Source organism: Manis pentadactyla, chromosome 3, assembly GCF_030020395.1.
Source record: "Manis pentadactyla isolate mManPen7 chromosome 3, mManPen7.hap1, whole genome shotgun sequence".
Classification (NCBI taxonomy): Eukaryota; Metazoa; Chordata; class Mammalia; order Pholidota; family Manidae; genus Manis; species Manis pentadactyla.
The window spans coordinates 220,994,683-221,252,626 of NC_080021.1; the positions used below are offsets into that span (position 1 = coordinate 220,994,683).

Genomic DNA, 257,944 nt, shown 5'->3' on the forward strand with positions numbered 1-257,944 from the left:
GGGACCCAGCAAGTGAGGGACAGCTTGTATTTATTTATTGAAGCAAGAACCTGAAATGAGGGTAGAGGGCTGCGACCAGGACCTACCTGCAACCCACTCCACCCCCAGACCAGGGCCACCTCCGCCCTCCACTCCAGCACGGATCCCCAGTGTGCCCCTGCACTGCCTGCCCTTTTCATGTGCATAAACACACACACACTCTGACATGCATGTGCGCAAACTACATACAGACATGCAGTGCTCACACACGTGCATGTACCCACTTACCCACGCACGCACACGTGTGCACAGGGAGAGATGCACCCGGTGCACACATGCTGTGCACACTGCTTACAAGCACGTGCACATTTGCACCCACCTGCGCGCCCACTTGCATGGTCACTGTGACTGGTCACAGGGTCTGCAGTGAGTCAGGTGCCCATGGAGGGTTCCTAACAAAGGGGGCTGGTGTCAGGACAGCACCCAGGGGGCATGTCCTTCAGCATCTGCACCCCCTGAGCCAGCCTGGGGACAGGGCAGGCACCTGGGGGCAGGGGCCACGCAAACACTCCCTCTGGGCCCTGCCCTTGCTGAGCAGTGCTGTCCTCACAGAGGAGTGTGTCCTGAGAGCTGAGGGGGCTATGGAGGACTACTGGAGGCACTGGGGGCCTTTCGGGGCACCGTGCTGAGGTCTGCTGAGGTAGGGAGGGGACACCCCGAAGCCCGGCCCCTCATCCCCGTCCCCGCTGTCTTTCACTCTCCCCCTTCCTGGGGGTTCTGTCTCCCCCAGGCTTGTCTGTCTCCTGGTTTCTGCTTCGGCCTCCCCCCACACTCAGATGGCACAGGTCAGCCTCCCCCCGTGAAGGCGGACATCCCTGCGGAGCCCAGCCTGGCCTTGGGCTAGTCCCATCTTCACTGCTTGTCAATATGCCCGTCACCCAAGGCCACATCTATCCTCACACCCTTCCCCACCAGAAATAAACACTTGGTGCCAGGAGGAGCCACATGGCCACCAGAGGCCCTGTGGGGCAGTCAGGGGCTGCAGGCCAGGCCATGGGCGGCTCCCCAGGGGCCCCAGTTCCAGACCCAGGCCGAGCTGGGATTCACTCTCCACCATCTCCTTAACTCTCACCCCAAGGGCTGGGCACTCTCTTGGCCTGGCCTGGCCTCTCAGGACCAGCAGAGCTGGACCCATCTTCACACATGGGCCGCCTTCAACGGTACCCAGCAGAGGCAGCCACGGGCCTGCAGAGCAGGGGCATGGGGTGACCCCAGAGGGCCCCTGAGTGTGGCACAATGGCCTTTTACCAGGTGGCCCCTGGCTAGCACCCATGGGGCACAGCACCCACCTATCCCTGCTAGGCACCCACCCTGCTCTACCTGGGGTCACCTCAGGCCAGAGTGAAAGCTTTGCTTCCCCCGCTTGAGTCCAGCAGATCCCGAAGACCCCTGGGCCAGTCTCCAAGACACGGCTGGGTCATAAAGACAAGAAATTTCCAGAATCAGGAGCCCCCACTGGGGCCCTGGATGAGTAAGCCACCCCAGAAGAGCCTCCCATCCAGCCCTTAAGCAGGTGCAGGACATGCTTTGGCCCCAGCCACCTCCTGCTGGGTGGGGCTCCATCTGCCCAGGCCGCCCCCAGGCTGAATGTCACGGCTGTGAGAGGTTGGGGGGGAGGCTGCTCCCCCAGGCCAAAGCCCCGCCTGACCCTCCCCCAGGCGAACATGCCCCTCCAGAGGCAGCCAGCTGGCCCTGGGCTCCTGCTGGCCGGGAGGGGCCTCAGGTTGGCCATGAACATCCCTGGGCCCCCTTCCCAGCTCCTGGGCCAGCCCAACACCCAGAGCCACGCTGGGAAAGAAGGCATCCAGGTGTCGACAGGCCATCCGGAAGCAGAGAGGCCGGAGACACAGCCAGCCCAGGGAGAAAGTGGGTCCTGAGTGGTCTGGACAGAGACCCAGAGAGGGCTTCGTGCGGGGACCCCTGAGTCCAGGGTGCCTCTTTCCATCGTGCAGCAGCTGGCTTGTGGGGACCCAGGGCGAGGCTGCAGAGAATTCTTTGCAGCCGGAGGAGCCCTGAGCCGCTGCACCCAGCCCAGTGTTCCCACCCAGACCCAGCACCCCCACCCAGGACCAAGGCCACCTGCCTCCTTGACCCTCTGCTTTGGGTTTTGCCTCTGCTGATACCTGGCAATGGCCACCTGCCCACCTGGTGTCCCAGGCTTTCTTGCCCAGCAGGGCCCTGGAGCCAGGAGAGGGGTGGAGGAGGGAACGAGGGCTTCGGGCATTTTCCGGCGCATTCTAACACTGCCCTTCCCGACCCAAAGTCCTCCGCGGACCCACCGGTCAGTCTCCTCAGCGCCCACCATGACAGGAGCATCTCAGGTGGGGCAAGCTTGGTGGGGCTGTGAGGCACCTCCAGAGGGCTGGGCACAGGGCCTGTGCCCGTGCGATGGGGTCCACTGTGGCCACCCCTGGTCAGCCTTCCTGCCAGCTGAGGGGAGCTGATCACCGAGCAACAAGAGGGTGGGACAGCCGCAGCCCTGATGGACCAGCCCTCTCTAGGGGACACTGCCTGGGGGACCGGCACTGTCTCCCAGTCCTGAGGATGAGATCGAGCCTAGGTCTGGGCCCTAGGCTTGTCTCCAACCCACCAGGTGGAAGCAGGGAAATGGTCTCGATGACCTCTCAAGGACAAAGCCGTTCCTTGTCTCCCTGAGGCCCAGAGCACCTGCCCAGCCCAGCCTCGGCACCCACATCTGAGCTCAGTGCACAAGGCCTGGGTCTCTCCCCACCGGGCCCACAGAAGCCCCGGGCCCAGCTGTGTCCAGTGCTGCCCAGCCGCTGCAGTGGGCCCGGAGAAGCAGGGGGCAGAGGACTAGAAGGCAGTCCTGGGGCCTCTCCCTGCCCCAAGGCCTGGTGTAGGGCTCCTGAGGGGCCAGCACGTGGCTCGGGGGGTCAGAACAGGCGACTGCCCTGCCAGGCAGGACCTCCAGCTCTGGGCCACCCCCCCACCCTCCCAGGGGTCCTCCTGAAAACCCCCCAGGAGGGAGGGGTCCAAGGCCCAGCTCCACACTTGGCATAGTTTACGGAAGCCCACCAGTCTCCCTCATGGGAAGGCCACTACCTCTGGGCCACAGCGAGACCAAGGAGCTCATTCCTGACCCCACGAAGTGGTTCTTCTCCAGGCCTCTGGGCCTCACCGATGACCACATCACCTTCCCACCCCAGCCGGTCACAGCCAGTCGGGGGAGAAGGGGACATGGGGACTATCAGGCCCTCTGCTGCCTGCCAGGGAATGGGGGAGGGGGTACTGGCTGGCAGTTCTGTGCTCCCAGCCCTGGACCAAGACTGGGCCCCCCAGGGAAACACTCAGCCACCTTCAGTGGCCCCACAGCAGGGGTCCAGCCAGAGCCAGGAAACCATGGGGGCTGAGCAGCAGGTGCCCAACCTCTCCAGGACCTCTGTGGGCCTGGTTGCCCACCCTCCTGCTCCCACTGGGGGGGGCTGGCAGTGCCCATGATGGTCCCATTCAGGGAGCTGACCTGACCCCATGCCTCTCCCTTGAAGATTTCCAGACAGCCTTGGGGTCATTCCAAAGCCAAAGGCCAGGGCTGCCAAGAATCCAGCTTCCGGTCAGAAGGCACCAGGCCCTGGACAGATGGCCGCGGGGGAGGCTGTGCCCAGCACCCCTGCCCTCGGACTCTACTTTGGAGCAAATCTGGTTTCTTTACCTCTGCCTAAGTTCCCTATCACGTTCCCCACCCCCACCCCAGGCCCACTGGGCTTTTCAGAACCAAACTCATACAGTCCAAAGAAGTCTGGTGTCCCCCCCAACCCAGGGTCACTGGGCTTGGAGGGGGGATGGTGGTAGGGCTTGTGAGGCATCCCAGCCACAGGTGGGAAGTGACCAGAGGCCCCAGAGGCAGCCCATCGCCAAGGCACATGCCCCTGCCCCCATCCAGGCTGGCAGGGTGGGTCTCTGGGACCTGAGAGGGGGCTGGCCGTGCAGGTGTCTCTGCCTGCCCCCTACCCTCTCCAAACCCCGGGGGGGCAGGGCCAGGCCTGTGCTGGTCGGAGCCTCTTGCACAAGCAGCCCTGCGGGGGGCGAGGCTGCAGCTGGACCCAGCATCACGAGCTCCCGTGGGCTGTCCCTGGGCCCTGGGCAGAGGCCAAGCCAGGCCCATAAATAGGGGTCTCCCCAACGGCCCCTGCTCCTCCTGCCTGCCTGCCTCCCACTGCCTGCCCTGCTTGCACAGAGTCCGGACTCCTGTCGGCACGGGGAGGATGGCTGCTCCACAAACACTGTGGGTGGGGCTGGCCCTGCTGGGAGTCCTGGGGGGCCTGCGGACCCGGGCCCGGGCCCACGTCTCCCTGCAGCCCAACTTCCAACAGGACAAGGTGAGGAGCTCCCCCGCCCGGCCCCCAAAGCCAGACAGAGCCCCGCCAGGGGAGGGGGAGATCTCCGGGCCAGGTGTCCCCTGGGAAGAGTCGCTGAGCCCAGGACGGCAGGAGGCTGTGGGGGAAGGGCGGAGGCGGAGGCGGAGGCCCCACCGCCTCCGCCCGGGACCCGGCGACTCTGCAGCCCAGGGCGCAGGGCGGCACGTCCCGGGCACAGCGGCCCCGGGGCCCCCTGCGCGCCCCCGCCACCCGAGCACGGTCGCCTCTCGGAGCGCGCGGCGGAGGGACCGGGGGGCCTGCCCGGGAGGGGGCGGCCAGCCCGCTGCCCGGGAGGGTCCGACTGGGGCGGGGGCCGTTCGTCGCAGTTCCTGGGGCGCTGGTTCACCGCCGGCCTCGCCTCCAACTCCAACTGGTTCCGGGAGAAGAAGGACGCGCTGTCCACGTGCTCATCCGTGGTGGCCCCGCGCGAGGGCGGTGGCCTCAACCTCACCTCCACCTTCCTCAGGTGGGCAGGCGGGGCGGCTCCTGGGGTCCGGGGGCTCACCGCCCAAGGCCGAGGGCCAGGGCAGCCCCGGGCCTGACCCTTGACCCCAGTGGTGACCTGCCCGCAGGAAGGACCACTGTGAGACCAGGACCCTGCTGCTGCTGCCTGCAGGCCCCCCAGGCTGCTACAGCTACACCAGCCCCCGTGAGCGGGCCCCCCTCCCGGGAGCCCTGGGCCCAGCCCTGGGTGGACACCGGGTCACAGCGGTCCGCGGGGCGGGGGGGGGCGTGATGGCCGCCCCACCTCCGTCAGCAAGCCCGGGGCCTGGTCTGCATCTGCCCCAGGCTCACGTGCAGGGCCCAGGAACCCTCTTCGGGCCCCGCCTGCCAGCCCCCCATCACTGGATGGCATTTCCTGCCTCATCGCCACTGGCCGGGGGGCGCAGCTCGCTGTCCCCGCCCCAGCCCCAGGCCTCCTCGCTGTCCCGCACGGCTTCCCCGCGGGGAAACCTTCTCTCTTCCCGATTCCAGCTGAGGGCTTGTGCTTACCGGCCCCCGGGGCTTCTGGTCTGGGGGACACTGGGCCCCTCAGGGTCCAAGGGCTGTGTGGGCAGGAAGCAGGAGGCCGGCCGCTTTCCCCAGAGAGGGGGGGGCGCAGAAGACAGCCAAACAGACGGGGAACTCAGAGGCACCCTTCCCGAGTGGAGGTGGGCTGGAGCTTTGGGGGCAGGTCCCTGACTGGGGTCACCTTGTGGCTTGCCAGACTGGGGCGGCACCCAGAACGTGTCTGTGGTGGGGACGGACTACGTGGAGTACGCGCTGCTCTACACGGAGGGCACCAAGGGCCACGGCCAGGACTTCCGCATGGCCACGCTCTACAGTACGCACCCCACCCTGCCAGCGGCCTCTCGAGGGGCTCACCAGGCCTCAGGTGGGGGCAGAGCAGAGCCCTCCTACACTGAGGCCAGGCTTCTCTTTCCTGCCCAGGCCGTACCCAGACCCCTAGGGCTGAGGTAAAGGAGAAATTCGCCAACTTCACCAAGGCCCAGGGCTTCACAGAGGACACCATTGTCTTCCTCCCCAAAACCGGTGAGGGCGGCCACTAATCTGATGGGTGGGGATTACAGTCAGATTAGAGGCAGACAGCTTCCCGATTCAGGGGAGCCTGAGAGGCGGGGTTCATCCGGCCAGACCGCCCACTGACTGGCATGCACCCCAGAGTGGGGCTGTCAGTCCTCACCCTGTGGCTTTGGCCTTCAGCCCCTGGGTGGGCAGGGGTGGATACTCCTCCAGAAAACCCCCACCCTGGGTCTCCCAAGCACCCACCGTGTGCCAGGCCCTGGGTCAGCTGCCGGGACACAGGAGCCCCGGCATGATGGGGCAGGCACTAGAAACGAGCCTGTGGGGTGTGCGTGCCCATGGGGTGCACGGGCTTGTGGGAACGCGATGCCATGGCCTATGGGCAGGCAGCCTGCTGGGGGCCCAGGTGAGGGCAGGACGCCTCTGTGTTGGGAGGAGCAGGGCTTGGGGGACGGGGAGTGATGGAGTGTGGTGGAGTCGGCAGCTTTGGGGGTCAACCCCAATCAGCTCTCCAGAGCTGCAGGGAGAGGGCAGGCAGCCCAGGGGGCAGGTGGCCCCAGCCTGGGGCACTGACCACCCCTGGGCCTCTCTCTCGGCAGATAAGTGCTTGGAGGAGCACAAATAGGTGAGTGGGGGTTTCCCCCAGCAGCCCCCCTCATTCATTTGTTCACTCAGTTATTCACTCAACACCCACCCACCAGACAAGGATGGTCCCAGGGGGAGGGGCTCCACTGGGGTCCAGCAAGGTGGGGACAGTAGAAGGAGCCGGAGGCTGGGACAGGGCCAAGGTGGGAGGTGAGGGGGAGGAACAGGGGGTTCTGTTCCCTTTCGAGGGACATCAGGGAATGAGAGATGCGGCTGGAGCTGGAATGAGTCTGGGGGCCCCACCTACAGGTCCTGCTCTCTCAGCCAGGTGACCCCAGCCCTCAGGACCTGGCCACCTGCCCTGCTCGGCTCTCTCCTCCAAGACCCCTGGGACCCCAGTCCTGGCTCCCCCTGCCCCCCTCTGCCCCTCTATCCTGCCTCTGGCAATAAACACAAGCAAGTCAGCAGCCTGCCTCCTGCCTCTCGATCCTGGGCCCTGGGCCTGGCTCCAGCCAGCTCCCTGGGGACCTGACCGCCTCCCACCCACTTTGAGCCTCAGTCTCCCCTCCCGACTAAAATCTGGGAGGCTGGCTCTGCAAGATGTCTCCAAGGGGTGGGCAAAGCCGGCTAGTGCTTGCTCCTGGTGGGGTGGGGCAGGTGGGCATGGTCAGTGCCATCACTGGCCCCCACCTGCCCACCTCACTGGAGCACCTCCACCCACACCCTCTCAGGCTGCAGCTGTGGCCAAAGATCTGGGCTGCAGCCCGATTAGATCCTAATCCCTAGGCAGGTGCCCATGGCCCCTCCTCTACCCCCAGCCAGGAGAGGCCCGAGGCCAGGGCAGCCTTGCATGTGATGGGGTATTGAAGGTGCGGGTTTAGTGCACAGAGCCTGGGCAGACGTGGGGGCTTCAGGGGATAAAGAGGGAAATAGCTGGTGAGTCCACGCCCCACAGACCAGGACAGACGGCCACTCTCACACCCTCTCTCTGGCTACCTGAGCACCCCCAGTCCCCAGGCTTCTGGCCTGCGCCTCAAGAGCACACAGCCCTGCCCGTTTGCCAGGCTCCTGGCTCCAAAGCGCACCCAGAGCCCTGGAGAACTCTCCCTGTGCAGCCCTGCCCCTTGCCTCCTGCTGTCCCCCAGATTCCCTGCTGGGGTGGCCATTTTAGGCCCCTGCCCTGGGCCCCCCACTCAGAATGCACAGCACCTCTTCAGCCTGCCTGCCAGGCCGCTACCCAGGCAGACCTCAGCCATATCCTGCAGAGGCACCAAGATTGTGAGGCTCAGAGGTGAGTGTGAGCCTCTGGGAGGGCTTCCCGGCAGAAGGCGCCTGGGGACCCACACCCCTGAGGGCCTGCCAGACGACTCCTCCCCCCGCTGTGAGGCATCCGGCCCCCTCCACCCAAGGAGGAAGCAGCAGAGGGTGGCGAGGTGGAGGCCGCCAGGCCAGGGAGCTGGAGGGTGCAATACGATCATCGGAGCTGCTCAATCCCAGGCTGGCAGGCCGGCCGCCCCAGGGCATCTCAGGGGCATAAAGGCAGAGCAGCAGAGGCCACCCCAGCTCTTCAGCCAAGAGCCACTGTCCACGATGCTGCGGACTCTGCTGGTCGGCTCAGTCCTTGCCCTGCTCGCGGTGTCTCCAGGCCAGGCCGAAGTCCCCATCCAGGCCAACTTCGATGCCGGCCAGGTGTGCCCACGCGGCCCGAGCCGGACCCATCCCTTCCTCCCTGTGACAGCCTCTCCGGGCCTTGCCCCTAGCAGGGTCCATGGGGCCAGGAAGCCCAGCCCTGCCCACACCCTGTGTGGTCCAAGCTTCGCTCCCACGTTGGGGATGAGGGGAGAGCCCCATCCACCTGCCCGATCCGACTGGGGCTGGGGTGCGCTGCAGACAGCAGACCCTTCCGCCCAATCTCTGGGCTGTGCCCACCACCACTCCCCTGGGCCTCAAATTGGGACAGACTGCAGCTGCTCTCACCCCCATACTGGGTCAGGACCAGCTTTCTCTGCCCCTTCCCTATAGTTCCAGGGCACCTGGTATGTGGTTGGGATGGTGTCAGACGACCAAGGCTTCCTGGACTCCAGGGACAACATGAAGACGCCCGTGGTCTTGGTGACCCCCTTGGCCAATGGCGACCTGGCCCTCAAGTTTGGGTATTCCACGTAAGTGACCCCACAAGCCCCACCTCAGACTGGGCCATGAGCCTGGCTAGTGTGAGGCCAGATGTGAGCCATAGGGAACCAGAGGTGTCCCTGAGTTTGGGAAGGCAGACCCCGGCCCCGTGGTGCCGGGCTGCAGGGGTCCCTAAAACAGCAGCAGCTCCCCTGCTCCCCAGAGGGGCCCAGTCTGCAGAGATGCCTCGTCCTGCAGCCTGGGCATAAGGAGCAGCGTCCTGTGTCTGTGAGTCCGAAGGGGAGACCCCACATCCCCTGGCTGTGTGCCCCTGACCAGGTACTTAAAACCCCAGTCCCCACCCCACCCCACGCGTTTCCTCACCTGTAAGGTAATCATGATGCCCCTGTGTCCTCAGAGGAGATAAGGGGATGTGGGCGGCTGGGGTGGGGGAAGGCCACAGCTCAGGGTGCTGTGGCCCCTCCTGCCCAGGCCCGATGGTGGGTGCCAGAAGATGGACATGACCTTCACCAAGGGCGCAGTAGACGGGCAGTTCAGCAACACGGGTGAGGCGACCGCGGTGGGAAGGACGGAGGGCAGCATCGTGCAGTGAGCTGGGAGGCCCCGGGGCTGTCCAGGCTGCCAGCCTGGTGTCTGGGGGCATCCGGGGCTGAGCCGGCTCTGCCCCACAGCCATGGCCCAGACTGACATCCGGGTGGTGTCCACCGACTACAAGCACTTCGCTGTGTTGTACTTCGAGACGCAGAAGGGGGACGACAGGAATGTCTGGCTTCATCTCTACGGTGGGGAGCGCTCCTGGTCCCAGGCGCGGGCCTGTCCTCTGAGTGCCTGGGGTGCAGCCTGTGCGCACATTCCAGCAAGTTTGGACCCCAGGGCCGGTGGGACCACCGGATCCAGTGTCTCCTTGGGACCCCTGGGTCTGGCGGAAGGTGTCCAGGGCCTCCCTGCCCCTCCCTCCCCGGAAGCCCCCGCCACTCACTGACCCCCTGCCCTCAGCCCGGGCCCCAGAGCTGTTTCCCGAAGGCGCCCAGAAGATGCAGCAGCTGGCACCTCAAGTTGGCCTGAACCCCAGCCAGGGCGCCCTGCTGCCCAAGTCGGGTGAGCGCTGCCCCCACCCCAGCTCAGGGCTGCAGGAACAGGGAGACCACACACGCAGGAGGGGAGGACCCGGCCCCAGGGCTCAGTCCACTGACCGCAGACTCAGCGGCAACCCCGGTCCCTCAGGGGGGACACGAAGGCAGGGCAGGGCCAAGGGTCCATGTTGGGGGGGGGTGCACCACGTCGTTCCTCAGGCTCCACTCTCTCCCACAGACCAGTGCGCCGGCGCCTTCTCCTAGGTGAGCACCGGGGGCTGGCCTGGACCCCCTCCGGGCATGCGGTGCGGTGCCCGGCACCCTGCCCGCCCGTGGAGACCCCTTCTGGCCAGAAGTCTTCACTGTGGGGTCCTCTGCCTGGGGAAGGAGGGGGTCAGGCGGGGGGTGGGGGGAGGGGCTGGGCTCAGGGAGGGTGGGGGGTGCTGCCCGCCTCCTATGCCTGCCCCTTGTTTGCAGAGAGGCATCCAGCCCAGGAGTGCAGCAGGGGGCCGTGTGGCTTGCTGCTGCAGCACCCAGCCCTCCCCAAAGAACACCCTGTTCTCCCCACCCCGCCGCATCCCCAGCACAATAAACAAGCTCCCAAAGCCAAGGGCTGTGCTCTTCTTGTCCAGAGAGAGCGAGCAGGGGGCACACGTGGGGGTGGAGGGGAAGGGGCAGAGGGGCCAGGCTCCTGGGGAGAGGGCCCCCCCATCCCCTAAAGCCCGGGACTCAGAGGGGGACAGTGCAGGTGGGGTCCGAGGCATGCGAGGTGGGCCCTGCTCCCTGCCTGGGCAGGCATGTGCCAGGAGAGGCTGAGGTTGTGCCTGGAGGGAGGCAGGCCCGGCCAGATGGAGGAAGGTGTCGCAGGGGCTGCCCTGGGCCCCCTGGGCCCCTGGCCAGGGACTGGGGGTGTCGCCCTCCCTCTGCAGCCTGGACCCCCAGAGCTCGCCCAGCTGCATGGGCTGGTGGGCCTTTGAGGTCTGTCCGAGCTGCAGCCTGGAGGGTATCGCCGGCTCCGCCCCGGGTGCCCCTCCGTCCCCCAGTCTCCGCCAAGCCCTGCCCCCAGAGTGCCCAGGGACACACTAAGCCAGGCACCCCCCCACCCAGCGGAGGGAGAGGAGGGAATGGGGGTCCCCGCCGCGTCCTGCCATTGTGTTCCCAAAGGATGATGTCGCTGCTCTCTAAAAAAACGTCCTGAAGAATTTGAAAGTAAAATAACACAAATCTGTCATGTAAATAGTTCAGAAAAAAAGTAACACCAGATGTAAATGTGTCAGAATGTTGATGACTGCTCCACTGGGAGACAGCTCGTCACACTATTTTTTCTGCTCTCGGGTGGTTGGACATCTTCTGTCACAAGCACAGCCCGGGCCCACTAGACTTGCTTCCTTCAGTTGGGGCCCTTCTGAGCTGGGCAGTCACAGGGATAAAAGCCCCCACCCCCCAGGGGCTCCAGACAGCCCCTCCACACCCACACCCACCACCCGAGCACCCACCCGCTGCCTCTGCAGCCCCAGCCTCCGTGCCAGCCTCTGGCCCAGCTGTGGGCCCCACAGGCAAGGACCTGCCCCATCCGTGGTCCCCACCCTGGGTGTAGCGGGGAGCAGCATGTGGGAAGGCCCAGAGGGCAGCCCCCCGACACCTGGGAGCCCACCCTCACACCCTTTCTCCCCACGCTTGAGCAAGGTGCCGTCGGCTCACCTCAGAGAGGCATCTGCTGAGACACTGTTTGAGCTCCAGGATACATCAATTGTCAGTCAATCGATTGACCTATTGGTTGTCACTTCGCTTCCAAGAGAAGAAGGGGCAGAAGGTGCCAGTGTGGAGACTTACGGTGGAAAAGTGGGGAGGTTCGTCTCATGGACACACAGTGGAAGCCTCACCACCAGCTCTTGGCCCCCACTGGGCTCTGGCCCCCCGTCTTGCTGCACTGTCACCTCTCAGGTCCCCTGGGAAAGATCTGGAGTGAGGAGAAGAGGCAGGTCGCCTTCCTTGGTCTCATGGAAACGGACGAGCCACACAGCAGCCCAGGGCCCATCTTATCCTGAACCACCTAGCTCGGGCCACATGGGGGCAGCCTCAGCCGGTTCTCCACGGACCCCCCACCCCTCCTGTGCCAAGTCGACCTGCTCAGACCGTCCTCTGTTCACTGAGGGTGAAGGCCCAAGTCCTTAGGTGGCCACAAGGACTCCCTGACCTGACCTGCTCTGGCCCCACCACTGAATGCCCCTTTCCTCCAGCCTTGCTAACCTCCTCGTGTCCCTTGAACACGCCAACCCCATGCCTGCCTCAAGGCCCTTGCACACGTTGGCACTGCCTAGACAATCTCTGCCCAGCTTGGCTCACTTGCCCACTCCTCTGAAATCTTTTGCTCAGATGCCACCCTGAGTGGTCCTTCCATAGACCCTGGGACACCAAGCCCTGGCTCCCTTCAGCCTCTCAGGATCCCCTTCTCTGTGCCCTCTGCTTCTCCATACCAGTCGGCATGCTGTGCTCCATGCCCTGGGGCCAGAGTTGGCCCTTTGCCCACTCCACCCCACCCCACCCCACACACACCTAGGTGGTGCCCAGGCAGCCTGGCAACCTTCTCAGGCCCTTCCCTTCCCTGCGTTTGAGGTCCCACATCCCTCCTTGCACCCAGATATCAACATGTACCCACATCCCACATTCAATAAGATTGCTCCATACAGAGAGCATAGGTGAGCTGAAGACTGGTGGACAGGTTACATTTTCTAGGTATTTGTGTACTTCAAAGAAAATTAGATATACAGTTTTTTTGTTTTGGAACATATTTTCGGTTTGGGGTCTTGTATTAGTTTCCTATGACTACTGTGACAAATTCATAAACTGGGTGGTTTGAAACCTACATTAATTTTCTTACAATTCTGGAGGCCAGAAGTTCAAAACCAGTTTCCCTGGACTGAAATCACGATGTGGGCAGGGCCACGCTCCCTCCAGAAGCTCTCGGAGAGAATCCTTCCTGCCGTTTCCGTCTTCCGGGGGCTGCCGGCAATCCTGGGCTTGGCGCCCCTTGCTCCAGTCTCTGCCCCACAGCCACACTGCTCTCTCCGCCGTTTGTGGAATCTCCTCCACCTCTCTCTTGTAAGGACACTGTGAAGGCATTCAGGGCCCACTCGAATGATACAGGAAAATCTCCCCATCTCAAGATCTTTATTGAAGAGCATCTGCAAACACCCCTTTTCTGGGCAAGACGACATTTACAGGTCCAGGGTTAGGGCCTGATGTCTTCAGGGTTTGCCATGCAGCCTACCACATTCTACCCAGAAACACCGCCCTGAGTGCCATGCCAGGGGACTAATGTTTAAGGCAGTCCTAGGCGCTGGTGGCTCCACATGCTCATCTCCAGACCTCACCCTCCTCTAGATGAGTCTTGTGTACACCACAGCCTCCACACATCTCCATCAGACACCCAGCCACATAGCAGAGTTCACATGGCAAAGGAGCAAGGCCATCCAGCCCACAGCCCGGGAGGGATACACCACAGTGCAAACACAGGAGATGGGCACCGCCGGCAGCCACCTTAGAGGCTGCCGCCGCAGCAAGTAAGCAAGAATGGATCTTATATAGTGACAAGGCTGGAAAACAAGCAGATAAAACAGGAGAGACTACATGAAATGTTGGGTAGGGGGTTTTATATGAAGATGTTGGAATTTTATATGAAGTGGCTGGGGAAGGCCTCACTGGGAAGCTGACTTCTGAGTAGACCTGAAAGAAGTGTGTGAGTCTGCAGGAAGCATATGCCAGGCAAAACTGCGGCACATGCAAAGGCCCTGAGGCCTCCTTGGGGAGACTGTGGGTGTGAACCAGGAGAAAGTGGGGGACGAGGCAATCTTGGCTGCAGGCATACTTGGATAGTAGGATATGTTCACATAGCCTACAAACCCACTGACCCCCACCCCGGTGGTCACCACGTGGTCACTCTGGCTTCAAAACCTTGAGAGAACTGTCTGTGCCCACCGTGGGGCTCTGCAGTGGCTGCCCCTTCCCTGCCCCACCCCCCATCCTGGTGCGCTCCATCTTCCCCTTCTGCCAGGTCACAGCTTAAATGTTCCTGGGCTTTACCTGAGTGTTGCATGTTTTGTTTGTTCTTTGTCCATTTGTCCATCCCATTAGATCTCACAAGCCCCAGAAGGGCAGAGGCCTGTCTATTGGTCAAGGTGTGCTCAAGGCCTAGGGAAATAGGTGGCACCCGAGAGGTAATGGCTGTGGGGTGAAGGGTGAGTGAGAAGCCTTTTGCACCGGTTACCACACTTTATTCACTTTTATACTTTGATTTGCTGCAGATCAGCGTTAGGAAGCTTTGCGTTTATATCTAAGGAGGAGGTGACATCTCTGGGAGGGTATGAGACGGTGTGGAGGCCAGGGGACCTGGGAGCGGGGCCGGGTCGCGGTCAGGGCTGGCGCGCGCAGGGGCTTGAGGCCCTGCAGGATGCACGCGGGCGCGCCGGCCAGGCCTGAGACCCACACCGGCTGAGACCTTGCTTTGGGTCCGCGGCCGGGAGCACGCCCCGCAGTAAAGTCCCGCCCCAGAGACCCAGACCCCGCCCATAACTAAGCCCCGCCCTCCACCCACGCCCAGGAACCAACCCCCACCCCCCGCGGTTAAGCCCCGCCCCCAGCGGCGCAGACCCTGCCCCGTAGCTGAGCCCCGCCCGCCTGGCTCCGCCAGCCCCGCACAGGCCCAACCCCATCCAGGTCAGGCCAGGGACCTAAGCCTCGCCCCGCACAGACCCCGTTGGCACCGCTCGGCTCCGCCCTGACCCCCGATCCCCGCCCCCTGGCGCTAGCCCTGCCCCCACCCCGGAAGCCGCCCGCCCGCGCAGGCGCTCTAGTACCGCGGCCGCGCCCACCGGTCCTGGCCTTCCGCTTCCCTAGGTGCCATGGTGCCGCCGCTGTGCACGCTGCCGCCGGGCCCCGGGCCCCCGAACTTCGTGTGCTACTGCGAGGGGGAGGAAAGTGGGGACGGAGGCCGCGGCGGCTTCAACCTCTAGTGAGTGGCGGGGCCCACGGGGCGGCAGGGGCGCGGGCAGCTCCGCGGGCGGCCCCTCCTGACAGGCCCTCCCCCGCAGTGTGACTGACGCCGCGGAGCTTTGGAGCACCTGCTTCACGCCGAACAGCCTGGCCACCCTCGTGGGTACCGGGGCTCCTGGGCAGGCCTGGCAGCCCTCAGCACCCCACACCCAGCACCAACCACCAACGGGTCGGGAGGGGGCGGTTTGGGATTCCCCGAAGGGTGTGGGCACCTTCTCCTGGCTTTGTAGCCGGAGTCTAAAGATTGGCCTGAGGCCCCTGGTGGCTCTGGGTGGGGCAGGCTTGGGGCGTCCCGAGTGGTTCTTGGGTCTCGGGCAGTCGGTGACCAGTCCTGTGCTCTGTAGAAAGCCCGTTTTGGCCTGAGTGCAGCTGAGGACATCACCCTTCGGTTCAGGTGAGCCCCCGAGCAGGAACGCGGGGAGGGTGGAGAGTGCGTGGGTCAGGCCCCAGCACTCAGCTCTCCTCCTTTCCCAGGGCAGCCTGCAAGCAGCAAGCTGTGACTCTCACCCTGCAGGAGGACAGAGCTTCCCTGACCCTTTCAGGGGGGCCTAAGGTGCTGGACTTTGACCTCTCCAAGGTACCAGGCCCCGAGGCAGCCTCCAGGTTGCAAGCCCTGACCCTGGGCCTCGCAGAGCGTGTGTGCAGCTTGGAGCAGCGTCTGGCAGGTAGAGTGGGGGTGCCACGTGAACCCCCACCAGGTCCTCCTGCCATACTTGTACTCATGCTTCTCCTTTCTTCCCCAGCTGTGGAGGATACAGCTGCCAGCCCCAGGAAGAGTCCCTGGCCAGGGGGGCCTCAGCTCTTTTTACCAGGTAAGGCCTGTCATTTATAACTTGAGTTGGGACTGTGCTTCTTCCTCTGTGACTCAGTTTCCCCAGAACAAGCCTCAAGCTCCAGAGAGAGGATCTAGCTATGTAGAGAGGGCTGTGGCTCTGGGACCCTGGTGGATTTAGGAGTGCCCCTTGCCTCCTGTTTCCCCCAGACCCAGATCCTCAGAGAGGTGGCCCTGGACCTGGGGTCAGGAGACGATGTCCCGGAGAGTCCCTCATCAACCCCGGCTTCAAGAGGTAGCCACACCCCCACTCCTCTATCCTGTACCCGGGTTCTGGCCCTAGACCGCTGCCCCACCCTCCACACTGCACAGGTCACACTCTTTTCTCTCCTAGCAAGAAACCAGCTGCTGGTGTTGACTTTGATGACCCCTGAAGGTGCAAAAAGTATGACCCTGCCAAGAGTCTCTGAGGGGAGGGACAGCCCCCGGGATCCCACAACCTCCACCTGCCCATCCTCCCTCTGGGGGGAAGCAAACCCGCTCCTCGGGCCCCTTTCCCATAAAATAAATGGTTTTCTTAGCAGAGGTCATAGCTAGGCTCTGGCTCCTGGGAGCTGGTTGGGAGAAAGGGATCAGGGATCTCCCGGAGTCTGTAATGGGGCCCGCCATCTGGGCATGCGTGCCCGTAAACAGGTGCGCCAGTCTCCACCCCTTGTGGTGGAGGAGCCCCCTCCACCCATGCATGGTTCTCCGGATCTGCTCAACTGTCCCTGCCTGGCCAGCCCAGGAGCTGACAGCGCCGCGCATAGCAGAGCCAGCGGCTCCCCGAGGCTAGAACTCTGTTCCCACCCCTACCAGGGCACACCTCACTCTCCCAGACCCCACCGGGCATGGCGAGGCCGGGCATACCCTACAAGATGCGAGTAAATATTGAGGGAGAGGGCGGGGCCCCGCCGAGGAACGTGGGCCGGCCCCGCCCACTGGCCCGGAGCGAGTTGCCCAGGCTGGCCTGGGCTCCCCACCCTCCTTGGCCATCTTGTCGCCCCGCCCCGGCCTGACTGGTTTGGGAGCCCAATCCTGTCCTAGCCATCGCTGACGAGGCCTGAGACCGACCGCGCCCGGCCCACCGGGCTCTCTGCCCCATCATTCTGGGCCATCATCTGGGGCTGAGAGCCCCACGGTGGGGGGTTAGGGGTAGCAGAAATCGCGGACCTTCTGGTCCCTCGGATGCCAGGACACGATCACAGGGGCAGAGATGCCTTTATGGGGCTGCGTCGAGTGGTCGGGGGTGATGGCAGAGGCGAGCTCGCTAGCGGGGGTGCACGGCGGGCCGGTAGGCCGCCAGGATCTCAGCGCTGTGCGGACAAGTGTATTTGAACTCCTTCTCCTGCAGCGCGTTGTCCAGGTAGCAGCGGACGCCGCGCAGCTCCGCGGGGATGGGCGCCTGGCGGAAGTGCGCACACACCATCTGCCGGCGAGGGGCGCGGGCGCGATCAGGGCCTTCTCTAGGGTGCGCTGCGCCCCTCCCCACCCCGCGCCCCACGTCCCGCGCTCACGTCTACGATGTGCAGCTTGGGCAGCAGGCCGCAGTCGGCCAGCGTAAGCTGGTCGCCGTCCAGAAAGCGGCGGCGCGACTCACGCAACTGCGGCTCCCGCGCCAGCTCGTGCTCCAGGGGCGCGCGCAGGTAGCTGTCCAGCCTGGCGAGGGCGCGCAGCAGCAGCTGGTACAGGGCTGGAGGCGGGGGATGCAGTGAGGGCCCGTCCTGGGGCGCAACTGGCCCCACCCTGGCCCCCGTCCCGACGCTGCTCACCACCGTCCTGCGCAGGCACTGGGTTCTTGATGAATGCAGAGAACTTGTGGAAAACGTCATTGCCTGCCATGGCGGACTCCCTGTAGCGGGGTGTCAGGCTGGGGAATCTGCGGGGGACCGGCGACTCGGGTTAAGCCCTTGCGCTGTCGCCGGGCCCCCCAGCGCCCTTCCCGGTCTGTGTCCTGAGGGTGCCCTCCTTGGGGGCCCCATCTTCGCCCCTCCCGCCGCACCCCTGGCACCCACTCGGGGGGCCCCAGCGTCTCCTCAAGAAACTCCTCGATGTGTAGGGTGTCCGTTTTGGCATCTCCATCGTAGAGCAGGATGGGCAGCTGGGAGCCAGGAGCAAAGTCCTTCAGCACATCCGGGGACCTGTGGGCATGAGACAGGGCATATTGGCGGGCCTGAGGGGGCAACGGCCAGGCCGGGGTTCCCTGGGGCAAGGGGCTCACCTGCGGATGTCCACCGTGGTCAGCGTGAAGGGCACACCCTTGAGGAGCAGGATCATGAAGAGCCGCTGACAGGAAGGACAGTGCCCCACGCTCTCGCCATCCTCGCTGGCCTAGGGTGGGTAGAGTAGAGGGGTGTCAGTGGGGGGCAGACCCAAGAATCCTGCCACCAGGCTGGCTGGGACCCACCTCCCACTGCCAAGAGGCTGGAGTGACGCCAGGACCCTGGGTTTGTTGGCATAGCCTGGACAAGTGGCCGGTGAGGGCCCTTGACTGGGTCTCTGGGAGGTGGGGAGAGGCGCTGAGCTGCTGGGAGCCTAGACGCTGAGTGAGGGCACAGAAGCATGGGGGTGGGGCCCCGGCTCTGGGACCTGGCCCCTCAACCCTTATCTTCAGAGCCTGGGCAGAGGCGAGGCCCTCGGGCTCCCAGCCCCACAGGCTGGTCACAAGGGTGGGGTGGGCAGAGTGAGCTGTTTTCTGAGTGATTCACCCCGCCGAACTGGGTGCCCCACGCCCCAAATGGTGGGCAGGGGGCCAGGGCTGGCAACCCCCACCCAGCGATCCGCAGTTAATGAGCCCCGACTGATGGGGAGGCCTCCCCAGCCCTCTCCTGCAGTGTTGAGCCCGCGCTCCTCTTGGCCCTCGGCTGCCGGCTACATGGCTGGCACCTGCCCACTGAGGGGTTTTTCTCCAGGAGGGCTAAGCTGGGTCCAGGAGCCAAGTCTGGCGTCAGCGCCCCACCCCTTTGGAGACAGCCCACTGGACCCCTACCCACCGGCCGCCTTGTCCTCCTCCACCTGCGTGGAACTCCCTGAGCCCGCCGCGGGGCGGGTGGCGCAGACACCGCTGTGGAGCCCCACTCCGCACCCTACCCAGGAAAGCAGAGCCTTGCAGAGCACCCCTTCTGAAGCCCACCCCAGCCCGTCCTGCCCGGCACCTTAACAAACAGCTGGAGCTTCGCGGTCTCGGCCATGGTGGGGAGCCGCGGCGGCAGGGCACGGGGCGGACCCGGGGAGCTCTTTAAGGCTCTGGGCGGCCCCGCCCTCCCTGGCCCAGAGCCCGCCCCCCGGAGGCACCTAGGCTGGCTGACAGGCTGCTGTCCGAGCGGGAGGGCGTGACGCGGGGGAACCGGCCGTGGGTGTGCGAAGCCGGCCCGCCGCAGACCAAGCGCCAGGTGCAAGCTGAGCCCCGTGGAGGGGCCTGTGGCGGAGGCCAGGAGAGGGGGGCAGGGCGCCAGCCTGCGGAGGGGCAGCTCTGGATCGGGACCACCCCCACCTTCACCCCAGCCCTCCCTGCAGTGGACACCCTGTTGTCTGTCAAGGCCCCCTGCCCAGAACGCTGAGGAGTGGGTCCCAGCCTCAGATTCCCCATCTGCCTACAAGGGCATTTCAGCAGTGTTGAACCCACTTGGGAGAGACGCCCCCTCCTGGCAGGCAGAGCCCCCAGGGCGGGGCCCACATGCCAGACATGCCTGGGTCCTGGCTCAGGGGTTCGCGCAGTCGACCCCCACCCCTGCTCCTCCCGCCCTGGGAGGGTCTCTTCCTCTGTGAACCTTTAAAAGGAAGCACCAGGAGGGGGTTTAGAAGCCACAACTTCCTGACGTCGGGGTCCGCCTGCTCTGCTCTCAGCTAGAAGAACATCAGGGACGTCCGGAAGCTGGAGGCCCCACAGGTGTGCAACAACCACCTTGCCCTGCCCACAGCTGGATTGGAGCCCACACCCTGCTCCGCCCCTGTGGGGTTCTCCCACAGAGCCTCTGCGACTCCTCCCCAGCCAGGGGGACCGCCCCACGGAGGGGCCCCCGGAAGCTCTGCGCCACCCAGTGGCTGAGCGCGGGATCCGCTGGTGCCTTCCCTGCCCGACACGGACCAGGGCTCCTGGCACAGGCCACCCCCAAGCCCTGACCTCCACATACTGTGGAGTTCAGCACGGGCTCCCTTCTGGGGCCTGGGCTTCCCCTCCACCTGCGTCCTCTCCACACGCCTGCAGCTCAGCTGCTCCTTGGCGGCATGGTGGGGATTGGCCTGGCACTCACAGGCCACCACCCTGGAGGTCTAGGCCCCGCCACCCCTCCTGCATTCACCAGATGTCCTGTGTGCTTCTGTGTGTATGAAAATACCCGTCTGCGTCCAGAAGAAGAGTGGTGCAATGGACAGATGGCAGGTGGCCCACGGAAAAGGAAATCCAAGACACCGCAGGATAGGGAGTTTGTTTCGCTTCACACTTGTTTCAAGAAACAAACCAGGACAAGACACGGCTCGTGGTTGCGACGGACAGAATTGTGTAACCCTGTCCTCAAGAAAGCTGTGGGCAAGCATGGTGTGCACTGGTAAGACAGCGGCAGCCCCAGACGGTCACCCACCTGGGCATTGGCCTAGAGGCACCCTTGTAAACACACAGGAACACAGAAACGGTGTCCCAGGGCAGCAAGCCCCCACGTGTGGGGGTCCTGGGTTGAATGCAGGGAGTCCTGGGGAGGGGTCTGACTAGTCTGATAGTTGTGTCCCCTGCTGGGCTGAGTTGTGTCCCCCAAATGCATTTGTGGAGTCTTAGCTCCCGGCACCTCAAAGTGTGACCCTCCTTGGAGATGGAGTCTTTACGGAGATAATCAGGTTGGAATGAGGTTATCAGGATGGGCTACCCTGATATGACTGGTCCTCTTGAAGTGGGGAGGTTGGGACACACATGAATGCAGAGAAGGAGCACCACAAGACAACGGACGCAGAGACCTGGTGGCACTGCTGCCAGCCTAGGAACACCAAGGACGGCCAGCAGCCTCCGAAGGAGCAGCCTTGCCCACACCCTGACCCTGGACTTCCAGCCCTTGCGACAGCATTTCTGTTGTTCTGCGCCCCAGTTTGTGGTCAATTGTTATGGCCACCTGCTGCCCCAGCAAAGCAACCAAGTGGGAGGGAAGCCCCAGCAAGCTGAGAAAAACTATGTATCAGCACACATCAGTCTGCGTCTCTGCTTGTGTGTATCTGAAAAAGAGGAAAGGGACCATCTCTGCCATGTGGGAACACACTCAGCTTCTGCTTTCTGCCCGTCTGAAGCCTGAATTTCCTACCATACTTTCACAACAAACATTTAAAGAAGTGAGACCAGAAACTCACGGTCACCAACCTTAACCTAGCCTGTGACCTCCCTGGGCCAAGGGGTGTCTCCAAGCCTCCGCCAACTGCAGAGCAGCTCCTGGAGGCCCTTCCCAGGGACACATCAGTGGCTCAGCTCTGGGGGCGCACAGTCGGGCCAGAAGGTGAAGGGCGCAGGGTGGCACTGGCGTCTCCACAGGAGCCCGTACAGGTACTTCCCAGCTCTGCCGCGAGGGGGCCGGGGAGCAGCGAGCACCCAGAGCCCGGACGGGAGTCCGAGCGCCTTGGGGAGGCGGCTGGGTCTAGGTGGGGGCAGGGAGGCACACGGCAGGCCTGCAGACTGCCACGCAAAGTCAGGGGTGCTCGGAACTCAGGCCTGGCAAGTCAAAAGGACCCAGAAGTCGCTGTGGAGGGGCTCCTGCAGGCAGGATCTGGGGAAGTCTGAGCTCCAGGAAGATGACAATAGACTGTGCACTTACAAGCAGCTAAATGATAAGTATATTTTATCACAATAAAAAATTTAAGATGATAGTAATGTATGATCACGTGTTGATTTTTTAAAAACTTGCAAGCTCATAGTGATATATTTCTAAAAGTGGAGAAAAACTTTGTGTGAGAAAAATGCTAGCTAATGGATACAGAAAGAATGAAATCATTAGAAAGTTGCCATTTTGCTGCCACCACCTAGGGTAAAAGACTTTTGGGGAGCAAGCTGTTCACATGGCCTTTGAGGAGTGGTCTTCTATGTCCCTTCCAGTCCCCTCAGAGCTAAGGAGGGAGGCTGACAATGGCCCAGCTCGAGGCCCCATTGCCACTGAACCCCTAGTTCCTGGGAACCTCCATACTGCTTCCACCCTTTGCATGCCTCCTACCTGGATTTGGTTCTCAGGGTAGAGGCCACCTCCTCCTGGAAGCCCTCTCACAGCCTGGATAAAATGGACACACCAGCACACACCACCCACCAGCCCTGAGTGGCAGAGACCCAGGAGCCTGGGAGAGGGTGGCAGAGATCTCAGGCTGTGTGGGTGGAGGAGGGGTGACAAGTGATGGGCAGCCCCTGCCTTAGTCTCCCCACCTGGAGCATCGGGCTGTTCGAAGAGTAAGGAAACACCGACCACCACCACCACCTCCAGGCTGATCCAGCTGCTGCCCCCACCCCCACCCCAGGCCCCACACTCAGGGTCCTGCCAATGTCCCATGGGGCAGGGTGTGAGCCTTGCTATCAAGCAGGCCCACCCCAACACCCCACCTCCGACACACAGGCTTGCATGGGCTTTTCTGTTTATTTATTTAAACAAACATCTGTGCGCTATATACAGGTCTGGCTCCTGGGTGGGTGGTTGGGTGGACAGGGGCCAAGCTGTGTGGGAGAACAACAGCAGCTGGAGGGGTTAGGGAGGGGATCTGGCCTGGCTACCCAGCCCACCACCCATCCTAATGGCTTTCCTTGGGTAGCACCCTCCCTGCCGGAAAGCTGGGGGAGGGAGCCTCTTTCAAAAGCAAAATAAATAGGTGCCTGGGGGTGGGACCTAAACCAACCCCCAACCTCGGCCCCATGCCTGCAGCCACGCCCCTCTGAGTGGGTGTAAGAAAAATGTGGGCTCAGGAGGCCAAGCCTGGCCAGGGGGGGCCAGATAGTATGTGGCAGGCCATGTCACCCCAGTGGCCCTGGGGGCGATGGGTAGAGCTGGGCAGGGGCAGAGGTGAGGGGCTGGCCAGACCCCAAGGCTTTAAGGCAGAGCAGGGTGAGGGTTTGCACAGCCCAGGACTGGGCCAGCCTTTGGCACAACTGGGGAGGGTGGCACCGTGGCCAAGGGCAGGGTTGAGGACAGGCGGGGGCAGGAGTTGCTGGAGGGGGCATTAAGCCCTTGGTCCTGGACCTCCCACTCCAGGGCCTTGTGGCTGGTCACTGGGGGTATGGGGTGGGGCTCGGCCACCGCCTGACTTCTGTTTCCATCCTGTGTCCTTGAGCCGGATCCCGGAGGTCAGCAGAGTGTGTCTGTGTTGAAGGAGAGCTGGGCCTGGTGGACAGCAGGGAAGTGTCCTAGGGCAGCCACTACCCCTCTACCCCAGGACCAGACCTGGACACTGGCTTGCTCCCCACCTGTCCCCACTAGGTCATCCTCAGTGCTGAGCACCCCCTGTGGCCTCCCTCTGCCCAGTGGAGGCCGCTGTGTTCATCGCTCTCCCATCCAAGTCTCTGTCCCCTACTCGCCTCTGCCTGGCTTGAAATCCCTACGAAGTTCTCAGCATGTTGTGGTGTCTGCCACAGGTCTATCTCTGCCTGTGCCCTGACCCCCACGCCCACTCCATCCTGAGCACCAGGTTCCCTTGACCTCAGAACAGCAGGGGTCCCCAGGGCCCCCACCTGCACCCCTGACCCCAGCCCCATCCAGAGGCTGAGCCCTCTGGCCAGCCCGGGTGCCCTGGACCCTACAGACGCTGCTCACCCGCTCCTCCTCAAAGCTGATGAGGCCCTCGTCCTCCGTGTCCAGGTCCTGAGGCTCGTCAGCCACCAGTGCCCGCAGCTCGGTGGGGACAGGCCGCGGCCGGAACAGGCTCAGCAGGCGGCCCAGGGGGGACTGCAGGGCTGAGGGGGGCTCTGTCTCCTGCTGCTCCAGGTTGTCGCTCTGCTTCTTGGCGAAGTTCACGAACACCTGATGGGCAGGCCCAGGTGGGTGGGTGGGCGGCCCAGCCCAGCCCAGCCCAGCCCAGCCCAGCCCAGCCCAGCCCAGGTGGGCCTGGCGTCCCTGGCCCAGGGCGCTCACGTTGTCCAGGGTGGTTTGGCTGACCGAGTAGTCCTCAATGCCCAGCACGCCCACCACCTGCTCCATCTTGCTGAACACCTGTGCCAGCGAGATGTCCTCCGACTGCAGCTGATACTGCACCTTGGTGTGGTGACGCTCCTGCGGGGGCACGGGGGTCAGAGGCTGCTGGGCAGGGACCCAGCTCCCGTCCCAGGCCCCACCCACCTTGAGCACAGCCTCTGGGAAGTTCCGGTTGAAGAACCGCACCACGTCCTTCACATTCTGGCTGCTCCTGGTCCTCACCGTGATCATGTAGCCGTCTCCAAACCTGCAGGACAGGCCTGTGGCCCAGAGCCCCAGCTGCCAGGCAGCCCACCCCCCACGTCCATGCCTGTACCCAGCTCACCGGTTCTTCAGGTGCTGGATGCTGCCCAGACAGCGCAAGCGCCCGTTCACCATGATGGCCAGCCGCGTGCACAGCGCCTCGCACTCCTCCATGCTGCGGGCAGAGACACAGGCTGGCCGGGGTGGGAAGGGGGACGGGGCACGTGCTGGGGATGGGGGCAGGGCAGGAGGCAGCACACCTGTGGGAGGTCAGCACCACTGAGCGCCCTGTCTTGATGAGGTCGAGAATGAGGTTCCAGAGGAAGCGCCTGGCCTTGGGATCCATGCCTGTGGTGGGCTCGTCCTGAGGGTGGTACCAGCTCAGTGCCGCACTTTCTGGCCCTCCCTGGGGCCCAGCAGGAAGGTGGGCCTGACCCCCACGCCACCCCTTCCAGCTCACCAGGAAGACGAAGGCAGGGTACCCGATGAGGGCAATGGCTGTGGACAGCTTGCGCTTGTTGCCCCCACTGTAGGTGCCAGCCGGCTTGTCCGCGTACTTGATCAGCTCCAGCTTCTCCAGGGCCCATCTTACCACCTGCGGTGAGGGCATTCGTCAGGGCCCACGCTCCACGCCGGCCCCCCCCCCTGCCAGGCGACCCTCACCCGGGCCTCGTCCTTCCAGGGGATGCCCCGCAGCCGGGTGTACAGCTGCAGGTGCTCCCGGGCGGTGAGCTCGTCGAACAGGGCGTCAAACTGCGGGCAGTAGCCCAGACTCTGCTGTACTTGGAGCAGCTCCTTGAGGATGCTGGGGACACAGAGCCGTCAGCGCCGGGCTGCCGCAGCCACTCCGCCACCCCACCGCCCAGGGGCCGGCCCCCCGCACCTGTGCCCATTGATGAAAGCCTCGCCCCCCGTGGTGCTCTCGTCTCCCGTTAACATCTTGAAAGTGCTAGTCTTGCCCGCGCCATTGACGCCCAGGAGGCCGAAGCACTCGCCAGGGCGCACACCCAGGCACAGGCGGTCCACAGCCAGGATGCGGCCGATCTTCCGCGACTTGTACACCTGGTGGAGGAGAGGGAGCAGCCCCCTCGGCAGACCTGAGCCACGCCCCTTCAGGCCATCCCACCCCCTGAGCCACGCCCCTTCAGGCCATTCCCCACCCGAGCCACGCCCTTCAGGCGATCCCACCCTCTGAGCCACGCCCTTCAGGCGATCCCACCCCCTGAGCCACGCCCCTTCAGGCTATCCCACCCCGAGCCACGCCCCTTCAGGCCATCCCCACCCCTGAGCCACGCCCCTTCAGGCCATCCCCCACCCCGGAGCCACGCCCACGCTGAGCCACACCCCCTCCAGGCCTGCGCCCCCTCCACGCCTCTCCCTCGGCTCCCAGCCCTGCCCACACGGGAGCCCTGCCCCACCTGGGTCCCCTCCCACATGCCCATAGCCCACCTTAGTCAGGTTCTCAATTTTGACCATGTCATTGTCAGCATCTCCCCGCAGAACTCGCTGCCGCTCGCTGGCCACATCCACGTCATCCTCTACGGGCTTGGTAGACACTGGCATGCGTCTGCGGAGATGGGGGCGGTACCCAGCTGGGATACCCACCGTCACCCTGCATCTCCAGTTTGCTGCGGCCACAGCAGGAAGATGGGCAGCACCCAGCCCGACCCCCGCCCCACTGCCCGGGCCCCCACTCACTGCGGCTGCCGCAGGAAGTTGTACTGGCACATGATGGTGAGGAAGAAGCCCACGAAGCCCTCCACCGTCATGGCCACCAGCCCCCTGGTGACAATGTCCCACTCGAATGGGGACTTCATCTTGTCAAACTGGCCTGTGGGAGAGCCGGCTCAGGACCTGCCTGGGGCCCTGGGCGCCTCTGCCCGCCCGCAAGCCTAGAGCCCCGTGCCGGCTCCGCCCCGTGGCCTCACCGATCTTGGCATAGTACTCATTGATGTACTCATTGTAGGCCATCTCCATGAGCCCGTGGCCCAGGTTATAGTTGGGGAAGATAAGGAAGCAGCTCTTCAGGTAACTGTTGACAACCTTCAGGTCCTGGAGGGCCAAAGGGCGTCGTCACAGGCACAGCCTCAGACCCACTGCCCTCTGCGCCCCACTGCCCCACCGTCCCACCTTGTCATGCTCGAAGAGCTGCAGCAGGAAGGTGGCCACGGTGGCCGTGATGCCGATGAAGAGGTTGATGACGATGAGGAACACGTAGGCCGAACTGGGGACCTCGAACCAGAAGGAGGCCGGGTACATGATGGGGGTGATGGACCACCTGCAGGAAGGGGGCAGAGGGCGGTCACCGGGAGCCAAGCCCACCCTGTGCCTACCCCCAGCGTGTCCCCTTACCCATAGAGCAGGAAGAGCGAGAGCACGGCAGGAAAGTTGGTGGGGGATGTGTAGGCCGGCAAGTCAAACACAAACAGGATGATGACGCAGCAAGTGGCCGGGACCAGGTAGTTGAGCTGGCAGAGCAGGGGCGGAGGTGAGGGGCCCAAGGACAGGGCGAGAGGCCTAGGCACAGGGGTGTAGGGTCCGGGGGCAGGACTGGGGGGCTGGGGCCTGGCAGGGGACAGAGGGATGGGGTGGCCGGGGCCTGGGGGTGGAAGGAACCCCCCACAGCCATATGGGAGGGGCACACCATATCCCACACGTAGTTGGCCAGCCAATAGATGACTGGGTTGCAGCCGCTGACAAACTGCAGGTGTTTGGCCTTGGTAGACCTCTCAGCCACCAGGAAGACCACGAAGCTGGCTGGCACGAAGGACATGGCCACGATGATGAAGATGGCGATGACCACATCCGTGCCCTGCAGCCTGGGGAACGAGGCGGCCCTCAGCCCTGCCCTGTGCCCCCCCCAGATGCCCCACACCCCCCATGTACACACATACAGGTAATCCAGGGAGAGGCTGGCGCTTGTCTTGTTCATGGGGTGGTTGGTGACAGTGATGCCTGCGGCACAGGGAAGGGCAGCCTCAGGGCCTGCCATGCCAGTCCCGCCCCACCCCATCCTGCACTCCCCCACCCCACCCAGGCTCACCGTAGGCTGCCGGGTTGCCCTTGCTCTTGGGCAGATTGGCACGCAGGATGGCATTGTTGAGGCTGTTGAGGTATGTGGGCATGCTGTGGTAGCCTTTGTTGTTGTAAAAAACCTGGCAGGGGCACAGAGAGACCCCATGAGCCCTGTGGGTCCCTGTAGACTGCAGACCAGGGCCAGATACCATGGGGCCCAGGCCTGCCCTCACCTGGGCTGCCCTTCGTACTGCGATCTTCCGCACCATGGCCGGGGCCTGGGCACCAAATGAGACCGGGATGGACTTCTGGATGTTGCCAAAGGTGATGGCCCCATACCTGGGCAGGTAGGTGGAAGGGCAGTGAGGCCAGATAGGCGGCTGGTTGGCTGCCCCAACCCACAGCCACTGCGTGCCTCCTGCCCAGCTCACCGGTGCAGCCGGAAGCGGTCAGAGGTAAAGAGCAGGTACTCAGAAACATTGTGGCCGGTGATGTCAGTCAGGATGTCACCTGTAACCACCCGCATCTGGGGCGGGTGCCCACTCACGCCTCCTGGGCAGGAGAAACCGGTGCCCTGCACAGAGCAGGTGCAACGGATGGGCTCCCGCACCAGGTGTGGCAGGGAGGGCGCTGATGTCCAGTTCTCTGTGGGCACATGGGCACAGTCAGCTGGGCCCATGCTGTCCCACACCCCCAGGCAGCCTGGGAGCCAGTACCTGGCCCCAAGGTGGGTAGCAGGGAGGCATTCCAGGCCTGCAGCAGATCCTCATCCAGGGACAGAGGGGAGTCGGACGGAGCAGGCGAGGGTGGGGGCGGCACGAAGTTGGACAGCGGCAGCCCCTGCGTGAAGGACTCCAGGCACATGCTGTCAAAGAACCGTGCTGCCAGCAGGCGCGACTCTCCACTGCTCAGGTTCAGCGTGGGCCCCAGTGAGCCATTGGCAGGAGACTTGAGCACACAGGTGGCACCCACACCTGAGGGCAGCCGGAAGGTGCTTACAAGCTGCTGGGGGCTGGCATCGGGTGACAGCCGCAACCTGAGGGAACCCGCAGTGTGAGGGAGTGAGGGGTGGTGCCCACCCAGCTCAGCTCCTGCACCTGGTCCCCACCCACCCTTGCTGCCAGGCGGGTGGCCTCACCGGTACTCCTGGCGCTCCTCGTTGGCGTAGGGGATGAAGTTGCCGCGAGGCTGGGTGTAGTTGTGGTACTGGGAAGGCGACAGGACCAGTGGGGGCAGGTCACCTGGGGGGGTGCATAGGGAGGAGGAGCAAGTTCAACCCGCCTGCCAGTGGCCCCCCTGGTCATGGGCCCCTCTTCCCAATACCATAGCGTCCAGGCTTGGGGTCTGAGCCTCCAGGAGGGGCGAGTTCCTGGGCCCCAGAGTGTGCCCACCAGTCTCAGACTTGAGGCCCAGGCCCGGAGTGGGTGAGGGTCACCGAGTGTGGTGGGGGAGCGCTGCGCCTGGTGCCCCTCTGCCTAGCCAGGCAGCCCTACCGATCTCAGGGACAGAGAGGGCCACAGTCATGGCCACACAGACGAAGAAGGCAGGCAGCAGGATCTGGGAGGACAACGCCTTGGAGTTGCGGCGGGCACAGTGGAAACGCTTCACCAGCAGCCCATGGAATTGGCGCACCTTCAGCCACCAGCCCTCCAGTTTGCGGCTGCCCTGGCCAACCCTCGTGAGGGCCTCCGTCTCAGCCTCTGCACAGGAAGGCGGGCACTGAGCACAAGGGCCAGGCCACGCTCCAGGGACCCTCCCCAGCTCCATCTGGCCATCCCCCACCTTGCAAGCTGACGTTGTCAGGGTCCTGCAGATTGTCCAAGAGGGGGCGGTAGTCGCCACAGATGTCAGCATAGCCAGCTCCCTCGTCACCACGGGCAGAGCCCACCGAAGACACGGACTGCAGGGATGCCTGCGACCGGGCCAGCTCCGCACAGCGGGCCAGGTTGCCAGTGTGAGCTTCCCCGGACGATGCCAGGCCCTCTGCGCTGGGCTGCACATCTTTCCTGGACTCCTTCACGTCTGGAGGACAGAGGGTGGAGGGGGCTCGGGGCCACCTGCCATCTCCAGGCCCTCCCGTGCACGCCCACCGACCCAAGACGCCCATCCCCAGCAGACCCTGGGAAGTCCTGGACCCTGTTCCCACCCAGAACCTCTAGCCTCCAGACACGGGAAGAGTGAGCAGCAGCTCAGGCCCAAGTTCAAGGGGAGGAGGTGGGGCAGGGCGGGGCCAGGCAGCGGGCGGGGCCTCTCACCTGCCTCGCTGCTCTCCAGGGACTGGTCCTCCTCCGACACCTTCAGGAACACCTCCTCCAGGGTCGTGTCCATCAGCCCGAAGCTGCTCAGGTGCAGGGCGTCCAAGCTGCGCTCCAGGTGCTGTGGGAGGGCTGGTGAGACTCGCACGCCCTGGGCCACGGGGCAGGGACACCACCCTTCCGCTGGGCCCGCCTCCCCGTACCTGGAAGAGGCGCTCGAAGGCCCCCTTTCTGGCGGCCTCACTGGGCAGGATGTAGGAGAGCTCGGTGCTCGTGTCTGAGACCAGGAGGCAGGAGGCCACATGCTTGCGGATGAACTGGGACACCTGGGGCTCAGAGCAGCTGCCCGGCTGGGTCCGGGCTGGGGGGCTGGCCGTTAGCCCTGGCTCTAGGAGAGAGGGGGAAGGAGGGGCCTCACTCAGGGAGAGGGGCCCTCCACGGGAGCCCGGCCAGGTGGACATGGGGGCCTGCACAGGGTAAGCCACCTGCCCGGACATCTTTGAGGGCCCAGGCCCTCAACCTAACTGGCCTTGGGAAGGGGGTCCTGGAGTCGGGGTGCCCTAGGCTGGCTCAGGGAGCCTCAGCACAGACCTTGGGGGCCCCCAGGCTCAGCAGGCCGCTTGACCAGCGTGAGACGGTAGCCGTCCCCGTAGGCCCCCTTGAGGAACAGCGGGGAGCCGCAGCACTGGAGTTTCCCGTGGGAGATGATGGCGATGCGGTCCCCAAGAAGGTCGGCCTCATCCATGTGGTGGGTGGACAGCAGGATGGTACGGCCTGGGGGGAGCCAGGATCAGGGCCAGGGGGCCAGGCTGCATGGGACCAGGTGGGGGCTGCCCACACCCACCCCGCGGCCTGCTCACCCGGCTTGTACTTCAGGATGAGGTCCCAGATGGCACGGCGCGCATAGGGGTCCACGCCGGCTGTGGGCTCATCGAGGATGATGGCGCGGGAGCCACCCACAAAGGCGATGGCCACGGAGAGCTTGCGTTTCATGCCGCCCGACAGCGTCTGCACCAGTGAGTGCCGCTTGTTGGAGAGCTCCAGGTCTTCGATCATCCTGGGGGTCACACAGGGGCGTAGGCCAGGACTCTGGGGTGCTGGGCCTCAGAGCTTCGCCCAAGGCGCCCCGTCCCGCCGGAGCCCTGCCCCGCCTCCGGGCCCCGCCCACTGCTCGGGCCCCGCCCCCAGGGCCCCACCCACTTGTCCATCTCCTTGCGGATCTCCTCCTGGGCCATGCTCTTCAGCCGCGAGTAGAACCAGAGATGCTCCTCCACCGTGAGCCGATCAAAGAGCACATTGTGCTGCGGACACATGCCCAGGTTCTTGCGGATTTCATCCATCTCTGTGCGGATGTCATGCCCGTAGATGGTGGCCGAACCAGAGGTCGGTGGGAACAGTCCGGTGAGGATCGACCTGGGCAGGAGGGCAAGTCACCACCCTACCTCCTGCAAGCCGCCCATCCTGCCACCCATTGGGTTCTTCTGGCCCATTTCCTGGCCGCCGAACAGGTTCTGCTCCGACACTCACATGGTGGTGGTCTTGCCGGCTCCGTTGTGGCCCAGGAAGGACACCACCTGGTTCTCGTAGAGGTTCAGGCTCAGCCGGTTCAAAGCCAGCTTCTTGTCGTTCTTGTAGACCTTGGTGAGCTTGTCCACACAGACCACCAGCGGCAGGTGGGTGGGCTCCTCCTCCATGCCCCGTGTCTCCTCTGCACCAGGGCTGTGGGTCAGCACTAAAGCTGCCCTAGGCCCCCCAACCCCGGCACCTGCCCCAGCTGCCACCCTGGTGCCCACCTCACCCAAGCGCCTGCTCTCCATGGCACAGGCCTGGTCTTCCTCCATGACGCTGAGCCGGGGGGCGCGAGCCCATGGCCAGCTCCACTCCCATGCCTCTGTCCGCCCACTGCCCAGCCAGTAGGACTTCTGCAGTGGGAAGTACCAGGGCCGGGGAAGCCCATACATTCCTGGGGGTTGGGGAGGGGAGGGGTGGCTGAACCCAGGGCCTGGGGTGACTGTCCATCCCAGGCCATGTGTCCTCCCACAGGCTGTCACTGGCCCCAACCCCTCCCAAGGTCTGGCCAGCACCTGGGTGCACTGCCTCGATGTACCACGTGAGAACACCATAGACGGCTGCGTCCACCATCAGCATGGTGACAGCCAGGAGCAGGTTGAAGTCATCCCCTTCCACGGGCGACTGGCTGAATGTGTGCCACTGGATGCCCACACCGGCCACCTCGTACAGAGCAAAGTACTTGGATCCCAGGCCAAAGGCCGTTGTGGACATCAGACTCTGTGGGGGCAGCGGTGTCAGTCGGAGGGAGGCTGGACGCCGCCCCCACCGGCTGCCCACCCGTGACCTCACCGCAATGCACTTCTCGAAGGCGGTGATCTTATCGTGGGCCACCTCCTCACGGATTGCCACATACATATAGGGCACGTAGCTCAGGAAATAGATGATGCCACCACAGGCTGAGGCCAGCTTGGCCTTGGAGTACAGCACGGACACCAGGAAGCTGGGGCAGGTGGAGCCATGGGCCATCAGCCACAGCTCACCCTCAGCCCTGAGCCCCCAGACCTCCTCGGAACAGGGGGGCACAGAAGGGCTCTGAGCCAGGTGTTCTGTGCTTCTGGGTGAATGTTATGAACGCTCTGTCAGTGCTCAAATGAGGCACCCTCCCAGCCCACCCCAGCCACACAGCACGCACCAGAACATGATGGTGGCCACGGCGTAGACAGCCAGGAAGAGCCAGATGATGAGCACGTGGCTGTGCATGAGCACCTGGCCATACTTGAGGATGGCGGTGAGCGCCGTCACAGAGATGGACAGCTGCACAAAGCCGGTGATGAACCAGGCCACCCAGTGCACAGCATTGTTCAGGCCCATGGTCTTCATCACCTGTGGGCAGGTGGCCTTGGGGCAGGGACACCAGGAAGGGACGCCCTGCCCCTGCTCTGGCAGCCCCGCCCAGGGAGCGAGGGTGCCCACAGCTGGCCCCCACTGCCAGGCCTCCCTCACCCAGTGCCCCCACCTCCTTCAGCCGGTGCTCCTTCTCTGCCACGATGTGCTGGATGGTCATGGCCACCGAGTAGACCCACGAGATCACCATGCAGAGCGGCATCATGTGCTCAATGACAAACAGGAAGCTGGGATGGGGGCAGGCGTGTGAGGGGCAGGGCCCAGCGCGGCCCGGGCCCCCACGTGCCCCGCACTCACTCGTCACGTGTGTAGCAGGGGTATGGAAACATCTGCACGTAGTTGCCCGGCTCCACCACGTCGTGGCCCACGAAGGTGTTGATGATGGCGCGCTCCATCATGTCTGTGGGCGGGCAGCTGTCAGCAGAGCCCCCCCCAACCCCCAGCAGGCCCCACGGTGGCCCTCACCTTGGATCCACACAAAGCCGTACAGGAAGTAGAAGCGGCCGCCAGTGTTGGGCCCCGGCCGCCAGTAGGCCCTGCGGATCTCATTGGTTTTCTCGGTGAAGCTGGAGTTCTGGCGGATCTTGTAGTGCACGTGGGGCGGCAGGGAGCCGTCCTTGTGCGTCTGGAAGATCACGCCTGGGGACAGGACGAGGGGCAGGGTGGGGGCCAGAGGTGGGGTGGGGGAATGGAGGGCAGGCAGGGTGGAAGGGGTGCAGAGTTGGAGAGGCACAGGCAGGGGGCACGGGGCAGGTCCTGGCTGGGGCCAGGAGTGAGGAATGGGTCCAAGAAAAGGTAGGGGCAGTTGCAGGGCAGGTGAGATCAAAGTGGGGTGGAGCTGAGGGTGGGTGGGGTGGGCAATAAAGGGGCTGGGCGAGGTGGGAAGGGACAGAAGAAGGGGCAGGACGGGGTGGGCCCAGGGGGCTGCTCACTGGCAAACACGGTGACATTATCCTGGTAGGCCTGGTTGAGGGTGTAGTTGACGATGCTCTCCTCATCAGGAAAGCCCTTGAAGATGTCCACGCTCACCTGGGGCAGGGACATCGTTGGAGCAGGCCCTGGGCACCGGCGAAGCCCACAGGGCCAGCACCCACCTTGGACATGAACTGGATCCAGCCACAAGCGGCGTTGTCAATGGTGTCCAGCTGCTGCAGGAGGGCCGAGCCACTGGGCAGGGAGAAGCTGTCCTGGCGCAGGGCAGGCGGCAGGTCTCCGAGAGTCAGGTTCAATGCTTCGGGGCGCAGCCGCAGCTCGGCTGTGTACTGGGGGGGAAGGCAGCTCAGAGGGTGACCTGCGTGGCTCCCCCAGAGCGCTGGGGCGCCCCCACTCCCTACCTGCTGCAGCCAGCGCAGGTGCTGCTGAAGCCTGCCCTGCTCCAGGAAGTGGCGGATCTCAGCAGAGATGTTGAGCCACACCTGGGCGTAGTGAGTCACATTGCCTACAAAGGCAAAGGTCTCGTTGGCCTGCAGAGGGTGAGAGCACGGGGCTCACAGAAGGACCCCAGACAGCGAGGGTTTCCCCTCCACCTCGCTCCACAAAAGGGCGCCGTCCTGGCTGGTCCCCACCAACAACCAGCCTTGCTCTGGCCAAGCTCCCACCGGGGAGCTTGAAGCCCTCCCCGTCCCTGCCTTTCTACGGTGACCCTCTGTAACTCACTCTGTCCCAGCTCCCAGGGCGGCGCGGCCTCCCAGTCCCCTCGGTCCCCTTATCGTACCTGCTGTGCCCTCCCAGCTCCTTTCTCAGACCCCTTCTCCGAGCATCCCCTGGGCAACCCTGACCCTTTGCTCTCATTTCCCCCCATTCTTCCTCAGGACCCCCGCCATGGGCTCTCCCTTCCCTGGGCCATTTCCAGCTCTGGTTTCTCCTTGCCCCAGGCAGGACCTCTCCCCTGGAATGGCCACAGACATCCTGCCCCCGGCACACCCCAAATCACCAAGCTGCCCTGGCACAAACCCCCCAACCCAGTCCCCCACTCTGCTCAGGAGGGTTCTGCATGCAGGGACCTCCTCCCCCTCGGGGCTGCGGGTCCGGGACACGCGCAGCCAGTCCAGGACCCTGCACCCTACCACCCCTCCAGTGTGCCCCCACGGCAGGCCCCAAGGGCTCCTGCACCTTGAGCCCATCCTCCAGTCCTCCGACCCGCAGGGCCAAGTCGGAGCTCAAGGGTCAGGGCTGCACCCCTCCCATGCCAAGTCCACAGACCCCCCTCTGCTCAGGGGTTCCGGGCCTGCAGAACCCTCTGCCCAGCTCCGGCAGCTCCTGCCCCAGACGTATCTTCAAGCACCTTGAGGATGACACGGTCCGCCTCGGAGCCGGCGGGCGCGTACAGGATCTTGGGGTTGCTGGTCATGAGGTGCACGAGGAGGCCCAGGTTCCTCTGCTCCTTGCTCGTGAAGCCCAGGGAGCTCATGTTGCCGCGCCGCAGCGCCTCGGGCTCGATGGTGCTGGGCGGGGGGCGGGGCCTTAGGGGCGGGGCCTGGGGGACCGCGCGGGGCGGGGCGGGACCGCAGTTGGGGGCGGGCCTCGGGGGGGGGTGCGGACGGCCGGGGGAAACTGGGAGCGGGCTGTGCACCTGGGCCGAGGCGCGCAGCCAGGGCCAGGCCCCGCCCCACCCGTCGGCCCGGCCGCCCTTCCTACCGGTTGTTGCCGCACAGGATGGGCTGCAGCCCTGCCCAGAGCTGCACGAAGGCCGAGCACTGGCCCTGCGTTGCGTCGGAGGAGCCCGGGGCTGCCGCGGACGGGGCACCCTCCTCCGCCGTGGAGTTGGCACCTGCGCCGGCCCAGGTTCCGTTGGCCGTCCCACCAGGGCCGCTGGCGGGGGGCCCTGGAGCCCGCCCCGCACAGGCGCCCTGGGGCAGCAGCAGGGCCAAGGCCGAGAGGACGTCCACGTCCCGCAGAGCCTCCTGAGCCTCCAGCAGGTCCTCCAGCAGCGCCCGCAGCTGCCTTGGTGGGGGGCGCTGCTGCCGGGGTGCCGAGCCCCTCGGGGCGTCCAAGCCCAGCTGAGGGGAAATGAGGCGGGTGGGGAAGGCAGGCCCCTGGGCGGGGAGCCGGGGCTGAGGCTGCTGTGCAGGTGGGGGGCTGAGCAAGGGGCGGAAGGGGGTGGAGGGGCACCAGCAGGGGGGCAAAGGCTGGGAGGAGGGGGCGGAGGGCGTCTGCGGGCTGAGGGCCCCACCGGCAGGGGCTGGGAGACGCAGACGGGTGCGGACACAGGCCGCGGCGGGGGGCAGGGGCGCGGCCCTGCTGGGGATGTGGAAAACCCACCCAAAGGCCCACCTCCTGCACAACGGCAGGCCTGGGAGTCCCCTAGGACACCAAAGAGCCCAGCATCTCCTCAGCCCAGAGAGCAGAGCTGTGGGCCGGCCGGCAGGCGGGCCTCACCTGCTGGGCGATCTTGGCCACGTCCAGCTGGTTCCGGAGCTCCGCAGCCAGCCCAGAAAAGCGCCGGGCCCGTGCTGCAGCCTGCCCACTACACACAGCGTCCTGGTAGCCCTGAAGCGCGGTCTGCTGACCCTGGGGCACAGTGAGGATCCGGCCCAGCTCCCTGGAGCCTGGCGTGCATGTCAGCTGCTCCAGGAGGGCGGGAGCCAAGAGCAGCTCCTGGGGGTGGAGTGCAGGGGACACCAAGGCCCTGGCTCCAGGCTGCTCAGGCCTCCCCCTGCCTTGCCCCTGTGCCAGAAGTCAGACTGCCCAGGTCCGCAGTGGGGGTGGCAGAGCAGATGCCTATCACCATCCAGCCTACTCCCTCCCCCTGCCAGCTACAAACTCCCAGGGACCCTCCTGTGCCCCCAGGAGGAGCTCAGAATCATCCAGCAGATGCTTTCTTCACCCGCCTGGGCAGAAACAGTGCCTAGAGGCAGGTGGCACACTCCCCATCCCACTAACGGGCCCCCTCACCTCCATCTGGAGTAGGTGATTGCTACCCAGGCGGCTCCACGGCTCATGAGCCCTAGGAATGCCTGACTCAGCACCCAGAGCAGGTGAAGGGCCAGGAAGCAGGCGATAGACCTGGGGTGCGAGGGGCTTGGCTCAGGCTGGGGGTCCTAGCCCCTCGCCCCCCTCCCAACAGGGGTGGCAGAGAAATGGCCAAGGCTGGGGGCTGCCCTGAGAACAGAGATGCTGACGCTTGCTCCACCTCACCTCGGGCAGGCCCACCTGGGCAGCCAGGAGGGCCTGGGCCGTGCTGTTAGGCAGCGACAGGTTCTGTGTCAGGAAACGCCAGAGCTCCCTCGGGTCCCTGGCCACCGAGTCCAGAGAGAATGACCCTGGACAGGCAGAAGGATGGGGCTGAGGGCCAGCTCTGCCCAGGGGGGGCATCCCCAGCAGGCTCAGAGCTGAGCCTCTTGCATCACAGCCCAGCCACTGGGGATGCCCGGCAACTGGAGCAATGGTGTAGAAACAAGGCCCTGAGGCAGGAAGTGACTGAGCTGGGGTTCGAGCCCAGCAGACACCAGAGCTCGAGCCTCCGCCCCCTAGCCCAGGGCACACCTGTAGGTCTGTCCGGACGGCTCTCCCAGGAGTCTGGGCCGGAGCTGAGGACCTCCAGGTGCTGGCGCAGGGCCTCCAGCTCGGAGCCCAGGCTGGGCCGCGTGGGGTCGAACAGGTTGCCCTCCTCCACCACACGGCTGAGGCGCTCCAGCAGCTGCGTGACCCTGCACCACCACAGGACGTCACCCACCAGCCACCAGGCCCCGGGTGGGGGTGCTGGGCTACCGAGGAGGGGCACTCACGTGGAGTTGGCATACTGCAGGAAGCCAAACTCATCCCGCTGGCCGTCCGGGCACAGCGACTGCATGACGGGCAGGATGCCAGCAGAGGTGAGGGGTGCTGCCGTGTAGAAGGCTGGTGGGGGCAGGCCGGTGAGGGCCCGAGGGGGAGCAGGAGGGCAGGAGTCAGTGAGGAGTCAGGAAGGGGGAGGGACACGGAGGCCAAGAAGAGAAGGTTAGAGAAAGTCATGGAGGAGCAGCAGCCTTAGGCAGCAGACAGGGGACAGAGGGCCAAGAGACCTGGTGCAAATGACCCAGCAGGTCAGAGGTCAAAGGACATCTTTTCATCCTTTCCCCACCACTCCCAAAGCACCCCTGTTCCCCAGCCAGCCAAGGCCTGAATGCCCTGGCACATCCCCAAGAGCGTTGGTGTGGCACTGCCCAGAGCCCAGGGGAGCATGTGAAGCCCTCACTGGGCAGTGACCTCTGACCTCTCTGGCAGGCTGGTTAGTGGAGCAAATGCAGGAGCCCACAAGTGTCTGAAGGGAGAGCAGCCAGGTGCCCCAGCCCCAGGCCAACAGGCCCCCCACCAGAGAGGGGGAGCTGCCCTGGGAGGCAGCCATGTGAGCCAGCCCTTCGCCACCCACCACCCACCATCCCATGAGCCTGCCGTTCTGACAGTGGGCAGGGGGCTCTGCAGGGCCCTGCCAAGCTGGGCAGGCTGTTAATGCAAGCAGGGTTGGGGTGGCATCCTCAAGCCACAGCGGGAGGCCCTGCGGGGTCAGCAGGCAGGAGGCAGCCGCTCACTTACAGACTGCATGCGGGCGAGGACAAGAGACCGTGCAGGGCGGGGGGTGGGGGCAAAACAGAACAGAACAGTGAGGACTCTGCACCACATCCTCCAGCCAGGCCAGGAGGTACGGCCAGGGACCACGCAGGGGGCAGGCACGTGGACTGTGCCCAGAGCCACGGGAGCTGGGATGTACGTGTGTGGTCACAGGCACACAGGACACACGTGCATGAAGCGTTGAGGGCTGCCTGCCCCCTCGCGCCCCATCTGTGCCCTGGGCCCTCCCCCAGGAGCCTCACCTTCCTTCACAGAGATGGTTGGTTTCTTCTGCCGAAGCCCCAGCAGAATGAAGAAGAGGACCAGAGGTATGAAGATCTCAAAGGCCAGAACCCACTGGAAAAGGGGTGCTGAGTGAGGCCGCCTGTACGGTCAGCCTGGCCTCCCAAACCATCTGCCCAGGGCTGAACAGGACAGACCTGAGACCTGCTCTCCCTGCCAGATAGACAGATGCCCTCCCTGCACGGCCTGCTCAGCCCAGCCTGGACCTGGGGTCACAGGTTCCCCCAGGGACCATAGAAGGTCAACCTAGGCCCTTCAGGGTCAACAGAGGTCACAGCCCAGTCCTTCAAGGGCCTTTTCAAAGGGTGAAAGGGTGAGTATTGTCTGGCCCAAGCAAATCAGGTCTCCTACCCCCTAGCCCAGGCTGTTTGCCAAACTGACAGCCAGGCAGGAACACATCGGCCAGCTTGCGACCCACTCTGACCCATGCATCTAGCCAGTTCATCTCCTTCCCCGCCTGCAGGGCTGCCTGGGCAAGATCTCAAGGTAGTTTCTGACCCCACATGCAGCTCCCACACTCCCCCAAGGTCAGCCCTCCTCACCTCTGCTGCAATGCCATTAAGCCCCCATGAAAGGGCCTTGGAAGATGAGCCCAGGCTGGGGGAAGCCCTGAATCTAGCCCAGGGCCCTCAGGCTTCAGGAAAACCTGGTCAGGGGTCTGACAGCCCGTCCCCAAGGCACAGGCACCTTGTTCTGCCCTGGCCCCACTCCCCAACCCCAGGAGGCTTGGTTGGGCAGGGCAGCCCGCCCACCACAGGCCTCTGCTCAGTATTCCCTGCCACACCAGTCTGGGCACCAAGGTGAGCCCCGCCGGGACCTGTTCTGAGTGGGAGAGAAACGCTGGGGCCCCAGCTTCTCCGTTTCACCTGGGAAGTGGAAGGGCTTCTCCATGCTCTCCCCGCACTCCTAGCTGGGGTGGGAGGAGTGGAAGGAGCAGGACCTCTGGCCAGCTGCTCTTTAGGGAACCCTTGCCCAGCCTAAGGGTGCATTCTGACCCCGTACCCCTTCCCAGTGGCCCCAGGTTCCCTGACCCTTGCCCCCCAACTGCAAAACAGACTCCAGAGCCCCTACCCCGGTGCCACTCTGTCCAGCCCAGGGCTGGAGCCCCCAGGCCCGGGGGTGGAGCAGCTCTGCTGTGTGTACTGTGCTTGACAATAGTGCTCTGTGGTCTGGAACACCCCACTGGGTGTCTGTGCCCCACGCCTGCCCCAGCCCGTGCCAGCCTCCGCCCCCTCCCTGAACCGGGATCCAGCCCAGGGCTAGCCAGGAGGCATCGCGGGCACCCACATCGCAGGCTGGAGACATGCACAGAGTGGGGGTGGCTCTGTGCAACAGTGAGTTGGGAGGCAGGGGTCACAGCCACAGTGTCAACGCCACCCACACCCCCCCTGTCACTGGGCACCTCCACCCGTAACTGCAGCAACAGGCCATGGCTGCCTCCTCATTGCCATAGCAACGGCTGCGCACGAGCTGCTGGGAGGAGGAAAGGCCTGCTTGGCGGGCGGGCATGCGGGCGGGCGGGCAGCCAGAGGGGCATCTGGTTACAGGCAGGCAGGCGCAGGTTCAGTCCCACCTGGGTGCCCCACCAAGGGCCCTGAAACGTGGTCAAACTCTGGTCCCTTGAGAGCAGCCCAATGCCCTGATGTTGTCCCTGAGGCCCGGGTGCCCCCTCCTGGCCTGCCCCCTCCTGCTGTGTCAAGGGGAGAACAGGTGAGGCCTGAGAGTTGCTGCCCCACTTGGTGCCGTGGTGACAGTGATCTGGTTCCTCCACCAAGAGCAGCTGGTGGCCCCAGGGTAGACCAGTGTCCAGCCACACTCACAGATGGAGAAACTGAGACACAGAGCTTGGGAAGAGTAAGCAGGCAGGGCCCAGAGTTCCCTGGCTCCTACCCTACAGACCAAGCTTTCCACAGGATGCACCTGCCCCTCCCCAGCAAGGGGCACGCTGCACAAGGCCAAGCCCAGGGAGGCAGCCCTGAAGCCCAAGACCCTCCTGGGAAAGTGGGGGTGCAGAAGAAGCAGGCCTGCAGCCACCAGCTCCAACCCCATGGCACACGCCTGGCAAGGCCTCAGCCACCCTGCAGAAAAAGTTTGGTTCTCACTGAACCAAAACATTGGCCAAGAACCTCCGTGTGGCCCAACAGCTCTGGAGTGGCCCCAGGTAGGGGCACAGAAAGGTTCCAGGGGAGGTGGAACCTGGTGGACCGGGGCCACTCCTGGGTGTGGGGAAGTAGGCACCTCCCACTAGCTGGCCAGGTACCATGCAAGCCACTGCTCCCTTCCTGAGCCTTGGGGTCCCCAGTGGTCACAAGACCATCATCCCAGCCTCTGCTCCCCACGAGTGCGAGGGCTTCCTGCCAAGAACCCCAGGACTGCTACTGATACATGCCCACACCCCAATCCCCCTTCCTCCCGAGCCCCGCCCAGCTGTCCCCAGTGAACCCAAAACCTGATGCGGGGGAGGCTGCACCAGAGGCTACCTGGGGCTGCAGGCTGATCCAGGGGACCCAGCCCCAGGTGCCCTGGGCAGGGAGAGTACCCGACCTTGGCTCCCCACCAGGGCCAGGTGCCCAGGGAATCCTGCCAGGTCATGGTAATGATGGCCACCCTGCCATCCCACACCCAGGATTCCCCATTGTACATTCCAAAGCCCTTCTCAAGGAGGAAGCCAGGCAGGAGATAGTCGGACCCAGGGGTCCCAGGGCAAGGTGGGACCGAGCCTCCAGAGCCCCAGGTGGGCAAGAGGGTACCTTCTCCTCTCTGGCCTGCTCTGGGACCCATTCTGGAAAATCCCCAGGGTGCATTCAGAAGCCAGAGCCACCCACTGCTCTCTGGTGCTTGGGTTGCTGCCAGCTGGGCAGGTGAGCAGGAGATGCCCCTGCCCTCCTCGGGCTGGAGTGGTGAGGGCCAGCATGGCATCTATACCACCCCAACCCGTTTCCTCACCAGGGCTTCTTTCCCTGACAACTGCTGTGCTCTGTGCCCTCGGGACCCTGGCTGCCCCAGGGACAGGGCAGAGAGCTGCAGAGCCTGGTGGTCACAGCAAACAGTAGGACCCAGCCCCCAGGGGAGGCTGGAGGGGTCTCAGAGTGGGTGAGTGTCAGGGAGGACTGCCCCACAGGACAAAAGGCTGCGGGACTCAGGTTGGCCGAGCTGCAAGGACGCTCCCTGTGGTAAGAAAGCACGAGCAAGGGCTAGTGGACTGCGGAGGACGAGAAGTGCCTGCCCAAGGGCAGAGGGGTGGTGCAGGCAGGGAAGGGGCAGGGTCCCTGCAGGGGCTGCAGAGGGGCTGGGCCCGGGGACCACGCAGTCTCTGCGCCGGATGGACCCCTCAGGCTAGCCCTCTGTCCAGGGAACCAGGGCCTCCCGCGACCCCAGAGTCTGGGGCCGCCGGTCTCCCCCAACCCGCCGAGAGCGCGCCTCGGAGGGCGCCCGTCCCGTGACTCAGCCTAGCACCACCAATGTCAGCGGGCGACGGTCTGGGCACGGCCGAGACCTCTCCCCGGACGCCAGAGTGCGGGCAGGGGCGGGCGCGGCGCGGCGGGGAAGGGGCTCTGGCCCGAGTCCGGCCCGCGCCGCCCCCCGCCTCCCCGGTCTGCGCGCGCCCGCCTGGGCCGCACGTGCGCGCGGAGAGCGCGCCGCTGGCCCCGGGCGCGCGGCCCCCGCTCCGGACAGGCCGGGTGGCGCGCGGGGTCGCTCACCGGGCTCCGGCGCTTCAGCGTCGCGTTCTTCCAGAGCAGCAGCTGCAGCTGGTGCAGGAAGCCCATGGCGGGGCCGCGCTCCGGCCGCCTCCGCGCCGCGGCCGCTCCTCTGCGCGCCCCGCGGGCCCCGCCGCCCGCCGCGCCAGTCGGCATCGCCCGCGCGGGGCGGGGTTTCGGGCGTCCGGGACCGGCTCCGCGCTGGCCCCGCCCCGGTGGCCGCGGCGACAGCCACTCGCGCCGCCCGCGCTTAAAGGCACCGCGCCGCGGCCGCCGCCCCCTCCCGGGCCGTCCCCGCAGCTCTGCCCCGCCACCCGAGGCTTCCTGGTCGCCCCCATCTCGCCAGGCGTTGAAGTGGCGCGCCCAAGAGCCAGCATCTAAACCGAGACCCCTGCCTCTCCCCCTCCGGGGCGCTCTTCTTCCAGGGACCCCAGGTCTGCGCACAGCACCCCTTGGGGTCCTCCCACAGGAGCGCTCCCAGGTGGCCCCTGGCCCCGAGGGCGCGCTGAGCGGATACTGGGGAGGCTCGGCCCCCGCAGGTCACCACCTCTGTCCTCCCCTCCTCGCAGAGGTGCTGCCGGCAGGACTTCCCTCTGCATGTAGGAGCCAGGTCCCAGTCCCCAGGGACACTGCCAGGCTGCAGGGGGTCAGCCGCCCACACTTGGGGAGGGACGAGCTCAGCCTTGGCTGGAGAGACCACCCGCGCAGAGTGGGCACTGCCCTCAAGGCTTCAAGAGTCAAAGTTCCTGCGCAACTGGGCCCTTCTTGACTGCACCTCTCAGTGGGTGCGGAGGTGAGAGGGGTTGCAGGCGGGCTATCCCACCCCCATAGGAGTTTTCCTGCGTCTCCTGTGGATCACACACTCGGTGACCAAGCGTCAGGATGGGCCCGGATGGGCGAGTCAGGGCTGCAGCTCTCTGGCCAAAACTGCTCCCTGCAGGTGCTGTAGGCAGGGTTCTTGGGGAGCCTGAGGCTGTTCCCCGTGAGTTCGTGATTTTTCTCCCCATATCTGAGAGCGAGTCTGGCTTCTGCACAGGGAGTTTGGCATCGAACGGATTCTGCAGAGGCGGCCTGGGGCCTGCTGGAGCCAAGCGGCTGCTGGACAGGCGGGCGCCGCCTGAACCCGGCGGAGTGGATTCAGGGCCCATACCCAGGAAGGCCAGCGGAGGGCAGGGAGGGCAGACCATGCCCTGGGTGGAGGCTCAGCTCAGGCGTGGCTCTCGTGGCTCCGCCCAGCCCCATCTGCGGCTAGTGGGTGGGAAGGGCAGGCCGGCCATGTCCAGTGTCAGGGTGTACTCTAAACTGAATGGCAGACTTCGGGGGTCGCAGCTCCCCACCTCTCTCACCTCCTTCCTTGGAGGGGGGAGAGGAGCTGCCCGGACAGGTGGGTGAGGACATTTCTCAGTCAGCATGTGAGGGGCAGGGCACAGGTCAGGACAGGAAGTCACTGGCAGGCCTTTCCCACAAGCCACTGTCAAGGGGGCGGTTGGCTTCCTGCCTCCACCTGCTGCTCACCCCAACCTGGGGCAGTGACGAGTTTTGTGCCCCTGCCACAGGGGTTGGGCCTGTTGGAGGCCCTGTCAGCCCCCAGAGGTCTACCATCAGCCTCTTCTCCTTCCCCCCACGCAACTGGTCCCAAGGGGCTCCTCCCCTGGCTCTACCAGCCGCCAGTCAGAGGGAGCCCCGCATCACACCCTGGATTGCCCTGCAGCCTGCGAATGAAATCCCAAGGCCTGGGAGATGGGGCACCTTTGCCACCCACCCCACCCCCACCCCGGTTTCCTACCTCGGTGCCTCCTGCCCTCCAGAGGCGAGGCTCTCTGCCATGGTGCCATTGAGGAGGGGCTGAAGGAAGCAGGGAGGGGGAAGCAGAGCTGCAGGGCAGAGGGTGTCTCAGAGGAGCAAGTGGGGTCCCGTCGGGAAAGTGAGGCCTATGTGGCCCACATGATGGGCGGAAGGCAGGTATGTGGGCCCTGCTCCTTGCAGACTGGACACACGCCATTCTTGTTCTTCCTTTATTGGTTGATGCCCCTCCCCAAGTGGACTGCAGGATGCAAAAAGCTGACCAACCTGGTGTGCTTGGCACGGTATCCCTGCCCAGCACGGGTCTGCACAAGGGGCTCTGGCACTGTGGAAGGGGCAGGCCAACGAGCCGCGTGCTCCCCGCCAGGGCCCTCCGTTACAGAGGGGCACGTCTGCAGCCCCAAGAGCCCCGCCTCTAGTCTTAGCCCCACATCTGAGGACAGCCTTGACCCCCCCAACAGGATCCGATCAGGGTGGACAGGGAGGTCCTCAGCAGCTCGTCTTCTGACCAGCTGCAACTTACACCACACTAGCCTCCTCCTGCTGTCATCTCCACCCCCAAACGCCTGCTGCAGTACCGGCCAGCCTCCTCCAGGAAGCGTGCTCAGACCCGCTGCTTCTCCCTCACCCGTGCTTCCTGGTGTCCCACCCCAGCCTCAGGGTTAATCTGACAGCTGCCCATGGGGGCCGGATGCCCCATGGTTTGATTTCAACATCCAGCCTCCCACTACACCACCAGCACCCGGTTGCCCTCCCCTGCCTCCTCCAGCAGCCCAGGCTCAGGCCTGGAACCAGCCCTCCAGGTCATGGTAGACCTGGTCGCGGGGCAGGTGGGGGTAATGGGTGCAGATGGCGCAGAAGCGCTCCCGCCAGTCGCTGAACAGCCTCACACGGAACCGCTCTCGCCAGGCGAAGTAGCCCCGATAGCAGCTCTCATTCATGCCAGCCAGGAAGGCGGCCAGCTCACGGGCCGAGCCGAAGTCATCCACATGCACAAAGGCGTCAGGTGGCACAAGAGCCTCATAGTCGGCCCTCGGGGGCCCCAGCACCACAGGCACAGCACCGGCCCACAGCGCATTGCGCCAGAATTTCTCGGTGATGTAGTCTCGGTGCTGTGAATTCTCAAAAGACAGGTAGAAGAGGTACTGGGCCACGGTGGGCAGTAGGCAGTGGGCACAAAGTGGCCGCCTGTGGGCGCGGCCAAACACATCCACCCGCAGGTGAGGCGCCAGCTGCCGGTACAACCGCACCCGTGGCTGTCGCTCCTGGAAGTTGCTGACCACCCAGGCAGCCACCCTGGTCTTGGCGGGCAGCGGTGGGGCTGGCCCGTCACGGGGCTCCAGGCAGCCGTAGGGTACAAAGATGTCTGAGTCGCGCCGGTAGCTCAGCACCCAGTTGAAGATGCCTCGGAGGAGGCTGAGGCCGTGGGTATGGCTGGGTGACTCCATCGAGGCCCACACCCAGGGCTGCCCACGTGGCCGCTCAGCCAGGGGCAGGCGGGCCTGCCGCGTCTGCAGCTCGCGATGGTGGAAGACCACGACATCGGCACTGGCCAGAAGGCTGCGGTTGGTGCTCAGGTGGCAGTGGGCCACACCGTAGCTGGCACAGGTGTTGCTGGGCAGCTCTGGGGGCCGGTCGGCAAAGGGCCAGTGCCAGACGAGGACAAGCGTGGGCCGGGGCACCGGGGCTCCCCCAGGGGCCCGCCGGAGTAGCTGCAGGAGCCAGAGGGCTGAGAGCGAGGCTGCCCCAGTCAGGCCCCCCAAGGCCCAAAGCCTCCAGGCAGAGCCACACCCTACACAGGACACAGGAAGAGAGGCTGTCTCCTTGGGCTCCCCACCGGCCGCATCCTCCTGCCCCGGGCTTCCCTGACGCCCACTCACCGGCATTCTTCATCCGCAGCTCCCAGAATCAGTCACCCAGGAACCCAAGGATATGAAATCACAGTAGCTGCCAGGCAGAGGTGCCCTGAAATCACAGCTGGGCCCGGTGCCCAGCTGCACCTGGAAGCGCTGTGCTTAGATCTGCCCAAGATGAGAGAAACCAGGTACCTTCCCGCGCCTGCCCCACCCTGCCCCGCCCTGTTGGTGGCTTTATGGCATTACCCACCATCCTCCCCCTCTGCCCAGACAGTCAACCAATGCCATGCTTCACCGCCCCCCATGAGGGCCTTCGGAGAGGCCTGCTTAGCCTCTGGAGAGGCCATCCTGGATGGAGGCGGTCCTCTCCCCAGAAGGGCACCAGGGACCTTGAGGACCCATCACTGCCCACCACCCAGGCCCAAGGCACCCCGGATGGCCAGCAGGCCGCAGTGGGCCCAGGACAGTGCCACCCCCCCTCTATGGCATTGCCACTTCCCCTGCTCACCAACAGACCAGCTCTGCCCGGGGCTCCCAGACCCTCGCTTAGGGCTGTAGACGTGCTGCGCTCAGCTCTTCGCTGCAGACTGCGGCTTCTCCCGTGGCTTCTGGCTGTGCCACCCCACCCCACGCCTGCAGCCCCTAGGACCCCTTGTCCCAGAACTCAGGTTCCCAGACAGGGGGTCCGTCCCAGGGTCCCACAAGGCCCTAGCACACGCCGCAGCGGGCGGGCACAGGGCTGGGCCTGGTCCCGGGTGGCCTGCAGGCCCGCTGTGCCTTCCTTCTCTGCCCAAGGATTGAAGTGTGCAGGAGCCCCAGGCTGTGGGGAGGCCCAGGGTTCTGGCGGGGCTGGGAAGAGCCACCAACACTGAGCAACAGGAACCTGGGGGCAGGGCCGCTCCTGGGGGCTCCAGGTCTCTCCCTGCGGGCCCCACAGCCCAGGGCAGGGTGGGGGCAGGGAGGGGGCTTTCCAGGCTGGAAAGGGAAGGAGTCGGTGTGTCCCTGACGCAGGTGGGCAGGGGGCTGGCTCCTGTGCCAGGAAATGGAGGGCTGAAGTCCAGAGCCCCTCCCCTCCTGCCTTCTCCAGCCGGCCTGGAGCCCTGAGGCCCTGAGGCCCGGCTCCTTCCCCTTTTGACTGGGTCCTCTGAGTGGGAGACCAGCAGGCCGGTGCCTTGGGACTTGCCTGAGCTCTGGCCGCTCCCCACCCCGGCCCAGGCCTTGTCCCGTCAGCCCCCCTCACCCCGGCCAGACCCCAGCTTGGTCCTGGACTGGGCCCAGCCTCCATGCTTAGCACTCAGGAGGCCTCAGGCTGGTGCCATGGAAGGAACAGCGACCAGGAACGGCCGGCAGGGTCTGCTGCCCTGTCGTCCCAGGGGCCTCCCACTGCCCTGCCTGCCCTGGCTCCTGCCCCTCAGTGGGGACCAAGTGCTATCAGGGCAGAACTGGGCAGCTTGCTGAGCAGAGGCAAGGCCAGGAGGGGGCTGCTGGCCACACAACCTCCTGTGCACACAACATCCAGGTGGGGGGGAGCTGTGGCGTGTGGCAGAAACCATCTGGGGGGCCCAAGGTGTGGACGCAGCATCCAAACCTGGTTCCACACCGGCTGAAGAAGAGTGGGTGGCTGTGCCAGCCCCCCCCCCCGCCACCAGCCACCCAATGTTTAGGGAGATGATGTGGTGGCTCTGGGCCTTGGGCCCCACCCTGGCATCTCTTCCCTAGTGGGGGGCCCATAGGAGCCACGCCCTGGCTTCAGGCCTCACTCAGCACCCTCCTGCGGTGGGCACCCTGCGCGGAGTGGAGGCCTGCAGGAAGGAGCTGATCCTCCCGCAGCCTGACAGCAACCTGGCTTCTTGCTGGCAGTGCCCCTGCCCTTCCTGTTGCACAGCCGGGTTGGCCAGGGCCCTTGCCACAGGCCCATCTGTACCCACAGCCTGCTCCCTTCCTGGGTGGATGCAAGGGAGCCCCCCCTTCCCCGGGTCGGCTGCTCCCCCATCCCACATCTACCACTTGCGCTGGCAGCCACAGGGCCCCAGTTGTGGGGACCTGCCGGCTGGGAAATGGGGCCCCAAGCTTTGGCCCAGAAACAGGTCAGAATGAGAGGCTCTCAGAGGGAAGAGAAGGTGAGAGCGTGAGTCAAAGGGAAAGCAGGGCCTCATCCTGCACACCCCAGCCTCACGATACCCCGGGGCACGGGCTGGCAGCTCTGCCTGCTAACCAGCTGGCAAGCACCTTGGAATGAGGGGCATGCTCTCGCCCAGGGCTGCACCAAGGCTGCTGTAGGGACAACCTCCCAGGGGGCACCAACGGAAGCTGTAACCCAGAGGGACGGAGGGCAGGCCCTGGCCACAGACCACAACCCCTCGCCCCACCCCAGCAGACAGCACCCAGGGCGGTGGTAAGGGGCCATCCAGCCCTGGCCCGAGGGGAGCCTCAGGGAAAGAGGGCGGTGCCTGGCTGCCCATCCGCCCACCCACAGTGCGGCCTGAGTACCGGGAGTCCAGGCGTGCCCAGAAGGCCCCCTGGTGGCCGTGCTCCCAGGCAAATGGCTCCTGAGGGGCCGGAGCTAAGGCAGCAGAGGGAGCCAGACGCACATCGCTCTCGCCCAGCGGGTGTGGCGGGGGCTTCATGAACCCCTTTAGGAAGGTGGGCGCACAGAGGCGGGCAGGTGGCTGAGGGGGCCCTCGGCTGGGGAGAGTGGCCAAGGGTGGTGCTGGAAGCAGCAGGGGGCGGCCCTTCCGCCTGGAGACCATGCAGAGCTCCAGCCGGTGGCGGGTCCCCTCTCCCATGCCTTCCTTTCCTCCCAGGCTGGGGAGCACCTCCACATCCCTGTCCGGGAGGGGCTCCAGGACCTGCTGGAGCTCCTCCAGGGGCCCAGACTCTGCACCTGCGCTGCCCCTCCCTTCCGGTTCTGCACCGGGACCCACTCCTGAGTAGGGCTGTGCAGCAGGGGACTCAGAATCCCAGACCAATTCAGCCAGCCACCCAGACTGGCAGGAGGGTGGGTCTAAACTGCAGTGGGAGGGCCCGCCTCCTGCTGTCTGGGCTAGGGGCACCACCCTGCCCCAATTCTGTGCCAAGAGCGGCCTTAGCCCCAGGGTCTTGCTGGGGTGGGAGGCATCTCCAAACAGATGGATGTTACCTCAGGGTCTGTGTTGGGGTCTGAGGGTCCCCTTCTGTCAACTATGCCCAGAGGTGACACACAAGTGGGCTTGGGCAGGGGCAGGGCAGAGGCAAGATTAGCCTTTTACACCAGGAAAGGTGCTCACGGGCAGGGCCCTGCGGCCGAGGCTACAGGGGTGTGCAGGGTGGTGGGCTCGCCTGGGACCAGGGTCTCCAGAGTCCCTGCTCACCCAGCTCCCCATTGCCCGCCCAATTGTGTAGCCACAGTCCTTCAGGTCCCTCTGCCTTGGCACGCCTGCCAGCTGCAGGAGCCCAGGGACCGTGTGGACCCTGTAACACACTCACACTTCAGGCCTGTATCCTGTTCCCCCACCTCCCCACCCAGGCGGAGAACGGCAGGGATGGAAGGGTTGGGGGCCCACCAACCGCCTTCTGTATCATACGCAGGAGGGGGTCTTTCAGGGAACGGCACTGGCTGCACACTGGGGCCCTGTATGGCACCCCGCCCCACCCCCGGCAGGGACATCAGGGGCAGTGCGCATGAGGGCCACAGGGCAGCGGGTCCTGGGTGTCTGTGGAGAAATGAAGCCTCTGTTCCTCCGCAGGAGATGGGAGGGTCTTGCCAAGCAGGAGCAGATGCCCCCTCTCTCTGGGGGTGTGGAAGCAAGCCCCAGGCCCCCTCCAGGGGCTGTGTACCAGGCCCCACACGGGGGACAGTCTCCAGCACGGCAGGGCCTTGGATCTGAAACGTACTTTAATCGGCTCTGTCTCCACGCTCCCCTCCCATGCCTGGTGGCTGGGGCTCCCCCTGCCGCCTTGATTGGGGCCTAGACTGGAGAGGACAGGCAGGAGCGGGGACAGTCCCTGCTACCAGGCGGGCCCTCCCAGCCAGGGGCTCCCAGGCGGAGCGCAGCCGACTGTCAGAACGTGGCCTCTAACGGGAAGCAGTGGCCCTGCAGTCCGCAGCGGGCAGGCGGGGGCCTCGGTCACTGCAGTGGGGGCGCGGGCAGCGAGGCGTGGTCAAACAGTGGGTTCCGCACCTCCATCTCTCCTGTCTGTGGGGTGGGCACCAGGCTGGTCCAGGGGAGGGGCGAGCAGCGTGGGGGGGACCCCCCAGCAGCTGGTAAGCCCCCCGCCCTGCCACGGCACTCACCGGGGCCAGGCCCGGGCACTCGTACACTGTGAAGTCACCGTCTTCGTTCTCCTCGTCCGAGGAGGCTGAGTTGAGGCCCTTGGGTGCCTCTTTATGCCTGGGTGAGGGGGTGGCATGGCTGGGTCCTCCTAGACACTCCAGGCACCAGTGGCCCAGACTGGCAGTGGGTACTCAGGGCACATGGACCCCAAGCAGGGGGTGGGAGTGGGGGGCCCTGAGGTGGGTGGACCAGCCCAGGGCAGGGGCGGTGGGCCCAGGGTGGGGACTGCGGGCTCGGGGGTGGGGCAGGGGCCTCTCACCGCTCCAGACACCGCATCTGCTGCCTGTGGTGCTGGTAGTGATAGACCTCGGCGCTGTGTGCTAGCTTCTGGTCCCCGGGCTGCTGCGGGTTGGGGAGGAGGGTCAAGCTGCAGTCCAGAGGGGCAGGGGCAGCGGGGCAGGGGTGGGGACACGCACCGAGATCCTGGGTGTGGCGGGGCAGCTGGGTACCCGCGGGGCTGCGTAGTCAGCCTTCTGGGTCAGGCGGATGTCTCGCTGCAGCCTGTGGGAGTGGAGCCTGAGACCCGTGGGGCGGCGACCCACCCACCCCCACCCTGCCCGCGATCCCCACACTCGCCTGCACCAGCAGAGAGCGGCCACAGCCAGGGCGGCCGCGCCGGCCACGGAGCACGCCACCGCGAGCACTGCGGGAACAGGAACAGTGAGGGCGGCCCTGGGGGTGGGGTGGCACCACCTCCCTGCCCACCAAGACCTACCGAGGGCGAGGCCATCGCCATGCCCACCCTGAGGCTCCAGGGGAGCCATGTGCACGGGTCCAGATGACACAGGGGCACCCAAGGAGGTGCGGGGCGTGGGTGCCGGGGCTCCCCGAGTGGAGGGTAGGCCCAGGTGGGAGCCTTGGTGGCGCTCTGCGAGCCCCAGGGTGGCTGCTGCAGAGAGAAGGCAGGTCAGGACACAGCACCAGGTGGGGCCAGAGGTGACAGGGAGAGGCAGGGGAAGGGGCTGGGGTCTCACCAGGCTCCAGGGGCCGCACAGTGAGCCTCCAGTGCCGTGCCTCCTGCCGGGCTAGCTCCTGGGCCAGGAAGTCAATCTCATCTTCCAGTCTGGGCTGGGCTGGGCTATCCCCTGGGGACGGCGAGGGGCCATCAGGCAGGGAGGTCCCCAGCCCCTCCTAGCAGCACCAGCTGCTGGTGGCCTCCCAAGAGGGAGAGGCCCATCAGGGAACCAGTCCCCAGACCTGGGCCGCCTCCTCCCTCCGAGCTCTGCCCAGGCACTAGGCGAGGGCCAGACCCCAACCTTTGGCCCCTGGCCATCTGGTGTTGCCATGGTGACAACTGAGGGCTCTCCCTGTGAGCAGTGGTGTTCCCAGGAAAAGTTTGGGTTGGGGGATAAAGGGCAGAGGTGCTAGGAGAATGTGCAAAGGCCAGGGTGCCCCCACCCCGTTACCCATGAAAGGGTGGGCTGAGTGTTGGGACCACCCCGTCCCAATACTTTCTCGGCTGAGGGGGGCAGTGACTCCCCATGTAAGGGGGACCCATTCTGTTCCCCTGCATCTAACCTCCACCAGGTTATCAGGAAGAAGAGAGGGCCGCTGCTGGGTGGGGCTGGTGGCTGGGTCCCCCTTGCCCCTGCTGTGGGCTCCAGTCCAGAGGTTCCAGGTACACCCCCACCCAGCCCCGAGAGGGTGCCACCTGCTAGAGCTGTCCTGTACCCCTCAGGCCCCCACCCCACACCCTGCTGGGACTGCTCCTCCGGGAAGCCCTCCTGCCCCCCGGGCTCCAGCATGCCCAGCACCCCTCTGTGATGCCCCATCACACCTGAAGTCACTCAGCATCTGACTGGCCATCCTGACAGGCTCTGGGCTTGGGGTGTGATGAGGCACCCCAGCACACACCAAGTGGACAGGACGAGAGGGCAGTAGAGGAAGAGTGTGCTGGCAGAGAGCCCAGTGGCCCACGGGGTGGGGAGGTGGTGCCTGCGGAGTTTGGGGAGATCCTGTGGAGACCCAGGCCCGGGATCTCTGACCCTGCCTCCCGCAGGAGCACCCCAGCACTTCCCCTGGATACCCTTGCCTGGGGAGGGGCTACCTGCTCCAGGCCTCAGCCCACAGCCAGACTCTGGGCCTGTGCTGGAAAGGACCTCCAGGCCACTCCAAAGCTCCGAGGACCAGGGAGCTGAGATGGGGTGGATCTGTCAGGGTGGGGGAAGGAGAAAGGCCACCTTGCTCACCTGCACCAGGAGGCTGGCGTGTCCTGGGCACACAGAGCCCTTGATGGTCCTCCCGGAAAGGCAGAAGACAGGGCCCACAGACACGCGCGCCCGGGGAACACCGTGCCCGCCTCTTCAGGGCACAGTCCAGGCTCCCAGGACAGGCGGCCACATCTAGGAAGGAAGCAGAAGGCAGAGCTGTGTCACAGCCCAGGGGGCCTGCTCGGCCTCTCCCTCCCCCGCGGAGCTGACCAGGCCGGGTTTGGCCATTGTTTTGGACAGGCCCTTCCTCCCGACTGCCAGCCATCAGAACCAGGAAGACAAACAGCCCCAGGACTTATCAGAGCTCCCCTGCCCCACCCACTCCCTAGAGTCCACTTTCCGGGCCTGAGGCCGCCCAGCACTCGCTCTCCCCAGCAGGGCTGTGGGGCCTCCAAACCCTGCCTCCAATCTCAGCATGCCCCAAACCAGCCCTGGATTCTCTGTCCAGGCTGGGGTCCCCGGGGGGGGGCAGGTCTCCCTCTCCGACTCAAGGGCAGCACGAGATGCTGGCCACCCACCTCCCCCACCACGTCGGAGCTGCCCCCCGAGCCCCATCATGCCATCCCGCAGCCTGAGAGAGCAGAGCCCAGGACAAGGGCCCGGCCTGGAGGACAGTCACACTGCACCATGTCTAGCCTCTAGCTAGTCCCTGGCACGGAGCAGCCGCTGTGTTGCGGAGACCATAGATGAAGCCAGCAAGTCTCACTTGCTCTGGTTATAGAACCCAGGCTGAGGTCACTCCCACAGCCACACTGCCAGGGACTGGGGAGTGCCTGGGACTTTGGGCCAGAACCAGTTCCTGATTTGGGGCCCAGCACACACTGTTCTGTATACACAGCCAGTGGATCCCATCCTGATGCTGGGGAATGCGGGCAGTGTCCCTCTCTGCCTCAGTTTCCCCTCTGTGCCATCTGCAAGCTAGGGAATGTCTGGAGGCCTGAGATGCTAGCCCCAGTCGTGCAGCACCAGAGCCAGTAGAGCCAGGGGAGAGCCAGCGGGACGGTCAGTCCTGCATGGGGAAGAGGAGGCCCTTTCTCCAAGCCCAGCTCCTGCCCCACGCTGCAGAAGGGCCACTGGGACTCAGGGCCATGACATACGGGATCGGGGGTGACCAGCTCTGTCCTCCAGATCTTAGTTGGCTCGACTTGGTCTCCTTGGTAACTTGACAGTCACACCTGCCGGCTGTAGGCATCCGTGCTGGAAGTTCCAGCACACCTGCTGCAGGTAGGCAGAAGCTCTCATCCCAGGGACCGCTGTCCTGCAGAGACTGGGTCAGCAGGCACCAGTGTTGGTGAGCTGGGCCCAGGCCTCGGGTGAGTTAAACATTAAGCCTGTGCCAGCAGGTCTGACTGGACCCCACCCAACAGCTGGGGATGTGAGGAGCCAGGCAATTCCTGCCCCTGGTGCTGAGAACCCAGAGTGCACCAGGCCAAGGCAGGGGCCTGAGGGGCAAAGCTGGCTCCGGTGTCTAGGTTCCAGGGGCCTCTCTACACCCCCAGGCCCCTGGGCCCAGGAGGACATGGCTGCTACCTGTAAAGTCCTGGGAAAGTCCACTCCAGCCTTGGGTGCAGAAAGATGTCTGGAAAGAGGGCAGCTGGACAGTGGGTGGCCCCACACCCCACACCCAGGCCAGCATAAAGCCTATGAGCAGCTGGGATGGCGCCAACCCACCTCAGGGGCACAACAGCAGCTACAGCCCATTTCCTCAGGAGGCCCCACCCTGTACGCCCTGAGCTGGGCCCTCAGCAGGCAGCCTCCACCATCCCTGGCCAGCCACGCTCCGGCCCTCAGGCCTCTTTGGGAGCCTCCCCTGATCATGCCAACATCCTGTCCAGAGGATGGACTGCTGCCCTGCCCTGCTCTGGCCTCTAGAGGCCACACACACAGAACCACATTGCCCAGGGTAGTCTCCCAGCTGTATCCGGTACCAGTCACTGAACTTGTCCATGCCTCAGTTTCCCCATCTGTAAACGGGTTAAGAATAGTACCTCTCCTATGGGGCTGCCAGGAGAACTGGGTGACTACAAGGGCACGAAGTCTGCCAGTGCAAACCCCTAGGAGTGGGTGCATTGGATCCTGGGCTCCTGTAGATTTTCCCTGCCTTTACCCCAGTGCCCATCTGGGAAGCAGGGAGGTTTCCTGGGATCCTGGACTCATGGCTCTCTAGGGGGTGCCCCTCAACCCCTAGCACAGAAGACAGAAAGGCGCGGTCCTGCAGGACACAGGTGGGAGAGGGGGTTCTGAATCTGGAAGCCTGTTGCCCCCACTTAAGCCAGAACAAGACCCTAAGCCTGGGACAAGCTGCCAAATACCCCAGGAAACTTCAGACATCGCCATGGCAGCAAAGCGAGGTGCCGGCCAAAACCACCGAGACGTGGGGACAGGCCGACCAGCGCCGCGACCCTGACCCCGGGAGGCACCGGCAACAAGGCCAGCAGGCACCCGGGGCCAGGCCCGCACCCGCGGCGCCCGAGACGCAGACACCCAGAAGCGCGCACAACACAGGCTGCCGGCAGCAGGCCCACCGGGAGAGCGCTCTCCTGCGACAGACACAGACCGGCGCTCGGACCCAGAGACAAAGACTTCAGGTTCGCCGCCAGGAACCGGGGCAGCCCCGGCCGGCCAGGCCTGTTTACCCCGTCCCGGCCGAGGTGGGGCCGGGCCCGCGGGGCCTACGGCGAGGGCGGCGGTGGGGAGGGAGACGGCGCCTCCGCCCGAACCGACGCCCAGCCCGGCGACACAGGCCCCGGGGCGCCCCGCGGCCTGCGCCGAGAGCGCTGGCTCACCCTGACGGCCGCCGGCGGCACCGCGCAGGGCCGCGCCGAGGACGAGGCCGGAGAGCAGCAGCCGCAGCAGCCGCAGGTGCCGCGGGGAGGGCGGAGGGACCGGCGTCGCCATCCTTCAGCGCCACCGCCGGGGCAGCATGGCACCGCGCGGCCCGGGGCTCGGCGCGGGCTCCGGACTCCGCGTCGGGAGCAGGGCGGCGGCGGAGCAGGACGGAAGGAGGCGGCGGCGGCGCTGACGCTGCGGCAAAGGATCCGGGATGCAGGCGCGGCGGCCAGAGGCGCGCGCGGAGAGTGCGCCTGCGCGCTCCACCTGCGGGGGCGGGACGGCGCCTCCAGGCCGCCCCCGCCCCTCTCCCTCCAGGTCTGAGCCCCCAACCCTCCCTAGGCGTCAGGGTGCTTCATCCTCTGCGGCCGGGACAGCCGGGACCTCCTCTGTTCTCCACAGATCGGCCTGGGAACTGGCCGAGGGCGGGCTTCCACGGGATGCGCTTGCCCCGAGCCCTCTCCCAGGCTGAATTCCAACTCCCACCCCACCCTCCACCCTGCCCTAGCCGAGGAACTGCCTGGGTCTGGAGGCGCAAGCACCCAGGAACACGGGGACGCCAGGAGCACACACATGTACAGGTGCACAGGGATGCCCAAGATGCACCAGCTCTAAGAGACGCACAGGTGAAAGCAAACATGCAGAGAACTAGGCTGGAATGGGGTGGCCGCTCTCAGCAAGGCCGCCAGGGGGCAAGAGTGACCGGGAGGTGCTGATGAGAACCAGCTGGGAGCTGTCCACGGTCCCCAGGTGACAGGTGACTGCTCAGCTCCCTGGGGCCCCACCAGCTCCTATGATGCACCTCCTCATACTCCACCTGTGGCCCCCTGAGAGTACGCCCACTCCAGCCCAACTGGAAGCCTCCCTCTGGCTGACGTCACTGAGAGGACAAAGACGAGCCCACCCCCAGCGCCCGTGCTCTTCAGCCCTTTGAGTCTCAGAACTGCGAGCCCTGGGTTTTGTGAAATGGCCCAAACCAGGGCAGAAGTCGTGGTGGGGAGGGGGTTAGCAGAACAATGACAGCCATCCTCCCCCAACAGGGCCTTGGGCGGACAGAAATAGTGCCTGAGCTCACTTCCCAGAAAAGGCTGGGCGCGGGGCTGGGGGGTCGGTGAAGCAAGACCACGCTTCCCCACGCTCAAGGAAACTGTGCTTCGCCCGCCGAAGCCGCAGGAACGGGACGCTCGATGCCTCTTGCGGACGTACCGGGGCAGGAGGGGAGTGGTGTCCCCGTGGGACTGCTCGCCTCCAGAGCTAGTCTCTTTGCAAGGCTCATTCCTCGGGCAACGCGGCCCTGCGGCCCTCCTGGCCCTGATCTCAACACCCTTCCACACCACCTCCTGTTGAGGCTTTGCTCCTCCACCAGCGTCTTGGAGGACGGGTTGCACCCTAGGCAGCCCCCTTGCCCCCCACCCCTGAAACTCCAGAGCCAGGGCCCAGATTTCAGTCTGGCCTAGGTCACTGATGCAGACCTGGGGGTGCGGCAGGGGCTCTGCCAGCCAGGGGGAACCGGGGACTCTCTCTTAGGCTAGCCACTGGCGGCTGCTCAGGGCACAATGGCGCAGCAGGGGATCCGGGTGGACACCTCTGGCCAGGAGAGGAAGGGGGTAGGAAGAGCAAACCCAACCCCAGGACCAGGAGCAACGGCAGCAAAGAGGCCCCACCCCGCAAACATGCTCTCCGCTGCTCTAGGAAGAACTTTTTATTACAAAATTATTACAAGTAGGCACTGGTCTGGCTCCCAGCTGTGGGCTCTGGCACCCCCCTAATAACGACCCTGACTCCGGAGGGAGAGGGTGGCGGGCTCTGAGGGCTCCTCGCTCTGGAAACCTAGCCCTGCAGTCACAGGCTCAGGGGTGCAAGTTGTCTGCACCCCAACTCCAGGGAGCAGGAGGCCTTGAGACAAGCCAAGGGCAGGAGGGGGCAGGAGGGGATGGCTTCGGCTCCCTCCGTACACCCCCGGGCCCTGGGGGCGTGGGCGCCAGAGTCCCGGTCTGGGTCCGGGGCTGCATTAGGGACCGAGATGCTGAGGGTGAGGTGCGCGGGGAATAGGGGACGCGGGGATGGGGGTGTGTGGCCTGGGCACTGGCACCGGCGCGCCTCTAGATGGCGCTCGGCGACGACTTGGCAGAGCGCGCCTGGAGCAGCAGCAGGACGAGCGCGGCCAGGAGCATGGCGGCGAAGAGCAGGAGGAGCGCGACCCAGGAACTGAAGTCCGTGCCCTTACGCAGCCCCGGCGGGTCGGCGGGGATCAGGTTGGTCAGGTTCAGCATGTAGCCGAGCGCCCAGCCGACAGCTGTGTCCCCCGCCTGCATGCGAAGGTCGCGGCCTCAGCCTCCACGCCGCCCGGAGGCCCCGCCCCGTCTCCGCTCAGGCCCCGCCCCTCGCACCGCCCGGGAGGCTCCGCCCCGCCGCCTGGGCTGCCTTCCCCCACCTTCTTCTGGAAGGTCACCCCGCGGAAAGCGCGCTCGTCAAAGCCGTATCCGAGGCTCAGCAGCTGCTGCACGAACATGGCCCCGGCGCAGTAGTCGGGCAGGCGGGCCCCCTCCTTCGGCGCCCGAGCCTGCAGCTGGGACGCAGGTGGGGGACTGTCGGGTCAGCGACCACCTAAGGTCTCGGCCAGATGGGGCAGGGTGGCCGGCGGCGTGCGGCACCCCTACCACCCACACACACAGGCAGTGCAGGGCTAGAGACCACGTCAGAGGGCCCAGAAAGACGGAGGGGGCCACCCCCAGGCAGCGCTGTTCCCCTGGAGAACAGGGTGACTGCTGGACGGCGGCCAGCTCCTGTGCCTGGGATGTGCACCTCCAGCAGGCAGTACGGATGACCTCCCAAGGGGTAGAGTGCGGCGGCAGCCTTGGCACAAGGTCAGGGGGACAGAAGCTCCGAGCTGGAGCCCAGGTCCCTGCGCCTGCCCCCTGCCCTGGCACTTTGCCCACTCCCTACTAGACAGGGAGGATAGGAGGAGGCCTGTGTCACCACAGTGCCCTTAGACGTGCCTCACTCTCCGTATGCCCAAACCCCTCCATCCTCCTTTACCTAGCAAAGCCCAGATACCTGGAACTGTCTTTACCTGCTCCCTGTGCCCCCACCCACCCCCCAAGCCCTGCTCTGAGTCCTGCTTCTACCCTGATCAGCCACTCTCACCTACACTCCCCAGCCACAGGCCTCTCTGCCCCTGTCTGCTCCATGCTCCCAGCTGCCACAGGCCCTTTGCACTGGCCGTCCCCTCTGCCCTCCAGACCTTGGTCCTAGGGTCAGGCCTAGGGAGGCTCTGCAACCCCATCTCACATGGCTCCCAGCTTGCCATAACTTTTCGAGTCTGAATAGCAATCTCTCCCCCACCATAGTGGGTGCTCAGAGAGGCCTGGGTCTCCCTCTACTTGTAGAGCAAACGAATGACTGGGACACACGACACAGCTGGCTGAGCACCCACCCCCACCCACCATGCAGGCCTGGAGGAGGGGCGGCAGGCTCACCTCATCCCATGTCTGGTTGCAGACGGTGGCCACGGCTGCCTCCAGCTGCTGTAGGGTTGCCACAGGGAGCCCCATCACCGTCCTCAGGAAGTCCACAGTGTAGAAGAAAGCAGAGAAAGCCTGTGGGAGCGGGGCAGTCAGACCCACCGCTCTGCAGCCACTGCCATGAGCTTGGCTGCTGGGCAGTCGGGAGGCCTCCACCCCGGCGCCTGGACTCACAATGAAGTTCCCGGCCACAGGGGGCTGGAAGACGCCGTTGAAGGAGCACCGGGAGAAGCGGCAGGAGGAGAAGCCGAAGAGCCCCGAGACAAGGTCCCGGCAGAGGGCCAGGCTGCTGCTCCCGGACAGGCCAACCGTGGCACTGCTGTTGTAGGAGTGGGGCCGCAGGGCCGAGGTGCATGGTGACTCATACACGTCTCCCAGCAGAACTCGGGTGGAATAGCCCTTGGGCCAGCACGGGTGGGAGCTGTGGTTCTGGCAAAATGAGGAGGGTGCAGGTGGTGCCACCCCCACTCCAAGCACTGCCCCCCCCACCCTGGACACTTGGACAGCCTCCCCAGAGGAGCATCCTGATGAATCTCCCACAAGTGCCACTTGGGTGACACTGCTTCTGTGCTTAGGAGCAACCCATGGCTCCCCATTGCCCCTGGACAAAAACCAAACTCGTTGGCCAGGCACCCCAGGCCCTCTGAGATCTGGCCCTGGCCCTCCCTTCTCCCCAGCCAGGCACTTGCCAGGTCCACCCACAGCCACTGGGCCTTTGCTCATGCTGGACCCCTCCCCACCTGTCCGTCTACCTGATTGAAGCCTGATTTTGGTTCTGGCTACCTGGAGAAGCCTTCCTCAGTACGGCCGCTGCCCAGGCTCTGTTCTGGGCCCTCGGCCCCCATCCCTCCTCTCACCCTCCGAGAGAACACAGTGGGCGGGGGGGCACCTGGAGTGCACTGGCCAGCAGCCTCCGGAGGACTTGGTCACGGCCGTAGCAGAGGAAGCTGTGGGTGTAGACGCGGTAGTGCTGGCCGTATAGCCGCAGCTGGACCTCGTTGGCCGGATCCTCAGCTGGGCTGGCCGTCTCAAAGGTGATCTGTGTGGAGGCGCCCCCCAGGTCCATGGCCCCCAGTGTCCCCTTCCTTGGCCGGAACCACCGGCCCACCCAGCCGTACTGTAGGGGGTGGAAACTAGGGTTAGTGAGTTGGGGGTGCCCATGCCCACTGGTTCACTGGGCTGGCTGCCAGGCCTACCTTGATGAAGTTCTCCAGCAGGTAGTTGGCAGTCACCCAGCCAAACACCCCCTCATCCTGGCCCGAGAGGATGCGGGCACCACGGAAGTCAAATGGGTACTGGGTCAGTGTCCGCGTCACAGCTGTAAGCACGTTGGCTGAGGCCTCGGGGCTGGTCAGGCTGTGGCACAGGAAGGACTCTGTAGAGCACCCTTCCCAGGGGCTGTGATCCTGTTGCTGGGGAGCACCGACCCAGCTCTGACACAGAAGGCACGTGGGGTCCACCCTGTGCTGAGGCACTGTGGGGCCCTGGAGCCAGGAAGGCCAGGTCTCAAGGCAGGTGGCATACTCACTTGAGCAGGCGCATGCCCGCAGTGGCCCCCAGGTAGAGGGGTGTGCCCTGGTGCCTCTCCTTGGGCACATCCTGAAGTGCCTGGTCCAGGCATTCTGCAAGACTCTGGCCAGCCCTGGAGGGATTGTCTGCGTAGCTAGAGATGCCCCCACCTAAAGAGAGGACGCAAGATGGGCCCACACCTGGCGGGCAGTACCCCTGGGGGCCATCCGCCAGCAGGGCTTGGGGGCTTGAGCTCCTACACCAGGTGGCAGCTTAGACACACCTTCCCACTTCCTCAGAGACACCCAGTCCAAGACAAAGGGGACTACCAGCATGCCACCCACAGTCTCAGGCTGCCACAGAGCCAGTGGGTGTGTGTTCAGGTGCCAGGACAAAGTAGTGGGCATTGTCAACCCGGCCTAGCCTCCCAGGGGGCCTGCCTGGGCGTTCCAACAGCTCTGGACTCCTCCTGCTCTGTCTGGGATGTAGCCAAGGCCCAAACCTTTCAGCCGCTACCTGGGGCTTGCTTTCTGGAGTGGAGCTCCTCCCAGGCCCAGGGGCCCAGCCTGTGTGTTTTGTCTCCTGCAGCTCCTACAGGGGTGGCCCTACCCAGCCTCAAGTAGAGAGGTCTGACTGCTCAGGGTGCAGAGGCCACAGGGGACACCTGAGGCACACAGTGAGTGGGTAACCCAGGCCAGGGAAGTCTAGGGCTCAGGGGACCCTCACCGCGCACATCACAGGAGCTGTGCTGGCCCACAATGCCCGTGTCATTCTCCTTGTCCGCAGGCCACTTGTAGACAAACATAGACGTGTGGGAAGAACCAGCATCCAGGACAATACCATACTGGGGGGTGGAAGGGGGGCAGTCTCAGGGGTGGGGGTGGGAGGCCTGAAGGCCACCTCTAGCTCCTCCAGCGCTCCACCACACCCCACCCACCCTGGGCAAGGTCCTGAGGCTTCCAGAAGACCAGGGGCAACTGTGGAGACACAGCTTGGCTGGGGGGAGTGTGGCAGGCAGGGAGAGGTGGCCAGGAGCCTCTGTGCCTTTCCCTGCAGGACCTTCCCGCAGGGGCACCCTGAGGGGCTGCGTCAGGGTCAGAGGGTCCTGGGGTCACCCTTGGAGGTTCCCAGGCTTGAGGAGAAGAGCCCAACTGCAGGCGTAACCCTGCCACTCTTCCTTCCTCCTCTGTCCCCACCTCTGACCTCAGCTCAACCTGACCATGCGGAAGGAAGGGCTTCAGGAAGAAGGCTGGCCAAGGCCAAGCGGGGAGCCAGGAGCCTTGCTGACCCTGCCTGAAGATGCCCCCTCCCAGGGCCTTGAGCCCAGCCATAGGGAGAGCTGCATGGGCCTCCCATGCAGGTTGGACGAGGTCAGCACCCAGCCTGCAAGAGCCACTTGCCAGCATTTGCCCCCAAGGGCTTAGATTCCAAGGGTGGGAGTGGGGCTCTGGAGAAGAGGCCCTCCTGAGCAGAGAAAGGGGCCGTTCCAGACTCCCCACCTCCCAGCAGGGCGCTCCAGCTTCCCCATCAGCACTAGCAGGCCAGCCCTCCATTCTACCCCACCCCCACTCGTGGTGGGTGGTCCCCCTTGACTACAGAGCGCACACCCCTGCCACCTCCCATCCTGGGCCCCACTCCCAAGGGCTGGCTCACAGGTCCAGCAAAGGGTCCCCATGAGCCTGCGGGACTCCTGGAGCCCAGTCTGGCAGGAAGACCACCCCAGTCCCTTTAGGGCCAGCGGAGTCAAAGGTGGACTCCACACCGTCAGGGCCACCAGGGGAGGGGTCCCTGGGTCCCAGAGCCTGCGTCACCTGATCTGGGCCCAACCCGGAACTGATGCGTCCCTGGGGACTGCACTGGGCGCGGTGGGTGGGGCGCGCCCCGAGGCTGCATCACGGAGCAGAGACACAGCCTCTCGGCCGCGCAGGTCGTAGGCTCCGCGGCGGCGCGGCGAGCGCGGAGTTCCCAGGACTCCGGCCTCCAGCCCTGCGTCGCGGCGAGAGCGCCGCCGCCGCCCTCTGGACCTGGCCAGGACCGGCGCCGGGACTCCACCCGCCAAGCCGGAGGGCAGCGCGGGTGTGGGTCCCAGGCCGCCACGCGGGCCCAGCCTGGCCCTGCCCGGGTCCGAGCCTCTCCCGCCCGGCGCCCGGGCCTGGGCCCGCTGCTCCGCGGACCGCGGCGGCGCCCGGTGTCCGAGCATGCACCTTGAGGGCGGGCGGCTCCCGGACGTCGCGGGTGGGGATGCACAGCAGCAGGAGGCCGGCGAGGCCCGCCGCGGCCAGCAGCAACGGCGACAGCAGCGACAGCATCTTCCCGGCCATGGGCGGTCGCGCGGGCGGCGAGGCGCTGACGGAGGGGCGGCGGGGAGCCGGGAGGCCGCGGTCCCGGGGCCGCGCCGTAGGCGCCCGGGGCGGGGCGCGGACTGGCTCGGTCCACGGCCGGCCACGCCCCCTGGCGGACTGACGAGCCGCCCCGCCCGCCGCGGGTCCCTCCGCGAGCGCAGGTGAGGGAGGCAGCGGCTGACTCACCGCGCCGCCCCAGCCGGAGCACCTGCGGCGGTCGCCCACCCTCCCCCTTCCTGCCTGCGCAGTCCCGGAGACTCACCTCCGACCGGTGCCCCAGCCCCTGGTACTTACGGGGCAGGGTCTGCCTGTGGGAAGTCGGGGTTCCAACCTGGCAGGACCTGGAGAACCCCCAGCCGTCTCTCTGGGAGTAACCGGCGTGCCCCGGGGTGTGGAGCAGGGGGCCTGGCATGGGGTGAGGGCGCTGGGCTGGGCCAGGAACCGGAGGCCCAGACCTGAGAGGCCGCGCAGCATGGAGACACACTTAGGTCATGGCCCCAGCACCAAGGTGACAAGTGAGGGCACAGGGAGAGAGCGTCAGGATAGCCACAGTCCCCCAGTCCCACGGGAGAACCCGAGCCCAGGTGGGCTCGGGGCCGGGGGTGCAGGAGCCTGGGATGGGGAGGCCAGGGGCCTTCCAAGGACGGCAGAAGAAGGCATAGAGGGTCCTCAGGCCCCAGGATGCTGGCTGGGCTGGGTAAGTGCCCAGCAGGCCCCAGAGCCCCAGCCCTGCCCCCTCTGCCATACCATACAAAACGTCTGTCCTCTATGGTTTGACTCCCCACGAACCCCGTGTGCCAGCATGGCCAGGAGCCACCCCCACTTTGTGCCCTGAGCAAAATGAGAATGCCAGTAAGAACCCCAGCCGTAGTGTCGGGGAGGGCGTTGTGTACTTCCCTGGGTCCTCGTCCCCGCCGCAACAAAGAATTGAAGGGCAGAGACACAGTAGTGAAAAGCAGAGGAAAAGTATTATTTAAAGTTATTTAAAGAGAAAAAGTGCAGCCAGCAAGCTCAGCTAGGAGAGGCGCCCTGAAGGGTAGGAGAGAGATTAAAAGGTTACGCACTTAGAAAGTGCAGGCAACCTCAGAGAGAGGAGTACCCCGAAAGGTTGGGGGTTCCCCCTTTTAAGGATTCTTCAGGAATGTGACCATGGGCTGGGGGTGCAGACTTGTTAAGTGTAGGGCAGCAGGGAGCCCTGTGGCAAGACCACCCTGGAATGCCAGGCCTGGGGGCAGGGAGGGGATGGAAGGGCAGCCTCCCCTGGGAGCAGGGGCTGGGCAGCACCCTGGCGGGCGGAACCAGCAGGGACAACTGGGCTGGGACTGCTGCCTAGTCTGAGGGTCTGATGTCACGGGCCAGCAAAGGCGCCTTTCTTCCAGCTCGAGGCCCCGGCAGGAAGGGTAGGGGTGCTGGAAAGGCCCTCGGCCTCCTCAAAGCGCCATCTGGCTGGGCCCCAGAAGAGTCTCTGGATGCAGCCAGCCCGGCCCTCTCCCGCCCCCCTTCCTTCCACCGGGGAGAGCCCAGAGGAGGGAGAGGCCTCAGACCCGGCTGAAAGCAAGAAACAAAGGCCGCCTGGAGGGGCCCCTCGCTGGAAAGGGCAGGAGACAAGGGGGGCTGCAGCCCATCCCCTGCGATGTCCCCCCCCTCCAGACCCAGCCTCACCCTGCTAGATCCAAGTGGGGCTCTGTGATGTTCTGGACTGGCCTTGGACGGAACCCTAGGAGGTCAGAGAGGGTGGGGCAGGGGAGCACAGACTTGGACCTTGCCCTTCGGGGAGACAGGTTCCTGGCAGGGGCCCCGGATCAGCCTGGGAATTAGAAGGGAGGACGGCTGGGAGTGAGTTCTCTCTTAGACTGCCCTAGATGGTAACGCCTGCTCCTGCCGGGAGACAGTGGGGAGTGCGGGTCCTGCAGGGCAGCTTTGGGGCCCCTGAGGCGGAGGCTCTGGGAGCTTCGGTGGGAGGCTTGGCCCTGGCTGCAGGCAGAGGCGTTCAGCTGCAGGAGTGCCGGAGAGGCCACCTGGAGAGAATCTAGCCCTCCCAGGGAGGGGACGTTCACCGAGGCCTGCAGAAATCTTGGCTGCCTCTGCCTCCGTGTGCTTGTCAGAAGCCACAGTGTTTTGTGGCTGAAATACCTTGACAGGTGAAGGCCCTCCCCTCGCCGCTCCCATTCTTCAGATGCTCATTCAGCCATTCAACAACGCTTGCTGAGTACCTCCTGTGGGCCAGAGGCACACCAGACTCTAGTGCTTGCACACTGTCCCTGAATTCCACAGGGTGGACATGGGGGAGGCCCACCCACCACCTGTCCTGGGGAGGGCAGGCCTGTCAGAGGCTCCCGGGGAGGCAGGGAGAGAGTGCTGCCTTGAGACCCAAAGACGCAGCAGAGCAGGTGGGGCGCGCCCACGGGAACAGGCTCCTGCCTTAGCACATCAGAGACCCCTTGGCAGCCCTGACCAGAGAGCTCCACGTGTGGATTTTGTGTTTGTTACTTTTCTTTATAGTTTTACACCTTGAAGCATCTCTACATAATATATGTATTGTTGTTTCTCCTGGTTTTCAGACCATGTTTTAAATACCAGCCATACTGTTGTGGAGTTTGTGCCTCTCACTTACGTTGTATTTTTGAAACCCGTCCAGGTTGACATTTGAAGTTGTCACTTCCTCGTTCTGGGAGCTGTGTTGCTTTCTGGATTGAGTTCTGTACACCAAAGCTCACACACCCCCGTGAGCACAGAGGGGCTTCTGGCTTCAGGCAGCTGTTGCTAAGGCTGCTTGCTCTATGGGCGCTTGCAAGCAGTTCTCCAGGGAATATCCTAGCAGCCAGCTGGTGGTTGTACTGTATGTGTGTGTTCAGCTTCCCCAGCACACAGCATATTGTTTCCAAAATGATGTGTCACCTGGCACTGTTGAGAGCATGCGTGACCATTCTGCATCCTCACCAACATTTGGTATTGTGCAACACGCAGGTCTGGGAGAAGCTGTGAAGATGGAACCTCTAAAAGTGTATTGGTTCTTTCTGTGTCACTCAGAGGGGCTTTCATACCTTCCATGGGGCACCTGATCTTTAGTCCATCTTCTAGGGACTGTTTATTTTATTGCCTCGCAGGCATTCTTTAGGTATATTCCTGACTTTGGTCCTCTGGCAGTGAAACCTTGGAAGTTCTGAATGAGTCCAATGCACCCGCTTTCAGCTCTGTCATTCCCGTCTGGGGTCTTCTTTGAGTAACGGACTGTGAGGCCATGAGGTCTCCTGTGTCACTTTCTAAAGGTTTTACTCTTGCCGGTTGCAAGCCTTTGACCCACCGGCGAGAGGTTTTCACGTTGGACGTGAGGAAAGGGTTCCAGTTCCCATCTCCCCACACGGAGAACCGGCTGTGTCAGCGCCTGACCGCACAGGCCGGCCTTTCTGCCCCGATGTGGGCCGCAGGGTTCTCCCCAGGCTGCGCTCACCCCCTCTGGGCGTGTTTGCGCAGCAGCCTGATCTCTGGGAAGAAAGTCCCCTCCTCCTTTACCTGGTGCCCTTATCTCTTCCGCGGAAATTTGAGAACAAACTTACCAAGGTCCTTGAAAAACAAACCCTGATGGCATTACAGTTGCAATTATGTATATTGAACCTGTACACCAATTGGGTTGTGAAAATTTATAAAAGGAAACTCACTAAAATGGGGCCTGGAGGCCAGAACATAGTCCTTGAGGTCAATTACAGGCAGAGGCTGTGTCTCAGGCTCCCGCAGGGGAACCTCGGCACTGCAGCGCCTTCCGGAACCCCGGCCTGCGCTTCCCCGGCGGACTCCCCTTCTAAACCCCCCTCTGCTTCCTCCTCCAAGAAGAATGGCTCTCTCCTCACTCAGTGGGACGAACCTGTGTGGTTTTTGTCAGTTCTCGCTTGTCCCAAGTTGCAGTTCTTTGCTATTCCCAAATAAACTCATTTTTGCTAGTAAAATCACTGATTGTTTTATTTTTAATGACCATCTCTAAAATACCGAGTTTTTTAACCCAAAAACCTGGTTTATTTATCCATTTACTTTGGCTTCTTGTAGGCCTTTCAAGAAACATTTAAAATAATATTCTCCTTAAAGGTCTTGCACATTTTTCTTGGATTTAGTACTTGGTACTTAATCTGTTACTGTTTTAAATTGAACTTTGTCAGGACTTTTTGCTTGTTAATACAAATTCAATTAATATTCATTTGTTATCACCACACAGAGTGGGAACTCGTGTTCTTGGCCCGGAGATGTCAGTGGGACCAATTCTAATTATTTAAGAGTAAAATTTTGAATAAAATTGACCCTAACAGGCATTACAATTTTACTTCTGATCATAAAAGAGATTGCTTTTAACATTTCACCATTAAGTGTAATGTTTGCTGAAGGCTTTTTTGCAGATTATTAGTTTACAAAAATTCTAAAAAAAAACAAATGTAAATTGACACCAAGTCTTACTGAATGCTTTTTCTGCATCTCTTGAGGCAATCATATGATTTTTCTGATTAATCTGTGAATGTCATGAGTTACAAGAAATTTTAAAATCTTAAACTAGTTTTGTGTTCCTTGGGATTAACCCAAATTGGACAAACTGTATTGTTAAAAACAAAAGTAAACAAATGAGGCAACATCAGACTAAAAAGTTCCCGCACAGCAAAGGACGCCATCAACAAAATGAAAAGGCAGCCCACTGCATGGAGAAGATATTTGTAAGTGATAGATCTGATAAAAGGCTAATATCCAAACTCTGTGCAGAACTCATATCAACACCAAAACCAACAAATAATCTTATTAGAAAATGAACAGACAACCTGAATAGGCATTTTTCAAAAGAAGACATCCAGATGCCAACAGGCACATGAAAAGATGGCCCACATGGTTAATCATCAGGGAAACACAAATCAAACTGCCATGGGCTCTCGCCTCACGCCAGTCGGGAACAGTTATTGTCAACAGCACAAGAAGCAGGTGCTGGCGAGGATGTGGGGGGAAGAGAACCTCCCTGCACTGCTGGTGGGAATGTGAGCTGGTGCTTTCACCATGGAAAGCAGTATGTAGGGTCCTCAAAAAAACAGGAACTAGAAATAGCATATGACCCAGCAATTTCACTTCTGGGAATTTACCCAAAGAAAACAAAATCACTAATCCAAAAAGATACATGCATCCCTATGTTCTTTGCAGCATCATTTACAGTAGCCAAGATATGGAAGCAGCCGAGGGCCCATCAGTAGATGAATGGATAAGGAGAGGTGGTACATATACACAATGGAATATTACTCAGCCACAAGAAAGAACGAAATCCTGCCATTTGTGATGACACAGATGGACCATAGGGTATCATGCCAAGTGAGATAAGCCAGGCAGAGGAAGACAAGACCATCTGATTTCACTTATATGTGGAATCTAAAAAACAAAACAAAACAAACAAACAAAACAAATTCATAGACACTGGGAACAGACTGATGGTTGCCACAGGGAGGCGGGTGAGGACATTAGGTGAGGGGGGAAATCAGTGTTTGCTGTCCTGACGTGGGTGATGGCTGTACAAGCGTGCACACGGTCAGGATCAAGCTGCACACTATGACTTGTGTATTTTGCTGTATGCACCTCAATAAAAAAAAGTCAATACAAAATAAAAAATATCCTGTTCATATCTGCTTAACTTCTGCAGCATATCATTATTTCCTTCTTTTTGATTCCTGACACCATTTATTTCTGCCTTACTTTTTATTCTCCACTAATAAGTCAGATGTTTGTGTACTTCATTTTCTCAACCAAGTTTTTGCCTTTATTGATGTTTTCTTCACTGCATATTTGTTTTCTATTTCACTGGTTTCTTCAATTTTTATTCTCTCTTGCACATGATTTTATGGGAGCAGGAATTGTGGGGTTTATCCTGTTGGCTGCTCTGCAGCATGAAGAAAAGTGTCGGGTGTGTAGTACATACTCAATAAAACATTTATAATACAACTTAATGATTTCTTCCCTCCATATTCTTTGTATGTATTCTGTCTTTTTCCTCCTTCTGAAATTCAATGCTTAATACGTTCTCTATGAGTCATCTTCCCTAATGTGTTTAAGAGCCTGTATAAAGTTCCCTTTTGTCTCTGCTTTTGATGCACACTCATTGTTTTCATTTAGTTTTTTTTCCACTGCTATTGTGATTTCTTATTTGACACGTGAGTTGTTCAGACATGTTTGTTTTAATATCTAAAATCTGGGCTTTTCCTAGTTCTCTTTTTAGTGTTCATCTCTAACTTAGCTGCCGCACGGTCAGATCATGTACCCCGAATGAGACCAATCTCCAGCAATATTCTGACACTTTTTGGCCTCCCATGTAAGTCATAAATAGCTGGAAATGTTCCGTATGTGCTTGAAGAGAATGCGTACTCTCCAATTAGTGAGTGCATCGGTCTATATCTGTCCATCAGATCCACATCATCAATAAATGTTTATATCTATTATAGCCTATCCATTAAGAGATTTATGTTAAAATTTCCCACTGTGATGGTGAGTTTGCCCATTTCTCTTTATTGTTCTGAGAAGTCTTTATATATATATTATACAAAATTTGTATTTTAAAATATTTGTATTTTACCTCACCTTTCTACTTGGAAATAACTACAGGTTCATACAAGGTGGCAAAGAAATGTGCACACATGCCTTTTGTGCCCTCCCCTCGGTGTCCCAGTGTTAACATCTTATGACAGCACAATAGCAAAACTGAGAAGTGGGCCCGGGTGCCATCTCAAGAGCTTAATCATGTGTTTGTGTGGCTCTCTGCAGCTTTCCCACACATGGAACCTTGTGTAACCATCACCACCACCAAGCTCAACTGAACCTTCACTGTAGGATTGCTTCCCCCCTCCCTTTTCTAGCCACATCCCCAAACATTCTTTCTTCATAACTGTTATTTCACAATTGCTGCATAAACAGATTGTGCATAATGTATCCTTCAGGTTAGCTTTTAAGACTCAGAGTAATTTCCTGGAAGTTCATCCACATGGTTGTGTGTTTGGATAGTTCACTCCTTGTGCCACTGAGTTACGTCCTGCGGTGTGGATGGATCATAGTCTGCTCAGCAATCAGCCCTAGAAGGACATTCAGTGAGTTGGTAGTTTCGGGCTATCACCAATAAGGCTGCTATAAACATTCATGTACATGCTCCTGCACGAAAACGAAAAAGTCTTAATTTCTCTGGGACAAATGCCCAAGAATGCAGTTGCTGACTTGCGTGGCGCACTAAGGCCCCAGAGACCCAGTGGGTGCACAGTCACCGCACCGGCGCTCCAGACACCTGAGCTCCCACAGCTCCTCCCGCCTCACGTCAGAGGGACATTAGTTCCATTCTACCCATCCCCCCATGCTCAGATTAGCATTATTACTATTACGTTATTGTCCTTATATACAGTCAGTGTTTGCTTAGATTCCCCTACATATTTGATGGTACATTTTGGTTGGTTTTAATATATGGCCACATATTTGACTCTGCTCTTTGGGAAAGCAGAGCCTGACTCCGCCGCGGCCTTGAGAAAGGACAGGCTTCAGACCAGCTTCTAGTGAACAGAAGACCACAGAGTGAGGGTATGACCCAGGGCCTGAAGGACGCATGGCCACCCCACGGCCGTTTCTCTCGGGTCGCCCACTCTAGGGAGGCGGCCTCAGTGTCAGGAGGACACCCGAGCAGTCCACTGGAGAGGACACCCAGGTGCTCTGCCAGTACCCCGCGAGGCGCCGCCCCAGGCACAGGCAGGGCCTGCACACGTCTCGTAAGGAAAAATTCTGAGCCATCCTAAATTAAGTGATGTAAGGGCTAGACAAGACAGACAAGGGAAGGCCCTCAGTCAATAGCCATGGGCCATAGCTAACCGGAAGCTCCACGTTCCTGGATGACACCATCTCAACGATCATCTAGAAGGTCCCCAGAACCACCGCATCCGTCATGAGTGTGACCTGCATCCCCAGTCTTTCCCTGATTGGCATCAGCCTGCCTTCCCAATCTACAGCCAACATGACCTGAAAGAATTGTCCTTCCCAGAAACCCCTCCTAAATGAACCCCATTTCTTCAGGTTGGTGAACAAATTGTCTGTTAACTGGCCTCGTGAAGGAGAAACTTCTGTCCCAGGACTCAATTATTTTCCAAAGGCTCAAAAACCCTTTTATTTCAGAGATCTCTTGGTCTCTAGTTTTGACTTGTCAAATATGTGCAGCTGCCCTGAAGTCTTAACTCACAGAAACATTAAGAAAACTGTTAAAGGCACTTGAGAGCAGCCTCTCCACCCCTTGAGGTATCTGTGAATGGGCAACGGCCAGGTGGCGGATTCTGGAAACTTGGCAATTTTACCCCCCCACCACCACATTAAGTTCATTTGTTCAGTAGCAGTAGATAAAACTCTTTATCCATGATTTCTTCTTGGATTCTGCCTTCTTCCTGAAGCCCTTCCCCTGGATTTCTTTTAGTGGCACCCTGTTGGTGGCAAACACTCAATTCTGTGTGTTCAAGCATGTTCTTATTCAACTCCTCTTAAAAGACCATTTCCCTGGGTGCACCCTCCTAGGTCAGCATCTATATTAACTCAGCCACTCAGATGTCATTTCACTGTCACTGGCCTGCCCTCTGTGGGTGATTGCCATTGTTTCTGGCTTTTTCTGCAGTCTCCCAAAGACAAAAGGTGTGTTGCATTTTACTCATCCTGGCTGGGATTTGTTAGGATTCTGGGATCAGGTGACGTTCTGGACAGTTCTGGGGAAATTTAAGCCAGTTTGTCTTTAATATATTTGCTCTCCTGCCCTATCCTCCCCTTTCAGGGAACTCAGCCAGATGGTGGGCCACACTCCCTGTCCTCCGAGATCCCCCCCACCTCTCACAGTCCCCTCTCCAGGTACCATTCCAGATAAAGGCCTGAGCAGTCTTTCAATTCACTAAATCTCTTTTCAGCTGTGCTTAAATATGTTTGCCTCAAGTTTAGTCCATTTGAGTTAATTTCAATTACTGTTTTTTTTTAATTTCTGGAAGTTCTATTTTTTCATGTTTTTATCTTTATAGAATAAAAGATAGTATTTTTATGGAATAAAAAGCTATAAAGACTATTCCTTGTTCAAATTTTCAAGACTCACTTCTTCAGACACATAAAACCATCATCATTTTTTATCCTCTGATGACTCCAGTTATCTGGAATGTCTACAAAATCTGTTGTTTCTCGAGAAAGGAAACATCATGACGGACCCCACAGAAATACAAAGAATTATTAGAGACTACTATGAAAACCTATATGCTAAGAAGCTGGAAAACCTAGAAGAAATGGACAACTTCCTAGAAAAATACAACCTTCCAAGACTGACCATGGAAGAAACACAAAATCTAAACAAACCAATTACCAGCAAAGAAATTGAAGCGGTAATCAAAAAACTACCCAAGAACTAAACCCCCGGGCCAGATGGATTTGCCTCGGAATTTTATCAGACATACAGAGAAGACAAAATACCCATTCTCCTTAAAGTTTTCCAAAAAATAGAAGAGGAGGGGATACTCCCAAACTCATACTATGAAGCCAACATCATCCTAATACCAAAACCAGGCAACGACCCCACCAAAAAAGAAAATTACAGACCAATATCCCTGATGAACGTAGATGCAAAATACTCAACAAAATATTAGCAAACCAAAATAAAAAATACATCAAGAGGATCATACACCACGACCAAGTGGGATTCATCCCAGGGATGCAAGGATGGTACAACATTCGAAAATCCATCAACATCATCCACCACATCAACAAAAAGAAAGACAAAAACCACATGATCATCTCCATAGATGCTGAAAAAGCACTTGACAAAATTCAACATCCATTCATGATAAAAACTCTCAACAAAATGGGAATAGAGGGCAAGTACCTCAACATAATAAAGGCCATATATGACAAACCCACAGCCAGCATCATACTTAACAGTGAGAAGCTGAAAGCTTTTCCTCTGAGATCGGGAACTAGACAGGGATGCCCACTCTCCCCACTGTTATTCAACATAGTACTGGAGGTCCTAGCCACGGCAATCAGACAAAACAAAGAAATACAAGGCATCCAGATTGGTAAAGAAGAAGTCAAACTGTCACTATTTGCAGATGACATGATATTGTACATAAAAAACCCTAAAGACTCCACCCCAAAACTACTAGAACTGATATCGGAATACAGCAAAGTTGCAGGATACAAAATCAACACACAGAAATCTGTGGCTTTCCTATATACTAACAATGAACTAATAGAAAGAGAAATCGGAAAGACAATTCCATTCACTATTGCATCAAAAATAAAATACTTAGGAATAAACCTAACCAAGGAAGTGAAAGACCTATACCCTGAAAATTACAAGACACTCTTAAGAGAAATTAAAGGGGACACTAACAGATGGAAACTCATCCCATGCTCCTGGCTAGGAAGAATTAATATCGCCAAAATGGCCATCCTGCCCAAAGCAATATACAGATTTGATGCAATCCCTATCAAATTACCAACAGCATTCTTCAACGAACTAGAACAAACAGTTCAAAAATTCATATGGAAACACCAAAGACCCCGAATAGCCAAAGCAATCCTGAGAAAGAAGAATAAAGTAGGGGGGATCTCGCTCCCCAACTTCAAGCTCTACTACAAAGCCACAGTAATCAAGACAATTTGGTACTGGCACAAGAACAGAGCCACAGACCAGTGGAACAGAACAGAGACTCCAGACATTAACCCAAACATATATGGCCAATTAATATATAATAAAGGAGCCATGGACATACAATGGGGAAATGACAGTCTCTTCAACAGATGGTGCTGGCAAAACTGGACAGCTACATGTAGGAAAATGAAACTGGATCACTGTCTAACCCCATACACAAAAGTAAATTCAAAATGGATCAAAGACCTGAATGTAAGTCATGAAACCATAAAACTCTTAGAAAAAAACATAGGCAAAAATCTCTTGGACATAAACATGAGCGACTTCTTCATGAACATATCTCCCCGGGCAAGGGAAACAAAAGCAAAGATGAACAAGTGAGACAATATCAAGCTGAAAAGCTTCATTACAGCAAAGGACACCATCAATAGAACAAAAAGACATCCTACAGTATGGGAGAATATATTCATAAATGACAGATCCGATAAAGGGTTGACATCCAAATTATATAAAGAGCTCACGCACCTCAACAAACAAAAAGCAAATAATCCAATTAAAAAATGGGCAGAGGAGCTGAACAGAAAGTTCTCCAAAGAAGAAACTCAGATGGCTAACAGACACATGAAAAGATGCTCCACATCACTAGTCATCAGAGAAATGCAAATTAAAACCACAATGAGATATCACCTCACACCAGTAAGAATGGCCACCATTCAAAAGACAAACAACAAATGTTGGCGAGGTTGTGGAGAAAGGGGACCCTCCTACACTGCTGGTGGGAATGTAAATTAGTTCAACCATTGTGGAAAGCAGTATGGAGGTTCCTCAAAAAGCTCAAAATAGAAATACCATTTGACCCAGGAATTTTACTTCCAGGAATTTACCCTAAGAATGCAGCAGCCCAGTTTGAAAAAGACAGATACACCCCTATGTTTATCGCAGCACTATTTACAATAGCCAAGATATGGACACAACCTAAGTGTCCATCAGCAGGTGAATGGATAAAGAAGATGTGGTACATATACACAATGGAATATTACTCAGCCATAAGAAAAAAACAGATCCTACCATTCGCAACAACGTGGATGGAGCTGGAGGGTACTATGCTCAGTGAAATAAGCCAGGTGGAGAAAGACAAGTACCAAATGGTTTCACTCATCTGTGGAGTATAAGAACAAAGCAAAATCTGAAGGAACAAAACAGCAGCACTCACAGAACCCAAGAATGGACTAACAGTTACCAAAGGGAAAGGGACTGGGGAGGATGGGAGGGAAGGGAGGGATAAGGGTGAGGAAAAAGGGGGCCTTAAGATTAGCATGTATAATGTAGGGGGGGCATAGGGAGGGCTGTGCAACAGAGAAGACAAGTAGGGATTCTGCAGCATCTTACTACGCTGATGGACAGTGACTGTAATGAGGTTTGTGGGGGGGACTTGGTGAAGGGGAGTCCAGTAACCATAATGTTCATGTAATTGTAGATTAATAATAAAATGAATTTTTAAAAAATATGTTGTTTCTGCTGGCTCTCACAGCAGATTCTTTCATTAGGGTGTCTGTGAATTTTTTTTAGCCTAGGTTTGCATTTGCCTTGGAAGTTTACCTACTCGACTCCCTGAGGCCGGGGAAAGGTGCATCCCTCTAGAGCAATGGTTCTCAATCAGAGCCGGGTTTCCTCCACCACGGCTCCCTTGGGATATTCAGCAACGTCGATACATTAGGTTGTCACAAGTGTGCGTGCGCGCGTGCACTTGCACATGCCGTGGGCATCTAGTGGACAGAAGCCAAGGATGCTCCCCAACAGTGCACGGCAGCCCCAGGAGACTTACTTGGCCCCAGGCCTCAGTGGAGAGGCTGAGGAGCTGTGCTCGGGGACCACTTCCAGTTCCCCGCCTTGAGACCTCTGTGGCCACTCAGGTAGTGATTGTCTAGTTTCCAGGTTGTAAATGAAGGGGATGTGTATTTTTGCTCCGTGTGGAGCACCAAGGCCAAGAGAGGCCTCCCTCAGGCCCCTTCTGTGGCCAGCTGAGTGCACACCTACCCAGCAGCTTTAAGGTCAGCTTTATGTGGGGGTGGGGGCTGTCCTGATGGAGGACACCCCGGGGGGCAGACACTGTTGTCTCGCACCTCCCCAGTTCTGTGAGGTCAGAGGAAATGCACAACCTCCAGGCATGGTGTTCACCCTTGGGGGAGCCCGGGCCTCCACGCTTGCTTGACTGGAGGCTGTCTGGCCTCTGCAGAGCTCATCACCCCATTGGTAGTGGAGGGCTGGGTAGGAGCTAGCAAGGTCCAGTGGGAAGGGGGCTTCCCAGAAGATGGGATGGCACCTGCAAAGCCCAGAGGAGGCTGGGCTCCGGGCATGGAGGGCAGTTTTCAGTTCTGGAATGTTACAGGGAACGCCTGGAGAACCTGCAAGCAGAGGCCTCCCAGTGAGGGAAGGGACAGGACCCGGGCTGGTGATGGGACGGAAGGGGGTCAGCCTAAAAACCAGAAGGCAGGCCTTGGGGAGGTCCTGGTGGGCAGGCCCCAACCTGTTGCCTAGGGGTTTTTCTCCTTGGCCAGCGCCAGTCTGACCACTGCATCACCAGTCTGCCTGGGTGCTGGAGGCCATATTCTGCCCTTCAGTACCTGCTCCCTTTCCTTCCTGGCACTTGGGGCCCCAGAAACACCCACCTTCAGCCTCCATGGTCAGCTTGCATACTGGGCTGATTTCCTGAGCTGGGAGCACCCCAACTCCCTGGAGGCTTTGAAGGCAGTGGGGAGAGTACCTTGGTGGGGAGGGGTCTGCTCTACCCAGGATCCCTCTGCTGCCAGGGCACCCTTCAGGGCTGCAGGAAGCTGCACACCCCCAACTCTGGGTGTTCAGGGTCCCTATACTCCATACATGCCCACACCCCACATCCTTGGTCCTTGCTTATGTAACGTGCCTGACCTCAGCATGTCCTCGGCTTCGGGAAGTCCCCTTGGGAACGGTGGCACGGAGCACGGGCCCCTGCTGGGGCAGAGGCATCATTAGCAGACCAGCCAAGCAGGGGCTTCCCCTCAAGAGCAGGCCTGGTACGGGGTGAAGTGACCCATGATGGGGACCCTGCTCCTGGCCTCTTGCTGAATCCTGTGATTCCCCGTTCTAGTGGCCGAGCAGAAATGGTCTCTACTGGCTCAGACCTGGGGCCAGCCGGGGATGGGGGATAGAGGGTGTGACAAGTTCTCAAAACTGGGGAACCCTGAGTTCTGTGGAGTGGGTCCTGGTGGGGGTGCCTGGCCCTTGGAGCAAGTCTGGGAGACCCATATCGCCAATCGGGGGCACAGGGGCCTCCACTAGGAGGGGCACCCACAGCCATCCTGGTAACCACAGCCTGCCCCAGCCATTGCCTGGCAGACCCTGAGCCTGGGTCACAAGCTGCTCTGTGGGGCTCCATCGGGCAGACAGCCAATTCAAGTTGGTTTAGGGCCTGGGGTCTGTTGGGGAGGGTCAAGCAGGCCAGCCTTGGCCCAGGCACTCTGACCACTGTTCCCCAAGTTCCCCTCTTAGGGAATACCCTCTAACCCTTCCATCTGCTCCTCCTGGCTGAGGAAGAACCCAATCACCTGCTGGGCCTCCCAGCCCCCCCAGGGACCCCTACTCCAGGGCCCCAGTGACTGGCATGCAGCTCCCTCTTCTGGTCACAGTCAGAAGCGCAGCCTAGAATGACCAGTACCCTTTTTACTGGAGACCCCGGGTCAGAGGGGAGCCAGGCCAGTGGAAAACATGGGGGCGGAGCTGCCTGACAGCAGGTAAACAGAAGAGGGGCCTCACTGCCCACTGACAGTAGCCCCTTCAGGCTGAGCCAGCATATCCAGTCCTGCCTCCGTCAGCACCCCTGGCCAGGACCAAGTCTGCCTGGGGCCACAGGGCATCCTGGGGCACTGCCCATCAGCTGGATCCACCAGGGGAGCCCACACTGGGCGAGAGGAGGGAGGGCTCTGTCCAGGCCGGGCCCTGAGATCCCCGTGTCCGTGCAGTGGCCGGCTAGATGAACGTGGAGTCCAGCGGCCCTGCGTCCTGCTGGCTGAGGGCACGCGCCTCAAACAGCTGCTTGATGAGGGCGGATTTCTCCTGCTCCAGCTGTGCGATTCGCTCGCTCTTGGCGGTCACCTCCTGGGCGGGGGTGGCGGGGGGCGGTCAGGGTCTGCCGGGCCCCTGGCCCCGGCCCCGCGCATCCCTGGGCCTCACCTGGGTGAGCAGCCTGTTCTGCTCTTTCAGCTTGAGGATGGATTGCTGCTGCCAGTCTGGGGCTGGGGGTGAGGCGGGGGCCAGGGTGGGGCATGGGGGCCCCAAGGAAAGCGAGGGCAGAGCCTATGGGAGGGCATGGTCAGGCAGGCCTCCAGGACCAGGGTGAGGGGTGGCACCGAGCTGGGTCGGGGTCCCACGTGGGTGACAGGGGTCTGGGGGGGATTCTCACCCTGCCAGCACAGGCCGCCGCCAGCAGCTCCCCCAGGCACCGGGCCACCTCCTGTACCTTGGGCAGCAGCCGCCCCAGAGGGCGGGAGCTCCCCTCAGCCCCAAAGTCCTGGTAGGAAAGCAGGGGAGGAGATAGAGAGCAGGGCCAGCCCTTACCTTGAGAGCGGTCCCCAAAGGTGGCCCTCCTGCCCCCTAAAGTTACTGCTCAGAGCTGAGAAAACCCAGGGGTGCTGCTTGCTGGAATGTGTGCTCCAGAGCAGCATGGGTCTCAGGGGACATCCCAGTAGGGGTGTCCAGCCTCCTGCAGGGAGGGACAGCTGCAGTGCCTTGGAGCTGGGAGCCCTACGTCCAGGGTCAGGTGGGGGGCCTCTGTGCAGGGCAGGGCACGCTGCCTGGGGAGGGGGCGGCACTCACAGCACTGGCCCTGCTCTGGCCCAGGCGGCGCTGGCGCTCCTGCACCCGCTGCAGCTGCTGCTCGTACCAGTCCCGGCCCCGCGCCATCATGTCCAGGCCCTGCTGCAGCACTGCCTGCTCCTGCTCCAGCTCCTTCACCTGCTTCACCTGCCACACCGGATGCACACCCAGTAAGCGCGCAGTGCATGTGTGCACACGGCGCGAGGAGCCACGGCCACGCAACTCAGCACACACAATCTGCGTGCGTGAGCCCTCGCGTGTCCCTGTGCCATAAGCACAGCCGTGCTTCCTCCCGGGGGTCCTGGCCTCCTGCAGAACTCAGGAGACTTCCCCGAGTTAGCACCCCTCTCTTCAGGGTGGGCCTCACGCAGCAGGCTGGGGCAGGGGTGGTGCTGCGGAGGGGGTCCAGCCGGCTGCACAGCCCGTCCAGGCAGCCTTCTCCCTAAAGGACTTCTTGACCTGACCCCGGCCATCTTTAAGAGGACTCAAGCCCAGAAGCAGGGAGATGTTTAGAACTGGCCAGTGTTTCTGCCACAGATGCCCAAGCCCAGCTGCCCCCTCCCAGGCAGAGAGGTGGTCCAGGAGACCGAGCGTGGGGGCCAAGTCCGATCCCTGGCAAGCTGGAAAGAGCTCCCAAGCCCCACTCACAAGGTCACAGTCCACACCATTGGTGATGGTGTGTCTCCGACGCTCCCCTCGGGCACGGGGGGCCCGCTGGGCATCCCCCACACCCAGCTCCCAGGCTCTGCAGGCCACTGCACCTGTAGGAGGAGGCAAGGGCGTGGTTCACTACCAGGGATGCCTAGTCAAGCTCAACCCACACCTGGCTCTGTGCCCAGTTGGGGCCTATTCCCCACTTGACCCCCACCAGCTCCCTTCATACCTGCCTTGGGGAAGGCCACTAACACTGCATGTCTGTGCACACACCACACATGTGTGCATGGACACACATGCACCCTTGGTGTGAGCTCCCTGAGGCCCAGGGTCTTGGCACCTCCAGTGCTGAGAATACTTCAGGCACCCCTTGGGGGCTCACAGGCTGCCAGACACAGAGCAGAGCAAGCAGGCCAGGCTTCTGGTCTTCGCTCCTTTCTCCGATCTGCCTGGGACCTTTAAGGGTGCCAGGAGTCCGTACAGGCAGAATGCTGGAGACCTAACTTTCATCCTCTGCATCTCTGCGTATGCAGCACACTGAGCCCGCAACTAGGCACTGCACAGCTTACATGTCCACCTGGTGGGGGCCAGTGAGCCAGGCGCTGCCCTGTGAGGACATCCTGAAGGCCAGCGGTCTCCCTGGGGGATGGGGCAGTGTGTGTAGGGCCACCCAGAGGGGAGTGGAGGACACCTGCCTGGCTCCCCAGTCCTGTGTCCACACCATGGCTTTGCAGGCCATGCCCCCAGCACCAGGCAGCGGGAACAGGCAGGTGATGTGAGATGAGGGTGCAGGCGTGCCTGGGAGGGACATGTCCAGAGTGTTGGCACCAGGTGGCTGTGGGCTACCAGCCAGCTCTGGCAGGCAGGCTCCAAGCAGGCCCAGAATTCATGCTCCAACCTGCCATGCCACATGGCTGGCAGAGGAGGTACAGGCAGAGGGAGGTTAGGGGGACAACCCTGGGGCCTCTGGGCCTGGTCTGCACTATCAAGTCTAAAGGGAGCTCCCAGGTCTCTGGACAAGCGCACACTGGACGTCCAGTTGGATCAGCAGGCAGAGACAGCCCTCCCCTGCCCAGGCCTGCACCAGCGGCCTGTTTCTGAGGCCTGGGCAGTCCTGGTGCATGCTGAGCCCCAACAGAGGACAAGAAAGAAGGGCCTGCCTCTCAGGGCTGTGTGTGTTTGGCTTTCTCTTCCCACGGAGGATGCCGGGCCCCTCGCCTGGGCCTCTGCCTGCAAAGGCAACAGTGAGCGCTCTGGCCTGAAGCTAATGCTGCCCCATGGTGGGCAGTGGCCACGTGGCTGCCCCTGTCTGGTCTTCAGAGGGGTGTAGTAATAGGCCTGGTGCCACACGGGGCAGAGTAGTGCTGGACCATAGACCTGATGCCCCCCAGCCCCAATCCCACAGCTGATTACCAAACATGTGGAGCCACATGGATGGCACTGGCCCTGGACTTCTGGGCCAGCCACTCCTGGAGGAGCCCCAACCATGGGGAAAGGGAAGTTGAGTAATGGGGAGCAGGGGGAGCTGGGATGGGGAGGCCCACTTGGGGTGGGCTGCTGGATCAGTCCACTAGGCCAGGGTCTGCTGTGGCTTCAAACAGGAGTGGTGGGGCTTGGGAACACGGCCAAGGCCGGAACAGGCGTCCAAGGAGTCTGGCAGACCAGTGGACAGGAAAAAAGGTCTGGCAACTGCCAGGGGTCTAGAGGGCATGTGCACAGGCTGAACAGGTTGAGGGGCCTGTCCCCTAACCATGAAGCAGGTGCTGTTCTCAAGGCAGGTACGGGGGTGAGGTGGGGGCAGCTACAGGGGGCTATTCAGCCATCTCCTCTCCCTGCCAACTGGACTGGAAGCCAGGTAAGAAGCTTGCCGGCTGTCCCCAGGGGCTGTGGGTCAAGTCTCCCCCGGGGTCAGCGGTAGCACAGCCCACAGGCCTCCAAGACCAGGCTACAGGCATACCGACCAGTCTGCCGTTCCTGGCGAGGGCGCCAGGTCCTCCTGACACCCCCACCCCGCCCCAGCAGCTCGCACCTGCCCTGCCCTGGTCCGGGGCAGTGGGCAGGCTTTCTTGGTGGAGCTGCCCGGCTGCCACAGGACCCCAAGGCCAGGGGGGCCCCACCCAGCCTGGCGGGCCACCTTTCATCCTCACCAGAGGGATAGCCTCTGCTTAAGCAAAGAGACCCAGGGCCCCAGGTGCGGGACAAGGATTCCCCGGGTCCAGTTCGGGTCTGGCTCAGAATGGGTTCTCAGTGGTCTTTTCCGAGGCAACCACCAGCCCCTTGGCCTCTGGGCACACGGGGGCAGGCCCTAGGCCTCTCTCTCCCTCCAGGTCGCAGCCAGGTTTCCCCGGTTCAGGAGCCCACCAAGAGCTGTCGGCCCCCGTACGCCCAGTGGGAGACGCAGGGGCAGCACCTCCGGACCTCCGGCCTTAGGCGCAGGCCGCGGGGAGTACGAGGCGGGGCTGAGGGCCGACCAGCACTTACCAGCGTCTGCACTCAGGCTGCGCTCCAGCGCCGCGCCCTGGGGCTGCTCGGGCTCCACCGGGCCGGTTGCCGCCCCGGCCAGGACACACAGCTTCTCCAGACCCCGGGCCGCGCCGCCGGGGCCGGACGCTGGGGGGCGCGCTCCCAGGGGCAGGGGCTTCCTCTCCAGGACCGTCCGCGGCTCGTCCGCCGGAGCGAACACCAGGCGCTGCGGCGGCGGCGGGAGCGGCTGGGCCCCTGGCCGCGCTGGGCAGCCTCCCCGGGCAGAGGCACGCGCCGGGCCCCGCGGGCTGCAGTCGGCGCTCAGCAGCGAGGTGCGCAAGCCGGCCACGAAGCGCTCGAAAGTCAGGTAGCCGCTGGCCGGGGCCACCTGGCGCAGGCCCTCGAGCACGCCGCGAGGCAGCTCGCGGGTGTCGGCGCCCCGCCAGCGGGACTCGATCTCGCGCAGGTGCACGCAGCCGCGACGCCGGTCGTCCAGGATGTCGAAGAGCGTGCGTAGGCTCTGCAGGAAGGCGCGCGGCAGCCCCTCCGTGCCCGGCACGGGCGCGGCGGGCGCGGACGGCCCACGGCAAGGCTCGGCCATCGCGGATCCGGCCATGGGCACTCGCCCGGGCTGGGTCCCCACCGCGCCCCACCGATGCGTCTGGGTCTTCTCCCCGCACGGCCCGATGGCAGGTCCCGGCCGGCGCGCGCCACCCGCCGCGACAATAGCGGGGACTTTTTGAATGGGCCCTCCTCGTGGCGTCAGAGATCATTAGCATTCGCGGCGGCCATTGGCCGCGGACGGCCCGTCTCCTCCGGGATTGGCTGAGAGGCCACCAGCCCGGTTTGATTTTCCGGCAAAGGAGCCCTTCTCGCGCGCTCCCGCCGCCGCGCTGGCAGGGGCCGGGCTCGCGCACGGAGGCGCGGGAGTGTCGGGGGTGGGGTGCGCCGCCACTTGGCCTCCATACCCGCCTCGCCGGGTCGGGTAGCGAGCCCCAACGGACCCCCTTCTGCCCCCCCAGTCCCACACCAGCTCTTCGCCGGGCTCACCCTTGGGGTTGGTCGCCCAGCCACCTCTCCGAGGGGCAGGGCCTGGTGCCCTATACACAGTCTGTCCCCAGGTGGCCTGGTGGGATAATGATGGAAAGCACCCCCCCCGCAGGGACCACCTTCCCCCTCTCGCTCCCCTGGGCTTTCTTCACTGAGGGCCCCCTGGCCCAGCCTCTGACTCGGGGGTCCCTTTCTCTTGCACCAGGTCGGTCCCAAGAGGATTGCAGGCTCCAGCCAGCTGGGCGCTAAGCCTCACAGAGGCCCCTCTGTCTGCACTGCTGCTAGCTCCACCCCTGGCCCCTGGGGATAGCCTGGCCTTTCCTGCCTGCTGCAAGACAAAGCCACTTTTTCCTGTGTCCCCAGATCCCCATCTGGTGACCAGCTCACCTCCACTCCAGCCTCCTCCTCTGACTGGACCCCTCCTCTAGCGGCTTTCCTGGTTCTCATAGCTGCTCAGGCTGGCCAGGCGGCCGTGTGTCCCGGAGGCCCTTGCTTTGTTTCCAGCCAGGATTCGGTGTCATTTCTGTCTGTTCCCTCTGGGACGTGGCCAGGGCTCAGCCTGTGGTCCGTGTCAGGACTGACTGGTAGGATCCTCCTGAAGCCAAGGAAGAACCCCAAATGCAATCTGCCTGGGCTCCTCTGCCTTCACCCTTGCCTGCTTCCTTAGGCCCTGCCCTGTTCCCATCCATCCCTCCAGTTTTCCCAGATGTCCCCATACATGGGCACTTTGCTACTGAGCATTGCTGTAAGTCTGCGGAAAGGAAATTCCGGGGCCAACTACCTCTAAAAACCGAAATCAGTCAAAGGGGGAAATAAAGTTTAAAATCCATTTATTGCTCACAAGCTGCAGTCTGGGGCCGTTTCTCTCCTTCCTGCTCCAGCAGAAGCCAAAAACCGGCCCTCCCCTCCCCTCTCAGGTACAGATAAGCCCTCCCAGCCCAGGTAATTACGCACTGATACGGAGATGAACTTCTCTCCACCGCTGAGGAATGGTGCAAATGCACTAAAGCCATAGTTCTTTCCACCACTGAATGCCTGTTGATATGCAGATGTACTAAAGCCAGGCGAGATATTCTGGAAATACTACAATTTTACCCACAATTTCTCATGTATTACCTGCTGCTTTCTGTGCAGACCATCCATCTTTAGGGTTAAATCAGCGGAGTCGCCAAACACTCCCTCCAGACAAGCCCCCTGCACAGGCTTGCTTTGGCCCTCTGGCTGGCCTCTCTGGAGCGCCTTCTGGGTGGCTTTCCTACCTGGGCCTCTGGGTCATCGGGCCCCAAGGCACTGGTGCCTCTGTCTCAGGTTGTAAGGGCAGCTACCCTGGCCAGGGAATGTCCTGTGTCCATGTCTCCCCTGGGGCTACCCCTGTTGACCTTAAAAAATAAAACAGCCAGTTATTTTACCAACAAAATGAGTTTATTCAGGAATAGTAGAGAAATTACAATGGACATGAACACCATGCAAACCATAGGCAGGTGAACAAAGGAGAGAAACATCACTTCAGAGAAAATGCAAGGTGGGCGGCGCTGCTTTGAAGGAAAGTCAGTTGCAGGAAAGCCAGGGTGTGGGCTGTTGCTAGGGGGAAGGAACCCCCCTTCCCTGGGGAGGACGGGGAAGCGCTCCTGAGAGTGAGACCTCCCCCTGCTGAACTCTCCCTCAGAACTGCACTCTAAATGAGGTTTCCGTTTATTAATTTTCATACCCCTCAAAGGCAGGACTCCTTGGTGGTGATGAATTTGGTGAGAAAGTGCTAGGAACCTAGAAAGAGTGAACCTGGAGTCACCCCTGGAGTCACTGCTGCCCGGCCTTCTCCATCAGTGGCCGGACAGGCCACCGTCCCAGGACAGCACCCGCAGTTTGTCCTACAGTTTATCCCCCTCCCCCTCTCCTTCCAGCACCTCCCTGGTCCCCCAGCCTTAGGGTACCTGGCATTCCCTCACCTCTGGACCCTTGCACATGGGGGCACATGGAGGGTAAAATTGTAGTATTTCCAGAATATCTCGCTTAGCTTTAGTACATCTGCACATCAATAGGTGTTCAGAGGTGGAAAGAAGTATGGCTTTAGTGCATTTGCATCATTCCTCAGGGGTGGAGAGAAGCTCATCTCCATATCAGTGGGTAATTACCTGGGCAGGGAGGGCTTATCTGTACCCGAGAGGTGAGGGGGGACGGCCGGTTTTGCTTCTGCTGGAGCAGGAAAGAGAGAAGGGCCAGGACTGCAGTTTGTTAAGCAAGAAAAGGATTTTAAACTTTATTTCTCCCTTTGACTGATTTGTTTTTAGAGGTATTTTGCCCCAGGATTTCCTCTCCCCGGACTTACATTCTCCTACCAGAAACACCCTCCCTTGCCTGCTCCTGACTGATTGCTGTGCTTCCTTCAAAACTGTTTAGGTACTGGATTGGTGCGTAGAAGTCAGGTTGGGCGCCCTGACCTTGAAAGCACGGGGATGCTTTCTCCTAGCCATGGTGGTTCTCTCCCTGGGAGTCTCTGTACTCTTTGGGAGCAGTGTAGGGCCTCCCCAAGGCCTGGCATTGGCCTAGCCCACAGTGGGTGCTCAGTGGGTGGCTGGCACACAGGAAACCTCATCGTGGGGGACTCAGAAGAAACACTGTCCTTGTATGGTGTAAGTCCGGGGAAAGGAAATCCCGGGCAAAATACCCCTAAAAACCAAAATCAGTCAAAGGGAGAAATAAAGTTTAAAACCGTTTATTTCTCACAAACTGCAGTCCCAGGCCGTCTTTCTTCTCCGCTCAAGCAGCCACAACACCGGCCCTCCCCCTCACCTCTCAGGTACAGATAAGCCCTCGGTTGCCCAGGTAATTACCCGTTGATACGGAGATGAGCTTCTCCACTGCTGGGAAAGATGCAAATGAACTAAAGCCAGACTTCTACCACTGAACGCCTATTGATATGCAGATGTACTAGAGCCAGGCAAGAAATCTGGAAATGTTTCAATTTTACCCACGTATGGGATGCTACACCAGGGAGAGACTGTGGGGTGGCGAAGCCTGGGGACAGCTGTTGGGGATCGTGTGGGTGTGGAGGCTAGTGGTCAGCAGCAAGGGACACTGTTGCAGCTCAGGAGAGCATGGCCAGTGGTGTTCAGGCCAAGCCAGGGCACTGTGAACCCGAGCCCCCCGTGCAAAGGGAACAGGGCTCTGCCTGCGAGCATGGGGAGCTGTGGGGCAGGCAGCCCCTCAGCCCTCGGACTTCCTGGTGGCCTCTGGATCGGCACTGGAGGAAGGTACAGAAGAGACTAGAGTGGAGCCGCCTCTGGGTGCGGGGCTAAGGCGCGGCCCCAGAGTCTTTCCTGCCCTGAACTTTGACCACTTCCCCCTTCCACCCTGCATTCCAGCCTGGCCTGACACCTTCCTACCTGTAGCTTCCAGCCTTGCTGTCACCCCGGGGGGCTTCCCAGAGCCCCAGACCCGCTGGGTTCACTGTGACCCCTATACTCTCTGAGGCACCTGTCCCACTGTTGCGATCACATTCTCACTGTATCAGCTTGGAGTTCCTAGGAGATGGGCAGGGGAGCCCAGCCCCTCTGCCCCTGCCCAGCACTGGGCGTGGAGGACAGGGTGGCAGTTGCCCAGTCCCTGAGCCTGCCCCAGGGCTCTCCGGTCTCCACTCCTGCAGTGACAACCAGGGACCTGTGCTAACCCTGCTGCTCCCCTGAACCTTTTGGACAAACTCGAGGACAAAGGTGTTAGGCAGGAAAAAAAGATATGAGCAGGGTGGAGAGAGGATAAGGCCAGCAAAGCCCACTAAAAAGGGACTCAGAGAGTTGACCAGTTAAAACTAGAGAGCCAGAAAAGACAGAGTTAATGAGTTAATTAGTTGAAGCTCCAAAGGCCAGGAGTAACTTGAAATGTCCAAATATTCCCCAGATAAAGAAAAGTATCTGAGTGCAGCCCATGTCTTCACTGTGTCAATTAGATCATGCCATTGTAAGATTTACTTTAGCCGCTACAAGGGCCAGCTTATTCTTTAACCTATATGCTGTTTTTCCCTCCTCTAGCCTCCAATCAAGTAATCTGCAACCTGGGCAGGAGGCAAGCATCACGATTAATTTAGCAAACAAGTCCAGTTATAAACAGTGAAGCAAAAACAGGAAAGATTCCATTTTAAAGCTAAGATTGCATTTTAAAATCCTGAAAGTTAAGATCCTTAACATATCCTTTGGCAAAGAGACAATAACTCAGCCCGCCTGCAGGGCAGGTGGTCTTGATTGATATTTTCCCAGAGGGAAGCTGCTACCCTGGGCAGGAGCCAGATCAGTAAATTTCTTGTGTTAAGTTTTTTGCAGAATTACCTGGAGGACTGATAAGAGACTTAACTGTCTCTCATCAAAGATAAACATCTTGGGATAGCTTGACAAGCCCACACCTCGAGCCCTTTGTCACATTCCTGAAAAATCCTTAAAAGGGGAACCCCCAGTCTTTCAAGGCACCTCTTCCCTGAGGTAGCCCACATTCCCCTTTCTCCAAGTGTGCACATTTTTGCCTTAAATAAAACTTTTTCTCAACCTTTCAGGGCACGCCTCTGCCTGAGGCCGTCCGCACATTCTCTCTTTTTAAATAAAACTTAAACCTTTCAGGGCACTTTTGCTCCCTGAAGTTGCCTGCTGTGGGTAAAATTGTAATATTTCCAGAATATCCTGCCTGGCTTTAGTCCTCAGGGGTGGAGAGAAGTATGGCTTTGGTGCATTTGCATATCAATAGGCATTCCTCAGAGGTGGGGAGGACTTCATCTCCATATTAATGAATAATTACCTGGGCTACCGAGGGCTTCTCTGTACCTGAGAGGTGAGGGGAGGTGCTGGTTTTACTTCTGCCGGAGCAGGAAAGAGAAATGGTCCGGACCATACTTTGTAAGCAATAAGCAGATTTTAAGCTTTATTTCTCCCTTTGGCTGATTTCAGCTTTAGAGGTATTTTGCACCAGGATTTTCTCTCCCCTGCACTTTCTCTTTAAGTGCATAACTTTAAATAAAACTTTTACTCTGCTTCACAACTGTGTCTCTGCCCTTCAATTCTTTGTTGTCAGCGAGGAGAAGAACTGAGGAAAATAAACAATGCCCCCCCTAACAAAGGGAAGGCAACCCCTGTGGTGGTTGGTCCCCGAGGTGGTAGCTCACTTCTCCCTCACTGGCATGCCTGCCTGTCTGCACCCGTCTGTCCGCCTGGGTGGGTCAGCTCCCCTTCTCCTGGCCCTGCAGGGGCCCACGTTTCACTGTCCAAACCCTTGTGATATCACCCCCAGCCACACCTTGAGGGGTTGTCCTGAGATGAGCCCTGAGTTAAAGTTCTGACACCTGCCTTCCAGCACCCGTGTGCAGGGGTGCTAAGAGCTCCCATAGACTCTGGCCTGGGGGAGGGTGCTCTGTTCCCTGACTCCCTACGTCCTCCACACACCTTCCACCTCCAACATCTCCAAACTGCCCTTCAGCTGTGGTAAACGATTGGAGCGGACCATTCATTCATTCATTAAGCAAACTGGGTAAAATTGCAGTATCTCCAGAATCTCTTGCCTGGCTTTAGTGTATCTCCATACCAACAGGTATTTCCAAGGGGTGAAGAGAATTAGTCCATCTCCATATCAGTAGGTAATTACGTGGGTGAGCGAGGGCTTATCTGGACTGAAGAGGTTGGGGGGAGTTTTTCCGCTTGCATCTGCTGCAGTCGGAGGGAGAGATGCAGGATGACTTGTTGTAAGCAATACATGGATTTTAAACCTTATTTCTTCCTCCGACTGATTTTGGTTTCAGCTCGGTATTTTGCCCTGGGATTTCCCCTCCCCGGCTTTACACTGTCCCTGGACACTTGCTGTGACCCAGTCACCGAGCTAGGTTTGGGATCCTACACTCATTCTTTCAGTCAACCAACATTTCCCGAGAGCCTGCTGCCGGCTGGGTATTAGTCTAAAGTGATGGGGTGGAGCAGTGGACCAAACTACATCCAGCTCTGGTGCAGTTTACTTCCCGTCGGGGAGCCAGGCAGCAGAGAATGCAGAAAGGCAGCAGGCGCATAGGAGGGGGGAAGGCCTGGGAGGGTCTCCCCAGGGTGCTGACTCCTGAGCAAAGACCTATTGAAGAGGGGCAGGAAGTCATGACTTTCTGGAAAACGATGGTCCAGTCAGGAGGGAGACAAATGCAAAGGCCCCGAGGCAAACCTAAGACCATCCTTGGAGCACTTTTGGGTCCGTAAGATGTCATAGTCCCCTCACCCCAAAGCTCCTCCTTCAAACCAGGGAGGGCTGGGGGTGCCTAAGAGCAGAACCTGCCTTGCCTGGAGACACAAATATTTTTAACAGGGATTAGCTGTGTCAGGCCGGGGGGGGATATTACTTTTCATTTGGGGTCCCAAAGTGCCATTAGAATTTATCTTAACCCTGTATTTGTATTACTTTTACGCTTTAATAAGACTAGTTTCTAAAAGAAAGTTTTGTCCCCATATGGCAGAAACTACTTCATATTCTTCACAAGGGAGTTTATAAACAGCAAGACATTTCAAAATCTGGTAAATAGAATGAGGGAGGGCAAGGGGCCTCTCCTGGGGTTCTGGTTACGGAAACGAAGGAGAATGGGGGACAGAGGGAGGGGGCGGGGCCTGCTGATGGTCGGGCTCCTCCCCCGCGCGGCCCAGCCCAGCCTCCAGGTGGCCGGGCAAATGCGCACGGGGTCCTGTGCAGGGACAGGTCCAGCCTCTCCGCAGGTGTCCCTGCCCCGGGGCTGTGGACAGAGAACGGGGTACATCACAACTGAAGTCAGCCCTCACGCGTCCGGGCCAGGGGTGTCGCAGAACCTGCTGAGGCTCCCGGACTCGGGGCGCCGGGGCCCCTATGCCGCAGGGGTCCCCGGCGGCCGGCCCGGCTCCTCCGACCACCGCGGCAAACGCCACCCCGAAGTTCGCGGGCGGCCCCTGAGAGGGCAGGGGCGGGGCGCCCGGGGCGCGCTCGGAGTGGCCTCGGCGCGGAGGAGGGGCGGGCCGGGGCGGTGCTGCCCGCCGGGTCGCGTGACGCCGGTCGGAGCGCGCGGGTCACGAGGGCCGACGCGGCGGCCGACCGCGGCGACATGGCTTCGGAGCCGGACGTGCGCGCCCGGCTGCAGCGCGCCGGCCAGGAGCACCTCCTGCGCTTCTGCGCCGAGCTGGCGCCGGGGCCGCGCGCCGCGCTGCTGGCGGAGCTGGCGCCCCTGGAGCCCGAGGCGCTGCGCGAGCACTGCCGGCGCGCGGCCGCGGCCTGCGCGCGCCCCCCGGGCCCGGCGCCCGACTTGGCCGCGCGCCTGCGGCCCCTGCCTCCCGAGCGCGTGGGCAGCGCGTACCGGGGCGACGCCGGGATGCGGCGGCTCTGGGAGGCGGAAGGTAGGCGGGCGGGGCGTTGCCCAGAGTGGCCACGGAGGTCGTGCGTGGAGTTTGTGTGCCGCGTGCCTTTGTGAAGCCTCCTCCCCTCTCCCACGGACCCCTCGAGATTGGGGTGACGAGACCCCAAATACAGCCAGGCTGGCGGGTGCCCCCTCGGGAGATTTGTGCATGTGCAAACCTGGACGGCCAACTGCCAGGCCCGCTGGCCTCATTGACCCCTTGCACAACTGCGTACGCTTCTTGTCACACCCTTGCCAGCATAGGGGCACCCTTGGCCTGGAGGTGGGGCAGGTGCATCAAGGTGCACCCCACTCCCCAACTGTACATCTGTGATCCGATGTTTCTCTGAAGAACCCAAGAAGCAAGGATAGGTTTGGGTGGGGTCCTGGCTTAGATGAGATCAGTTATCTGGAAGTTTCTGTCCTGTGGCTGTCAGAACTATGAGTCTCAGGAGTAAGTTTAGCTTGCTCTGAAGTGAAGGGGCGGTTGTGTGGCAGGCCTTTGGGGTGGGGGGCATTACATGACACTGACACTGCATGCCCCCAGGTTTCCACCAGATCTCCCAGAACAAAGTGGCTGTGCTGCTGCTTGCTGGTGGGCAGGGCACTCGCCTGGGTGTGACCTACCCCAAGGGCATGTATCAGGTGGGGCTGCCCAGCCAGAAGACGCTGTATCAACTGCAGGCAGAACGGATCCGGCGGGTAGAGCAGTTGGCTGGCGAGCGCCACGGAACCCGCTGTGTTGTACCCTGGTGGGCCCTCTTTGCTTTACCTTAGCCCCTGCGTCCTCTCTCCCCACCACGGTCCCCATGCAGCACTAGCCCTGCCCCACACTGAGACTTGACCCCCAGCACTCACCCTGACTGAGGCCTGACCCTGGCCCCAGACTGGGCCCCAGTGCCAGCCCCCATTCGAGCCCCATCTGTCAGAGGGTCCAGGCCCTCTGAAAGGCCTGCCCAGCCTTGCCTCCCCTTGCAGGTACATCATGACGAGTGAGTTCACGCTGGGGCCCACCGCCAAGTTCTTCAAGGAGCAGGACTTCTTCTGTCTGGACCCCAACAATGTGGTCATGTTTGAGCAGCGTATGCTACCTGCAGTGACTTTTGATGGCAAGGCCATCCTGGAGCGAAAAGACAAGGTTGCTCTGGCCCCAGGTATGGCCTCCCAAGATGGGACTGCCTGGCCTAGGACGTAGACCCCTAGCTAGGGGCTGGAGGTCTGGGACAGAGGCCAGAATGTGAGGCCAGAGGTTGTGTGGTTCTGGGCAAATAGCCTCCCCTTTCTGAGCCTCGATTCCCGTCTGTCCCGTGAACACTCGCAGCACTACTTGGGTAGAGACAGCTGCCTCTGGTACATGCCCTGGACTGGCCGGCTGGGACCTGGCTGAAGCCCTCACAGGGGCCGTCCTTCTTCCCTGTGCAGATGGCAACGGGGGCCTGTACTGCGCGCTGGCAGACCACCAGGTCCTAGAGGACATGGAGCGCCGAGGGGTGGAGTTTGTGCACGTGTATTGTGTAGATAACATCTTGGTGCGGTTGGCCGACCCTGTCTTCATTGGCTTCTGCGTGCTGCAGGGTGCAGACTGTGGGGCCAAGGTGAGCCCACCCTGCCCACCCTGCTCTGCCTCTGCCTGCCCCTCTCACGGCCCCGCCTGCCCAGCCCTTCTGCTCTGGCTGCAGGTGGTGGAAAAGGCATACCCTGAGGAGCCGGTGGGCGTGGTGTGCCAGGTGGACGGTGTCCCACAGGTGGTGGAGTACAGTGAGATCAGCCCTGAGACCGTGCAGCTTCGTAGGCCTGATGGCAGCCTGCTCTACAGCGCAGGCAACATCTGCAACCATTTCTTCACTCGGGGCTTCCTCCAGACGGTCACCAGGTGTGCGCCGGTGGCAGTGAGATCTGGCTAGAGCAGCCTGTGGCCTGTGCTGACCAGGGCTGGCCTGGCTAGTGACTGAAGACTGACTGGGGCCCTGTGGGGCCATGTGTGGCCGTGTGTGACAGCCCGCCCATGGATTGGGGTAGAGAAAAGTTCTTGCTTTTGAACAAGCGGGAGGGCCCCAGAGCCCTGGCAGCTGGCATAAGGCTCCGTGGCCAAAGTGGTGTCCTCTTCTGCATTGTGGCCCTCTCGCCTGCCAGTTGCCATTCCACCTGGGCACCCACGTGGCCGATGGTTCCTGGCACTTGGGCACGAGTGCTCAGTGTCTACTGCTCCTGTGCCCCGTGGGTCCATCTGCCAGCCTGTCCTTGTGGTTGGGTGCTAAGAGGCGAGCATGGGTCACCCAGGCTGTCCTGTCTGAATTGTGTCTTTCCTTTCCTTGTCCCGCTGTCTCCTCAGGGAGTTCGAGCCCTTGCTGACGCCACACGTGGCCGTGAAGAAGGTCCCGTACGTGGATGAGGAGGGAAATCCGGTAAAGCCGATAAAACCAAACGGGATAAAGATGGAGAAGTTTGTGTTTGATGTGTTCCAGTTTGCTAAGTTAGTGGCAGCAGTCATTAATTTTTTTCCTTCTTTCCTCCTCCTGACTCGGTGGTGGGTTCTGAAGCCCAGTCGGGCAGGGAAGTGGAGGCCGGGGGTGCTGGGGGTGGCACTGAGGGGATGCCCCTTTGCAGTGGGGAGCTGGGGGCCGCATACAGGTCTTGGGGAGGCCAAGGAAGCAGCCCCTGGGGTGGGAGCATGGGGGGTTGGGATCCTTGGAGCTGTGGGCCTGGGGGTTCCTGAGCCCCCTCCTGAGCCCTCCATCTTCTCACCTGGAGTTAGAAGCCTGTTTCCAGGCCAGGTTGCTGGGGGTCTCCCAGGGTGTCTGGCCCTCACTCTGGGGTCCCAGGGTCGGAATTTGGCTGGTGGGAATGGAAGGGAGGGTTAAGGCAAGCCCCAGACAAGTGAGCAGCTCTAGTGGGGCCCCCCTAGGCCTCGCTGTGCCAGGAACAACAGACCAACCCAGTTGGTGGTTGGAACCCTGGCCCGGCCTTCGCCTGCTTGGACCAGGGCTTCTGGGTCAGGACACTGGGTTACCAGCTGTTTTCCCCGCTAGGAACTTTGTGGCCTTTGAAGTGCTGCGGGAGGAGGAGTTTTCTCCTCTGAAGAATGCTGACTCGGCCGACAGGGACACCCCGTCCATGGCCCGGCGGGCCCTGCTAGCTCAGCACTATCGGTGGGCCCTGCAGGCAGGCGCCCACTTCCTGGATGCACACGGGGCTCAGCTCCCAGAGCTGCCCAGGTGAGTGTGGGCGCCCAGGTGCTGCCCCAAGGACAAGGGTGTCAAGTCATCAGGGCCCGAGCCCCAGGGCCTGGCTGTTCTGCTGATGTCTGACTGGTGGGGGCTTCTGCTCTGGCCCTTCACTGAATGCAGGTGGCTGTGTGCCCAGACCAGTCATAAAGTGACTGCCATGCAGCCTTCGGCCAGTCCCTCATCCATGTGGGCTCCGGGGGAGGGGGCTGCAGTGCTCATTGCTCATTCCTAAGCTCTGAGTGAGGCCAAGAACCAGGCACAACGTTCAGAATGTAGCCAAGCCGGTGACTTCAGGGCTGGGAAGGAAGGGCATTAGGTGTCCATCTCCGCAGTTGTGCACAGTACCACCTCCATCTGCCTGCCTGGGCTCTGTGAGGGATGCCTGTACGGGTGGATTTCCAGCCCCAGTCAGGGCCTCTGCCTTGGGCAAGGGAAGTGTGCTCAGGGCCCCAGGAGTTCAGAGGGAGGGAGACTGTCGAGGAGAGAGCTGCAGGGAGCTGGGTGTGTGGTCAGCCTGCTGGGCCAGCTTCCAGGATGGGTTGTGCTGGGGGCAGGGCTCAGGTTCTGCACCCCTGAGCAGGTGCTGATCCGTGTCCTCCCCACCCGCAGCCTGCCCAGCAGTGCAGAGCCCCCGGCTGTCTGTGAGATCTCACCTCTGGTATCCTACTCTGGAGAGGTGAGCGCTGCCTGCCGTTCTGGGGTTAGGCTCTGTGGCTGGGGAAGATCAGGAGAGGTGGGTGCCGGGGTAGAGAGGCACAGCACTGCCTCAGTTTGCCAATAGGGCAAAGAGTGCTTTAGGTGGTGGAGGACCTTCTGGGACATGGGAGGGGGGTAGTGTCAAGAGACCCTTGCAGGGCTTGGGAAGGGTGGGGAGGCTATGTCGGGTCAGGTCAGAGTCTGGGGTAAGTCAAGCTTTTGTGGGCATCTCACTGAGGGAGGAGTGCTTGCTCTTCTCCATCTCTGGAATGTTCTAGCCTCAGCTTTCCGGAAGGCTCGAGCTGGCCTGGGTCTGCAGGTGGCATTTCACCCTGTTCCTGGGAGCCTCACTAGCTGCAGGCTCAAGTGGGGCTCTTCCTGGGAGCTGAGCAGTAGATATTTTCCCATTGTAATTTGCTTGTTTCCAGGGTCTGGAGGTGTACCTTCGAGGCCAGGGGTTCCGGTCCCCACTCATCCTGGATGAGAACCGAGCCAGGGTGCTGCAGCCCTGACTCATTCCACGTCTGCCACCCCAGGTCCACAGGGGCGGGGACGCAGACAGGACCCAGGACTCAGGCAGGAGAACAGGCTGCAGCATGTGTGGAACACAGAAGGAACACAGGGTGGGCCTTTCCCCGGGGCGGCTTCCCCAGGACACCAGCGGCCCTGGGCCTGCCAAGGGCCCATGGGCTCTTTGGCTTCCTTCCTGGCTGCGGGGACTTGGCAGGAGGCAGAGGGACTCGGGGCCCTGTGCGATGGGGCTGTGGGGAGACTGCCAGGTGGGCCCTGGGTGAGAGCAGGGGCCCCTCCCATCTGCCCTGAGGCCCACGGGGCCCCCACGCACAGTGGGTGGTGAACCCCAGGCTTCGAGCTCTTCTGCAGAGCACAGATGAGGAAGCCAGGGGAGGGCACAGTGCGCCTGCCTCTCTCCCACCTGGTGACATGTAAAGGGGCTGCCTCCCCTCCGTGGCAGCTGAGCCAGTAGCTGGGATGGGGCTGGGAGTCACTGCCCAGCTGAGGGGGACAGTGGAAGAGGCCCGACTCACCACCACAGGGGCTGGCTGTGCCAGGGAGAGCTGGCTCTCCGGGAAGTTCGCTTGTATCCCTGAGTTTTCTGCCCTGAAGCCTTCGCCCCTGTTGTCTGCAGCTGGTCTGGGCTGAATTTGATGTGCCTCTCTCAGGAGCCAGTGGCACCAATCCAGGGCCTCCTGGGGTGGCTGGGAATTGGGACCCTCTCCTCCATCCCGTGCCCAGCATGCCAGCACTTGTGGAGGATCCTGGAGCTCACGCTCCTGTGCTCTCCGGCAGGGTACGGAGCCTCCCTGTTGGGACCACGGCTCCACACTGCGGCCCTGCAGCCTGGCTGAGGCTGCGGACACCGGCCGGCCTTGGTCCCTTTTCCCTGGCTTTGCTGCTCTGGCCCCAGCACATGCACCCCCAGCTGAGGTGACAGGCTGCAGAAAATACAGCCTGCTGCTGAGACGCGTCACACCTGCCCCCTCCCTTCCCCACGGAAGCCCACAGCCCCTTAGGAAGCACTGGTGTCCCATGGGAAGAATGTGCTCTGGGTGGTGAGCTCATGTAGCTGACTCCCCCGGTGGCTGCAAGTGCTCTGGCCGCACCCAGCTGTCCTGACGCGGGTGTGACGGCAGAGGTGGACCCACGCCCAAAGCCCAGACGAGGGCTCTGCTTCCGCTCTGCCCGTCTTGCCAACCTCAGGGTCAACCTCGTGCCTTACTCTCCCGCCTCTGCTCCACAGGCAAGAGGAGGGCCTGGGGCACGGGGTGGGGGTCGGCCCACAGCTGCGCAGACTCTTTTCTGCATAAGCAGTTAGCTGGGTAAACTACTGACAAGGCCCGCTTTGTAAAACGCTTTATTTTCAAATGATTGTACCTTCACATCAAATGGGTGCCAGCACCGTCCACGACTTGCCTGCAGTCTGCAGCCCGGTGCTCCTGGAAGCCCACCCGACCGGGGCGCGCTGGGAGTGCTCTGGGCCCTTTCCCACGGGCGCTGCGCCCAGGAGTCGGGAGGGTCGGCCACCGGCCCCACCACCTGAAACCCGACAAGCACCTAGGACGCTCTGAACTTGAGCAGACCCACAACTCCCGACCTTCCGCGGACGGGAATTTACACTAAATGCCAAGTGCTGGCGACTGACCCAGCCAGGCGCTGCGGTTTTTGACCGGCACCTGTGGTGGGAGCAGCAAGCAGGTGTCCACAGCTTCCCTGTGTCCAAGGGCTGGAGCCCCCAGGGCCCGCTGGCTCTACCGCGGCCTCAGGGGCCTGTCCCTGGACCAGCTCTCCAGGGCAGACCTGCTCAGAGCAACGAAATGGGTACAACGCCACGCGGGGGGGGCAGGTGGTGGGGCAGGTGGATACCGGGCTGGTGGCAACCCTGGCTGCCTGTGCGCAGGAGAGGTTTGCACATGCTGAGGCTGTGCGTCCATGGCACGGGCGCCCGCGAATCCTGATAATTAAGGGGTCCTGGAGCCCGGCAGATCCTGCGTCTGCTACTGACGCCGCATTGGGAGCTCTTGCCTGAATGCCAGGTTCCAACGGCAGTGGCAGCCATCGGCATGCCTGGAGCTGGAGGGTGAAGTGCCCGGGCACCCTGGGTCAAGACTCATGAATGGGTCTGCAGAGCAGCCTGGTGCTGCCCCCCACCCAGGACCCGCAGCCCCAAGATAGGATGACCCAACAGAAGGCCAGTACCAACATACAGAGTGCAGATCAACTAGGAGCGCTGCCCTCTCGGGGGGCCGCCCCCAGAGACCCCCAAGCAGGGACCTGCTCCCCTTGGGGAAGGGCATAGCAGAATTGGAGGTGCACTCCCTTGGACTGGGGCCCTTGACTCCCGAGTGTGCTTGGCCTGAGGTCACTGCAGTCTAGCTGAAGGCCCCAGAAGCCAAGAGTGTAGGGGGGCTGCTTCCGTGGTCATTTGCCCACTTTGGTTTTGTAGCCGTGTTCTGCAGGGAAACAGACATGAGCGGAGTGGAAAGAGAATGAGTCCCCCCACTAGAAGGGATGCAAAGAGTAAACCAGTTAAAAATAGAGATGTCGGAAGGCCAGGAGCCGCTTGGCCTAGATACTGAATACTCCCCAGATAAAAGTATCTCAGCACAGTCACGCTTCTGTTGTGCCAATGAGAACGTACCTTTTAGGATTTTCTCTAGCTCCTGCTAAAAGGCCCAGCTTATTCAGGAAGAATTCTATCTTGAAGCTACGGTTGTATTTTAATCGAACAGACAGTGGCTCAGCCCACCTTGGAGGCCGGGCAGGCAGGCTTGATTGACATTCTTCCAGACAGAAACTGATACCCTGTAAAGGAATCAGAGCAGAAAATGTGTGTGAAGTTAAAAAGAAGAAATTGAATGTCTTATCAAAGATGAACATGGTGGGGCCATTTGGCCGGTCTGCACCTGGCCCTTAGTCGCTTTCCTAGAAATCCGCGCCCCCCTATAAAACTCTTCCACAACCTTTCGGGGTGCGCTTCTCTCTGAGGTCGCCTGCACTTTCTAAGTAACTAATGAAACTTTGCCAATCTTTCAGCGTCTCTTCTATGAGGTAGCTCACGCTCCCCTTTCTCCGAGTGTGCGCTTTCCCTCTTTAAATAAAATTTTCAGGGTGCCTCTCCTCCCTGAGGTTGCCCACGCTTCTCTTTTTAAGTACGTAATTTTAAATAAAACTTACTATGCTTCACTACCATGTCTCTGCCCTTCAATTCTTTGTTGCCGCGGGGCAAGGACCGAGGAAAACACACAATGCTGCCCAACAGGAAGAGCTGAAACCCACCTCAGGAATTTGTACACATGGAGCAGCACAAAACTGAGTCTGCCCGTAGGAATAATGATACTTCATTCACAATGTAACTTAAGTTCCACTGGATACTGTAAGTTCCGCTGGGATACTTCTTACATGGGTAGGGGTGTACTTGTATAATTGGTAGAGATTTTCATGTATTTAAAATTCTCATCCATCCAAGAAATCACATTTCCTTAAAAAGCATACTAGGAAGTCAAAATGACACAAGCATAATGTCGGTAAGAAAACCTGCCCTGGGGGAGACCAATCCCTCTCTGTCGGGACTACATCGCCACAGCAGGAACGACACAGAGAAAATGTGGTCGAGGACTTGGCGCGGAGCCCAGCAGAAACCACCAGTCTCCCTCCGCGGCGTAAAGAGCCCGACAGGCGCGTGTGAATCCAGTGACAGGGGCTGTCACGGAAAATCCCACCGTCCTTGGGTTCTTCTTTGCGAGCCAGGGGGAAATGTTTGCTCTACTAAATGCATCTTCTTAAGCCCACGAAAACAGTGCAGAGGAAATAACACATGAATATGATTAAGAAGGCGGAGTGGAGAGCAGAGGAAGCACCTAATTCTCCTAACAGACCCAACCAGGTTCTGAGATGTGTTTTCAGCCTGGCCACGAATCTACTTCCTGGCATCAAGGCGCATTACAAGAAATGACCATCATTTCATGACTGAGGATGCCTGTGGCTCGATTAACTGAAAGTCCCTCCCAATCTTAATGCTACTGGGCACCCATCATCCCATTCCCGTCAACCGGTTCAGCCTTTTAGGAAGAACACAGCTGCCTCGCGCACACACACCTTCAGGGCACAGCCTACTAAATTTAATCACAAATCCTTGAAGGGGGGAAAATCTTCTGTCATGAGTTAACTTCCTGAGACTGACCGTCTGTCATTCGGCCTAAGGAAGGGGGGATTGAGTAGACCAGTCCTGGTGCTACCTAGGCCCTTTCGCTGACACCCCCAAGGTTCCCTGAGCACACTGACCTTCTCTGTCGGGGCAGCTGGTCAGGTGCCCAGCCTGCTTGACCCCTGGCGGGCTCCTGCTGGTCTTGGCTGTGCAGGTGCCAGGCCGGCTGGGTGCCTGAGCAGGACACGCGAGGGGCGGGCGTCCCTCCACTGCCCGCGCAGTAGAGCGGTCTCTCCTCGGCTTTTGTCTCGCCTTATGTCCCGATGCGCTGGGCCCTCTGGAGTGTCCCCACCCTGCTGGCACAGAACAGCCCCCGGTTCTGAAGCAGAACTCAGCACGGACCTGGCGATCAGTCGCTGTCCTGGCCCAGCACGGAGCAGTCCAAGAGATTTCCACCGCCACTTGCAGGGCAGTGCGATACGTCATCTCTGTCTCTCCCTTAGAAGTGGAAGCAACTGTCGAGATTGCAGCAGAACGTGATTCTCCTTGTCGTGGCGTTTCTGATGCTCTGCGGACTCCTGTCCTACATCAGCGTGGCTGACCCGTGGAAAGGTACCTGCTGCACGTGTGTGACCGCCTCGCCGGGGCATGGGTGGGTCGTGAAGGCGGGACTGGGCAGGAGCAGCCTGGCCTTGGCCTGCAGCAGACCCTGGATGCATAAACGCCCACGCGCTGGTAGGAAATGGAGGTTCAAGGGAACAGAGAGCGTCTTGGACCACCTGGCTGGACTTGGGTGGGCATGTGATGCTGTCGGGCTGCTTCTTAAGTGTCCTGTGTATCTGCAGAGACAGAGGAGCTCTGCGGGGTGGGAGGCCCCCGGTCTCTCCGACGTTGCCTCTCTGAGGAGGAGAGCTACGAGCGCTTGGTCCTGGCAGTTGTCCATCTGCCACCACTTGTACTTCCCAGAATGGGAATCGTTCAGGCTGGGTGTTTGGGGGAAACTGCCAAGGGCTTGGAAAAGGTTTGATCCCCTTTGGGCCTATCGAATTCACCTAGATGACTTTTCTGAGGTCTCAGGGTGTCCTTTTGTAATGAACGCTGCCTGTCTGGGTGTTTTGGTGGCACCCTTGGGACGTCCTCTGGGCCTCGTGGCACATCGGAGGTGACACAGATCCTCTTGCTTAGCCGTGCGTGGCCGGTCACCGGGAGAGCAGCAGTGCCCCTTCTGGGCATATACACTAAATAGTTGAAAGCAGGGCCTCAAAGGGGTAACTGTACACATGTTCGCAGCTGCACTATTCAGTAGCCAGAAGGTGGGAGCAGCCCCAGTGGCTGCTGATGGATGGGCAGATAAACAAAATGAGGTCTGTACCCAGTGGAATATTATCAACCTTTAAAAGGGAGGGGATCCTGACACTGGCTACAGCATGGATAGACGTGGAGATTATGCCAAGTGAAATAAACCAGACATGAGGAGACAAATTCTGTAGGATTCCGCTTAGATTCTGCTTACATGGAGAATAGGCAAACTCAGGAACAGAAAGTGGACTTGGGTGACCAGGGGCTCTGGGAGGGGCAGGGGGAGCTGTGGTTTAGTGGCGGAAGCGTTTGTTTGGGACGATGAACTAGTTTGGAAATAGACAATGACATGGTTGCACGACATTGTGAATGTATTTAAAGCCAGTGAATTTTAAAATGGTTAAAAGGGTGTGATTTCACACACACACACACACACACATGCGCGCGCGCGCGCGCAGCCTTAACTGCAGGTGCAGCCCGGGTCAGAGCTGGGAGCACTGAGGCCTACTTGGAGGCCCCTCCCCCGTAATCCCCCCTGTGGCTGGCAGCTTTGAGGTCTGTATCAGGCAGAGTAGGAGGTGGGGGACCAGGCCTAGCTCACCGAGGCAGGGTCCCAGGCAGTTGTGGGGTGGGGGAGCTTCTGGGCCCCCAGACCTACCCGCAGGTCAGGGCCACCAGGTGTGGTAGAACAGCCTCAGAGGGAGTGAGAATGCACCTCTCTGGGCCTTCCGGGTGGCCCCCTGGGCGTGGAGGTGTGCCTGGGGGGTGTGGGGGGGACAGGCTGGATCTGTGGTAGGGGGTTCGGGGTCAGGCGCTGACACTGGGAGAGGAGGGGCTGCCATTGTGGGGTGAGCACTGCAAGTCCTTTGCCCTGTCCTGGCCACCAGGGCAGCGCTCTGCTCAACACAGGACAGGCAGCCCTGGATGTGGGTGCAGGGACACAGGGACCTGAAGATGGGGACATGGGGGCGGGGACATGGGCAGGGGTGGGCGTGGGCAGGGATACACGGGGATATAGGGGTGGGGACACAGGCACAGGGAGAACACAAGGACATGGGGGTGGGGACATGGATGGGGATGCAGGGACCTGAAGATGGGGACATGGGGATGGGGGCATGGGCAGGGGTACATGGTGACACAGGGACATGGGGATATAGGGACACTGGGATGGGGACATGGGACACAGGCACAGGGAGAACAGAAGGATGTGGGAGTGGGGACACAGATGGGGACGAGGGACACAGGGACAGGGACTGGGGGTGACCGTGGTGTGGCACTCAGTGACACAACCACACACCACGGGGTAATATGATGCAACGAACAGTCATCGTCCCCATGCTGGTTACCAGTGACAGTCCCAGGACAGGATGAGAGGCGGCCAAAGGGCCGACCCAAGTGGGCAGTCAGCCCACCCAGCCCCACTGGCCTGGAGAGTGAGGTGCACACCGGTTGGGGAGCCTCCGGGGTTGGGACAGGTGGCCCTGTTCCCTCCAGCCTGGGCTGGGGCTGGCTCAGTGCCCAGGTGCCCAGCAAGACGTGGTGGACGTGGCCCCACCCATGGCTGAACGGGCTGCCCTGCCCTGCTGGTGAGGCCCATGCCCAGCCCAGCAATGTCCTCTGGGCACCGGCTCCCCGGCGCCCTGCCTTGTGGAGGAGCCCGTGAAGGGACTGGACTGGCGGGACAGGGAGAGCCCCGGCTCCCGGCAGAGGCCCAGCGCCCCCTCCCTCCCCGGCTCCCAAACCCCCCGGGCTGAGGCCCCCCCACCGCCTGCTGCCCCAGACACAAGGCCCGTGCTGTCCTTGGACAGCCGGAGCTCCCTCCCCAGGGCCACTGTCTCTCTGCGTGGGACCCTCACCTCCGCGTCCCGCATCTTCCAAAGCCCCCTTCCTCCCCTGACGGCTCAGCAGGCTGCCTCCCCACACCTACCCTCGAGGGCTGCCCTGCCCCCACGCTCCAGCCCTCGCGACGCGCGCGTGTGCGTGTGCAGATGGAGCCCCTCCGGCAGCGGCCCCCCGGGCCGGGGGCGGGGCGGGGGGCTCGCTGTGGGCTGGGCTCCCGGGCCCTCGGCGGACAGATGGCTGGACTCACGCCCGCCGCCCCAGCGCCAGCCCCGCCTGCTGCAGGTGTGCCCACGGCGACCGTCTCCGCGGTGGCACAGTCGGTACCCGGGACCCTGAGGACCGGGAAGGGACGAAGGGCCGCCCGGCTCACAGCCGCGCCCAGGCGGTCACGTGAGCGAGCCGGGCCGTCATGTGACCCGTGCCAGCCGGCCGAGCAGACATGATCCCTCTGCCGCCCGCGCTGCCCTGGGCGCTGGGCCTGCTGCTGGTGCTGGGGCCGCGCGGCCTGGAGGCCGGGGGTGAGTGGGGACCCACGGCCCTGCCCCGGCCCCCGCGTGCCCCCAGGCACTGGGCAGCGCCCCCTCCAGCCCACAGGGTCGTGGAGCCCGACTTCCGGGAGGGCTTCTTTGAGCAGCCCCTGGACCATTTCAACTTCGAGCGGTTCGGCAACAAGACCTTCCGCCAGCGGTTCCTGGTGTCAGGTGAGGTCGCCCTGGGGACCCCGGGGCCTGGGGAGGCGCGCCCACGCCTCACCCACGCCTCCTGCCTCCACCCGACAGAGAAGTTCTGGAAAAGGGGCGAGGGGCCCATATTCTTCTACACGGGCAACGAGGGGGACGTGTGGGTCTTCGCCAACAACTCGGGCTTCATCCCGGAGCTGGCGGCGCAGCAGGCGGCCCTGGTCATCTTTGCGGAGCACGTGGGTACCGGGCGGGGGCGGCCGGGGGCGGCCGGGGCGTGGGTTCAGTGTGTGCCTTTCCTGCCCGCAGCGCTACTACGGAAGGTCGCTCCCGTTCGGCGCGTGGTCCACGCGGCGCGGGTACACGGAGCTGCTGACCGTGGAGCAGGCCCTGGCGGACTTCGCCAGGCTGCTCCAGGCGCTGCGGCGGGATCTGGGGGCCCAGGATGCCCCCGCCATCGCCTTTGGTGGGAGGTGAGTCCCTGCCTTCCTGTCCCAGAAGCAAGTGCACCTAGTCCCAGGCCCAGCGTTTCTCTGGGTCTTACGCATTTCAAGTCCTCCCTGGGACACCCAGGTCTCTGAGGAGGAGAAGAGGAAGTGGGGCCCAGGGATGGCTGGAGGGAGGCTGCAGGGGAGACGGGGGGGTGGGGTGCTGGAGGGAGGCTTTGGGGGATGCTGTGGGGGGAGCTGGGTGGGGAGCTGCAGGGAGGCTGCTGCCCTGTTGCCCTGGGGCAGGCAGGCCACAGCCCTAACCCTGTGTCCCCACCCAGCTATGGGGGGATGCTCAGCGCCTACATGAGGATGAAGTACCCCCACCTCGTGGCAGGGGCTCTGGCAGCCAGTGCGCCCGTTGTAGCTGTGGCAGGCCTTGGCGACTCCCACCAGTTCTTCCGGGATGTGTCAGCGGTGAGTGGGACTGGGCAGGCTGGCCGGGTGGGCAGTGTGGCCACAGCAGCCATAGCTGCCCCTTTTTCCAGGACTTTGAGGGCCAAAGCCCCAAGTGTGCCCAGGCCGCGCGGGATGCGTTCCGGCAGATCAAGGACTTGTTCCTACAGGGAGGTGAGGAGGCCTCATCCCCCCACCTGCCGACTGGTCAAGTCTCCACCCCCCACATACCAGCAGCCTCCAAAGGCCCTATCCTGTGCCCTCCCGGCAGCCTATGACACAGTCAGCCAGGAGTTTGGCACCTGCCAGCTACTCTCTGGCCAGAAGGACCTGAGGCAGCTCTTTGGGTTTGCCCGGAACGCCTTCACCATGCTGGCCATGATGGACTACCCGTACCCCACCGACTTCTTAGGGCGCCTTCCTGCCAACCCCGTCAAGGCAAGGCACCTGCTCCAAACTCCTGCCGTTCAGAGGCCTGGGACGAGGGAAGGGTGAGTGGGGTGGGGCTACGGGCGAGAGCAGGGGTCTTTTGCTGAGGCGCCCTGCCTGCACCCCCAGGTTGGCTGCGACCGACTGCTGAGCAATGACCAGAGGATCAAGGGGCTCCGAGCACTCGTGGGTATGTCTGCCCCCCAGTCCTAGGCCAGGCACCTAGCAGGGGCCCGTGTTGGCAAGGGGCAGGTAGCACAGAGGCTTCCACACGGTTCCTGGGGACAAAGGGGTCATCTCCATCCCTGCCCAGCCTAGGGGGTCCAGGCCGGCTGTCCAGTGCTGGGAGGTGGGACATAGGGCAGGAGACAGGCCAGGAGATGAAGGCACAGACCCCAAGGATCCACTGCTCCTTGAGCCCTTTTAATGCCTGCTCGACCCCTGTAAGGGGACAGGGTGGGCACCACGGCCCCTGACCCAAGCACCCCTCTCTCCCAGGGCTGGTGTACAACTCCTCAGGCACAGAGCCCTGCTATGACATCTACCTGCAGTACCAGGCCTGTGCGGACCCCACGGGCTGTGGCTCAGGCCCTGATGCCAAGGCCTGGGACTACCAGGTATGAAGACTGGGGGTTCTGGGGCTGCCAGGAATGGGGTGGAGGTGGGGGACCCCTGACTGCCAGGGATGGGTTGGAGGGGGCTGGACTGTCAGATGTGTGGGTTGTGGGGCCAAGACTGCCAGGCATGGAGGTCGGGGTGCCTGGGGCTGCCAGAGATAGGGTCGGGGTGAGACGCCCCCTACGCTTTCCTGACCATGGTGTGGGACGTCCCACAGGCTTGCACTGAGATCAACCTGACCTTTTCCAGCAACAATGTGACAGACATCTTTCCCCACCTGCCCTTCACTGAGGCCCTCCGCCAGCAGTACTGCCTGGACACTTGGGGAGTGTGGCCCCGGAGGGACTGGCTGCAGACCACCTTTGGGGGAGGCGGTGAGGCTGGAGATGAGAGGGCCCCATTCCTGTGCACTGAGCACAGCCCGGAGCAGAGCTGGGATCCGGCCCACACCCTCATGTGGCGTGGGCCGTCCCACCACTGCTCGCTGTGTGCCTTTCAGACCTCAGAGCTGTGAGCAACATCATCTTCTCCAACGGCGTCCTGGACCCCTGGGCCGGGGGCGGGGTGAGTACCGGTCTGGGCGACTGGCCTCTGTGCTTTGGCTCTGACGTCAGCTGGGGCCAGCCTAGGTTTCAGCAGCAGTCCCGGGCAGGGCTCTCCTTGGGGTCAGCTAGACTTTACAGCAGAAGCCTTGCCCTGCTGCTCCCCACCCCTTGGTTCTGTCCCCCTTCACTTTTGCTCCCTTCTTCGTTATTTCCCCCTCCCTTTTTGGTTCTTTTCCTGACTTGTAACTGTGAACTCACATCAGGCTCATGAATCTTCGCCTTCCCATCTAATGGGACTGTTCGAGGCTATGCAGCCACCTCAAGTTGCTACTTTAGCTGCATCAGGCTGGGAGGACGGGGGCCGAGGTGGCCCGGGGCACACCGCACACCTGACGGTGTGTCCCTGACTGACACAGATCCGGAGTGACGTGAGCGCATCTGTCCTCGCCATCACCATCCAGGGTGGAGCCCACCACTTGGACCTCAGGTGCTGCCCTGCCTGGTGGGAGGTGTTGGGGGACAGGGGGCACTGCATCTGGCCTGAGCTAGCAGCTGGACCTGGGCTGGGAAAGTGTGAGGCTCAGGTCTGCCCAGCTGAATGCCCCCATCTGATGCCCCCTCAGAGCTTCCCACCCACAAGACCCTGTGTCTGTACTGGAGGCACGCAAGCTCGAGGCCACCCTCATCCGCGAGTGGGTCAAGGCAGCCAGACACTAGCAGTGGCTCGGAGGCTGAGAGGTGCTCCCCAGCCAGGACCAGAAGACCCGCAGGGGCGTGTCTCGTGGATCCCAGGCAGGGGTGAGGAGCCGCGGCTGGTCCTCTGCAACTGGAGCTCAGCTGGGTAGCAGGACTGCGGCCTTGCCTGAGGGAGAGGCTGACCAAGCCTGTGGCGGCCCGAGCATCTGGTGTCTGCCCCGGAGGAGGGAGCAGGCGGAGTGAACACCCTGCACACAACCTCTCAAAGCAGGCACGTGTTTAATAAAACCACCCGCAACTCCACTGTGTGCTGTTTCCGGGCACAGGGTGGTGAGTGCCTTTCCTTTGGCCTGCTGACCCACCTCCCTTCCATGCCCCGCTCACCAGCACCACCACCCCTGCCCTGGGTCTCTCTTAGAGCCCCGTCTACGGGGGGTGGAGAGCCTTTTTTCTACTGCCTTGGGCCTGCCCAGCAGCGGGTCTCTGAGGTGGACACCTTTGCTATTCTGGTTGCACAGCAGCCGAAGAGGCTTCGGGTGGGGGCGGGGGGTGCAGCCTCCAGGGCTGGGATGAGAGGCCTCTTTGGAGACGTGCCCTGCATACCTTTCCAGGCACAGGACATGCAGGGAAGGGAGCAAGCCTGCGGGCAAGCTGAGGAAGGCATGCCCAGAGGTGGCTATGGGAGAGCAAGGGCTGCCCCGGGACCCTAAGGTGCCAGCACCAGCAGGAGGCTGACCAAGAACTGGGGCACCCCAACACTGGAGGCTAGCCCTCTGCAGAGGCATGTCCAGTGGCCAGAGGCCCTGGCTTCTGAGGATGGCAGGACCTTATGGAGATGAGAAGAGCAATGGGTTCATGCTCAACACACACGCCAGAGCTGGGTCCATCCTGCTAGGGGCATCTGTCCTGGGGTGCAGGGGACTCCACTTGAAGGAGAGCTGCCCTGGGTCGTTGTCAGGAGTGGATGCTTCAGTTCACTGCAGAGGAGGCAGGACACGCTGCACCCCCACTGGAAGGCGGCCCAAGGTGTGCTGAATCCAAGGTGGGAAAGTGTGCAGGGCGTGGCCACATGCAGGGCCCCTGGCACTCCCGCCTGCATCCCACCCGTCCTCCCAGCCACTCCAGGCACCGACTGCCTACCGCCCACCCCCGGGGCTAGGTGATGCTCCCAAAGCCTCTAGCCAACAGCTCATGGCAGAGACACCTGAACTCCCCACACATCCACCCAGAGGTTTCAGGAAACCGACCTCACAGACCTGAGAAGCACCAAAGACAGAGCAAATGCACTTTATCCGACTGCAAAGTCCACTCCATGGGGGGCGGGCAGGGGGCAAGATAAATGTGCCTGCCTGGCCCCTCCCAGCCCAGGCTGGGCAGGGGAATCCCTGAGTCCAACATGTAAACACCATAGCCGGTCAAAAGCCCAGATCCCCAAGAGGTCACAGGTGCCCCCCAAGAACCCTGGGTCAGGGCACGTTCACAGGCTGAGACCCAGCTGGCTGGCCCTGGGCTGAGCTGCTCTTGTCTGTGAGCACATGGGATCCGGGGGACCTGGGGCAACCCTGGAGGAAGCAGAGGCCTGGGGCTACATGAAGCCACGTCAGCTGACAGGTTGGTCAGGTTTCAGGAATGTGAGGCATGATGGGGTTTTCATGGGAAGAAGGAAGAGGCGCCCCTGTGGATGGGGCAGCCCTGAATCACAGCGCTGAGTTCTTGTTTCTAATGGTGTCTGATGAGAACCCCAGACAAGGAGCCCAGAGCCAGGGCAGAGCACCTGATGCCCAGAAGCCACCAGACCACACGAGGCCCACACATCCTGGCCCAGCTGACTGCTGGCCGGGCATCAACCATCAGCGAGACACTGCATAGCAGGGGTCAAAGGAGGGCAGACCTAACCACGGCCAGGGTCCTGCTGACAGGTGTCCTCGAGCACAGGATGCGTCAGACCCCTGGGCAGTACCCACAGGGAGTCACTGCACCCTAGGCGGGGGCCCAGATGGGCAGGGGGTGAGCCTCAGTGTTGAACACATAGGTGTCCAGGCTGAGCAGGTCCGGGTCGTCCGAGAAGAGCAGATACAGGTACTTGAGGGTCTCACCCAGGAAGAAACTCTCCATCTTGTCCCTGGGCTGTGGGTTGTGGGGGTCCCGGACGTTGCTGATGGAGGAGTAGCCGCCCGAGGGGACCTGCCCAAGAGCCGAGGCGGTGGCATCATGATGGCAGGCCCAGCCCCAGGCCCAGCCCGGGGGAGGGTCCCCAGAGGTGCCTCACGGCACACATGGACCCAGGGCAGGGTCTTGGGTGGGGGACACTGAGTCCACAAGGGGATCGTCCTCCCCATAGGTCACATGGTCTCCCAAAGTCGCCAGAGAGATGCCAACCACACTTACTGACCGCAAGCAGTGCCGCCCCCAGAACCCAGGCCCTGAGGTCACCCTCGGGTCAGACCCCACTGCATCTCACCCCATCGGGCAGAGCCCAAGACGGGGCTCTCCTGGGGCAGGTGGTGGGCCTGGGCAGAGTGTGACCTCAGAGCTGAGGGCCCACCAGAAGATGGGTGGCCAGGCCTGAGCACAGTGAGGGTGGCAAAGGGCTGCCCTGGGCCCTGCTCTGTGCATCAGGCTGCTGCAGGGACGCCCCTCACTCTGGTCCCTCAGGGCAGGAGCTGGGGCCCCCCAGCCCCAGGGTCCTGGGCCACGTGCTCCCTGAGCCTGCGGCGGACTGGGCTGTCTAGGCAGGGGCGGGGCCTCCTGCAGGGCACAGCACGCCTGGCTGCCCACCCTCCTGGCCGCCCCGGGCGGGCAGGTGACCAGAGGGGCAGCTCACCCGCGTGTACGTGTTGAAGCTCTGGAGGATCTGCCAGCCCCAGTCCTGGTACTTGGGGTCCCCTGTGAAGCGGTGCAGGTAGAACAGGCTCTCCAGCGTCTCGGGCCGCAGGAGGTTGTGCCTGTCCGCTGGCTGGGGAGCAGCAGAGGCTCAGGGTGAGGCCCCCACAGTGCCCCTCACCTGGCCCTGGTCCTGGCCATGATCTGGGCTCACCTTGACCTGCACATCCTTATGGGCCTTCTGTGGGTACAGGTTGAAGTGTACAATTTCAGGGCTCAGCCCCGTCTCCATCTGGTGGTTCATCTGGTAGCAGGTTTCCATCAGCGCTTGGGCCAGCTCCATGTGGTCAGCAGGCAGGCCGTGGTGGGCACCCAGAGCCAGTGTCCCTGGCAGGAAGCACACTAGGTGGTCCTGAAATCAGAGGTCTCCTCAGCACCGTGGAGCCTGGGGCATCATGGGGGTCAACAGCAGATTCAGCCCTATCTCAGGCCTCCCATACGCCCAGGAGTCATCGGGCCTCCGTGGTTCACATCTCCAAAGGCTGCAGCTCAGACAGAAGACTGGGCCATAGGCCAAACACGTGGGGCTCAACGAGGACAGGGGAGAAGCCAGAGGGAGGACACTGACCTCGCAGAGGAGCAAATGCTGACCTGGGTCTCCCCAGACCCTCCCCCACAGCCCCACAAACACCTGAGGAGCACGAGCTGCAGGAGGTGGGGAGCCTCGGGGGAGCCCAGGGGCCCCCTGCCAAAAAGGGGACAGCCCAGGCCATGCAACCGTTTGCCTGCGAGAGCTCATGGTCTTTGGCCAGAATTTCATGGTTCCCCCCACTGTCCAAAACTAGAGCCATCAGGCATCAGGACAAATGGCTGGGTCCCGAAACCCCCTAGCTTCCGCCTGGACCGCACACACGCACGCGCGCGCACGCACACACACACACACACACACTCACTCACTCACTCACATCTGGGGCTGGGCCCCGCCTGGACCACACACACACACTCACCATCTTGGGGCTGAACTGGCCGTGGGCGAGTTCCCCTACAAAGGTGAGCTTGCTGGGTTCAGATCTGCGGACCAGGTGCCTTTTGATGCCTTCGACGGCTTCAATGTAGTCTTCCAGCAACCTGTACAGAAAGGCGAGCCCTGTTTGCTTGGGCCAAGCGGGCGCACAGTGCCCAACTTTTCATCCAGGAACATGCATGTGTCCTGGAGCTGCTGTCCACACCCTAGAGGCTGAGAGGTGGCAACATGCTGGCCTGGGGTGGAGGCCTGTGGCTGGTCAGCCCCGCAGGGCGGAGGCAGTGCCTTCTGCTTCCCCAAACAGGGTCTCTCCTCCCCTCAAGCCCCAGGAGCACCCAAGACTGGCCTCTGCGGACCTGACAAGTCCACCTAGGCCTGAGGAGCACAGGCTCCACAGACGGTCACACCCTTGTCCCTGCCCATGGGGTCGGCCGGGGCTGCCTCAGGGGTTCTGGGTCAGTCACCCCTGCCTTGAGACCTCAGCAGCCTCTAGATCCCTCAGGAAGGCTTATCCCTCTTTTCCAAATTTTTCGATGAGTCTTTACACTGCTACCTGGGGAAGTGAGCGTTTTAAGAGCCACACTAGTAGGCGAGAGAGGCCCAGACACTTGGGGCCACCTCCCACTTGGGAACGGACAGTGGGGCTGCCCCCACAAGCCGCCTACCGGACCTGGACCCCAGCCCCTGCCTGGTGCCAAGGAGGCCTGGACTCAGTGACGGGCTGGACCCCTGCTCTGCACAGTGCTGTGCTGGGAACAAACGCGCCCCCTGGGCAGGGCTCAGCAGCCGGTCCGGCCAGCCAGGCTGCGGGTGCCTGACCGGGCGTGGGGCGGCAGGGCCGCGGGGAGCCCGCCCCGAGCAGCAGACGCAGGCCTCACCGCGTCTCCCTCTTCCCGCCTTGGACCCACTGCTTGAGCAGGTACTCGTAGTAGCTGTCGGCCCTGGCGCCCACGGTGAACACTCCCATGTGGGTGAAGAGGCCGCTGTGCGTGTTGATGAACATGGGCACCAGCCCGTCCTTCTTCCCGGACAGTGAGTGGATGTGCCGGCTCACCTCCTCCGCGGCCTCCTGCGGCACGTAGGGGAGAGCGCAGGTGAGCGAGGGCGGGGAGGGGCCGCGCGGACTCCCTGCCGGCAGAGGGCAGAGCAGGCCAGGGTCCTGGCCACGGCCCGCAGCCAAGCGCACCCGCCCGCAGTGCACCTCCATGGGCCGGCAGACGCCACAGGCCCGACCACAGGGCTGAGCCCGGGCTCTCCACGCTCCCAGCCCCCTCTGCAGGACACCGCGCCTGGAGACCCCGGCCGCAGGCCTCAGGACCGCCTGCAGGCATGTGCCCGCTTCCAGCCTGGGGTCGCTGCTGACACCTCAGCCGCCACCGGCTCCCCGTCCCCTGGGACCGCTGGTCACCCACCAAGACCCTCCGCCTCAGCGACTCTGAGCTCACCTGCCTGGACTGGGCAGCTCCGGGGCTGTGCATGTCTGACCCCAGGGCCCAGGCCCCTGCCCAGCGGCGAATTCCCAGTCTCTGCCTGACGCGCACACCCACACCACCTGTGAGCCTGAGGCGGCCACTTGTTCCCTCTTGTCTCCAGTGGCCACGGTGCCCCTGCCGCATACGCACACCTGGCGGCGCCTCACAACACCTGGCCCTTTGCAGCACAACTGCTCTCGAGTCGGTGGGAACCTGGTGTGAATGCTGTGCCCCCTTCTCTCTGGTGGAGCACCCACTGTCCCTCCAGGCAGGCTCCATATGGGCCACAGTTCAGAGCAAGGACTCTCCTGACGCCTCAGGCAGGGCCAACAGAAGCAGAGCCGACAGGGACGTGGGGGGTGCTGGGGCACGAGTGTTTAATGGGGACAGTGTCAGCTTTCAGTCTGGAGAGGAAGGTGCTGACGGCTGCATGACCACGAGGATGTGCTCAAAGCCCCCGGCTGTGCACAGAGTGGTGGTTAAAATGGCAAGTTGTGAGTTATGTGGATTTCATCACAACGTAAAATCTTTTTTGAAAAGCAGTGATGGGTAAGGACTTTCAGACTGGATGTTCACTTTATGTTCATTTTATTAATCACTGATACGGAAAAGGCAGAAAAGAACAGGGGTTCTAGAACAGCCTGAGCACCTGGCCTGCCACTGACCTCTGGTCTTGCAGGGTCGCTTACTCTCTCTGTGCCTCAGTCTCCCCATTCCCATCTGGCTGCTGCAGGAGACCGTGGCCTGACCCCACAGGCTCTTCCAAGCAGCGGCCAGTGGGGTGTAGGGGGGGGACAGGCGCCTGAGTCAGGACGTCAGGATGAAGCCCGAGGTGCCATTCCTGCTCTGGATGCTGTGTGCCCTTGGCACAGACGGCAGGAGGCCCCGGTAGAGGGGCAAAGGAGGCACTGGGGCACCAGGTGACTTTCAGTGAATCAGGCTTGCGACCTCGGAGCCCATGCCCCAGGAGGCAGCAGCTCCCAGCCTCTGAAAGGCCCTTGAGGCCCTCCAGGGTCCACGTCTTCATGCTCGGATCTCATGCCCAGGGAGAAGGTCAGGACTGTCACAACCACCCAGGGCATGTACGTGGGGAAGCACTGTGCCTGCAGCCCGCCCGGGACAGAGGCCGCGTATGCATGGCCAGCCCAGGGGCCGCAGCAGCTGAGGGAGACCAACGGCCTGGATGTGTGTGACGTCATCCACACAGACCTGCCCACAAAGACGCCTGCACTGGACACGCCCAGACCACGAGGCCTCCCGATACGGCACAGAGGCGGCCCCGGGACATGCTTCTGGGGGCTCAGGGCCACACCAAGGGTAGGACAAGCAGCCCTCTGTTGGGCCGAGGGCCGGGCCACACCAGTGCACCCGCCCTCAGGGCATTTCCCGCCTGTGAGTCTGCTGCCAAGAAGGAGGAAGGACCGCAGGACAGTGGGCACGCAGCCCAGGTCCACATGCACGTCCCTGCAGAGCTAGGAACTCCCGCGGGAGACTGCACTCCAGCCAGAAATGCAGCCCTCCTACCTGGAACTTCCTCAGACCCGTGAGGCGGGAGAGCTCCCGGAACTCTAACTGAATGCTCGTCACCTCGGCCACTGTGCTGTCGGAGGTCCACCGGGGTGGGTGGGCAGCCCCGGTGCCAATGTTCACATCGGAGTACGGGATCTTGGAGGGCGTTCGGAATGCAGGCATGAGCCGATTCCCAAAATCTTCCTGCAACAACACAGCAGGATCGGTGCCTCCTGCCACAAGGCAGCCGTGTCTGCGCCTCCCGGTGCTGGCCCGCCTGCGGCTCACACACGGCGGCCGGCGGTCCTGGCGCCCTGAGCAGAGCAGCTGGGCTGGAATCTCATGGGACCCTTGTGCAGGAGGGCCAGGCGCGGACACTCACGGCTTTCCTCAGGAAGAGGGCGTCCCCCGACAGGTGGTAGGCACTCAGAAGGCCCCCCAGGATTCGGATGGTGCTCTCAAACAGGTTGACGTCCACATCCTTCTGGAACTGGAGCTTCTTTGACACCCACTTCCTGGCTTCTCCAAATTCTAAAACACAAACAAGATGGTTGAGGGACATGGTAAGGTCCCCGAGTTCCCAGGACCCTCGGGGCTATCCTTCCCCTGTGCGTGGTGAACCCAAAGTCTTCCAAAATCTGCGGACAAACGGGCAGAGCCCACAAGATGTTAACACAAGTGGTCCGCAAAGGCCACAATACGAGGACCAAGGGGTGATCCGTGGTGCAGCCTGTTCAGAGAAACTTAATGCAGTCTTAATGCAGCCACTTAGACCTCACTAGGGTCACATAACCCTGCATTAATCCCATCCCAGAGGCATGGAGAGGATGATAGTGAGAGGTCCAGGGCACTGAAAGCTTCATAGGACCACATGTCACCTCCTGCCACCCTCCCACCAGCAACTCACACACACACGGCCCTGACGCCCACCCAGGGACAGCGCTCAGCCCTTGCCCTGGGCAAGGTGGCAGCCATCCTGTGCAACCCTGGGCGCCTGACAAGAGGACAGAGGGACTGCCCATGCACAGTGTCCACTCCCATCACGCAGGAGATGGGAGAGCTCACGGTCGGACAGAACGGGCAACATGGGGACCTCCCACCATGACCCGCCCACCTGGCCGACGGCCTGTGCAGAGAACTCGCCCCGTGCTTTGGAAAGAGCAAGTACCTTTCTTCAGACCCAAAATCCACATGGTGTCCAGGGCATCGATCAGCGTGAGGCCCAGCCCGAACCACTCGCTGAACGACCTGGACACAGGCTTCAGCTCGTCATGGCCCCAGGCAAACTTGCGGTATCCGGTCCATGCGTGGCGGAAGGCGTCTATCACGGCCTTCTGACGCTCGTTTGGGGTAGCTAGGAGGAGGGAAGCAGGTCATGGGAACCTGGTCCTGGGCAGGGCTCAGACAGAGACCCTCCAACCTCCAGGACCAGAACGCAGGGACGCCACCAGCCCCCAGGTGGATTCACCAAGGGACAGCTGCAACTGTCTGAGCCCAGGGCCCGTGGTGACCCAAGCCCAGTGAGGAAAGGGGGCTCCAAACATGTGTCTCTCCTGTGGCTGCAATGCAGGAGGTGGGCCACCTCGCATCATCCCTAAATCCTTGAAGAGAGCTGGGGCCCCCTGGCTTTGAAGGAGGGCAGCTGGCGGCTCCTGCACGCCCTGCCTGCTCCTCTGAGTGTCCCCAAGCCCTCTCCCCCATGTGTCCAAGGGAAGCCCGAGAAAAGTGAGGGTGGGGCCTCACCTGGTCGGGTCTGAGTCCTGCTGGCCTGCAAGGAAGGCCTAGTAGGCGCCTCTGCTTTTCTCCAAGGGTGCTGGGTGCCCCGCCACGGCCCCATCACTGGTCCCATCCAGCTTCAAGGACAGAAGGAAGAGCAATCAGCTGGCACTGGGCAGCCGCACACCCACCCCTCCTGGCCCTCCAGGCACAACCCCAGGCCCCCAAGACTCCACGCTCGGGCTGTGGGGCATCCCTCCTGCTGGGGAAGGAGGGTGGACTTGAAGATTAGGCTGCTTTGCTGCTGAAGCAGCGGATGGCCGCTGGGTGCCCCGCACGCTCAGGACACTGCGCTGCACCTACCCGACTTCCGCTCTCTGCGTGTGCTCCCCCTGGCCTGCGCCGCCTGCCACCCCGGCCCTCCTCCTGGATTCCTCGAGCCTCCTGTCCTTCTCGCCTTCAGTGGGTACCTGGATCGGCAGGCGGGGCGGTCCCCGTTGGAAATGCCTCTGAGGCCTCTAGAGCAAAGCAAGAGGTCCTTGTGAGGACGACCCCACAGCCTGAGCCTCTGCTTTTCGGCCCCAGGGAGCGGTGGGCTGCCCAGGGAGTGCCCGGCCCGCAGCAGTCTTCATCTCTCAGACCACATGCGGTCTGGGAGGGGGCACCTCACGCTATCTCCTGGCCCTCGTTGGCTGCATGGGGACAGCCAGTGGGGCAGAGCCCTGGTCTGGGGCATTTCTGGACTGCCCCAGGCCTGCAGGGCAACATGCACAGGCTACAGCCACGTGCCCATGCGTGAAGCTGCAGAGGGTGCTGTCGGCCCGTCCCTGGAATGGGTCGCGTCACCCTGCAAGGCTGTGGAGGGGCTCTGGGCCCTGCTGCACAAGGAGACCTTCCCAGGGGCTGCAGCTGGGGTGTGACCCTGCCAGTGGCAAGGTGACCCCTCAGGAGCACGGGAAGCAGGCTGGCCTGGGATCCGGGGGTCTCTGCTCCACACCCATGCATCCATGCGACGTGCTACCCGAGTGGGCTCAAATGGCTCGGTGCCGGGACCCCTTGGCCGAGGGAACCAGCTCTGGCCTCAACAGAACACTGAGGCTGACAGGGTCAGGGACACGCTACTGGGCTTAGGTGGGAGAGCACGTGCCAGAGGTCCCCGAAGCACAGCGTGCCCAGGACCCTCTCCCTGGGCAGCCTGGCCCCGCTGATGCCCTGACTGGGGACAGAGGACATCCACAGATGCCCGGTGCCCAGTGTCCTAGGGGCTGCCTCCCCTGGAGCCACCTGCCTCCAGAGGGGTGCTTCCTGGTGCTCCGGTGCCTCCTGACCACCCTCCAGGTTCCACAGCCCTCCCCAAATCATAAGGGTGGGGGTGCGCCTAGCCCTTCCTGCCCTCTTCTGAACAGGCACCCCTTTCCCAGACTGATCCTGACCCTGCACCCAAGCACATCTCCACAGAGCCCTGAGCAGGTCCAGAACCGTTGCCCGAGTGTCCCTCAACCGCTTCCTGCTGGGCCCCGGAGAGCCCCTGCCCCGCAGACCCTCCCTGGCCATCACATGGCCTGTCCTGCCCGGCCTTCCCCCCCAGGCCAGGCAGCTTGGCTCTCCTGCCTCCTGCCCGCTGCCCAGGACGCCCCCACCCTGCATGCCATCTGTCCACAGCAGCCAGAGCCTCTTCCAGCAACAGCTCAGACATCCAGACCCAGCCGAAATCCTCCTGCGTGCCGACTCGAGCCTCATGTGCTTCCTGTGCCCAGGAGCACCCACACAGCCAGCTGGACTGACCCCAGCCTCTTCCTTGCCCGGGCATCTGGGGGTCACCTCCCAGGACAAGCCAACCTACCCCCACCTTGGGCAGCTTCACTCCACCCAGTGCCACCGCTTCACCCACCGACTGCGCTTTAGTGTCTGGCCGTGGGGAGGCTTCCAGACCAGCCGGCCCCAGCCTCCTCTCAAGGGGGTCTGAGCGATCCCTCGAGGGATGTGCTCCCTGGGCTGCCTGCCGGCTCCCACTGGTCGGGGCCTGCTGGTCTGCTTCTCCTGCTAGCCCCGCCCATGGACCCTCCAGGGAGGGGCAGGTCAGATGCGTTGGCCACCCAACACGGGACCCAGCACGTGGCAGGCATCCAAGAAAGGAGGAACGCGTGTTCCTCTTTCCTTCCCTGGTAACCGTCCACCAGCCCAGAAAGAGAAGCGGGAGGTCACAGCATGCATCTGGGGCGAGAGCAAGAATTCCTCCGTCTGCCTGAAACGTTGTGTGTTGTTCCGAATCACCTCTGCACCGACCCCGATCACAGCCCCCCGTGTAGCTCGCTGGAAGTACCTGTGGTGGAGCCCCTGGGAAGGTTTTGGGGTCAGCATCTGCTTTCTGAGGCGCCAGCAAGGCGGGTGGATTTGCTGGTCCCGTCTTCTGCTCTCCCGGTGACCGGCCACGCACGGCTAAGCAAGAGGATCTGTGTCACCTCCGATGTGCCACGAGGCCCAGAGGACGTCCCAAGGGTGCCACCAAAACACCCAGACAGGCAGCGTTCATTACAAAAGGACATCCTGAGACCTCAGCAAAGTCATCTAGGTGAATTCGATAGGCCCAAAGGGGATCAAACCTTTTCCAAGCCCTTGGCAGTTTCCCCCAAACACCCAGCCTGAACGATTCCCATTCTAGGAAGTACAAGTGGTGGCAGACGGACAACTGCTGGGACTGAGCGCTCGTAGCTCTCCTCCTCAGAGAGGCAACGTTGGAGAGACCGGGGGCCTCCCACCTCGCAGAGCTCCTCTGTCTCTGCAGAGACACGGGAGCGCGTGCCCCCAGGTTCTCGGGGTGCCGCAGATGGAGCTGTGGCCTCAGGACCTGAACTTCTCTGTGGGGCGCAGAGAACGGAGATGGCAGTGCTCATACCCAACACTTAGGAAGCAGCCTGACAGCATCACATGCCCACCCAAGTCCAGCCAGGTGGTCCAAGACGCTCTCTGTTCCCTTGAACCTCCATTTCCTACCAGCGCGTGGGCGTTTATGCATCCAGGGTCTGCTGCAGGCCAAGGCCAGGCTGCTCCTGCCCAGTCCCGCCTTCACGACCCACCCATGCCCCGGCGAGGCGGTCACACACGTGCAGCAGGTACCTTTCCACGGGTCAGCCACGCTGATGTAGGACAGGAGTCCGCAGAGCATCAGAAACGCCACGACAAGGAGAATCACGTTCCGCTGCAATCTCGACAGTTGCTTCCACTTCTAAGGGAGAGACAGAGATGACGTATCGCACTGCCCTGCAAGTGGCGGTGGAAATCTCTTGGACTGCTCCGTGCTGGGCCAGGACAGCGACTGATCGCCAGGTCCGTGCTGAGTTCTGCTTCAGAACCGGGGGCTGTTCTGTGCCAGCAGGGTGGGGACACTCCAGAGGGCCCAGCGCATCGGGACATAAGGCGAGACAAAAGCCGAGGAGAGACCGCTCTACTGCGCGGGCAGTGGAGGGACGCCCGCCCCTCGCGTGTCCTGCTCAGGCACCCAGCCGGCCTGGCACCTGCACAGCCAAGACCAGCAGGAGCCCGCCAGGGGTCAAGCAGGCTGGGCACCTGACTCGCTGCCCAGAGGGGGAAGGTGCTCTCGGAGCATCTCTGGGTTCCTCGGGGTGCGGTGACAGCTGGACGCGCGGAACCCGGCAGGACTCCGCGCTTCCGCCCGGACCCCCAGGCCCCGCCCTGCTTACGGCCCCCGGCCCAAAGAGCGAGTGGAATTCGGCTGGGGCACGGGAGACCCCGCCGCGACCCTCACCCTCCAGCACGAGCGCCGCCGCCAGCCTTTGCCGTCTTCGGAACCCCGACCAAGGCTCAGCGTCACTGAGATGAAGTCCCGCTGCGGGGCCGGGGGCGGCGCCGGATACATGACAGCGGCGGAGGCAGTCCGAGCGACCCCGCCCTCCGGCCGCGTCAGGAAGTCGGTCTCTGCGGGTCGCCGAGGGCTCCGCCGTCCCGGTACCCGCGGGCCGCCATCCCAGGGCAGTCAACACTCCGCCCATCGCTTGCGCGCCAACGCGCGTGCGCCGCGCCCTCCTTACCCCTCTGCGCCTGCGCACGCTTTCGCTGCTCCTTCGTTCCGTTCTTACGACAAAAGCGTGTGCGTCAGTGCTTGCAGCTGCCCGCGCCGAGCCTCCCTCAGTCTGCGCCTGCGTGGGTGGCGCACACCCTCAGCGCCTGCGCGATTCTCTGCCGCGTGCTCCTGGCCCGGGCTTCCAGCTTGTGGCTCTCCGCTCGTCGGCCTCTCGTCGCTTGCCCGCGTTCTCGCTCCGCGGACGCCGTGCGCAGCCGCCGGCGGTGCCGGGACCGCCCTAGAGAGCTGGTCCAGGGACAGGCCCCTGAGGCCGCTGTAGAGCCAGTGGGCCCCAGGGTCCCCAGCCCTTGGAGGCCGCGGAGCTGTGGACACCTGCTTGCTGCTCCCACCACAGGTGCCGGTCAAAAGCCGCAGCGCCTGGCTGGGTCAGTCGCCAGCACTTGTTATTTAGTGTAAATTCCCGTCCGCGGAAGGTCGGGAGTTGTGGGTCTGCTCAAGTTCAGAGCGTCCTAGCCGCTTGTCGGGTTTCAGGTGGTGGGGCCGGTGGCCGACCGTCCTGACTCCTGGGCGCAGCGCCCGTGGGAAAGGGCCCGGAGCACTCCCAGCGCGCCCCGGTCGGGTGGGCTTCCAGGAGCACCGGGCTGCAGACTGCAGGCAAGTCGTGGACGGTGCTGGCACCCGTCTGACGTGAAAGAACAATTATTTGAAAATAAAGCGTTTTACAAAGCGGGCCTTGTCAGTAGTTTACCCAGCTAACTGCTTATGCAGAAAAGAGTCTGCGCAGCTGTGGGCCGACCCCCACCCCGTGCCCCAGGCCCTCCTCTTGCCTGTGGAGCAGAGGCGGGAGAGTAAGGCACGAGGTTGACCCTGAGGTTGGCAAGACGGGCAGAGCGGAAGCAGAGCCCTCGTCTGGGCTTTGGGCGTGGGTCCACCTCTGCCGTCACACCCGCGTCAGGACAGCTGGGTGCGGCCAGAGCACTTGCAGCCACCGGGGGAGTCAGCTACATGAGCTCACCACCCAGAGAACATTCTTCCCATGGGACACCAGTGCTTCCTAAGGGGCTGTGGGCTTCCGTGGGGAAGGGAGGGGGCAGGTGTGACGCGTCTCAGCAGCAGGCTGTATTTTCTGCAGCCTGTCACCTCAGCTGGGGGCGCATGTGCTGGGGCCAGAGCAGCAAAGCCAGGGAAAAGGGACCAAGGCCGGCCGGTGTCCGCAGCCTCAGCCAGGCTGCAGGGCCGCAGTGTGGAGCCGTGGTCTCAACAGGGAGGCTCCGTACCCTGCCGGAGAGCACAGGAGCGTGAGCTCCAGGATCCTCCACAAGTGCTGGCATGCTGGGCACGGGATGGAGGAGAGGGTCCCAATTCCCAGCCACCCCAGGAGGCCCTGGATTGGTGCCACTGGCTCCTGGGAGAGGCACATCAAATTCAGCCCAGACCAGCTGCAGACAACAGGGGCGAAGGCTTCAGGGCAGAAAACTCAGGGATACAAGCGAACTTCCCGGAGAGCCAGCTCTCCCTGGCACAGCCAGCCCCTGTGGTGGTGAGTCGGGCCTCTTCCGCTGTCCCCCTCAGCTGGGCAGTGACTCCCAGCCCCATCCCAGCTACTGGCTCGGCTGCCCCTTTACATGTCACCAGGTGGGAGGGAGGCAGGCGCACTGTGCCCTCCCCTGGCTTCCTCATCTGTGCATGGGGGCCCCGTGGGCCTCAGGGCAGATGGGCGGTGCCCTTGCTCTCACCCCATCGTGCAGGGCCCTGAGTCCCTCTGCCTCCTGCCAAGTCCCCGCAGCCAGGAAGGAAGCCAAAGAGCCCATGGGCCCTTGGCAGGCCCGGGGCTGCTGGTGTCCTGACGAAGCCGCCCCAGGGAAAGGCCCACCCTGTGTTCCTTCTGTGTTCCACACATGCTGCAGCCTGTTCTCCTGCCTGAGTCCCGGGTCCTGGCTGTGTCCCCGCCCAGGATGAGTGGGGACCAGAACTCCTGTCCTGTGGTGGCATGTCATGATGCAGTCACTGTCACCATGCTGTTCCCACGTGACAGTCCTGGGATTGTCAAACACAGAAGGACTCTGGGCATTCCCAGACAGGCCAGGCAGGGAGACAGGGTCACTCTGGCCAGGGACAGTCTTGGGAATGGGGACCATTCTCCTTCAGTCCAGTCTGGGTTGAGGTGTGCATGTGCTGGTGTGGCCCTCACCCCGACTCTGGACTGGATGCTGGGGGAAAGGGTGCCCTTTCGTTCTCTAGGTAGTGGCACCACCTGGAGGTCTTGTCTCTCAGTGAGGAGCCAGCGAAGGGACTGGCCTGTTGTGGAGGAGAGGGTCCCAATTCCCAGCAGAGGCCCAGCCCCTCCTCTTCCATTCACAGCTGGAAACCTGGACCCACCTTCCTTCCGGAAGTTCTAGGGAGTTTTGAGGTTCCCTGAGTACCCCTCCATGGCCCTGGAGAACCATGTCCTCCAGCCTGGCCTTTCTCTGCTGCAACCTGGGGCTGTTCGTCAGAAGACGCTCCTGCTGGCATTGTGGCCTCCATCCCTCCTGTATGACCCCCTGGGTCCCAATGCCGTCCAGCATCTTTCCCCTCTTCTGGCGACCAGGCACCCTCCAGCTTCTGTCCCACGAGGTGGCCAGCAGGGTCCTGCAGCTCCTCTGGTGGGATCCCTTTCCTTCAGGAGCAACTGCGATGGCTGGGTTCTGCTGGACGCCCTCCAGCAAAGTCCTTGTGGCAGGGAGGGCCGTGGTCCTGGGGGTTTCATGGCGTCTTGCGGGAGGAGGCCAAGCTTCTGCATCATCTCCCGGGGCTGGGGCAGGTGAGGTCATGTCTGCAGGCTCAGGTGGTCCAGAAGAGCCTGGAGGTCAACGCTTCAGGGGCCCCCCCGCCTGAGGTGTGCATCCCTGGGCTTCCCAGCCCGGCCTCTGACCATGTTGCGTGCACAGGCTGGCCTTGGCTGGCAGCTAACAGTCCTCGAGGTTCAGCTGTTCCTGGGCTTTCTCCACCCTCCCTGCCAGGGGTGAGAACTTCTATGCAAGTGACCAGAGGCCCTGCCTGGTCTTCAGCAGCCTGGCCCTTGGTGTTCACCATCTTCCTGCCAGGCATGAGTGGGCTTAGCATTAGCCACCCAGCTGATTCATCCCCATCAAAAGCTCTAATGGCTGATGGACACCCTCGGCCAGGAGCTGTCAGCTCCACCACCCACCAATGCCAGGGGCCTCACTGCCAGCTGGGTAGTGTGCCAACCCAGGCCCCAAGCCCCATCTTACCACTGTTTTTTCCGACTGCTCCAGGGAACAGCCAGCCCAGATGGGGTTCTCCAGAAGCAGATGCTGAGAGGGAGTTTGGGGTGCAGAATAGCTGTTGGAGTTCAATGCCATGCAAGAAGAGGCAGCAGGCTCAGGCAGCAGAGGGTCAGTTGGCAACACCAGACTGCGAAAGCTTGGCCAGGTTAGCATGGAGCTCTGCCTGGCTCAGTCACTGGGCTTGGGGATGGTACGGCCAGGCACAAGGCAGCTGTCTCAAAGCAAGGTGGCCCCTGGAGGAGCTGACGCCAAGGGGCTGCCTTCCAACCACTCTCCAGAGCTGGGTAGGGATCCCCATGTCCACCACCCCACCACCACCACTTAGGGACTGCCTAGCCTAGGATGGTCCCCACCCACTCCCCCAGGGCTCCTGCAGCCTTTGCAGTCTGAGAGAACGGCGAGCAAACAGCGGAGAACCTGTCCGGCAGACACCTAGAAAAGCCACCCAGCCTCCTCTTCCTGAACTAGGAGGATTCAGCCCAGGCCGATTCAGTGTGAAAGACACCAGCAGCTAGAAGAGGGAGGTCCACATGAGGAAGGGAAGCGGCTGCCCCGGAAACAGAGTCCAGAACTGATGGACTAAAACCCCTGGCGACATTCAAGGAGGCATCACATCTGTTAAATGAGAGTACATCGCTATAAACAAAAGAGAACGCAGAGGCTCTTGGAAATTAAAAATAGCGTTGCTGAATAAAGCCCAGTAATTAATTTGGAAGACAAAAAACTGGAAATCTGCCAGAACATACATAGAAAAAAAAGGCAGAAAGCATGAAAGGAACGGTTAGAAGCCTACCCCTGCGCCTCTCAGATCTTCCTGTGCAGACAAACCATCTGCGGATCTTAAAATGCAGATTCTGACTGGGGGTCCGGGGCAAGCCTGAGGCTCTGAAGTTCCTACATCTTCTCCACAAATACAGATTAGAAGAGAAATCACTCGGCCCTGGAAAAGCACCCATGAAACCCTACAGCTCTTGTCGGGGCTTCTGATCTGGCCGAAATCCTGGGGAGGAACCCTGAGTGGTCTGCTTGAGTCATGTGGTGACTGGGGTTACGGGTAGAAGGACTGAGGCCAGGGAGGGGCTGTGCCTGTGACTGACAGCCCTTACTAGAGTCCAGGGTGGGAGCGGGGCAGGGGGCGGAGCAGCTCCTCCCCCACAGGGCTGTGTTCCCAAAGGAAGGGCTGGCCATTGTGCAGAATGAGTGAGTACTAAGGCAGCCGTGTACCCAAGAGCACCTCGCTGTGGGAGTCCTGGGCCACAGGGCCCCCCTCCCCACCTGGCAGGGGCAGCTTCCAGGCCTCTTTGGTCCTCCTGACGGAATGTGACTCATCAGGATTCAGAGGCACCCAGGTCCAGGTGGGTCCACCTGTTGCAGCAGGGCAAGGCAAGATCAAGGCCTGTGGCTACTCCCCCCCAGCCCATAGAGGGGTCGTGGAAGAAGCCCACAAGGCAAAATGGAAAGCGGAGCCCAGGGGAGGCTCACCTGTGGGAGGGGGCCGAAGACTGGGGGCAGGCACGATCTCCACCTCATCCCTGAACATGGGGGATTTGTGCAAGGGGCTCCAGACAAAAACTTGAGTGCCAGCAGCCTGGGGAGGTGCTGGTGTGCTGGTAAACTGATCCTCTAGAGCGGGAAGCCCAGATTCGCAGGTTTGGCGATTTCCCTGGCACAGATACTCCCACCACGGCCAATTTCAGGCTCCCAGCTGTGTAACAACCAGCCCACAGATTTCTGAATATTTAGAAGTTGCCTCTCCAGGGCCAGTAGGATCCATTCCAGCCCTGGCGGGGAGAGGGTGGATGCGAGCGGCCAGGCCCCCTGGCTGCAGCCCCCTGCTGAATCCCTTCCTCCCAGCACGAAGCCGTCTGGGCTGCAGAGCTGGCTGACCCGGTGGCTGCCTGCCCGCATTTCCTCACGCCACCTCCAAGCTCTGACCTGCCAGCAGCCACAGAAGTTTGGAGGTTTGCCACAGACCCTGTGGAGATGTGGCCAGCTCTGGGCCCCTGAGCACCCCCCACATGCCCTCCTGTGAGCCCACAGGAGCAGTAAGCATCCCGAGGGCTGGTGTTCTTCCACCGTGGATCTCAATGCTGGAGCAGACAGAGGTGTGGGGCTGCAGCAGGACGCAGGCAGATGAGCCCCTAAGCAGTGATTGCTTTGAGAGAGAAGGGGTAGAGGAAGGGAGCACCGCTCAGCGCCAGGGGCGTCCTGCAGTGTCTGCGTTTGGCTGGGGGGAGGTGTCAACCTAGTGGTGAGAACGGCAGGAGGACAGAGACTGTGACCCTCGGGGAAGGAGCACGGCTCCTCTCCATTACCCGGAGTATCACTTAGATGTGGGGACAACCCTGCTTTGTCCCCACTGGGGGCTTTTGCTCTTGGGTCTGCAGAATCCTCAGTTGCTATTGGAAACGGCGATGTCACTGGCAGGGGAGGGGAAGTCCAATCCAGGGGTGGTGGGGACAGAGAATCAGGACCATGAAGGCCAGAGGGCCGAGGGAGGCTCTGGAAAGGGGCAGGGGGAGTGGGGGCTGGGGGCGAACGAGGACGGGGCAGCAGAGGGGAGGGGTGGAAGCGGGGCCCAGGACGCCCAGCCGGGCACACGCCTCGCAGGAGCAAATGCTTCCTGACGTCAACCGGAGTCCCATGTGCTGTGGACGCAACTCCCCCTGGCCTTGGTCTTTCCACAGCTGATTTGGGTCCAGACCCCAGACTTTCCTGGAAGGTTCAGCTCAACATAGGGGCAGCCATGTCATCCCTTCTATTTTTCTCAAACCTGGGGGGACGGGAATCAAAGTCACATGGTCAGCCAGAGAGGGTCTCTCCCCAGTTTTTGAGCCATCTGGCGAGGGGAGCCCCGCTCTCCCTCCCTCAGAGCTTCTCCACGCGCGGGGGTCGCCAGCGGGCAGTCAGGCCCCGGAATGTCACTGACTGTGGCGAGGACTCGTGCACGCGCGTGCGCGCCTCCACACACAGGCATCACGCTGCAATCGGGCGCGTTAAAAGACAGGCGGGACTGCTCGCGGTGAGACGGACCCCCCTGCCCTCCCCAAACTCACGTTCGAGGCAGCCCAGACCCCGCCCGGCGAGCCCTCCGCCCGCGCGCGCGCGCGGGCCTCCTCGCTCGCACAGACGCAGGCGCGCGCTCCGGCGCGGGAGGCGCCCCCCTTCCGCTCGGCGCCGGGAAGCGGGGGCGGCGGGAGGGACAGGAGACGCCGGCCCCGTTCGCCGCTCTGCAGTCGCCGCAGCGTCGGGACCCGGACCGGCCGAGCCGCGGACCTGCCGCCGCGTGTCCTCTCGGCGCCGGGAGCCCGGAGCTGCGCGGGGACCCGCTTCAGCACCGCGGACAGAGCCAGACGCACGGGCGGGCGCCGAGACCTTCCCTCGGCCACCCCGTTCCCTCCCTCAGGCGTCCCGGGACTAAGGCTCCCGCGGAAGACGTGGCGCCCCACGCTCGCGGGACCGGGTGCACGCAGGACGGCCGGGGCGCCCCGCTGGGGATGCGCCGAGGGCCCCGCGTGGGCGCTGCCCGGAGCCAGGGCGCTGCCCGGAGCCCATGAGCACCATGCGCCTGCTGACCCTCGCCCTGCTCTTCTCCTGCTCCTTCGCCCGAGCCGCCTGCGACCCCAAGATCGTCAACATCGGTGCGGTGCTGAGCACGCGGAAGCACGAGCAGATGTTCCGCGAGGCCGTGAACCAGGCCAACAAGCGGCACGGCTCCTGGAAGATCCAGCTCAACGCCACCTCCGTCACCCACAAGCCCAATGCCATCCAGATGGCCCTGTCGGTGTGCGAGGACCTCATCTCCAGCCAGGTGCTTGCCGCCCCCTATTCCGATCCGCCAGCGCCCGCCCCTCCCCCACCTCCAGCCCTCCTGCTGCCCCAGTTCCATTTCATCCCTCCCTAGCCATCCCTCTTGCAGCCCTGAAGAGGGGACCCCCGAGTGAACTGGCGGACCCGGCGGCTGCCCGCCCCCATTTGCCCATGCTGAGTTCTGGGCAGGGCTGGTGTCACTAGCAGCCAACACCAACGTTGGCCGGTGCCACATCTCAGCCCCCAGACCGGCCACCTGCCTCTCTGGCCAGTCCTCACAGGGGTCCCAGGGCTCCAGGCCCTGGCCGGTGTGTGCAGACACGTGGCAGGCATTTATCTGGAGGCTGGTTCCCTCGCCGTGTGCTTGTGGGGGTGGCTGTTCCCGGCGCAGGGGCAGCGGGCCCGCCCAGCCGCCCAGCTCGCGCTGCGCAGTGCTCGGATCAGAATGGGCCTGCGGCCTTTGTTTCTGCTTCTAGACCTCCTTCCCTTCCTCCCCCTCCCCCACGTGCGGTCTTCCTGACCTGGGAAATGGCCCAGGTGTTAAGCAGGGTGATCTGTAGTATGGGAGTGCAGCTACGGGTGGCGGCGTGGGCACAGAGCCCCTGGCCGCCGCCACTGCGGGGGAGGACACGACTCCTGGGATTTTGCCTGTGGGAGCTGTCCGCCCCTGGGCCGCGCTGCCAGCGGGATGCCTGTGAAGCCACAGATCACTGCAGCACAGCCCTTTACGTAAGAGGCAGAGCCAGCAGTGGGCCGGCACTGCTCACACATGCTCACATTCAGCCCTGTTCATGGAGAGATGCACAGACTTACACTAGCATGTGCTCTTGCACATCAGCATTATGTAATCCACTGCACATGCTCACATACACCTGTCTACTCACATGCATGTGCCACACAGTATTTGGCACACCCAGGTGCACGTGCAAGTGTGTGCTCACACACCTGGCTCAATCAAGAATGCACACACAATACACATATGGCTGTCAGGCAAACAGTGCACACACTCATGAGCACCCTCATGGTCACACACATGCACACATATACTCATGCAAATGCTGGCTGCCACCTCTGGGTGCAGACAGGGCTGAGGGTGGGTGGGATCAGTCCAGCAGCTCCAGCTGCTCAGCCTGGACAGAGCTTCACTCAGAAATCTCCTCTCACTCCTCAGCCCGGGAGCACCGAGGGCCAAGGGCCAGGACTGGGTGAAGCCTCTGCTTGGTCACACGCTCCATCTGGGCCAGGGAAGAGACATGGAGTGGTCAGAGAGTCAAGGTCCCCTTTCTGTGGATCCCTCTCTGACTCACTCACAGTTGCACTGAAATCACTGTCCCCTCAGAGAACAGCCAGTACCAGGAGCAAAGAGACATCAGCAGCTGTCACTCACAGGGCACAGGCTCTGTGCTGGCATGACAGTCACTGTGCCTGCCACCTGGGGCCAGTGCATGCCCCCCTCCCATTTGCAGGAGCAGGTGGTCCCTGCCCCTCAGAGAGGGGATGGCAGAGTTGAGACACAGGTCCTCCTAGTGTAGGGCACTATGGAAATCGCCAGGCTATCTGTCCCACCTGTCTCCCTGCCACTGGCTTCAGACCTGCCCACCGGGGCCTTGGTTCCGGCAGGAAGCTGGCTGCCTCCCAGCACCTCCCTTCCCTTCCTTGATCTTGAAGTCAGCCCTGGGTTTTGTTTGGACGGAGCCCAGGCTGCCCTGGAAGACAGCAGCAAAGGACTGAGGCCCTGGGTGGCCTCTTGCCGCGTGGTTTCTCCTGCTAAAGCGAATGCTCTCGCCTACACTGAGCAGATGCAGACCTGCAGGAGTTGCCCTCTGTCTCTGGAGCCTGGCCTCCACCCACCTCTGGCCCAGGAGGAGGGACAGTGGGTGCCTGGGTGCGGCTGTCACAGGACGCAGGACCAGCCGTTCTCCCCAGCTACACAGGGGGTGCATCCCACCCTGGGAGCAGCGTGTTCAGCCCTGGGGCTTCCAAAGGACAGGCCTTCACCTGCCCATACCTCAGGGTGGCCCCCCCGGGTGGCAGGGGCAGCCTGAGGAGGGGTCTTCATCTGTGTGTCTCCTGGCCCCAGAGTCTTACTCTGTCTCTGATTCGTCCGTACAACTCATTTATACTCAGGGCGTGTCTGTGGGTCTCGCCTTCTGTCTGTGGGTATGAACCCCAGGACTGTGAGCACAAGCGGGGCCCTGGACACTGCCCCATTGCCTGTCTGGTCCAGCCTCTGCTGCTTCTGGTGTGTGCCCAGCTCGCTCCCTGCTCCGGCTGACCCTGTCCCCTGTGTCCTCAGGTATACGCCATCCTAGTCAGCCACCCACCTACCCCCAACGACCACTTCACTCCTACCCCTGTCTCCTACACCGCTGGCTTCTACCGCATCCCCGTCCTGGGGCTGACCACCCGCATGTCCATCTACTCGGACAAGGTAAGTCTGCCCACTGGATGGACACCCAGCCAGCTCTGCTCCTGGGTCCAGGGGCCCTGGCAGCTGCCCAGTGAGAGGGGCGGGGCTCAGACAGAGGTGCTCAGAACATGGGCTCCAGGCTCGAGGAGCAGCAGGGGTCAGGTGTGCACATGGGTTCACAGATGCTCACGCACCCCCCCCAATACTCATAGTCACACACAGGCTCACTCACACTCATGCACACCAATAACAATACACAAACTCATGCAGACTCACAGGTACCAACAAATCCATACACTCACTCACACCTACATACATCTGTGAACACGCACACACCTTCATGCAACACACACATTTGCATGCATGCACTCACACTCATGTGCACATTCACTTAAACGAATGTGTTCCCCCTCCAACACACACTGCTCACACACTTGTACTCACACTTGTCACACACCCATGCACTTAGGCAGGCACCCACTAGCAGCTGACAGGCTCCAACAGTGAGCCCTGGGAGGCAGCAGGGGTCCTTTGGGTGGGAGGAGCACGGACAGGGAGGCCTCCTGCACAACGTGGCGGGCAGACTTTGGAGAGCAGGAGAGGGGCCCCAGGGGTAGGAAGGCCCGCGGACTGCAGGGTAGCCGTGTGGCTGTGGCTCCCAGCCCTGCCAGGGGTGTCCAGAGAGGTGAGGGGTGGGTCTGCCCAGAGATGAAAGGAGAAAGATGGGTCACCTGGAAGGTGTGGGTCAAGGGGAGGCCGGTCTGCCCCCTGACCTGAGCTCTGGAAGCCCCAGCGTACAGCCCAGTGCCCAAACTGCTCAGAGGCACTTCGCCCTTGGGGAGGGGTGGGGGAGCCTCCTGTGTCCTCCAGCCACGGCCTCCTTTGTCTGTCCAGGGAGAGAAAAGACTCGGACTGAGGAAAGGGGCGGGCGAAACACGGGATGCTGGGAGGAGGGGCGCCCCCTGAGCACGAGGCCCTGGCTCAGACCCAGACTGCGGCCCGGCTCTGATCCAGCCCAAGGGCAGACCTCACAGGTCCACCCGGCCCCACACGCGGGCCAGCCCATAGCTGATCTGTGCCCCACACATGGACCAGGAGGGCCTGGGTCAGAGCCAGCACCAGGCCCCAGAGAGCCCTCTTGCAGCCAAGTCATCAGGCAGAGGACTGACGGAGGCAAAGGGGCATCCATGCACGTGGGCCCCAAGGCACTGCCTTGGGCCACAGGGAGGGAGCAGGAGAGGAGGAATCCAGAGGTCTCGGAAGACCGCAAGATGGACGGGGGTCCACAGGGGCGCAGAGGGACCAGTGCGCCCTACAGACAGGGAGGGCCTAGGTGAGGGGGCAGGGGCTGCCCCTGCCTGTGTCCTGGACATACCCCTCACTGGGTCAGGGCACACAGAGAGCGAGGCAGGGTCAGCGAGCAGCTGCCACTGGACGAGGGGAGGGGAGGAGATACTTGAGTGAAGACTTCCTAACAAATATGACCATTAAAATTTGGGAAGGACCCTGCTTGCCGCCCCACTGGGGCTCTTTGAGAGGTTGCATGTTAGTGAGAACGTCTTGAGTCCAACCTGCCCAGCAGGGGATGGCTCTCGTGAGGGGCGAGCTCATTCCTGAAACAACCCAGACACCCCATGTCTCTGTCAGGGTGCTGCCGGGCCAACACCCAGCCTCTGATTCTTCGATCAGATAATGGGGAAGGGGAGAAGCCAGTGGTGGGGGGCAGTAGGGACTTGAGTCTGGTAGGTGTGTCCCAGGGGCATGAGGACAGAGGTGGGGAGAAGGGGACCCCCGGGTGTGGCAGGCGCCCCCAGGGTGTGAGGGCAGAGGCGGGGGCGTGGCAGGCGCCCCCGGGGGTCCCGCGCAGCCCCTCAGCCTCCCCCCCCCCCCGTCCCCGCAGAGCATCCACCTGAGCTTCCTGCGCACGGTGCCGCCCTACTCCCACCAGTCGAGCGTGTGGTTCGAGATGATGCGCGTGTACAGCTGGAACCACGTCATTCTCCTGGTCAGCGACGACCACGAGGGCCGGGCGGCGCAGAAGCGCCTGGAGACGCTGCTGGAGGAGCGCGAGTCCAAGGTGAGCCCGCGGGCGGCGGGCGCGGAGCCGCCGTGTCTGTGGCTGTGTGTGACACCCTCTCTTTCCATCCTGCACGCTCAGCACCACCACGTCTGGCGAGCGCCCGCCCCAGCCTGTCCTCGGCTCATTTCACTCGCTTCTGCCATTAGTCGAAATCTCCTCCGTGTCAGTCCCTGCGGGGCGAGGGCAGGACCACCTGGAGCTCTGCAAACACCCTGCCCTCCGCAGCCTTCCGGGGCGCCCGCAGGGCGCCGCCACCGCACCCCATGGCCCTCCCCGAAGGCGCCCGCCCTCCCTCCTGCGACCAGTCCCCGGACCTTGCTGCCCCGCCGGCCACTCACAGCCCCATCCCCGGCTCCCCTCGCAGGGACGCCCCTCCTCGCCTCCCCGCACCCCTTCCACGGGAGGGGCCCCGGACTCCTCCAAGGGACCAATCACACACACGGACACGCCCCCCCCAGCCCGCCCCCACTCCGTGGGGCCATAGAGAGGAGTGATTTCCGGGGGTCCAGGCGACCCCCACCCCTTCCTTATGCGCCCCTACTGCCAGCCTGCAGAAGAGCTGGTACCCTCCAGACGAGGTCCAGGAGCCCACATTCACTCAGCCCAGAGCCCTGGGCATTCAGTACCCTGGCCACTGCCCACGCCCCCACCCCGGGTTGGGTGGAGGCCAAGCTGTGCAGAAAGGGAGGGAGGCCCAGGCTGTGGAGGGCCCCAGGAGGCCAGGCCAAGGGGGTGGCAGGGGGCATCTTCTGTCTGTGAAGTTACAGCAGGATTCACCAAATGTAGTGCCAATCCCAGGACTCCAAGCTGCCCTAGGCCCCCCAGGGAGTAGGGGGCACTGGCTGTGGGGTCAAGTGAGGCAGACCCCAGTGGGCCCTGGGGGTCTTGCTGTGGGAGATGGTTCGTCCAGGAGGAGGGCTGGCTACTAGTGCATGGGGGCCCCACCCCTCCGGAGACAGCACCCAGCCCCTGGCCAACAAGAGCGGGCCCACTCACGGCTGCCCTGTGCAACCCATACGCGCCCATCACTCACACTCCTGCACACCCAACCACACGGGCCCACGCACACAGGGACAGCAGTCGGTACCAAGACGGGTCGCTTGCTGCACACTCTCAAACCACACACTTCTGCCCACGGCCCTGCCACCAGGACACACACAGGCACGCGGCTCATGGGCACTCTCATACACATGGGCATGGAGGCACACACGCACACATGTGCCCACTGCTAGATGGCACCGGCCCTCTCTCCCTGACAGGGTCTGCAGACCAATGCTTCCATGCAGTGCCCACACGTGGAGGTCACCCTGTGCACACACAAATTCCTGTCATACTCACTCTCCAGCGCACATGTGGGCCAACAGTGTGCACATACCCATGAATGAGGACACAAGGGAGGATGTGGGAGGGGGAGGGACGTAGGGGACAGGGCACCGGGGAGGGGTGCTCACTCCCCACTCAGGACTGACTGGGGTGGGGTGGGTGCTGTTGGGGCCACGCAGCCAGTGCATGGCAGGGTTGGGGCAGCAGGTGGAACTCCAAAGGGACTTACTTGGTGTGGACACGGAAAGGGCTTCCCTTTCTCTTGAGGGTGACTGTTTCCAAAAGCACAGCTCTGTGGCTGGGAGCCTCAGTGACCCCCAGTTCCCCTTGGCCCCCAACACCACCCTAGCCCCAGCCCTACCCCAGGCCTAGGTGTTTGCGAGCTCCAGGTTACGAGCCCGTCTGCAGACGTGCCGAGGAGGTGGTGTGATTGCTTTAGCGCCGTCATTTTCAACCGTTTATAATCTTCTTCTGTGTCTGCATATTTTCTCTGTGCACATTATTCATCAGAGTAAAAAAAGGAACTATGAAAACCTCGACCAACTGTCCTATGACAACAAGCGCGGACCCAAGGTATATATGCATGGACGTGCACGCCACCCACCAACTAGGGCGCGCTGGCCTCTGGCGCCTCGGCCACTAGGGCCGCTGTCAGCTCAGCAGCGCTGCGCCGCAGGCCGGAGCAGTGAGGAGAGTGAGATGGTGAGGCAGGCAGCCGCAGGCAGAGAGGGCCGCGTGGGCCACAAGAGTGCCTACGGCCCACCCACCATGGCCTCGGCCTCGGCCTGTGCCTGAGAGGCAGGCTGCAGGAGGAGCTGCTCTCCTGGAAGTGCATGCAAATCTCTGGGACCGCCTGGGTTTCCTCGCGGAACCCAGGAGGGCACCCTCCCGCTCGGCCGCCCAGCTGCTGGTTGCCTGCAGCCAGGGCCGCTCCTGCAGGGCCTGCAGGGGCAGGCCTGAGAGGACCTCCTGTAGCTTTGGAAAAGTCGGCCCCGTCTCCACTCCCAGTTGCATTCTGAAACCGTTCTGTTTCCTGTCCGCTGCACGCCTCTTCCTGAGTCTCGGTCCACTTCAGCTTGCATGCTCAGTGCGACAGCAAGAACAGGAGTGAGAGGTGGAGAGATGCAGAGCAGGGCGAGCGCAGGAGAGCGAGCAGGCTGAAGGCAGGACCAGCCGTGGAAACCAGGCAGGCCAGGAGGCAGGAGGCAGACGGACAGCGCAGGTGGCAGCTGCAGGCCGGGCAGCCTTAGCTAAGCTGCCTCGGGGTTCCTAGAGGCTGCAGCCCAACTCTCGCCCCTGAGGCGCTATGTCCCCCGTCCCGGCAGCCTGCTAACACTCCTGCTCACACCGCAGGCTGAGAAGGTGCTGCAGTTTGACCCGGGGACCAAGAACGTGACGGCCCTGCTGATGGAGGCGCGGGAACTGGAGGCCCGGGTCATCATCCTCTCTGCCAGGTAAGGCTGGGCTGGGCCCCTGCCCCTGCTTCACCCAGAGCAGCACCTGGGCTAGAAGCCCACCACCTGGGGGCACCACTGGGCTGAAGTTGAGCTTCAGCTTCCGAAATGACCTTGCCAAGGAGAACCCCTCCCCCAACACATATACCTGGTGACCTGGCAGATGCAATGACCTCTATTTTTGTCCATCCTTCCTCCCTTCTACAGTCACCTGCTGCCCCTTGCCCTGAGCTAGGAGATAGAGAAGCCCCTCCCTTAGGAAGGCAAAGGGTGAAGAATGGGGTGACACGGAGATCCAGGGTCAGGGTCAGAGAAAAGGCCCAGGGTGCTGTGTGGGTGTGCAGATGAGCCCAGGTGGGAAGGACCATGGCAGGTAGAGGGCCAGAGTCCTAGGACAGAAGGATTGGCCCCATGCCATGATCTTGCAGATCATCTACCCCCAGGTAGAAAGCTCCTTATCCGCATAAAATTTATCCTCTATAACTTATCCAATATAGATACAGAATTTATCCTATAAGTTCTCCTGGGAAGGGAAAGGCCAAGTCCACCTTGGGACAGCAGGGAGGGCCTGGGTGGACCCACCCCACTCTCTGCCCAGTCCCATAAACTCTGCTGGGCTCCAAAGAGTGGACAAAACAGCAGGGTTCACCCCACCCAGAGGAAGACACCCCAAGTGCTGCTGTTTGGCGTGCTGGAAAGAGCCAGCAGAGCAGGTGTCCATTGGCACATTCAGTCAACAAACCTCTGGCACAGAGCCAGTCCTCCCAGGGCCAAGCACAGAGTGGGGACAACCAGGGCTCCTCTGACTGGGAGGTGGGAAGCAGCCCCCTCCTGCACTCATGCCCTCCGGATGATGCGTTAGGAAGGGGCCATTCCTCCACTGCCCCCATTTTACAGTGGTGATTTGGGGCTCAGAGCTGTGGGTCACTTGCTCACACCCACTGTCCAACCCTGAGAACTATGGGTAGGGCTTTGAGAGAAAGGTTTAAGGACGTGTCCAGTGAGGTCCGCGGGGCTACACTGCCCCTCCTAGGCAAAGCCTCGCCCGGCCCGGAAGGGCCCCGCCCAGGGGAAAGCCCTGCTCCACCCAGAACAAGCCCTGCCCAAGGTAAGCCTGCCCAGAAGATTTGCCAGTACCTCTCTGATTTCTGGATTTGTTTACACCTACCCTCATTCGTCATAGGGCTTGAGGGATATTCTGTGGGTGTGGTGGGATGGGTGGTTGGACCACTGGGCAGACAGATGGGCAAATGGACAGTTGGCTAGCAATCTAGTCCCCTTCATCCAGGACAGGGCAACTCAAGGAATGCATTATCCAAAAACTTAGGTGTCCAACTGTTGGGCAGTTTCACCAAGAATGAGGTCACAGGAAACTAGACCTGCCCAACCCACACACTGTCATCAGAGTGGCCACCAGGACACAGGCCAGAAAGCCACACGTAAAACCAATCCATGGAACCCCATCACACCCAGGTCCCAGCAAAGGAGTGGGGACTTCTCCCACTGTTTCCTTCTGGCCGACAAGACCCCACATCACACTGAAGCCATGGGGAAGTCCCAGGGTATGGGCAGGGAGGGGCTTACCCTGTATTGCCAGCCCCCAAGGTCAAGAACAGGTTTGCCAGATGTGGATACAAGAAAAGGTCTGCCCAGAGAACGGGACACGGTTATGGCAGATAGTTGTGCACACATCACAGACACAGGGACATGCACATGAACTATGTGCACATCACAGGCACATATACACAACCACACACCATAAAACACCACATATACACACACATCATATTTGCACCACATATGCACCATGCACAAGCCTATGTGCATGCACACGTTTTCATGCACATATCCATACACATGCACCAACACCATGAACACACCATACACAACACATGCATTTTCGTGCACACACTATATGCACACCATGTGTACACACTTGCACAACCATACATACGTGTCTGTACACCTATACATACACAAGCACGACATGCACACCATACAAAACACACATCAAGCATGCATATACCACATATACACCATGTGCACATACACATATATGCACATCATACACATGTTGCAGACACTATACACATTGTGTGCATGCACACACACAGCTACAAACCCATATACATGTGTACCGTATATACACCACACATGATGTCTGTGCATGCATGCAAACACATGCACCATATACACACCATGCACACATACAAGGCATTCACATGCATTCACACACAGGCATACACACCACACTTCTACACACACTGCCCACATGCACATACAGGCATGCTGCCACATACAGTACATGCACAAAATACCAGACACATTTATACACATATGCACACCTCTATACATGTGTGTACACACCACACACACAATATACACGTGTACTCATGTATATGTACATAAATCACACACTCACTACATGCAGTTTACATGCACATATCCCACACATGTACATAAAGCACAGCACCCGTCCTGAGTCCATGCAAGGCCCCTGGACTGTCAGGGCTGGGAGGGACCCCTCCTCTCACATGCTGGGCTCCTTGGAGCAGAGCAGCCCCAGCACCACAGCAGAGGGCAGATGGGCCCACCCAACACACCCAGGTCCCAGGAGCCCAGAAGTCCAGGCTGTTCCCAATGCAGCAGCAGAGACAAGTCTTCTTGACCCTGCACTTCAGCCTGACATTTGGCTCCTCCTCCATGCTGAAAGCACTTTGCAGAGACATCCCATTATGCTAGTCTTAATTTTTGGTCACTTTTCTATGTGCAGAGAATTCATCTCCAAAACGTTTCATTTTTATCTTCCTGAAATTGTCTTTCCTGGGATCACCTATTCTCTTGAAACAGTTTGATAGGTCGCTCAGGCTTTTGCCTACAGGTGTGGCACTGGTTATACTGATTTGCACAATACAAGCACAGGTATGCTCATCTGCCAAGCCAAACACCATAGACCTGAACTGTGTTGAGCAGAAGGGCCTCTGCCAGGCTTTGTGGGCATCTTTGATTGGGTATGCTGCACCCCGACACCTGCACTGGGATCTACCAGGAGACCCTGGCTGGATGCTCTCATTTGGGTCGTGGGAATGGCACTGCCTGGGCTACCTGTATTTGTGTGACTTGCATAGAACAGTAGCATTGTCATTTAGAGCAAACACTGAAGGTTTGCATTCCTCTGTTGGCTAATTTTTCAGAAAATTGAGGGCAGACCCCATAGGGAGCCTAGGGCTACCTTGGTTTGCAGAGACAGCCAGTGTAAAAATAACCCACCAACAATCTGCCCAACTCCTTTGCACCCCATTGCCCATGCATTGGAGAAGCAAAATGCCAGTCGTGGTCCAGGCCCACCTGGGGACAAGTCCAGCCTGGCAGGCAAGGGAAGATGGGAGCGGGGGGAGTCAGTGGCCCCCACTTTTCCTGACCAAGGAGACACCAGGCCTCAGGGACCTCACAGGCTCACCTATGAGGACACCCTGAGAGCTCAGGACCACGTGTGCCTGAAAGGTGAGGCCTGTGCTGGGTCCTGCTGGTGGCCCCCGCCTACGGGTGGGGTGGGGCAGGGGGAGCACAGCTGCTTGCACAGACTCCAGAAAGGTGAGCAGGTTCTGCTGAGGGGCTCAGGACAGTCCCGAGGCACAGGGTCCCACAGCATCTAACCAACCAGCCCTTCTGCACACGTTTGGACTTGGAGAACCAGAGTGGGTGTGGCTTACCCAGGCAGTCCCAGGAGAATAGGCACAGAGCTGACTGCCACTTACAAACTGGTGTGTCCTCAGTGCTTCAGGTTCCCCTTCTGACCCAGGGGTAGCACCGAGGATGTCGTAAGGATCAAATAAGGTAGTCCACGTAAAGTGCTTAAAACAGTGCCTGGTACCTGGCGAGCAAATAATCAATCAGTAATGACCCACCACCACCCCAGGTCACCCTAACCCTAACCCTGTCTATCAAGGGCAAGAGGCCAGCAAGAGAGGTCTGGGAAGCTCTGGGTGTCTGGGCCCCTTCCCCTCTCTAGAGTCACTGGTCCAGAGCGGGGGTGGGGAGGGCGTGGGGAGGGCGCGGACTGGGTACTGTCAGCTGTGCAGGGTCGCTGGACCCAGGGAGTGCTGGCAGCAGTGTAGCCCGTGCTCAGCGGACCTGGGCAGCCGGAGTAGCCGCAGGCTGGCGGGTGGGGGCGCTGGGGTCCTGGCTCGTCACCCCCGTCTGCCCCACAGTGAGGACGATGCTGCCACTGTGTACCGCGCAGCTGCGATGCTGAACATGACGGGGTCGGGGTACGTGTGGCTGGTGGGCGAGCGGGAGATCTCGGGGAACGCCCTGCGCTACGCCCCAGACGGTGAGTGCTGGCCTCTCGGGTCCCGCGGGCGGGGTCCCCACGCGCTCTAAGCGGACGCTCCCCCAGGCATCATCGGGCTGCAGCTCATCAACGGCAAGAACGAGTCGGCGCACATCAGCGACGCTGTGGGCGTAGTGGCCCAGGCGGTGCACGAGCTCCTGGAGAAGGAGAACATCACCGACCCGCCGCGCGGCTGCGTGGGCAACACCAACATCTGGAAGACCGGGCCGCTCTTCAAGAGGTGGGCGGGGCCTCCCGGAGTGGGCGGGAGCCTGCTGCCCGCATCCTACAGATGCAGGCGTCTCCCCCATTTCCATCCTGTCCCCCACCTCTCCCCCACCACCACCTCCATCTCCACTGTAATAATCATCTTCCCCGTATCCAGCGCTCACACCAGCACCTGATCTGTCACCGAAGTCATGACCGCCTAACCTGCTCCAGCCCCACCTTTTAACACTGTAGCCAAGCCTGAGACCCAACCTCACTCCCCAGGGTGGCTGACAGCCCTTGAGAGGAGGCTTCTGCTGTAGGTGGGGGCTAACGGCTTCCAGAAACCCAGAGGTCAGACAAGGAGCCCAGGGATGGTACCCAAGCCTATAGAGAGCTAGGGTTGGCCTGAGACCAGGTGGACGGCCACAGTAGGCAGGGAGTTAGCTCACAGCATCCTGAGCACCATGCCCGCAACAGAGGTTCACGTACAGCTGCAGACATAGCCACATGCACCCAGGTACTCCAAGAGGCCAGGGCACACACGCATGTGCCACAAGTACATGCATGGGTGTGCACCCCACACAAGGATCACCTGTGTGCACAGGTATGGCCTGATGGGCACACCACACATGTACACGGATGTGCACACACAGTGGGACAGGACCTCCACCCTGCCTTCCCGACTCACTAGTGAACAGGCCACTGCCTCCTCCCTGGCTTCTGCCTCCTCATCTGTAAAGCAAGGATGGCTGCTGTAAGGACTGAATGTCCCAACCTACAGAAAACCTGCAAAACAGGGTCTGGCACCTGGCAATTGCTGGGCCACCACAGCTGTGCTCTGTATTGGTGCAGGCAGACAGGCACACCAGCCATCAGACCCACAGTCACTGAGCTCTTTCCTGGGACTGGGGCAGTATGTGGTGCTCAGGCTGCTCAGGAGGCCAGGGAAAAGGGTGTCCCTGATAAATGCAGCCCATCCCGTCCTTTACAGAGTGCTAATGTCTTCCAAGTACGCGGATGGGGTGACCGGCCGTGTGGAGTTCAACGAGGATGGAGACCGGAAGTTCGCCAACTATAGCATCATGAACCTGCAGAACCGCAAGCTGGTGCAAGTGGGCATCTACAATGGCACCCATGTAGGTGGGGGTCATGAGGGGGTGGGGGCTGGGGCCTTAGGGTCCTGGGGCCGAGACCCCTGCGTGGCCACCCTCCATCTCATACTCCCACCCCCAGGTCATCCCCAATGACAGGAAGATCATCTGGCCAGGTGGAGAGACAGAGAAGCCCCGAGGGTACCAGATGTCCACCAGGCTGAAGGTGGGGGCCCACCACCCTGGACACTTCGTCCAGCCCCTCAGACCCAGAGGAGGGGACAGTGAGATGAATGACCGTGACAGAAGGAAGTAGGGATGGGACCTGGAGCCAGAAGGAGCAGGGGTGGCAGGTGGGGGGAGGAGAGGAAGCTGCAGGCCCCCCACCTCACAGGGTCTCTCCAGTGCGCCTCCTGACGCAACCTTACTTAAGTCTGGGGAAGCAATGTGGGACAGGACTCTGTGGGGACCGGCTTACGAGGAACAGAGGCGCAGTGGTAGCCATTGTGCGGACCTCATCTTCAGCACTGTCTGCCCTGGGTCCTGCTCTGGCAAATGCCACCCCCATGCTCTGCTCACTCTTACAGGTGCTCCTAGCCACTCCCCACCCCAGCCTTCACAGCCTTCTGCCAGGACTGGGTCAAACTGCCCCTTGATCCTGGCCTCTTGCAGCGCTGCTGGGGGCAGGCGTCCCCTACTCCACTCTCTCCCTGGGCCTCTGGGAGCTCCCCACCCACTGGGAGCTGACCTTGCCCCTCACAGCTTCTCTGCATTGGTTTGCCTCACTGGGCTCATCCCTGGGTCCCCTGCCTCTTCCCAGGGCACCCTCATGGGGGTCCCTCCCCAGCACAGGCCAGAATGTCAGACCACCAAAGGCAAGGACCCTAAATGCAGGGTGCCTGACCAACTCTCCTGGTGTCCCCAGGCCCTCTAATGTCTCTCGACCCTGCTGCCTTCTGAGCCCACTGCCCATGGCCTCTCAGTCGGACCCCTTTGTCTGCACCTGCCCCTGGGTTACCACCCCTTGAGACAGGCACGGTGGGCTTTCCTGAAGCTGCCGTGGCCTCTTTCTGCAGTTCACACACCTCGTGTTGCAGAGTCTGAAAGTAACAGCCAGAACACTGACCACAGATGACCCCTTCCATGCTGCGGGGGGCAGATGGTGTTTTATCTTCTTACTGGTCTCACTCTTACTGGTTTTTTTTTAAGCACAGATGTATATCACTTGTCTAATAGAAAAGCATGAGGAAATTCTGAAAAGCGAATAAGCTCCTTGGGGGGCTACCAGACCCCCAGGGAGAAAAAATGCCCAGATGCCACCCTCACGCTGTGGCTCAGGCCTGCTCACCCTGCAGGCTCACCCTCCCGTGCCCCCTGTGCCCCGCAGGGATCCCTGCTCACTCTGCAGATTCTACTCCAACATGCTGGGGTCCCTGGTCAGCACGCTGTGCTAGGCTCAGCCCCTCCACCCCCATATCCGCCCTCCGTGCCCCCACCTACAGCTCCTAAGGACACGGGAGAGTGAGAGCCCAACATGAACCCTAAGGATCGCCAGCCAGGGAAGAGGGAGGGAGGGTAGATGACCTTCCCTGCTGGGAAGGCTGAGGCCAGGAGAGGCCAGTGATCAGACAAAGCAATCCCTGGGCATCCTGTGCAGGCTCTGGGTGGACGTCAGTGGACATGCCCCTGTCCTCATGGGGCCAGGGGCAGGAAGCAGGCTCTGGCCTGGGACAGGGGTTCTCATCCCTGAGGAGCCCGAGGGTGACCAGGGCAGACTGGGTGTTCCCAGAGGAAAAGTGGCCCAGAGAAGGGCACAGCATTTCAGGCGCCACGTGCATTCTGAGCACCGACGTGGCCTAGTGGTCCGGGTTTTCTGGGGCAGCAGGCAGATGACGCTGAGGGTGGCCTGGGAGGATGTGGACTCACCGCCTGGAGCCGAGCAGAGGTGCGGGAATGTCGGGCATGTGGAGGGCCGCAGGGCAGCCTGGGTGTGAGAGGAGGACAGAGCCCTGGGGCGGCTGAGGACAGACGGTCCAGCCCGGGTTTCCCCTCCTCCCGAAGATCGTGACGATCCACCAGGAGCCTTTCGTGTATGTGAAGCCCACGCTGAGCGACGGCACATGCAAGGAAGCGTTCACAGTCAACGGGGACCCGGTCAAGAAGGTGATCTGCACAGGGCCCAACGACACGTCGCCAGGCAGCCGTGAGTGCGGGTCGCGGGCGAAGGCTAGGGCACCGCACCCGGAGTACCCCGGTCACCGCCCCTACTTACCCCCTAGCGCGCCACGTGGTGCCGCAGTGCTGCTACGGCTTCTGCATCGACCTTCTCATCAAGTTGGCACGGACCATGAACTTCACTTACGAGGTGCACCTGGTGGCCGATGGCAAGTTCGGCACGCAGGAGCGGGTACGCGTGGGTCGCTGGGAGCTGCGGACTGGGTGGAGCTGGGGGTGGGGCCGGAAGGCCGGGCGGGTCCTGCGAACGAGGACGGGGTCTAGGGTGGGGGACCCCTGAGATGTGCTAGAGCGGCATCCTCTCGCCGGAGTGGGGCCAGAGTCGTTCGCATCCCCACGGGTTGTGCCACCCCCCAGGTGAACAACAGCAATAAGAAGGAATGGAACGGGATGATGGGCGAGCTGCTAAGCGGGCAGGCGGACATGATCGTGGCGCCGCTGACCATCAACAACGAGCGCGCACAGTACATCGAGTTCTCCAAGCCCTTCAAGTACCAGGGCCTGACCATCCTGGTCAAGAAGGTGAACAGGGGCCTGGGGGGTGGGGTGCGGTCCTGGGAGGGCTCGGGTGGCGCTGACCGTCTGTCCCCGCAGGAGATTCCCCGGAGCACGCTGGACTCGTTCATGCAGCCCTTCCAGAGCACGCTGTGGCTGCTGGTGGGGCTGTCCGTGCACGTGGTGGCCGTGATGCTGTACCTTCTGGACCGCTTCAGGTGAGCGCGGCCCGGGGGCCCGGACATCCCCACCTGCGGGCGGGCGGAGCCGGGCGAGCGGCGGCGCAGGGCTGCCTCTCCCGCCCTCTCCCGCCCGCCCTCTGCGCCCCGCAGCCCCTTCGGCCGGTTCAAGGTGAACAGCGAGGAGGAGGAGGAGGACGCGCTGACCCTGTCTTCAGCCATGTGGTTCTCCTGGGGCGTCCTGCTCAACTCCGGCATCGGGGAAGGTGAGGCTGCGCCTGGGCCGCGTCCCGCCCCGCCGCCGCTGGCGAGGCGCTGACAGCCCTGTGCCCGCAGGCGCCCCCCGGAGCTTTTCCGCGCGCATCCTGGGCATGGTGTGGGCCGGCTTTGCCATGATCATCGTGGCCTCCTACACCGCCAACCTGGCGGCCTTCCTGGTGTTGGACCGGCCGGAGGAGCGCATCACCGGCATCAACGACCCCCGGGTGAGGCCCGGCGCGGCGGGTGGGGGGGACGCAGGGCCCGCGAGGTAAGCGGGGGTCGCCTCGGGAGGGCCGGGGAGCAGCGGTGAGCCTCGGCCCTCTGACCCCGTAGCTGAGGAACCCCTCCGACAAGTTCATCTACGCGACGGTGAAGCAGAGCTCGGTGGACATCTACTTCCGGCGGCAGGTGGAGCTGAGCACCATGTACCGGCACATGGAGAAGCACAACTACGAGAGCGCGGCGGAGGCCATCCAGGCTGTGCGGGACAAGTGAGGGGCGGGGCCGGGCGGGGCCCAGGGGAGGCCGCCGCGCGGGGAGGGTGAGAGCCGCCAGGCCGGAGGGGCGCGGACCGGCCTGAGGTTTCCAGGGAGGCAGACGGGGCCGTGCGAGCGGGCGGGAGCGAGGGCGGCCCTGCAGTGCGGGGCGCCCGTGACCCCTGCCCCTGCTCGCAGCAAGCTGCATGCCTTTATCTGGGACTCGGCGGTGCTGGAGTTCGAGGCGTCGCAGAAGTGCGACCTGGTGACCACGGGAGAGCTGTTCTTCCGCTCCGGCTTCGGCATCGGCATGCGCAAGGACAGCCCCTGGAAGCAGAACGTCTCCCTGTCCATCCTCAAGTGAGCCAGGCTCCGGCCGTCGCCGCACCACCTTCTCCAACCCCCTCCAAGAGCCTCCCACCTGAGGCCGACCCCTCCCTGGGGCCAGACGCCCCTACCGGAACCTCCCCGTTCCTTGCCACTCCCAGCCCGCCCCGCCCCGCCCCTCCAGGCCCCGCCCCGCCCCGCCCCGCCCCAGTTCGCCTCTCCGCCGACTCGGCCCCGCCTCTCGCACGCCCCGCCCACCCAGGTCCCACGAGAACGGCTTCATGGAAGACCTGGACAAGACATGGGTGCGGTACCAGGAGTGTGACTCGCGCAGCAACGCCCCTGCTACCCTCACCTTTGAGAACATGGCAGGTGGGGACCCCCATTCTCCTCAACGCCCCTGCTGACACTGGGTGGGTACTCTAGGGGCCCCGCAGACTGGGCAGCCAACAGCTGAGGTGCTGGGTCCCGGCCCACAGGGGTCTTCATGCTGGTGGCTGGGGGCATCGTGGCGGGGATTTTCCTGATCTTCATCGAGATTGCGTACAAGCGGCACAAGGACGCTCGCCGGAAGCAGATGCAGCTTGCCTTTGCAGCAGTGAACGTGTGGAGGAAGAACCTTCAGGTAGGGCAGGCCACCCTCCGAGGCCTGGTGCCCACGGCCCGGCCTGGCCCAGGCCCTCCTCCATCCCCACAGGCCGAAGCACTGGCTGTGGCTCCCAGGAGCCCATGGGGGCAGGACTGGAGCCAGCCAGGGCAAAGCTGGGCTCTGAGCCTCCACCTGGCCCCTCTGTCTCCAGAGTCACCTGCTGGCGCCCATTCCATAGGAGGGCAAACTGAGGCAGGGTAAGACAGGGACCCACCTGGGTGTAGCACGTGAGTCCAAGATGTATTGTGCCCTCACCACCCCACGCCCCTCTGCACCCTCCGGGCACCCCCCTTTCCCTGCTGCCTTCTGTGCTCCAGTACTGCAGTCTAAATTGGGGCCCCAACTGGCCCTGCCTGGCACTGCAGCTGTGTCTGTGGGAACTTGATGCCACCGGGAGACAGGCTGTGCGTGGGGCAGCCACAGCGCACTTGGGATGGGGCGGGCAGTGGGGTCTGTGCAGGCTGCAGGCTCCTGCCCCACCATCCAGTTCCAGCTTGATCCATCTCTTCTCTTTCTCTGGGTGCCTCCCCAGAGCCAGTGTGGAGAGGAAAGGCCACGGGGTAGCCCACACACCTCTCATCTGCCCACTCTTGTTCTTGGGACCTAGTCACTGCCCTCACTAGAGGGCACAGGGCCATCCTGGCCATGAGACCAGGGGGCCAGGGTCCCAGGGGCTGCCTTCATCTATCTATCACTCCAATTTGTCTCGCCACCTGCCTTCAGCCCCTTGGCCCCTTCCTGAATCTTGGTGTGCCCCTCTGGGGTCAGAGTGGCTGGTGGGCTCAAGGGCAACTCCTCCAGTACTCAGAGGGCCCCTCCTCCTCGGGACACCTGTAAACCAGGGCCACCCGGGGCCAGGGAGCCAGGTGGATCTCCCCGGAAGAGAGCCAGACGGGACTCAGCCCAGCCCCATCACAAGCAAGGTCAGGCCTGAGACCCCCGCGGGAGCAGAGGCTGCCTGCACACGTGTGGCCGCTGGTCTGACAATCCAGCGCAGGGAAGCAGGCAGGAGCGAGGGCCTGAGTGGCCGGCCAGGCCGGGCCGCGGCCCCCAAGGAGCAGGCGAGGGCAGGTGTGGCCGCCACCCTCAGCCGTCTAATCACTTATACATATTCATTTTAGGATAGAAAGAGTGGTAGAGCAGAGCCCGACCCTAAAAAGAAAGCCACATTTAGGGCTATCACCTCCACCCTGGCTTCCAGCTTCAAGAGACGTAGGTCCTCCAAAGACACGGTAAGGGGAAGACACCCAGTCCCACGTCTCCGACTGATCTCGCCTGCCCTCCGTGTCTGTGTCCCGTGCATCAGGCGTGCCCTCTTCCCTCCCCCTCATCATCCCACTCCACCCCAACCGCTGTGGCCCTCCTGGCCTCATCTCTACTGGTCCAGCACACAGGTCTTCTCTCCAGCTCCAGACCTTTCTTGGTCCTCTCTCCCACGGGCCCTCAAGGGGTCCTCTTTCCCCGTGTGTCTCTGCATTGGTCTGCCCCCCATGCCATGACGCCATGCGCCATCTTGAAGCTATGTCATGTTGTTGGTCAGCCTCACTACCTTGGGGCCATGCCCGAGGCCCCTGGGAGCTCAGAGCCACCCATTCCTGGCTCCTTGCCCACCAGGAGGCCGTCCCGCCTCTCCCTTACATCCGTTTCTCCAGCATCCCTGAGAGGGCCTGCTGCTTCCTCTCCTCCTGCCCTGCAACGTCCACAGGGAGGTGGCTGTGATGTCCCATCCGTCCATCTGTCTGGCCGCCGGCCCCGCCCCTCAGACACCTGTCTCACATGTCTCACCAGAGCCATGACTGTTGCATCCCCTCCATGTGGTCTCTGTGTGGGCTGGGGCTGGGGGCCGGGCCTGGCTCCATCTGGGTGGACCGCTGGGGCCTGGAGTTGAAAGAGGCCTCTGGCCACAGGGGACCATCAGGTGGGGACTGGATGGGACCAGAGGGGTGGCTCCCACCCCAGGTTGAGCTGTGGCCCACAGAGCTGGGGCACTGAGACTCCCAGACAGAGGCCCAGGAAGGGGAGGCCTCCATGGAGGAGACTAGAGCCTCAGCTCCTGAGCCCCAGCCCACCCCCCAGGGCCACAGCAGAGCAGGTCTACTCAGCAGCTTGTCGTTGCACCGAATGTGCATGATGAGACAAAAGCCCCCAAATGAACCCAGCCTTGCTGGGGACACCCCGGTTCATGTGGGGAGGGGCCACTCACAGCCAGCACAGCCCTGGGCCCATAGCAGTCCAGCCCACAGGAAGCCACAGCACCCCATAGGGTCTTATGCTGCAAGGTGAAAAGGATTTTCAGTCCCCTTGCCCGGTGCTCAGGAAGAGAGGCTGACCTTCAGGATACAGGACTTGGCCAGAGCGATCTGAGTGCAGGGCGAAGCCACCAGGGTGCCCCACCGGGGGCCTGCAAGGCCTGGCTGCTCCACTTCCCAGGAAGGGCTCAGCACTGGGAGGGTGGGCGTAGCGAGAGGGTCACCCAAGCCCAGGAAAGTGGGCAGAGCCTGAGCCAAGGGCCCCACCAGGGACGTGGGAAGAGGAGGGTGAGAGGGCAGGACCAGAGAGGATCAGGGGTGGGGATGGGGGACAGGGTATCCTGGCAGACAGCACTTTTTGGGCAGGCAGCTGAAGAAGGGGCATAAAAGTCATGCAGACGATGGGTCACTTCCTGAGGCTGTTACTGAGTCCCGCCCACCCCCACCCCATGCTCTCACCCAGAGCAGACACGCACATCCCTTAGCCGGCCCATGTGCAGCTCAGACCTTCATGGTGCCTTTCTGGGACACATTCACAGCGGACTCCACTGAGCCTCCCTGGGCACTAGGGACCATCCCCCAGGCCAGCCCTGGTATCATGTGCACTGCAGGGATGACAGGGGCACTGCCAGCTGGGGGGCCTGGGCGGGGGAGGGCAGCCCAGCTCCCACCTTGTTTCGGGCTGGGTGCCTGCTTGGAGGGAGGCCTGGGTGGAGGGCGCTGTTGGGAGGGGTTGGGTCGGTCTGGCTGCTGAGATCCTCTGCCCCTGTCCTGTGGCCAGTCTGGGCCAGGGCGGCACTGGGCGCTCAGGGCCGGGGTCCCTGGTGGCTGGCGGGGCCAGCGGGTATTGATTGTTGGTTCTTATTTATAGAGCACCGGGGGTGGACGCGGCGCTTTGCAAAACCAAAAAGACACAGTGCTGCCGCGACGCGCTATTGAGAGGGAGGAGGGCCAGCTGCAGATGTGTGCCCGTCATAGGGAGAGCTGAGACGCCCTGCCCGCCCTCCTCTGCCCCCCTCCCCCGCAGACAGACAGACAGATGGACGGGACAGCGGCCCGGCCCACGCAGAGTCCCGGAGCACGACGGGGTCAGGGGGAGGAGCGCCCCCCAGCCTCCCCCAGGCCGCGCCCTCCCGCCTGCCCGCCGGTCGGCCGGCCGGCCGGTCCACCCGTCCCGGCCCTGCGCATGCCCCCCGAGCATCAGGGCTGACGGGCCGCCTTGTCTGTGTATTTATATTTTGCAGCAGTACCATCCCACTGATATCACGGGCCCGCTCAACCTCTCAGATCCCTCGGTCAGCACCGTGGTGTGAGGCCCCCGGAGGCGCCCACCTGCCCAGTTAGCCCGGCCAAGGACACTGATGGGTCCTGCTGCTCGGGAAGGCCTGAGGGAAGCCCACCTGCCCGAGACTGCCCACCCTGGGCCTCCCGTCTGTCCGTCTGCCCTGATGCCTGGTGGGCAGCCCCTGCTGGACCGAGGCGCGGACCAGAGCGGCTGAGGACAGGCCAGAGCTGAGCTGGCTGGGCAGGGCCACAGGGCACTCCGGCAGAGGCAGGGCCCTGGGGTCTCTGAGCAGTGGGGAGAGGGGCTAGGACGGCCTGGGTGGAGGGGCTCGGAGCACAGACTGAAGCCCCATCCTTCCCAGCCACCACCAGAACCTCGGTGGGGACCCCCGCCGCAGCTGGCTGGGTCGCCCCTCCTCCAGCTCCAGCCCCTCCCAGCCTGGCTCCACCCCCCTCCTTTTCTGACCCTCATCCCTTCTGCGCTTGACCCCGTCCTGCGAGCTGGTCCTGCCCTTCCCCATCAGCAGACCCTGATCCCCCAGCTGGCAGCTGCTCCTGGGGACACCCTCGGGCTCCCGGCTGCCTCCAATGTGTCCCTCCTCCAGACTGAGAGGGCTGCGTCTTCTCTTCGTCTCCGGCCTGCAGCCCATAATGGCCTTCCCCAGAGGCCGGCTCGGGACCAACCTCAGACCTGCCTACCCCCTTGTACAGGCCTACCCCTTCCCCGTGCGGCCCCTCCGTCCCAGGGACCCGGCGCGCGCCGCCCCCCTGACCCGGTGTATGCAGTGGTGATGCCTAAAAGAATGTCACGAAATTTCGGCCTGTGTCACTTGTTGACGCCAGCAGGGAGTGTGGAGGGCAGGGGATAGGGGCGAGATTCGAGGGCAGCCGTGGTCCACTCAGGCATGGACAGCGGGGGCGGCGGCATCGGCGGCGGCGATGGGGCTCCCAGCGTCCGTGGGCGAAGCCGGGCCCGGGCAGGGGTCTGGTGGTCTCCTTGGCGGGCGGCGGGCAGCGGCGCGGCGGCGGCGCGCCCGGCAGGCGGTAAGCACCGAGCCCAGCGCCAGGCAGGCGGCCAGGCTGGCGAGGAAGGAGCCGGGCCCGAGGGCGTAGACCACGGCTAGGTCCCGCGCAGCGAGTGGCTTCGCGCAGTGGCTGAAGGCGGTGTCGGGGAAGGCGGTCACGGGGCTGAGCGTCAGGCGCCCCGGAGACACGCAGTGCAGCGTCTCAGCCTCTGCGGGACACCGGCGCGGAGTTCAGCAGGCGGTGGCAGCGGCTGCCGTGGCCCCCGCCCCGCCCCGCCCCGCCCCGCCCCGCCGGCTCACCTGGCGCCGGCCGCGGGTGGTTGCGCAGCCAGGCGCAGAGCGGGCGCAGCGCGCAGCCGCAGGCCCAGGGGTTGCCACGCAGGCGCAGCGCGTTGAGCGCGGGCAAGCTGGCCAGCAGCCCCGGCGCGAGTGTAGACAGCTCGTTGTCCTGCAGGCTGAGCGCGCTCAGGTGCGGGAGCGCGCCCAGCGCTGTGGGCTCCAGGAGCGTCAGCCGGTTGCCGGCTAGCGAGAGGGTGCGCAGCGCGCGCAGCGGCGCGAAGGTGCCGGGCTCCAGCGCCTCCAGCTGGTTAGCGCTGAGGTCCAGCAGCTCCAGCGCGGCCAGGCCCCAGAAGGCCCGCGCGTGCACCCAGCGCAGCCTGTTCTCGCGCAGGCCCAGGTGCCGCAGCGCGCCCGCGCCCATGAAGGCGCCGGGCGCTAGCGCGCGCAGGCGGTTGTGGTCCAGCAGCAGCACGCGCACGCGCCGGCTCAGGCCCGCGGGTACGGCGGCCAGCGCGCGCCCAGTGCAGTTGGCCTCGCCGCCAGGAGTGCACTCGCACAGCGCGGGGCAGCCGGGGGCTCCCGGATGCCCGGGAGGAGCGGCCGCGGTGGGTGTCTGGGCCCAGACTGGCCAGGACCACAGCAGGAGCAGTAGCGACGGCCGCGCGAGAAAGGCGGGGCTCCGCATGGGGGCGGTGGGAGGCCTGCTGTCCGTTGAGTCCCCGGAACCCCTGCGTCCCCGCGGCGCCCGCACGAATGTCAACCTTTCGGCCTGAGCCCGGCAGTTCCTGCCCTGCGCCTGGCCCGAGCCTAGGGCGGGGGCTGGGCACACAGCCAGCGCCCTGCGCTGCCAGCCACCTGTCCCGGAGCTCCAGACTCCTCCTGGCTGGGCGCCAGCAGTGGCGCTGCCGAGAAGCCCCCCTTTGTGTGGTTCACCACCCCACGCCCCCGTGGCCTGTGTAGCAGCTGGACCACCCCCCCACACACATACCGGACTCATGGATGGGCCACACTGAACTGGAGTCAGTGTGCCCTTCTCACCCGTCTCGGTCCGTTTGTCGCTCCGCAGAGTGACCCTAGCACTCATATACAGTAGCCCCCACATGGGAATGGCAGCACCCCCATGGTGGGGTGGGTGATTGGTGGGGGCACATATTGGGGACCCGAGCCCAGGGATAAGCTGCAGGGTGGAGTGGGTGGCACACGGGAGGCAGGGAGGCAGAGTCATGCCTGCAAAGACTCTCCTGGAACCTCAAGGAGACAGTGTGGGCGGGGCAGGGGCACCAGCCCTGGTCCTCCTGCCAGATGCTGCTCCCTCTGGAGTTGCCAGAGCTGCAGGTCCTGTCCTGGTGTTTAACGGGGGTGGGGCTGGGCACAGGCCCAGGAGCCCTGCCAGCTTCATAGGACAAAGCAGCAGGAAGATGCAGGGAGGAGCTAGGCTGAGGCCATGCAGGAGGACGTGCAAATACAGAGGTGTGGCTCCTGCCCTGGATGGTGGACAGTGGGTGCCTGGGGTGGGCACCCTCATGGAAGATAGAGATGACCCAGGTGCACAGACTCTACCCCTGCCCCATGGCCCAGCCACCTGGGCTCTAGGAGGAGGCAGGGAGGACAGTGCAGACCCACTAACTACTGTTTTAATTCTCCCAGCTGCCCACAACCTACTCAGGTGGGAGGGGGGCGCCGCTCCTCCAGGGTCACTGAATCCACGGGGATGGTCCTGAGGCCATGACCCTCCAGGGGCAGCGTCGTGGAGACCTCCAGGTCAGGATCCATAACGTGAGACTCCACATGCACTGCGTGCAGGTCCATGCACTCTTCCTGGGCCCCAAAGTGCCCCACCAACCTGCAGGGCACAGGCAGTCGGGCTGGCTGCAGGCAGCCATCAGCTCGGGCTCACAAGGCCTTGACCACCCAGTATGGACCCTGCACTCCAGTCGAGTGCTCTGAGAACTGCACCTCCTGAGGACAGGGGCAGGGACGCAGTTCACTCCTGGGATCCTCCCCTGGGGTCACTCACCTGCTATCTGTGTGTCTGGGGTGTGTTTCACTGGGGAAACAAAGGTAGGTATGAGTTCTAGAAGAATGGGGCTAGCCTCCAGGAGCCCGGAGGTGCCCTCTACACCTCCCCCTAACCCGCAATCTGGGAATTGCCCTTCCCAAGCCCCTGGTGGCATCCCTCCCAGGAGCAGAGGCCCCTCTCCCAGCAAGACCAAGGGCTCAGGGCAGGTGGTATGGCCCTGTGGCCCTCATCCACCCGCCCCAGCCCTGGGGCTCACACACCCCTTGGCTCGCATGATGCCAACTGCCACAATGACGAGGGCGCAGAAGCAGCTGGCACTGATGCCCGCCAGCACCACAAGCAGGGCGATGAGTGCCTCCCGGCTGAGGCCCAGGCTGCACTCACAGTAGGTTCCTGCTGCAGAGACAGAGCCCGCTAGGCCTGGGGGCCACTGTCACTAGCAGAAGACTCCCCAGGGCCACTCCTCTCCCTGGCAACCACCATAAGGACTCGGGCACACCTGACCTGCTAGACAAAGGAGGGGGCCTGGCTGGGGGCGGGGTCTGGGGGCAGGAGGAGGCACCTGCAGCAGGCATGAGCCAAAGGGACAAACATATCAGGCCAAGGGGGCTGCCAACCAGGCAGGAGTCAGGCTGAGGACAGAGGGCCATGTCCAGCCCCCAGCCCCACCTCACACCTCTGGACGGAACTTGCCAGAAGGTGCTGACCTCACAGTAGGGAGGTGAGTCAGGGTGGGTGGGGGCAGGGGTGGGGGCAGGGCCCCAGCTGAAGCTCCACTCCAACCTGAGCTCTGATATTTGAGAAGCCCTGGACAGGCAGCCTTGGGGCAGGACAGGTAAGGTGGACAGGAGCCTGGGAGCCACTCCTGGGGTCCCTGGCCAGATCTGAGGCAGAGTCAATGATGAGCCTGCCCCAGACCCAGTCATCTGTTTCTCAGGAGAAGGGGTGGAGTAGTTCAGGGTGTCTGGGCTCCAGCTGACCAACATCACCAGCCACCGTCCTCCTCCCAAGGCTGGGATGCAGGGACTGAGGGCAGCTATGGGGTGGACCTGCATTTGCTACCCTTACACTAGCTGCTTTGGGAAGGGTCCTGCTGACACCCCAGCAATGCCCAGATCTAGAGGGCCCCCCACTCATTCAGGAGAGTGGGTGTGCTGCCCACAGGCCTCATAACACCCTTTTCCAGGACGTGGCTCAGTAACGGCTGCAGGCAGCATCGGAGGACCCAGCTGAAATGTATCACTGGAGCCCACAGCCACTTTGGGACCCATGCCCAGGCCCCTCTGGTCTGCTCCCAGCACAGCTTCCTGCAAGGGCTGCCCGTTGCCCTTGCCTGCAGGCTGGTGTGGTGCGTCAGGCCCATCTCCTCCCTGCTGTCCTGCACAGCCACTCCACGAGGCTGCCTCCCTCCTCCCCAGGGGCCTGCCAGGAAAACTAGTCAGGCAGCAGGAGAAAATGCCTGCCCCATGGCTGACCCCACAGGGCACCATGGGGGAGGGCACAGCTGGGCCCTAGCCTGCTCTTGGTAAGCAGGAACCTCCCTGACCCAACACAGGTGCCCCTCCTGGCGGGGCCCCTCGGGACTAGCCCAGCTCCTGGCTCACTTCTGTGCCACTGCTTCTGGGCTCCAGGACCCGCCCAGGCTTTACCGCACCCGCCTGAAGGGACACAGAACAGGTGTGCCCATGCTGGGGGCTGGCATAGTCACCCTGCCAGTCCAGTCCAGCAGGTTTTCATCCTGGTTAGGATGACAGAGGCACACCCAGCCTGGCCCAGGTGGGCATGGCGGGTGTCAGAGCCCTCAGGGCCTCCACTAGAGTTTGGAAGAGAGCAGGAAGCCCCTCTTCTCAGGACCACAGCACAGCCACACGCAGACGCCCCCAGGGAGCCAGACCCGGCTAGGTGGGGCTGAAGGGAGTCGTTGGCTCATCAGAACCCTGAAATTGCTGAGCCATGCACCTAATACTTACCATTTCCTCCTTCAAATCCCATGGCAAGCAAAATTCTCTGGAGTAAGAGGAAGTCCTAGAAGCTGGACTGCCATTAGGGCACTCGTGAGCGTGAGGCCAACAGAGAGGTGGAGGTGGGCACTAGGGGGCAGCCTGCTGGAAACCCAGAGAGCATCTGGGGTGGTGGGTGCAGCTCCAGGCCTGGAACAGGACAGCACCATGCCTGGAATAGACCCTGCCTGGAACAGGGGGTCAGCTTCGCTAGGTACGGCTCTAAAGGTCTTGGGTGTTGGTGAAGCCAGTACCCTCCCCTGCCATCGGGACTCAGGCCGAGGGCAGTGCCAGGCCAGTGCTGGCCTTGGATGGACCCTGTGCTCTGGCTGGGGTGGACTGTGCTCCCAGGGCCCTTCACCTCCTGCTGTGCAGAGCCCCCAATGCTCCTGACCACACGTCCAGGGGTATGGAAGGGAAAGGTCCCAGTGAAGGCAAGCTTCATTGAGTTCCAGGCACTATGGCCAACCCCAACATGAGAGGGATGGAGAGATGCCCTCCCACTGCCAGGGTGTCCCAGGCAGCCCCTCCTGCCAGAGATTTGGGAGTTCTTGGCTTAGCAGGCATTCCAATGGAGCCCACACAGCCAGCAGCAGCCCTGGCTGAGCCCGGCACTTGGGACCATGACCCTTGGGCTTGGGGCAGGTGGGACCCAAGGGCTTCTCTTGAAGGACAGAGAAGCATGGCTGTGCTGGAGGCAACCACACGTGGCTCAAGAGAAGCCAACTCCTGGGGTCCTGCCTGATCCTCAGCCTCAGACATGGGCCTCCACCCGCTGGAGCAGTCCAGGGATGCCCATGTGCCAGGACCCCAGATTTGGAGCCCAAACACTGGTGTGAGGTTGGGGCTGGGCCTGGCCACTGTGTGGCTCCCCTCGCCTGCTCCCAGGGAGCCAAGCCTTGCTAGGTTAAGGTGGGAGGGTCTAGTCCGGATAGAGAGCCCGATCATGTGCCCGTGAGGGGCCCACAAAGCCACCAGGACAAGGAAAGGATGGACCATCTGCTTTACTCTGCACTCTGGGGCTGGGTGGGGCCGGGTGGGGCCGAGGAGGCGTCAGCTGCAGCTCTTGGGCAGGCGGTAGACGCCAGCTGCATAGATGAGCTGCTGATCGCGCACCTTCCTCTGCAGGAAGCCCTGAAGCTCCTGCAGGTCGATCTCGGCCAGTGCAGGCCCGGTCACCACGAACATACGCAGCATGCTGTAGATGCGCTCCAGCGAGAGGCTCTCCAGGTTGGTCAGCATGGCCTGGATGTACGTCCAGAAGAGCTGGGGAGACAGCAGCGAGGCTGGCCGTCAGTTGGGCTGCCCTCCAGCAACAGCCACACGGGGTCAAGGCAGGCCGCCAGCCCCGCGTACCAGCAGCTCCTCCTCCTTCTGGTCGGCCTGGGAGGCCATGCCTGAGTCGCTCTCGTCATCGCTATCGATGAGCACCATGTTGTCCCGGTCCTGGGGTCGCTCCTCCTCAACCACAGAGAAGGTGCCGGCAGGCTCCTCCCGCAGCACACCCTGCTGCAGCCACACTGACATCCGCCGCCGCAGCAGCGCCACCGGCATCTTCACCACCTTGCTCAGCTCCTCCAGGGTCCAGCTGGCTGTGTGCGGGGCAGCCAGGCATGCTGGGCCGGGCTGCACCTCCCTCTGCCTTGTCAGCCCAGCTCAGCTTTCCAGGGGTCCAGGGGCCCTGGGCAGCCCAGCCAGGCCCTGACAGGCTCCCACCTGACAGGACAGCAGGGCCCGGCTGGCCCCGGGGGGGTGGGGGCAGGGGCTGGCGGGCTCACCTTGGTCCTGGAAGTACAGCAAGACCACCGCCTGCACAGGGGTCACTGCCACAGACAGGGTGCGGTCAGCCAGCTCCACGTCCATGGTCACCAGCCCCAGGGTGTGCTTCCAGCTGAGGGTCCGCATGGCCTGGGGAGGGCCAGGGTCAGCACAGGCAGCCAGCGGTCAACCACCCCACCAACCGCCAGCATCGACCATAAGGCCCTAACGCTGACAGCTGCCGTCACGAGTTGAGCTGTGTCTCCAAGAGGTCAGAATGCGACTTGGCTTGGAAATGGGGTCACTGCGGGCCTAAGATGAAGTCATGCCGGACAGCAGGCCCTAATCTCACCTGACCGGTGTCCCGGTGAGAGGGACTGTGTGCAGACAGACACAGGAAGGACCATGTGGAGGCTGGCGTGAGGCCTTGAACCCAGGGACACCCCAGACTGTGGGGAGGAGCAGGACTCTGCCTTTAGGAACACAACCCTGCTGACATCTTCATCTCAGACTGGCCTCCGGAACCAAGACAAGAACTTCCTGCTATAAGCTACGCAGTTTGCAGCACTTTGTTAAGGCAGCCCCAGGAAAGCAACACAGACTCTGGTCCCAGGAAGTGGGCCGGAACAAGCACCTCGAAGTGTGGAAGGGGCTGTGGAGTTGGGTGACAGGGGAAGCTGGGGGTTTTGAGCTGTTGTGTGTGTGAAAGCCTGGACTGCCTGAAGAGACTGCTGGTGGGAACACAGGCAGTAAAGGCCATTCTGGTGGGGTCCGTGCAGACAAGGAAGCTGCCACAGAAACTGGAGGTGGCAGAGGCTTGGCTGGGTTGTGCTCTGCTGAGTGGAAAGCAAAATTTGCAAGGGATGAACTTGGATATTTAGTGAGATTTCCAAGCCAAATGTGCAAGGTGCAACCTGGTTTCTCCGTGCTGCTTGCAGCCAACAGCAGCAGAGGTCAAGGAAACGGTGGGCCAGCACTTGGCTTGGACACCATCCCTGTGCTATGGAGACTGAGCCAGCGTGTGGCCAAGAGGTGAGACGTGCAAAATCAGGGCACCAGAGGTCCCAGAAAAGCCAGGGCAGAGAGGGGTCGCCCAGGAAAGATGCGAGCACCCACGCTGGAAGGCTTGGATGCCCACAACTGCATGGGGCCAGTAAGGTTTCTGAGAACTGTATGCTAGTGGGAGCTCTGCCAGCCTGGACTGAAAGGGAGACGGCCAGAGAGTGGCTCAGGAGGCCAAGGAGACAGGCTCATTCTCAGGCAGGATGCAGAGCCATTAGCCCCAAGGGGCTCCAGACATGGCTGGGGCCTGACTCCTCTCTTCGTCCTGGTTTTCCCCCTTTGGAATGGGGACATCTCCCCACACCTGTCCTCTGGAAGCAGACCGCCACTCGTCTGATCTCAGGTCTGCAGCTACAGAGGCGCTGGGCCCTGGATGAATCACACCATAAGCATCTTAACAGGCTCAGATGCCACTTAGATGTAAGATTTGGGACATAGCACTGATATTTAGATGAGATGTCAAGCTTCGGGCTGGTGCTGGAACAGTCAAGACTTTTGGGGAGAAGAATTGGTTGAGCATATTTTGCTTGTAGGAAGGATATGAACTTTACAGGGCCAGAGGGTGGACTCTTATGGTTTGAATTGTGACCCCCCTAAAAGATGTTAGAAGTCCTAACATCCAGGATACCTCAGAATGTAGCCTTGTTTCGACATTGGGTCATTACAGGTATAATGGGTTAAGATGAGGTCGTCTAGAGCGGGGCGGGCCCTAACCCAGTGACTGGTGTTCTGTAATAAGGAGAAATGTGGGCAGACGCACAGAACGGCAGCGCTGAGAGGGGAGGCCAGAGAGATGTCTCCTAGCCCAGGGATCCCCTCCAGGAGCTGGAAGCAGGAAGGGCCTGCCCTGGAGCCCCTGGAGGGGCCACAGGGGCCACAACACCCTGACCTGGATTTCTAGCTGCCGGAACTGAAACAATAAATCTGTGTTAGTTTAAGCCCTGTTCGTGGCACTCTGTTCCAGCAGCCCCAGGACACTGACACAACCACTTTGGGCCAAGTGCTGGTCTGAGTCCTTCCACGTCCCCACAGCTCTCAAGGGGAAGGTGACGACGAACCCCACTCTGCAGAGAAAACAGCAACCAGCAGGGTCCCTGCCACACACTCTGGCTCCAGGGCCATGTCACGAAGGCCTTTCAGTGACCCACTCCAGCCTGCAGCGGGGTAGCTGCCAGGCCCAGCAGCCGACGGCACAGACGAGGTGACCCCTGTGTGTGAGGTGGTCCTCGGGCCAGGAGCTCGGCTGGTGGGGGACAGGCGCACTGTGGCCGCCGCAGCCTGCCTGCCAGCACAGCCCTGGGGCCCACCCTCGCCGCTCCGGTGTCCGGCTGAGTTAAGACGAAGTGCCCCGGAAGGTGGCCATCGCATCAGGTGCACCGGCCTGAGCAGCAGGACGTGGCCGAGCTGCCCCTGGACCCGCGGTGAGACCTCCTTGGCCGCGCTGGAGGCCGGGTGCCAACGGGGCCGTCGGAGGGGGGGTGCAGGCTGCATGGGCCCTCTCAAGGAAGAGGTGGGGTGCAGTGCTGCAGCCTGCCTCGCTGCCTCTGGAAGGATGCCCCTGTCTAGGGACTGGCCGGCCTGCGCTGAGCCCTCTTCCCTCAGGAAGGAGGCTCCTTGGCCTGTAAAAGCCCCAGCAACCCTGGAGAAGCTGAAGCCCCTCCCACTGCCCACCCTGTAACCCCCAGCCCAGCCAAGTGGCCTTCATCCCAGGGCTCCGTTCCAAGGGCTCGTGGGGCCCTGGCTGCTGGCTCCCCATTTCTGCGGGGTCCCCAGTGCCCCCAGGCTCAGAGTGTACACCCGGAACCCTCTGGCACTGGTCCCCTACTCAGGTGCCAGCATGCTCACTGGGCTGCACCCTGAGGTCACTCAGGCCCACGCCCCTCATCAGACTGCCTGCCGCAGCACCTTCTCTGCTGAACTGTCACCTGGAAAGAAGGGTGCCCTGTAAAGCTGAGCCCCTGCCCACACCAGGCTCCACCTGCATCCCCCAGTCCAGAACTGCTGGGCTCAGCCCCACCCCACCCAGTGCACATGCCCCGTGCCCCAAAGCCCCAGTGGCAGACAGAAGGGGTCTCTGGTCTACAGGTAAGTGGGGGAGGAGGGAGGGAAGAGTGGAGTGTGGGGGTCAAAAGCCTCAAGAGCATTCCTGGACGTGGGCACCCAGGGAAGACATGTAGTTCCTGAATCTCCCTGTGCTGAACAGCAACCAGACTGCTTATGAGAGGCCAGGGTGGACAAGGACAAGGAGGCCCAGAGGGTGGGGCCACCCAGAGCTGCAGGGCGTGGGCGCCATGGACTCATCCAAGTGCGTATAAAGTGCACACGCACGCACGCGCACACACACATGTGTGCCAACTCACGGCAGGGGGCAGTGGGGGCAGAGTGCCTCCTGCACCTTCCCACCCCAACACAGCGACCGTCGGGTTGTAGGAGGGCACTGCAGAGGCCGCCATGCCCGGCTGCTCCCTCTAGCCTGGCAGCGTCCTGGGTGTGGGTCGAGTAGAAGGGTCACCCTGTCAAGACACAGCCCGCACCTGCCACAGGGCACACGGTACCTTCAGCTTCTCGTACTTCCTGCAGTAGGCCTCCAGGGCCTCCCTGATGTCCTCGGGGACCTCCAGCTTCTCATCCTTGAACGGGGGCCAGAACTCGCTGGACAGGATGACGGCGTAGACCCCGAACGGTGGCTGCTCCTCTGCGGGCCGCTTCTCGTCCTCCTCGCGGATGTTGGCATTGATGCGGCGGGAGTCCGCCATGTCCTGGGAGAGCAGATGAGGGTCTCACAGGGGCCAAGGACTGGGCATGCAGAAGGGAGCCGGGCCACGGGGCAGGGGCCTGGGCACGCACCTTCAGCATGACCTCGCAGAAATGCATGGGGGCCTCCCCAAAGCGCAGCTTCAGCAGCTCCACATTGCGGATCTCCCTGGAAGGACAAGTCTCTGAGGGGTGTGTGTGGCCCACCACTCTGCAGCCAGCGCCACAGTGCCACGTGCAGCCCCCCAGCTGGGAGGAGAGGCGGGAAGCACCCCTTCACCCCAGCGGAGGCCTGGAAGTCCCGACACCTGCTTCCCCTGGCTCCGCAGCTGCTCCCCCCCCAGACCGACCCAGGGCAGGCGCTGAGCACCCAGCGGTCAGTCCCTGCCCGGCTTCGGGGCACCTGCCGACGGAGGGGAGCCCGAGGGAAGGCCACGCCTCCCTCCAGAGGCGGAGAGGTGGCGGGGCCCCCTGGCCCCACGGGGCCTGGCGGGCCTCACCGCTCGGGGCTGAAGCTGAACTGGTGCAGGAGGCGGTCGGCCAGCAGCGAGCGGTACTCGTTGATGAAGAGGTCCTTGCTGCCGTAGATGCTGACCAGCAGGCTGATGATGTCCGAAGAGCGCCGCTTGGAGCTGGACTTCCCTGCACAGCATGGGGAGGGGCGCCACTCGCACCTCCCAGGGACAGAGGCAGCCCTCTCTGTGCCTAGGCCAGGCCCACACTGCCATGCCCGAGTGCCCAGATCTGTGTCCCAGACCGGGGGAGGTGCACAGGCAGCCTGGGAATCCGCTCCTCTAGCAGCCTGCGCAGGGATGCAGCCTGATGGGCCCACCCAGCCGGTGGAAACTCCTGGGGACCCAGGCTGGGCTGGGCTTGACTGCTGACCTCTTAAGCCCCAGGGAACACAAAGCAACAAACAAGACCAGCGTGTGCACCGGGCTGGACCTGCCCCACAGCCCAGAGCCTGGTGGGGCCACAGGTACTGACCTGGGTCAGCATCCACAGGGTCAGGAACCCAGTCCTCAGGCTCGCCAGAGTCATCCTCACTGTCCTGGCCAGTCTCCAGGCTCGCTGGGTCCGTCTTGGACAGCTCGACAGCCAAGTCCCCTGTGCCATCTGAGTCCCCTGTCAGCCCAGCCACGATCTGCCGCACTGTGTCCTCCCGCGTCCTGCCAGGCATGAGCGCCACTGGACCTGACGGCATCTCTTACTGCTCCCCCGCCATCACGACCCCACCCGACCCCTCCCAGCCATTGCAGGCTGGCCACGGGGTGAATTTAGGCTCATCAGACTTAAAAAGAAACGACAAAATTAAAAACCCTACTTTTTGGGAGCAGCAGGAGCTAAGATGACGAGGGGGCCCCGGGACCAGGACACACAAGGCTCAGAGTCAGCAGATGCGAACCAGGGAAGCTGCAAACACCCTTGGCCCCGCCCAGAGCCTCTCCTGCCCCTGAGGAGTTTCTGGCTGGTTGGACGATGGCCCCTGATTAAGCAGCCCTAACAGAGAGCCTGGGAGTCTCTTCCCAGTCAAGAGAAAGGCCGAGCAGAGGGCCACTCCTTTCCACCAGCCTGGGCACCTAGTCAGCAAAAGCAAAGCTGAGCTGGGTGCCTGTCTATGCTGGGGGGGGACTGGAGGCGGCAGGGGTCACGGACACGAGGTGGGCCCCCAGCACCTGAGCAACAGCGACAGGAGCCAGCACCAGCAAAGGAGGGAGCCCTTGTCTGGACCAGGCTGCTCAGCCTAGTGGGAGGGACAGAGTGACCTGGTGTCCCCAGGGAGCTGGTGGCACAGGTGGAACTGGGAGCCTGGCAGTTCCAAGTCAGAGTGGCTCAAGGGCTGGTCTGCAGAGCTCACCTCAGATAGCGGCGAATGGGCTCACACGCCACTTCCAGGATGACCATGGAGGGGTCCAGCACGCGCAGGGCCTTGATGGCGGAGATGTAGAGGGTGATGATGTCACACGTGTTGACGCCTACAGCGAGGAGAGGAGGCCGGAGGTCATGGCAACGCTCGGGAGCTTTGGCTCCATGAGCAGACGGCTGGCACACCAGTCAGATGGCCTTCAGGTCACCTCTGTGACCCGCAAGGAGCTGCGCCCCATCTCCCTCAACACTCACAGTGCTTTCTCCAGAACCTTCCAAGATCCAAGCCCTTGCTGGGGATGTCCTGAGAGGGTTGTGCCCTGCCTCCAACCCCAAGCCAAACCCCTCAGCTCCCATGATGCCCTTCAAAGAGGGTGAAGGACTTCAAAGAGGGAGGGCCCCCCGGGCCCCCCCAGCACCAAGGACTGCAAAAACGGCTTTTTCCCTGGCCTCCTCCCAGGGCTGGGAGCCTGGACCTGAGGCAGCAGCCCGAGGCACCTGGATGGAGGAGCCGTGTCTCCAGGGCGGCCTTGAGGGACACGAGGAGCTGCTGCCTCTGGTCAGTCCGCTGCAGGCAGTACTTGAGGTCCTCGACGGCCGGCCGGGAGTCTGGGAAGTCTGCAGGAGAGGGCCAGCTTTGCACACGCTGCTGGGTGCACACGCTGTCTGTGGCAAGAGGGCATGCAGATGGCAGGGCCCAAGGGAAAATAGCCCCACCCACGTGTGCTATGTGCTGTCCTCGTCCTTCACGTGCCCACCTATTGGAACCCCACCCCCATGGGGCAGACGGTCAGAGCAACGCTCAGAGGCCAGTCTGAGCAGGGGCATGAGGCCGAGGGCAGGAGGCAGGCCCCCAGCAGCACTGGCTGGCACTCCACCACACCTGCCTGATGCACACACTGGGCCGGGTAGCCAAGCGGGGGCCCAGCTGTGCCCAGGATGCCCCCAACCCCAGGGCAGAAGGGCGGACCTCGGATGACACTGAAGAGCTCCTCAATGCGCAGGCCGGCGTAGATGCGGTAGAAGAACCTCTGTATGTGGCAGCGCCAGCGGCGTAGCGTGTCACCTGCCACAGGTGACGAAGGCCTGGCAGGGCCATCCTGCAGGAACACCCTGCCCAGCCAGCCAACCACCCTCTCGATCCACTGTCAGGAGAGCACAGGGGTGGGATGTGGGCTGGACCCAGCTGGACCCAGAAGAAAGGCTGGGAGGAGCCACACAGCCACCCGCCCTGAGGCTAGGCCCACAGAGTCCCCAAGGCCACCTGCCCCAGAGACCAGGAGCACACAGAAACCTTCAGGCTGCCAGGCCTAAAGGAGTGTCCCAGGCCTCCATCCACAGACCCCATGCTCCTTCCATGCACATCAGTGTCCACAGCACCTTTGGCAAGAGCAGCCCCAACATGGGGTACAGAGAGCGTGCACGCCTTCTCCTGAGCGGAGACACATGCCCTGAGGCCACATGCACACTAGCTCCTACACGCAGACAACGCACCATGTAGCAAGACTGCTTCTAAGTGTGCGAGTGCAAATCTATAGGAGATGCCACCACGTAGGCCACATATTCCCCCACAGATGGCCCAATCACTGATGAGAGCACCAGGATATCTGCCATCTGGGGCCGCACAGCCGCCCAGACCAGGCTCCCAGGCTCACACCTGCTGCACACTGCTGCTGTAGGGACACCACCCCTCAGCTAAACTGCATCCTCAGGAGGTGGAAACGAAGGACCAGCGCGGGAGGACAGGCAGGAAGTGGAAGCAGGCTGGAGAGCCCCTCACGGCTGGACCCAGCTACTTCACAGCCCTGGGGAGCCCAGAGCAGAGCCCCGGACAATTCCCCAGCAGCATGGGCACCCTGCAGTCCCTCACCAGGACACCCTGGACCTTGACTGCCCCCACCATGTGATTCTTCACAGACCTTGTGGAGCATGTCATGGGCTCTTCCTTGCTGTCACCAGAGTGGGCCAGGAAGGACTGGCCTCCACCCAGCACCAGACAGCTGCGACTACCAGCAAGGTCCTAAGTCACCTGGTCTCTGCATTCTGGCTGCTTCTAAAGCCAGGGTGTCAGGTTTGTCCCCAGCCCCCAGAACACATCTCAGAGGGGTGTCCTCACCTTGTGGAACTCACGCAGGAAGGACCGCTCATACTCTCCCCTGCAGCGGTCCTCCATCCTCTCCCGGGTCACCTGGTGCAGGGTGGTAGTCACGGCCTCGGCACTGACACGCTCCAGCAGACTGAGCCTGTGTCTGGGGGAGAGCCCTGTCTGTGGAGCATGAAGAGCCCAAAGGGCTCCCCCACACCCAGCACACCTTTCATGGCCCTCCTGGCAGGGGAACAACTGTACTGAGCTCTGAGCAAAGGCTGCCGAGAGGACAGAGCACAGGCAACACTCTGCCCACCCCAGCTGGCTTCTGCCTGGCTGAAACGGGTCTTCCTCCTGAGAGCACATGTTGCTCTCTGGGCCCAAAGCATCCTCTCTAGAACTGGCTGTGAAATAGCAACTCAATACATCACGACCCCAGCTACATAAGCAGACAGTGCTCCCTGTGTCTTCAGTGGAGACCCTGCCTGGTCTACAAGGGCAAGTGGACTTGAAAAGAAACAAGAATGTTTCTGCGCAACTTTCACCTGGGATGAAGGCAAAAGAGGCCCTCAGAGCTTGCCTGATCCGTGCCAGCAACAGGCCCGCGCCTCAGTCCCGCTGAAAGCTTCTCTCCCTGACAGCTGCACTTTTGCCTGTTGGCTCAGTGTGACAGAGTCATAAGTGACTGCAGAGAGTGGAGAGTCTATACCTCAGGACTTAGCTTTTAAAACAACAAAATCCTTTCCCCCTCTAAGGGCTGGAAAGGCAATTCCTTGCCCAACAGAATGGCTTGATCCCTGGCTCATTCTAGAGAAAATAAATAGCAAGCCAACTGTTTGCAATTACACAGTAGGATAAACACTCCTCCCCCAGAAAGCCTGCAAAAAACACAGCAGAATTCTACAAGGCCCAGGAAATTTGTAATCGTGTGGGGTCTTTGTGTATCATACACAAAGTATGAAGCCCTGAGCTAGTATGAGTGACAGACACCTGTGTGCAGAACAAAGCACAGTGATCCTGGAGACCCTCCCTCCGTATGTCTATGCTATCAGGAAAGGTGGCAGAGTCCCCTGGCCAGCTTGCCAGCTCTCTGCAGAGGCCAGCTGGCCCCAAGTTAGGAGGGACAGTGGCACAGCCATGCAGGCACAAGTACTCACAGGACCTGGCTGAGTTGGTGGAACTGCTCCAGGGCCTGGCGGCACCAACACTGCTGCTTGTCACTGCCACATCCCGCACACAGTGGGCTCTGAAGAAGCCGGTAGTACCGGCGGCGGGCATACCTGCTGTCCAATTCCCCCTCCAGCTCCGGGTCGGTGCCCCCTTCCCCTTTCCTCTTACTCTGCATGTAGACTCTCAAGAAGCGCCCATAGAGGCGCTGGACCATCTCCTGAAAGGCTCTGGGAGTGGAAAAGAACAGGACACCCCGCAACGTGGTGTGGACCTTTTCCCGCAGCCCCTGTGCCCCAGTGCCCATAAGCAAGCCCAGGCGAGTCCACTTCTCCAGAAGCTCTAGACTATGCAGGTAGGGATCCAGACGGCTCTCTAGCAAGCCAAAAGCATCAAGGAGCAGCAGAAGGCACTGGGGCTCGTCTGCACAGTTCTCACGCTGGGAGACGGCGTTCCAGAACTCGAGGGAGATGTTGGCCTGCAGGTCACTCTGCAGCACCTCTAGGAACCACTCCTCCAGGACCGAGTGCAGACCATGGCCCCTCAAAACCTCTACCGCTGCCCGGAGCTCCTCCTCCTTTGGAGGAACTGCACCGCTGGTCCGGGAGGATGCCTACAGTGTAGAAAACCGCAAGGAGACGGGAACACAGTGTAGAGGTGGCGAAGGCGGTAATGGGGGCAGAGGCAGAGGAAGTGACAGAGGGGAAGCTGGGCCTACGCTGGAGAAGGGCTGCCAGGGGAGCCAAACGAGGTGGGATTGTGGAGGAAGCAGGCTGGACAAAGGCGACGGACGGAGCACTTGTAGCCCGAGGAACGACGCCCTAATAAAGCGCGCAGCGTCCCGGGAACCCCACGCGGGCCGCCGCCTCCTTCCCCGCCTCACCAGTCCCAGAGCGGCAGGAGGCACCAGCCCGGTGCTCACGATATTCCAGGCCACCAACAGCTCCGGTGCAGGCCCTGGGTTGCTGTCACGCGCCGCCACCGCCGCCATCTGGGCCCACCCGCTCCAGGAGCTGCCCGGTGCCGCGCACGACGGTGCCGCGCACGACGATGACGCAGCCGATCGTGCGCGCGGCGATGACGCACACGAAGCGCGCGGCGGTGACGTATTGGCGGGCGCGGCGTCGGGAGAAAGTGCGCAGGCGCGGGCAGCACTGTGGTAGTGGCGGTTGGCGTGCTTGGGATCCCGGACGGCGACCATGACCCAGCAGGGCGCGGCGCTGCAGAACTACAACAACGAGCTGGTCAAGTGTGAGCGGCCGCGCGACGGGGCCCGCCGGGCGGGCTGGGAGGGCGCGGGACTCGCCGACTTGCAGGCCCAGGAAGTAGCGGGCGCGCGTTGGTTGCACAGTCCGTGTGTGGGTGTCCTGGCCGTTTCGACCTGCCCAGTGCACAGCCACGATGCGGCACGCACCAAGGGCCGGGTGTCTGTGGGGTGAGCGAACGAACGAATGGCTTGAGCATGCACCGCCTCCCAGGCCCTGCGCCGGGGGGTCACGTGTGGAGCCCCTTTAAGCCTGGCCGCCGGGGATGTAGGACACTAGCCTGGCTCGGGTGGAAGGTGGCCCGGCAGGCACCCGCGCCTCCCACCAACAGTCTTACTTGCGAAGCAATGGACTCCCGAATGGGAGGGGTGGTGCTCTTCCTGTCCTGGGCCACAGCGCCTGCCCCTCCGCCCACCCTAGGCATCGAAGAGCTGTGCCAGAAGCGAGAAGAGTTGTGCCGGCAGATCCAGCAGGAGGAGGATGAGAAGCAGCGGCTGCAGAATGAGGTGAAGCAGCTCACAGAGAAACTGGCCCGAGTCAATGAAAACCTGGCACGCAAGATCGCCTCTCGCAACGAGCTTGACCAGACCATCGCAGAGACAGAGGCTGCTTACCTCAAGGTGGGGCCCAGGGCAGCTGGGAGGCCCACATGGAGTTCCCCCAGGGGTTTTTGGCCTGGGGGTGCCTACGGGAGAGGCAACAGGACTACAGCACAGCCAGGACCACTGGGGAGATAGGAGCTGTCCATGGCCTTTTCTGTCCACGGTGTGTTCTGGGTCCCATTCCTTGCACTGTGCTCGTTACTGTGTAGCTTGTCGCAGGCTCTGAGCAGCAGAGTGGCAAAGGAGCCAGAGCTGGCCTGGCTTCCCAGGATGAGAGGAAGGGGCAGAGGGTCTTTACACAAGACTCAGATGGAAAGAGGGCCCTGGCATGGCATGTGAGGGGGTCTGGGCTGTGGGGGCTGTCTGACCGAAGAAGTGACAACTGCCTTGGGTCTCTGTTCCCAGATCCTGGAGAGCTCACAGACTCTGCTTAGTGTCCTGAAGAGGGAAGCTGGGAACCTGACCAAGGCCACGATCTCAGAGCAGAAGAGCAGTGGGGGCAAGGACAGCTGATGAGGCCACAGGCGGGGAGGGGTGTGCCCTTGTCCATCAGTGGCCTGGCTCCCAGCAAGTCTGTCTTCAAAGCATCTTGGTTCCTTAAGGCAACAGCTGCCTTCTCTGTCTCCAGTGCCAGGAGGCAGCTGCCACTCCTCACGGGCCCAAGGTGACAAAAAAGTCCTGGGTGCAGCCCTCCAGGTTGGGTTCCTGGCCCTGTACTCACACGGGCTATGGGGAGGGCAGGCCCTGGGTCAGCTCTGCTCAGGGCCCCTTTGAAGACCCCACACCCCACTGGGCTGCCAGAGAGGCCATGCTTCTAGTTTCAGCACTATCGGAGTCCCTTCACCTGTCCCTGGGCCAGCAGGTGCCCAGGCCAGCCAAGCTGGGGAGGGCTAAGGGCCTCCTTCACCTCAGAGTTCGCTCTAGTAATCTGTGCCTGTCAATAAAGGTTGTCTTTGTAAATATCCTTGCTAGGCTGTGTCCTGTGTCAAGAGTATGGGATGCCGGACAACCTGGGCTGGAACACAAGCCCCTGCCTGGCTTTGGTGTGGCTCCTCCTTGGGGGAGGGGAGGGGAGGACCTAGAGTCACTTTTCTTGTGACCAGCCTCACTGGCCTCGGACAGAGCTGAGGGTGCCCCTGAGCATCTCCTGTGATCCTCATTGACCACCCCCTCTCCCCACCTGGACTGCTGGCCCCCTCCCTCAGCTCCGGCACACAGCCCATCCTTTGGTGAGGGGCTCTGCCTGCTGGTCCAGGTCCCTGCCATGCTCTGGTGTCCAGCACAGGACCTGGCCCAGGGAGAACCCTTCCTGGGCTTGGGTTCCCAGCAAGAACTGCAATTCCAAACTGCTTGGTTTAACTGCTTCCTGCCCTCCCCGGTCACTTGTTAAACATGCCCACTTCCAGCCTTCCATGCGGCCTGGGACCCATCCCTCTATTCTGAGTCTTTTCTGGGTCCGTCTCTGTTGGCCTGTCAGCCCCGTAGGGTCCCTGCAGCTGCTGCCCCAGGGGGCTGGGTGAGTTTGGGAAGCATGTGTTGGTTGAGAGGGTCAGGAGAAACTTGGGCCCACCCTGCCCAGGAAAACATCAAAAATACCCTCCTTCCCAAGCCTGGTCAGGCAACATTGCTCATGGGCTTGACTCTGCAGGAGGAAAAGACATTCAGTGCCTGGACTGTCTGCAGCCCCAGGCTCCCTGATGCAGCTCAGTATGTCTACGAGGAGGCCAGCCCAGCCGGCAGCTGCTCCCACATGGCGGCTCTGCGTCTGCTGTCCCCTCAGGATCCACTGGGTTGCCCCGCCAGCAGCTAGCACTGGCCCCAGGGTACTGGCCTGCTTGCCACAGCCTTGCTACAGGCTTGTGGCATGGAGATTGGAGACAAGATCTCAGAGGCTCTGCCCATACCCTGTGAGTTCCCCACAGGCCCTTTGCACTTCCGGGAAACTACCTTAGACCCAATAGCTACAGCACTCCCACCCCCTCCACCTGGGGTCCAGGCGCCTAGGCACACAGTCCCAGGTCCTGGCCTGGTGCCCCACCTCCCACTGCAGCTCTGGGATGGAGGGGCTGCCCCGAGGATGGGGGCACTCACAGGGCAAGCACAGGAGGGAGGTCCCTCTCCCACGCAAGTGGTGGCTGGAAGGGTAAGCAGGGCAACTTTGGCCGTGGGGAGTAGGAGCCTGGACCACCAGGACCTCAAGGTTTGGGGTTGCCGCCTCCCACACCCAGGCTTGGATGTCCAGGCTGGGCCCCCACCACACCCCACGTGGCCTCAGTGGAGTCCTGCCAACCTCGGCCCTTCTCCCCCTTCTTGAGCTAAGGTTCACGCAGGAAAAGTAGAGGCAGCCTCGTCCAGTGCTGTTTATTGAGTCTCTCAGAGGCAAGGAAAGACTTGCCATTCACAGAGGGGGGTGAGCTGAGCTCCACCACTGGGGGAGTGAGCTTGGGAGGGCAGAGGACAGGGAGCCCGGCCTGACCTTCATTCTGGGCACACCCAAGAGCCGCTAGGTGGGATTCCAGCCGCAAGGACCCTGGCCCTCCTGCTCAAGCAGAGCCCCTAGGGAAGGAGAGGCCCAGGTGCCTGGCTCAGGCTGAGCATCTGCAGAGCTGTGAGGCCCCAGGAGGGAAGGGTGGGGTACCAGGGTAGGGGGAGTGCCTGGCAGGGCGGAAGTGGGGTGCAGAATGGGGACAGGGCTCCCAGGGACTGCCCAGTCCAGCTTTGGCCGTCCCAGCAGGCTGGGTCAGAAATAGAGAGCTGGCTCGCTGCGGAAATCCGAGAGGTCGTTCTGACTGGCAGGGGTGAGCTGAGGGGGAGGAGCACACAGTGGCTTGACCTGAGTTAAGAGACCCCCTACCCCGTGCCCTCCTGTGTCTGCCCTGCCCCGGCCCGGCCCTGCTCACCATGGCCCCCCGCGGGGCAGGCTCCACCTCTCCTGAAGCCTGCTCCAGCGTCTGCTCCTGCCACTTGCTGAAGGCCACGGAGTGCTTCGGAGTGTAGCTGGACAGGCCTGAGGGCGGAGGGGCACACACGTGGGCATGTGGCCCAGGCTACGCACTGGGCCACCCATCCCAGAAGGTGGGCACTCACCTGAGCTGCCATCTAGCAGCCGAGGGCTCTCGGGCCCCACACTGTTCACAAGTGTGGCTCGAGGCAGGAAGAATGCAAAGGGCTTCTCCACCGCCCCACCCGGGCCAGACGCAGTGGCCTCCTCGGCTGCCTCCGCCTCCTCCGCCTCCTCCGCCTCCTCCTCCTCCTCCTCCTGCACCAGGGAGCTCTCGGGAGGGTACTCAAATGTGGTCTGCAGGCGCTTATCATTAAAAGAGATCTTCATCTAGGGACAGCAAGGGACGGCAGGGGTATCAGCAAGGACCCTGCCCCCCAGCCACCAGGAGCCCCCCAGCCCGACTGAGCTAGGACTAGTGACCTCAAGGGTCGTGGTGGGGGATGGCAGACTGGAGCAGGTGGCAGAACATGCCATCAGCCCTTCAGTGACTCTGAGAGGTGGGGGTGCTGCCCCTCACCACAGAAGACCCCTCCACCTAGACCCTGTCAGAGCAGGCCACCAGGACCCCAGGAGGGCTGGGTCTGGCTGCCCACAAAAATCTAGGGCCCCTGTGTCCAAACACCTGCACCCAAGAGTCACATCACCCGGAGTGACCCACCCCTCCCAGAGACCAGACCCCAGCCATCACCAGGAGTCCAAAGCCTCGGCGTCTCCAGCAGTCTCTGGCAGCGCCCATGGCTGAAGGGCGGCCTCTTCTGAAGAGCAGGCTCCTTGCACTCAGGCCACGGCAGGAGCAGAGGGTCCAGGTGAGGCTGCGTTCAGGAGGCCCACAGACTTGAGGGGCTCCACGTCCTAAAGTCCCAGCAGCTCCTGCCGGTGGCTGAGGCTTCTCTCCAGGGCCAAGTTCATGTCCTGGCTTGCTGGGTACCTGAGCAATCCTGCCTCCCTGGTTCAGCATGGATCACCACCGCGGGGCAGGGATCCAGCACACCCAAGGCCAGGCCCCCAGGGGCCCACGTGATGTGGCACCGAATTCTGTCACCTCATTTCAAAGACTAGGTCAGAGCTAGCTTAAGACTGCACCTGGTGGGGGTTGGAGACCGTTTACACCCATCCAGGGTGCCCATCTAGCCCTCATCCACCCTGTTTGCTCTGCAGGCGACAGAATTTCACACCTAGCAAATCCTGTTCCCCACAAATGCCTCAGTGCCCCCTGGGCCACTGGTGCTGAGAGGCAGTGGGGACAGGCACAGGCAGAAGGCTGCGGGCACCAAGTCCCACTCCTCACCCTGGGACTCAGCTCCCCACAAGAACCACACGCCCACCAGGCCCGCCGGGCCAGGCCCAGCAGGTCAGTAATGAATATGAGGGCCACTGCCTGTAGCAGACGGGAGCAGCCCTGATGGAACTCGAAATATTAAACTCCTGGGCACAGGACACCAGCAGCCAGCTCAAGTTCCTCCTCCTCCCCTGGAAGGAGCCGGAAGCAGGAGCTGAGCCTCAGGCAAAGAACCATGGGGCAGTGGAAGGACCCTGGTGCTGGCCTCAGAGGACACATGCAGGTCCTGCCAGGAGTGTGAGGCAGTGCCCTGCTAAGCCAGCTCCAGAAACCAGGGCGCACATGTGCCCTGGCACCCTGTCATGCTCCTCCCAGCAACATTCACACAACCCCATCTGCTCCCCCGGCTCCTGGTCTTCCCGGTCTCAGCATGGACCACACACCAGCGGGGCGATCCGTCAGTCAGTCCCAGACCCTTTGCCCCCACCACCTGCACAAGCAAGTGCTTAGGGACGTGAGCACATGGCAGACCACCTGGGTCAGGCAGACCTGGAGGCGAGATACTTGCCTGTTACTTGAAGGCACACCGTCCCTCAACCTGCTCTGCCCCAGCAGATCCTCCAATCGCCCCAAGTACACGGCACTGTGCCCACTCCGAGCCCTCCGGCCCATCCCCCACCTCTGAGGACACAGAGAGGGCCGGCTGCCAGGACCCTGCCAGCCGGATTAGTGTGCCCTCAGTGCACATGATCAGCCCCTAGCGGAGACTGTGGGGGCTGGGTGCGTGTGGGCAGAGCCTGGCACAGCCTGGCCAGGCAGGGGTGGGGCAGGGCGCACAGGCCCCTGTCTGCACCCAGCTGGGGCCCAGAGCCAGCTCACATCCCGCCCCCTTCAGGCTCTACACTCGCCAACTGAGCTGGCCTGGTGGGGCTCACGGGCCCCCCTCCTCGTGGGTGCAGGCCTGTGGGTCATGGGATGCCCCGTGACTCGTGCTGCTGTGGGGGGCCAGCCTCCAGAGCCCAGGCAGATGGGATGGGTGTGGCTAGGGGCTGGCACTTGCACATACCTGGTCACCTGGCTCTCAGAGACTCTGCCTGCTGCTGACGCACAGTCAGCAGGTGGGTCCTGGTTCGGCCCATCTCCCAGCTTGCAGAGGCCCTTTGTCCCCCTCGCCCTGCCTTGCCAGTGCACGCCTAGCATGGGTTACCAAAGGGCACCCACCCTGGACTCAGCTGGGAGCCAGGCTCGAGCAGGCCCTGCCCACCCTCCCTGCCCTGCCCACACCTGCCTGCCCTCCCCACCCCCAAGTCCCCACACCACTTCCTGGTGCCTGGGTCAAGCCCAGCCCCCGCCCAAGGCAGCCCCTCTACCGGCGCAGAAGCCGAGTGCACGAGGGTCTGGGTTGGCTCCAGGGACCTCTGGGCTCCAGAAAGACCACTTGTTGGGGCCACTTGTGGGGACAGCTGGGAGGGCGGGGAAGGTGGAAAAGGAGGGAAGACCAAAGGGACTGAGCAGGGCAGCGCGCAAGGCTCCCTGCAGACAGGGAGGCGGGGAGCCCCCAAGGGCAGCCACAACCTGGAGATCGGGGTGCTGGGGTGGCAGTCACACCACAGGTGAGGGTGGTTGGTTCAGGGTGTCGAGTGTGAACCCCTGGAGATGCTGATGCTTGGGCTGAGCAGAGGACCCGCAGGTAAGGAGGGGAGCCGGCAAAGGGGGATAAGGGCTGCCAGACAGGCAGGGGCCAGCCAGGGACACCTCACAGAGGGGAGAGGCCTGCAGCGTCAGCCTGTGGGTGCGGAGCCGCCGGACAGCCCCACCCACCAGAACAGCCCGGGGGATGGGGGGGAGCAGAGGGCAGGGCCCCAGCCCCGTAGCAGCCAGCCTCGCTTGGCCAGCGAGGGAGAGAGCGGGAACTCAGGCAGTGAGATGAAACTGGGCACTGCGCTACAAGCCCAGGGGGCAGGACCCCAGACTCCGGCCACCCAGACAGCCTCCTGCAGAGCAGCACCTCACCCGCCAACAGGAAAAGGCCCCAGCCCAAGGCAGGCCGGCCTCTCTGCAGGCTGGGGGCCCCCCGCCTTTGGCCCACACCACAGGCTCTGGCTCTTCCTGGGCTCGGCAGCTGGTGCTCGATCAGGCAGGAAGTACCGCCGGCTGGCCATGCTGCTCTGGTGGGGCCCTAGCCGGCCGCTTGGCCACGCAAGGCATCATCCATCCGATCCCCAGCCCCTCAGGCAGGCACAGAGACCAGGGCGGGGCTGGTCTGCACCCCTCTGCACTCCAGCCAGTGCCCCTTCCTCCCTCACTGCTTCCTGCTCCCCCTGGCTCTCAGACTCCCACCCAGCACGGTGACCCCCCAACAGCTCTGTCCCTGGATGGGGACGGGTCCCAGGAAGGAGGCTCGTGGTGGAAGGGCAGCCAGGCTGGGTGGGGGCTCTGGAAATAAACTAGCACGCAGCTCCTGCCCCAGAAGCACCATGACCTCCACCAGCCATTGCCTCATCTGCGAGGCCGGGTGCTGTTATCACCTCCACCTCTGGGGCCAGCACAGGAAGGGACCACTCCCACTGTGGCTGGGGTTGAGGGTCAAGAGGCCAGCGAGGGAGGGGCAGATAAGGTGAACAAGTGTCGGGGTGGGGCTGGCAGCCTGGCCACCGGCTGGACCTTGCGGGCAGGGGCGAGGTGGGAGAGTTGTGCCCCACAGCACCAGAGTGAGGGTGAGGAAAGGGCAGTCACAGAGGACCGGAGGATCCCCTGGAAGCACCACGGGAGATGGAGCTGGCGGGAGCCCCAGTGCCCTCACCCAAGAGAAGAGAACGACACCAGGAGGACGTGCGGCGTCAGGGCCCCTTTGGCTGGCAGGCAGAGGGAGCAGAGGGAGAGGCACCGCTGATTTGACAGGACCACCGGGGTAGGGGTGAGGGGCTTCAGCTGGCGAAGGCCACCCCTACTGCCCCAAGGAAACCAAGGCTGGGGCAGCCTGCCAGGCACCATCTCAGTTCAGAGGAAGGCACACCTGCCCTTGCCTGCTGATGGGGTCATGTGGGGTGGCCTTGGAATTTGCCCCTGAGCCAAACACAGGTGCAGGAATAACCAGGAAGAATCTGAGGTTTCTCGTGCCCACAGGATTCCAAGCCACCAGGCAGGGCGGCTGAGGAGGGAGGCTCCAGCAGGCCTCCTGGCCCAGCTCCTGGGACTCTTACCTGCCCAGGGCCCTTCCTTGCCAAGGAGGGGCATCTTCACAGCAGACCTGGCCCATGCCAGGACCTCACCAAACACTCACACCAGGCCAGGTGCTGCTGAGCCCCATGCCAGCATGCCTTTGAGGGAGCTGAGTGCCCCCACCCTACCCCAGTGGCATCCAACCACTTCTCGGTCACAGGTCTCCTGCCCCTTCCCACTTTTGTCCTGGCACCTGCCATCTGCACAGGTCAGGACACCAGAGGACCGTGCCAGGCCACTCCATCAAAGCCAGGGCCAGAGGGGAGCCAACAGGCCCATGAAGCTTCTCCCAGCTGGACAGGTGATGGGACAGGCCTGCCAGCCAATTACAGATGGAGTGACAAGAACCAAAACTCAGGCACAGTGCTGGCAAAACTGACCCTCCCCACCAGCATTTCAAGGTATAGGGTAGTAAAGCTGCCCCACTGCCCCTGGGTCATTAGGGCTCTATAGGGCCCAGGCCATAGATCTCCCCCCCAACTCAGCCTCTCCTGCAGCTTGCATTGCCACCCTGCCCCGGTGCTCCACGGGTCCACAGAGGGTCAGATGCCCTGGCAACAGGTACATACTACATCCACAGCTCTGTGACCTAGAACCTCTCTCCCTTCTAGCAGGTGACCCCGCCCCCACCACTGACCTTCTTTCTTGAGGAGCCAGCCTTGGTGAGGCAGGACTTCTGCAGTGCCAGGTAGCCACCAATCACCTCAATCTCATGCACGGTGGGGTAACGCTTCTTCAGTGCAGTCCCCAGGGGGGCAGTTGGCTCCAACAGGCTGCCCACCTCCTCTTCCTCAGCCTCCTGTGGCCCAGGCTTCCCACTGGCCTGCAGGGCCCCTGGCTTCCTCTTGGGCACCACCGTGAAGGTGTTACCACCTCGGTGCTGGAGCTCTGATGGGTGCCCAGGCCCGGCAGGGTGTGGGTGGTATCTGGGAGGCACATTGGCCCCCGAGCAGGGCAGTTTGGCTTCTTGGGGAACCTCATCCTCTGAATCCAACTCGTCAATGAAGGTGACAGGCAGCCCCTGCCCCCCAAGCTCTCCACCATTCTTGGCCAAGCCAGGAAAAATGAAGCTCTGGGCTTGCTCAGCTTCAACAGCAGCTCTCAGGGATGGGGGTGGCGAGGACGGCCTCTGCCACCTAACAGCCCGGTCCACAAGGGCGGTGGCTGGCCTGACCCCCTCCTCAATGCCCGAGGGGCCCCTCCCACCAGCAGTGGAGCCACCTCCTCCAGGAACCTGCTGGGCTTTGTACTCTGGGGGTTGGGACACCCAGCCAACCTCTCCCTCTGGCGGCCCCACAAACTGCCTCCCTTTGGGAGCAGAGGTCCCAGAGTCCTTGCGCTTGGGGATGACCACGAAAGAGTTTCGGGAGTTCACACGGAGGCTGGCCAGGGCCCGGGCCTGGAGGTCCCCAGCAGGGATCGTGTCCATGTCTGGCCTGGAGGCCGGCCGTATCTCGAAGGAGTCGTTGGCGCTAGTGGCCGCGGAGACCCACTGGCGCTGGCTGGCAGTGGCACTGACAGGGCAAGACGTAGACAAAGCCAGGGGCGCGGCTGGAGTGGCACTAGGGGTCCCAGGGCTGGAGGGAGGGTGGGCGGGGGGTTCCCCCAACTCCACCTTTGGCTTCCGCTCCCCCAGCCCAGGCGCAGAGCCCGCGAGGTCGTTGGCAGCGTCAGCCTGGGGCTCGGGAACCGAGGGCCCGTTGGGGAGCGGAGAGGTGCCCACCTCACGGCGCAGGCCCCGGGGGTGGACGGTGAAGGAGTTGCTGCCGGTCTTCTGCAGGAAGTCGCTGCGCCGGGCCCCGGAGACCGCGCCGGGGCGCTCGGGCTCCAGGCGGCCGACACGGTCGCTCACGCGCGGGGCGGCCGGCGGCGGCGGCGGCGGCGGCGGCGGCGGGGGGCGGCCGCGCTCCGGACTCCCGCGGCGGCGCGGCGCAGTCGGCGCGTCGAACTTCTGGAGCAGGCGGCTGACGCGGCCGGGCGGCGGCGGCGCCTCGTACACCAGCACCTCGGCGGCGCGGATACGGGCGGCCGGTCCAGGGCCGGGACCGGCGGGAGGAAAGCCGGGCGCCGACTCGATGATGAGAATGTTGTCAGCGCGGATGGTGCGCACGCCCGGCACGCGGCGGTACAGCTCCAGCAGCTGCTGCACTGGCCGCGCCCCGGCCGGCCCCGCACCCCCGCCGCGCCGCGCCCCGCGTCGCCGCTCCGACTCGAGCCGCATGAACGGGTTGTCGCGCAGCGGGCCCAGGCTCTCGGCCAGCACGAGCCGCTCGTCTGCCGGCCCCGCGGGCTCCGCCGCGCCAGTCCCAGTACCGGCGTCGGCGCCCGGCGCTGCTCCCCCGCCCAGGGCAGCCAGCTTGGCCCGCTTCCGCTCCAGGATCTCCCGTTTCCAGGCGGGGAGCGCCGTGCGGGGTCCGGGGCCCGGCCGCCCCAGGCCGGCCATGCTGCCGAGCGGCCGCCGCAGCCAGCGCGCGCTGGGGACTGCGGCCGCCGCCCGCCGCGGGCCTCCGCGCCGCCACGCCCCCTGGCCGCCGCCCATTGGGGGAGCCCAGCTCCGGCCCGCCCCGCGCCCGGCGGCTCCACCTATGGCGGCGGAGGCCGGTCGGCCATGCCGATTGGAGAACGCTCCCCGGGCCCGCCTTCCCGGGAACCCCGTTGGGCAGCGCCAGTCGCCGGAGTCGGGCCCTGGGGAGGCGGAGGACACGCCCCGACTCTGCGCGCCGCTCATTGGCGGCCCCCACTTCCGGCTCTGCGCCGGCTCCCGCGGCGCGTCCGCTGGGGTGGGCGTGGACCTCCCGGCAGCCGGAGCTGGACCCCAGGGCTTGGTGTCGCGGGTGACCTTGGCCGGGCGTGGTCCTCGCTCCTGACGCCAGCGCCCCGAGTGCGGTGGAGGCTGGGCCTACCCGGAAGGCTGCCTCTGCTTCGGTGGGCGGTGGCCGGGCCTGCTGCCTCCTAGTCCAGGTCCCTCACGGTTCAGGGGCTGCTCACCTGCGATCCGTGGTCCCCTGCGGGACTTGGTGTACATGCCAGTGCTTAGAGCTCACCCAGTGCTGAGGAATCATTTTTGCCGGCCTCAAAAGCGACGGTTGCTCATACAAGCAGATAAGCCGTGCACCACATTTTGCCATGAAGAGCGCACAGGGGCCGGAATAGGCGTGGGAAGGCTGTGGCCTGTACAAAGGGGATTTACTCCCTGCTGACGAGCAGGCCCACATCTCTCCCACGCAGAAAGCCACTTGCTGCTCCTCCATCTGTTTAACTTCCCCCATGCCAAAGCTGTTAGGGATGCCACTGACCCGGAGGGCACAGCTCCCTGCCCCTGTGCAGTGGGAAGATTAATTCCTGCTGAGGGCTGTCCAGCACCCACCACATTGAGGGTCACTGGAGGTAACGGGAGAAGGGGAAATTGGGGGCACTGACTAACATCTTTCCATCACCTACACTGCAGGCAACAGTTGTTCAACAATGACACTACCACCTCCCACACTAACCTTACAGGGACAGGGCTCCAGGGTCACCCCAGGCTCTGCAAAGACAAGGCAGGTAGACCAATGGAACAGACTAGAGAGCCCAGATATAATCCCAAGCATAAATGATCAATTAATATATGATAAAGGAGCCATGGATATACAATGGGGAAATGACAGCCTCTTCAACAGCTGGTGTTGGCAAAACTGGACAGCTACATGCAAGAGAATGAAACTGGATTATTGTCTAACCCCATACACAAAAGTAAACTCAAAATGGACCAAAGACCTGAATGTAAGTCATGAAACCATAAAACTCTTAGAAGACAACATAGGCAAAAATATCCTGAATATAAACATGAGCAACTTTTTCCTGAACGCATCTCCTGAGGCAAGGGAAACAAATAAAAAATGAACAAATGGGACTACATCAAGCTAAAAAACTTCTGTACAGCAAAGGACACCAAAAGCAGAACAAAAAGGCATTCTACAGTATGGGAGAATATACTTGTAAGTGACATATCCGACAAATATATAAAGAACTCACATGCCTCAACACCCAAAAAGCAAAAAACCTGATTAAAAAATAGGCAGAGGATCTGAGCAGACACTTCTCCCAAAGAAGAAATTCAGATGGCCAACAGGCACATGAAAAGATGCTCCTCATCGCTAATTATCAGGGAAATGCAAATGAAAACCACAATGAGATATCACCTCACACCAGTTAGGATGGCCAGCATTGAAAAGACTTAAGAACAACAAATGCTGGCAAGGATGTGGAGAAAAGGGAACCCTCCTACACTGCTGGTGGGAATGTAAGCTAGTTCAACCATTGTGGAAAGCAATATGAAGGTTCCTCAAAAAACTAAAAATAGAAATACCATTTGACCCCGGAACTCCACTCCTAGGAATTTACCCAAAGAAAACAACTTCTCAGATTCAAAAAGACATATGCACCTCTATGTTTATTGCAGCACTATTTACAATAGCCAAGATATGGAAGCAACCTAAGTGTCCATCAGTAGATGAATGGATAAAGAGGAGATGGTACATATACACAATGGAATACTATTCAGCCATAAGAAAGAAACAAATTCTACCATTTGAACAACGTGGATGGAGCTAGAGGGTATTATGCTCAGTGAAATAAGCCAGGCGGAGAAAGACAAATGCCAAATGATTTCCCTCATTTGTGGAATACAACAATGAAGCAAAAGTGAAGGAAGAAAATAGCAGCAGACTCACAGATTCCAAGGGGGGATTAGTGGTTACAAAAGGGGAGGGGTGGGGGAGGACAGGTTGGGGAGGGAGGGCGAAGGGGACTGTGGGGTATCATGATTGGTGCACGTGGTGTGTGTGGGGATCACAGGGAAGACAGTGTAGCTCAGAGAAGACAAGTAGGGACTCTGTGGCATCTTTCTACACTGATGGACAGTGACTGCAATGAGGTATGGGGGGGACTCGATAATAAGGGTGAATGTAATAACCACATTATTTTTCTTGTGAAACCTTTATAAGAGTATATATCAATGATACCTTTATAAAAAGAAAAAAGACATGGCAGATGTCAGTCTGGAGTGCTCTTCTCAGCTTCTGGGCTCCATGGCAGTCTGCAGCTACCACTTAACACTGCCTTGCTCTGCCCACTCTATTAAGCTGGAGAAAAGAAACTGATCTCAGCCTTCCACAAGTCAAGTATCTCCACACTCAGGACTCCTCCTTAAATCACCTTTCTAGTGGAAGCTAAGCCTTGTTATGCTCATCACTTCCAGACCAACAGGATTACCAATTCTGAACTATGGGAATAAAACAGGGGAACAACAAAACATGCAAACTGAACATAATAGTAAAAAAGAAAACCCATTCCCAAAGCTCAGTTTGTATCTGGCTTGGACACAAGCTATGCCAATCCTGGGAAGGAGATATTTTGTAGCTGTGGGACAAACCAGACTAGTTTCCAGCTCCATCTCAATGGTTCAGGCCGCACAGCATCCATCCTGGGCAGAAGGTCACAAAGGTGCTTTGCTTTAACTAGGGTCCACAAACCTGTTCTGTAAAGGACCAGATGGTAAATACTTTAGCCCAGCAGTTCTCCCCAGGTAGAGTTTTGTCCCCCAGGAGACTTGGCAACATGTAGAGACCTTATGATAGTCACACTGCTGACATCTAGTGAGTAGAAGCCAGGGATACTGCCAGATGCCCTACAGTTGACAGGACGGCCCCCCACCACAAGAATGATAGACCCAAAGGCCTCTGTACACTACAGACCACATACACTTTTGGTCACACCACACCTTCTTTGTTTTTACAACTCTTTGAAAAAGTAAAAATCATTCTTAGTTGATGGGTGGTACAAAAACATGCCTCAGTGCATAGTCTGCTGACCCTACTCTACAAAGTACCAGCAAGGCCCACAACCCCACAACCCCCCCGCCCCACCCGGCAGGACACCGAGACTCTGATGTCATGCACACTACACGGTAGGTCCTCAACATGGGCCTACCTCCAGCTGTCTTCACTGCAGCTTCCCAGGCAGGCAACCAGCATTCTCTGGGGGAGCACCCATCTATCCTGAAGCTCTAGCCTTGTTCCAGCCCCTAGAAACTCAGCCCGCAATCATCTATGCGGCACAGCAGGGAGCATCTCAGCATTCATCTTTCTTCACCCTTGAAGGTCAGGCAACAACTGTGTTCATCAGCAAAACATTCTTATTTTATTTTTATCTCAGCAAATGTTCTCATTGGCACCTGACTGGCACCAAACCAAAGACCTCAGGCCCACAAACACAGGCCAAGACCATTTGCAAACTTCCCATTTGTATGTTGGTCTCAATGCCTATGAGCACCTCTTTCTCTTTCTGGTCCCTTAGGGACGCCTAAACCCATCTCAGGTGCGCTAACAGTGCCAGCCACAAGGTGGTGGAAAAGTCGTGACACTGCCATAGGCTAGGATAGGAAGCCAAGCAGAGCTTTGTAAATTGTAAGCAAAGCTCTTTTCTCAGGCAACAGATCTCCAGACAGGGTCTCAAGTCATGCTTATCCAACATACTCCTGTCTGCCTGGGCTGGAATGAAGAAAGGGCCATCCTTCCCAGTGGCACAGGGGAGGAGACACAAGCTGGTTTACACTTTTTAGAGCTCAAGCAACTAAGAAAGTCTTGTCTGGATGGACAGGACAGTGAGCTCTTAGGTCAGCGCTGCTTGTCAGAGGAAATCCTCAAGTCCAGTTTTGCAGCCTTTGCACAGAGGGTACTTTCCCAGGATCCATGAAAATACTCAGAGCCCACTAGGGCATTTTACTTATATGCAGTTTCCAACTGTCAGAGGAGTTCAGAACAGCCTGGCCTGGGGCCCTCCACAGGATCTCAACTCAGGATTACATATTCAAAGCATGAAATAACAAGCAACACATTTTAAGGATCTATCTTGCTCTTTTTAGACTTGCTGAGGGAACAATTTTAGACAGGACTGGTTTAGAGAAACCTGCGCACTCAGCAAGGCACGAGCCGGCATTGCTTTCAGACCCAGACTTCTCTGATACGGCGGAAGTAGGACCTCGGCTTTGGATCTTGCATTCGAGCTCCCCGGAGCTCCCTGAGAGGCTAGTTGACCCGGCAGGCGCGGATCATGAGCAGCTGCAGGAGGATGAAGACCGGAGATGTGATCAAGCCGAACCAGAGCTCCCGAGTCTGCTCCACCAACTTCTGGCACAACAACATCTCGAAAACGAACTTGAGGCTGAGAACCGTGAAGACCCAGAAGAGGCGGAGCACGGCCAGCCGCTTCTCTCCATCCTGGAAGAGGCGCACGGACACGATGGTGGTGAAGTAGGTGCTGAGCCCGTCAGCGGCGAAGAAGGGCACGAACACGTTCCACCAGGAGAGGCCGGGAGCCAGGCCGTCCACACGCAATGCCAGCAGCACGGAGAACACCAACAGGGCCAGCAGGTGCACGAAGATTTCGAAGGTGGCGAAGCCCAGCCACTGCACCAGCTCCCGGAGCGAGAAGAGCATCGCGCCGGTTGAGCGCGGGCCGGATTCCGGCCGAGCGTACCACCCGCGGGGCCGTGCCGTTTCTCCCCGCAGGCCTCGCCGACGCCTGCCGCCGTCGCCGTCGCGGCGAGCGAGCGGCAGAGAGCGGCCCCGCCTGCCCCGGCCCTCGGCCTCGGCGCGCCACCGACCCCCCGGCCCCGGCCCTGGACCCAGCACTGGCCGCCAGCGGACGCCCGCCCCGCTCGGACGCCATGCCCCTCCGGGCGCGGCCCAATAGCGTCACTTCCGGCAGAGGCCGGAAGTCGAAAGTCGAGCCGGTCCGGCCGTCGGGGCTCACGGGAGCTGCTGGCTGGTCCCGCAGCTGCGTGCGGTGGAACCCAGGGCGCGCCGCGATGCCGAGCCCGCGGCTTTTGGTGCTCTTCGGCAGCCAGACCGGCACGGCCCAGGATGTGTCGGAGAGGCTGGGCCGCGAGGCCCGGCGCCGGCGTCTTGGGTGCCGGGTGCAGGCCCTGGATTCCTACCCTGTGGTGAGGGCTCCCCAGGGCTCCGGCGGGGAGCCGAGCAGGCCTGGGGCGCCGGCCGCCAGAGCCCTGTACCCCAGAGCGCTGCGTTTTGTCTGAGAGTGGACCCTTCCGTTACGGCGGATGTACGGGACGGGAAAGCTTGGGAACAGCGGCTCAGCTGAGCAAATGGAGGAGGGGGCAAGGTGGGAGGGTGGAGCCTGTGAAAGGCGGGGCAGGCCGGCCGCCTGCTAGTGTTCACTGAGTCTCTGCGTCCTGGCACCCTGAGTGAAGGAGAGGACGCCAGGCTGCGGAGAGGATGCCTGGTCGTTACAGCCAGAGGTCTTACACGTGTGTCTTTTTGTTGAGGTGAATCTGATTAATGAGCCCCTGGTGATATTTGTTTGTGCAACTACAGGCCAAGGAGACCCCCCTGACAACATGAAGGTAAGGATGACCTGAAGGAGCTTTCTTTGCTCAGGAGCTCAGATCCCTGCCCTGCACCCTCACCCCATTTTCATTGTCTGAATAGTCCAAGAAGTGCAATAAGTAGTTGTCCTCCTGTATCTGCTGCACCTTAGCTGTGGGTTTGGGAGGTTATCTTTGGATGCATCTGAGGGCCCTGGTTGTCCTCCTTAATAAACTTTTCACAGGCCACCAAATAGCCTTCTTTTCCATTTTAACCTTGCATATTTTCTAGGGCTGTATATAAATCTGGTGTGGGTCTTGTGTGTATTTTAAAACTGACCTTCAGAGAACATTCTTCAATTCTTTCACCATCTTTTGAGCACACATCCTACTTCCAAGCATAATCTAGTACTGAGAAGCCAGCTGCGAACCCAGTAGCCACATGTCGACCCTCACAGAGCTCTCCATGTGGTATAAGCAACAAGTTCAATGGGAAGTTACAGTGCCAGATGTTACAGAAGCATGAATAAAAGAGTTCTCTGCCTGAACCTGGGGGCTCAGGGAGAGCTCTCAGGAGAAAAAGAGTATGGACTAAGTCCTCAGGGATAAGTGGGGGCTGGCAAGGCACCAAGAAAGAGGGAGCAGCCTGTGCAGAGAAGACAAAGAGCTCCACCTCTGGGAAGAACAGAGAACAGTTCAGGATGGCAGAGCCGAGGAGTGTTTCGGAGTGGGAAGCGAGACAGGAGCCCAGGCCCAGCCCCAGAGAGCTGAGCAGCCACAGTAGGCAGGTAGACTTGGAGTGAGGGACCCTGGGGACACGGGACATGGCAAAACTCATATTCTGGCAAAACCGGCACTTGTCTGCAGGGGGACAAGCTGTAGGGGAATAAGAACAACCCTGGGAGTGGCACAGTACAGGCAAGAGACTGGCAGCCTGAGCCAGGGTAGTGGCAGAGTGGAGAAAGGAGAACCCATTACAGAGAAGTTAAGAAGTAAAATCAGCAGGACACGGGATCAGGCGGATCTCAAATACAGGAAGGCAGGTGAAATCGAGACAGGAGAGATGGGGAGTGCAAGGTGCTGGAAGGTTGATGTGCTCAGAGAGGGATCTGGGTAGATGTTGGAGTGGCCAAAATTGGAAGGCGTGTGAAAGGAAGCTTCTCCCTCCCAGGACAGGCCACCCTGAACACTAAGGGCATGGTAGGTGGAAAGAAACCCGCAGGGGGGCAGGAACATGGCTCCAGAAGCAAGAAGAGGGAGTGCATGGTCTCCAAGGTCAAGGTCAGGGAGGTGACTATTCAAGAACAAGGTCTGCAGAGCCACAAGATGTGAAGTAAGGTCAGGCCTGAGAGGCATCAGTGGGATTTGTTTTTAGAGTGACCTCGGTGAGAGCAGTTTCAGGAGCCCACTGGGAGAAAGGGATCACAGGGTCATGAGAATCAGCGAGTGAGTGTGAGTGGAGAGAATGTTTAAGAGCATCTGTACATTATAAACAATTCAGAAAAGATTCTGGCTGTGAATGGGGTGAGGGGTTAAAAAGAAGTTATTTAAGGTAGGAGAGACTTGGGCCTATTCCCATGCTGGTGGGGAAAAAGGCTGAAGCCTAAAGGGCAGGATGATGTGGGGGACCCAGGGAGCAGCACCCCAGCACAGGTTGGGGGGGTATTTCCTTGGATAGGAAGGGGGACAGGAGAGAAAATGAGTCCAAGGGCGTCAAAGGCAGGAGATGAATGGTGGATGCCGAAGACATGGGGCATGTGGGGCGGGGGGGGGCACAAAGAGTTCTATCAGTGCAGCTGGGCTGGGAGGTCAGGACAGGGGTGCAGACTCAAAGTCAGAAGCCAGCAGCATGAAGGGATGAAGGTGAATAAGAGTGCAGAGAGGGATACCCACCATGGAGATGGGGGTCCTTTCCCAGCACAGCAGGGACTAGAGGCTTCTTTGAGAGGCCACAGACTGGGGTCATGGAGGCTGGGCAGAGCTCAGTGACCAGCTGGATGCCAAACAGGAAGATGCTGGCCTCGCGGCAGTCCTTTGAGAACACCCATCAGACACAGTCTGAGGCAGTGGATGGGAGGAGCGCTCGTGGAAGCCAAGCGACCCCAGTCGAAGGCCTGGCAGCTGGGCCCCTGCCCCGTCTCCTGGCTGTGAAACCCGTCAAGTGGCAGGCCTGAACTCACAGTTTTCTGCCAGCTGCTTAAGCACAAGTAGACCACAAAACAGCCCCGACCTTGGGAAGACCCCAGTGGGGGAGACCAAGGGAAACACCAGCAGGAGCTGGGGGCGCAGAGGCAGAGCAGCCCCCAGGGGCTCAGCAGCAGCAGGGCGAGAGCACGGACCAGGGCAGAGCTGGAGGCTGCAGCGACACTCTCTGAACTGGCCTCAGAGAAAATTTCAAAGACCAGAAGATAGAATCGAGAGATTCCTCCCAAAAAGTGTAATAAAACATGAGACAGGAAACAGAGACCAGAATTCTAAGAGCATTCCAGTAGCCTCAGAAAGGGGGCAAAAAAAATTAACAGGTGGGAGGAAATTAGCAAAATGTCTCAGAACCAAAGGACAGGTCTTCGGCCTGAGCGTTCACTGTGTGTCCGGGAAGGGCCTGCCGTGAATGAAGAGGCTCCGTGGAGGCACGTCGTCATGCGCTTCAGGTCTTGAGAACAGCATGCCCAGGTGGCTGGTAAGGTACAGAGCAAGCTTAGAGGGACACCAGGCCATCTTTGAGCAGTCTCAGGTCCTTAGGGACGATTTCGGTGTGCCTGCCACTCTGACAATGTGAGAGCGACATCAGGGCATTCGAAGACGAAGTCATGAGAATGGGGTCATCACCAAGCCTTTCCCAGGAAACGCCCTGGAGAGATTTCTCTACAGGCTTCAGGAAACAAGTCTTTAAGCACAGGTGTGCAGGGGAGGTCTCAGGGCAGAACGGGTGTGGTCCCCAGCAGTGGCTGGTGCAGCAAAGTCCTTGAGAAGGCCAGGGGTGGTCCAGGGCCAGTGGGCAAAGCTGGCCAGGGCCCTGGAGGTATGAGTCAGAAGGGAGGTGGGGGCACCAGGAGAAGTCACGTAAGCCTGGAAGGGCATGTAATGGGCCAGTGGGTGGCCAGTGACGTGGAGGTGAGGGGACTGAGGTGTTGGTCCTTAGCCCCCACACAGGGTCAGGCAGAAGCCGTGGAGCTGGGGAGCAGGTGCAACTCAGGGCCCAGGGTAGGAGAGAATTCCGCTGGTGGGGTGAAACTAGGGCCACAGAGGGGCCAGGCCTGACCACTCAGCCCAGAGGCCCAAGCCCATGGCACAGGACTGTGAACTGAGGGGCCTTCAGGACATGGGACTTGGTACGAGGCAGGAGATGCCATCCTCAGAGACATCCAAGTAGGAGCAGGCGCTGCCTCCAGCCTGGAGAGCTGGGGGGTGGGCCAGCAGTGGCCACCTCCTGTGAGGGTCCTCCCTGGTGAGGGTCCCCACTGGGCTGCCCCCACTGTGAGGAGCCATAGAGCCCTCTGCCCAGGGAAGGGGTGGTGCCTGACATAGTGGTGGCTTTGAGGATACTTTCTTGGATGATTTTCTGCCTATTCCATAATTCATGCCATGGTGATAGAGGAAAAAGTCTTGTCGTTTTCATAACAAAGCTCTTAAGGAGGAGAGTGAGGTCCTGGGAAGGTCCGGGACACAGGCCCCCTCCCAACCCCACTCCGGGGCCCTGGTGGGGCCTCCATCTTGGTTTCTTCTGGTCACAGGATTTCTGGAGGTTCATATTCCGGAAGCACCTGCCTTCAACCTCCCTCTGTCAGGTGGACTTTGCTGTCCTGGGCCTCGGGGACTCCTCTTACGCCAAGTAAGTAGAGGTGGGCAGGGACTGTCCTTTTGGGCCAGTGCAAGTGTCCTGGTGGAGGAACAGGTGACCGAGCTCCCAAGGCCCCTGCCAGAGGTGGGGCCGCCGTCCTGGTCATGTGTCCTGGTCCCACGGACGCTCCCCAGTGGGCACCTCGGCCACAGCCCTGGGGCTTGATGGGTGGGCAGGGCACTGGGGGGGGACCGGGGGTACGCTGGGCTCAGGGGCAAGCCCTAGGGGTTCTCCATAGCGGGAGGAGGTGTCTGAAGCGGGACATCTGGAGTCAGCCATCTGCGGCTGCCCTGAGACAAGACATTCATGCCAACATGTGACTTGGGGCAGCAGAGGCCCACCAGCTCTTTCCCTGCTTTTATCAAAACGTGTATGTGAGACGTTTGGACTTATAGAGAACAGCACAGCGGGCCTGGGCAGCAGGCGCCGAAGAGCCACCCCAGCCCGCCGCTTCCCAGGGCATGGCAGGGAGCCTCGCGTTACCTCCTTAGGACATTTTCACCACGTCAGTGTCCCAAGCAGAACTGTATTGCTTTGCCTCATTTCCCAAGGAAGCACTGAAGGGTCTGTGTTCAAGGGCATGCACAGCATTAAGTCACTGAACACTGAAGCCCCACGCTGTGCAGCACGGGCTGGGGGAGGGTTTGTGGGGTACGGACACCCCCAAAACTGGACACTGCAGAAGGAGGCCCTCGATCGCTGAGGTGGAAAGTGCAGAAAGTGGGTGGCAGTGTTCCATTCATATGCTGGGGGATTGTTCTGTGCATAACATAGGCATTTGCTCACGTCTGCTCAAGGTGGGTGGGAGCCCCAACTGCCTACAGCGTCGCGGGGAGGAGCTGGCAGTGAGAACAAAACGCCCTGGAAGACACGGACCCTCCGGCACCAGGGGTCCAGGACCAACTGCATGGCAGGTCCCCATGCTTCACAGGCTCGTTCGGGCTGGCAAGCTGTGCCCTCTGCCCTGACCAGCTGGCCACTGGCCCTCATCATCACCAGTCCAGGGCTGGCACCAGTCCAAGCTTCACTCTCTATCCCCGTAGGTTCAATTTCGTGGCCAAGAAGCTGCACCGACGGCTGCTGCAGCTTGGGGGCAGCGCCCTCCTGCCTGTGTGCCTCGGTGATGACCAGCATGAGCTAGGGTGAGTGGGGGGGGCCTCCTGCAGGGCCCAGTGTAGCAGGCTCCCCTAGACCAGTGTGCACGTGCTCTCTCTCCAGGCCGGATGCCGCCATTGACCCCTGGTTGCGCGACCTGTGGGAGAAGGTGCTGGGGCTGTACCCTGTGCCCCTCGACCTTGGCACAATTCCCCCCGGAGTCCTGTGAGTGTGGGCCTGAGCTCAGCACCCACAGGTGCAGGGGACCCCTCCTGGCCGTGGGAACTCCCTCAGGCCATCCTCCAGGCCGAGGCCTGACCATCACGGCCTCTCCACAGTTTGCCCTCCAGGTTTGCCCTGCAGTTCCTTCCAGAGGCCCCCAGGAAGTGCCCTGAGGAGCAGCAATCAGCTGGGACAGACCCTCAGGGTCCCCCTTCAGAACTGCTGCCCTTCTTGGCACCCATGGTGACCAACCAGAGGATCACTGGCCCCTCTCACTTCCAGGACGTTCGACTCATCGAGTTTGACATCACAGGCTCTGGAATGAGGTGAGGGACCCAGAACACCCAGCAGGACCTGGCCGTTCGGGGTGGGGAGGGGGTCTTGGTCTGGGGTTCAGCAGGTCCTCTCCCAAAGCTGGGGAGCAAGCACTCAGGGGGTCCCCCTCCCAAGCCAGCCCTGTCCTTCCCACACTGCGTGCTGGCCTTGCACGCAGCTTTGTAGCTGGTGACGTGGTGCTGATCCAGCCCAAGAACTCGGCCGGCCACGTCCAGCAGTTCTGCCAGGCACTGGGCCTGGACCCAGATCGGTGCTTCACACTGCTGCCTCAGGAGCTAGGTGAGCCGCGGGCACGGGGCCCCAGTGGCCACCCTTGCTCTGCCCTTGCCAGGGTCCCCTACCCCACACCCCCAGCCGCCATGGTCTGCTGCTCCCTGTTGCAGGTGTGACCTGCCCTGAGCGGCTGCCCCAGCCCTGCTCTGTGCAGCACCTCGTGTCCCGGTATTTGGACATCACCAGGGTGCCCCGCCGCTCCTTCTTTGAGCTCCTGGCCTGTCTCTCCCCCCACGAGCTGGAGCGGGAGAAGCTGCTGGAATTCAGTTCTGCCGAAGGCCAGGAGGCGCTGCATGACTACTGCAACCGGCCCCGCAGGACGGTCCTGGAGGTGTGTGTGGGTGGCCTGGCGGGTGGGCGGCAGCCTGGGGCTCTGTGCCCCAGCCACACCTGCCAGTGCCGGCCTTAGTCCTCCCAAGGTTGTCTCTACCCAGGTGCTGTGCGACTTCCCACACACAGCTAGAGCCATCCCTGCAGACTACCTGTTGGACCTCATCCCCCCGATCCGGCCACGGGCCTTCTCCATCGCATCTTCTCTGCTGGTGAGGGCCCGGTGGATGGAGCCAGCTGTGGTCAGGGATCCCGGGCAGGGAAGTGGGGTCTGGCAGGTGGGTAGGGGCTGCCCCATGACCCTCCCTGTCTGTCCCACACCCAGGACCGCTTCTGGGTTAAGTGGGTGGGACAGGAAGCCAGGGTGGCAAAGGGTAGCCCAGGAGGGTAGGGCACCCACTGTCCTGTCCCTCAGGCTCATCCCTCGAGACTGCAGATCCTTGTGGCCGTGGTACAGTACCAGACACGCCTCAAGGAGCCACGCAGGGGCCTCTGCTCCTCCTGGCTGGCATCTCTGGACCCTGGGCAAGGTGAGGTGGGGGAGGGTCTTTGCCCAGGGCCCACACTCCGATATGTACCACGGCCAGTCCTGGGCCAGGGCCGGGTCCTCCCAACCTCCTCCTCCTGCCCCCTCCCTCCTGTAATAGGACCTGTCCGGGTGCCCCTGTGGGTGCGGCCTGGGGGCCTGACGTTCCCAGAGACACAGGACACACCCGTGATCATGGTGGGACCTGGCACTGGCGTGGCCCCCTTCAGAGCTGCTGTCCAGGAGCGAGTGGCCCAGGGTCAGACCAGTGAGCACATGGGGTCCAGGGCAGGGTGGTGGCCAAGGCTGGCTGGGCTGAGCCTCATGGGCTGAGGCCAAGCTTGAGGCCACCCTGTGTTTGTTTGCCCAGGAAATGTTCTGTTCTTCGGCTGCCGCCAGCGGGACCAGGACTTCTACTGGGAGGCTGAGTGGAAGGGGCTGGAGGAGAGGGGCTGCCTGACTCTCCTCACGGCCTTCTCCCGGGAGCAGGTGGGCTGAGCGGGCAGGAGGGAGGTGGCAGGGGTGGGGCACGGCCTCATGCCTGCCCCCCTGCCCTGCAGGAGCAGAAGGTGTATGTGCAGCACCGGCTCCGGGAGCTTGGGCCACTGGTGTGGGAGCTGCTGGACCGCCAGGGTGCCCACTTCTACCTGGCAGGGTGAGCCTGGGCAGGGGTTGGGGCAGGAACCACCCTCTGGGGCCCAGCCCCACTGAGCTCCCTGTGGCCTGTCCCTCTAGCAATGCCCAGCGCATGCCAGCGGATGTGTCAGACGCTCTGGTGTCCATCTTCCAGGAGGAGGGCGGGCTTTCCAGCTCCGACGCAGCCGCCCTCCTTGCCAGGCTCCAGCAGGCTCTGCGTTTCCAGACTGAGACGTGGGCCTGAGGATCCGTCCTGCCAGCCGGTCACTCTGACCACTGCCCTCTGAGGGGCCAATGCCCCTTCCTCCCCTCCCTGTCTCACCCCAGGCAGGAGGATGGCCAGCTGCCCTGCACAGCTGCATTCCAGTCGCCGCAGCCCACGCTCAGTGCTGACGATGCCCATCCACCACCCCACCCCACCCACAACCAGGCTTCTGCTTCTGCTGGCCTTTCCCTGCTGGCCCTGACTTGGGTCTTAGTCAGGGTGGTGACCTGGGCTGCCCCACCCTGTGCAGGCACGGTGACCCAGGAAGGCACTGGCAGCCTGATGGGCTTCAGCGGCCCCCAGACAGTTTCCAAACAGTTTAAGCACTTGGGTAGACGGGGCCTGGTAGCTCTTCAAGGTGGTGCAGAGCCCCTGGGAGGGCCAAATGCCTCATTCTCTGCCCTGGGGAACGTCAGGTGCACAGTCACCCTCTGCCACATCTCTGTGCCATGCTCCCAGTGCCCGCTGGCATCTTAGGGCACCACCAGGCCCAGGCCAGGGCTAAAATGCAGCGAGGACCCTGCAGAGCAGGAGACCCAGCCTCGCACACCTTTCTCGCATGTGTCCAGGAAGCCTTAGCAATAAATTCCGGGGCCCAGCTGGCTGCTCTGCCTGCTCGTCCTCGTGCCTCTGGTGGGAAGTGGGCCCGTCGCTGGTCTGAGTGGTGGTGGTGCCCATAGTGGGCACATGTGTCCTGCCAGCTTTGCTGCAACACTCTGGTGTCCGACTCGAACGTGGTGGGTGCCAGCCGTTTGTCCACCTCGTTCAGCCAGCATGGGGGCAGCTTGGAGCGGGACCTGGAAAGGAAGGGTGTGGGGAGGTGTGGGCAGGCGGGTACGGACCGTCCCCCTTCCCAGCCCCTGGAGCTGCCGTCCGCACGGGACTGGACGGAGGAGGCGTGGCACGGGAGGGCGGGGCAGGTGGCGCCCCGCCCCTGGGAGGGGCCTTCAGCGCCCAGGAGTTGGAGTTGGAGTCAGAAAGGCTGCCCTTCCCACACCACTGCCGCCCAGAGTCTGCAGTCCGGCTACGGGTCAGACGTTGACGGGGTTCACTGTGGCTTTGGCGGGCCGGGGTAGGGGGGACTGGCAAGCGTGGGCCCAGGAGCCACCTGGAATCAGCACGGGTGTTGGGGCCCAAGCAAAGTTTACTTTTCGTGAGGACGGAGCTGGGAGGAGGCTACAGCTGCTGCCAGGTCAGTGCCAGACCCGATCCCGGGCCTAGAGGGCCACAGAACCTTCACAGCACCCCCACCCCGTGGCCGCCCTGGGGTCCCAGCCCACCCACTCTGACTCCTGCCCCAGGGCCCCTACTCATGGCCCCAGTAACCTAAGCTCTGGCCGTGCCAGCCCACCTTCGGCCCCCCTGGGCCCTGCGCACCTAGGCCCCCTGTTCCAAGAGCCAGCAGATGAAGGGTTGGACAGCAGGGCCCGTGGGGACCCCCACGGTGCCAGGACTCTGGACAGCGAGCCCCTGCTCTGGGCCACGGCCACAGCCTGCCCCTGGGCCGGGCCAGCAGCGGCAGGCGAGCAGGAGGAGGAGGAGTGCCCCATCTGCACTGAGCCCTACGGGCCGGGCAGGCACCGCCTGGCCCTGCTGAACTGTGGCCACGGCCTGTGTGTGGGCTGCCTGCACCAGCTTCTGGGCGCTGCCCCCAGCACCGACCTGGGCCGAGTGCGCTGCCCGCTGTGCCGCCAGAAAACGCCTGTGCTCGAGTGGGAGATCTGCCAGCTGCAGGAGGAGCTGTTGCAGGCCGACGGGCCCCAGCGTCCCCCACCCCCTGCACCCCCTACACCGCTCCGCCAGGGCTCTGGGCCCTGGGCCTCCCTGGAACACCGCTACCAGCTGCGCTTCCTGGCGGGGCCCGTGGGCGGCCAGGGCTGCCTGCCCTTCCTGCCCTGCCCGCCCTGCCTGGGCGCCTGGCTCTGGGCCCTGAGGGAGCGGGGGCCCTGCGCCCACCGCCTGGCCCTGCTGGGCCTCCTGGCCCTCGAGCTGCTGGGCCTGCTGCTCATCTTCATGCCACTCATGCTGCTCGGGCTGCTCTTCATGCTGCTGGACCGCTCTGGCCGCTGAACAGGGCCTGTTGCATCTGAACCACCGGGCCTGGGAGCACCCAGCCACCAGGAGACCAGGAGGCCCAGAATGGCCACGTCCAGAGCCTTGGTGCCATGGGGCCTTGGGAGCACCTCACCCTGAGGTCTGATGAGCAGGCTAAAAAACCCAAGGTTGTCCAGGGCACTAGCCTTCAATCAAGACCCAAACTGGGGCCAGGGCTACCCGACCTGCCTGTGTTCCAGATAAGGACCAGTGTGTGTTCCCTGAAGGGCAGGGCAGCCAAGGGGAAGGGCCCCTGCTGAGCAAGCCCGGTCCACAAAGGGCCTCCTCACCCCAGGGTCCTCAGCAGTGGGGAGGCCAACATGTGCCCCTGAGCTGCCAGGGACAAGGACCCAGCCAGGCCTTGGAGAAGAATGCCTAGCTGAAGCCCGATTGCCCCGCAGCCTCACGGTGCCCAGCCGGGGCCTTATCTGAAGGACAGACACGGTCACAGCACCACCTCCCAGGCCTGTTGGTGACATGCTGAGTGCTGTGCCTGGCACAGAAAAGGCTCTCAATAAACAGCAGCTGCTGAAACTGTTGTTATGGTGTTGTCACCTCTACCCCTTCTTCCCCAACCCAGGAGGCCCTGAGTCCTTGTATCTGACCATGATCTCAGCCAGCTTGTGCCCCAGCTCCAGCTCCAACGGGCCTACCAGGAGCCAGATACACTGAACTGTCCCCCCCCCACTGGCTCCCATGTCCAGCAGCCAGTGCAGAAGATACATCCTCCCAGTGCCCAGCTCAGCCCATTAGTCCCGCGAAGTGCACACAGGCAGCTGGCTCTGCATGAATGTGTGGGCATTCACCTGCGCGCACACGCACACACACACACCACCACCACCACCACCCCTGTTGGGCCCAGCCCTCCTGAGCACCATGCCTGGCCCCCAGAGAGCAGAGCAAGCTGCTGGACCCTTCAGCCCTGGGCACAAGCCACAGTAGCAGGCTTCAGTCCAGGGAACACGGTGCAAACTTTGGCAAAGAGTTTTAATGGCAAAGTTGGCTGCAGTGACAATGCCACACGGTGGGGGCCAGAAGCTGTGGTGGGTGAGGGGTCAGCGGGCAACAGGTAGGGCCAGATCCCTGAAGAAGCGGCGAGCAAGGACCAGCAGGCGGGTGGGCACTACATGATGGAGCAGGCAGATAGCGGGTTCCTCACGTGGCAGGTGCACGCAGCCCCACAGTACTGCCGGAAGGTCTGGTAGCAGCTGCCCTCAGGCTCACCCCCCCACTGGCCACCAGATGGGGCAGTCAGGGCCTCGGGTGGCAGGCGGCTCAAGATGGACGTGTTGACGGCCAGCGCAGCCAGGCCGTAGTCAGTGAAGAGCACAGTCTCACGGCGGCAGGTGGGACAGGAGATGAACTTGTACTTGGGACAGGACTCGTAGAGGATCTGCAGGCACTGCTCGCACACAGAGTGCAGGCAGGACAGCACGCGTGGCCGCCGCTGGGTGACGTTGTACGTGTGCCCGCACGTGGGGCACTCCAGGGGCTCACCCACAGCTGGGGCTGCCGCCGTGGAGGCCCCCGAGGCAGCAGGGCCAGGCCGCATCACGTACTGATTTACGATGACCTCGTCCGCTGGTGCCACTCGGGGGAAGCCCAGCTCCGCGCTGCCCTTGCGGGGCCTCCGTGGCAGGGGTGGTGTGCGGGGTGCCCCTTCCAAGGCAGGCATGTCCCCCCCACATGCCTGGTTGACGATGATCTCCGTGTCTGAGGGCCACGCACGCTTGGGTGCCAGAGCAGGGGCAGGCCGAGGTGCAGGTGGGAAGCAGGGGGCAGCCGTTTGCAGCTCGGGGAACTTCTCAGGGTGGACAATCTTCATGGCCTCCATCTTGAGGATGACATGGGGGCCCTTCAGGCAGGACATGAGGAGGCCCGGCCAGCCACTGCCCGCCTCGGGCCCAGGGTCAGCCGGCATCCGGCTGTCTCCAGTCAGACTGGGTGTTCGGGTGGGTGGGGGCGTTGGGTGAAGCCGGGGGGGAGGAGAAGGGGCAGCATTCTGGTCCTGCCAGGCCTGGTGGGGACCCCGGCCGCCCCGTGGACTCCTGGGGGCGGCCGGTGAGACCTGGGGGGGCAGGGCCCCCCCCAGTGGCCACAGTGACTTCTCTGATCCAGTCCTGGGAGGAGGAGGAGGAAGGGGCGGGGGCGGGGGGCGGGGGCTGGGGGGTATGGGAGGCTGCGCTGGGCCGGAGGTCTGGCCTCGGGGCTCACCCAGGGTCTCTGGCTGCTGAGGCTGGCAAGGGAGCTGGGGGAGCGCTCCCCCTGCAGCCGAGGTCAGCAGTCCCCGGGCCGGGACATCCGGGCAGGCAGGGGCTAGGTGGGCCCCATGGCTCCAGGACAGGGCGCCGAGGGAAGGCAGCTAGGCTGAACCCTGGCTGCAAAAGGACGCGGGCCGCGGGCTCGGCGGCGGCGTCAGCGGAGAGGCCTGGACCAGGCCCAAGCTGCAGGTGAGAGACCGCGTGAGGGTAGCGCCCGGGCCCACCCTCGCCCCCACCCTGCCCCCACCATGCCCTGCACAAAAGACCCGGAGCCCGACCTCTGACCCTGACCCTCGCCGCACCCGGGACCCAGCCCCCTCCCAGCCCCGCCCCCAAGGCCCGACCCCAGCCCGGGTGGGAAGGGTGGCCGCCCCGCCCGCTCGCGCTCACCTGCCCCAGCCTGGCGTCCCCGGGCCGCGCGCGCCGCCGCCGCAGAGGTTGTCTCAAAGGCAGGCCCGGATGCAGTGCCCGCGCCTCTGCCCAGCGGCTGCGGCGGCGACCTCCGGTGATGGCGCGGCGCGGCGGCTCCCGAGGGCGCGGGGCGCTGGGCGCGGGGCTTGGCGCGGCGCGGCGCGACGGCAGGTGCGTGCGGAGCGTGGCGCGCTCTGCGGCGGAGGCGCGGGGACCGCAGTGCGCGCGGCGCCCGCCCGCGCCCGCAGCGCCACCCCCAGTCTGGGGACCCGCGCGGGGTCTGCGGGGCGGGGCCAGTCTCCCGGCCGCCCCTCGATCCGCCGCGGGCCTGGCGCCCGCTCCCGGGGTCGCCCTCTCTGCTCAGGCTGCGTGCGGGTCAGGACCCCCACGTCGCCGCTCCTCCAGTCCCCTCCATCCCTGTCCCTGCCTGGCTGACCCTGGGTCTTAGTCAAGCCCCCCGCCCCATTCTGGAAGGGAAACCCTGCCTTTTGCAGCCTGAGGCCTCACAATGCCACAGGGAGGGAAAGGAGGGGAGACCCAGAAAAGCTGGTTCCCAGGGTCCCACCCGGAGAGTCAGGATCTCTGCTGGTCCCTCGGCTGTGCCCAGTGGGAATGCCTCCCGACGTTTTCCACTCGCAGGTGCACCCAGGCATGCCGAGCAGTGTGACCCTAAGAGGACGAGCAGAGTTAGGCAAGCAGGTATCAGAGTGGAAGGAGGGAGGAGGTAGTTGGTTCCAAGGACAGAACTACGGGAGAGATGGGTGGGGTGAGGGGTATGCGGAAAGTCAAGCAGCTGGACGCACCACGGTGGAGTGGCCCACAGAGGACACCATAGGCACCTACCCACGGTGGGGTGGCCCCTTCTGGCAGCACGTCAGGTCAGCACGTGTCCCTTCCTCCTACAGTTGTGAGGTAACCTGACCCCACGGGGCCCAGAGGCTCAATTCCTTTGCGCTTCCTCCCTAGTCAAGGCTTCCCTGCTTTCCTGGGATACAGCCTCTGCCTGTGGGGAGCCCTCAGCTGAGAGGGAGGACGGTGGACATGCTGGCAACTACAGGGCAGGGGGCCAGGGCTGCAGGGGCCTCCAGAGTGCCACCCATTGACCTGCCACGGCCACCACATGGCATGCTGGCACTCCTGGGACCGGCACTGGACCCTGCGCCTGAGCCGGGACAGGCGCAGCCTCTTATGGCCACAGCCCTCTCTTTTGTGCAGGCCTAGCCCCAGAACCTCCAGGGCCGTGGAGACCAGAAGTCGGTGCTCCTGGTGAGGGAGCCCACGTGGGGATGCAGTCCCTGGCCCATGGGCCTGACTTTACTGCTCTGTGGGACCTCGGGCCCGCGTTCGGGCCTGTTTCCTCTGGGTGTGAGAGGTGTGCAAGTGCAGGGGCCCGGTGGAAGGGGCAGCGAGGGCCTGTGGGGCCCTGGAGTGAAGGTGGGGTCACTGAGGCAGCCCCGGCGGGAGGAGGTTTGGCTGGGGGTGCAGCCTTAGCCACCAGCTCCTCTCCTCTTCCCACCGACCCGTTGGGCGTGCACCCCGGCAGGCACCAGCCTCCAGGCCCCACCCCTTGCCCCGAGGCCCCGCCCACAGGGATGAAGTCCTGCCTCGTGCAAGTCCCCGCTTGGAGCCCGCGCTTCGTGAGCGCGGGGTCAGAGCTGGGGCGGCCCCAGCCGGGCCCTGGACCGTCCGAGGCCAGCCGACCCCGAACCTTGTCTTTAAGGAAACTTCCGAGCGCGGAGGCTTCTGGGGAATTAAGTTCCCACAGACCGCCCCCAGGCCTGCTCCGCGCAAGCGCCAGCCTCAGCCTCGCGGCAAGGGGCGGAGTCTAAGGGGGCGGTGGGCGGGGATACAGGCGCCTGCGCAGTGGGCCTGTGATGTCCGCCTCCCGGTTTCTCCCACATTAGGTGCTGCGTTGGTAGGACTCGTGTCCAGACAGGTCTGGCAGGCCCCACACAGGCCACCCCGGTCACCCCGGCTTTTGCGCCACGTCTGATTTGATCACGTCCTTCCTGGGAGGAACCTCGGGCGCCAAGGACTGGGGTTGGGTCTGGGTGGCCCAAGGGGAGCTCCCCAGCACCAGGCCCGGGCCCAATGGTCACATCCACCGTTACCCCGGCACAGCGACCCTGAGTGGCAGGCGCCACGTGCCGCCTTACAGATGAAGGTGGAGAGAGAGGGACTGGGGCCAAGGATGGGACGCTGAGGGGGTTTGTGGCCCCCAAGCCCACCAACCAGAGGCAAACTGCCGTCTCAGAAATTAGCTAGAAACGTCACTTTTGTATGAAGCCCATGTTATCAGCTGTAAGTTTTACCCGCAAAGGTGTGTAAATCAGTCATTTTTTTTTATCAGTTAAAAAAACGGAAAACCTCATAGTGATCTGTGCTCTCAAACACCTTGGACTCTGCCTGCCAGGCTGGAGCTGTGGGTCGCAGTGGGGACCTCTGCCCTCTGCCCTCTGCCTCTCAACAGGGCTTTGGGGCTGTGATGGCTGGTGCCCCAACCACCCTGACTGGGACCTGAGGGCCTGACCCCAGGCTCACCTCCTGTCCTCCTTGCTGGCCGACCGCAAGTCCTGGAGGGCACAGGATGTGCCCCAGATGCATAGAGGCTGAGTCACCCAGCCAGCAGGGCCCCTTGGGAACCCAGGCCATGGCTGCCACCCACCTGTAAAGGAAGGGTGGGCACCCACTGTCTTGAGAAGTTGAGGCCTCCTGGAATCTTATGAACCCCATCTTTGAGCCCCGCCCCATGGCTCCACCCGTCCCCAGGAGGGAAAAGGCCTGCCAGTCGCCCAGCTCACAGGCACTGGGACCTGGCCCACAGGACGAGAGGACAGCCCGCCGCCATCACTACTTCAGGTGGGTCCTGCGTAAAGGGGCTGCCCTGCCCTGGGGCTCCCCACCTCCCAGCTCCACCACAGGGCACTGCATGGCAGGAGGGTCGCTGGGGGACACTGGCCCTCCCAGCTCACCCCCCAAGCACACGCTCACAGACTTAGCACACTCTGGCACCTCCACAGCCAGGCTCTTCCTGGGGTGGGTGCTTCCCTGGGCTGCAGCCGCTCCCCTCCACCAAGCCACTGTTGTCTCCTCTGCCCACTGCTGCCAGGCCAGGCCATGGATCCCCATGAGATGGTCATCAAGAACCCGTACACCCATATCAGCATCCCCCGGGCTCACCTGCGGCCCGACCTGGGGCCCGGGGAGGCTCCCCGCTCAGAGCCACTGCCTCTGCCTGTGGGGCCCTGCACCCCAGAGCCCGTCTGCCTCCTGCAGCCCACTGATGAGCTCCCAGGGCCCAAGGGCACAGAGGGGGCCTGGCAGCGCCCGGAAGGGCTGGGCTGTGCCAGCCGGCCACCCATGGGGCGCGGGGATGACATCGCCCACCATTGCTGCTGCTGTCCGTGCTGTTCCTGCTGCCACTGTCCCCGCTTCTGCCGCTGTCACAACCGCTGCTGTGTCCTGTCCTAGCCCAGCCCAGGGCCCCGCTCCAGCGGCCACCCAAGTGTCTGGACACTAGGGGTGGCTTCTGGGCCACATATGGGTGTTGCCACTTCCCACCGGGCGGGGCACCTACCCACCAAGCCGACAGCTCAGCTGGGGCCCCAAGCAAGAGCCCTGGGCCGGGGCCATGATAGCAGCCCCAGGGACGCCCTTGACCACCTCCCTCAAGGCCCAGGACCCAGGCAATAAAGCGGAGCAAACTTTGTGCAGGCGACTCCTCTCCTTTGCTGCTGTGCCCTTAGGAGGGGCCCAGGCTGGACAGCACCACTGGCCCAGCATCTGTGGGGTAGGGACCTGGGAGTAGGGACGTCACTGCCTCCCGACAGTAACCTGCACTGCAGGACTCAGGTCTGTCCAGTGGCGGGACAGGAGGGGCAGGAGTGGGTCCCAGCTGGCCCGCCCAGGCCTGGGTTCGAGCTGCCCTGTGTTCCCTAGGGCCGAGGGCAAGCCTGGGAGACCTGTCAGCCTGTGAGTCAGACAGCCGCAGGGTGCTGAGCATGGACCCAGGGCCGAGCTGAGGAGGGCCTCTGGGAGGAGGGCCTGGCACTGGCAGGTTTCTGGGAGTAGGTGCCAGGACTGAGTCCTGCCCACCCGTGAGTCACCACCCTACCTCAGCTGGGGCATTTTTCTGGTTTCTCATGAAGCATCCCATTCCTGAACATCTGCTGTGTGGTGCCCAGGCCTTGCTGCTCTCTTGCTGTCCTGCCTCTGGGGCCTGGGTGCCCAGGAGAGGTGGCAGAGAAGATACTGGGCCCAGAGAGCACCCAGAGACTGCGGTCTGTCTGGGCAGCACAGCACACCAGGTTGGGGCGTGCAGGGAACCGAGCTCTGGGAGGCCCCACTGCTGGGGTGAGGCTGGATGCCAGAGTGGGGAGTGAGCAGTGAGACAGCGCTGGGCACCCTCACATTTCCGGGGCCGGGCAGAAGTAGCCAGAGGAGGAAGTTGAGCTGGCTTCACAGGACAGACGGGTCCTCGTGCTGCTCCAGCCCTGACCCTCGGTGGCGGCCACCCAGCAGGACAGGTCTCTGAGCATGAGAGTACGTGTCATTGGCCTGACGGAGCCGGGACTCGGGTGTGCCAGGCTCCTGGCCCCTGCCCCATGGTCAGCCCCATCCCAAGCCAGCCACAGAAACCCATCTGACCAGTCAGGAAGGCTGTGGACAGCCAAGGCAGTAGGAGGAAGGAGGGGGCCCCCTGCCTGTGGCTCCCTGCCAGGTGGGTGGTGAAGTTACGGGGGTCCTGACCCTCCTCAACATACCCCGTCATCCAATACCTGTTGTCCCAGTCACTGGGTTGACCCTGGGGCTAGGAGCAGATGCCAGGGGAAGGTATCTGAGACTGGCCACAGAGCCCTGTGCCTCAGCAGGTGGTCGCTGTGTGTGCCTGAGGCCTCCTTGGGGCCTTTTGGGACTGGCTGTGGCCCGAGGATAGAAACACACCAACTCAAACCAGGCAGGGACAAGACACTTGGACACACATACTGTAACTGAGCTACAGAGCAGAGCCCTCAGGACTACAGGCTGGTGCAGGTCCTGGCAGGCTTCCTGGAGGAGGTGATACTCAAACTGACATCTGAAGAATGGGCATCAGCCAGGTCAAGGCCAGAAAGTTTTCCCAGTGGAGCGGGGGATAGGAAAGAGGTGTGGGGTGGGGGCCGGCCTGGGTATGGAGTGGGGGGTGGGGCAGAGTGGGGGACGCCTTATCTTCCTCCAAGTTAGTATGCTGGTGGATCCAGTTGCAAGCCCTTTGTGGCTGAAAGGGGAGCCCACGCCTGCACAGCCACCACCTGCCTCCCTGCTGACTCGTCCGTGCTTGGCCAGTAACGCGAGCCCCAGGGGGGGAGCTGCAGGGTCCTCTGGGTCCACCCCGACCCCGGCCACCTGCTAACCAGGCATAGCCAACGATGCAGGTAAGAGAGAACTGGGGTTCAGGCAAGTGCAGGTGTGGGTGCACAGGGGCCACAGGGAGGGCCCAAACATCAGGACAGGGTGCTGCCCAGCGGGCAACCACAAGAACCTAGGCTGGGCCCAGACATTGGTGTCTACAGGCCACTGGCCACCACCCACTCTCCCAGCTCTGCAGAGGCCTGGGTTCCTGTCCTCCAGGTAGGCTTCCAGTTCTGGGGTCCCAACAGTAGAGCACAGCTACAGAGGTGGGCAGGGTGGGCTTGAGCTCCCCTGCACGCCTCCCCCAGGATGCTGCAGCCAGAAGGATCCCAGGCTGCCGAGCCGGGGACAGCTGCTGGGACCCGGCAGGGTGACTGCATCATCTGCTACTCGACCTATGACCTTACCGGACACCTGCCACGCCGCCTCTACTGCGGCCACACCTTCTGCCAGGCGTGTGTACGCCAGCTGGACACGCCGGCCCATGAGCAGCGCTGGATCCCCTGCCCTCAGTGCCGCCAGAGCACACCCACGCCCCGTGGGGGGGTGGCCATGCTGGACCTCGACCTGGCCACCTTCCTGGCGATCAAAGCCAAGCGGGAGCCGTCTCGAACAGAGCCCCAGCCCCCTGCCCCCCTCAAAGGCAGCGCAGCCATCACTCAGCAGCCGGCTGGGCTCTGCCCCAGCTTGGGACCCCAGCCCCACTTTCCCCAGCCCAGATGCTGCTGCTGGAGCTGCGGCCCCCTCTGCTGGGGCCCCCCAGGCAGCCCTGAGGTCTGAGCTCTGGCCGCTGCCACTCTCGGCAGGGAGCTGCTGCCTGTGGCAGGCGTGCTTCAGAACTTTGCTGGCAGGACAGCCTGCCTGGGACAGGCTGGGCACAGCAAACTGGGGGCTTCCCCTTGTGGATCCCCACTGGCCACAGCCTGAAGTCGGCGGCTTTGCTCACAGTACAGTGAGACTGTTGGATGCCGGTGCCTTCCCTCCTTGCCTGGCCGGGATTTCCAGGCCCTGAGTGAGCCTGGCAGGGTTTAGCGGGGTGGGGGGTATGCTGCTGCTCCAGTTGCCTGCAGACCCAGCCCCGGCCTGGACTGAGCTCAGAGGTGCTTCCTAAAGGGGCCTGGGGGCCAGTCCCCCAGTCTCTGGCTGCAGGCTGGAGGGACAGGGACTGGCTAAGGCCATTCCTGGCTGTGCTAGGGCACATGCCCCCTCCCGTGTAAAACGTACCATAGGTGTGAGCCAGCAGAGGGGAGCCGCCTCCTGGCCTGCAAAGTAGCCCTGCTTGGTTCATTCAACAAAGGTCACTGAGCCCCAGGGTGTGCACCATTCCAGGAGGGTCCCCTGCAGGCACAAAGTTACCTGCAACCGGTGTCCAAGGAGAGGGCTCTGGGTGGGGCAGCTCTAGGCCCAGAGAAGGTGAGGACCTGCCTGAGGTCACACAGGTCAGTAGGGCCACTCCCACACTGGACCCTTTGCTGGCCCTCAGCTTCTCTCTGCCTCCAAGTGGCCACCACACAGACAATTCAGAGGGGCCAGAGCAGGTGCTATGGACCCAGACACCCCCAAAGTCAGCCTGCAACATCCCCATCCCTGCTTGGGCAGGAACATCATTCAGGAGCCCCTGGACGGTGGATGGCCGCATTGGGAAGGACGAGAGAATCTGCCAAGAGGACACTCAGAAACCTCCTCCTTCCCTGGGACAAAGTCCCCCATGCACACAGCAATCGGTGGTAGGAGGGCCCCTGGGGAGACTAGGCCCAAGGGGGAGCAAAGGGGCTGGCACCGGCAGGCCCAGCTCTTCCTCCTGGCATCCCAGGGGCAGGAAGGAAACTGACCCCAAAAAGGGGCATCCCACAAATGGTGGGACAGTTAGGACCCAGCTGGGGAGAAAAGTGGGCAGGCCAAGTCTCCTGGCCCCAGTGGGGTTGGGCAGTGGGCTGGGCAGCAGATGGGCCTCACCTTCCTCCCCTGGCAGTGGAGGCCTGGAGCCCTCCACGCTGCTGGGAGCTCTGCCCGGGCCGAACCAGCCTGAACCCGGATCTGAACTGGATGACCTCGGGCTGGTGCCCCACCCACCCACCTGGTGCAAAGGGCTTCCCTCCCACCGAGTGACCAGGGTAGGGAGGACCTTGATGCAGTCTGCGGAGCTCGGGGCAGACCTCCCTAGGGGCCCACCTGCCAAGCAGACCTCCCGCCCTGCCTTAGGCAGGTGTCCGGGAACGTCACCCAGGCATGTGCTGGTGGAAGTCTAGCCCCGAGGGCCTGGGCACTGGCCTGCAACACCCCTGGCCTGGCTCCAGGCTGGTCCGGCGAGAACTGCATGCCAAGAGGGCTGGGCTGGGGGCCGGAGCACCTGCGCGAGGGTGAAGGGGGACCTGGACAAGGCAGGTGCCATGGCTACAACGGGTACCCCTTGGGGGCCTTGACTCCTGGGTAAACATTAATGGGGCTCATACACAGCAGGTCATGTGCGCCCAGTGGATCTTTGACCTGCAGCTGCTTCTGCCCTGTGTCTCCTCCCTGCAGGTGCCCCCTCACTACACAGGTAGGAGCTCCTAGGACCAGGCGGGGGCCCAGGGACACTGGGGCCAGGGCTGGGTGACCTACAGGCCCAGGGCATAAGCCCCCAACCCAGAGCCTCCAGGGCTGAGGGAAAGAGAGCAGCTTGGGAACAAGCAGGAGAGAGAGGTGACAGGAAGCCCCCGGCACCCAGTCCCCGGGAACTAGGAGGGGGTCGGGGTGGAGGATGAGGTGGGGGCTCCAGACTCAGTGGGCTGAGGAGGAGCCTTGAGGTGGGGTGGGGGCACCCGAGCCCCTTGCCCTGCCCCCATCACCGGGGTGGGGCCCTTGGCCAGCAGAGACGTCACTGTTTGGTATCAAATGCCAAAGTCTAAGCTGGGACCATCTGCAGTGTCCCTGATGACAAGATAGGAGAGGTCCTTGGGTTCCTGCTCCAGCCCCTTCCAGCTCACTCCCCAGCACCCTGTGCCCTCGGCCACCCACCCAGCCTTCTTCCAGCCACAACCAGCGTGGGAACCAGCGAGCCAGGGCCTCCTCAACGCTGCCCCCAAAACTGGACGGGGCTCACCTGACAGCTGCCTGAGGTCACTATAGCCAGCCCCCTGCAGATGGAGGAAGGGGGAGATCACCAAGGCTAGCAGGGGGTGGGAAGGCTGGGCAGCAGCCAAGGACTCAGGTCAGGGGACCCCAGGGCCTGGCGGGGCAGGGGGAGATGAGTCTGACCTGCCCTTCCCACCAGCAGATCCGGCCTTGGCTTGGGTCTTTCCCTGCCCAAAGTCCATGCCGAATTCCCTCGCAAGTGGCCAGGCCCTCCCCACTCTTGGCCTGGTGGACCGGAGTCTGGGCAATGCAGGTACCAGGAAACCCCCAGCCCAGGCCTCAGCCTGCCACCCAGCCCCTGATCCACTGCTCTGGATAAGTGGGCAGAGGCGCTCCAGCCGCCCCCTGGAGGGCCCGTGGGGCTCCTGACAACTCTGGCCCAATAACTGGAGGCTCCTTTCCTCCTGTTCCCCGCTTCCGTCTCTCGCCTGAGCTGGTGCCAGGGTTCCCCCCACCCACTTTTGCCCCTACCTGGGGCTATCCAGGAAACATCTGGGTCCCTGGCTCTAGTGACCCGAACCCCTGCAGGGCCCTGCAGTCCTGCCCCTGCCTTGGGAGAGGGAGACACAGACCCCTGGGCCCTCCCCCAGCTAAAGGACACTAGCCAGTCCTGGAAAGGTACGTGTGGGTGGTAACTGGCCAGATGGGGCCCTGGCTCCCCAGGGTCTGAGTGTGGAGCACATCCTTGGGGAGAGAGAGCAGGGAGGTGGTTTGCCCCAAAAGGCCACAAGGAGACCCACCGCCATGCACACGACCACCGTGGGGACCCAGCTTGGCTGCCTACAGCATGCCCGCTCAACCGCACACCTCCCCTGCCACCCCTGCTGGCTGGAAGGCTTCTGGGAGGCTGCTGGGGCTGTCTGCTGGGTGCTCTGCAAAGAAACAGAGGAGGGGCCCCCAGACCCTGCCCTGTGGGAAGAGGAGGAAGGGGCCCAGCAGGGGTGCTGGGCAGGGCCAGCAGGGGCAGGGCTGGCTGAGCACAGCTGCCCGGTGCCCTCAGAGCTCAGCTCGGCCAGCAGGGTGCTCCGGGTGGCAGTGGGCTTCCTCAAGGCCTGTGGGCTTCTGGGCAATCTGTACCTCTTCATCTGCTCCCTGGACATCCTCAGCTTGGCCTTCCAGCTGCTGAGCGGTGAGTGAGTGGCTGGGCAGCTGGGCGTGGGGTGGGCAGCATGCCCTCCGTGGCCTCAGTGCACCTCCCTCCCGGGTGTAGGCCAAGTGGCTGGAGACATCTTCAAGGACAACGTGGTGCTGTCCAACCCCGTGGCTGGACTGGTCATCGGCGTGCTGGTCACTGTTCTGGTGCAGAGCTCCAGCACGTCCTCCTCCATTGTTGTCAGCATGGTGGCTGCCAAGTGTAAGTGCCCCCACCCTCCCGGGACAGTGGTGGGCAGGTGGGCACGAGAGGCTAACACAGCACCCCCAACAGTGCTGACCGTCCAGGCTTCTGTGCCCATCATCATGGGCGTCAACGTGGGAACGTCTATCACCAGCACCCTGGTCTCGATGGCACAGTCGGGGGACCGCGACGCATTCCGGAGGTAGGTGGGGTGTGGGGGCTGGGGCTGCCCTCGCCGCAGGGGCTGAGGCAGTCCTAATGTGCGCAGGGCCTTTGGCGGCTCGGCGGTGCATGGGCTCTTCAACTGGCTCACCGTGCTGATCCTGCTGCCTCTGGAGAGTGCCACAGCCCTACTGCAGGAGCTCAGCGCGCTGGCCCTGGGCACTGCCAGCCTGCCAGCCGGGGCGCACACTCCTGACATCCTTAAGGTGCTGACCCAGCCGCTTACACACCTCATTGTGCAGGTGAGAAAGGCTGCCGCCCTCCCGAGGCCCCTCGCCTGGGCATGTCTGAGGAGAGGGGGGTGGAGGGGCCAGGGCTGTGTCTGGCCCTGCACAGGCAACCCTGTCCCACAGCTGGACACTGACGTGATCATGCACAGCGCCACAGGCAATACCACCAACAGCAGTCTCATTAAGCAATGGTGCGGCACCAGGGGGCCGACGGTGAGGTGCCTCTGACCCCCGGCCTCTAGCCTGCTGAGTTACCAGCCCCACCTGCTCGGGGTTGTCCTGAGCCTGCCCTGCCTCACCTCCCAGACCTCGGGGAGCGGCGACTGCGGAACAGATGCCCTTGGCCCCTGCCCGGAGCCCAGCAGCTCGGCCACCGTGGAGCAGCTGCCTTGTGAGGCCCAGCGTGCGCTCCCAGCCCCCACCCGCCCTGCGCACTGGCCTCCACTTACCCCCCGCCCCCTGCCCCCAGGCCACCACCTGTTCGTGGGCACGACACTCACGGACCTGGCTGTGGGCTTCATCCTGCTGGCTGCCTCCCTTCTCGTGCTCTGCACCTGCCTCATCCTCATCGTCAAGCTGCTCAACTCTGTGCTGCGCGGCCGCGTAGCCCAGGCCGTGAGGATGGTCATCAATGCTGGTGCGTGGGGACACTCGGATGGATGCGGGGGACCCGGGGGGCCAGGCCGGTGACCTTGCTCCCACCACCCCCAGAATTCCCCTTCCCGTTCAGCTGGCTCAGTGGCTACCTGGCAATCCTCGTGGGTGCCGGCCTGACCTTCCTCCTCCAGAGCAGCAGTGTCTTCACAGCGGCCATTGTGCCCCTCATGGGTGAGCATGATGGGAGCGCCCAGCCTCAGGAGCAGGGGCTTAGGGCCCCATGGTGACCCCAGGCTCCCCCAGGGGTCGGGGTGATCAGCTTGGAGCGGGCATATCCCCTCTTCCTGGGCTCCAACATTGGCACCACCACCACGGCCCTACTGGCTGCCCTGGCCAGCCCTGTGGACCGGCTGCTCAGCGCCATCCAGGTACTGCGCCCCCACCCCTCCTGGCCCCCAGCCCCTCACACTCCCAACACCAGCCCTCAGCTATCCCTTGCCCTCAGTACCCTCTGGTCCAGCCATGTGGGCAGGAGGTGCAAGACCTGCCCGGGGGGCAATCCTGGGATGGCTGCCTGCTAGGACCTGAAGCCCCACCTCGGGCCCCAGGGGACCTCTGGGCATCTCTCAGACCCCCAGCGACCTCACCAGTTCCAGGACTGTGTGGTCCTGGGGTGCTCTCGCCTTTCTCTCTGTCAGCCCCTCCCTAACTTCCTTCAAGGGACACGTTCCCCTCCGCCCCCGGCCCTGTGCTCCTGGCTGGGTTTCCTTTGAGGCCTTCCACCCTGGAGGGCCTTGGGCTTTCTGTTCTGCCACCTCCAGGATGCCCCCCGACCAGCCGTCTAATCCAGTAGGCCCCTTCTTGGACAGCATGCCATCTTCCTGCGAAGCGCTGCCCCACCTGTGCTGGGTGCTCCATGCTGCCCCTGCCCCTGTCCCCATTCTGCCTCCAGGACGCCTCTCTCTAGCTGCACGCCCAGCACCCAGTCCCGTTTAGTCCTGCTGATTCCCTGAGCCACCCCCTCGGTGGCCCAGTGCCCTGGCTCACACTTCTCTCCCCTCCACCTCTGCCTGGGCACCTGGGCAGGTCCGGCTCCTGAGAGCCCAGATGTTGCCAGGCTGCTCCACACAAGAAGAAATGAGCCCGGCTGGTCCTCCCCGCCCCCACCTGCTCTCTTGCCTCTGCTCCATCTCAGCCACTCAGACTCTCCGAGTGCAGAGCCCTGCTTGCTCTACCCCCTCCAGGAAGCCCTCCAGACTGCGCCGCTGCACCAACACCTCAAGTCCAGCAACCCCTGGAGGGGGCTGTGTTCCCTTCGCGTGGGGCCCAGCACCTCCTCCCCTTCAGAGCCAAGCCAGAGCCTGGGACTTGGGTGGTCATTCCCACCCAGGGGTTAGAAAGGGTCACCAGGCCTGAGGCACGTGCAAGCTAAAGCCAAGCCAGCCAGGATTGGCTCCATGCAGTCACCACACTGGGGTGCCAGGCTGGGCTCCCTGCCCCCAAAGGTGGGGGTGGGGGGCTGCGGGAGGAGCCTGCCTGCGCCTGGCCGGAACCTGCTCTCCCACTTGGCCTGTGTCAGCCAGTGGTCAGGACCCCAGACAGGCTTCAGGCTCAGTGCCCTTTCTGCAGAGGTGAGGAGAGGCGGGCATCCTGGGGAGCCCGGGCTCCTGACCCCTGCCTGGCCTCCTTCCCTCTAGGTTGCCCTCATCCACTTTTTCTTCAACCTGGCTGGCATCCTGCTGTGGTATGTGGTGCCCATCCTGCGGCTGCCCATCCCACTGGCCAAGGGCTTTGGAGACCTGACTGCCCGCTACCGTTGGGTGGCCATCGCCTACCTGCTCCTCAGTTTCCTGCTGCTCCCACTGGCTGCCTTTGGGCTTTCCCTGGCTGGAGGCACGGCGCTGGCTGCCGTCGGGGGGCCCCTGGTAGGGCTGGTGCTCCTCGTCATCCTGATCAATGTCCTGCGGCGGCACCGGCCGGCCTGGCTGCCCAGCTGTCTGCGGTCCTGGGCCTGGCTCCCACTCTGGCTCCACTCTCTGGAGCCCTGGGACCGCCTGGTGGGTCGCTGCTTCCCCTGCAGGGCCTGCAGCTCCCCTCAGGCCGCCACCAAGGAGGCCTACTGCTACGAGAACGCCGAGGTCCTGGCGTCCCAGCAGTTGTGAGGGGCAGGCCCCCCACCCCACTGACCTCTGGGTGTCCTAGGGGAATCCCAGGAGCAGAGGACTTCTGAGTGACCTGGCTGGCTTTCTTTGCAAATAAATGAGGCCGAGTCCCAGGTGTGGGTGGTCTTCACTCTTAGACAGGGGATACCTGGGGAGGGCCCCAGCCGGGCTCCAGGAGGACTGGAGATGGACGTGCACCGATACTGTCCCCTAGCAGACAGTCAGGGGCTCACGGCAAAAAATGCGTGGGCACCTGCTGTGCTTGGGGGGGCAGCACCCCGCGGATCCTGAACCCCAGGCTGACTCTCTCTCTGCGGCCTCCCAGCACAGAATCACCAAGCAGCATCTGGTTGGAGCATGGAGACTTCCTGAAGCAAGCAGCTGGGTCTGGGGAGGCAGTGCCTGTGGGCTCCCACGCACCCTGCCCCCAAGGATGCGTGCCTGGAGGCCCACGCGGGTGTAGGCAGCCTGCTGTCAGGGCCCTGAGTTCCGCTGGTGTGTGGGGGAGTTAGGAGGGGATAGAGTGAGGGCCTGGTGGCCTGGAGGTGACACCCCCAACCCATTCTGCCCACCTTCTCCAGGCTGGGTAAAGTTCCGGGGGAGGAGGGAATGGGTGTCAAGGGTGGGAGACTCCTCGGTTCCTGCCTGGGCCGGGCCAGGCAGGCACTCAGTGGCCCAAGATCCACCAGGAAGCGGGTCCTGCCCTTCACCCCTGGCCCCACTTGCACCTGGAGCCCACATTACAGGCAAAATCCCTTGGCCACAAGGCAGTAGGCAAAGGCCACCGGTCCAGGTGAGGGCAGTGAGACCGAGCACTGTGCCCCACCTGGGGGTGCACTCAGGGCTCCAGCCACCCCCACGCTCCCTGCAGCCCACACCGTGGGGCTTGACCGCTGGCAGGCCACCGGACGAGGAGGAGGCTGCCTCCCTGCCCATCCAGCTCAGGGCTGTCCACAGCCCCAGCCCAACAGCCCCACGCCACGGGGGAAAGAAAGCTCTGAGTAAATCCCATCTGTCACCCAGATTCACACAGGGCGCGGGGCACACAGGCTGACCCCAGTCACGGGTCTGGTTTGCCCCTTCTTGGTGGGCTGCTGTGGCCAGTCACTTCCTCCCAGTCCAGGGACACTGGCCTGATGTGGGGGCACATTCCCAGCCCCTTGGGTTTGCTTAGCCAGTGTGGTCAGTATGAGGCCTGAGAGAGCCCTAGGGCCAGTTCCTGTCCAGGGCCCTCTCCTTTGACCTCCCTGCAGGTTCCCCTGTCCTCCCAGCAACCCACCAGGCCTCTTAGCCTGGGGCTCCCTGCCCGCCCAGGAAGTAGCCACCTGTTCTCAGAGTCAAAATCACCTTAGAGAACCGATCCCCCGGGGGCAGTCTCACGCACTCCAGATGCCCCCCCCCACACTTCTTTGCCCTCAGATGCTCCTGGGGCTCTGATATTAGCCTCACAGTCCCTCTGAAGGAAGTCCCCAGAGGAGAGGCTGCTGGCGTTCCCTGGGGAGATGATGGAGAGGGCTCCCCCTCCCCACAGTAGGGAGGGGGTGAGAGGAGAAGGAAGCACTCCATGCACCTCTCCTTCTGGGGCAGATGAGGCCACCCACAAAGGCTGACCACTGGGTCCTTTGAGGCCGTGAAGGACTGTCTGCCTGCTGCTCCTGCCTGGCGGTAACACAGCCTCCCGCTGGGACCATGGACACCAGTAAACAGAGCTGTCGTTGTGGACGCCTCCAACAGCAGCAGGTGGGGTGGAGGGCTGGGTTCCCATTCCTCGCATGGCTCCCGCCTGGACGTCCCTGTGTGGCTGCCCGTCCACAAGCCCCCCCACTGGGGCCGGGCCCCTGGCTGGCCCTCCAGCCCATTCAGGCCTACATTGCCACTGTGGCAGGAACATCCTAGGCTCAGGGTGGGGACCTGCAGTGCCCCCTTTCCAGCCCTGCGCAGCAGCCTTGTGCCCTCCAGTGTCCACCTCCCAGGAAAGTAGGGGGCTGGCAAGGCAGAACACCTGGTGCCTCAGAGAGCTCTGGGCTCACACCTAGGAGGGCAGGTCTGTTCTGTTACCTATAAAATGGCACCATGCTGAACTCCCAGCTCTGTGGGCACTGGTCACAGGAATAAGGGGGCCTTTTCCACGAGGGGGTCTTAGGCCCCACAGGCTGGGGGTGTGAGGAGGGAAGGCTTTGATGACCTCCTTAAAGAGCACTCTGGGCACCTGCTCACGGGAAAATCCGAGCTGCTCCCTTTCCCACAGATGTGACTGCTGCAGAGCTGGGGCCTTACTGACTGCTGCTTGGGCAGCTAGGCTGCTTTGCCGGGCATGGTGAGGACCCCAGGATGCCAGACAGCAGCCCTGCACACCCCACATATGGATGTGGGGAAGAAGCCTGTGGGGGCAGCCTTGCTGGACCAGTCAGCAGGGGAGCGAGCCTGTCCCCGACCTGCACTTCCACACGCTGACTCACCCTCCGGGTCGGACTGCAGTCTCGAGGACCTAGGCTGCAGACCGCTCTCCAGGGGACTGCAAGGCTAACCGGTGCGCCAGCGCGCTGCTTGTCCCAGCGATTCCATCCCCGGATTAAGTTTCAGTTGTGTACCGTGATACGCTGTAATACCGCAGAGTGCCATGATACCGCGGTATTGCGTATTCCAGGGCCCAGAGGGAGCACATTCCCTTTAGAGAGAGGAAAATACATAACCAGGTAATCCCCCAACAGCCCCCCAGGAGCGGGCAAAGGAGGGTAAGTTCATTGAGAAAACAAGAATCCATAGAGGCCTCAGTGGCCACGGCAAGGAAGGCAGTCCAGGTAGACCCAACGGTGTGATTTATTCGTTGTAAATACAAAAATGTAGTGCAGGTAGTTTTCTAAACGACTGAAGGCACAACCACATGTAATTTAACTACCCTTCCTTTGTGAGCTTGTTTTTGCCCAAATATAAATCGGGGAAATGTAAGGGCATGTCTCAGCTAAGGCAAGCTGATGCGTGGTTGGGGTAGCAGGGCTGGGAGCCCGGAGGTTCGGGGCCGCCCGCGCCCAGGGAGGTCTGGGCGCCGCCCTCGTCTCCACGCAGCTCAGTGCGCTCCTGGAGCGGCACCAAGGCGACAGGCGCGGAGCCAGTGCGTCTCCACAACAAGAGCGCGGACCGGGCAGGCGCCGCCCTGCCCTCCGTGTACCGCGGTCCCCCGCCTGGATCTGGCGCAGCGGCCCACGTGCTCCCTCCCCTGACTGCCAAGGAGGGAGCCCCGCGAGGCCAAGGCCGCCCGTCCGTCCAGGCGCCGCGCCCCTCCTCTGTTCCGAGACCCCGTTTCGCGACAGCCCGCGGCGGCCGCCCGCGGGAAGGCGCACGGTGGTAACGGGCCCGAGCGACCGGCCCGCCTTCACCCGGGCTGCGACCCCTTCCCTCCCCGGAGCGACCTCCCGCCCCCGCCGCCCCCGCCGCCCCCGCCGTCCCCGCCGCCCCCGCCACCCCCGCGGCCGGCCGGAGCCCGCGCCCACAGCCCGCGCGTCACCTCGGCACTGCGGCGGTTACCTGGACGCTGGTCTGCTCAGCCAATAACGCCAGCCCATCGGCGTGCTCTCCGGAGCCAGCCAATGAAAGGACAAATCAATCATTTGAAACACCCAATGGATAGAGCACCGCGCACGAAGTGGGGCATTTTTGATAGGGAGAGCCGAGGCCTCGGCTGACCAATAGAAAGAGAATGGCGCTGGGAAGGCGGGCGTTAGGCAGCTTGACTGACGGGACCAAAACCAATTAAACGAGGTTGCTTGCCAGCCTCGTTCCGGAGGCCCAATAGGAGGCTGCAGGAGGCGGGCGCCGCGGCTATATAAGTGCGAGAAGAGCGTCAGTTGTAGCACACTGCGCATCCGCGTATAAGCTGTTGTACCCGTCCATCAGAAACCGCCGCTGCCGCCGCCATGAGGGAGATCGTGCACCTGCAGGCTGGCCAGTGCGGCAACCAGATCGGCGCCAAGGTGGGTGGCGGGGCACCAGGGCCTGGCAAGGGCTTGCGAGCAGACGGGCAGCGGGAAAGATGGCGGCGGCGGGCGGGCAGCGCCCCGCATTGCGGCCGCGCGGGGCGGGGGAGCGGCGGGCTGCCCCCGGGGACCGGCCGGCGGTGGGGGAGGGGAGGGGAGGCTCGCCCGTCCGGGGCGGAGCCGGCCCCGGCCAGGCGTGACTCAGCCGGTCGCGGCCGCCCGCTTCTCTCGCAGTTCTGGGAGGTGATCAGCGACGAGCATGGCATCGACCCTACTGGGACTTACCACGGCGACAGCGACCTGCAGCTGGAGCGGATCAATGTGTACTACAACGAGGCCACCGGTGAGCCCCCGCGCCCCTCCCCAGTCTGCTGCCGCGCCGCGGCCCCTGGCTGACGCCCTCCGCCCCCGCAGGTGGCAAGTACGTGCCCCGCGCCGTGCTCGTGGACCTGGAGCCGGGCACCATGGACTCCGTGCGCTCGGGACCCTTCGGGCAGATCTTTAGGCCGGACAACTTCGTCTTCGGTGAGCCGCGCGCGGGTGGGGGCTGGGTGGCGGCCTGGTAGCCAGGACGGCTCAGAGGTCCAGGGGTGCCCAAGGTCACCACCGGCAGCACCGCAGAGCCGAGGTGTTAGTCCGCTCTGTCTCCTGAGCGCAAGCCAGGGCCCCTGGGCACCCTCCTCCCTTTCAGTCACTCAATCCCCTCCCCTAAAGCGGCTTTGGAGGCCCAGCTGTCCGCTGCAGGAAAGGAGCCTGCAGATGTAGTCTCCCTGCAGGGAACGACGAGTTGGAGGTAGTGGTGGTTCGTCTGTCCTTGGGAATTGGCAGGGGCCGCCTGTGGGAGGGGCTGGCCCATCGTTAAGCCATCTCAGCCTGATTCCTAATGTAGTTTTTAACCGGGCAGGTTGCTGCTTTATCAGTTCGGGGGTCCACTACTTGGTGTATATGGAGCATAAGCTCTCCGTGTCACCACGTGGCGTGTTATTTGGCATTTTTGGCCCAGGTGACCAGGGGTGACTGCATGCCTGGCCAGAGAGTGACTGGCTGTTCCCTTTTGCAGGTCAGAGTGGTGCTGGGAACAACTGGGCCAAGGGGCACTACACGGAAGGTGCGGAGCTGGTTGACTCAGTGCTGGATGTAGTGCGGAAGGAGGCAGAGAGCTGTGACTGCCTGCAGGGCTTCCAGCTGACCCACTCCCTTGGGGGAGGGACCGGGTCCGGGATGGGCACCCTCCTCATCAGCAAGATCCGGGAGGAGTACCCTGACAGGATCATGAATACGTTCAGCGTGGTGCCCTCGCCCAAGGTGTCGGACACGGTGGTGGAGCCCTATAATGCCACCCTCTCGGTCCACCAGCTGGTGGAAAACACAGACGAGACCTACTGCATTGATAACGAGGCGCTCTACGACATCTGCTTCCGCACCCTCAAGCTGACCACACCCACCTACGGCGACCTGAACCACCTGGTGTCTGCCACCATGAGTGGGGTCACTACCTGCCTGCGCTTCCCCGGCCAGCTCAATGCCGACCTGCGCAAACTGGCTGTCAACATGGTCCCCTTCCCCCGCCTGCACTTCTTCATGCCAGGCTTCGCCCCACTGACCAGCCGGGGCAGCCAGCAGTATCGCGCCCTGACAGTGCCCGAGCTCACCCAGCAGATGTTTGATGCCAAGAACATGATGGCTGCCTGTGACCCCCGCCATGGCCGCTACCTGACCGTAGCTGCTGTGTTCAGGGGCCGCATGTCCATGAAGGAGGTGGATGAGCAGATGCTTAACGTCCAAAACAAGAACAGCAGCTATTTTGTTGAGTGGATCCCCAACAACGTGAAGACAGCTGTCTGCGACATCCCACCCCGGGGGCTGAAAATGTCTGCCACCTTCATCGGCAACAGCACGGCCATCCAGGAGCTGTTCAAGCGCATCTCAGAGCAGTTCACGGCCATGTTCCGGCGCAAGGCCTTCCTGCACTGGTACACGGGCGAGGGCATGGACGAGATGGAGTTCACCGAGGCCGAGAGCAACATGAACGACCTGGTGTCCGAGTACCAGCAGTACCAGGACGCCACGGCCGAGGAGGAGGGCGAGTTTGAGGAGGAGGCTGAGGAGGAGGTGGCCTAGGCTGTCTTGTACCCGGTAAAGTGTGGAAGCCATGTGAACTCTTTATTCACTCACACCCTGTTTTCATGTCTGTGCACTTGCCCTTCTTCCTGTCTTGGCATCACATGCTGTACAGACAACATCATTAAAGCATTTTCATAGTGCCTGGTTTCGCCTCTCCAGTTCCTTCCGACAGGCCTTGCGGGTACTGTTACCGAATGTCAGCCCATAGTTGTCCTGCATGGCTGCAAGGGGCAGCACTGCTGCTGAGCTCCCAGGCTCGTCCTGTGCCCAGGACGCGCGCACTGCCAGAGGGGATCAGCCTGGCTGCCGAACACAGGCTTCGGAGGAGCTTGGCGGGCTGCCTTGGGCACTTTCCTCCCGAGGGTAGGTCTGTCCTGTCCACACTAAACCTCCAGAGAGCCAGCGTGGTCTGGTGGTAGTTCTGTGCCACTTGAAGTGCAGGGGGTTGAGTCCCTTGGGGGACACTGGGGAATGATAGGGTGCTGGGCAATCCTACCTCAAGCGGACCCTGGGGACATAAGCTGGGGTTTACAGCTGGCCTTGTGCCAGTGGTCCCGTGGGTAGGAACCGTGCGACCTGAGCCCTCCCCCGGTGGCCTGGCCACTGAGCTGTCTGAGGCAGGCAAGGAGCCCACCGCACTCACATGGTATGAACCCCATGTAGAAGGGTATCAGGCCCCTGCTGCTGTAGATGGTGGTGCTGGGCCAGTGTGTGGGGGGCAGCCTTGACCCCAGGGCACAGGTGGGGTTTCTGAACAGGAACTAGAGGGAAAGAACAGGTGTTGACATGTGCTTCCTTCCCCACCTGGCAGCCAGGGAGCAAAATGTTCCTGCTGGTGAGGTGGGGTAGGGTGGGGTGGGCCTTCTGGGAAGTGGCTGATCTCAGAGGTCTTTTCTGTCTGCCCCCCCCTCCCAATGCTCTAGAGCAGGATGTCAAGACCAGGTGAGGACTAGCAGGGGGAGCAGCCTCCTCAGGCCAGGCAGAGCCCCATCCCCAGGGCTCTAAGGCAGGTCTGCCTCCACAGCCCCCTCCAGGGAAGCTGCTGAGCCCTGGCCCTGGCCACTCGGGTATGGAGACTGCTGTGTGGGGCCTGTAGGCTGTGCTGGACACTGGAGCAGCCCGGGCACGGGGTCCTCATCCTCATACCTGGTGCCTGTCGAACTCGTCCATAGCCTGTGTGACGCTGTCGTGGTAATTCATCCCCATCACCCAGGCAAACCGGGGGATGAAGCCAGTGTAGCCTGGGGAAGACAATGTCAGGGTCCTGTCCCAGGTCCCCTCCCCCTTCCCCTGGGCTTACCCACTTGGCCCTAGGCGTGTCAGGGAAGTCTGCTGGGCCGCTTTACTTCCCTAGACATTGACTGTCTTCTGTGGCCTGTGGACGGACTGAGGAACCGGCAGGCAGGAGTTTCCAGCCTTGCTAGAAGCTGGGCTCCAAAATGCAGTTTTGGGGCAGGGCAGGGTCCACAGGCAGCCCTCATCCTGCCTGGGCCCCTGGAGCCTTGTTGGGCAAGTGTCCCTCAGCCCAGGCCCAGGTTCCCACCTGAGATGGCCTTGCGTTGGATCAGGTTGGGGTGGTCCAGCTGGGGCAGCCTGTGGAACCTGTCCACGTCTAGGGTCTCATGCTGGTGTGCTGGGGGTGGGTACTCATCCCTCCTGCGGTGGTACAGCTGAGATGGGGAGGAGCCAAGTTACCGCCCCAGCCTCCCCTGCTCCCCACCCCTGGGTCTGGCTTGGGTGAGACTGTGTCCCAGTGCATCTTCCAATTACCTGGTCCTGCCCTGGGGCCTTGAGGATGGGGGTGGTACTCTTCCATCCCTCCTCCCCATAGGCCAGCCACTGGCCCGGGTGTCCAAGATCTTTGGAGTCCCCCTTCCTGCCTGGCAGGCATGGCGGGTAGGGGTGGTAGGGCAGTAAGCCTGCAGGCAACAGGACCTGCCTGGGTATGTTCTCCAGCCTCGATGGCCCCTGGGCGTCCACCTCCTGGGGTGGGGACCAGCCTAAGATCTCAAAGTTCTTGTGGGGCTTCAAACCTGTATGGACAGGGCAGGCGTGAGTGACAGCAGGCAGGAGGGTGGGTCTGGGATGCACAGGGCTTGTGGGCAGGCAGCTCACCAGTGTAGTGGGGGACGTCGGGCTCAGACAGGTCACGGCAGGGGATGAAAGGCAGCTGGGGCTTGCTGAAGTCCTCGAACTTGGGTTTGGCTATGGGGGACAGCACAGAGCAGGGGCTCTTTGGCACACTGGGGTCTGTGAGCAGCCGCGCTGTGGTGCGCCCATAGGTGTTCCCCACCTGGTAGCGCATCTGTGGATAGAAGCCGGCATAGCTGCAGAGGGGAGAGCGGGAGAAACAGCGAGCAGGGTGTGGGTCCAGCCTCTGCACAGTGCAGCCACTGGCAGGTCACCTGACCTCACCTACACACTGGGAGGTCCCAGCAGCACCTGCCTTCTGGGGATCTTGAGTTTGAATGGGCAGCACATACCAAGCACCGAGAACAGGTCTGGCCCACAGGAGGGGAACTCCGTGGCCCACCACCATTGGACTGTCACCCTGCCGGTACTTGGCCACCCAACAACAAGGGCTTAGAGAGGAGGGGAAGCTTTTCCAGGGATGGGGACGGGGTCTGCGCTGGGCCAAGGCTCAGGGAAGCCACTGGACTGGAAGGCACTGTGGGGATTTGGCCTCTTTTTGCCACCCAGGAGGCCAGCCGCCAGCTGTATGGGACCAGGATTGTGGAGAGTTTGGAGGGCTGCTGGTAGGAGGTGACGGTTGAGCTGAGTGTCATTTAAAACTATCGCATGGGAAAATGGGACAGGCGTCACGGTGCAGGCCCCAAGTGGGGGTGCTCTGGTGGTTCAGTGCTGCTTGGGGGGCCTGTGTGACCTCCCAATAAGGCTGAGGTGTGAGGGCAAGAGCCCTCTGCAGCGTCTGTCACCAGTCCCACCTTTCCTAGACCATCATGGAAAGTCAGATCTGGCTCCTTCCCACACATGGATGTGTGTGTATGAAGGTGTGCACACCCACTCCGTGGAAGGCTCAGTTCTACTGTCTACAGGGAGCGGGGAACCTAGTAAGGCACCTGGCCCTCCAGCAGTCAGTTAGCTCTGGGCGCCCATGTCATCTTCAGAGTGTCAAGCCCTCTGGAGCGTCCGGGGCTCATGCAGCCAGCCTCTGCCAGCTGCGGGGCTGTCCCCGGTTCTGCTTGCAGGGCAGAGTCGGCAGGGAGGGCAGGCCTGGGCCCTCAGCAGCCCTGCCCAAGCCCCTCCAGCCTCGGCTCTGGAGTTCCCCACACAGCGGGTCTTAAGCACTCAGGCCCCAGCCCCGCTCCCCCAGCCTCAGCCTCAGCAACCCCAGCCTCCCTCCAGGGCTCCAGCACTTACCCGGGGATATAGTGAGGTTCTGGCGTGAAGAGGTTGTGTTTCTGACTAGCTGTCATCTTGCCTCAATTCTGCTTTTGCTGGCTCCAGCCCCTTTGCAAGTCCTGCTCCCTTCCCTGAGAGGAGTCCCTGTTGCCTGGCAACGATTGTGAAGAGGCCCAGCCCTGTTGGACCCTGCCTGGGTTCAGCCCCTTCCTTAATGCTGTGGGTGCTTCCATTTTACAGGTGGGACACTGAGGCCCATTCAGGTGACAGGCTGGGAAGGTGTCACACTGAGGACCTCAGAGCTCAGAAAGATGGGACTGACTGTCGGTGCAGCAGAGTTGGCCCTGCTGGGAAGTGGGGGCGGGATTAGGCCTGGATTCTTGCCACCCCAGGAAGCCAGCAGCCAACTGAAAAGCAGTCCCCTCCAATCCCAACTCCTCTCCTCAGGTGAAAGGCCCTGGGAATTTTGGAGGTAGCATCTCAAGCCTCAACAGTGAGGATTCTGACTCTTCCCTAAAGGGTCTTTTCCCCACAGCTGGGCACTATTGTCCATTTTAAATGACTCTTTTTCATGTGTGTGTGTAGGAAGGACTTTCTAAGCACAAAAACCAATAAAAATATCAAGGAAAAGATTAGCCGTTTCAAGTACATGTCAAAAAATAGCATAAACATTACTAAAAGGCAGATTACTAGCTTGAAAAAGGTTGCAACAAGGATTATGAACAGATATGATGTCAGTATAAAAGCCTTACAAATTGAGAATATGACAGATTATCACCCCAATAGAAAAATGCAGCTATGTGAACACCTTAAGAAAAAAACAACCCACAGCCAATAAACACACGGAGAGAAGGTTGAACCTTAAACGCTGATGATGAGTTTCAGATGCTCACTGCTGGCAGGGTTGTGGTGAGAGTAAGCCCCACTTCGGGCAACGCTGTCTGGAAAGCAGTTTGGGGGATACAGATGGAGTCCATACAAGACATTGCATACTGTGACCCATTGCTCCCATTGGTAGGAGTCTATCCCGAGGAAATGACCGACATTCCGCTGAAGGCATATGCATGATGTCACCTACCAGGGCAGTGTTTGTTGTGGGGAGAAATCAGAGCTGACCCGAAGGACCAATGACAGGGGCTTTGTTACAAAGCTGTATCTGCAGCCCTGTCACTTGTGCCCTCACAGAACATTGTGCAACACAAGAGGTGCCCAAAGCACAGAAAGGGCTGTGAGCCCCTCATCCTGTTGGAACGTGTCCCATGTGGGATGCCCCTGAGACCAGGTAATGCTGGATGGGAGAGATAAGGAGAGGAAGAGACTGCCTCAGGGTTGGGGGGGCTCTCCTGGGCTGAGTCCTTGACTTAGGCCTGCTCGGCGGACTACTTGAGGCCAGGGCTGGAGCTGGCAGGCTGGTCAGCTCCAGAGGGCACTGCAAGGACCCTGATGCCTAGGTGGGCTCTTGCTCACTCAGGCCCATTGCTCCTTTGCATTTTGACCTAGGCAGCCTTATCTATGACACCTTCTGGCCTCCGTGTCCCCAAGCAGAGGACAGGCCCCCACACCTCGGCCCTGCCTGCGCCACCAGGTGGCTCCAGGGTCAGGCTGCCTCAAGTCAGCACAATACACTCAGACCCATCAGCTGTTGCTTGGCTTTTCCAAGGGTTGGGTTTTGGGGGTGGAGGGACTCCTCCTCCTCCAGGGAGCCTCCTTGGACCACTTCTGGCTGGCCCTGCACAGCTGGGCAGACCAGAACACCCGCTTCCTTTTCCACCTCCCAGAAGCCCCGTTAGAGTAGCCTCTGACCCTCCAGGGGACCCTAAAGTCCAGGAAAGGGGAAGGGTTGGGACAGGGAAGGGGAAAGGGAGCCAAGGAGGGCAGGTTAGAGGTCCTTCTGGCCAGGCCGTCCCACCTGGCAGCTCAGGGGAGGGGCCTCTCTGGGGGTCCCACTGCAGCAGTCCCTTTAGGGCTGGACAGTGCTCCTTCCCCAGGGAGTCCCTGGCAACCAGGGTGGGGGCACCAGTGATGGTCCAGTGAGGTCACAGAACCCCAAGGTGCCCCTGGGGAAGGCAGCCAGAGACTCTGACAATGAATTTTGACCAGAAGGCTGTGAAATTCCTGGCAAATTTTTACATCAATGGAGGCAAACACTGGACCCATGGCCCCTTGAGGCAGAAGCTGCTCGTGCCCAGCCGGTAACTTCCCAGGGCGGTGGGTGGCTGGGAGCCGGCCAGGGTGGGTGGCCTGGGTCCCCGGGCTGGGTGGCCGGCAGCTGTCATCTCCCCTGCAGGCCCAAGGCTGCTGTGAGGTTGTCGGGCCCGGAGCTAGGGGCCGCCTGTGACCAAATGCGGCCCCAAGAGGCGCAGGAGTTCCCAGCTAGCATCAGGATGCACACGGGTCCCCTCCAGGAGCCCCCGCCTCCCTGCACCCGGAATCTGAGAGAGCTGTGTGAGTGGGGGTCCCGGCTGACCCCGCCCCAGTCTGGTCTGGGGAGGCGGGGCACGGTCGGGGAGGGGCCTGCCAAGGAGCCAGAGTTTGTTTCCTGCCAGTGCTGGAGCTGCGGCCCCCCGTCGTGACCGACCTGGATATCCCCGGGCCCACCACGTACCGGGTGCCCGACGCTTCCGTGCGCGAGTCCTCCCCACACCCGCACTTCAGCTTCGGCCGCAAGCCCCCGGCCCGCGGTGTGTGCGCCCCCTCGCCCGCGCCCGCCCCCTGGGCTGCGCTCCGGCACAGGCCCTGTCTCCCAACCACGCTGCCCCCTGCAGAGGGCGGCGGCCGCGGGGCGTGGCGGACCGTATGGTTCCAGAGGGAGAGCCCCGTCTCGCAGAAAGCCGACTTCAAAAGGGAGCCAGAGGTGGGGGCTCGGATCGCACGTGCGGCGGGAGGGGAGGGGGCGGGGCCTGCGGGCCGAGGGGCGGGGCCTGCGGTCGGCGGGCGGTCCTGCAGCAGCAGCCCCTTCTCCGCAGCGGCCCTCGCCCGCAGACCACCGGCCGCTCAGCCGATCCGCCTTCCCGGCCTTCAGCCTCGGGGCCGGCCGCTCCGCCTCCAGGACACGTGAGGCCCGCGCCCGCCTGGGGCAGCTGCGGGTCGGGGGTGCCGTTCACCATGTCCAGCCCCACCTTCAGGCCCTTCCGCAGACCCCGGGGGCCGAGAAGCGCCCCAGCCCCAACACCTACGACATCCTTCCCGGGTGCTGCCTGCAGAGGTCGCGCCCGCCCGCTTTCTCCATGAGCCGCTCGCCTGCTTTCGACTCCTGGGTCAGCTACTGTAAGAAGGCCACGGAGACAGGCCAGTCCGGGGCAGGGTGGGATTGCGGCTTGAGGCAGCTGGGGGCCAGGCAGCGGCTGGCGCTGTAGCCTTGGCGGCCCCCCGACCTGTCTCTCTGCAGCCCGCACCCCTGGCCCAGCCGCCTACCACGTGGAGGATTGCTATAACTCGCGCTTCCCCTCAGCACCCGGAGTGGTCATCCAGGGCGTGCGAAGACCCAAGCGCCACGACACGGGCCCCTTCAGCACGCTTTAGCACCCACTGGACGCAGCCGGCCAGCCGTTATGGCAAGGAACCCTCCCTGTCCCTCTGGGGCATTCCCAGGCCTCCCTCTGGAACTCAGTGACCCTCGCCTGGCCTCCTGACCTTCTGAATGGGACAATCCACCATCCACCCTTCCGGCTGGCCAATCCTTCTTTGATCTGTGGACGAGGAGGGCCCAGCTGCAAGCCCCCTTCTGCCCACCACATTGCAACACAGAGATGCTGTTGGTTCTTCTGAACTCTGTGTCTCCTTGACCACCATCCTGGCCCAGTGGGCCATCCTGGGGATGTGGTCTGGTGCTGGCCTGTCATATCTGGCTTGGCTTCCCCAGGCTAGGGGGTCTCCCTTCTTCTTCCCTTAAGTGCTCTCTTCTGTAGGCTGGGTATGATGGCAGCCCGGGACCTGTGGGCAATGAAGGACACCCCACCTAGCCATGCCACCCAGGGGGTTAGGTCAGCTTCCAGTCTGCCTGAGAATCAGGAACTGAGGTGTTGGGACAGAGGTGGGAGTCAGACTCCCTGAGGGACCATCATCTTAGGTGTGATCAGCCTGCCCAACCACCAGAGAAGGCCCAGAAGACCAGCTGATCAGGAACTGGCCCACTTCCTCCAGCCCCTGCCCAAAGACCTAGAAAGCATGCCCAGGGCTGTGCAGACCAAGCTCCACCCAGGACTCCCTGAGTCTGCTTGTTAGGGCCCTGCTCCTGCTTATAGCAAAAGCCTGGCCATTGCTGGTCATTACTAGCCAGCTTTCCAGTTGAGGGGTGGGCCCGAGACTGCCTCCCTTGCAGGGGCCTCACCTGCAGCTTGTGGTGGCTCCTGTCACAGCACCAATTCCTTCCTGGGTCCCCCTTGTGCCACCCAAGCCCTGGATCAGTGCCCGTCCTGTGTCTCCTCAGCCAGGTCTCTGCCCCTTTAAAGGGCAGTGCAGCAGCCCTGCTGTGGTGTCTGCCTGTGGGTAAAATTGTAACATTTCCAGAGTATCTCGCCTGGCTTTAGTGCATCTGCATATCCTCAGGGGTGGAGAGAAGTTCATCTCCATGTCAATGGGTGATTGCCTGGGCAACCAAGGGCTTAACTGTACCTGAGAGGTGAGGGGAAGTTCTTATTTTGCTTCTGCCAGGCTCAAGAAAGAGAGACGGCCCTGGACTGCAGTTTGTAAGCAATAAACGTATTTTAAACTTTATTTCTCCTTTTGACTGATTTCGGTTTTAGAGGTATTCTGCCCCTGGATTTCCTCTCCCCGGACTTACACTGCCTCACTCACCTCTGCAGGGAGGCCCAGGCCCAGAGAGGGTCTGTATGCTGTGCACCTGTGACCTCTTCTAGGGCTGAACTGTCTGGGGACTGATCCTTGGTGGCCCTGGAAATCAGAGCAGTGGGACTGCAGATGGTCATCACTGGACTCTGGGTTGACTAGCTTGGCCAGCAGGCAACAGAAAGCTGTGGAAGCCCGGCCTTTCGGAACCAGGCCCACGGTGAGGGCGCCAGAACCTCTGCTCAGAGCTGCACCATCAGCAAACTCCCAGGGGTCAGAGGAGTGAGACCAGCTGGGCTAAGGAGGGAAGGCTACCTGTGGGAGGTGGTAGAGGGCCGGGCTTTCAAGGATGAGCAAGAATTCGCTGGGCAGCAGAGATAATTTCTAGCAGACCTCAAAGCCAAGGCACTTGAAAAGGGAGTGTGTGATGTTTGGAATGGCCAAGCTTGGGAGGACATAGGGCTGGTGGGATGGAAGGAGGGGAGCTGAAGGGGTGGAGGGGCTGCAGAGGGCTGAATGCTCAATGCAGGGGTGTACACACGTAACAAGGGGAGCCTACCGGCCCAATATGAGCTTCTTGCGCCAGAAGGGACAGGGAACATCCTAGAACCTGGGACCTGCGTTCACAATGAGGCAGGCTGTAAGTCAGCCGGAGGGCCTATCACCTTGGGTTAGCCTGGGGGCTGGGTGCTCAGTGACCAGAGGACAGCCACTCTGTCTCATTCCCACTGTGCGTCCAGGTCTCTGCTAGGCACCCCCGTAGCCACCCCCACTGGGAGGCACACCGAGACTTTAGTCTTCACAACGACCCATGGTCCCTGTTTGGCAAGGAAGCCAGGTTCCAGAGAGAGAAGGCCATGCACCTGGTGGGACCCAGGTGGAGGGAGCTTCTCGGTGCTGGTGCTCCACTTCCTCAAACAAAAATTTTCTCGATGTCAAGAGGCTGCTGTGAAATCAGCAACGGGATTTTTCATGATCATGAAAATAAAACGTACTTAGCTAAAATCTCCGTTCTGACACTCAGAGGAGGCCGACCCCAACAGCCGCAGGACCCCCGTGCCCCACCCCTGCCCACTGCCCCCGTAGCCACCCCGCGGGGGATCGGGCTCTGCGCTCCCAGAGGAGGGCGGGGCCTCGCCGGCCGTGAGCGTCACCCCGGCACCGCCCTCGCGCCGGCCGCGAGCCCGGCGCCGCTCCCAGGAACCTCTGCGCGGCGGTGGCGGCGTTTCCGGGGGCCCGGCCGGTGGGCGGGCCGGGCTCTGCGGGGCGGAAGTGGGCGGCTGCGGTTCGAGCAGAGCCGTGCTGCTGGCGGGACCTGGCCGAGCTGGAGGGCGTCGGGGAGCGGGGCTCGGGTGGCCCCCGGGGCCCGGGCGAACGGGCTGCCGGGGCGCCTTCGGCGGTCTCGGCGGCGCCAGGGGAGCGCGGTGGGGATGGGGCGCCGGGCCGGGCGGGCGCTGGGGCCTCGGCCCTGTTCGCGGGGCTGCAGGACCTGGGCGTGGCCAACGGCGAGGACCTGAAGGAGACGCTCACCAACTGCACGGAGCCTCTGAAGGCCATCGAGCAGTTCCAGGTGGGCCCCGGAGGAGGCCGCGCCGTCTGGGCGCCAGTCCGGCCGGGGGCGGGGTCGCCAGACGGAGGAACCGTGTGTCCCCAGCCAGTACCCTGTTGACCGACATCTGGGGTCTCCAACTTCTGCGATTACGACCGGCGCTGCCGGGTCCATGGCTGCACCTGCTTGCTGAGTTTGGGAGGTCCGGGGTCTGGCCAGACGTGGCTGGGGCTGAGGTTTCTGTTGTCGCGCCCCTCGCCCCCCAAAGTGATCACAGGTCGACCGCAGGCTGACCTTCTGCTGCTTCAGACAGAGAACGGAGTGCTGCTGCCCTCCCTGCAGTCGGCCCTGCCCTTCTTGGACCTGCACGGGACGCCCCGTCTGGAGTTCCACCAGTCGGTGTTCGATGAGCTTCGGGACAAGCTTCTGGAGCGCGTGTCAGCCATTGCCTCGGAGGGGAAGGCTGAGGAGAGGTGGGTGGGCAGGTGAGGTGTCCGACCAGCCTTGGGACCGGCCACAGCGCCTACTGTGACTCTGGCTACACATGCTCACTCCAGAAGGGGGCCTCTGCCCCGTGTGTCCCACCCGTGGAGACTGGACCCCTTAGATGTCTGGGGACAGACCTTCCGACTCAGTCCTGTGCTGCTCCCTCAGCCTGCGAGTTTTTCCAGGTCCAAGAAACTGGAAGACCTTCTGGAGAAGAGCTTTTCTCTGGTGAAGATGCCATCTCTGCAGCCAGTGGTGATGTGTGTCATGAAACACTTGCCCAAGGTAAAAGCCGTGGGGGTCAGCATGCCCAGGGCGCCCACTGCACAGCATCCTGGACTGGGGAAGTGGTCCAGATGTCAGCTTAGCTCCAGGGAGTTTCCTGAGCTGCATGCCCGAGGCAGGGACAGCGGCAAGGCACATCCTCTGCGCTGGCTTCTCCATGATGAGCCACGTAGTGACCAAAAGCTTGGCATGAGAGTCGGGGTGCAGGGCCCTTTCTGGGAAGAGTGGTTTATTTTCAGTACTGCTGCCTCTGCCTGCAGACACAGGTGCCCCCGTTCCTTGGGGCTGGGCTTGAGGCAGTTTCTGCCGTTGTCGGGGGGTGGGGTGGGGGGGAGAGGCCTTGTCAGGCAGCCTGTGGGGTCGTGTAGGTTCCTGAGAAGAAGCTGAAGCTGGTGATGGCTGACAAGGAGCTGTACCGGGCCTGTGCTGTGGAGGTGAAACGGCAGATCTGGCAGGACAACCAGGCACTCTTTGGCGACGAGGTCTCCCCGCTGCTGAAGCAGTATATTCTGGAGAAGGAGAACACGCTCTTCAGCTCGGAGCTCTCCGTCCTGCACAATTTCTTTAGTCCTTCCCCCAAGACAAGGCGCCAGGGTGAGGTGAGATGGGGCAGGATGGATGCAGGGCTGGGTGGCTCTGAGGGGCCCACTGTGACCAGCCCCTCTGCCACTCCGTGAATGTTTGGGTTCTGCTTCTGGACATGTGGACTTGTCCGTTTGGCTGGCATTGTGGTGCCTGGGTGTGGGTCCTTGGCTCTATGGACTTGGTGTCTTTCAGTCAAGCTCACCTTGTTTTCAGCTCAGAAATTTTTTCTGATTTTATGTTTGACTCATTTGCTGCTTTGACAAACGTTTCTTGAGTGCCAACTCCTCACCACAGGTGCCTGGACCCTTGAGTGACCGACCCTGGAGGTCAGGGCACTCGCAGTCTTTTGGGGGACAGGACTCTATGCAGTAAAAGTCTTGTGTCGGTTGCCAAGAGCTCGAGGGGTAGGTAGGGCTGCGGAGACAAGAGGTCCCAGAGCAAGACGAGGCAGGGCTGGAGTCTGGGAGACAGGGAGAAGAGGCAGGGGGCTGTGAGCGGAGGCTCTGGAGGGGAGCAGGCCCAGTGTCTGGCCGTCCAGGGAGATGAGGAGGCCGTGTGGCTGGAGCTGAGAGCACGTGGGCAAGTGGGGTGGGGGTGAGGTCAGGAAGGCCGGGGGCCACTGTGGGGACTTTGGCTTTTCTCAACGAGGTGGGGGTCACTGAAGCTGCCTGACCTAGCTCCTGGATGACCACTCACTCCACAAGGAAGGTGACAGTGACATGGGGCTGCTGGCCGAGTGGCATTTGGTGTCCTGTTGCATTTTGTCATGTTCAGCTGCCCATCTTGGGGTTCCTTGTGTTTGGCAGGCAGTAGGACCTGACTGGATGTTCTTCCCAAGTCTGGCCCGTGGTTGCAGCACTGCTTCCTGGGTGGGCCACAGAGCGAGTCCCCGGGCCGCGCTCTCTGTGCCTTCCTGCTCGTCTTACGGGAAGCCTGGCCGGTGGTCCCCTCCTTCCTCGTGCTTCCCTCCAAACCAGTATCTCCCTTGGGACCCAGGGCCTTCCTGCTCAGGTGTGGCCTCACCACTGCAAGGGGAGAAGATCTTGGCAGGGGACAGCATCCTCCCTTGGTCTTCGGGTGGGGGTCAACCGGTGGGGCCGTGGCTCTGTGCCCAGTGTCCTGAGCTTTCCGTCCTGCCTCATTCGTGTGTGAGGCAGGCCCTGGGCCGTGTTCAGGGCTGGCATGCGTCAGTGTTGCGGTGTTGAGACATGAGACGCAGGTTGTGGCCAGGCCTGCTCTGCTGCTGGAGCCCCAAGGCCTGTGGAGAGTCCTTGGCAGGGCCCTCCCTCCAGGTGGCCTTTGGGCCCAGTCTGGGATCCTGCTCTTCTGTTTCCTTGCTGCATCCAGCCTGGGGCCTTGGGGCTGCTACAGTGTCTGTTGCCCCTGCCTGTGTGTGCGTCTTTCCTGCCATTATACGCAAGCCGAGCTACCGTCAGGGCCAGCGAGGAGCGAGTGGCCGGGGCAGGAGCCTCTCGAGGGTAGACAGGGAGCAGGTGTAGGCGGGCCTGCGGGTGCCAGAGGAGGGGTGCAGTGGGGAAGACACAGCCAGGCAGCCCAGCTGGGCCTGAGCCAGTGGCAGTGAGGCCTTGACCCAAACTGAGGATGGTCTGTGGGGGGACCTGGCCTCCGGTGGCTCTGCGGAGTCTGGGGTCACTGGCCTGTGGCCTTTCAGAGAAGCCGTGTAGCCTGACATGGGGTTCACCCCCTCAGAGCCAGGGGGGCGCCCCCTACCGGAGCCCATGAGGTCTAGCCCCAGACTGGCAGAGGAGGGCATTGGAGGCTGTTGGTGATAGTGTGGGCCCACCCGCCGCAGGTGGTGCAGAAGCTGACACAGATGGTGGGTAGAAACGTGAAGCTGTACGACATGGTGCTGCAGTTCCTGCGCACGCTGTTCCTGCGCACACGGAATGTGCATTACTGCACGCTGCGCGCCGAGCTGCTCATGTGCCTGCACGAGCTGGATGTCGGCGACATCTGCTCCGTGGACCCCTGCCACAAGGTGTGCCTGCGGGCCCCTGCCGTGGGGCGCACCTGCCCCCTTCCCCCAGCGTCCCTCCACCCCTGGAGCTGAGGGTCCTGGTATCTGGGCCCCACCTGCCTGTCGGCCACCCAGCTGGGAGACAGTGTCCTCTGGCACTTGACCCAGAGCCAGCTGCCCTGCATCTCTCCCACCAGCCTGCTCCATCTGGTCCTCCCCTCCAGCCGGGGCAAGGCCCTGTGGCCACTCCTGGACCCTTGCTCCAGCGTCCTCTGGTCTGCCTTGGATCTTCAAGGCCACTCGTTGGCGAGCACCAGGCTCCAGGCACGCTCTTGCCCCGGCATGGACACTGTGTGGCTGAGGTGGCATCACCTCTAGGGGGCTGTGGGATCCTGCTGAGACTGAAGCATCCTCCCCACACTGGGGGCTGCTGGAGAGCCCCCTTTCAGAACAAAGCACAGATGCTGCCTCTGTGCCGACCCAAGGGGACCTGGGCCCTCAGACCTGTTTACCCTGGGCTGACCCGGACGAGCCTGGGCAGTCTGAGGCCGGGCGGCGTCTGCCTGAGAGGTGAGCACTGTTCCAAGGCTGAGGTATCTGATCACAGCCTGACTGTGCTTGGTCCCTGCAGTTCACCTGGTGCCTGGACGCCTGCATCCGTGAGCGGTTTGTGGACAGCAAGAGGGCCCGGGAGCTGCAGGGGTTTCTCGATGGAGTGAAGAGGGGGCAGGAGCAAGTCCTGGGGTGAGGGCCGCCCTGACCAGTCCTGCTGGGGTGCTGTGTCCACAGGCACGGGCAGGGAGTCAGTTCCGGTGTGCAGGAGAGCTGCCTGGCGCCTCACGTCCCTGCTGAGAGGGCTCTGGGCCGAGGCTGTTGCAGTCCCGGCCAAGCCGGGGCTCAGGCTGGGGCTGCAGGGCCTGCGGTGGGTGGGAAGCTCCATCCTGGGGTCCGCTGTGCCCGGAGGTGGTGGGGTCTCATCCTCGGAGCCGCTTTCTCTGTGTGGGCCCTGTCCAGCCCTCGGTCACCGATCCTTCTCTCTCTGTGATTGTCTCTGGGACTGTGGTTGAATTTATGATGGAGTCGAGGTCAGGTTTTCATAACCAAAAGAAGGACTTTAATTTTGTAAAAGGCTTTTTAACTTCCCAGTTTCTTGAGTAAGTTAAGGGCAAGTTATGAAATGTAAGCTTTTCTTTGAAAGACTTTCCAAGTGGGATGGGCTCGTTCTGCGTGGAGGGCCGTCCCCCTGACAGCGGCTGAGGCAGCCCAGCCCGTGGCTGCCCCTTGGTGGGCTGGGGGTGTCCCTGTTCATGTAGGTTCATCTTCACAGGGATCTGTCCATGATCCTGTGTGACCCCTTCGCCATCAACACCCTGTCGCTGAGCACTGTGAGGCACCTGCAGGAGCTGGTCGGCCAGGAGACACTGCCCAGGGTGAGTGTGCTTGGCTGGCCACGCTGCCTCCCAGGTGGGTGGACTGGCGGTGGCCAGGTTTGCACAGGTGTCTGCAGAGAGCACCTGTTGTCTGCGGAGGGCACGTGGAGCCTACGGGAGGAGCTGCCGGTCCTGGTGTGTGCGAGGTCAGGGAGGGCACAGCTCTGGTGAGCTCACGCTGAGGCCCCGTGCCCCACAGGACAGTCCTGACCTCCTCCTGCTGCTCAGGCTGCTGGCACTGGGCCAGGGAGCGTGGGACATGATCGACAGCCAGGTCTTCAAGGAGCCCAAGATGGTAATGGGCTTGGGATGGGGTCACTTCTACCCTTTTTTTCCAGGGGCTAAGGGGCCCTGAGGTCAGGAAAGTGGGGTCTCTGGAGGTAGGAAGGTGGAGTGGGCCCTCAGGTTGTTGGGCAAGATGGATGTGAGGGAGGCGGGTGAGCTCAGGGCCCGTCTGCCTAGGAGGTGGAGCTTGTCACCAGGTTCCTGCCCATGCTCATGTCCTTCGTGGTGGACGACCACACCTTCAGCGTGGATCAGAAGCTCCCGGCAGAGGAGAAAGCCCCAGCCACGTACCCGAACACGCTTCCAGAGAGCTTCACCAAGTAGGACTCGGGGCTGCGGGTGGGACCTGTGCCTTGGCTGCCCCGGCCATGCGGGCAGCGCCCCCACTGATGGCCTGGCCTGCAGGTTCCTGCAGGAGCAGCGCATGGCCTGTGAGGTGGGGCTCTACTACGTGCTGCACATCACCAAGCAGAGGAACAAGAACGCGCTGCTCCGCCTGCTGCCGGGGCTTGGTGAGTGTGCCCGCCTGTGGGCCAGACCCCTCCTGCCTCCCTCATCTTCTGGAGTTATTTTGGGGCAAAAGGCAGGAGCTCAGCTTTGCACTTTGACAGATGCCTGAGCTCCTGTCACCACATGTTGAAGGGTCCTCTCCACAGTGACGGAAGAACCAACTTAATTTTAGCTTAACGTGTGCGGGGCAATGGAGCCCCTCAAGTCCGCAGGTGGTGGAGAGCGCCCCCACCCGAGGTGGGGGAGGAGCCACTTCCTTTGGAAGCCTCTGGCTGCATGGAGTTCAGGGCAGGGGGCAGTTGCTGCAGTCTGGGAAGAGGAGGGAGGGGTCTGAGTGGACCCCTTCAAGAGTAAGCTGCAGCATGAGCCAGGGAGGGCTTCTGGAAACACCTGACTTTGCCAGCACACACACAGGCCCAGGGGCCTCCGCCGGCTCGGGTCTCATCTGGGGCGGTGAGCCTACTTTATAAAGATCTCACCTGTTACCTGCTGAGCGTGTTTCTAGGTCACTGACACATGGGGTGGTGGTGATGTGTTCTCCGCCTTTTCTGCATGAGGAAAGCGCTCTGTTGTGGGTGTTAATTTGTGCCTAGCCCCTCTTGAACCCGACGGCACAGGCCTGTTCTCTTAGTCTGGAGATCAGAAGTCCGAAGCCGGTGCCAAGCCCAGGGCGGGAAGGAAGTCCAGGAAGAGGCTTCCCTGGCCCCTCCGGCCTCTGGGGCCAAGGCAGCCTTAGCCCCTGGCCCCTCCCCCTGCCTCCGCTATGCACGCTCCAGCCTCTGCTGCCCTGTCCCGCTACGCGCTGTGAGGACGCTGAGGGCGCGGGGCTCACTGACGTCAGCAGGATGGTCTCCCTTCTTGGGAGACAGTCAGCACACAAGGTGGAATGTCCACGGGCTCCTGGGTCAGGACAGGAGCGCCTCTGGGGCCGTCCTGCTGGCCACCGGCTGCAGCCCATCTGTCTCTTTGTGGGGACTTCCAGGAGCAGTTTTATAAATCACTTGCTTGTCTCATCTTTCTATTCATTACAGTGCTTTTCTCTTTCTCTCCTTTGTGTCATCAGTACAGTCTAGTGAAGATGGGCTTGGTTTTTTCATTTTTCTTCTATCTTTTAACTTTTTATTATGGGGACTTCTGGTGAGATCAGAAGTGGAGTGTGGGGAGGCCCAGGGCCCTCACCCCTCCTCAGGCTGCCTTGGTGATGGTCAGGACGTAAACCCTGATTCCCAGCTACGAGGATCAGACATCCTGACAGAAGGAGGGCCCTTAAGGCCCACGACCGCAGCCCATGAGCATGCCCGGGTCCCAGGCCCGCTGGCCACATTTCCCGAGTGGCACATAATGGTTTTGTGCAGGTGGTTTGTTCGGGTCAGGATTCCTTCCCTTGCCCATGTATCCTCTGCCTCTCGGGTTTCTCATAATCTGTAGGGCCACATGGGACTGACCGGGGGACCAGGGCACTTGTTCCCCAGTTAGGATTTGGCTGGCGCCTCCCTGGTGTCTTGACCATGTATGTGCCCCCCACCCCCCATGTCCCCCTGTGAGCGGGCCACAGGCTGCGACAGCGGTGGCCAGACACCAAAGACGCGCACCTTGCGCTTGGCCGGGGTCAGCTGCGGCTCTTCACAGAGCTCCCTGCTGGTGTTTCTGTAGCAGCTGGCACAGCCCCTGCGTCTGGGCACGCGTCCCCGTATGGCCTGCTGCCCTCCAGCTGCGTCGTCACCCTGCTGGCCGTGCGCTCAGTCTCTCCTGTGAGACTTGTCCTGAGTCACTTTGGCCACCACTCTCAAGTCTTCCTGTTTGTGGCACCCCAAAAAAGGAGCACCTCCCTCTGTCCTCTTCCCATAGGGTGGCACCAGCCTTAGCCCATGGACTCCTGGGCCAGGCTGTGGCCTGTTTGTTCTCTGGTTACTGGTCTGGTTGGGATCCCTGTCTTGGGGTCTGCTTAATCTAGTCCCTCAGCCCCTGAGCAAAGCCAGTGGGGTGGGCGCTCACCCCTGCCCCGCGGACCTGGGCACTGCACCTCTGCTCACTGCTTAGGCCCAGACCCCCCCAGCGGCCCCCACTGGCTGCCTCGCCTGCCCAGGCCCACCTTCTGGCCCTCAGGAAACCTGTGCTCCGAAGTCGGGGTCTCCCTACGATTCACAGGTCTGGGGAGCAGAGGGCTGGCCCTGGGCACAGGGTGTGAGTGGTGCCCAAGGTGGGCTGACGCCTGCTGTTTGCAGTGGAGACCTTTGGTGACCTGGCGTTCGGCGACATCTTCCTCCACCTGCTCACGGGGAACCTGGCGCTGCTGGCAGACGAGTTCGCCCTGGAGGACTTCTGCAGCAGCCTCTTCGATGGCTTCCTCCTCACGGCCTCCGCCAGGTACCTTTCTGTGCTTTGGGCCCTGGCAGCCAGGGCTGAGGGGCAGGGGTCACCAGCTACCCGCCGCCTTGCCCATGGCCTCTTGCAGGAAGGAGAGTGTACAGCGGCACGCGCTGCGGCTCCTCGTCCACCTGCACCACCGGGTGGCGCCATCCAAGCTGGAGGTCCTGCAGAAGGCACTGGAGCCGTCGGGTCAGGTGGGTGCCCTGCCGTGCTAGCCTGACGCCCCCTCCAGGTTTGCGTGTTGTCCACTTGAGTCCGCTCTGAGTAGCCTGAGGCCTGCCCGAAACGCTGCACTTTCCCTGCAGAGCGGAGACGCGGTAAAGGAGCTCTACTCCCAGCTTGGTGAAAAGCTGGGGCAGCTGGACCACCACAAGCCCAGCCCAGCCCAGGCCACTGAGAGTCCGGCCCTGGAGCTGCCCCTGCCCGCTGTGCCCGCCCCCACTGGGCTCTGAGGCTTTCCTTGGGCTGCTCAGGACTGGGCAGTGCCCCGGTAGGGACCTGTGAGTGCTGGGGCCCCATGTCTCCTGAAGCGAGTCGGCTGCTCCTGGGGCTCAGGTGGGCTGGGTGAGACCCCCTCTGCCCTGCAGGCCGTCCTGTGGGTGGTGCCCCTCCACAGCCACAGCCCCGCCCTGAACGGGGTCCTGGAAGGGGTGTGCCATCTGTGTAAACGGGACCTGCGTTCCTTCTCATGCTTTCCAGCTATGGAACGCCTGCTCATGCCTGCCTCACAGGGTGGGTACCCACTGCAGAGGAGGAACAGAAGGGCAGTAGTTGGGATTAGGACTAAGCCACCTGTTTTCCAAGGGGAGAGGGCAGAGGGGCCATAGTGTGAAGGGACGGGCTGGGCCAGCCCTGCTGGCAGATTGGTTTGTGGGCCAGGACGCCTGCAAATGAACCCAGCTCTGTCCAGGTTGCTTCTGAGGTCTGACAGTGGACACTCTGGCTGACCCTGGACCCCAGAAGCAGGGAGCTGCTCCTACCCTGGCTGGCAGCATCCCATGGAGCAGGTACGGCCAAAGAAGCCTAGGCCTCCCGCCTGCTACCTCAGTTTACCCCTGAAGCCGGAACTCCTTGCTCGGCCATGCTGTCTTGGCCCAGTGAGGGGTTGCTGTTACACACAGTGGGGCTGACTTTCGTGAATAAAAGGCATTTGGTGAATGCATTGTGCTTGCACAGGCTGGGCACTGAACGCAGGCCAGGCGGGCAGGCTCCTTCGAGGGGTGTTCAGTCTGCGGGCCCGCCTGGATCCTCAGCCCTGCCTGTGGGGGAGTTCTCAGGGAGGAGGCAGATGTGTGGGGGCCACGCTGGGGGTCAGGAAGCCAGGTCCCGGGCTGCATGGCAGGTCCCTCCTTCCTTGCTAAGGCTGCGAGGCTCAGTTAGGCCCGGGCAGGGGAGGTCCTGGGAAGGGTGGAAGCACTGCCAGCACACACGGTAGGCGAGGTGCCTGGGGGATCCCTGAGCACCGGGCCCCACACGCAAAGGGGTGGCAGGTCGGGCCAGGCCCCGAGGCTGGAGAAGAGGATGCCAAGCAGTGGTTTCTCAGTGCAGTGGGCCTGCCAGAGGACACTGGACGGATGGGCAGACAGAAACCTCCACCCGTCACCAGGAGGCCTGTGAATCCCATGATCTGGAAAGAGTGGGAGCCCCAGCCTGGGACCAGCATTCCCCTAATGCAGATCCTCCCTGTGGCACAGGGAAGGGGCCCAGTGTGCTGGGCAGTGGGACCTGTGTGTGCAGTGTGTCTGCAGGACAGACGGGGGGTGGCCTGCAGGTGTGGATGGGCTCAGTGCCACGACTGGCTTGGGTCGTTACCGGCTGACAAATTTCTCTGTATGGGCTACAGACAGAGCTGGCGGTGGAGTGGGAGGTGCAGAGGGTCCTCAGGCAGGTCCTTCTGCAGAGGCGGGAGGTGGTGGGGCAGGGCCACGTCGTGCTGGTGTTTGGGGAAGGGTCCAGGTTCTTTCTAAATTTGCTTCCCCTGAGCATGACGTTTCCCCTGGGCATGACGTTTCCCCCAGTTCTAGAATTTCTGCCTGAGCGCACACTACCCTGCCCTTTGGAGGGCTCAGGGCTGGGGGGCAGGGGAAGTAGAAGCAGGAGATGGGGTCAGTGGAGCCCCAGGCCCTGGTCGAGGGGCTTTTAGAATAGGAAATGAGCCCTACTCTGGAAGCTGTCAGGCTGGGGTCAGGGGAGGGAAAGGAGGGTGGGGAGAGATTAGGGCACAGGACCTACCCCCCACTCCTTGCTTACAGGCAGCCAGGATCCCCTGCAGGGCCCTTATAGGGTCAAATGTAGGCTGTGTCCCTGGGGAGGTGGTGGTCCGAGAGCAGACTGGCGGTGGCATCTCGGGGTAGGGATGCCTCTGCCTCAACAAGGGTCCAGAGCCTGGCTCTAGCCAGGAGGGTTTGGAGGACTGCAGGGCGGGGGTGGGTAGGTGACCCACTGGCCAGAGGACCTGGGCAAGCCAGACAGGACTGCTCCCCCCCCACCCGGCGCCTCCGACCAGCCTAAGTCCCGCCCGCGCCGCACCCCTGACTCACTTCCTTTGCATCAAAACGGAAACCTCCCCAGAGCCGCCTCAACCCTGGGAGCTCCCTGGGGACCCGCAGGTGTTGCTGCGCCTCCAGGCCTGAGCTGGCCAGAGGGACCCGACTTACCCCACCCTCACCAGGAAGTCAGCGTTTTATGCTGCTTCAGTGGCAGGCCCCAACGACTGGCGCCAGCAGGGGGCCTTCCTGGGGGGCTGGAGGCCAGCAGGGGCCTGATCTGAAGCAGCTGCAGGTATGGGGGGTGGGCTGGGGCCAGGGGCATCATCCACCCACCTTTCTACAGCTGTCTTCTCTGTCTCCATCTCTCCTTCCTCTCTGGTCTTTTTGTCCATCCTTACACCTCACCCCCGTCCGTCTGGGGGTTGGGGGCTCCCTGCTGCCACTCCAAGTGTTTCCGGTTTTTGGGGTGGGGAGCTGGGAGGCCTGGGCTCAGCCTGGGGATACGGCTGGGGCCCAAGCTGAAAAGCATTAGTTCCAGCTAGAATTTCCCCTAAATGTTCTTAAGTGTGGTGAGGGCACCTCTGAACTCGGGGTGCTGAAGCCTCTGTTGCCTGTGGCCCCTCTTGGGACACGGAGGGCCCCAGGCTCCCAGCAGTCGGAGGTGCTGGTGGAGGGCAGGCCCACCCTTGACCCTTCTTTACCCCTACGCGGCGCCTGGCTGGCATGACTCCTCCTCCAGGAAGCCGGTCTGCCCTCCGATAAGCTGCCCCCCCCCCCCCTCCCTCCAGCCACTTCCTCAAGGCCCGCAGCTGCTCCTGGGAGGGCCCGAGAGATTTGCATTGGGGCCCCGCGCGGAGCCGCTTCCTGGTCAGGGGCGAGACTCTGGCCCAGCGAGGCCTGTGCGCAGGCCCCGGCCGTGGGGCAGACCCGGCGCACTGCGAGGACCTTCCGGGGGGTGGGGCTACTCGGGGGAAGGGTCGTGGTCGCCCAAGGGGAAGTCTGGGGACCCTCCCGCCTTCCCGTTTCAGGGAGGGCGACTTGCATGCCGAGCGCCCCGCACCATGGACGGCGGCCAGCTCAGCTCGGAGCCCGCGGCCGGGGCCCCCGGCGTCCCCTGCCACAGAGTGGTCGCGCCGCTGCGCGCTGTGGTCCGCCTGCGCCGCCGCGTGTGCCTTCTGCGCAAGCGGCGCCTCCTGCCGACCGGCGTGGGCCCGCCCTCTGGGCCCGGGGCACCCCGGCCGGGCTGCAGCTCCGGGGCACCGCGCGCGGACCTGGACCGGCCAAGATTCTTCACCTTCGACGGCCCGGCCGAGCTGACCTCCAGGACGCCGCGCAAGAGGCGCGGGCGCAGCCGCGTGGTGCTCTACCCCGAGACCTCGCGCAAGTGCCGGCCACGCGCGGAGCGTCGGAGCCGCGCTCAGCACTGCCTGTTGCTGCTCGTGGCCATCGTGGGCTTCCAGGTGCTCAACGCCATCGAGAACCTGGACGATAACGCGCAGCGCTACGACCTTGACGGGCTGGAGAAGGAGCTGCAGCGCTCTGTGTTCGGCCAGCCGGCAGCCGTGGGACGCATCGTAGCTCTGCTGCGGGACTACCTGGCCACGCACGTGCACAGCCGCCCACTGCTGCTGGCAATTCACGGGCCCAGCGGCGTGGGCAAGAGCCATGTGGGCCGCCTGCTGGCGCGCCACTTCCGCGCGGTGCTCGAGGACGGCGCGCTTGTGCTGCAGTATCACGCCCGGCACCACTGCCCCGGGCCGCACGCCGCGCATGACTGCCGCGAGCAGCTGGCACGGCGCGTGGCCGAGGTGGTGGCGCGGGCGGAGCTAGAGGAGAAGACCCCGCTCCTGGTGCTGGACGAGGTGGAGCTCACGCCGCCGGAGCTGCTGGACGAGCTGCACGGCTTCCTGCAGCCGCAGCGCTCGCACCACTTTCGTAACGCCATCTACGTGCTCCTCAGCGGCGTGGGAGGCGCAGAGGTCACGCGCTTCGTGCTGCAGAACGCGTCCCATGCGCTGCCCCTGAGCCGCGACGGCGCCCACAGCACCCGGGCCGCAGCGGCGGCGCTGCAGACAGAGGAGGAGCTGCGCGCCGGCCTGAAGGCGTTCCTGGTCCGCGAGCACCCACTGTGGCAGGCCGCGGCCATCGTGCCTTTCCTGCTGCTGGACAAGCGGGACGTGGTCAGCTGCTTCCGGGACGAGATGGCCGGGGAGGGCTTCTTTCCCGAGCAGGCCCGCGCCGAGTCCCTGGCCGCACAGCTCAGCTATTACCGCATCGCCGGCCGCGAGTTTGCTGTCACTGGCTGCAAGCAGGTGGTGGCCAGGGTGAATCTCTTGTAGCCTAGGCGCAGCCGGACCCAGTGGACACTAGCTCCACGTTTGGGTCGATGGCAGTAACCCAGTGGAGGGGATTCTGTGGATTTGCCCCAGGCCCCTGAGGCTCCTAATAAATCTATGGCCCCCTTCCCCCTTCCCCCGCCCCCCCCCCCCCCCCCCCGTCCCCAGCTGGTTCACATTGGGACCTAGGGTGCCTGGGGGGGTGGGGGGGTCATCTTTGAATTTCCATTTTCAATTCCCAGACAGCCCCCAATCTGCCGCCTCCTGGTCCTTGATTTGGCCACATTCCCAGTGCCTGCTGTGTGCGCCACCTGGCAGGCACCCCAGGAGGTGAGCAGGCTGTACCCAGAGGGTGGATGGATGACCTCAGAGAGAGGGTCACACTGCTGGTCCCCTGCAGGGCTGGATGTGACCATGGCTGTGTAGTGTGACCGCAGCACCATCACACACTCGTTCCCACCTACCTGCCCAACCCCTGTACACCTGCTCACCCTGAGAACCCAAAGCCCCAGAAGCCTGGCCAGCCTAAGAATCCTGGTGACTACCTGGGTGTGCCTGGAGCCCCCCCTGAGACAACAGGGGCACTGGGGCTCTCCAACCAGTAAGCTGATCCAGCGAATGCCCTCTCCCCTGAATGCTGGGGAAGGGGGGACTCGCAGGGTGACGGTGGTAGGAGGTGGGCCTGAGTGCAGCCCTGACCTCTCAGGACACCCCTGCCCTGGCCACCAACTTGGTTCTGTGCATGGAACTGGGGCGTGGCACCCGAGTAGGAGCCCTCAGACTCAACTGTAGAGTCCAGCCGCTCGGGTCCCCTGCAGCGCCCTGCCCACCGTTTGCTGGGCTGTCGCGTTTCCTGAGCCCGAAGCTGGCGGCGGGGGGCGCGTCTAGACGCAACCTCCGCCCGCAGGCCGCGCGGCCCCCCCGCCCCGCGAAGCTGCGTGGGAGATGCCGTGGGTGCCTTTTGCGCGGTGGGGCTGCGGTGGTCGCAGCCCGCCGGGAGGAGCCCTCGGCCTGGGAGGACACGGTGCGCGGACCCCTAGGGCGGACAGCTGCCAGCCCCGAGGGGGTGGGAGGAGGGCCGCAGGGGGGGAGCGGGCTGCGTGCGCCCTCCCCCCGCGGCCGAGCTTGGCCCGACCCCTGCGCGTTGGGGTCTCTGGGGCCGCTGGCAGGCCGGCTCCCTGAGGGTCCCGCGTGGGCGCAGCCCCTCCCCGCCGTCCATTGCCGCCGGTCGGTGGGAGAGGATTTGGTTCCCGGGCGCCCGCCCGCAATCTCTCCAGGCCGAGGGAAGGGGCCGCCCTGCTGGAGAGAAGGGGTTCCTGCCTGCTCCTGGGGAGACGCCCAGGCTGGGGGTGGGCAGCTCCGTCCGCGCCAGCTCCACTTGCTGGAAGGCTGGGGAAGGTACCCCCGGCTCCCTGCCATCATCCCCGACGGGCCAGGGCCGGGTGTCCACGCGACAAGGGGCGCCTAACAGCCACCGCACGCTGAAGACCTGACCTCCTTTTTTGTGACTATTTTGTGGCTCTTGGTTGTCCCTCTTTCTCTGGGTTTTATTTTGTAGTGCCCCTCCGCCCGCCCCTTCCCCTGCCCCCTCTCCTGTTCTGTTGGCGGTTACCCCAGAATGCCCGACCTGGCTGGGCTGGCAGTCACAGGACCCCGCCTCCCCAGCACTCTGCCTTTGTCCTTTCTGTTCACCCACATTTCAGAGTTTATTCTATTTTTTATTGATTTTTAACTTTTATTTGTTGGTTATTTGTAAACTAGTTTCTTCCTTTTCAGATGCTGTCTTTCCCACTGCTGCCAGTCAGTCTCCGCGCCCACAGTGCCCTCCCTATGCCCGGACAGCACCTCGCTGTCCTGAGGGCCACAGCTCTGAGTCTCAGGAGTCAGGACAGCTGGGGGGCAACATGCCACAGATGAGTGTGGGGTACAGTGACACTTTCACACTACTGTGTGTTGATTAAGGCATGATTTAACGTCTCTCAATGGAGCTCTGTAGTTCTCTTTTTTTTAAATTAAGGTATCATTGATATACACTCTTATAAAGGTTTCACAAGAAAAATCATGTGGTTACTACATTCACCCATATTATCGAGTCCTCCCCACGCCCCATTGCAGTCACTGTCCATCAGTGTAGGAAGATGCCACAGATCCACTATGTGCCTTCTCTGTGCTACACTGTCTTCCCCATGATCCCCCCACACCATGTGCACCAATCCTGGTACCCCTCAATCCCCTTCTCCCTCCCCCACCCCTCCCCTTTGGTAAACACCAGTCCCTTCTTGGAGTCTGCGAGTCTGCTGCTATTTTGTTCCTTCAGTTTTGCTTCGTTGTTATACTCCACAAATGAGGGGAATCATTTGGTATTTGTCTTTCTCCACCTGGCTTATTTCACTGAGCATAATCTCCTCCAGCTCCATTCATGTTGTTGCAAATGGTAGAATTTGTTTCTTATGGCTGAATAGTATTCCGTTGTGTATATGTACCACCTCTTCTTTATCCATTCATCTGCTGATGGACACTTAGGTTGCTTCCATTTCTTGGCTGTCGTAAATAGTGCTGCAGTAAACATAGGGGTGCATATGTCTTTTGAATCTGAGAAATTGTTTTCTTTGGGTAAATTCCTAGGAGTGGAGTTCCTGGGTGAAATGGTATTTCTATTTTTAGTTTTTGAGGAACCTCCATATTGCTTTCCACAATGGTTGAACTAGTTTACATTCCCACCAGCAGTGAAGGAGGGTTCCCCTTTCTCCGCATCTTCCTTAGCATTTGTTGTTCCTAGTCTTTTCTATGTTGGCCATCCTAACTGGTGTGAGGTGATATCTCATTGTGGTTTTTATTTGCATTTCCCTGATAATTAGGGATGTGGAGCATCTTTTCATGTGCCTGTTGGCCATCTGAATTTCTTCTTTGGGAGAAGTGTCTGTTCAGATCCTCTGCCTATTTTTTAATTGGGTTATTTGCTTTTTATTTGTTGAGGTTTGTGAGTTCTTTATATATTTTGGATGTTAACCCCTTGTCTGATATGTCACTTACAAATATATTCTCCCATACCGTAGGACGCCTTTTTGTTCTGCTGATGGTGTCCTTTGCTGTACAGAAGCTGTAGTCCCATTTGTTCATTTTTGCTTTTGTTTCCCTCACTCGAGGAGATGCTTTCAGGAAGAAGTTGCTCATGTTTATATTCAAGAGATCTTTGCCTATGTTGTCTTCTAAGAGTTTTATGGTTTCATGACTTACATTCAGGTCTTTGATCCATTTTGAGTTTACTTTTGTGTATGGGGTTAGACAGTGATCAAGTTTCATTCTCTTGCATGTAGCTGTCCAGTTTTGCCAACACCAGTTGTTGAAGAGGCTGTCATTTCCCCAGAGCTCTCTAATTTACTGCAGTCAGGTCTTCCCAGTTGTGTTAGATTTATTCCTAGAAACCATATAATTTTGGTTGGTATCCTATAGGTTTATTGTTGTATAACAGAGCATACATCCAGACAAGTGTATACAGCAAAATATATATTTAAAGTTTCATCACAAAGTGAGCAGCCCGTTGCCCACCATCCAGGTCAAGAATCAGGGTGTGGTCAGAGTCCCAGAAGCCCCCAGTGCCCCTCCTACCCACCTGCTTCTCCCTCCAGCTCTTACCCACTACAGGGGATCACCACCCAGTTTTCAGGATAATAACTACCTTGTTTTCTTCGTACTTTAATCACTTAACTTTACAACCCTAACCAGTCTGGTTTTGTTTGTTTTTTATGCTGTAGCTTTTGTGTTTATTTTCAAAGACACTTTCATTGAAGCATTGTTTACATATCACAAAACTTACTCCTTTTAAGTGGATGTTTTAACGATTTTTAGTCAATCTGCAGAGTTGTACAGACATCACTACAATTCTGGCCTAGAATATTTCCATCAGCCCAGAAAGATGTCCTGCTCACTTTCAGTGAATCTGTTCCCACACCTTCCTCAGACAACCACTTAGCCTCTGTCTGTCTCTATAGGTTTGCCTTTTCAAAAAACATTTCGTGTAAGTGGGGTCTTCTGCAGTTTTTAGTGTCCAGCTTCTCTCACTTAGCGTAATGTCTCTGAGGGTCACCTGTGCTGCAGGATGCACATCACGTTGGTGACTTTCTTCCTGTCGCTAAGTAGTATTCCAGCAAATGGGTCAAAGACGTCTCGTTTACTTACCATTTAAGGGACCTTTGGATTATCTCCACTTTTTGGCTATCAAGTATAAACGATGCAAGGAACATTTGCCAAAATTTTCTTTGTGTGGATGTACATTTTCATTTATCTTGAATAAATACCAAGGAGTGGAATGGCTGAATCATATGAAAAGATTTTTGTGTAATTTTTTAAGAAACCGCCATACTGCTTTCTGAAGTGGCTGCACCGCTTTCATTCCCCCAGCAGTTGTGTGGGGGATATTTTTCTCCACAACCTCTCGGACACTTGCTACCAACAACCTTTTAAATCGTAGCATGCTAATGAGTGGTTTTAATACGCATTTCCCTAATAACTAATGGTGTTGAGCATTTTTGTCCACATGCTTATCAGCCATTCATATTATTTGGGTCCTTTGTCCTACTACTGAGTTGATTATTGAGTCATGGGAGGTCTTTGTATATTTTGGTCATAAGTCTTTTATCAGATACATGATTCACAAATATTTTCTCTCAGTCTGTAGGCTGTTTTTTTTTAATTTTCATAATAAAAAATGTCTTTTGAAGTGCAAAAGTTTTTCATTTCTATGACATCAAATGTATACATTTTTTTCTTAAGTGCACCATGCCTTTGCTGTTGTATCTGAGAACTCGATTAATAGAATCCTAAGGATTTTCTTTTTCTATGCTTTCTTCTAAATGGTTGCACGGTGTCAGCTCTTACATTTAGGTCTATGAAACATTCTGTACCAGTTTTGTGTACGATGTGAGGTGAGGGTCTAAAGTGATCTTTTTGCATGTGGAAATGAATTGTCCAGCGCCCTCTGTTGAAATAACTATCCTGTCCCCGTTGAATTGCCCGTGTCGGTTAGGATTCAGGGCTAGACGTGTATTAAGGGTTTTGCTATAAAGAATCAGCTTATGAGATCGCAGGGTCCGACAAGGCCCAAACTCTTCGGGCAGGCCGTCAGCAAGGGCAGGCTGGGACTCTCCTGCCAAGAGCTTGCTTTCAGGGAAGCAGCTGCGGTGCTCTTGCAGCCTCTCAACAGATGCAATCAGGCCCGCCCAGGTCGGGTAGGATGATTTCCTTACTTAAAAAATGGCTGTGGACTTTAACCTCCTCTACAAAGTGTCATCAGAGCCACTCCTAGGTTAGGTTTTGATGGGATAACTAGGAACTGTAGCCAAGTCGAAACGTAAAACTATCCATTGTAGCACCTTTGTCAAAGATAAGTAGGCTGTGAATGTAAAACTTTATTTCTGGGCTCTCCATTCTGTCCCGTTGATCAATGTGTCTGTCCTTCTGCCACAACCACGTTCTTTTGATTTCCTGTAGTTTTATAGGCAGTTTTGCGATTGGGCAGTGTGGATCATTCAACTTCGTTCTTAGTATTGGAGATTATTTTGGCTACTCTGGGTCCTTTGCCTTTCTATAGACATTTTAAGATCAGCTTGTCAATTTCTGAAAGACAAAAACAGAGACTTCCAGCTTTTGATGGAAATTGCATTGACTCCAGTGATCAATCTGGGGAGAATTGCCATATTAACAAACCAAAGTTTTCAACCCACAGACTAGAATTGCTCTTCCATTCCTTAGGCCTTTAATCTCACAGCAATATTGTGTAGTTCTCTGTGCAAGCCTCAAACTTCTTTTCTTCAATGTATTCCTGAGTATTTGTTCTTTTTGATGCCATTGCAAGTGGAATTATTTTAATATCAATTTCAGGCTGTTCATTGTTGATGTATAGAAATAAAATTGAATTTGGTATATTGATCTGGGATCTTGTGATCCTGCAGAATTCATTTATTAGTCCTAATGATTTGTGTACGGATTCCTTAAGATTCTCAACATATAGAATCATGTTTCTGTCAATAAAGACAGTTTCACTTCCTCCCTTCCAATCTCTATGCCCTTTATTTTTTCCTGCCTGACTGTACTGGCTGGAATTTCCCAGGGCCCTGTTTATTGGAAGTGGTGTTTCTGATCTTGGGGGCAAAGCACCAAGTCTTTCACCATTGAATAAGATGTTAGCTCAAGGGTTTTTTGTATGCACCCTTCATCAGCGTGAAAAAGTTTCCTTCTATTCTTTGAATGTCCAGAGTTTTCATCATGAAGGAGTGTTGGATTTTGCCGGATGTTTTTATTTCATCAGGGTTTTATGATTCCGATCCTTTATTTTATTGACAAGATGTATTACATCAGTTGACTTCCACATGTTAAACCAAAATTGCATTCCAAGGATAAACCCCATTGGTCGTGGTGTGTGACCCTCTTTATATGTTGCTTAAGTTTGCTAATATTTTGCTGTTAACTTTTGTATATGTATTTATTAGGGATATTGTCTGAAATTTTTTCTTGTGATGTCTTTGTCTGGCTTTGGTATCATCAGGGTAATTGTACTAGTTTCCATTAACTCTGTAACAAATTGCCACAAACTTAGTGGCTTAAAACAGTGAAATTTATTATCTTACAGTTCTGGAGTTCAGAAGTCCAAATTGGGTCAAAATAGGCTAACGTCAGGGTATCAGCAGAGCTGTGTTTCTTTCTGGAGGATTTGGGGAGCATTTGTTTCCTTGTCTTTTCTCACTGCCAGAGGCCACACCCCTGGGCTCTTGGTCCCCTTTCCCTTCTTCAAAGCCAGTGACATTGTATCTCTTTGACCCTCTGCTGTTATCGTACCTCTTTCTGACCACAGCCAAAAAAATTTCTCTGCTTTTAAGGACTCATTTGACTCAATTGCTCGCACCTGAGTAATCCAAGATGACCTTTCCATTTCAAGTCCAGACCCTCAGTCACATCTGCAAGTCCCTGAGGCAGTTTTGATCATTTGTGTCTTTCTAGGAATTTCTAGGAATTTATCCAATTCATGTAAGTTGTCTAATTTTACTGACATAAGATTTTAAGTATACCCTTATAATCCCTGTAGAAAAAAAATTGTTTATATTTGTGCATTTGTTTTGTCCAGTATATCCTTCTGTGTGTACTATCAGATTCTAGCCTTCCATAGTTGTTGAACTATTTTAGGACTCTTTGTAAGTTGATATATACCTAAATTCTGATTTTCCATTTCTTCAAAAAAGACTGTTGGATGTTTAATTCATGTAATTTGGTTATATTGAATCTCTAGCTCTTTGGGGCATGATGGCGACCTAACGATTAAATCTCCTAATCCGTGAACATGGGATTTCTTTCCATTTATTTAGGTCTTCCTTAATTTCTTTCAGCAGTGTTTTTTAGTTTTCAGTGATAGTTTTGGTGGATATAGAATTCTTGGTTGACAGCTTTTTCTTCTTGAAAACGTCATCCCATTGCATTCAAGTTTCTATGTTTCTGATGAGAAGTTGGCTTATGTCCTTCCTGTGGACCCCCAGGACCCAAATCATTTCAGTCTTGTTGCTTTCAAGATTTTCTTTTTGTCTTTTTCAGTTTTTTTTTTTCTATGATGTCTTTAAGTGTGGATCTCATAGAGCTTCTTTGATGGATGGCTTAATGTTTTGCATCAAATTTAGGATTTTTGGCCATTTTTATTCAAATATTTCTGCTTCCTTTTCTCTCACCTCTTCTTCTGGGACTCCCATTTTACCCATTTTTTTATTCCTGATAATGTCTGATAGGTCTTTAAGATTCTGTTTATTTTTCTTCATTTTTTTCCTTTATTTTCTTTAGAATGGATAATTTCTATTGATCTGTATTTAAGTTCGCCATTTTTTTCTGACTTTTAAAATCTGATGTTGACCCTCTGTGGTAGGTTTTTAAAAAACACACCTAATTTTTTAGAGCATTTTTAGGTTCATAGCAAAACTAAGAAGAATGTAGAGATTTCCCACAGACTCCATGCTCCCTACCCCCAGCCTCTCCCATTATCAACAGCCTCCACTGGAGTGGTGCATTTATTACAATCAGTGAACCTAAACTGATGTGTCATTATCGCTCAGAGTTTACAGGTGACATCAGGATCACTCTTGTTGTTGTACAGTCTATGGGTTTGGACAAATGTGTAGTGACATTTATCCACCATCCTGACTTCTGGAAACCAGTGATCTTTTTACTGTCTCCGTAGTTCAGCCTTTTCCAGATCATCACGTCATTGGAATCATACAGTATGTGCTGCCTTTTCAGATCAGCTTCTTTTCCTCACCAAGATACATTTAATGCTTCTCAATGCCTTTGATCAATTTCTAGAAATGTCTGTTTTTATTGTTGCTTTCTTAGGAAAAGGGTGTTCAGAGCTCTTCACTCCACCACTTTGGAAGCTTTGCCACCCTCGGCTCTCTTTTGCCTGTTGATTGAACTTTATATATGTTTCGTTTTGGTTCTGGCTTCTTTGAGCAGCGTTATTTTTGTGAGACCCATCCCCAGGGCGGCAGTATTCTAGTTTCCCTTCTCCTTACTGCAAACATTTTGTTTTAGGAATCTACTGCATTTTATCTATTCTATTGATGGTTATTTGATGTGCTCTAATTATTTTTTGCAGTTTTGACTAATGCTGCCCTAAAATTTTTGCACACATTTTGTGCATGGTACATGCACAAGATGGGTATTATTATGGGTTGAACTGTGTCTTGCCAAATTTTTATGGTGGGATCTTGGCCCCAGTACCTCAGAATGTGACCTTTTTTGAAGAAAAGGTTTTTACAGAGGTAATTTGTTAAACAGAGGGCATCGGGGTAAGCCCTAATCCAATATGACTAGTGTCCTTATAAAAGGGTGAATTTGAACACAGTCAGACAAGCACAGAGGTTACATGATGTGAAGACACAGGGAGAGTCAGCATCTACAGCCAACTCTGGACTCTGCCTTCCAGAACTGAGAGGTATCACATTTCTGTTGGTTAGGCCACCCAGTGGACGGTACTTTGTTAGGTGACTCCAGGAAACTGATAGATGTGAGTACCCTGGAGTGGAATTCTGGGTTGTATGCAAACGTGCTGCGCTGGCCTCCAAGCCAGTGCTCATTTCCAGCTGCCCCAGCATCACGGGCCCTGCGTTTGCCCACATACTCGCCAACATTTGGACATGATGTCAACATAAGTGGCAGCTGCTGTGACTTTAATTTGCATTTCCTGGATGACTTTTGCAAAGTGCCTGTTTGGGTCTCTTGCCCATTTTGAAGTGGTGATCTTTTTCTTACTGATTTATACAAGTGCTTTATAAATTCTGGCTTTGAGCCTTTTGTTGATTGTATGTGTGGTATGAATACATTCTTCCACTCTGTGGCTGGCTTGTCCTTTCTCGTAATGGTGTCTGGATAAACAGACATCCTCAGTTTCAATGTTTTCATGTGTATTACTCCTTTCTTTTATGTTTCTTGCTTTTTGTGTCCTCTTTAATAAATCTTTTCTTGCCCCCAGAGGCATGCAGACATACTCCCATACTGTGTTCTAGGAAGATAATTATGTGGCTTGCACACCTACTGTGTGTGTGGTGTGACTTGGGTTAAATAGGGTTTTTTTTTTTTTGTCATTTCAGTTTGCATTTCCCTGCTGACTAACTGACTAATGATGCTGAGCACATTTTTAGGTACTTATTGGATGTGTGTGTGTGTGTGTGTGTGTTGTGAAGGGTCTATTCCAGTTTTGCCCATTTAAAATATTTGGGGTTTGTCTTTTGTTTTGAAGTAGCAGAAGTTCTTTATATATTCTGGTTACAACTCCTTCGGTTGCATATAGGTTGTATATAGGTCGTATATAGGTCGTATATAGGTTGTATATAGGTTGTATATAGGTATGGCATTTTTTCCCAGTGTGTGACTCACATTTCTATTACCTTAATGGTGTTTCTTGAGGAACAAAAATTTTGATAAAGTTCTACTTATCAATTTGTCTTTTCTACATGCTGTGTCTTCCCTAAGAAATATGTCTATCCCAAGGTCATGAAGATATTCTCTTATGTTTTCTCTTTTCTCTTTTCTTTCTTTTTTTTAAATTTTTATCAGAGATGCCAAGTTTTATCAGCATTATAAAGATCGGGTTTGTCATTATTCAGTCATTTGTGTGTCTAATAGGCTGGCCCGTGACTTTTAATTCCTGCCAAACCCAATTGCTTGAAAACAGGCTTCATTGTTTACCAATCCGGTCTAATTAGCTTCAAATTTCCTGAGCAGCTAAAGAGCAATGAGATGCACTGCGTGTTCTCCAAAGTGAGGAACGAGTCCCTTCTGCTCCCGGGCAGCCCAAGACAGCTGTGTCTTTGGAGGCTGGCTCTGCAAAGGGGTTCCAAAGCATTGTCTATGGGCTCAGTGGGCTGCTAGAAGGAATTCCCCAAGTTTATCCTGTTTCTAAAGAAAACAATTAATGCTGCTGGTTATGAAATCCTATCAGTCCTAGTAACAGGGACCAGAGGAATCATGTTCAGAGCTTCATTTTGGAAATGAGGGAGCAGGTGACTCAGAGTGACATGATAGTCAGCACAGTCAGAGGAGGGTGTGGCCCGTGTCCTGAGGCTGACTTCATCCTGGGCTCTGAGCACTGTGGACATGGAGATGAATGAGGCTTAGCCCCTATCCTCTAGGAAGGCGCTGTGGATGGTGAGAGGCAGGGGTCACAGACACAGATAGAATGTTCCACACACTCTAACAGAGGCGAAACAGGGAACTGGGGAGGAGGCCCTGCTGTTGGAGGTTCACCCATTCATTCTTTCAAGGGTGTGCCCTGAGCATTTACTCCATGTCAGGCCACCCTGTTCCAGGCATTACGGACCCAGGGCTGAGCAAGGCAGACAAGGTCCCTGCCTGGCTGACCCTTCCACATAACAGGGAGCCAGACATTGACATCTACATGCTTGAATAGATGTTTCGGTAGAGTCATGGCAAACTGTAAGGTGTTGTAAGAGGTACTCTCAAGGACTCCAGCCCGCCCTGCAGAGGGAATGAAAGTGGCTCATGTGCATCTGAGGTGGGGAGCATGTCAGTGCAGATGGGCCGGGCTGGAAGGGGCTGTGTGTGCTTTTTCCTTTCTTTTTTATTGATATATCATTGATATACAATCTTATATTGGTTTCCAAATACACAACAGTTCAGCAGTTACCCATATTACTAAATCCTCACCCCTTCTAGTTTGGTTACTATCTGTCAACATAGAAAGATGTTACGGAATCATTGACTATATTATCTATGCTGTGCTATGATCCCAGGGATCAACTTATATTATGACTTAGAATTTTTGTGCCCTTTTATTCCTCCCACCCTCCCCACCCCTTCACCCTAGCCCCTAGGTACCATAGGTAACCACTAGTCACTTCTCAGTATCTGTAAGTCTACTGCTGCTTTGTTCATTCTGTTTTGTTTTGTTTTTATATTTCACAAATAAGTGAAATCATATAGTATTTGTCTTTCTCTGCCTGACTTATTTCACTGAGCATAATACCCTCCAGCTCCATCCACGTTGTTGCAAATGGGAGGATTTTTCTTTTTCATGACTGAATAATATTCCATTGTGTATATGTACCACCTCTTCTTTATCCATTCATCTACTGATGGACACTTAGGTTGCTTCATATCTTGGCTATTGCATATATTGCAGCAATAAACACAGGGATGCATATATTTTTTTGAATCAGGGATTTTGTTTTCTTCAGGTAAATTCCCAGAAGTGAAATTACTGGGTCAAATGGTATATCTATTTTTATTTTTTGGGGGGACCTCCATACTGCTTTCCACAGTGGCTGCACCAATTTACATTCCCACCAATAGTGTAGGAAAGTTCCCATTTCTCCACATTCTCGCCAACACTTGTTACTTCTTATCTTTTGCATAGTGGCCATTCTGATTGGTGTGAAGTGATATTTCAATGTGGAGCATCTTTTGATGTGCCTGTTAGCCATTTGTATTTCTTCTTTGGAGAAATGTCTGTTCAGATCCTCCACCCATTTTTAATTGGGTTATTTTTTGTTTTGGTGTTGAGTCATATGAGTTCTTTATGTATTTTAGATGTTAACCCCTTATTGGATAAATAGTTTACAAATATATTCTCCCATGCTGCAGGGTGCCTTTTTGTTCTTCTGATGGTGTCCTTTGCTGTACAGAAGCTTTTTAATTTGATGAGGTCTCACTTGTTCATTTTTTATTTTGTTTCCCTTGCCCAAGGAGATGTGTCCAGGAAAAAATCACTCATACTTATGTTCAAGATTTTTGCCTATGTTTTCTTCTAAGAGTTTATGGTTTCATGACTTACATTCAGGTCTTTGATCCTTTTTTAGTTTACTTTTGTGTTTGGGGTTAGACAGTGATCCAGTTTCATTCTCTTGCATGTAGCTGTCCAGTTTTCCCAGCACTAGTAATTGAAGAGGTTGTCTTTTCCCCATTGTGTATTCATGGCTCCTTTATCATATATTAATTGGCCATATATCTGTGGTTTTATATCTGGGTTCTCTATTCTGTTCCATTGATCTATGGGTCTCTTCTTGTGCCAGTACCAAATTGCCTTCATTACTGTGGCTTTGTAGTAGAGCTTGAAGTCGGGGAGCATAATTCCCCCACTTTATCTTCTTTCTCAGGATTGCTTTGGCTCTTCGGGGTCTTTTGTGGTTCCATATGAATTTTAGAACTAATTGCTCTAGTTCATTGAAGAATGCTGTTGGTAATTTGATAGGGATTGCATTGAATCTGTAGATTGCTTTAGGCAGGATGGCCATTTTGACAATATTGATTCTTTCTATCCATGAGCACAGGATGTGTTTCCATTTATTGGTGTCCTCTTTAATTTCTCTCATGAGTGTCTTATAGCTTTCAGGGTAAAGGTCTTTCGACTCCTTGTTTAGGTTTATTGCTGGCTATTGTATTCTTTCTGATGCAATTGTAAATGAAATTATTTTCCTGATTTCTCTTTCTACTAGTTCATTGTTAGTATATAGGAATGCAACTGATTTCTGTGTATTAATTTTGTATCCCACAACTTTGCTAAATCCAGTTTTTAGTTCTGATAGTTTTTTGGTGGAGTTTTTAGGGTTTTCTGTGTATCATATCATGTCATCTATAAATAGTGACAGTTTAACTTCTTCCTTGAAAATTTGGATGCCATTTATCTTTTTTTGTTGTTTAATTGCCATGGCTAGGACCTCCAATACTATGTTGAATAAAACTGGTGAGAGTGGGCATCCTTGCCTTGCTCCTGATCTTAGAGGAAAAGCTTTTAGTTTTTCTCCACTAAGTATTATATTAGCTATGAGTGTATCATATATGGCCTTTATTATGTTGAGGTATGTACCCTCTATACCCATTTTGTTAAAAGAGTTTTTATCTTGAATGTGTGTCAAAATTCAGATTTTGTCAAATGCTTTTTCAGCATCTATTGAGATGCTCACGTGGTTTCTAGCCTTCTTTTGATTGATGTAGTGTATATGATATTGATGGATTTATTAATAAATTGTACCATCCTTGCATCCCTGGAATAAATGCCACTTGGTTGTGATGGATGATCCTTTTAATGTATTTTTTAATTTGGTTTGCTAATATTTTGTTGAGGATTTTTGCATCTGTGTTCATCAGAGGTATTGGTCTGTAATTTTCTCTTTTTGTGTGTGTGGTGTCTGCCTGGTTTTGATATTAGAGTGATGCTGGCTTCACAGAATGAGTTTGGAAGTATTCTCTCCTCTTCTACTTCTTGGAAAACTTTAAGGAGGATGGGTATTAGCTCTTTTTTAAATGTTTGATAAAATTAATCTGTGAAGCCATCTAGACATGGTCTTTTGTTTTTAGGTAGTTTTTTTGATTACCATTTTGATTCCATTGCTGGTAATTGGTCTGTTCAGATTTTCTGTTTCTTCCTGGGTCAGCCTTGGAAGGTTGTATTTTTCTAGGAAGCTGTCCGTTTCTTCTAGGTTGTCCACTTCATTGGCACATAATTTTTCATAGTATTCTCTAATAATTCTTTGCATTTCTGTGGTGTCAGTTGGAACTATTCCCTTTTTGTTTCTGATTCTGTTTATGAGTGTCCTTTTTTTTTCTTGATAAGTCTGGCTAGGGGTTTATCAATTTTATTTATTTTCTCAAAGAACCAGCTGTTGGTTTCATTTATTCTTTTTATTCTTTTATTATTCTCTATTTTATTTATTTCTGCTCTGACCTTTATTATGTCCCTCCTTCTACTAATGGGCCTTATTTGCTCTTCTTTTTCTAGTTTCTCTAATTGTGAGTTTAGACTGTTTACTTGGGATTGTTCTTGTTTCTTGAGGCAGGCCTGTATTGCTATATACTTTCCTCTTAGATCTGCCATTACCGTATCCCACAAATATTTGACTGCTGTGTTTTTGTTTTCATTTGTCTCTATTTATTGCTTGATTTCTGTTTTAATTTGTTCATTAATCCATTGATTATTTAGAAGCATGATGTTTAGCTTTTTTATTTGTTTTTAGGCTTTTTTATTTTCCTTGTGTAATTTGTTTCTAGTTTCATATCATTGTAGTCTGAGAAGCTGCTTGGTACAATTTCAATCTTTATGGATTCACTGAAGCTCTTTTTGTGGCCTAGCATGTGATCTATTCTGGAAAACGTTCCATGTACACTTGAGAAGAATGTGTATCCTGATACTTTTGGGCGGAATGTTCTGTAGATATCTTTTAAATCCATTGGATCTAATGTATTGTTCAGTGCCTCTGTTTCCTTATTTATTTTGTCTGGTTGATCTATCGGTGTGAGTGGTGTGTTACGGTCTCCTAAAATGAATGAGGTGCAGTCTGTTTTCCCCTTTAATTCTGTTTTTATTTGGTTTACATATTAGGTGCTCCTATATTGGGTGCATACATATTTATAATGGTTATATCTTCTTGTTGGACTGAACCCTTTATCATTATGCGATATCTTTCTTTGTCTCTTGTTACTTTCTTTGTTTTGAAATCTAATTTGTCTGATGCAAGCCCTGTTACTCCTGTTTTTTCCTATTATTTGCATGAAATATCTTCCATCCCTTCACTTTTAGTCTGTGTATGTCTTTGGGTCTGAAGTGAGTCTCTTGTAAGCAGCATATAGGCAGGTCTTGTTTCTTAACCCATTCTGCCACTCTTTGTCTTTTGGTTCATGCACCCAGTCTGTTTACATTCAAGGTAATTATTGATAGGTATGTACTTATTTCCACTTTATTGTTTTCTGGTGGTTTTCATAGTTCCTCTCTGTTGCTTTCTTCCTTTCATACTCTTCTCTTGTTATTTGATGGTTTTCCTTATTGTTGTGATTGGATCCCTCTTTTTAAATTGTTTGTGTATCTATTACAGGCTTTAGGTTTGTGGTTACCATAAGGTTCAAGGATAGCTTCCTGGCTATAGTCTATATTAAGCTGAGGATTGCTCTATTTCAAACACAATCTAAAACTACTTATTTTTTCTTCTTCTTCCTCACCCACACTTTATAGATTAGATGTCATAAATTGCACTTTCTGTGTATTCCTTGGCTGATTTTGTATATAGTTGGTTTTATTGCTTTTGTTTTAATTTCATACTTGCTTGGTAAGTAATTGGTCTACTGCCTTTACTGTGGGTTTATTTTCACTGGTGAAAACTATTTAGCCTTAGGTACATTTCCATCTACAGCAGTCCCTTTAACATATTCTGAAATGCTGGTTTAGTGTTTATAAATTTCCCGAGCCTTCGAGCCTTCATTTACCTGGGAATTATTTAATCTCTGCTTCAAATTTGAATAATAGTCTTGCTGGGTAGAGGATTCTTTGTTGAAGATCCTTCTATTTCTTTTTTCTTCTTTTTTCAAATTAAGGTATCATGGATAAACAATCTTATGAAGGTTTCACATGAGCAACATTGTGGTTACAACATTCACCCATATTATCAAGTCCCTCCCCACCTCCCCCGATTGCAGTCACTGTCCAATGTCCATCAACTTAGTAAGATGCTGTAGAGTCATTATTTGTCTTCTCTGTGCTGTCCTGCCTTCCCCGGGACCCACCTACATTATGTGTGCTAATCGTAATGCCCCTTAATCCCCTTCTCCCTCTGCCCCCACCCCTCCCTTTTGGTAACTGCTAGTGTCTTCTTGGGTTCTGTGAGTCTGCTGCTGTTTTGTTCCCTCAGTTTTTCTTTGTTCTTATGCTCCACAGATGAGTGAAATCACTTGGTACTTGTCTTTCTCTGCCTGGCTTATTTCACTGAGCATAATACCCTCTAGCTCCATCCATGTTGTTGCAAATGGTAGGATTTGTTTTCTTCTTATGGCTGAATAATATTCCATTGTGTATATGTACCACCTCTTCTTTATCCATTCATCTACTGATGGACACTTAGGTTGCTTCCATATCTTGGCTACTGTAAATAGTGCGTGCTGCAATAAACATAGGGGTGCGTATGTTTTTTCGAAATAGAGATCTTTTTTTTTTTTTTTTGGTAAATTCCTAGGAGTGGAATTACTGAGTCAAATGGTATTTTTATCTTCAGTGTTTTGAAGAACCTCCATACTGCTTTCCACAGTGGTTGAACTAATTTACATTCCCAGCAACCATGTAGGGGGGTTCCCCTTTCTCCTCATCCTCACCAGCATTTGTTGTTTCTTGTCTTTTGGATGTGGCCATACTCACTGGTGTGAGGTGATATCTCATTGTGGTTTTAATTTGCATTTCTCTGATGATTAGTGATGTGGAGGGAGCATCTTTTCATGTGCCTGTTGGCCATCTGAATTTCTTTGGGAGAAGTGTCCGTTCAGATCCTCCGCCCATTTTTTAATTAGGTTATTTGTTTTTTGGGTGTTGAGGTGTGAGCTCTTTATATATTTTGGATGTTAACCCTTTATTGGATAAGTCATTCATGAATATATTCTCCCATACTGTAGGATGACTTTTTGAAGGTCCTTTTATTTCAGTACATAAAATATTTCATGCCACTCCCTATAAAGTTTCTTCTGAGAAGTCTGCTGATATTTTGTTTCCTTATACCAGTTTTATTGTTATGACATTTATATTCAGGTCTATGAGCCATCGTGAATTGATGTGTATAAATGATGTGAGGTAAGGATCAAACTTCTTCTTTTTTCAGAAAGATAGGTGCTATTTAGACACCACTTGTTAAAGAGATTTTCCTTACCTCATTGAATTGCACTGGCACACTTGCTGAAAACAACTTAACAGTATGTGTGTGAGGCTCTTTCTAAATTCTAATCTATTCCATTAAATCTGTGTGTCTATCTTTTTTGGCCAATTCCAGTCTTGATTCCTAAAATAAGGATTGACATTAGGTAAATGGTAAATGGTGAATCCTCCAACATTGTCCTTTGTTTCAAGATTATTTTGTCTATTTTTTGTCATTTGTCTTTCCAAATGAATTTCTTAAAATATCTTGTCAATTTCCACAAAACAACCTCGCTAGTATTTTGAGTGTGTTTGCATTAAATCTACAGATGAATTTGGACAGAAATGATGTCTTAGCCACACGAGCCTTCCAGACCATGAATGTGATATATATCTCCTTAAATTTAGATCTTTAAATTTTTTCTCCTAATTAAAGTCCTATCGTTTTCATTGGAGAGAGCTTACACATCTTCTATTAAGTTTATCTGTATTTCATGCTTTACGATGTTTCTAAAGGTATTTTTAAAGGTTCATTTTCTACATGTTAGTAGGGTATTTAGTACACTGACTGTACCCCACGCCTGTGAGTCACACGGCAGTCCTTGCCGAGCGACTGGGTATGCAGCTTGCCCCCTTTTTCGGCAAGGGAGGCCCGCCCTGAGCCCACAGTGAGCCTGGTCCATCTCTGGGTGAGGCTGGCACTGCTGGCCCTCTGGGGTTGGATCTCCATTCCTCAGGGTTCAGTGTACTGGAGAAAAGGATGGCCTGTGACAGATCCTGGTGACACTGGCCCCGAGTTGGAGATGCAAGGGGCAGGCCTGTGTTCACACACCCCAGGGCTCTCTGAGGGGGGCCTCAGGACAGACACCAGAACCTTCACTGAGGATAACAGTTCTGCCAACTGAGAAATGACCAATGAAAACTATCCTGTGTTTTGTGTGGTGCTGGCTAGATTTTTATAGTGAAAACAGAAAACAAAGAAAACAACAAAAAAATGGCCATACTTCCCAGAAATTACTGAATTAGGTAACAACGTGGATGAATTTCAAAAGCATTATGGCAAGTATCAGAAGCAGACGCAAAAAAAGTGCTTTAATTATACAATTCTAGAATGGGGACAGCAAGTCCATGGTGGTGGACCAGTGGAGATCTGGGGCTGGGGCACTGTCTGGCCAATGGGTTTCAGCCCTGGGCAAGTTCGCTACCGATTCAGTGTGACCAAAGAAATTGACAGCAAAACGTTCTTTGGGGTGAAAGGATTATACCCAACTTTATTTCCAGGTGGCAGGTCAGTCACTAGAATCCCGTTCACTCAGAGCGAGTCTGCAGGCAGCAGGCCAGTCTCTGCCTCTGGGCCCCTCTGTCCACACAGCCGTCCTCTGGGCCTCTCCGCACAGCCGTCCCGCACAGCCGTCCTCTGGGCCTCTGTCCTCGGCGCTGCCACCACTCCAGCCTCTGCTCTGCTCTCCTGCAGCCTTGCAGCCCTGCCACTGTGTCACGCCCAGAGCACTGGGAGGAGCTCTTAATAGAGAGTCAACAGCCATGCATTGCCCACAGGTGTGCAGGGAGCCAGCCAACCAGGGCCAGGTGAGAATCGTGGCCACAGGAACTCTCATTTTATCCACAGGCACTTTTGGGGGTACCACAAATATTCTCTGTTTGATTGTGGTGTTAGTTATGTGGGCATAACCATCTGTCAGTACTTATCACAGTCTAAGTGGTTACATTTTACTGCATAATTATACCACAATAAGGTTAATTTTTAGGAATATGAATGATAAACCAAACAATTTTTTTCAGCCTCAATTAAATAGAAAAGAAGACACCATAAAGAGTCAGCAGGGGAAGACCTGCGAAGGAGTATTTAACGACAAAATAACCTTCAGAGTTCAAACTGCTGGGTTCTTATTACCCTGGGCCAGTTAAGGGAGGAGGAGGCCGAGAGAAGGGCAGCCGGAACAAGGAGCCCGAGGGGCCAAAAGCGAATCTGCCCTTCAGACATTCCCGGTCCGGCGTCCAGGGAGCAGAGGAAGCTGGACAGGCCCCCAGGCCCGTAAAGCGGAGCTTTTAGGTTCACTTCCTGATGGCCCCCAAGTGTTGCTAATCTGTGACGCGAGGTTTTTGCGGAAAGTAGGGTTGACGGCCAGACTGCCTCGGGCCCCTCGAGGGGCCGTGCAGGGCTGGTCAGGCAGCCCCAGCTGGCTTCCCTCTGTCCAGGGCCTGGTCGGACTGTCTTACTTCTCAGCAAGTTCTTCAGCGCGAAGCTCCGAGCCTAGAGTGTCCAGCGTATGCCCAGTGGGGAAGGACAGGGCAGGGCATAAGGCACAGGACACAGGGGCTGCGTGTTGCTGTCGCCAAGGCAGGCACGGACAGCTACCCACGCCCACCCAGATCCACAGCCCTTCCTCCTCTAGGACCCAGTTCTAGGCTGGGCACAGCACTGAATAGAGACTACGTTTCTCAGCCTCCCTTGCAGGGCGGGCGGTCATGTGACTCAGTCCTCGCCAATGGAAGGCACCGGGTGTGGCCAGAGCGCCTTCCAGGAAGGGTCCTGGAAAGAGCACCAAGCCCGCGGCCCCTCTTCCTCCTCTCTGTTGGCTGGAACGTAGACTTAAAGACTGCATCTGGGCCGCCATTTCGAGGCATTTGAATGAAAGGCCCACCCAGCAGGGCAGAGGCCTAGACCCTAATGCCACAATCAGCCCTGGGCTGCCTATGCCTGCTTCTCTGATGAGAAATACACCCCCACTTGTCTACACTTACGCTGTTTTGAATTTTGTCATCTTTGGAAAGGTTTTGGGGTGTTTGGAGCTTGGCTCCCTCGGGGGTTCTTGCCCACAGGGCACCAGGGACGCGGCCCACAGACCTGCAGAGGCGGGTTTTATCCACTGGGGAACACGGGCAGGTGCAAACCTGGCCTCCGGGCTCTGCGTCTGAGCAGGGAAGAGTTTGAACAGATAGAGTTCTTTCCCTGCGGGTGCCCGGCTCGGCCACTTCCACTAGAAGCGGGCGAAGGGGGTAGACGGCTGGAAGAGCCTGCAGTTACAGCGGGGCCTCCACTGGACCATCGGGGCCTTGCCCGCCCCTGGCCCCGTCGCTGAGGCTCTGGACCCCCGGGGTGAGCTGGTAGCAACCCCATGACCGGTCCTGATGTTTCCGAGGGGCGTGGTCTGTGTCCTGACATGTGACATGTGGTGGCCACAGGGCTGCAGTGGACGGTGTGTCGTGCTGACTGTCCTCTCTCCTTGGCCCCGAGGCCCCCTCTTCCCCGTTTACCAAATGGGCAGCCAGAACTCCATGCCGATGGCGTGATGAGGCCCTGGGTCTCCTGCCGAGGGCCGGAGGAGCCAGCAGACGCGGCAGCCCTTCCTCACCCTCGGCTGACCGTGCTCGAGGCCAGGCCTGGGAAACCGCAGCGGTTCCTGCCCAAGCGGCCAGGGGCTCCATGGCAGCCCTTCCACAAAATGCCCACGTTCTGGTCCCTAGCCTGCCCACACCGAACCCCACAAATTGGCTGCGTTCTAATTTCAGCAACAATTGCCCAGGGCCGGCTGGGCGTTCTCTCCCGAGGCTGCCTGGGCAGGGCCTAGGACCATTCCTACCTGCTTTTCCCTTCGTGCATTTTGCATCTTCACGCACACAAAGCCAAGCTCCAGTGGCAGCGGCCTGACTCCCCGCTCAGAGGGGGCCTGCCTGGCCCCGGTGGCGCCTTGGCCTCAGCCCGACCGCTCCCATCGCAACCGCTTCGGGCCCCTTAAGCCGCCCTCGCGCCCCAGGCTGGGGCAGCTCCTTAGGCTGCCGGATCTTCCTTCCCGGTGCACCGCGGCCGCCCCCGACGTGCCCTGGCCACTGGCCAGGAGACAGAGGTGGGCTCCAGGGCAGCGCGGCGCCGGCTCCAGACCCCCCGAGGCTAGTGTGGGGCGCTAGCCGGGCGATGCTGGTTCCAGGTGAACGTCGCAGCCGGGGAGGCGGCGCCTGCGCGCAGCGAAGGGCCTGCGGGGGTCGTGCCCGCCTCGAACCTCGGCCCCCGGGCGCAGTGCCCGCCGCAGCCGCACGGCGGCAGCACAGCCCACGTGCAAGGTCCTCTTCCGGAGGCCCGCCTGGGTCCGAGCCACGCTTTGGGGCAGCTGCCCCGGCAGGTCCACCTGGAGGCCCCCTGCCCTGCCCGGCGTCCACACCCGAGGGATTCCCTTCCGAGGAAGGTGGGAGAGGTCAGGCGCGGTCCGGGGGCGTCCTGGGCCTCAAGAGCCAGGCTCTCGGGGTACCCCGGCCCCCGCCCCTGGTCGACCGTCGGAGGCCGGCGGCTGGGCCCCTTCCTCGCGCTTGGCCCCGCCTCTGCCCCCGCCCAGGGCTCCTTTCCGTGCCCTCTCTCGGTCCGACCGCCCAGGCCTGGGGCGGACCTGCATTTCCGAACGTCTGCCCCGGCTCGGACACCCAACGGCGCGGGCACACTGGAGCCCCGAGCGCGGTGGCATCCGGAGGGCGCGGTGGTGGTGGGGTCCTCCAGAACGAGCCGCCCGTCCAGGCCGTGACCCAGGAACAGGGCTGACAGCTGGTCTCTACACCCTTCAGGCCCGGCGAGTGGGTGCCCGGGGTGGGCTGCGAGCCGAGCGCGGCCCCTGTGCCCCCACCCCGCCCGGTGCGCTTCCCCGGGGCTTGAATGCAAAGATCGGGCCTTTGTGAGTGCTCGCCCCCCACCCACGGCCAGGCGCCCCGCCGCCCGGCTCCCCGCCCGCTGCCGAACCCCTAGCCTCCCCACGCTATTTTCCTCTGCCCGCCGTCCGGCCTCCCCAGCCCAGCGCTCTCATTAGCATAGCAGCTGCTCGCCGAGCGGGACGGCGCGGCGGAAAGGGCAGAGGCCTCTGGAATGAATGGGGGCCGCGGCTTTGGAGGGGGCGAGGGAAGAAAGACCGACAGACGGACGCGGAGGGACGGTAGGACATACACTCAGTAGAAGAATGCGCTGGTGGAAGGAGGGGAGTGCTGGGGGGTGGGGGGCGCGGGAAGCACCGCTGCTGAGATGGAGAGAGTGTGTGTGTCCTCCCGGGAGGAAGGGTGCTGCTCTGGGGGCCTTGGAGGTGGTCACACTCTGGTTCCTAGACCTCCCAGGCCCCCAGGTGCCCCCTGAGTCTTCACACTCTGGCCTCAGGCTTTGTTCCCCACTTGCTTTCAGGGCTGGGCATCCTTTTCCATCCTTCAAGGCCCCAGGTGGACGCCGGCCTTCTCCCTGCAGGCTCTGCTGGGGCGTCAGGAGGCACTGGGGCTCCCTGAAGTCAGAGCTGGCAGGCTGCGCCCCGTGCCTATGTACACCCTGCTGTGAGCTGTCCTGGGCTAAGCTTCCCAGCCCCCTTCCCTCTCCCCCCAAGTCCCCCTACCTCTCTGGCCCTTGGTCCTAGCCTCCAAACCCTGCCCTCCCTCCTCTGGCCAGCTCTGTCCTGGCCCCCACGCCTGCTGGCTTTGTGCATCACTCTTTCTGGCTGACCATTTTCCTGCATTTCCTGGTCCCTTTCTGACATCCATTCCAACAGTAAACGCTTCCTGTGTCTGGCTGGGGTCAGGTCAGACAGAAAGGCAGTTGCTGCCAGCACTACCGGCTGGAGGAACCGAGCAGGCCCTGCCCTTGCCCATTTGGTCTGTGCCCTTTCTCAGGGCAGCCACTCCAGCAGTGCCCAGTGGCCTGGCTCCTTGCCTCCCAGATCCCTCCACTTTGGGTTTCCTCAGTTCCCCTGGCTGGGAACCTCACCAGGAGTCCACAGGCACACCTGCAGATCCCACAGGCCAGGGAGAGGTTAGCTGAGCCCTGGGCACCATGAGGTTTTGATGTTTCCAACCCTGAAGTCCTGCCAGAGTTGGGGGGTTGGGGGTGTGACAAGAGGGACTCCGAGGTGATACCACTGGTCCACCCACCACAGTTGGTAACAATTCTTGTGTACCAAGCAGAGGTCCCAGGGCAAGAGCCTACACTGCCCGTGTTTGCTCACAGCTCTGATCCTGCACTGTGCAAGCAAGACTGTGGTGTTCAAGTGTGTGTCTGCCTCCTGGGCTCCGCCCAAGGGGAGGAGGCCAGCATGCCCCTTTTGCATTTGGCCTCCCTCACCTTGGTGGTCCAGGGCCCGGCCTGAGGGTGGCCTGTGCATGGAGGTGCAGCTGAGGGGCAGGGCAGCAAAGCGCCCCAGCAGCCTTGGGGCCCAGCCGGGCCTGAGGTCCTTTTCCTGCTGGAGAGAAAACTGTCCCTCCGGAGAACAGCGCAAAGTCTTTCCCCAAAGCGTCTTTCAGGAGAGAGGCCTTAAGTGAGCCAAAGACAGTCTCCCACTGTAGCAGCCATGTGCCTGGCAGGTGCCCCCATGCCGTAATCCACTGCTGGCTGGCCTCTCCACCGTGGGCGGACTTAAGGATGGGGGGGCAGTGACTTGCTGGGGACCCTCCCCTCGAGGCGAGGGCCAAGAACAAGGGTCACCTTGCCTTCTTCATCCGGCTTCCTCCCTTTCCTCTGAGTGACTGTTCCAGGTGGGCAAGGGAGGCATGGCCCAGCTTGCCTGTGGGCGGCCCAAATAGTGCCCAGGCCTAACTTCATTCTCCAGACACCCTGACATGTTCAGGTTCTTGGAGCAACTCTCCCTTTTGAGGTCTGGCAACCAGTCTGCTGGCCCCTGAGCTCAGGGCAGGCCTTCCCACACTGCCCTGTGAGCACGGGTGGACACCACCTCCCTGGGGACCGCACTTGCAAAAATACCCCATGTACTTCTGTGGACATCTAAGGACAGGGCTGAGGACCGGCCTCAGTCTCACAGGCCAGCTGGGGGGACAGTAAATGCCATTTAGTCAATGGAAAACACACTCAGAAAGTCTCCAAGGGCAGAACACAGTAGGAGACCCAGAGCAGGGGCCCGGAAGGCACAACAGGAAGAGCCCGTTTGGGGGGGCAGTGTGTTGCCCACATGCTGATAGGGGAGCTGGCACCCTCGGGCAACTGCAGAGGGATCTGAAAGACTTACAGGAGGGAGGTGTTACCTTTTAAGTCCCCGCTTTCCCATCTCCTCCTGGCTGGCTACGCCCTTGCAGCAGGTGGGTGTTCTCCGGCTCTGGGTCCTCGGGTGTCTTCCCCTGCGCCACCCCCTTGCGGGCCCCAGGGCCCCGCGGCTCTCAGGAGCTTGCCGAATCTCTACTCCTTTCTTGTAGGTCTGGAAATGGACACCCTGCTCCGATCCGTCCAGGCCAGCACTCAAGGCTGGCTCTGTCTCGGGGTCTGCGCTCTCCGGGCATGCTGGCCCCCTCTGCTCCCAGATGCCACTAGGGGCTAGAGCAGAGAAAGGGGCCTTTTAATCATCAGGAGTGAGCAACTACGACGTTCCTCCAAATTTAAAAGATAGCCCTTCAGTGTGGCAGGTGGTCCAGCATGAGCTCAGGGCAGCCGGGAGGTGGGAGTGGGGCCTGGTCCCCGAGACCCGCGGCCTCTCAGGCTGGCTGAGGGCGTTAAGAGCTTCAGGCCGAACTTTCCATGTGGAGGCCTCAGCGGCTGTGCCAGGGAGCAGAGGAAGTGGGCTGCCCGCTGGTTCTGGGAGCTCTCCTGATGCCAGGGGCCCTCACAAGTCCTGACTCTGGCCAACCTGGGCTGGCGGTTGAGCAGAGCCCGCGGCCAGTTTCCCGGGTCCTCTCTTTGGGTGGAAGCAAGCCCAGCATTCTGTAGTCGTCACCCGCAAACAGCC

The 257,944-nt window shown here is 60.8% G+C and overlaps 30 protein-coding genes across 79 annotated transcripts; 16 read left to right on the top strand and 14 right to left on the bottom strand.

The window, feature by feature from the left end:
* The first annotated feature begins 4,171 nt into the window (after window positions 1-4,171).
* On the top strand, window positions 4,172-6,991 carry PTGDS (prostaglandin D2 synthase). 2 transcript variants are annotated; one of them, XM_036901624.2, is made up of 7 exons: window positions 4,172-4,376; window positions 4,742-4,881; window positions 4,988-5,064; window positions 5,623-5,739; window positions 5,847-5,948; window positions 6,539-6,564; window positions 6,834-6,991. In XM_036901624.2, the coding sequence occupies exons 1-6, from the start codon at window positions 4,263-4,265 to the stop codon at window positions 6,562-6,564; spliced, it is 576 nt and encodes a 191-aa protein (XP_036757519.2). In that variant the 5' UTR covers window positions 4,172-4,262; the 3' UTR covers window positions 6,834-6,991. The 2 variants fall into 2 exon arrangements, with proteins under 2 accessions (XP_036757519.2, XP_036757518.2); XM_036901623.2 differs by having other exon boundaries at window positions 4,173-4,376; window positions 6,849-6,991.
* Window positions 6,992-7,669: 678 nt separating this feature from the next.
* LCNL1 (lipocalin like 1) lies at window positions 7,670-10,340 on the top strand. The gene is made up of 7 exons (XM_036901620.2): window positions 7,670-8,213; window positions 8,547-8,686; window positions 9,129-9,202; window positions 9,329-9,439; window positions 9,654-9,755; window positions 9,969-9,994; window positions 10,208-10,340. The coding sequence occupies exons 1-6, from the start codon at window positions 8,115-8,117 to the stop codon at window positions 9,992-9,994; spliced, it is 552 nt and encodes a 183-aa protein (XP_036757515.1). The 5' UTR covers window positions 7,670-8,114; the 3' UTR covers window positions 10,208-10,340.
* A 4,049-nt stretch (window positions 10,341-14,389) lies between these two features.
* PAXX (PAXX non-homologous end joining factor) lies at window positions 14,390-16,139 on the top strand. Of its 6 annotated transcripts, XM_036901628.2 has the most exons (7): window positions 14,583-14,741; window positions 14,821-14,881; window positions 15,127-15,176; window positions 15,257-15,447; window positions 15,526-15,594; window positions 15,765-15,849; window positions 15,949-16,139. In XM_036901628.2, exons 1-7 carry the CDS (start codon window positions 14,632-14,634, stop codon window positions 15,986-15,988), a joined length of 606 nt encoding a protein of 201 aa, XP_036757523.2. In that variant the 5' UTR covers window positions 14,583-14,631; the 3' UTR covers window positions 15,989-16,139. The 6 variants fall into 6 exon arrangements, with proteins under 6 accessions (XP_036757524.2, XP_057355255.1, XP_057355254.1 ...); XM_036901627.2 differs by having other exon boundaries at window positions 15,257-15,594; XM_057499273.1 differs by lacking the exon at window positions 15,127-15,176 and having other exon boundaries at window positions 15,297-15,447.
* A 658-nt stretch (window positions 16,140-16,797) lies between these two features.
* CLIC3 (chloride intracellular channel 3) lies at window positions 16,798-18,857 on the bottom strand. Its single transcript, XM_036901626.2, has 6 exons — window positions 18,749-18,857; window positions 17,815-17,924; window positions 17,609-17,734; window positions 17,366-17,472; window positions 17,111-17,286; window positions 16,798-17,022 (listed from the first exon to the last, which is right to left on the bottom strand). Exons 1-6 carry the CDS (start codon window positions 18,782-18,784, stop codon window positions 16,864-16,866), a joined length of 714 nt encoding a protein of 237 aa, XP_036757521.2. The 5' UTR covers window positions 18,785-18,857; the 3' UTR covers window positions 16,798-16,863.
* A 3,317-nt stretch (window positions 18,858-22,174) lies between these two features.
* On the bottom strand, window positions 22,175-41,851 carry ABCA2 (ATP binding cassette subfamily A member 2). 3 transcript variants are annotated; one of them, XM_057499269.1, is made up of 48 exons: window positions 41,694-41,851; window positions 37,953-38,046; window positions 36,888-36,999; window positions 36,646-36,809; window positions 36,298-36,422; window positions 36,055-36,165; window positions 35,539-35,757; window positions 34,798-35,159; window positions 34,445-34,604; window positions 33,495-33,623; window positions 33,255-33,422; window positions 33,093-33,189; window positions 32,626-32,799; window positions 32,458-32,560; window positions 32,273-32,387; window positions 31,949-32,139; window positions 31,606-31,756; window positions 31,329-31,533; window positions 31,043-31,207; window positions 30,772-30,952; window positions 30,445-30,657; window positions 30,105-30,301; window positions 29,836-30,018; window positions 29,448-29,632; window positions 29,245-29,365; window positions 28,772-29,011; window positions 28,483-28,689; window positions 28,128-28,230; window positions 27,706-28,025; window positions 27,421-27,634; window positions 27,223-27,328; window positions 27,018-27,129; window positions 26,869-26,929; window positions 26,619-26,793; window positions 26,327-26,442; window positions 26,105-26,252; window positions 25,903-26,026; window positions 25,673-25,805; window positions 25,424-25,541; window positions 24,858-25,036; window positions 24,638-24,779; window positions 24,435-24,569; window positions 24,235-24,338; window positions 24,057-24,149; window positions 23,876-23,978; window positions 23,672-23,749; window positions 23,354-23,560; window positions 22,175-22,924 (listed from the first exon to the last, which is right to left on the bottom strand). In XM_057499269.1, the coding sequence occupies exons 1-48, from the start codon at window positions 41,844-41,846 to the stop codon at window positions 22,889-22,891; spliced, it is 7,332 nt and encodes a 2,443-aa protein (XP_057355252.1). In that variant the 5' UTR covers window positions 41,847-41,851; the 3' UTR covers window positions 22,175-22,888. The 3 variants fall into 3 exon arrangements, with proteins under 3 accessions (XP_057355252.1, XP_036757526.2, XP_057355253.1); XM_036901631.2 differs by having other exon boundaries at window positions 23,672-23,809; XM_057499270.1 differs by lacking the exon at window positions 41,694-41,851 and having other exon boundaries at window positions 23,672-23,809; window positions 36,888-37,677.
* Window positions 41,852-43,691: 1,840 nt separating this feature from the next.
* On the bottom strand, window positions 43,692-46,027 carry FUT7 (fucosyltransferase 7). 2 transcript variants are annotated; one of them, XM_036901635.2, is made up of 3 exons: window positions 45,858-46,027; window positions 45,374-45,514; window positions 43,692-45,222 (listed from the first exon to the last, which is right to left on the bottom strand). In XM_036901635.2, the coding sequence occupies exons 2-3, from the start codon at window positions 45,384-45,386 to the stop codon at window positions 44,273-44,275; spliced, it is 963 nt and encodes a 320-aa protein (XP_036757530.2). In that variant the 5' UTR covers window positions 45,387-45,514; window positions 45,858-46,027; the 3' UTR covers window positions 43,692-44,272. The 2 variants fall into 2 exon arrangements, with proteins under 2 accessions (XP_036757530.2, XP_036757529.2); XM_036901634.2 differs by having other exon boundaries at window positions 43,692-45,285; window positions 45,858-46,023.
* Window positions 46,028-49,205: 3,178 nt separating this feature from the next.
* Window positions 49,206-54,942, bottom strand: NPDC1 (neural proliferation, differentiation and control 1). Of its 5 annotated transcripts, none has more exons than XM_036901638.2 (9): window positions 54,659-54,942; window positions 51,852-52,004; window positions 50,637-50,747; window positions 50,378-50,551; window positions 50,239-50,305; window positions 50,079-50,163; window positions 49,922-50,004; window positions 49,623-49,719; window positions 49,206-49,543 (listed from the first exon to the last, which is right to left on the bottom strand). In XM_036901638.2, the coding sequence occupies exons 1-9, from the start codon at window positions 54,768-54,770 to the stop codon at window positions 49,490-49,492; spliced, it is 936 nt and encodes a 311-aa protein (XP_036757533.1). In that variant the 5' UTR covers window positions 54,771-54,942; the 3' UTR covers window positions 49,206-49,489. The 5 variants fall into 5 exon arrangements, with proteins under 5 accessions (XP_036757533.1, XP_036757535.1, XP_036757531.1 ...); XM_036901640.2 differs by having other exon boundaries at window positions 49,206-49,458; window positions 54,659-54,941; XM_036901636.2 differs by having other exon boundaries at window positions 49,206-49,524; window positions 54,659-54,939.
* A 1,446-nt stretch (window positions 54,943-56,388) lies between these two features.
* Window positions 56,389-62,694, bottom strand: ENTPD2 (ectonucleoside triphosphate diphosphohydrolase 2). Of its 2 annotated transcripts, none has more exons than XM_036901641.2 (9): window positions 62,371-62,694; window positions 60,461-60,578; window positions 59,754-59,904; window positions 59,422-59,581; window positions 59,115-59,342; window positions 58,400-58,654; window positions 58,181-58,300; window positions 57,136-57,270; window positions 56,389-57,010 (listed from the first exon to the last, which is right to left on the bottom strand). In XM_036901641.2, the coding sequence occupies exons 1-9, from the start codon at window positions 62,548-62,550 to the stop codon at window positions 56,804-56,806; spliced, it is 1,554 nt and encodes a 517-aa protein (XP_036757536.1). In that variant the 5' UTR covers window positions 62,551-62,694; the 3' UTR covers window positions 56,389-56,803. The 2 variants fall into 2 exon arrangements, with proteins under 2 accessions (XP_036757536.1, XP_036757537.1); XM_036901642.2 differs by lacking the exon at window positions 62,371-62,694 and adding an exon at window positions 61,939-62,155.
* A 13,719-nt stretch (window positions 62,695-76,413) lies between these two features.
* Window positions 76,414-81,420, bottom strand: SAPCD2 (suppressor APC domain containing 2). 2 transcript variants are annotated; one of them, XM_036901644.2, is made up of 6 exons: window positions 80,714-81,420; window positions 78,227-78,339; window positions 77,579-77,725; window positions 77,166-77,273; window positions 76,937-77,059; window positions 76,414-76,861 (listed from the first exon to the last, which is right to left on the bottom strand). In XM_036901644.2, exons 1-6 carry the CDS (start codon window positions 81,309-81,311, stop codon window positions 76,733-76,735), a joined length of 1,218 nt encoding a protein of 405 aa, XP_036757539.2. In that variant the 5' UTR covers window positions 81,312-81,420; the 3' UTR covers window positions 76,414-76,732. The 2 variants fall into 2 exon arrangements, with proteins under 2 accessions (XP_036757539.2, XP_036757541.1); XM_036901646.2 differs by lacking the exon at window positions 76,937-77,059.
* A 7,369-nt stretch (window positions 81,421-88,789) lies between these two features.
* On the top strand, window positions 88,790-96,739 carry UAP1L1 (UDP-N-acetylglucosamine pyrophosphorylase 1 like 1). Its single transcript, XM_036900833.2, has 10 exons — window positions 88,790-89,112; window positions 89,659-89,863; window positions 90,090-90,265; window positions 90,534-90,706; window positions 90,791-90,984; window positions 91,444-91,584; window positions 92,141-92,326; window positions 92,948-93,014; window positions 93,463-93,570; window positions 94,343-96,739. The coding sequence occupies exons 1-9, from the start codon at window positions 88,824-88,826 to the stop codon at window positions 93,544-93,546; spliced, it is 1,515 nt and encodes a 504-aa protein (XP_036756728.2). The 5' UTR covers window positions 88,790-88,823; the 3' UTR covers window positions 93,547-93,570; window positions 94,343-96,739.
* A 4,500-nt stretch (window positions 96,740-101,239) lies between these two features.
* DPP7 (dipeptidyl peptidase 7) lies at window positions 101,240-104,993 on the top strand. 2 transcript variants are annotated; one of them, XM_036900831.2, is made up of 12 exons: window positions 101,241-101,539; window positions 101,618-101,757; window positions 101,828-101,991; window positions 102,288-102,423; window positions 102,495-102,576; window positions 102,674-102,840; window positions 102,961-103,021; window positions 103,330-103,448; window positions 103,667-103,823; window positions 103,949-104,013; window positions 104,411-104,481; window positions 104,618-104,993. In XM_036900831.2, exons 1-12 carry the CDS (start codon window positions 101,278-101,280, stop codon window positions 104,709-104,711), a joined length of 1,518 nt encoding a protein of 505 aa, XP_036756726.1. In that variant the 5' UTR covers window positions 101,241-101,277; the 3' UTR covers window positions 104,712-104,993. The 2 variants fall into 2 exon arrangements, with proteins under 2 accessions (XP_036756727.1, XP_036756726.1); XM_036900832.2 differs by lacking the exons at window positions 101,618-101,757; window positions 102,495-102,576 and having other exon boundaries at window positions 101,240-101,539.
* Window positions 104,994-105,961: 968 nt separating this feature from the next.
* On the bottom strand, window positions 105,962-117,358 carry MAN1B1 (mannosidase alpha class 1B member 1). Of its 2 annotated transcripts, none has more exons than XM_057499295.1 (13): window positions 117,001-117,358; window positions 116,352-116,457; window positions 115,558-115,673; window positions 113,598-113,752; window positions 113,262-113,371; window positions 112,687-112,872; window positions 111,901-112,049; window positions 111,534-111,722; window positions 109,416-109,606; window positions 108,521-108,641; window positions 107,728-107,925; window positions 107,515-107,646; window positions 105,962-106,874 (listed from the first exon to the last, which is right to left on the bottom strand). In XM_057499295.1, the coding sequence occupies exons 1-13, from the start codon at window positions 117,109-117,111 to the stop codon at window positions 106,671-106,673; spliced, it is 1,968 nt and encodes a 655-aa protein (XP_057355278.1). In that variant the 5' UTR covers window positions 117,112-117,358; the 3' UTR covers window positions 105,962-106,670. The 2 variants fall into 2 exon arrangements, with proteins under 2 accessions (XP_057355278.1, XP_036756659.2); XM_036900764.2 differs by having other exon boundaries at window positions 116,352-116,460; window positions 117,001-117,352.
* Window positions 117,359-123,734: 6,376 nt separating this feature from the next.
* On the top strand, window positions 123,735-146,250 carry GRIN1 (glutamate ionotropic receptor NMDA type subunit 1). Of its 12 annotated transcripts, XR_005027808.2 has the most exons (22): window positions 123,735-124,377; window positions 126,673-126,807; window positions 128,687-128,863; window positions 130,700-130,762; window positions 131,543-131,643; window positions 135,855-135,976; window positions 136,043-136,217; window positions 137,178-137,322; window positions 137,420-137,503; window positions 139,339-139,480; window positions 139,557-139,684; window positions 139,870-140,034; window positions 140,107-140,225; window positions 140,340-140,452; window positions 140,523-140,671; window positions 140,781-140,938; window positions 141,122-141,283; window positions 141,513-141,622; window positions 141,730-141,875; window positions 143,021-143,131; window positions 145,020-145,236; window positions 145,393-146,250. XR_005027808.2 is itself a non-coding variant. In XM_036900749.2 (21 exons), the coding sequence occupies exons 1-21, from the start codon at window positions 124,120-124,122 to the stop codon at window positions 145,134-145,136; spliced, it is 2,880 nt and encodes a 959-aa protein (XP_036756644.1). In that variant the 5' UTR covers window positions 123,735-124,119; the 3' UTR covers window positions 145,137-146,250. The 12 variants fall into 12 exon arrangements, 11 of the variants coding, with proteins under 11 accessions (XP_036756644.1, XP_036756645.1, XP_057355264.1 ...); XM_036900749.2 differs by having other exon boundaries at window positions 145,020-146,250; XM_036900750.2 differs by lacking the exon at window positions 145,020-145,236.
* Window positions 146,124-147,541, bottom strand: LRRC26 (leucine rich repeat containing 26). Its single transcript, XM_036900830.2, has 2 exons — window positions 146,758-147,541; window positions 146,124-146,666 (listed from the first exon to the last, which is right to left on the bottom strand). The coding sequence occupies exons 1-2, from the start codon at window positions 147,419-147,421 to the stop codon at window positions 146,332-146,334; spliced, it is 999 nt and encodes a 332-aa protein (XP_036756725.2). The 5' UTR covers window positions 147,422-147,541; the 3' UTR covers window positions 146,124-146,331.
* An 816-nt stretch (window positions 147,542-148,357) lies between these two features.
* TMEM210 (transmembrane protein 210) lies at window positions 148,358-151,304 on the bottom strand. 3 transcript variants are annotated; one of them, XM_036900918.2, is made up of 4 exons: window positions 149,319-150,049; window positions 149,017-149,152; window positions 148,754-148,783; window positions 148,358-148,579 (listed from the first exon to the last, which is right to left on the bottom strand). In XM_036900918.2, the coding sequence occupies exons 1-4, from the start codon at window positions 149,809-149,811 to the stop codon at window positions 148,399-148,401; spliced, it is 840 nt and encodes a 279-aa protein (XP_036756813.2). In that variant the 5' UTR covers window positions 149,812-150,049; the 3' UTR covers window positions 148,358-148,398. The 3 variants fall into 3 exon arrangements, 1 of the variants encoding a protein (XP_036756813.2); XR_008996726.1 differs by lacking the exons at window positions 149,017-149,152; window positions 149,319-150,049 and adding an exon at window positions 150,361-151,304 and having other exon boundaries at window positions 148,358-148,783; XR_008996725.1 differs by lacking the exon at window positions 149,319-150,049 and adding an exon at window positions 150,361-151,304 and having other exon boundaries at window positions 148,358-149,152.
* Window positions 151,305-151,745: 441 nt separating this feature from the next.
* ANAPC2 (anaphase promoting complex subunit 2) lies at window positions 151,746-162,650 on the bottom strand. Of its 3 annotated transcripts, none has more exons than XM_036900761.2 (13): window positions 162,333-162,650; window positions 161,440-162,062; window positions 160,313-160,439; window positions 159,167-159,341; window positions 158,695-158,814; window positions 158,189-158,306; window positions 157,318-157,499; window positions 156,831-156,972; window positions 156,424-156,499; window positions 156,132-156,335; window positions 152,535-152,664; window positions 152,113-152,348; window positions 151,746-152,022 (listed from the first exon to the last, which is right to left on the bottom strand). In XM_036900761.2, exons 1-13 carry the CDS (start codon window positions 162,648-162,650, stop codon window positions 151,810-151,812), a joined length of 2,664 nt encoding a protein of 887 aa, XP_036756656.2. In that variant the 3' UTR covers window positions 151,746-151,809. The 3 variants fall into 3 exon arrangements, 2 of the variants coding, with proteins under 2 accessions (XP_036756656.2, XP_036756655.2); XM_036900760.2 differs by having other exon boundaries at window positions 160,313-160,445; XR_005027809.2 differs by lacking the exon at window positions 151,746-152,022 and adding an exon at window positions 154,205-154,305 and having other exon boundaries at window positions 152,122-152,348; window positions 160,313-160,445.
* Window positions 162,566-164,280, top strand: SSNA1 (SS nuclear autoantigen 1). The gene is made up of 3 exons (XM_036900910.2): window positions 162,566-162,700; window positions 163,135-163,334; window positions 163,722-164,280. Exons 1-3 carry the CDS (start codon window positions 162,649-162,651, stop codon window positions 163,827-163,829), a joined length of 360 nt encoding a protein of 119 aa, XP_036756805.1. The 5' UTR covers window positions 162,566-162,648; the 3' UTR covers window positions 163,830-164,280.
* A 1,382-nt stretch (window positions 164,281-165,662) lies between these two features.
* TPRN (taperin) lies at window positions 165,663-173,564 on the bottom strand. Its single transcript, XM_036900763.2, has 4 exons — window positions 171,459-173,564; window positions 166,404-166,647; window positions 166,217-166,323; window positions 165,663-166,119 (listed from the first exon to the last, which is right to left on the bottom strand). Exons 1-4 carry the CDS (start codon window positions 173,547-173,549, stop codon window positions 166,057-166,059), a joined length of 2,505 nt encoding a protein of 834 aa, XP_036756658.2. The 5' UTR covers window positions 173,550-173,564; the 3' UTR covers window positions 165,663-166,056.
* Window positions 173,565-176,978: 3,414 nt separating this feature from the next.
* Window positions 176,979-178,520, bottom strand: TMEM203 (transmembrane protein 203). The gene has a single exon (XM_036900913.2). The coding sequence runs from the start codon at window positions 178,297-178,299 to the stop codon at window positions 177,889-177,891; it is 411 nt and encodes a 136-aa protein (XP_036756808.1). The 5' UTR covers window positions 178,300-178,520; the 3' UTR covers window positions 176,979-177,888.
* Window positions 178,521-178,564: 44 nt separating this feature from the next.
* Window positions 178,565-187,312, top strand: NDOR1 (NADPH dependent diflavin oxidoreductase 1). 3 transcript variants are annotated; one of them, XM_036900767.2, is made up of 14 exons: window positions 178,565-178,805; window positions 179,148-179,225; window positions 182,921-183,018; window positions 184,071-184,169; window positions 184,246-184,347; window positions 184,461-184,670; window positions 184,838-184,959; window positions 185,064-185,284; window positions 185,388-185,495; window positions 185,699-185,813; window positions 185,931-186,068; window positions 186,180-186,298; window positions 186,370-186,464; window positions 186,545-187,312. In XM_036900767.2, the coding sequence occupies exons 1-14, from the start codon at window positions 178,671-178,673 to the stop codon at window positions 186,687-186,689; spliced, it is 1,785 nt and encodes a 594-aa protein (XP_036756662.2). In that variant the 5' UTR covers window positions 178,565-178,670; the 3' UTR covers window positions 186,690-187,312. The 3 variants fall into 3 exon arrangements, with proteins under 3 accessions (XP_036756662.2, XP_036756661.2, XP_036756664.2); XM_036900766.2 differs by having other exon boundaries at window positions 178,568-178,805; window positions 185,931-186,077; XM_036900769.2 differs by having other exon boundaries at window positions 178,615-178,805; window positions 179,197-179,225; window positions 185,931-186,077.
* Window positions 186,993-189,343, top strand: LOC130683136 (uncharacterized). Its single transcript, XM_057499424.1, has 4 exons — window positions 186,993-187,055; window positions 187,412-187,520; window positions 187,568-187,740; window positions 187,932-189,343. The coding sequence occupies exons 1-4, from the start codon at window positions 186,993-186,995 to the stop codon at window positions 188,778-188,780; spliced, it is 1,194 nt and encodes a 397-aa protein (XP_057355407.1). The 3' UTR covers window positions 188,781-189,343.
* Window positions 189,344-189,771: 428 nt separating this feature from the next.
* RNF208 (ring finger protein 208) lies at window positions 189,772-193,025 on the bottom strand. Of its 2 annotated transcripts, XM_036900880.2 has the most exons (3): window positions 191,456-193,025; window positions 191,019-191,248; window positions 189,772-190,638 (listed from the first exon to the last, which is right to left on the bottom strand). In XM_036900880.2, the coding sequence occupies exon 3, from the start codon at window positions 190,636-190,638 to the stop codon at window positions 189,928-189,930; it is 711 nt and encodes a 236-aa protein (XP_036756775.1). In that variant the 5' UTR covers window positions 191,019-191,248; window positions 191,456-193,025; the 3' UTR covers window positions 189,772-189,927. The 2 variants fall into 2 exon arrangements, with proteins under 2 accessions (XP_036756775.1, XP_036756774.1); XM_036900879.2 differs by having other exon boundaries at window positions 189,772-191,248.
* A 1,568-nt stretch (window positions 193,026-194,593) lies between these two features.
* Window positions 194,594-195,187, top strand: CYSRT1 (cysteine rich tail 1). The gene has a single exon (XM_057499323.1). The coding sequence runs from the start codon at window positions 194,594-194,596 to the stop codon at window positions 194,945-194,947; it is 354 nt and encodes a 117-aa protein (XP_057355306.1). The 3' UTR covers window positions 194,948-195,187.
* Window positions 195,130-197,833, top strand: RNF224 (ring finger protein 224). Of its 4 annotated transcripts, none has more exons than XM_057499321.1 (3): window positions 195,130-195,266; window positions 195,416-195,573; window positions 197,176-197,833. In XM_057499321.1, the coding sequence occupies exon 3, from the start codon at window positions 197,177-197,179 to the stop codon at window positions 197,645-197,647; it is 471 nt and encodes a 156-aa protein (XP_057355304.1). In that variant the 5' UTR covers window positions 195,130-195,266; window positions 195,416-195,573; window position 197,176; the 3' UTR covers window positions 197,648-197,833. The 4 variants fall into 4 exon arrangements, with proteins under 4 accessions (XP_057355304.1, XP_057355303.1, XP_057355302.1 ...); XM_057499320.1 differs by having other exon boundaries at window positions 195,197-195,328; XM_057499319.1 differs by lacking the exons at window positions 195,130-195,266; window positions 195,416-195,573 and adding exons at window positions 195,722-196,575; window positions 196,700-196,890.
* A 238-nt stretch (window positions 197,834-198,071) lies between these two features.
* SLC34A3 (solute carrier family 34 member 3) lies at window positions 198,072-207,021 on the top strand. Of its 11 annotated transcripts, XM_036900780.2 has the most exons (13): window positions 198,072-199,968; window positions 200,127-200,237; window positions 200,513-200,602; window positions 200,985-201,113; window positions 201,195-201,338; window positions 201,411-201,522; window positions 201,589-201,784; window positions 201,896-201,985; window positions 202,079-202,163; window positions 202,242-202,409; window positions 202,484-202,600; window positions 202,673-202,797; window positions 204,067-204,644. In XM_036900780.2, the coding sequence occupies exons 2-13, from the start codon at window positions 200,165-200,167 to the stop codon at window positions 204,529-204,531; spliced, it is 1,794 nt and encodes a 597-aa protein (XP_036756675.1). In that variant the 5' UTR covers window positions 198,072-199,968; window positions 200,127-200,164; the 3' UTR covers window positions 204,532-204,644. The 11 variants fall into 11 exon arrangements, 8 of the variants coding, with proteins under 8 accessions (XP_036756675.1, XP_057355280.1, XP_036756674.1 ...); XR_008996720.1 differs by adding exons at window positions 204,862-206,271; window positions 206,780-207,021 and having other exon boundaries at window positions 198,072-201,113; window positions 204,067-204,426; XR_008996721.1 differs by adding exons at window positions 204,862-206,230; window positions 206,780-207,021 and having other exon boundaries at window positions 198,072-201,113; window positions 204,067-204,426.
* A 1,256-nt stretch (window positions 207,022-208,277) lies between these two features.
* Window positions 208,278-210,769, top strand: TUBB4B (tubulin beta 4B class IVb). The gene is made up of 4 exons (XM_036900848.2): window positions 208,278-208,502; window positions 208,740-208,848; window positions 208,920-209,030; window positions 209,566-210,769. Exons 1-4 carry the CDS (start codon window positions 208,446-208,448, stop codon window positions 210,624-210,626), a joined length of 1,338 nt encoding a protein of 445 aa, XP_036756743.1. The 5' UTR covers window positions 208,278-208,445; the 3' UTR covers window positions 210,627-210,769.
* CIMIP2A (ciliary microtubule inner protein 2A) lies at window positions 210,762-214,066 on the bottom strand. 2 transcript variants are annotated; one of them, XM_036900871.1, is made up of 7 exons: window positions 214,011-214,066; window positions 212,745-212,956; window positions 212,400-212,662; window positions 212,173-212,299; window positions 211,776-211,870; window positions 211,273-211,390; window positions 210,762-210,850 (listed from the first exon to the last, which is right to left on the bottom strand). In XM_036900871.1, exons 1-7 carry the CDS (start codon window positions 214,064-214,066, stop codon window positions 210,762-210,764), a joined length of 960 nt encoding a protein of 319 aa, XP_036756766.1. The 2 variants fall into 2 exon arrangements, 1 of the variants encoding a protein (XP_036756766.1); XR_008996724.1 differs by lacking the exons at window positions 210,762-210,850; window positions 212,173-212,299; window positions 212,400-212,662; window positions 212,745-212,956; window positions 214,011-214,066 and adding an exon at window positions 210,860-211,137 and having other exon boundaries at window positions 211,273-211,939.
* Window positions 214,067-216,077: 2,011 nt separating this feature from the next.
* On the top strand, window positions 216,078-218,698 carry STPG3 (sperm-tail PG-rich repeat containing 3). Its single transcript, XM_057499425.1, has 5 exons — window positions 216,078-216,184; window positions 216,280-216,437; window positions 216,539-216,846; window positions 216,905-217,259; window positions 217,381-218,698. The coding sequence occupies exons 1-5, from the start codon at window positions 216,078-216,080 to the stop codon at window positions 217,512-217,514; spliced, it is 1,062 nt and encodes a 353-aa protein (XP_057355408.1). The 3' UTR covers window positions 217,515-218,698.
* Window positions 218,699-220,047: 1,349 nt separating this feature from the next.
* On the top strand, window positions 220,048-229,420 carry NELFB (negative elongation factor complex member B). The gene is made up of 13 exons (XM_036900845.2): window positions 220,048-220,350; window positions 220,639-220,814; window positions 221,001-221,100; window positions 221,469-221,699; window positions 223,499-223,684; window positions 224,295-224,407; window positions 224,991-225,093; window positions 225,293-225,388; window positions 225,556-225,698; window positions 225,784-225,890; window positions 228,114-228,255; window positions 228,344-228,452; window positions 228,564-229,420. Exons 3-13 carry the CDS (start codon window positions 221,050-221,052, stop codon window positions 228,708-228,710), a joined length of 1,428 nt encoding a protein of 475 aa, XP_036756740.2. The 5' UTR covers window positions 220,048-220,350; window positions 220,639-220,814; window positions 221,001-221,049; the 3' UTR covers window positions 228,711-229,420.
* An 826-nt stretch (window positions 229,421-230,246) lies between these two features.
* Window positions 230,247-233,216, top strand: TOR4A (torsin family 4 member A). The gene is made up of 2 exons (XM_036900847.2): window positions 230,247-231,039; window positions 231,776-233,216. The coding sequence occupies exons 1-2, from the start codon at window positions 230,944-230,946 to the stop codon at window positions 233,084-233,086; spliced, it is 1,407 nt and encodes a 468-aa protein (XP_036756742.2). The 5' UTR covers window positions 230,247-230,943; the 3' UTR covers window positions 233,087-233,216.
* The last annotated feature ends 24,728 nt before the right edge of the window (window positions 233,217-257,944 follow it).

Coding starts and splice junctions, on each gene's coding strand:
- CLIC3 (XM_036901626.2), bottom strand. CDS start 18,784: ATGGCCGAGACCGCGAAGCTCCAGCTGTTTGTTAAG. Junction 17,925..18,748: donor AGCTCCAGCTGTTTGTTAAG/GTGCCGGGCAGG, acceptor TACCCACCCTAG/GCCAGCGAGGATGGCGAGAG. Junction 17,023..17,110: donor CCAAGCTGCACATCGTAGAC/GTGAGCGCGGGA, acceptor CCTCGCCGGCAG/ATGGTGTGTGCGCACTTCCG.
- RNF224 (XM_057499321.1), top strand. CDS start 197,177: ATGCTGCAGCCAGAAGGATCCCAGGCTGCCGAGCCGGGGACAGCTGCT.
- TMEM203 (XM_036900913.2), bottom strand. CDS start 178,299: ATGCTCTTCTCGCTCCGGGAGCTGGTGCAGTGGCTGGGCTTCGCCACC.
- NPDC1 (XM_036901636.2), bottom strand. CDS start 54,770: ATGGCGACGCCGGTCCCTCCGCCCTCCCCGCGGCACCTGCGGCTGCTG. Junction 52,005..54,658: donor TGCCGCCGGCGGCCGTCAGG/GTGAGCCAGCGC, acceptor CTTCCTTCCTAG/ATGTGGCCGCCTGTCCTGGG. Junction 50,306..50,377: donor TGGCGATGGCCTCGCCCTCG/GTAGGTCTTGGT, acceptor CTGTTCCCGCAG/TGCTCGCGGTGGCGTGCTCC.
- TOR4A (XM_036900847.2), top strand. CDS start 230,944: ATGCTGCTTCAGTGGCAGGCCCCAACGACTGGCGCCAGCAGGGGGCCT. Junction 231,040..231,775: donor CTGATCTGAAGCAGCTGCAG/GTATGGGGGGTG, acceptor TTCCCGTTTCAG/GGAGGGCGACTTGCATGCCG.
- SAPCD2 (XM_036901644.2), bottom strand. CDS start 81,311: ATGGCCGGATCCGCGATGGCCGAGCCTTGCCGTGGGCCGTCCGCGCCC. Junction 77,060..77,165: donor CGGCGGCCTGTGCTGGCAGG/GTGAGAATCCCC, acceptor GCCCTCCCATAG/GCTCTGCCCTCGCTTTCCTT. Junction 76,862..76,936: donor AGAACAGGCTGCTCACCCAG/GTGAGGCCCAGG, acceptor ACCCCCGCCCAG/GAGGTGACCGCCAAGAGCGA.
- PAXX (XM_036901627.2), top strand. CDS start 14,632: ATGGTGCCGCCGCTGTGCACGCTGCCGCCGGGCCCCGGGCCCCCGAAC. Junction 14,742..14,820: donor CGCGGCGGCTTCAACCTCTA/GTGAGTGGCGGG, acceptor CCTCCCCCGCAG/TGTGACTGACGCCGCGGAGC. Junction 15,850..15,948: donor ATCAACCCCGGCTTCAAGAG/GTAGCCACACCC, acceptor TTTCTCTCCTAG/CAAGAAACCAGCTGCTGGTG.
- LOC130683136 (XM_057499424.1), top strand. CDS start 186,993: ATGGGCTTCAGCGGCCCCCAGACAGTTTCCAAACAGTTTAAGCACTTG. Junction 187,056..187,411: donor ACTTGGGTAGACGGGGCCTG/GTAGCTCTTCAA, acceptor GTGTCCTGCCAG/CTTTGCTGCAACACTCTGGT. Junction 187,741..187,931: donor AGTCTGCAGTCCGGCTACGG/GTCAGACGTTGA, acceptor TCCCGGGCCTAG/AGGGCCACAGAACCTTCACA.
- STPG3 (XM_057499425.1), top strand. CDS start 216,078: ATGAATTTTGACCAGAAGGCTGTGAAATTCCTGGCAAATTTTTACATC. Junction 216,438..216,538: donor CCGGAATCTGAGAGAGCTGT/GTGAGTGGGGGT, acceptor GTTTCCTGCCAG/TGCTGGAGCTGCGGCCCCCC. Junction 217,260..217,380: donor CGACTCCTGGGTCAGCTACT/GTAAGAAGGCCA, acceptor GTCTCTCTGCAG/CCCGCACCCCTGGCCCAGCC.
- NELFB (XM_036900845.2), top strand. CDS start 221,050: ATGCCATCTCTGCAGCCAGTGGTGATGTGTGTCATGAAACACTTGCCC. Junction 228,256..228,343: donor CTCCTCACGGCCTCCGCCAG/GTACCTTTCTGT, acceptor GGCCTCTTGCAG/GAAGGAGAGTGTACAGCGGC. Junction 228,453..228,563: donor CACTGGAGCCGTCGGGTCAG/GTGGGTGCCCTG, acceptor CTTTCCCTGCAG/AGCGGAGACGCGGTAAAGGA.
- MAN1B1 (XM_036900764.2), bottom strand. CDS start 117,111: ATGTATCCGGCGCCGCCCCCGGCCCCGCAGCGGGACTTCATCTCAGTG. Junction 116,461..117,000: donor GGCGGCGCTCGTGCTGGAGG/GTGAGGGTCGCG, acceptor TCTCTCCCTTAG/AAGTGGAAGCAACTGTCGAG. Junction 106,875..107,514: donor GCTTCAACACGTACACGCGG/GTGAGCTGCCCC, acceptor GCTCTTGGGCAG/GTCCCCTCGGGCGGCTACTC.
- TMEM210 (XM_036900918.2), bottom strand. CDS start 149,811: ATGCAGGTCCACCCCATAGCTGCCCTCAGTCCCTGCATCCCAGCCTTG. Junction 149,153..149,318: donor TTGGCTCATGCCTGCTGCAG/GTGCCTCCTCCT, acceptor CTGTCTCTGCAG/CAGGAACCTACTGTGAGTGC. Junction 148,580..148,753: donor CCCAGACACACAGATAGCAG/GTGAGTGACCCC, acceptor TGTGCCCTGCAG/GTTGGTGGGGCACTTTGGGG.
- NDOR1 (XM_036900766.2), top strand. CDS start 178,671: ATGCCGAGCCCGCGGCTTTTGGTGCTCTTCGGCAGCCAGACCGGCACG. Junction 179,226..182,920: donor ACCCCCCTGACAACATGAAG/GTAAGGATGACC, acceptor TTCTGGTCACAG/GATTTCTGGAGGTTCATATT. Junction 185,814..185,930: donor ATCTCTGGACCCTGGGCAAG/GTGAGGTGGGGG, acceptor CTCCTGTAATAG/GACCTGTCCGGGTGCCCCTG.
- UAP1L1 (XM_036900833.2), top strand. CDS start 88,824: ATGGCTTCGGAGCCGGACGTGCGCGCCCGGCTGCAGCGCGCCGGCCAG. Junction 92,327..92,947: donor CAGCTCCCAGAGCTGCCCAG/GTGAGTGTGGGC, acceptor CCCCACCCGCAG/CCTGCCCAGCAGTGCAGAGC. Junction 93,015..93,462: donor TGGTATCCTACTCTGGAGAG/GTGAGCGCTGCC, acceptor GCTTGTTTCCAG/GGTCTGGAGGTGTACCTTCG.
- RNF208 (XM_036900879.2), bottom strand. CDS start 190,725: ATGCCGGCTGACCCTGGGCCCGAGGCGGGCAGTGGCTGGCCGGGCCTC.
- LRRC26 (XM_036900830.2), bottom strand. CDS start 147,421: ATGCGGAGCCCCGCCTTTCTCGCGCGGCCGTCGCTACTGCTCCTGCTG. Junction 146,667..146,757: donor CCACCCGCGGCCGGCGCCAG/GTGAGCCGGCGG, acceptor GGTGTCCCGCAG/AGGCTGAGACGCTGCACTGC.
- LCNL1 (XM_036901620.2), top strand. CDS start 8,115: ATGCTGCGGACTCTGCTGGTCGGCTCAGTCCTTGCCCTGCTCGCGGTG. Junction 8,687..9,128: donor CTCAAGTTTGGGTATTCCAC/GTAAGTGACCCC, acceptor CCTCCTGCCCAG/GCCCGATGGTGGGTGCCAGA. Junction 9,440..9,653: donor TGTCTGGCTTCATCTCTACG/GTGGGGAGCGCT, acceptor CCCTGCCCTCAG/CCCGGGCCCCAGAGCTGTTT.
- ENTPD2 (XM_036901641.2), bottom strand. CDS start 62,550: ATGCTGCGCGGCCTCTCAGGTCTGGGCCTCCGGTTCCTGGCCCAGCCC. Junction 60,579..62,370: donor CCACAGGCAGACCCTGCCCC/GTAAGTACCAGG, acceptor TCCACCCCCCAG/TATGGTATTGTCCTGGATGC. Junction 58,655..59,114: donor TGCTGGCCAGTGCACTCCAG/GTGCCCCCCCGC, acceptor TCATTTTGCCAG/AACCACAGCTCCCACCCGTG.
- SSNA1 (XM_036900910.2), top strand. CDS start 162,649: ATGACCCAGCAGGGCGCGGCGCTGCAGAACTACAACAACGAGCTGGTC. Junction 162,701..163,134: donor CAACAACGAGCTGGTCAAGT/GTGAGCGGCCGC, acceptor CGCCCACCCTAG/GCATCGAAGAGCTGTGCCAG. Junction 163,335..163,721: donor CAGAGGCTGCTTACCTCAAG/GTGGGGCCCAGG, acceptor CTCTGTTCCCAG/ATCCTGGAGAGCTCACAGAC.
- SLC34A3 (XM_057499296.1), top strand. CDS start 200,729: ATGCACACGACCACCGTGGGGACCCAGCTTGGCTGCCTACAGCATGCC. Junction 201,523..201,588: donor GACCGCGACGCATTCCGGAG/GTAGGTGGGGTG, acceptor TAATGTGCGCAG/GGCCTTTGGCGGCTCGGCGG. Junction 202,164..202,241: donor CACCGTGGAGCAGCTGCCTT/GTGAGGCCCAGC, acceptor CCCTGCCCCCAG/GCCACCACCTGTTCGTGGGC.
- PTGDS (XM_036901624.2), top strand. CDS start 4,263: ATGGCTGCTCCACAAACACTGTGGGTGGGGCTGGCCCTGCTGGGAGTC. Junction 4,882..4,987: donor CTCACCTCCACCTTCCTCAG/GTGGGCAGGCGG, acceptor ACCTGCCCGCAG/GAAGGACCACTGTGAGACCA. Junction 5,740..5,846: donor CCGCATGGCCACGCTCTACA/GTACGCACCCCA, acceptor TTTCCTGCCCAG/GCCGTACCCAGACCCCTAGG.
- TUBB4B (XM_036900848.2), top strand. CDS start 208,446: ATGAGGGAGATCGTGCACCTGCAGGCTGGCCAGTGCGGCAACCAGATC. Junction 208,849..208,919: donor GTACTACAACGAGGCCACCG/GTGAGCCCCCGC, acceptor CCGCCCCCGCAG/GTGGCAAGTACGTGCCCCGC. Junction 209,031..209,565: donor GCCGGACAACTTCGTCTTCG/GTGAGCCGCGCG, acceptor TCCCTTTTGCAG/GTCAGAGTGGTGCTGGGAAC.
- GRIN1 (XM_036900749.2), top strand. CDS start 124,120: ATGAGCACCATGCGCCTGCTGACCCTCGCCCTGCTCTTCTCCTGCTCC. Junction 141,623..141,729: donor CACCTTTGAGAACATGGCAG/GTGGGGACCCCC, acceptor CCCGGCCCACAG/GGGTCTTCATGCTGGTGGCT. Junction 141,876..143,020: donor TGTGGAGGAAGAACCTTCAG/GTAGGGCAGGCC, acceptor TATTCATTTTAG/GATAGAAAGAGTGGTAGAGC.
- TPRN (XM_036900763.2), bottom strand. CDS start 173,549: ATGAGCGGCGCGCAGAGTCGGGGCGTGTCCTCCGCCTCCCCAGGGCCC. Junction 166,648..171,458: donor CTGGCTCCTCAAGAAAGAAG/GTCAGTGGTGGG, acceptor TGCTGTCCCTAG/ATGAAGATCTCTTTTAATGA. Junction 166,120..166,216: donor CTGCCCCGCGGGGGGCCATG/GTGAGCAGGGCC, acceptor CCTCCCCCTCAG/CTCACCCCTGCCAGTCAGAA.
- ANAPC2 (XM_036900760.2), bottom strand. CDS start 162,650: ATGGTCGCCGTCCGGGATCCCAAGCACGCCAACCGCCACTACCACAGT. Junction 160,446..161,439: donor CACCAACTCAGCCAGGTCCT/GTGAGTACTTGT, acceptor GCTCTCCCCCAG/ACACAGGCTCAGTCTGCTGG. Junction 156,500..156,830: donor TTCAGCTTCAGCCCCGAGCG/GTGAGGCCCGCC, acceptor TTGTCCTTCCAG/GGAGATCCGCAATGTGGAGC.
- ABCA2 (XM_036901631.2), bottom strand. CDS start 41,846: ATGCCGACTGGCGCGGCGGGCGGCGGGGCCCGCGGGGCGCGCAGAGGA. Junction 35,758..36,054: donor ATCACCTACTCCAGATGGAG/GTGAGGGGGCCC, acceptor CTCCACCCCCAG/GAGCTGCTCTTGGCTCCCGC. Junction 23,561..23,671: donor GCCAAACCACCCTGGACAAC/GTGAGCGCCCTG, acceptor CCTGCCCATCAG/GTGTTCGTGAACTTCGCCAA.
- CYSRT1 (XM_057499323.1), top strand. CDS start 194,594: ATGGATCCCCATGAGATGGTCATCAAGAACCCGTACACCCATATCAGC.
- DPP7 (XM_036900831.2), top strand. CDS start 101,278: ATGATCCCTCTGCCGCCCGCGCTGCCCTGGGCGCTGGGCCTGCTGCTG. Junction 101,540..101,617: donor CCAGCGGTTCCTGGTGTCAG/GTGAGGTCGCCC, acceptor TCCACCCGACAG/AGAAGTTCTGGAAAAGGGGC. Junction 103,449..103,666: donor CCAAGGCCTGGGACTACCAG/GTATGAAGACTG, acceptor GACGTCCCACAG/GCTTGCACTGAGATCAACCT.
- CIMIP2A (XM_036900871.1), bottom strand. CDS start 214,066: ATGACAGCTAGTCAGAAACACAACCTCTTCACGCCAGAACCTCACTAT. Junction 212,957..214,010: donor GAACCTCACTATATCCCCGG/GTAAGTGCTGGA, acceptor TCCCCTCTGCAG/CTATGCCGGCTTCTATCCAC. Junction 210,851..211,272: donor CTACATGGGGTTCATACCAT/GTGAGTGCGGTG, acceptor TGCCCCTTGCAG/CCATGCAGGACAACTATGGG.